Consider the following 258,998-nt stretch of genomic DNA (forward strand, 5'->3'; position numbering starts at 1 on the left):
TCAATCCCTTGGTCTGCCATTTTGGTGTAACAGACCCAATTAGAAGTAGTTGGAGGAGTGACAACAGGATTTTAATAGGCAAAATAAACCTCATTTCTTTTCAGGAGAATAAGCCTAAAACACAGTCTGGACCTGGTGCTTTGGGGAGACTTGTAGCCAGGTAGCCAGTTATCTAGTTTTATTGAGGTAGGTTTTAACTTTTAATGTGGTATTAACACATAGATAACAGGTGCTATTGGTCATCATACATGTCCTTCTTTTTGTTAATGTATGATCTAAAGGAATTCCGTTGTCTAAAAATGTAATAGTTACAAGAGGAGACCTTTAAAAAGTAAGGTTGCAGTTACCAGCTGCCAGCAGACATTATTTTGAGAATGGCTGGTGGCATCCAAGTCTGACACAGCTCAGAAAACTCAAGTTCTTAGCAATACAAGGACTTGTCTGAAATCACACCCACAGTGTCATCTAGTTATTTCTTTGGATGTCTAAACCATAGCTACTCCATTTTGACTTTTAATTGTAATATTCTCCTTAATAGCCAAAGCAGATGTCACCATTAATGATGTTAGTGTTTCTCTAGGTATAAGAAGATACAAGAATTTGGGCTCAAAGAATCTTCTCCTGAAAATATCTAACTATCTGAGGGCCTGTTCTGCCAGTTTTTCCCGGAGCACAGACTGCCTCATTCCTGATTTCCACTCTGAACTCCTTTCAGGGGGTGTTGAAGGTCAGCAGCTGCAGTGGCTCATGATTTAACCTTTGTAGAGGCAGACAGCAAGTGCAAATGGCAAGTGCCAATTTCCAGTCAACAGGGCCCCTTCATGGCCATAAATTTGACCATGGTTTGGGGGGCATTTCATGACCATTTCATTCCATGGTGCTAGGAATGCTCATTCCCAGGCCTGGCAAAGAGTTTTCTGATAGGCTACTCAATGTGCTATTACTGGACTAGGCCTTAGGAGTAGCCAAAAAGTCTCTGGACCACCTGTCTTACTAGTCTCTTACAGTCCAGGAAAAGATTCCCTCTTGTTGCTTCTCCTCATATCTAGAGTTACACTATTACCATCATTGATCTTACATGGAACCATATATCATCATTTTATCAGAGGCTCAGTCACACATTTGGTAATGTAAGAAACAACAATTTTGTAAAACAGGTGAAATACAAATAACACAGCTAGCAGTATTAGTGAAGTCATAAGTAAGAATTAAGCGAGCTTCTATTATGTGTGGCCCAGTATATCCCAGGTTGTCTGACTTAATCTGTTCTGTACCAATCCTTTATCTTTAAGGTATATTATATATTGGCACTGTCCATAAGGCACCCAGCCCAGTTTCCTAATGTTACTAGACTGATTATCCCTAGTATGATTTAATTGTTCCCAACATAAAGGAGCCTTTAAACTTAAATTACCATGGCCTGGTGTTAACTACATAAATCCATCCCATAATTGTGGGAGGTCTTATTCCTTGGCTGAAATTTTGCTTGTTGCTATGATTGAGCCTGAGTAATAAAGAAAAATTTATGGCCAGAGTCAGAGTGGGATCATTAATTGGCTAGGTGAGGGGATCCCACCTAGTAATATTAATAGTGGCCTCAATAGGACTATAATTACTCTCTTCTAGAAAAAATTTCCTAAGAGCCAACCAATAAGAGCCTTGGAGTAGAGAAATCCACCAAGGTAACCCAGAAGTACTAGACACAGGTAATTGGCCACAAACCCAACAACTGGATTGATTTTTAAAACTAGCATAGGATCGTGCCCATGACAGGAAAACATTTGAATCATATGCAAGGGTCCAAGAAGTCAAGAAAACATTATAAATGATCATACGAGTCAGGTCCAGGATCTTGGGCAAGCTGTCTACTTCTGATGTCGTCTTCTTCTCATCCTGGTATGAGTGTAGTTTCTCTTTTGTTGAGCGTTGTTTTAAGGTGATTTTGAGGTCAGCCACCCTCTCCATAGGCCAGTCCAGTGCAGGGGCCCTTTGTGAGTGGAAATTAATCCAGGAGTCAATTCCCTTCAGTTTCACTGTGCATGAGCTAGTTAAGAGTACCTGATAAGGGTCCTTCTGTCCAGGTTGGAGAGAGTTTTTAAATTATGTCTGTTCCAGCATGCATAATCTCCTGGTTGCAGGTCCTGGGGCATCTGATCTTCATTCAAAGATAGACTACTGAGATAGACTTGAGAAACAAACTTAGAGTGTCCTTCAATTAAACTTTACATTTATATAACATGACAGCAAGGAACTACCTGGGAGGTAAGTCTTAATAAATACAGACCCTCCATTAACAAAACCAGAATTTAATATTCACTGAAACATAATCTTTTTCTCTCTAAAATTACCCTCAATTTTACCAAATATAACCAAATTAAGAGTAGTTTGCAAAATAAGTCTGGTCTCAATAAACTTGGCCTGATGATTTATATAACTATAATTCATGATATAGACTTTTTGTGTGTGTGTGTGAAACTTTTATAAGGAGTCTCAGACTGAACTTTTAAAAAATCTCTCAGGGCTAGGAAAGTCATGCCAAGGGCTTATCACGCATTTTGCCTAATAGATCTAGGTGAATTCCTACCTTTTCAAGGTCCCCAAAATACCTTGAGATTCCTGTACCTGTTAGTAAGGTAGCTTTCCTAATTTACCTGATAAAGCTGTTGAGAACATAAGAGTTTCCAACCTCTGGAGGGAGCAGATAGAGAGAAAAGATAAATGTTTCAATTCTGCTTACAAATGTTTAATTTACTAAATTACTGTATATCATAATTAGTTTGAGGGGAAGGTTTTTCTTACACCTGGAAAATGTAGATTCAAACCAGGAAATTTTCAGATAGAAACCATAAAAATTATAACCATATTCACCAGTTCACTCAGTCCTTTTGTTAAGTTTTTATGAAGCCGTCAGGTTTTTCATTAGAATTCTTCAATTTTTTACCCAGTTCAGCATCACGGTCTGAAAGTCCGAAACTTGTATTTATCCAAAAGTCTTTTCTATAAATCTTCTTGAAGAGGAATCATTTTTTCTTTTGCAAAGGCATCAGAATAAAACCATAACTGTCTATAATGACAGAAGACTTAAGAAGGCATATTTAAAATCTGATTATAATGCAATTGACAAAGTAACTTGGTTATTGCTGTGACATACAACACTTTCAGATAATAACTAGAATTATGACTGACAACATTTTACCAGGACATGACAGAATTTTAGGAACTCCATATAATTCCTAGAACATCTATATTAGTAACATTTACCATACAATATAACCTAAGAATATTTGTTATTCATTTGACAATACTTCTCATGTAATTTAACATACAAAATGAACTTAATTAGTTTAATATTTCTCTTTGGGATGTTTCAGGAGCCCTTTGAAGCATTGCAAAGTTAGCTAGAGGTCAATGAAACTTCATTACAATTTGATTTGGGAAGCTTTATCAAAACAATATCAAAAAGGGTTTAGAACACTCAGTCAGATAGGATCATAGTCACTGTGAAACAATAGTTATTCTCTTAGCCGAAGTGACAAAAGATTTCAAAGACAAATACAGAACAGATCACTTAAAAGGTAAAGAAACTTAAAATCTGTTATCAAAGGGAGTTCAACATTTTAAGAAAACTTGTCTCTTAACAGAGAGAAAAGCCAAATTCAAGTTTAACATCAGCTTACTTTTAAAATTCACTTACCCAATTAAATTTATTTTAAACTTAGTCAATCCTGCCATCCACAAACCCTCCATCACTTTCTTTAACCTTATTAGTCTATCCCCCATTTTCTTCTCCATCCAGAACCAGCTCTATGACAGACTCACTTACTCTTCCCTTATTAAAATGTAATTCCATTCCTCATACCATCTTCACTGAAAACACATTTCCTACTGCATACTCAAATGCTTCCTTTATTATTTTTATTAGCCCTAATTACATGTTTAAATGAGTCCTCAAATCTTAATTTCTAGTGAAAACTAAGAAGTAAGCAATTATGAACTGTCTTACATTAGCACTCTGTAGATTGGTAAACATAAATACCAGTGATGATTTCTAAAATCATTTGTTTTCTTATAGAGAGCATCTCAGGGTGGCACCAAACATATTCACTAATAGTCTTAAATACCCGTAGTTTCTCTGTTTAGTAATTGATGTCTTTAATTTCTATTAAACCTAGGTACAATAAAGGTATTATACTTAATGTTGATGACTCTAAAGACATGCCTGTATTAATTAGATTAGCAAACTAAGTTTAATACCAGATATTAATTTAATACTTTAATATTTCCCACTTCACATGAACCTAAAATTAATTCTGGCCAGTTATATTCTATATTTTCCAGAACTTATATAAGCACTTAACTTCCTCTAAGCCAGTTAAGTAGAGCTCATTGACAGATTTTGATAATACCATCCAAAAGGACAGACATATATAATATATATAATGCACAGAGACATATAGCCAAACACAACCAGAAATCTCATAGCTTAACAGAACCAGAATTTCCTGTTTCACAAGGCAGAATGGGCTTCACAAATCACAACACAGAATACAAAGTATAAAACACACACAGGCCTGGCTGTCCTAATCAGACACTCCTTTAAATACCAGATTGCAGTCTCTCAGAAAACCTCCTACAGAGACACAGAACTTCAGATCCAAGTACTAACAGAGTAAACGGAAATATCTCAGGTCTTCAAAGATTTCAAAGGGAGGAAAGGAGGCCAGATTGAAAGATGAGGGGAAGGGGGGAAAAGGGGGTGGCCTTACGGACATCTCCTGCCACCTGCAGATGCCCAGGCATTACAGGACTTTTCCCTGGGCTTCCAGGAAGGGAGGACAGGAACTCGGCCCTACCAGAAACTAGATACCAGATACCAGACCAGAACCAGAATTCGAGTTCTCTGCTTACCGGAGGTGATCAGGCTCCAACCCTCGGATCAGGCTGAGGCCCTTCAACCAGACGCTGGCGTCCAGGACCAGGACAGAAATAAAAAGGGTAAGATAGGAGGCGTTGAAAATAGGGAAGGGAAAAGAGGTCAATAAAGTCTCTTGTTCCTTACCCAGTCGGGGCATTCTGGCCAGTCGTCCACGTCAGGAAGAGACCAGGGACAAAAAGGTCCCAGTTGCAGCCGCAAGGTCTGATCCGTCGGCGGGCAAGCTGGTCTCCGAGTACCCCAAGTTGTCAGGATGTCAGTCGTAGCAAAGAAGAGGCCTTGCCAGAGTAGCCATTTGTTGCAGGAAGGGGACCCCTTCCAGGGACCGAGAGTGGTCTCTTGTCTAACACTCAGAAATGAACTGTCTGAGACATACGTGCTGACAAAGCAAGAGACTTTATTGGGAAGGGGCACCCGAGTGGAGAGCAGGAGGGTTAGGGAACCCCAGAGGACTGCTCTGCCATGTGGCTCACAGTCTCGGGTGTTATGGGAATGGGGTTAGTTTCTGGGTTGTCTCTGGCCAATCATTCTTACTCGGGGCCCTTCCTGGTGGCATGCACATCATTCAGCCAAGATGGAGTCCAGCAACAAGGATTCTGGGAGGTTGGCAGGACATATGGACTGGAGTCTCCTCTCTCCTTTTGACCTTTCCTGAATTCTTCTGGTTGGTAGTAGCTTGTTAGTTCCACATTCCTTACCAGGACCTCCTGTGTAAGATACTCATGCAAGTGGTTACTATGTTGCCTGAGCAGGGAGGGTGGTTTCAGTCAGCATTTCCCCTAACACTGATAGGAAGTTTTAGTGATAGGAATATGGGGTAGTACTTAGTTAAATGCATTTAACTGGTTAAGATTATAAAGGGAATGAAAGTATAGAGGTTTGAGAAGATAGGTTGTCCTAGAGTGTAGCAGAGTGAACTTTACAGGAAACTACAATATAATAGCTTGTCTGGCAGCATTGGATACTATTTGGGATTTAGGGTGGATAACTTTAGACAAGCCCAGTCAGCATGGTTGTATAAACTTTCTCTACAAACATCACTTGCTCAGATGTAGTCACAGCATAGGATAATTGGGTTTCACAAGGTTGGTTTTTTTCAAATGAATGCTATGGAGAGAGAGAGGGACAATGAAGTTCAGCTTTTCTGCAAAGTTGTGACTAAAATGCCAGATCATAAAAAGTAGCTGAACAAGAAGGTAAATGATAATATGAAAGAGAAGAAAAAATTTTAAAATAAAAAGCATAGAGTCAGTGGATTGAATGTCCCTATGGTGTCAAAGAATAGTTCCAAGGGAGCTAGTAGGAGTGAGATTGATGCTCCAAAGGTGGCGATCAGACAGTGGGACAAAATGTGCTGTCCAGAGATTTTGAAGAAGGAGAGGCTATCGGTAATAACTACCAATAATATCCATGGTGTGAAAATGGCAATGACCAGCTGCAGTAGGGTGGAGGAGATTACTGGAGTTGAGAAGTTCAAAAAATTAAGAGACCAAGGTGCTGAGTGGACCATCTACATAGTTAAGTTGATTGTAGGAATAAACAAAGACAGTAAACCGCATGATAAAATCACCAAAGAATGATGGCAAAGAGATTCTGGAAGATGATTTAGGAGAGATATTAGGTGGTAAAGTCTGAAGACATGAGCTCAATGGACTTGGGGTTTTCAAAGTCCAAAGAAGGATAGATGGTTTGGCAGGATGAATAGGAAAGAAGAAGACAACTATTCTACCTACAAGTCCTGAGACAAATAAGAGGTGAAAGAAAAGACATCTTCCATTTGAGTGGGACAGCCAGGTTTCAGTTAGAAGAAGAAGGCAAAGCAAATGTTCAGAGAAGAGTCTGGAACACAGGAGAGTTTGCTGATGGCAAACCAGAAATCCCAGAAAGTACAGTGGAGAAATTTGAAAATTATGGGGAAGCATAGGAAATGGAGCCAGATTAGGGAGGTAGAAAGCAGTGTCAAGATATGTAACATGTGGTGATGACCTGGGAGGTTGCTGGTAACTGGAATATGGGGTGTGTTGGGAGTAGTCCCAAAAAGCTGGAGGAAGGTGAGTGACCAGAGTCATCCAGAGTATTTACCTGGGAGGTGTGGGGTCATTGTTTACTATCTCATCAGGGGTGTCTGGGGCTGGGGAATTGAAGAGGGTCTCCTTGGGGAACAGGTCATTTTAGTCAGTAGGCTGTTCAATGAGCAGAGCTGGCTGGGAAGGAGCTATTTCACTGAGAGTACTAGTTGCTGTTGAGTCCTCCAAACCCTGGTATCTCCCTTCATTGCACTGTTGTCACAACCTGAGCACCAGTGGGCTGTTGGTTGCTCCCCCAGATGGGAGGGGTAAACAGAAGGGTCATAGTCTATCTCAGGGCAGAAAGTTTTATGGCAACTGGGTAATGAGGCCAGGTGAGAAGCTAGAGCCACTAGTTTCTCTTCTTCTGAAGAGGTACAGGAGATTTTAAGTGTTTTCTTGTCACCAGGAATTCTAGCCTTTAACCAACAAGTTTCCTTTGCTCCATTTTGTCCCATTACCCAAATTTTGTCTCTTTGGACTCCAGAAAAGTTCTCTTCTTCCCTAACCATTATTTTAACAAATGATACAAGATAGGTATAATTGAACTGTCTTCATGCAACATTTCAAAAAAACTCCAATGATATTTGAAACTTCAGATAACTACTGTTCCCTTATCACCTTTGTTCCCATTCCCATCAAAACAAAACAAAATATAGGTAGAGAAAGACACATGACAGATAGATAGATAGATAGATAGATACATAGATAGATAGATAGATAGGTAGATAGATAGAAAGGATAGGCAGACTAACAGGTGGATAGACAGATGGATGATAGCTAATAGATGAACGAGAAAAGAGAAGGAAAGGAAAGGAAGAGAACAGAAAAGAGAAGAGGAGAGGAAAGGAGGGGAGGGGAGGGGAGAGGAGAGGTAGGAGAAGAGATAAGATTTGGGTAACCCTTTGAGGGCTAAAAAAATGTGGTATTCTTTGGACTAATCCAGTCTTACAGTCTTGTGAAAAGGATAATCTTATTTAGAAATCTAATTAGCAAAATGAAAGCTAATTTCCAAATTCCTCAACTTCTACATCCAAAAAATTAGTACAACTTCCAGACTAATGTAGATTTGAAGTAGGAAAGGCCTAAAGGAACAGTTAGAAGGCCACTTTGGTATTGTCTTCCTAACCTCCGAATCAGAACTGTTCTTAAAATCCCTGGGGTAAAAGAATCAGTTCAGAGGCAAAGCCAGAGAGTTTTGTCCAAAGATCTGCTATAAATAGAACATGAACCCTGATCTTGCCAGGGAAACAAGATTCTTAAATCAGGGTTAATCTCACTATTATGATGAGACACTGTCATTGTCTCTCAAGAAGGATCAGTCAGTGGCTTATGGCAGCTCAAGAAGGGAATCAGGAGCAGTTCCAAGGGCCACGCCTAAGGCCACTTAAAATTCCCATAGTGATTTGATCCCCTCCGTGGCCCAAAAAACTTCCCCTATTCTCCCTTTAAATAAGCACTGTGGTTTTATTCTTGGTTATAGAACCTATAGGACATTCCAGAGACTCAGATGAGAAAGTAGACATATCCTGGACCAAAAGTTCTCACACTTTGATGTACATGTGAATTCCCCAGTGAGAAGAAACATCATAACTGTAAGCTCCTAGCACCCAACCCTTAAGGTTGATGATTTCAACCTTACCTCACTTCATCTTCATGTGCAATCTCTGGGGAAGATGGTTTTTTTACATTCCTATTTTACAAATGAAGAAACTGAAGCTGAAGGAAGTTAAGTAGCTTCGCCAAGTCACTCCATTAATATATGGTAAGGCAGGTTTTATGTGCAGGATGTCCGATGCCAGATCCTGTGTTGTTTGTATCAACTCCATGAACACCACCCTGTCCACTTATAACCACAGTGTGGGTCCTGAAATTCAGAAGAAAAGGGGTTATTTTTAAAGTTGGGTGGACTTCTTCCCACAAATCTAAGTTGCTTTCTTATTAAACACCAAGTGCGCGCACGCGCAAACACACACACACACATACACACACACACACACACACACAACTATTTTGCACTTTTTAAAGCTGGCATGGCAGTTATCCAAAAAACATGGGAACACGAGAATTCCCTGGTGGTCCAGTGGTTAGGACTCGGTGCTTTCACTGCCGGGGTCCTGAGTTCAATCCCTGGCTGGGGAACTAAGATCCCTCAAGCACACGGTGCAGCCAAAAAATTTTTTTTAAAAAAATGGGAACTTGTTTAAAATTCTACAGTATTTCAAAGAAAGTAAAATTACCCCCCAAAAAGTGTGAGAATTATTCCTCCCAAGCACAGAATTATTTATGTAGCTACCACAAGTTTTAAAACAATGCTGATGTATGGTGCCATTTGTTCCATTAAAAAGAGAGAGAGAGAGAACTCTCCTGACCTTTTCAGGTTGATTGTTCCTTGATTAGTCAATCCAAAGTAAGCATTCCAGGCATTGTTGTACAACAGCTCCATTCTGTATTCCAAAATATTTATATAGTATGACACACTTGAGCTATATTTACTTATGGCAGTTAGGTTTTGAACCACTTTTGGGTACACAGAGAACTGTAATCTAGCCAGCATTCCACTTAGGCTTTTTCAGAACTCTCCACCCCTCCAGCCTCCTCTCAAATGTTTCTGTCATCCCTTTTCCTCTCCTTTCTACCAGCCGCCAGCATTTTCATCCCCATCCAATTGTACTCTAGCTATCAACCACCTTATTTCACTTAGTCTACTTCTTTAATGTGTCTTCTATAGATCTCCCTTCCAATGTGAATAAGAATTCTTTATGCTTTCTTCACACACCTCTCACACTGACTGTCCTGTTTTCCAAAATCTTTACTTAATAATCTCTCCTAACCTCAGGTGAAGGTCATCTGATTTCCTCACTATCTGCCATCCCTCTTCATGGTTGACTGTAGACCTAAAGGATCCTCCCCAATTGCTTTAGAATCAGGATCCATGTCTTCTTTCATACCCAGTCCTCCATCAACATCCTTGGCTCTTCCTCTGCACTTGGGAAGATCCATACCTATTGATGACCCTGTTAGGACAATGGCCTCCCTCCTCCATAATCCCAGCAAATTCTGTCTTCACTCCATCTCAACCACCTTTCAATATAGTCAAACCTTAGCTTTCTTTTATTTTTTAAAATCAATTATTTATTTATTTTTGCTGCACTGGGTCTGCATTGCTCTGCGTAGGCTTTCTCTAGTTGTGGCAAGTGGAGGTTACTCTTCATTGTGGTGCACGGGCTTCTCATTGCAGTGGCTTCTCTAGTTGTGGAGCACGGGTTCTAGGCACATGGGCTTCAGTAGTTGCAGCATGCAGGCTCAGTAGTTGCGGCACACAGGCTCTAGGGCATGTGGGCTTCAGTAGTTGTGGTGTGTGGGCTCAGTAGTTGCAGCACGTGGACTCTAGGGCATGTGGGCTTCAGTAGTTGTGGCTCGCAGGCTCTAGAGCACAGGTTCTAGAGTGCAGGCTCAGTAGTTGTGGTGCACGAGCTTAGTTTCTCCACGGCATGTGGGATCTTCCTGGACCAGGGATTGAACCCATGTCCTCTGCTTTGGCAGGAGGATTCTTAACCACTGTACCAGCAGGGAAGTCCCAAACCTTAGCTTTCTTTATCATTCATACTACCCCATTTCTAAGCTCTTAAACTGAAATTTAATTCACCCTTTAAGACCATAACCTGCCATCTCCCCAACTTTCCTATTCTTTCAACCACTGCCCTTTGATCTTCATAATGGCCCCAAATCCCATAATCTATTTCAGTTCAGCTTGATTTGCTTTCCTATCCAGCCTTGTCCAACAGTCAGATAATTCACTACCTCCCTAGAATCTCTGCCCTTTGGTCTCCTACCCTTCCCACTTTGTCAGTCACTATCTCTCTTTCCCCTTGTTTACCAAACTATCTCTGTCTATTGCCTCCATTTCTTCACCTACTTACTCCTTAATTCTATAAAATCTGGCTTCAATACAAATTGTTACGCTGGTGCTACTTTCTTCCCATTTCTCTGGAGTTCATCTAACCAACTCATCACCAAATTGAGACTTTTGCTCATTTTTCATATCCTTGCTCATTCTACAGCATTTGACATTGTTGGCTGGGTAAATATCTCTTCCTTCTAGTTCTAGCTCTCTCTCCTCTTCTGAGACATGATGTTATCCTGCTTCCCTTCCTCCTTCTACCTGCACCTTATATGTCTTCTTCTGAGCCCTTCTCCTCTTCCCCTCACTCTGCAGAGCTTGGTGTTTCTCTAGATGTATCTTCATGTTATTTTCACCCTATTTCTTCATATATGGATCTAATCTATCCTTCATTTCCTCATGCAGTAAGACTTCAAGTTTTGCCTCTTTCTAGAACAGGTTCTGGCACATAGTAAGTCTTCAATAGTGATGAGATGAATTAAATGTGAGAACATGAGCAAACCAATCAATCTCTCTGGATCTCAGTTTCATGGTGTTGTTATGTGAACTGAATGTTACAATATATAAAAAAACTTATCTAGGGGCTAGAAAATAACAGGCATAAGGATACAAGATTAATATACAGAATTCTGTTGCATTTATTTACACTAACAATGAAATATCAGAAAGAGGAAGTAAAAAAAAATTCTGCTTCAAATCACATAAAAAAAAAAAAAACCTAGGAATAAACCTAACCAAGGAGGTGAAAGACCTATACACTGAAAACTATAAAATATTGATAAAGGAAATTGAAGATGATTCAAAGAAATGAAAAGACATCCCATGCTCTTGAATTAGAAGAATTAATATTTTTAAAATGGCCATACTACCCAAAGCAATCTACAGATTTAAAGCAATCCCTATGAAAATATTCATGACATTTTTCACAGAACTAGAACAAATAATCTGAAAATTTATATGGAAGCAGAAAAGACCCAGAATTGCCAAAGTAGTCTTGAGGAAAAAGAACAAAGCTGGAAGCATAAACCAACCAGACTTCAGACGATACTGCAAAGCTACAGTAATCAAAACAGCGTGGTATTGGCACAAAAACAGACATATAGATCAATGGAACAGAATAGAGAGCCCAGAAATAAACCCATACACCTACACTCAATTAACATACAACAAAGGAGGCAGAAATATACAATGGAGAAAAGACAGTCTCTTCAGCAAGTGGTGTTGTGAAGGACAGCCTCATGTAAATCAAATGAAATTAGGACACTCCCTCACACCATATACAAAGATAAACTCTAAACAGTTTAAAGACATAAATATAGGACATGACACCATAAAACTCCTAGAGAGAACACAGGCAAAACATTTTCAGGCATAAATCGCAGCAATATTTTCTTCTCCCCAGGCAAAAAAAAAAAAAAAAAAAAGAAAGCAAAAATAAACAAAAGAGACCTAATCAAACTTAAAAGCTTTTTCACAGCAAAGGAAACCATCAGCAAAATGAAAGGACAGCCTACAGAAGGGGAGAAAATATTTCCAAATGATGCAACCAGCAATGGCTTAATTTCCAAAATATACAAACAGCTCATACAACTCAATATCCAAAAAACAAACAACCCAATAAAAAAATGGGCAGAAGACCTAAATAGACATTTCTCCAAAGAAGACATACAGATGGCCAACAAGCACATGAAAATATGTTCAACATTGCTAATTATTAGAGAAATGTAAATCAAAACCACAATGAGGGCCTTCCCTGGTGGCACAGTTGTTAAGAATCCACCTGCCAATGCAGGCACACGGGTTCTATCCCTGATCCGGGAAGATCCCACATGCTGCAGAGCAAATAAGCCCATGCACCACAACTACTGATCCTGTGTTCTAGAGCCCATGAGTCACAACTACTGAGCCTGTGTGCCACAACTACCTAAGCCCATGCACCTAGAGCCCGTGCTCCAAAACAAACAAAAGCCTTCACAATGAGAAGCCCACACACCTAATTGGAATTCTGGCTAGATTACAGTTCTCTGTGTACCCAAAAGTGGTTCAAAACCTAACTGCCATAAGTAATAAATGCTGGAGAGGGTGTGGAGAAAAGGGAACCCTCCTACACTGTTTGTGGGAATGTAAATTGGTGCAGCCATTATGGAAAACAACATGGAGGTTCCTTAAAAAACTAAAAACAGAGCTACCATATGATCCAGCAATCCCACTCCTGGTCATATATCTGGAAAAGATGAAAACTCTAATTTGAAAAGTTACTTGCACCCCAATGTTCACAGCAGCACTATTTACAATAGCCAAGACATGGAAGCAACCCAAATGCCCATTAACAGATGACTGGTTTAAGAAGATGTGGTATATATATGCAATGGAATATTATTCAGCCATAAAAAAGAATGAAATATTGCCATTTGCAGCAACAAGGATAGACCTAGAGAATATCATACTAAGTGAAGTAAGTCGTACAGAGAAAGATAAATATTATATGATATCACTTATATGTGGAATCTAAAAATAATACAAATGAATCATATACAAAATAGAAACAGACTTACAGACATAGAAAACAACTTTATGATTACCAAAGGGGCATGCAGAAGGATAAATTAGGAGTATGGGATTAACAGATACAAACTACTATACACAAAATAATAATAAAGAAGATTTACTGTGTAACACAAGGAACAATATTCAATATCCTGTAATAACCTGTAATGGAAAATAATCTGGGAAAAAAATATATATGTAACTGAATCACTTTGTTGTATACCTGAAACTGACAGAATGTTGTAAATCGAGTAACTTCAATTTAAAAAAAAAGAAAAATTTAAAAAGAAAATAATAGGCATATAGTATAATATAAACAGCTAATGTGTTCTCTATTTCCCATGTAAATGACTCCCAGACCTAAATCTGTAAATTATACTCACACCAGAACTCCAGATGCAAATGTACATATCTCCTTTGATAGCCAGGTGGCCCTTCGATCTCAACAATTTGAAACTACCCCATCTTCTATTCCAAACCAGTTCCTCTCCCTCTCTTCCCTATTTCTATAATAATGCTACCATCTCCCAGTTACTGAAGCTTCAAACCAAATAAATCATCTTTAATTCTTTTACTTCCCATATCCTACTACCAAGTCCAAAAACGATTTCCACAATGTCCTTCAATGTTCTTTCTATTCCCACTGCCAAGTCTCTCACAAGACCTGTACTGGCTCTTGTTGAAAGCTCCACAATAGCTTCTTTAGTAGTCTATTCACCTTCATTCTTCCCATTTCAATCCCAAAAAGTCCACTTTCCTATAAAAATCCCTAATCACCCCATTTCCCTGTTCAAAAGTCTATAATAGATCCCTCATGCTTACCAAGTGAAGCAGACTCATTAGCCTGGCAAACAGAGCCTTGCACATATGACCAAACTTGTTACTAAATATTTTTTTAATGCACCCTACGTTTCTCACCTTTATGTCTTTACTCATGCGCTTCCTTTTGCCTATAGGGCTTTCATCCCCGACTATAGCTGCTGAAATCTGACCAGCCTTTAAAATGTGGCTCAGATCTTTTGGGAAGTCTTCCCTGATCTTTTGAGTTGGATTTGATGGTTCTTTTTTCAGTACTTCCTCAATGGTTTTATTTTTGTGACTATTACTTTATTCTATTGTAATTAAGGGCTTATATATCTTCCTTTTCTGCTATGTAATAAGCTCCTTGAAGACAGGGATCATGCCTTATTTTTATATCTCACAAAAAACTAGCAAAATTCTAGCTTAGCCATAAAAAAGAATGAAATAATGCCATTTGCAGCAACATGGATGGACTTGGTGATTATCATACTAAGTAAAGTAAGTCAGACAGAGAAAAACAAATATCATATGATATCACTTATATGTGGAATCTAAAATAAAAAAGATACAGACTTATATACAAGACAGAAATAGACCCACAGACATAGAAAACTTATGGTTACCAAAGGGGAAAGTTGGTGGGGGAGGGAGTTTGGGATTAACATGTATTATACACTCCAATATAGAAAACAGATAACCAACAAGGACCTTCTGTACAGCACAGGGAACTATACTCAATATTTTGTAATAAGCTATAAGGAAAAAGAATATATATATATATATGTATATATATATATATATACACACATACATCTGAATCACTGTGCTTTACACCTGAAACTAACACAACATTGTAAATCAACTATACTCCAATTTAAAAAAAAAGAAATGCCTGTCTTTAAATATCTATTAAATTCACATGTATATACCTTTAAGAAATCACACATTGGAATTTAATATTTTTGAAACTGAATATTATCATCATTTCTGTGTAGACAAAATGTAGCTTTCATGGCTTCTTGGTGACATATCTCTTAGGAATTGACAGAAAGGCCTTAAAAGACAGATATTTATCATAGCTGTGAGATTTCTCCTCCGTCTCACTCTGGCCTTGCACTCAAATTATAGTGATGGCTGAGCTTATAGGTTAAATTATCAACTTAGAGAAAAATAATTGTTTTAATCTTCTTTCCCGGTTAAAAAGACAAGAAAATATTCACCCCTATGAAGAGCCTAATGTATGGAGAGATGAAGAATGTGTCAATTCAGAAACAGCAATAGCAGGGATAATCTATCAAGGCTTCAGAATGCTTCATAAAACCCACCACGGACTTAGTCCTTGCGGTTAGCAAATCCCAGAAGCTACATGATGCAGCAGAAGGGCTTTAGACTTATCCCAGATCAGCCACTGATAGGCTATGAGACCTTGTCAAAGTCACTGCTTGTTTTTGGCCTCAATTTCCCCATCTATAAAATAAGGAGGTTAACACACTGGGTAATCTCCAAGGTTCTTTCCATCCCAGACTTTCTCTGCCCCTGAGGGATAAGATGCCTCTTCTCTGCAGCCATCTGAAACAATACAGCAAAGGAGCAAAGAATCTGAGCACTAGAGTCACATCTAGCAGGGATCTAAATCCTGCCTTGGCACCTCCATCTGTGAACATCAAGGAAAATACACAACCTCTCTGTTCCCAGTTTCATCATCTGTAGGAAGGCTATGATGGTAATAATAGTAACTATTGGGGAATTCCCCAGTGGTCCAGTGGTTAGGACTCTGTGCTTTCACTGCTGAGGGCACAGGTTCCATCCCTGGTCAGGGAACTAAGATCCCACAAGCTGTGCGGCACAGCCAAATAATAATAATAAAAATAATAGTAACTCTTTCATAGGTTATTTTAAGGATTAAAAGAGATGTGTAAATTGCTTAGCACAATGTCTGGCACATGGCAAGTGTTTGATGAATTTAGTGACTGTTAAGTTAAATGGGGTCTATTTTCAAAAGTAGTAAATGTATCCTGAGAACACGAAGTGAACCACCTTCCACAGGTATATGCCCAAGTGTGTCCTCAGGCAGCCAGGAAGTGGCCCTGAACTCCTGAAGGCAGAGGTTATAAACTGGTAGCCTACAAGTATTTGCCCCACAAGTATATTTTCTTGATATAAATAGTGCTGTTGTTGTCATTATTTAATGGAATTAGTTGCCAACATTTAAAAATCAGGTTTTCTCATTTCTGGCTTCTTTTGAAAAATTGAAGTATCTGGCAATAGTGAACTTTCATTCCTGCACAGTTTCTATAACTAGAGCTTCTCCCTATTGTTCTCCACCCAGCCTGTTCCACTCATTTATACTAGATGCCTCACCCCTCTAGGCATTTCAGTTTTGATCCCTGTCCTAGGGGATGAGGACAGCTGTTCATCTCCATTAAAGAAAGCTCACACTTTTCCCACCACATGCAGAAAGTCTAAGAAAGAACCAACACACAGAGAGAAGTGGAGCTGAAACATGAAGTCAGAGGGAGCCCTAATTACATAATTTGATCCCTAGATTCAGCTCTTCCTGAAATCCATTCATCCTTAGACTTCCCAGTTAAATGAGTCACTGAATTCCCTTTTTTAACTGAGGTAGCTTTATTTGGGTTTTTGTCCCTTGCAACCAAGAGACATAACCAATTCCATGACTAGGGTGGCCAACTCATCTTTGTTTTCTCACTGGAAGTCCCACATCCCTGGAAACCTCTCAGTTTCAGGCAAACTGGGATGGCTGATCAACCTATTCACGGCAGAGTTATGATTCAAAATCATTCAAAGTTGTTATCAAAGCCTATGCTCTCTACCTCTTCACATTTCTTTCCATTCCAAAATTCACTATTATATTATCAAAAAATGGACCAGATCTTTATTTCTAATACCATTCTCCTACAAAATGAACCATGGCTCCTTGGAGAAATGGCCGATTCTAAGGCTGGAGCAGACAATATACAAGATAGCCTGGAGCATCTTCTAGTACTAGAAAGCAAGGAAGTGCTCAAAAAACAAAAATGATGGGCACATATCAAAGAGACACAGGAATCAACTGAAAGAGTTCCCAATGGCCAAATCTGGAACAGTTTGAGCAACAAAATAAATAACAAAGTATTTTATTATAACCCAAAGTATAAAATAAATATTAATGCATTCATACTGATATAAATAAATGATTGAATTAATAAATAAGAAGAGACAGGGGGTGTGGGTTCGATCCCTGGTTGGGGAACTAAGATCCCACATGGTGTGCGGTGCAGCCAAAAGAAAAAAAGAAGAAGAGACAAATCTTTACAGAAGAATTCATGATGATACTCCCCCTTCCAAGAGGTGAAACTTAATTTTCCACCCCATTACTCCCTTGAGAGTAGGTTGGCCATAGTGACTGGCTTCCAAAAAGTAGAGTATGGAAAAGGAGGAAAAAGTAACTTTGCAGTAGAGAAACCTGACCACCTTGGCAACGTTAACAACATGATGAGTCATGCTGATAGTATGTAACCTTGATATGACGTAAAAAGAATGGCACTACACCTCCGTGGTCTTCTTCCACAAAACCCTTGTCTAACCATGAGAAAAATATTGAAGAAATCCAAATTGAGGGACATTCTACAAAAAAACCTGACTAGCACTTCTAAAACTGTCAATGCCATCAAAGACAAGAAAAGTCTGAGAAACTGTCACAGACCAGAGGAGGCTAGGGAGACATATTAACTAAACATAATGTGATATCCTAGGTGGGATCCCAGAACAAAGAAAAGGACATTAGAGAAAAAAAATTGGTGAAATTTGAATGAAGTATTAAGCTTAGTTAATAATAATGTACCAATGTTTATTTCTAACTTGTGACAAATGTACATAGTGAAATGAGATGTTAACAGTAGAGGATACTGATACCAAGCAGGGCCCTGTGGGGCTCCTGGGCACAAAGTCTTTCTGTGTCCCCCATTTCTTTGATTATGGGAAACAGCCTTCATTCAGCCCCTATGACTTTCCCTGAATTCCAATGGGCAGATCCAAGCAGTTGTTAATTAGGGAAGGGAGGGGATGCCAGACCAGGGAGAAACAAACAGTTGAGAGCAGCCCTGGGGCAAGGTCCTGTTTCCCCAACAACAGATACACAACAATATCTTTGAGCTATTTTGCAGATACTGAAACCCCCTCCAGGTGGGAAAAGTTAACAATTAACGATGGTATGCTGCACACAAGCATGCAGACCCCCGACCAGTTGGACCTGAAGGTTGATGCTGTTGACTCCTACTTACCTCACCACCACCCATCAGAAGAATGTCCATGAGCTGATCATGTCCTCTTTGAACAATGACTATAAAACTTCTCACTATCTTCTCCAAGTGGGGACACATAGTTTTTCGAGGCAGAAGGCTGCTGTGTCCCCATGTGCCTGGCAAAGTAATAAAGCTATCATTTTCTACTTCACCCAAAACTCCGTCTCTGAGATATGATTCAGCACCGGTGTACAGAGAAGTTGAGCTTTCAGCATCAATACTGGGTGAGGTGTATACGGGAGTTTCTGTACTATCTGTGCAACTCTTCTGTAAATCTAAAACGATTAAAAATTTTTAAATTATCTTTAAAATAATAGACCAGTTCATATTCTAAAGGAAAGCCTCACTATGAAGAAAGATATGGCTTCAACCATTTCAAAAACTTAACATAAAAAATACACTTTAGAAAAGATGGATTTTACGTATCTTATACATTTTCTATATAAAGTAACAAGCAGTCTAGTGTCATCTGTCTGGACAACTTTTCCCAGTATAATTGCAAGTTAGTTGTACTGCTGCCAAAATATTGGCTCCCTGTACCCCGATGCCAAAATGAGATACGGAGACAGGGTTTTGGAGGAGAAAGAAAGGGTGGCATTAATCTTTGCCAGGCGAAGAGGGGAACACAGCAGGCTAGTGCCTTAAGAACTGTGCCCACTCCCTGGGGAATAGGGAGAGGTCTTATAGGCGGGTCTTACAGTGGTCAGGGGTATGCAATAAGGATCAGGGCAGTAACAGTCCTGCATTCTTCTTTCTTCTGTAGAGTTTCAAAAGGGTGGGGCTGCTGACAACATTACAGTGTGTGCAGGTCTCAGGTGGACCTTCTCTGGTCCCTTTAATCTTGCCTCAGGTGGTTTCCTGGCTGCTCCTCCCTTGATTAGCAACTGTTCTTGAATCTGCCCTTTGGAACTCAGGGAAGGTCATGGAGGCTGGAGTCTTGCCTACAAGAAATGGGAGATTAAAAAAGCCTCCGTGCCTGGGAACCCCACAGGGACCTGCTCAGCATCAGTACCATAAGACTTGATTGACCTACTTAGAATTTTCGTTCTTCTAATCATTCATTAAACTTACAAACTAAATTAATGCTTGTTCTTACATGTCTTGGCAGAACAAATTAATACTATCTGAACAAATTAATAACCTTGGCTCCTAACTCCTGTGATTTTGGCAGGTTATACTTTCAGTTTCTAAAGGCCATACACAGAAGAGTCCTGAGGTAGGGATCCTGCCTATACACATACGGAGTTATTCTTTTTTTTTTTTTAACATCTTTATTGGAGTATAATTGCTTTACAATGGTGTGTTAGTCTGCTTTATAACAAAGTGAATCAGCTATATATATGTATGTATGTATATATATATTCCCATATCTCCTCCCTCTTGCGTCTCTCTCCCACCCTCCCTATCCCACCCCTCTAGGTGGTCACAAAGCACCGAGCTGATCTCCCTGTGCTATGTGGCTGCTTCCCACTAGCTATCTATTTTACATTTGGTAGTGTATATATGTCCATGCCACTCCCTCACAGAGTTATTCTGAACGAGTGTTAGAAGAATACCCTAGAGGAAGAGCAGACCTCATCATACATTCTTGTCAAAGCCATGAGAAGCTGGCCCAGTGCCCTAATAAGAGATTTAGATGGAAACATGAAACACAAATCCTCACAGTGTGGAAGCAACTCATTCACTCAACAACACTTTTCTTAACACCTGAGCTAAGAATACAGAAATGACGGACACTGAAGGGTTTCCATTCTACCTTCAGGGGCAAAATAGCAACATGTTAAATAGGAGGTGTAGAGATGTTAAACGGATGAAATTGAGTTTTTGAAATATGTAATTGGGTATTCAACTAGCACATCAGAAGCAGTGAGTAGTAGGAGTAAATACACATTTCATGAATAAACACTGGTCACATGTCTCCCACTGATTGCCTCTTCTGAGCCCAGCAAAATTTGCAGAAAGATTAGGACACAGTCCATGCCCTCAAGGCACTTGCTGTCTGGTAACTGGGATAAAGGAAGTATACCATTAGTTACAAGCACAAAGTAGAAGTTAATATGTCCCCCAAGAAAAGTACAAAGTGCTCCTGGAGGTCAAAGACGACGGCATTAAATCTAGTTACAAATAGGGAAGTAGATAGCATTTTGAGATAGGCTTAAATTGTGGTACAAACTAGACAGGTTTGAATGGGGGTATTACAGGCAAATATACAACCTCAGCAAAATCACTCAAGCTTTCCTCTTTACCTAGGCTATATGTGAGTCTTGGGAAATGTGGCTTTATAAAGGAACCAAGAGAGATGCTAAGTCTAGAGGGAAGAGTAGGACAAATCTCCCCTCAGAATGCTTATCAGCTGTAAGGGGGAAAATCACAACTATACTGTGGAGAAATCATATAACACTTTAATCAAATGATCAATATTAACATGCCCAAAGAGGAGCAGACAGATATCACATGACTCCAAATGCCATACGCTGAGAAGGACATATTTCTTTTGTAGTTTTCTAGTCAGACATCTCATTTCCTCATGAAGAAATCTGAATCTAATCTTGAAGAAACATCACACAAATCCAAACTGAGGAATATAATATAAAATAACCGGTCCATGTTCTTCAAATATGTCAATGTCATAAAAGACAAAGAAAGGTGAGGAATTCTTCCAGGTTAAAGGAAACTAAAGAGACAACATGACTAAATACAGTACATGATCTTGGACTGGATCCTGAACTGGAGGGGGGAAATGCTAGAAAAGGACAATGGACAATTGAACTGCATACTGTACATTGTTTAAAGTATTATATCCATGTTAAATTTCCTGAATTTAATAACTCTACTGTAGGAACATAAGAGAACATCCATGTTTTTAGGAAAAATGCACTGAAGATTAAGGGAGTAAATGGGGATGATGTATGCCACCTACCCACAAATGATTCAGAAAAAAATATGTACATAGATACAGAAAGAGAGAAAGTGAGTAATAAAACAAATGTAGCAAAATGTTAAAAATTCGTGACTACAAGTAAAGGATATAGGGTCAGGGGAGTTCTTGGCATCATTCTTGCACTTTTCTGTAGTTTGAAATTATTTCAAAATAAAAACTCTTTTAAAAACCCTATAAAACATTAAAGTCAAAATTATTTTCATGCATAAAAGTTTCACAACCAATTTCTTTTAAGATATAAGCTTTTTGGGCTTCCCTGGTGGCGCAGTGGTTGAGAGTCCGCCTGCCGATGCAGGGGACACGGGTTCGTGCCCCAGTCCGGGAAGATCCCACATGCCGCGGGGCGGCTGGGCCGGTAAGCCACGGCCACTGAGTTTGCACGTCCGGAGCCTCTGCTCCACAACGGGAGAGGCCACAACAGTGAGAGGCCCGCATACCACAAAAAAAAAAAAAAAAAAAAAAAAAGATATAAGCTTTTTACAAAAGTATAAATTACTATTTATAGTACTTGAAACTTTAGGATCTTCTATTTCTCTTAATATTGTCTTATTTAAACATTTCCATGTATCAACTTGGTTACATTTCAATCATTTTTAGTAACTATATATTCACTATGATATAATCATTCTTCTATTGAACATTTCTGTCATCTCCAATTTTCTCAATTACAGTATCACTGCTATGAACATAGCTATAAAAATTATTTCCTTTGGGAATATTTCCTAGGGATTTTAGAATAATTCTGTAGAAGAAGATCAAAAAGAAGACTATACCATTTTAGATGTCAAACTTATATGGATTGAGATCCACTCATACCAGAGGACATTTTCCGTACTTTTGAATATGGAGGCAGTTCTGAAAATTACTCATCAACACACTGGTACCATTGCCAGACAACAGCTCTCTCTCACACACACACCATTCACCAAGTCTGAAGAGCAAACAAAAAGAGAAAGAAAAGGATACTCAAGGAGCCAAGTTGACAGACTATCGCTGTGTTGATTTACCACCAACTCGGCTGGAAAGCTTTTCTAGTTAACACAAAGCACAGCAGACCAAACTTGCCCATGCTCAGATGCACTGGTTTTAGTCAATATGTCTTATTCTTACAAAACTTCCAAGGTTTTAATATAGAAACTGCTGAGTTTAAAAAAACCCCAAAAAAACCATGTACTTTGACTCTAAATGTGTCTGGGGAGCTTGAGCATCAAACAACTGAAGAATAATCTTGTATGTAATGATAATTATTATGTCAGGCTAAAGACCAACTTCAGTGATGATTGTAAACAAGGAACACCAATTAGCAATTTCATCAGTTAGGATCTGGTCTGTAAAAGGATAAGAAGAGCATGGGACTTTGTGAAAACCCTATTCTGTCTTTAAGGAAGTATGCACATACATACACACTAAGGTGTATCTTTGCTGAGAAATATAAAATGTATGGATACATATAAAATGTAAGTACTTGATTCTTACCAATACACACTAATGAACAAGGGTAAAGTTTTCAAAGAGTTGCCTAGCACAAGGGAATGTTCAGGAGTGATGGAAATGATCTATATCACAGGATCTAAATGATCTATATGGCTTTGAAATTGGTTACATTACATTTGATGAAATTCCCAGACTATTAAGACCTGTAAATTACTCCCTGTAACATATGTCTCAAAAATGCAATAGAGGGACTTCCCTGGTGGCGCAGAGGTTAAGAATCTGCCTGCCAATGCAGGGAACACGGATTCGAGCCCTAGTCTGGGAAGATCCCACATTGCCGCGGAGCAACAAAGCCCGTGAGCCACAACTACTGAGCCTGTGCTCTAGAGCCCATGAGCCACAAATACTGAGCCCACGCACCACAACTACTGAAGCCCATGCACCTAGAGCCCGTGCTCCACAACAAGAGAAGCCACTGCCATGAGAAGCCTGCGCACCTCAACGAAGAGTAGCCCCCGCTCGCCACAACTAGAGAAAGCCCACGCACAGCAACAAAGACCCAACGCAGCCAAAAATAAATAAATAAATTTTAAAAAATGCAATAGAAAGCACACCAAATCAGCAGACCCACTCTGTCACTAACTAGTTCTATGTGCTTAAGCAAGTCATATAACCTCAGCTTCCTTATCTGAAAAACAAGGGGATTGTGTTTAATCATCTCTTTAACACAATCCCTAAATTCTTTACCAGCTTTAAAAGTCTAACTGACAATTTTTAAAGTTGCAACAAACTTACGGAAATTAATAATCTGATTTAGGACTTTGACAATTTTAACTTTACAAGTTTCAAGTACATTAACACATGAATACATTATCAACATAAACAGAAGTTATGGCCCTTTTCTCATAATCCTAGAGGGGACTTGTCCTGCCAGGTTTCAGTGTGTTCTTCTAGGTTTTTTCATTGCTATTGCTGCAGAGGCAGTATGGCTCTCTGGCTAAGCATGAAGACTGTGGACTCGTGCTGCCAGGTCCACAGCCCAGCAGCACCACTAGCCAAGGTAGACCTTGTTGAAGTCATCCAAAATCCCTGTGCTTCAGTTTCCCCACCTAAAAAGAGCGGCAAAAATGGCAACCATTCATGAGGTTATTGTGAGAATAACACATGACACACATAAAACCCTTAGAACAGAGCCTGGCACCCAGGAATTGTCACTCATTAGTGATAAACTCTTCACTGTTTCATAATAAAATATCTACGCTTGCTTCTTTCAATGCAGTTGAAGAATAAGTAATTGAAACACTTACTGTAACTCAAAGTCACTCAAAACACTACATTAAATACAAAGGCACTCAGGGAAATAGGTCTCTTGGAATACTTAATCATTGGTATTGAGCCAAAAAATTTCTTCAGTATCATTCAGTACACCTTGTAGACGGAAACCAGGCCCATCAAAGTGCTGTTACCGACATTTCAGATTTTTATTTAATATGAAAAGCATTAAATGGGTGAGGGTGGGGTGAAAAATGAAACTCAATAGAGCCACATCCAGTCTTGTCTCTGTAGGTCTGCCCCATCACTGAAAATCACCAAGCAGTCATGATACTTAAGGACCCAAGGATAGCATAAAATGCTGCAACACACAGCCTGATGAATGACCTTTGTATCTAGGCTTAGGGGAGGGGGATACAATGTGCTTACTCTATTATTCACACTGCATTTACTCTGTCAAATGTTTTCATTTCCTAATGCAGAATCCTTTAGTGAAGAAAAAAAGCCTGCCTGGTTGGATTTGAATTTATTATTTCAGTGATACAGAAAGACATGGAGACTAAACTTTCAACTGACACGAGGTAGAATAAAGTACCACGTTTTCTTCCAATCAATTTTTCACCTTTACACACAGTGATAAGCACCTGTGCCAAAGGTTCTTGATTCTATCTACGTGAAAGGGCTCTAACTGACAATCATTTAGTCCACAAGTCAACAGCCTTAAATATCAAAAATGTGAGGACCTGAGTGTGGATTTGCATAGTTCCGGGCTCTGTGGAACTATCTGCTCCCTGTAACAACCCACCCTGCAGAGAGTGCACCCATGCAATGCCCTACTAGAGATGAGAGAGATCAAGAAGGTGGGGAGAAAGGTCTGGACTTGCCCTTTAACCAGACCCAAGCATGTTTCCCTGTCCTTCTTGGCTGAACACCATATCACCATGTTTCCAAGAACAACGGCTGACCTCAGGTAGCAGAGTGAACTATGGCCCTTGTGGTGTGATTTAAAGATCCCTCTGCCCCAAATTTCCTCACTCTCCTTTGAAACTGCCTGATAGCCTGTATTTGAGATTTATTCCTTTAGTTTAATACGCATTGTCTCAGAATGCCAATGTCCTTGGGACAGTTTTTTTTTTAATTTATTTTTTATTGAAGTATAGTTGAATTACAATGCTGTGTTAATTACTGCTATACAGCAAAGTGACTCAGTTTTATGTAAATATACATTCTTTTTCATATTCTTTTCCATTAAGGCTTATCACAGGGTATTGAATATAGTTCCCTGTGCTATACAGCAGAACCTTGTTGTTTATCCATTCTATATATACCAGTTTGTATCTGCTAATCCCAAACTCCCAATCCAACCCTCTCCCATGTGCCTCTCCCTTGGCAACCATCAGTCTATTCTCAATGTGGGACAGTTTGTTAATGCATTAAGTCATCAATCAGTCATTCCTACTATGGCATGTGTTCATTTCATCCATTCCTTCCTTTCTACCAGCTGGCTGAAATCACCAAATCTAGAGGATGAGAGTTATTGGGTTACACTTTATTGTTCACGTTCTCTTTTATCTTTTGACTCAGGAGAAGAGCTTAAAAGGGAGGGAAGGGTGATTTTGGAGAATGGGGCACAGCCATAGAAGGAAGGGGCAGCTGGAGGAGAGCAGGAGAGCCCTGATGCCCCAGGGTGAGGAGAGGAATCCAGCAAGTGAGTTCAAACTCAAAAAGCCCCAATATTTCCCAACTTTGGGACAAGCCTACTTCAGGGAATACTACTTCAGATCTGGGCAATGACCTAGAATTGCATAAGCTCTGCTTATCTTTCAAATTAGTTCCACTGGGCTTAATGAGGGAGCAATTTTTCTGTGCATAAACTGAATTTTAAATGACCCAATAACCACATGAAGAAAGCATAAGTAAAAATTCTAAATGTACACACATCCCATCATGTACATAACTATAATTTCACTGAGAAATGGAATTCTGAAGTTGCAAGTGACACAGAGAAAATAACCTCATCTGTACATTTCTCCCTCTTCACTGAGGCAAAGTGAAGGCTGTGGCAGTCTTCTGTATGATGACGGTGGGTGGGGAAGATGATCTTCCCACACTGGTCTGACCTCCTGTGCTACAATTCATACAGCCATGACCACATCCATATTTGGAATAGAATAAGGACAGGACCTGCCCAGCTGCTATTCTCCTGAGGATGGAATTACTGTCCATCTCTCTTCAAACTTGGGCTAAGCAAATGTGTGAGCCAGCAGCTATGAATTTACTTCAAATAAACTGTTGTTTCTCAAATCTGCCTGGATTGTAAAAATTATCCAGGGTGCTTGTTTAAACCAAGCAGTTCCTCAGAATTCTGATTCAATAGGTCTGGAAAGGATCCAGAAAATTGTGTTTTTCACCAGCACTTCAGATGATTTTTATAATCAGGCAAGTTTTATAAATACTAAGATAAGAAATCCACAATTTCAGAAAGAAAACTAGGAAAAGGGAGAGGCCAGAGGGAGTTGTTTCTCCACTGGGCTTGGGAATACATGCTGCTGTCCCTTTTGGAGGATAAGGTAGATTATTACTTTAGGCCGTATCCACTGCCTACCTTGAGCTGAGAACTTTTCATGATGTAAACAGTACACAGGAATCCAAGATAAAGAGGGAATTCAACTCTTATGTGTAAAGGCCTATTAATACCCACAAACTCAATATATACAATGAAACATACAATGAAACCCTAGTGTCATGCAACTATTCTTCCACGTACTGGTGGTAAAGTCATAGCTCCACTGCCACCACCAAAAAAAAAAAAAACAAAGATGCATCTCAATACCATAATGGTGCAGCCAGAGTTCTATATAACAGAATACAGCTGGCTAATACAGCAAGTTAGAATGTGGGTACTACTAGAGATAGTTTGAAGAACAACCCTCAAATGGAACACAGTTTTTCACAAGAATTCCTCTACCACAGGACTGCAATAGGAACCCCATTTGGCAGCTTCACAAACACATGGCCTAGGCCTGAAGAGAACACAAGAGGATAAAAATAGTAATTATATGGAGTGGGAGAACTATAAGTGAAATCTTTCTATATTTATTTCCCTCATTGTTATTTTAATGTAGATGTGATAAATAAGAAATTAACAATTGTTGATGCGTTACTATTTATATTCTCTAATCACTATTAATAAATCACTATTTTGTCAAAAAGCAAATTTAAATATTCCTTAATGACAACTGAGTCAGTATTAACTGCTTCTATTGATGGAGATATTATACTTTACCAACATATTTCTTGGTCAAAAACTTCATTTGCAGACATAGAAATAACATGAGGCATTGAGAGTCACATCCCAATTTCAGGCAAAGTATTTAATATAGTATGAAAACAGAATTAAATGTTTATTTATTTTAATAAATCAGAATGCACTAGGCATTCTGAAAAACATAAAATATGCAACAGAAGTCTCTGAGGCAGAAGGAAGGGAGAGGTTAAATCTAAGCAGGTGAAGATGCAAGAGAGAGAAGTGGGCAGGACCTGCTATGTGGGAATTTACTGGTGCCAGTGGCCAGGGTCTTTGCTGCCATCTTCACTACCTCAGCCTGGGGGACCTGGGCCTCCAGAAAGTGCACTGTGGTTAGTCACAGGCACCTTCTCCCAAGGACAGCAGAGCTCTGTGGCAGAATGTACAAATGGAACACCCCCCCCCACCCACCCACCCACTGCCCTGATCTGGACCTCATGATCCTTTCACATTTTGATAGAGAGAGAAGGAAAGTAGTGACTAAAGGCGGGGCAGGGAGAATTATCACAAAGAGGATCCCAGGCTTCTGAAAAAATAGTCTGGGGGCTGAGAATGGGTGGAAACAACTGTTATCAGAGGGAGGGGCTAGAGACCAGCCCTGTGTCAGTGGGGAGAATCGTGACCAAGAGAGGGAAATGGCAGAGAAAGGAAAAGATATAGACCCCAAAGAAAAACTGTGAGGACTTGCAGCCTTGCTGCTCTGCAGACAGAGAGACAGATGCTGCTGCCTGAGGGTTCTCAGTGAGGCTGTTCTCAGCCTGGCTGAGCTCATGCTATCCTGTCTGGCATGTCTCATGAGGATTTTCTTGAATGACCACAGCTGACTATCAAAGGATCTTAGCTCCCAGAGCATTTGTTAATGGTGATATATCTGTCCAAAAGACAGGTGCTCGAGTCCAGGCCAATGGGAAAAACTGAACTTACACATTTCTTTCAAAGTTTAAAAATATGACATTTGAAATCTGTACTGAAATCCAAGATGACTTTTTTTTTAACTTAATTTTCCAAGGAATGGCAGGGATCCTAGATGACAACTTTTCTCATTAATATTTTCACTAAAAGAATTAAGTTGGAAACAATTAGGAATTTCTCTTTTTATACTTTGGTTTGAGGTTTGATGTTCTCCTTATTTTGAGGATAATTATTGGGTTTTACCTTTACACCTAATGAAAAGAAAAGAACAAGATCTATTTTAATTCTAGAATCTACCCTTACCCAAGAGTCAGTCAGATTTGTCCAAACCCTCGACCAGAATACATCCTTCAAGTCTTAAATGAGAGACTCTTGACATTTTGGGGTAAGGTTATCACTGATATCACACCTTAGCCCAAATACCACCTCCCCTGGCTGTATTTCCCTAGAGTTGCCTTAGTATGGTAGGCAGTAGTTTTAGAAATGGAGGCACTGTAGAAGAATTCTAGAAACTAGAAAATCTAGATAAGTGGTTAATATTTGAGGAGATAAGCAGAATCTAAGTCCATAAACTTGAAAATGTAAAATGCTTTCATGTTGTTACACATTATAAAACAACAGCTCTCATATACTGAATGCTTACGTTGTGCTAAGCCTAACTCTGTAAGTATTCTAAGTGCTTCATCCCCCGATTCCCATAACCACCTGTAAACTTCATAGTGTCACCCTGTCTTACACTTAAGGAAACAAGGCCTAGAGACCAGATCAAGGCCCAAGGCCACAGAGCTAGTAAGTGGCAGAGTCAGGATTTGAATCCCCTTGACACCAGAGCCTACTTGCTCAGCAACGAACCCTGCCCCATCAGTGTGAAACACTAGACACTCCAGGATTGTCTCTTCCAGTACGCTTCCCAGCCAGCATCTGCGCCCCAACTCCTCTGCTCTGAATTGCATCCCACCCTTTGTGTTTTCAAAACCCTTTATCAGTTGTGTCCCAATAGGGACTGAACATTCCTTGAAGACAAGGTCCATGGCTTATTATCTTTATAGCCCCAGCACCTACCAGGGAGGCTGAGAGAGAGTAAGGGCTTACAGGATGTTGAAATAAGAGGTATCTAGGGAAGATGCCAGAATTAAACATTTATTATTCTCAGGTAAAATCTAGTATTTATAATTTCATTTTACAATAATTGGCATTACTACAATTATTCTTTTTTATAATATAATATTGATAGTTTATATATAGGTATACCTCATTTCATTGTGCTTCATTTTATTCTACTTTGCAGATACCACGTTTTTCACAAGTTGAAGATTTGTGGCAACCCTGCATTGTCGGATGATGGTTGCATTTTTTAGCAATAAAGTTTTGTGGGGTTTTTTTTGGCTGCATTGGGTCTTCATTGCTGTGCACGGGCTTTCTCTAGTTGCAGCGAGCAGGGGCTACTCTTCGTTGCGGTGTGCAGGCTCTAGGTGCGCAGGCTTCAGTAGTTGCAGCACACGGGTGTCAGTAGTTGTGGCGCATGGGCTCAGTAGTTGTGGTATGCAGGCTCTAGAACGCTTGGGCTTCCGTAGTTGCAGCACACGGGCTTCAGTAGTTGTGGCTCACGGGCTCTAGAGTGCAGGCTCGGCAGGTGTAGCGCACGGGCTTAGTTGCTCCACAGCATGTGGGGTCTTACCGGAGCAGGGATTGAACCCATGTCCCCTGCTTTGGCAGGTGGATTCTTAACCACTGTGCCACCAGGGAAGTCCCAGCAGTAAAGTATTTTTTAATTAAGGTGTGTACATTGTATTTTTAGACATAATACTATTGCACACTTAATAGACTATAGCGTAAACATAACTTTTGCGTATATATACTGCAAAAGCAAAAAATTCGTGTAACTGGCTTTACTGAGATATTTACTTTATTGTGGTGGTCTGGAACTGAACCTGAAATATCTCTGAGGTATGTCTGTAGATGAGTTGATTCTATTTTCAAGTAATTCTGCTAGAGCTTTACAGCTGAGGTAGGCAGCTGTAATATTTAAGGCATCAACAGTGTCCAAATGAAAGAATAAAAGAGAAGGATACATTGTATATTAAATAAAGTGGAACCAAATGCTAATTGTTGACTAAGGATGAAGGCCAAGATGTTACCGCCCACAGTGAATATTTTGAGAGCTCCCATTTTCATAGTCAGTGCTCTCCTTCCCCAACAGGAACACACTGTAATGTGCTTGCACACATCCCCCTGAAGGGAAGAGTCCCTGTCACCTCCTCTCTTCCACATTCCCTGTAACACTGGGCTTTCTCTTTCTGAAAGTACTCTTAGCCCTTAATTTCAGGAAGTTCCTAGCAAAACAGTCATAACATATAGAAAATGTGTGCTGGTGGAGACTCCCTAGGAACACAAAGAAGTTAGGAGCCTGGCTCCTGAGCAGGAGAGTAGGATAGCACAATGATAAATCTTGGCCCTACTGCCTGTTGATCTCGAACAAGTGACTTAACTTTTCTAGGTCTCAGTTTCCTCCTACGTAAAATGGAGGTGAAACTGCTCCTAATTCATAAGGCTGTTGGGAGAACTGGTGAGAAATGTAGGTAAAACACTTCCCGCATTAGCTGGCACGTGGTAAGGACTCAGTAGGTGTCAGCTATTGCAGCCGATGGGGATTGCTGAGTGATAGCAGCCATGTCCCACAGGAGAACTGGCCTGTGGGCCACCTCTGGCACAGGTGCCAGCACTGGGGAATCTTGGTCCTCAACTGAGCCCTGCAATAACATGTCAAGGGGGTCCATGCAGTACAGACCACCTGGGTGCAAGTGATCAGTTTTTAGCTGTGTGACTTGGGACAGTTGCTTAACCTCACTGTAGCTCAGTTTGCACATGTGTAAAGTAGTGATAATAATAGTACCTGACCCATACATTATTGCGAGGATTAAGTGAATGTGTGTGTGTGTGTGTGTGTGTGTGTGTGTGTGTGTGTGTATGAATTTATACACAAACATATATGAACAGGTCTGGCACATAACTGTATAAATTAGCTTCAGCCTTCACTTGCTACCCAACACCTCTGTGTTGAAGTAGACAGATAAATGACATTCTATGTGGTCACTGAGGGAAATTTAAAATATCTTGTTATATTTTTCAAATAATCTGAGAAATTCTTTGCTCTGTATGTCTTTTGGAAGAAGTTGGAGACCAGCATATTGATAAGTCCCTTTCTGGTTTTAAAATATTTATTATTAAACTGAAAAAGCCTTGAGCAGTATGTGACAATGCACAAGAATTCATAGTCTTCCTATAAAAGTCTGATTCTCCTGCCCCTAAGTGTTTCAGAGACAGTGAAAGGGAAAGATCTAGCTTAGGAGAACTGTTTTGTCAAGTAAAAATGGTCTCAAAAGTGTTTACAATTCTCATTTGATTATTCTCACTGCTGAAAAACAGTGGAAATGATTATAAGGACTTTAAATAAAACTTTCATTTTATGAAAAGGAAATGGTACAAGCTACACACTAAATTGTTCTCTAGTTTCTGAATTAAGTCAAGTAAAGTAAGGAAGCATCCAAGATAAGGCTGAAACACACCCTTCCTACTGGTGATCTGCCACCCCCGATAAAAAACTGTAATTGAAGCCAATCCTGGGCAAAGCAAGGTCCTGGCCAAACGTTCCATGTCTTTCTACAAATATTCACAGCAGGGTTGTACCAAGACATTTCTGCACTGTAGTGCTTTCTTGGTCACTAAGTATTTCTCTCTCTCTCTCTCTTTCTCTCCCCCTTTGTCTCTCTGTCTCTGTCTCTCACTCTCTGTGTCTCTCTGTCTCTATCTCTCTCCCTCTCAAACACACACAGCGTCAGTCACAGTGATGGTTTGGAGTGAAGATAAGAAAGAGAAGATTGAACAGCTTTTCATACAATTGACATGCAGAGGCCTGCTGTAAGTACCTAGATACCCAGCAGTAACCAGTTCTCCTCACCATCCCTCCCTGGCCAGTTTCCAGACATGAAGGAAACAACCCCTTCAAAAGATTATGTCAAAGACAGCCACAAAAAGAAAGGGAGGAAGGGAGGGAGGGAGGAAGGGAGGGAGGGAGGGAGGGTGGAAGGGTGGAAGGGAGGAAGGGAGGAAGGGAGGAAGGGAGGAAGGGAGGAAGGGAGGGAGGGAGGGAGGGAGGAAGGGAGGGAGGGAGGAAGGAAGGGAGGAAGGAAGGAAGGGAGGGAGGAAGCCACAATGTCCACCCAATCCTGCACGTTCCAGAATTCTTCAGAGTACAGTTGACCCTTGAAGAACACAGGTTTGAAATGCATGGGCCCACTTATATACGGATTTTTAATAGTAGTAAATACTGCAGTATAACACGATCCACAGTTGGTTCAAACCACAGATCCAGAACCTCTGATACAGAGGAAGTGGACACATATAGGGAGCACCGACTTTAAGTCATACATAGACTTTTTCTTTTTTTTTTTTGAAAAGTCCGTTCATAAAACTTTTATTCCACTTACATGAACTTAATACATGTGTTCTTAACAATTATGCTTGGATTGTTCATGAAAATCTCATAAGACATTAAACAAAGCTGGCCATCATCTCAAGTTATTTCCCTGTTAACTATTTTTGCAGCACATGCATGTTAGGCGAGTATCAAAAACAAAACAAAAAACAAAACAAAAAGCTAAAAAATGTTAAATACATGGTTTTTTTGTTTTACTGCTGCGCTTGATATACGTGAAGTAATGAATATCAAGCAATTCATTTTTACTGCATCTTTACTTGTACATTTGTTCTTAGGTTGCCTAAAACATTTAAATACAAATAAAATGAGTGTAGCAAAAATAATGAAAGAAAACAGCAGGTAACTTTACAAGTAACGGAATGTGAACCGTTTCCGCCCTTATCCAGAGTAAACTGGGTCACAACTAAAGGAACACTTCAGTAGCTGTAGTCAGCGGTGTGCACATTGAGACTGAGTATTCCACAGATAACACATGGTTTAACATGTAATATCCATGGGATATCTATTTCTACTATAGCCTTGTAAATGCTCCAAACCTTAAAGTACCCACAGCTACACCTGTGACTAGAACCAATTATCCCTTTTATTTCCCACCAGGACAAACCAATATGTAGTCAGTTTTCTTTGCTTAGACATGGAAGCAGTTTTAACACTGGCCCTTCTGAAGCCAAAATGTACCGAAAGTACTATGCCAAACATTTATAACTTGTATAAAAATTCCACATCCCCATATTGGCCACCTCAAGATGAAAACAGATAACTCCCTAAATGTTAACTGGCTCTACTCCCCTAATATTAAACATAAAAACCACATGGGAAATATAGAAATTCAAATAGAAGTAACATAAACCTGTCATAAATCATAAACAAAAACTATTTGTGGGACAGCATGGATGACAAACGGTCTACTGTGTCAATTTTAGAACGAGGCAGACGAAAGTTGGAAGGCAGGTTAATTTTCCTCTCCTCCTGCTTCAGCTTTGTCTCCTTGGGTATCCGATGTCCACAATGTCAAGGTGTCTCTCAGTAACTGCATTATTAGTGTGCTGTCTTTGTATGACTCTTCACTTAATGTATCAAGTTCAGCAATGGCTTCATCAAATGCTGTCTTTGCAAGAGAGCAGGCTTTCTCAGGGGAGTTCAGAATCTCATAATAGAACACAGAGAAGTTAAGGGCCAGACCCAATCTGATAGGATGTGTTGGTTGCATTTCCTTTTTGCTGATTTCAAAAGCATCTTGGTATGCTTGCTGTGATTGATCCACAATCCCTTTCTTCTCGTCGCCAGCAACAACCTCAGCCAAATAACGGTAGTAGCCTCCTTTCATTTTCAAATAGAAGACTTTGCTCTCTGCTTGTGAAGCACTGGGATCAAGAACTTTTCCAAATGAGACAGTACATCATTGCAGATACCTCTTAGCTCGGTCTCAATTTTCTCTGTCTTCTCCAGCCATCTGCTGTTTTTTCTCAGCACCTTCCATCTTTTTCTCAGTACTTGAGACGACCCTCCAAGGTGACCTACAGGCTCCTACAACATTTTTATAAGCAACTGAGAGAAGATTCCTCTCCTCATTGGATAATTCAGCTCTTGCTCAGTTACAGACTTCATGCGGGCTGCCACGTCATCATCTCGCTCAGCCTGCTTGGCCACTTTGGCCTTCTGCACCACTCATTTTTATCCATGACTGGGTGTTCTGGCGGGCGCTTCCGGGCCGCCTCGGCTCGCAGCCCGGTGCCCAGGCCTGGCCTGCCCGCCGTGCCGCCATCCGGGTCGGGGAGAGCTGGGTGCCGCTGCCACCGCGCAGGGCGCAGAGGCTGCGCCGAGGAGCGGGCGGGAGAGGCAGCCATACATAGACTTTTGATTCCACCAGGAGGGTCCCCCAATTCCACCAGCCCCCTCCCGCCATTGTTGAAGGGTCAACTGTGGCATTTAACAAACCCCGGAAATTTCAAACTGCTAAAATTTTTCTGTTAGTGCTACCCAGATGCATGACTGTTGGGGAGAATACTTGAAGAATCCTAAATTCTACCTCCCCTAATAATGTCCTTTGTCTATCATCCAAATTTGCCCTATGTCAGAACAGCCATTGCTATTCAGCAGCCTATGTAAAATGAGTCCCGGTGCTTAGTCCAGTTCCAGACAACTGATGTGCATGTCACATATCACCTGTACTGGGGACAGCTCTGGACTCAGAGTGTCCCCCTGAGGCTTAGTAGGTGACAAGATAGGCCAGAACAAGGAGACCCAGAACCCCACAAATAGAGCCCAGGAGGAAAGCTGGTGATGGAGAAGGGTCCCAAAAGGGACGACTGGTCTGGGCGATTCAATGTTTTGTTACAACAGAGTAACTGAAAGTACTGTTGGACTAGAGGAATGACTGTGTGTGTGTCTGCAGGGGTAGGGGGAACAGCAGGGCATTAGAGTCTGACAGGAGGAGACTTTTAAAAGCTGATACTTTCCCAGCCCACAGAAGAAGATCTGGGGTCCCAGGCAGCACACAGCCAGGGAGGGGACCATCTGAGGCCTGGTCATGGGAATGGCAAAAAACTAGTCACCAGTCATAGTGAAATGAGCCACATCAGATCCTTTCAAGAATTAGTGATGGTAGGGACTTCCCTGGTGGTCCAGTGGTTAAGACTCTGCTGCCACTGCAGCAGGCGTGGGTTTGATCCCTGTTCGGGGAACTAAGACCCCTCATGCCTCAGCGCAGCCAAAAAAAAAAAAGAAAACATTAGTGACGGTATGGATAAACACATAAAACTATATATGGGAGGAAAACTCTAGTTTAAAAATTATAAGATTAGGTATCTAGTCTCATGTTTTCCCCTTACAAATTACGTGACCTTCAACAAATCACTTGACCTCTCTCAGCCTAGTTTAGCTGCTTTAAATGGAGACAATAACCATCACACCTATTACACAGGGTTGTAAGGATCTGATGAAAGGACAGATGTGAAAGCAGTTTATAAACCACGGTGCTCTAGACCTGTGACATGGCTTCTTTCCTCCTTTGCTGCATATCCAAGGGATGCTCTGGACTTGCAAGAGGAAGAGTGGCTGACAATATTAGGACTTTCACCATGGTAGGAAGTGGGGAAGCACCTGGACTGGGAAAGTATCAGAATCTGTGCAGCTCTTAAAAGCCTCCTCCTGGGGCTTCCCTGGTGGCACAGTGGTTGACAGTCCGCCTGCCGATGCAGGGGACACGGGTTCGTGCCCTGGTCCGGGAAGATCCCACGTGCCGCGGAGCGGCTGGGCCCGTGAGCCATGGCCGCTAAGCCTGTGCGTCCGGAGCCTGTGCTCCGCAACGGGAGAGGCCACAACAGTGAGAGGCCCACGTACCGCAAAAAAAAAAAAAAAAAAGCCTTCTCTTGCCAGACTCCAATGTCCTGCTGCACCCCACCAAACCCCCACAAACACACACTGAGAGTCATTCCTCTAGCCCAACAGTATTTTCAATTATTCTGTTGTCAAATATGTGACTACTCTATTGTAGTTGAAACTGGAGGCATGGAGACCCCAAGGTCCAAAGATGTGCTTTCCTTGGCCTGCTGTTTGGCCTACAAAGGGTACATCTGCTCCCTCCCCCACAAAAATTAGATATATGCTCTAATATATTTAAATATATATATATATATTTTAAAATCACGAAATTCCCATAAAAAATTTAGTTTTCTAGCTTCTCTTGAAAAACCAAAAGATCTAGCAACACTGGGCCCAAATTCCCACAAAGCAACACAAACTTTAGGGAGCATAAGAATCACAGCAAGAGATCATTAAAACATAAGCTGCAAGACCCCGTCCTCAGAGTTTCTGATTCCTTAGGTCTGGGATAGGACCGAACAAACAGCATTTCTAACAAGTTTCAGGTGATTTTGATGCTGCTAGTCAAGAGACCATACTTTGAGAACCACTGTGCTAGATCCTTGCATGGGCTGTTCCTGTTCAATAGGGATGCACACTCCAGTTTAATATAGCCCACACCACATCCTATGGTCAGTGACACAAGTATCTGTTGTCAACTATCATGCTTACTCTCTTGTTTCTCTTACACATGCAAAGTCACTTAACTAACCTAATATGCCTGACCTCTTAAGCATTCGAGTTACTAGCAACCTCTGCTACTTGAGGGCAAGAAACCTGCCTTATACACCTCCTTCTCCCTCTCCAACCCCTGTCTCTCTGCCTCTCTCAAACATACACACTCACCATCCTACACAGTGTCTTACACATAGCGCTCAACTATGTTAGTTGATTTGAGTACCTGCATAAAGTCTGAATCCTTCAAGGCCTGAGCTTGAAGGACAGCAAGCCTTTTAAGCTAGGAACTGGTTTAGGCCTCCTTCCCTTTGTCTATTGGATCTTGATGAAAGAGCAGGTCAATGCTGCCTCAAATGTGGAGGTGGGAGACAAAGAACAAAGATCATTACACAGGATGAAGCATAAGCTCTCCTGAGACCCATTTCTCCTTTTTAGCTTCTCAGAATCAGTACTCAGCCCCAAATCCTCTAAAATTAGTTATCATTCAGGAATACTATCAGTTGAGCAATTCAACCAACTGCCTTCGCTAAGTGGTTTCATGATCATCAGCTTGAGGGCAGGGGAAGAGGCCCGGGTGATAAATCTAGATTCCCTCTAACTTTCTTTTCTATGAGCCCATTAATGACGACTTGGAACAAATTCTGGTACACATTTTGAAATCCACCAAAATGCAGGCCAGACTCCTCCCTAGTGTCTACCCCCAACCCACACATGCTCTGTCTTATAGCCTTGGCCCTAAGCCATGGTTTGTGTAAAATGGCCTCAAATTTAATTTCCACTTAGAGTTAAATGTTTCTCTCTTCAATAATGAAATATGGGCAGCTCATTCCAGAGAGCTGTAAAGAGTGTCAGTCTTTAAGGCCAAGAACTTTTATCCTTCTTTTACAAGCTGACAGCAAATGAAAAGAGTTTGTTTCACCAAAAGGGATACCAAGGTAATTTGTGAAGACCTGACCTCATTAAAATATTCTTGAAATGTGACCAAAAAGGAAGAAATATCTAAGTAAACTGTTGGAGGCCTATCCTATGTCAAAAAGTGGCCTCAAAGCAGTATTATTATCACTTCCATTTTATGAAAAAGGGCCCTGAGACTTATAACAACCTCCCCGGGATTATACAGCTGTAATCAAAAACAGAATCAAACTCACTCTCAAGCCCACAACTTCCCCATTACCAATTTATCTTCACCATCCATACGTCTTATATCAAGGGCACATCTTCCCTCTAAACTGCCTCTAAAAAGCTTAAGAACTCAGAGGCTAAAGATGGCCCCAAACTCAATACATAAAATAGAAGACCCCATGGTAATTGCTTCTTAAAAGTAGAAGAAACAAAATGAGCACACAGTGAATCAGAGCAAAGATATGCAAACGCATTTTTATAAGTGACAAATGATTCCCAGGCCAGAAAGGCTTTGCTTGAATGTAATAACAAATCTCAAGAAAACAGATCCCTCAGAAGGAGATTGCGAGGTAGCAGCAAAGGTATAAGAATCTGAGAAAAGTCATCAAAGCCCATCAAGCAGCCTCCAAGGACAGTCCTGGCTGGCTGGTCCAATCCTTAATAAAGGGAGATGCCCAAAACCTGTCAATTTCAAGAAGCCCAAAAGCCATGACGGGAAAGACCAATAGATTTGAGCACATACAAATTAAATTAAAGGATGCCTTAAAAAAGTCAAAAGGTGAATGAACACAGAAGAGGAGGAGATATTTGAACACATGTCAGAAAAAGGGTTAATATTACTACTACTATAAACATGCTCCCTCCCGCCAAAAAATGATCAAGGACAAACAATCCAACAGAAAAAATGAACAGGAGAGGAAATGAATAGACAAATCATGGAACAAGAAATGCAAATATCTCAAAAACACACAGAAAAATTCTCAACTGCACCTGTAGTCAGGAAACATGCAAATCAAAACAAAGTTGCACTGTTTCTACTGACCAAAGTGCCAAAAAAAAACCCAAAACCTAAAAATATCAGTATTAGAACTAATGAGGGTATAGGGAAACAGATACTGTCCCATGATTCTTGGGGATATGAAAATGCTACACAATCCTTGGAACATTATTTGGTCATGTACTGATTTAAAAATAAGTATGACCTCTGACCTCAAATCCCGCTTTGGAGAATTACATATTGAGGCATTTTAAGTGGCAAAAAACAACCTCAACATTCATCAACAGAGGAATAATTGAATAAATTCTGGACCTCCATATAAATATTGTAGTTATTGAAAAGAACAAAAATAGCATTATTTGGAAGATAGCAAAAGGCAGTGGACTTGAGAGCCACATTGCCCTAGTTCAAATTGCTGCTCCCATTAACTGGGCAACCTTGGGCAAATTAGTCACATCTCAGTTGCTTGTCCATCCACTGGGGATCACAGTACCTACCTTGTATGGTAGTTGTGGGGTAAATGAGATAAAGCATAGGGCCTGGCATCCAGCAAATACTGGATATTCTGTTGGGGGAGCAGGGAAGAACTGTACAAATTGTATAGCATAGATATATTTTAGTTAAAAGTGTATATATGTTTTAAAGCACACTATGTATGTGTGTGTGGTGGTGAGAGGAAAGGAGAAGGTTTTAGCTCTTCCTCTGCATGTCTCTGTGTTGCAAGGAACATGTATTGCCTTTATAGGTTGGAAGACTAATCCTGTAACACTTTTTGAAAGTGACCTGCTGAGAGTGCTAGCAGGAGTGGATGCTACGAAAGCATAATTAAAGATCGGGAAGTGAGTCTGGAAGCTGGGAAGTTTGGTGGGTCTGGAGCACAGAGTGCGCTGTGGAGGCAGCAGGTATAGCAGGTATAAGGCTGGGGGTAGTAAAGGAAGGACTGCATGTTCTCGGAGGAGGAGTGTGGACTTTCTCCAGATATTCATGGGAAGTTCTTTCGAAGAAAGGAATGCAAAGTATTGGCTGTACTAGGGCAGTCTGAAAGATGTACTCTGCCCCTTCACCAAAACAAAAACTTTCAGTAGCTCCCTCTCATAGGGATAAAGTCCAGACCTACTTAGGTCTGTGAGTCTGATAGCCAGGCTTCTCATTCCACCTTTCTCCAACCTTACTGAACTACTTGTAGTTCTTAGAAGGTTCTGCTCTCTCCAGCTGACCTTTGCTCAGGCTGCAGCTTCTGCCAGCAGTGCCCCCCACACCTTTCCTTGTTCTGCCTGGCTAACTCTTCAGAGTTCAGCTCAAATAATCCTAACTCCTGGGAAGCTCACCTTGATCCCCCAAGGCTCAGTTTCCCTTCTAGGTCCTCCTACATCACGCTGGCATGAACCTAAAAAGAGAACTTTTGACATTGATCTGTAATTGTCAGTTTATTGTCTGCCTCTCCGACTAAACTGCTGGTACTTAATAGTATTACTTGTTGATTCTTCAGTACCTAGCACAGAACACAAAACAAAGTCAGAAATCTATAAATATTTGTTAAATAAACAAATGTCTTGAAACATACAAGGCATCTTACTCTTTCTCCTTTTTTGTATTCCATGTTTTCCCAAAAAGTTTCTCACTTAATGCCCTATCCTATGTGTGCTAGCCCACAGGCAGAAAATCCACAACAGATCATATTACTACGAGTCTGGGTCCATGTGACAGCTATATTGCTCACTGAAAACTAATAAATTAGTATAGGGATTTTACAGTCTTATACTTTCATTAACGTAAGTTCTGCCCTGGAGGAAAAAAACCTCCATGTGCTGGCAAAAGCTGACATCTGAGCATTTAAAACAAAAGGGCCACAACTCTGAACTATGGTAAATTACTAAGGTAAAGACCTCTTGGGAGGCCTTCTCTGGCTACATCTGGACCTTGAGTCATTCACTCATTCAAATATGTAATAAACCCCCACTAAATGGCAACCTTCATTCCAAGCACTGAGGATATAGCAGGGAACAAGACAGACGAGCCCTACCCACCATGGAGTCACATTCTAGTGGGGGTTAGCAGAGGGCCAAATAATAAACATGTGAAAAATAAGAGAGTTTCAGGCAGTACTAAATACTGTGAAAACAATTAAGCAGGATAGGAAATGATTAAAGTTGGGGAGAAGGGATGACAGCTCTTTAGATGTGTGGTCAGGATAAAAGGCTTCTCTGAGGGATGGACATTTGAGCTGCAACCTAAGTAATGAGAATGAATCAGCCATGAGAAAATCTGGGAGCAGAGAATTCCAGGCTGGAAAAAGAGCAAATGCAAAACCTCAAAGGTAGGAATGAGCTTGGTGCATTCAAAGAAAGATAGAAAACCAATTTGGCTAGAGCATAATGAACAAGGAATGTGAGTTAAGAGCAATCAGAGGGTAGATGTACAACAGATCATAAGGGCCATGATGAGGAGCTTGGATTTTATTCTAATTGCAAGGGAAAGACATTAGGGAAGTATAGTTAGGAAAGTGATAGTCTGATTTATATTGTTAAATGGCTAATGATTGAGAATGAATTCTAGGAAGGCAAGAGTGGAAACCCAGGAGCCAGACAAGAGGCTATTGTCATGGTCTAAATGAGAGCTGCTGATGGCTTGTACCAGGATGGTAGCAGTAGACATAGTGAGAAGTGGTCCGTCAAATCTGGGATCATATTTTGGAGGTAGGATCAACAGGACTTGATCTTCGATTGGATGTTGCAGGCAAGAGAAAAAAGAATCAAAGTTGTGATCTTTTGGTTCTTCTCATCAGGAATTCCTGCACCTGCTTGCCAATAAAAATGTGTTCTGCCGGAGAACCTCCTTTCAGTAACCATAACAAAGTCAAAGCCAGTCAAAATTTCCGCTAGTGTATGACAATATTTGAATTATGCATGCCAGTTTATGACAGAGGATTCAAGAACAGTTTATTCTTCATTAAACTGAAGCTTTAAGCTCCTGATTTTTTTTTTTGTAATCTAAAAAGCAGCTCATTTTCTAAAGACCCAAGTTGCTTACAAAACAAAGATTCGTGCTTTATAATCTTATTGTCTCATATGAGGGCCATATTTTATATCATTGTTTTATGAATGTTAAAAGGCTTAGCAGGCCAAGTAACTTACAGTACAGGAAGAAACAGAATGGCACGCCTAATCTCCTTACAATCAACCCCTAATGTATTCATTCACCTTCTATGAAACTCTGGCAACAATGTGTCTTGAAGAACTAGCTGTTTAAGGCTACAGAGCAATTCTCTTTCTCCTGAACTTAACTATTCTGATGTTTCATAAACTGCCCAGTAACAGTCCTTTAGAAAATAACATTTTGAAAACAAACTACACTCATTAGTATGTACAAATCTATGAAATATACACAAAATATTATTAGAAAAATAACAGGTAGGATTGAATGTAATTTCATGGCTAAAAAAACATAGGAAAATTCACAGTAGTATTTGTGGTGTTAATATGCACAGCACTGTTTAGGACTGAGAACGTTTAGGGGACTCAGTAAACCACATCCCTCTTCCTACCAAGTTGTGAGCCAACTGAAAAACAGGAAAAAGAGTAGACAGCTGAGAACTGTCGTTCTTCCTGATAAAGCTGACGCTGGAGGCGAGATGGCGCCAGTGGGCCTCCCAACACTGAACCCTAGGACAAGGTAGACTTACCACTGGGTTGCTGACTGGCAGAACGGGATTACAGAAACTCTCCCCTCCACCTACTCCAAAGACTTGTCCCTGTAAATTCTGCAGCATAAAGGAATAGACTAGAAGTCATGATTCCTGATGGCAGCCTGGCCCCAAGGGTAAGACTGGCCAAAGGGCTGAGCTTTCTCATGCAGCTTCTCACTATGTAGTATCTTACTCAATGGGGAAGAGGAAAGGCTGGCCCAAGACACCAGGAATGTTAATAAAACCCCCTGCAACTTACACCACATTCCCCACATAATTTTATTCTCTTAACCTAGTAATCTCCAAACTGGAATAAAGCTACCCTGGGATTCTACTTTCCAAGAGGAATACAAGCACAGATAATTTTAAGGAAATCAATTCCATTTATTCAACTTTCACCTACTCCTTCCTAAAGTTGAGCTGTCTAAAATATGACTGAGGTTGAGATTCACAACAATTCAATTTTTCCAATTCTATTTTAAAATCAGTCTTTTCTCACTTATAAAAGACAGGCATCCTCTCACCCATCCCAGATATTACTATGACAATTTGCTCCCATGTGCAAAAAGCCTCTAAGGTACCGTACAAAGGAACAATTCTAAATAGTGATGTCAATATTTAATTTAATCAATGCATTATAAGTAGCAGGAGGATTTCCTGGCTTTCCTTATCTTAAATATATTTCTATTAAGAGAAAAGCATGGTGCTAGAAATTGGGTATTTTGGTCTGTGCGGGAGTGTTCTGAGTTCAGATAATTGTAGAGCAGGGTGGCAAGAGTTACGATCATTTTTGTCTAATGCCATTTCCTCTTCCATTTCCTGATGGTGTCAAACAATACTGTTGAGATAGCAAACAGAAATACTGAAGGAGGTTGAGCCCTATTTCCTGTGGGTAACAAACCCACAGCAAAGTTTCATGCTCCAGATATCTCTCTCAGAATTCAAAAATGGAAGATATGTAGAAAACATTCTGGGAAATACCAGTTACAAGGCACGTCTGCTCAGTAATGAGAGAGAACTTGGTGCCATCCTCCTGTGTCTCAACTGCATATTTCAGATGATTTCAAGGAAAAGGATGTTAAAAAAATTCCAAATTTCCTTCTAACAGATCATCATTACATTACATGTAAAAGGAACATATATCACAGATACATTAATGTTTTGTAGTGCTTTTTGAACAATTATTCAGACTCATGGGAGAAAATATTTTCACTAGTTTTTACCTGAAGATTATTGAATATAGTAAGTCTATACTTGTTTTCTTACCCAAACACTTCTGCTTATTATTTGTTAACCACTTCTCACCTCATTATTCATTCCTATCTTTTATGTAATACACTTAGATTTAGATATATAATTTTCTATTGTAAATAATGCATTGAACATCATTTATTCATCTTTTGTAAGCCCTGCACCTAATAGTCCCCCAACTTGTTTTCTTATTGTGTCCTAGCAGGAAATTACATCCATGAACTAACTGGAGAGGAGGAGCTTCATCCATTTCATTAAGAGACATATTTCCAGGAAAATTTTAGTTCTCTTTAGTAATTATTTGGAAAAATTTGTAATGTACTTAAGATTAATTATGTATTACTACTAATAATTGTAAAAATAACTCAATCCAAAAGAAATTTTTGGCATTTAGAACCTTTTGGTGGTAGAAATTTTTTAAAATTATAAACAATTTTTTGACTGCCACAAAGACTGATAGGGTGAGCAATAAAATACATTTGAGCATAAAATATATTTTTAAGACTTCTGTGGGGAAGTAGAATAAAAACACAAATTCAAAGAGAAAAAAAGAGTAATGTAAAATTTCTGTAAATATGGATGATGGTGAGTATTCAATTTCTATGGGATTTAATTTCACTAAATGCATTTTTAAGTGCTATAACCCTTTACACTTTAAAATATTCATATTTAGATTACACCAGAAATTACATCTTTTGCAACTAAGGACAAAAAATTTTACATGTGAACCTAAAAATTATTTTGGGTGTATGTCAGTAAAAATGTATGAAGACCATTGCTTTGACCCTTTCAGCTTACCCACTGAGATCACCTTAGGACATGGTTACCCCCTTGGGTAAGAAGTCAGCAGTCAGTTAGCGTAGTCCTGCTCCCATCTTCATAAGGTCACTTCAATACTGATTTCAGCTCTTTTGTGGAATCTCGTGGGGCCACTGGTAAAGGGTAGGTGTTGTTCCCAGAATGCCCTGAATGGGTCAGAACAATACATCAATTAAATCAGCTCCCATGCTATTCTGTACGCAAGGCTAAAATTCACAACCTGTTCTATTGCCACCTCAAATTATGTCTCACTACCTTGTTCAACATTACCAGAAGTTCTAAAAGAAGATCAAATGATAACATAAAAATACTCTAAAAACTAAAAGCCAAAAAGACATCCTCAATCTGATTATGACCCCTTTCCAATATGAATTTTCCAGCACGAAATGAAAAGTTCAGACATTACATTATCTTATTCTTCTGAATTACAGCCCAAAGTAATCAGTACCGACTTCATGTTAAAGTCCAAAATTATTAACTTCCAACTTGTTAACACTCTTGCGCTTGTGGATTAAAGTTCAAACAACAGGTTTTTTCACTCCATGGCAGTGAGCTTAGCTCCCAAGCCTGAAGCTCCCCTTCCCCCAGAGCGCCTATCCTGTTAAGCTTACCCCAAGCCTCCCTTGTCCTGGGCAGGCCCCCCTGGCATGGGCAGACCCCTGTGAAACTTGTGGTATGAAGCAGCAGAGTAGAAAGCATACTTTCTGTGGGCGGCCTGGCTCCCATGAGAAAGGAGAGAGGAAGAAGGTGGGCTGCACACGCCAAACTTACACATCAGGAAACTTGTTAGAAGCGCTGGAATGAGGTATCGAGTGTTATGTTAGTGGCACCCCCTCCATACTTTAAGAAACATCTGATGTGGGAAAGAAGTGTTTTCCCCTAAAATAGAGAAATAGAACAGAATTACAAGAAACAGTCTATCTTATTTAAGAAATATTTATTGAGCTCAAATTTCTAAGCTACATTTGCTGAGAGATTCCTAAGTGAATCAGAGCTGGATGCTGCCTAACAACCAACCACTAACATTTGTAACATAGTCATATATGTCAATGCCATATATTTTAGGTTTCTGTTACAGCAGTGCCCTACTTCCAGTACCAATTTTTGTATTACTATCGATCAGGCTTTATTTGCTACCAAACAACCACAAATATCTCAGCGACTTAGAACAGCAGAAACATATTTCTCACTCATACAACCATGTGTATTAGCTAAGGAGTCTTTTCCACTTTGTACTGACCCTAGGACCCTGGCTGATGGAAGCAGCCACCATGTGGAATATTGTTGTGGTGGTAGATTAAATAAGGCCACAAGTTCTTTGTCACTCTTCCCCCCAATCCCCATCAAGAGGTGGAGTTTATTTACCCTCCCCTTGAAACTGAGTTGCCCATGTGACTGCTTTAACCAATAGAATGTGTTATTTCCAAGACTAAGCCTTACAAACACCTGGAAGCTTTTGCTTTTTGAAGAGTCCTGAGCCACCATGTAAGAAGTCAGGCTACTCTGCAGGAGAAGCCATTTAAACTGAGGCCCTGCAATAACACTGGAAAAAGAAAGGCTCAGCCATTCTAGCATCCCCATCGAGCCTCCAGATTACTCCCGTCCAACAATACCTGGCTGGAACCACATGAGAGACACCAAGCAAGATTAGACAACTGCCCATGAGCCCATTCAACCCACAAAACCATTGACAATAATAAAATGGTTACGCTTTTAAGTCACTAAGATTTGGGATAGTTTGTTATGCAGCAATAGGTAACTAAAACTTTCCGTCACTGTGCCAGAAGGAAAGAGCATGAGAAACTGTGCACGGGTTCTTAAAGCTTTTGCTCGCAAGTGACACAGATCACTTCAATCACACTTCAATGGCCATGCTAAGTTGAAAGGAGGGAAATGCAAGTTGGCTACGTGAGAAAAGAAATGGAAAAGAGGGCTTCCCTGGTGGTGCAGTGGTTAAGAATCCGCCTGCCAATGTAGGGGACAGGGGTTCGAGCCCTGGTCCGGGAAGATTCCACATGCTGTGGAGCAACTAAGCCCGTGCACCACAACTACTGAGCCTGGGCTCTAGAGCCTGCGAGCCACGAGTGCTGAAGCCTGTGTGCCTAGAGCCCGTGCTCCACAACAAAAGAAGCCACCGTAGGGACTTTCCTGGTGGCACAGTGGTTAGGAATCCGCCTGCCAAAGCAGGGGACACGGGTTTGAGCCCTGGTCTGGGAAGATCCCACATGCCACAGAGCAACTAAGCCCCCACACACCACAACTACTGAGCCTACGCTCTAGAGCCCGTGCTCTGCAATGAGAAGCCACCGTAATGAGAAGTCCGCGCACCGCGACGAAGAGTAGCCCCTGCTCGCTGAAACTAGAGAAAGCCCGCATGCAGCAACGAAGACCCCACGCAGCCAAAAATAAATAAATAAAATAAATAAATTTATTAAAAAAAAAAAGAAATGGAAAAATTTGTTGGGTAGTGTGGATACCTCCAGAGAGGGGTCAGGCCTAGAGAGGTACATCTTCCATAGAGATGACAAGTCAATCAGTAAGCAGCAGATTACATTTGTAAGGGAAAGGCAGGGAAGTCATCTGTGGATTTATGGAGGCCTTTGAGTTCCAACTGAGTTTCTGAGATAGCTGAGGACCACTGGAGATAGGTATCTGAGTAAAGGAAATCAGTATACAGGACTAGTCCCTTCATGTAGTAATGAAGGAGGGAAAGACAGAGCAGGCCACCAGTCTGAAAGTTACTACAGTATTCAAAAAAAGAGTATCCTACTGGGAGAGATTTCTCCTGTGGGGAGTGGGGGGGCTTCAAGTGTGAAGTTGAGATGCTTATTTTATCAAGGATATAAAAGAAAATGTTTACTGGGTCCGTAAGCCATGGCCGCTGAGCCTGCGCGTCCGGAGCCTGTGCTCCACAGTGGGAGAGGCCACAACAGTGAGAGGCCCGCGTACTGCAAAAAAAAAAAAAAAAAAAAGAAAGAAAATGTTTAATTCTCATGGCAGAATGTTAATTACCTACCCACCATTTCCCACCCTACTTCCCTGACAACAGAACTTCAATACTGCTTAGTTCCTCTCTTCCCCCCAAACCAATCAGGAAAAAGAAAACTATACACACATAATTCAGTACCAAGGTAAATCCCAACTGGTCTAAGCCAGTGGTTCTTAACCAGCATCATTTCTCTAGGGAGTGTCTGTGGGATGGAGGGGAAGAGGGTTTTTTTTTTTTCTTTTTTTGGTGTCACAATGCCTTGGGTTGTTATTAAATTTAGTAGGAAGGCACCAGAGATGCTAAATGACCAGCAACGCATGCCACAGTCCTGTATAATAACTGTCAAAAGCCAGATAAACACTAACCAATCATGGTAATCCCATGCTCCTTGTCAGTCACTGTTTTAGGGACTAGCTAGCAACCCAATTCTGGTAAATAAGATATAAGGAGTGGCCAGCTATGAAGCCTCTGGGGTGGTTTCTTCCTGCCTGTCGATGTTGTCCCAACCATATGACACCTGGGACTGCTACAGCCATCTTCTCCCTAAAACCAGTGTCTTCCCAAGCTCCCTGTTTCCATTATTGCCACTTCCATTTCCTTTTACCAGGTCCTGAAGCAATTTTGACTTCTCTTAACCATTAACCTTAGGATGACCACTTGAGGTTGGCTTAGGACAGTCTAATTTTACTCCTATTCTCCCAGTGTAATTAACGGTGCCCCCTTTATCTTCGGAAAGTATTCTAGATTGGAGGAGTACAGACTATACATGGTCATTACCCCCAATTAAATCTTGTTCACTCTGCCTCAAGAAAATACCTCTAAAGCAGGGGTCAGCAAACTATGGCCTATAGGCTGTTTCTGTACCTCTGGAAAGTGAAAAAAAAAAAAAAGTTTTTTACATGTTTAAATGATTGAAAAAAAGTTAACGGGACTTCCCTGGTGGTCCAGTGGTTAAGACTCCGCACTACCAATGCAGGGAGCGTGAGTTCAACCCCTGGTTGGGGAACTAAGATCCTGCATGCTGGGCAGCACAGCCAAAATAAAATTTAAAAAAAAGTTAAAAGAATATTTCATGATATCTAAAATTATATCAAATTAAAATTTCAGTGTCCAAAAATAAAGTTTTGTTGGAACACAGCCAAGCTCATTCCTTGAAGTATTGTCTATGGCTGCTTTCTCACTACACGACAGAGTTGAGTAATTATGATAGAGAACACTTAAAATATTAATGTTTGGCCCTTTGAAGAAAAGCTTGCAGACCCCTGCTCTAATGCTGTCATTAGTCCTGCGTTCCCTCACTTCCCTTACTCCTTGCACCAATACGGTAGCCTACTTAACTGGTTTCCCATTCTTTTCCCCACTCCAATCTTTCATACCAATCCTAGCAGAGAACTCTCTACAGAAGAGTTTTGATCCTGTCACTTGCCTCTTCCATATCTTCAGAGGCTCCTCCAAAACCGGCAATATGAAGTCCAAGCCTATCCCTCGATACTTAAGACTGCAACCTCAAGTCTTCCAGACTGTTCCTCTTCAGTACTTAAAGCCAAAATGGACCACTTGCTGTTTCCCTAATTAGCATACCATACGCCCCCATTGCTTGCCCACGTCTCTCCTCCATCCCATCAGTTTCTCAAGATAAAACGAAAACTGTTACTCCCTTGATAAACCTTCATTCGCCACAAGGGTAGTTCACACGCGCGCGGGGGCGGGGACTAGCGACACAAAACAGACTGGGGCGAGAAGGAGCACATCAGATGACCTGAGAGCGTGAGGTGAGGGGTTCAGAATGAGGCTTCAGAGGTGACATTTACACAGGAATTTTAAGGACTCGAGAGGCTAAAAGACTCTACAAGACCCAGAAAGATGAAAAGAAACTGTAAATAAAGCTAAATGCGCGAAAAAAGAACCACCTCATCCTATTCACTTGCCTCTCGCCCCAATGAGAACGTTTCAAGGAAAAACGACACCTTTAGTACAAAATCTGAAAGAAAATTCTACAAGAGCAGCCTTGGCTAAAACCACTGGGGAATGGCGCAGACAGCACGTAGATTCCTTCTGCCAAACAATCCCTGGGCGAGCTCCGTGCGCGCTCTCCGCGCCAGGCGACTCCAGCTCCTCGCCAAAACTTCTAGGCTGTAGCTTTGCCTGCGCGCCCACGCTCTGGGCTTCCGGACAGGCGCGACGGCGCCCGGGGGAGAAAGAGACACCCCTCTTCAGTGTGCGAAAGCAGTTATAACTATGTCGCGGCCTCCCACTAGCCACCAACCCGCGTCCTCGGGAAGGCGTCAGGGAGGGTCCCGCCTCAGCGGCCGCCTCAGAGCACGTGAAGCTCTCGGGCGGAGCCAAAGCGAAGAGGCGGGAGTTTGCGGACGCGAACCCTGGCCTGGGAAGAAAAGCGACTCCTGGGCGCACGCGCACAGCGAGGGGACTGGGAGGAGCGTGTCTCCCAGAGGGCTTGCAGAGGAAAGGAGAGCGCGTGGCGCCGCGGGGCCCGCGCACGCGCCGTAGTCTCGCCCCGCCCGCGCGCGCGGCCGGCGCACCGTGTTTTCTTCAGACCCGCCCCCCTCTTCTACTTCAACTAGAGGCGAAGGACGAGAGCAGGGAAGTGTGGGGCGAGGTGGGCGGGGCGTCGCACGCGCGCGCGGCCTGCAAAAGGAGGGAGGGGGACGGAGGGAGAGATCCAAGACAACGTTACCGCGTTAACACCCAGTCGGGAGCCGGCCTGACCCCGCCCCCTACCCTCACGCTATTGGCTGGGAGGCCCCACATGGGCGGGGCCGACCGTGGGGTTGGGGAGGGCAGGGGGCGGGGAGGAGAGGAAGGCGCTGGCGGGCAGTGATGGCGGCGGGTGATGGGGACGTGAATTTAGGCACCCTGGGGAGTGGCAGCGAGAGCAGCAGCGACGGTAGCAGCGAGAGCCCGAGCGGCGCGGGAGCGGCAGCAGAAGGGGGCGGCTGGTCGGCTGCTGCGCTGGCCCTTCTGACGGGGGGCGGGGAGATGCTGCTGAACGTGGCGCTGGTGGCGCTGGTGCTGCTGGGGGCCTACCGGCTGTGGGTGCGTTGGGGGCGGCGGGGTCTGGGGGCTGGGGCCGGGGCGGGCGAGGAGAGCCCCGCTGCCTCTCTTCCTCGTATGAAGAAGCGGGACTTCAGCTTGGAGCAGCTGCGCCAGTACGACGGGTCACGCACCCCGCGCATCCTGCTTGCGGTCAATGGGAAAGTCTTCGACGTGACCAAAGGCAGCAAGTTCTACGGCCCCGGTGAGGAGTTGGACGGGGAGGGGGAGGACCCCCTGCAGCTCAAGCGCGACCATCTTATGATGGGGAGGCCCCTGGGCAAAGGGTTAGCTTGCCATCCTTCTCGACATCTGGATCCCCGCGCCTTGTCTCCCGCACCTGAGACGGCCCGCCCCCCATACGCCTCGGCCGCGGGCCCCTCCGGCGTTTACCCCCCCGAAGTCGGGGTCCCAGTGTCGCCCCAGGAGCCAGCTCTCATCTTTCATTTTTCTCCTATCCCATTTCTCCTCGCAGCCTTTTCTTGTGCTGAATTTTTCAAAATCCTTTTAGTTGTCGCCAGTCACGCTGGCCCTCAGCCTTTCCTGAGCTTTCTGATTCCTGGGATCGTTGGAGGCGGGAGAGAAGAAAGATTTCTAAAGTAGGGACCTAAAGTTTTAGGTGCTGTAATTCATAGCTTTCCTTTCTTTACTCTGTGTGTGTGTGTTTGTGTGTATGTGTGTGTGCGCGTGTGTGTGCACGCGCCACTGAGCTTCCTTTTCCCTCTACTACTCCCCATAAGGCCACATTTAGGTACACGGAGTTCCAAGTCCCAGCCCTCTGTAAACTCCTGTCATATAAGCAACACCTCGACTCTTTTTTTTTTAAAAAAAAACGGGTTTTGGTACGAAGATGCTTTCCAAGATTAACAATATATGTGGGATGAGGCAGACCTGAATGCAGATCCTAATAAATACTGGCAAGGGTCTTCGCCCAGAGTTTTGGGGGTGGAGCTCATATACCCAGCAGGCGTGCCTGTCCGGTTTCTCTCTTTTATCTTTTTTTTTTTTTTTTTTTTTAGTAGGAAGGCAAGTATTCAACTACACGTTGATTATGATTTATTGTGTTTTCACTGAGGAGCAAAAACTTAAAACAGCTATAAATTCATACCCCCAGGCACCAGTGCTGCAAGTTAAAGATTTTTAAAACTTTGCTTTCAGAGAACTGTGTGTGTGTAGGGTGTTTGGTTTAGAAACCCTTCTTTTACAATGTAGTTATAGCATACATTTCAGATTATGTTAATAAACTTCAGTTCAGACTCATGGAACCTGTTGGCATACCATAAAACTGATCAACATTGTACATGCTGGTTGTGTAGTTATTCTGAGCTTTAAAAAAGTGACTACAATAAAAGTAAATAAAATTAGAGACCTAGAGTGACCTGTTATTCGAAAGAGTACATCCAGGTCTTAAAGTCAAGGGGGTTGGCAAGTCTAAAAACAAGTTGGTTTCCTCTTTAATCTGTTAGTCCATGAGGTTTATTGACACTTGCAAATATATACTTACGATTTCTGTGCTTAGTGGCTGGAAGGTATTTTAGAAGTGCTTTGGTTAGTTGTTAATTAGAGGTAAGAAATTGGAGATTCTACATGTTGAACTATTTATTTCTTAGTGCCTTGTATTTTCTGTATATATTTATAGTACATTCAATCCAACCAAGTCACAGATAGCTTATTAAGTACTTGCTTCTCATTGTATAAAAATGAAAACCAGATGTCTGCCTACTCATATCAGCTGAAATAGTTAATACTTTTTTGTTTACTTATGAGCATGGGGGATAAGACAATAGGGCCAAAGTACAATATTTAAACGGACAGACCAAATTAAATAGTTTTTTTTTTTTTTAGTCAAGGATTTACACAGTATGTGTGTTCGATGATTAGAAATTGTGTACAGGTTTAGATTTTTAATACAGAGCTTAACCAAACTAAAAACTCTGCCTTTGTACCCCTATCTAAACTGACAGTGAAGCAACCAAAGTATTAGTACAAAGAAGCATATCGGTCCTCACACATTATGCCTTGCCACTATCTGAAAATAGCTAGGAGAAACAGCCTTAGACACAGTTTGGCAGGATCCAGTGGCAAATGTTCTGCAACAGAAATTTTAAAATTGAGTCATAGTTGTAATGTAGATGGCCTTTGTGTGGCTTGAGCCAGTGAGGGGGTTCCTCGTAACAACAGAGGAGTCAGCTTTAGGTTAGCTTCCACTGATTTCCAGGTCCTAATGAACAGGCTAAGAGTGATACTCAGTTATTTTATTCTAAGTACTTATCAATTAACAACCTAATAGAGATATTTGGAATATTTTATTATTGAAAGGAACCTTAAAGGTAGCCAGATCATCTTAGGGGCTGAGAATATATTTCACATTAAGAGAAGATAAAACACTTCCCAAAAGTCTTGAAGCCAAATTTCTGGCTATGAAACAGACATAAGTTCGGTTTTGGTTTTAATTTTTTATTTTCATCCTCAAATCAATTAAGCAGTTTTGTAGCAGAATAATTCAGAAGTAAAAATCCTTACCTGAGACTCTTAGTAGCTGAAAGAATGAGCTAATAAGGGAGCTAGAAAACCTAGTTTCTGTGCCTAACCAATATCTACTCCCATTTCTCAGTAATGGTTTTAGAGTTAGATTGTTTTGTGAGGCTTTTTCTGTGTTGAAGATATTTTTAGCCATACATTTTTAAAGTATGGGTTCTTAAAAAATTAAATATTGGCAGTTTAATTTAGTGGAGTAAACATATTGGCAAACAGTTGTCATTAACTACATTTGTCAATATTAAATTTAGTAGCAGTTCAGGCAGTTGGCCAGCACGTGAGGAAAGTGGTCATGTAAGAAACAATGAATGTGGAAGGAGAAAGGAACTAGATTTGTTAAGCAGCTACTACATCAAATCCATTAATTTGTCATCTCCACAGTGCTTCAGTGAGATTAGTGAGTATTCTGTCTTTCTTATGGGGAGCCTGAGGTTTAGGAATTTGAGGTAAATTGGCTTGGGTCACACAGACATGGTATTCAAATCCAGACATATTTGACCGCAAAGCCTATCTATTCTATTTCAGGTATACTGCATTCTGGGATAAACTTAAAGAGAATCTCACTGCTGTTATTTTTTATACCCTCTCCTAGTTCCATAAGGATTTAAAGCCTCAAAAGAAACACACTTCATGGCTTTATGTTGTGCTGTTTGATATGGTAGCCACAAGCCACGTGTAGCTTTTTAAATTTAAATTAATTAAATATAATTAAAAATTGAGTTCCTCAGTCACACTAGCCATATTTCAAGTGCTCAGTACCCACATGGCTACCGTACTATACAGTGCACTTTATAGAGCATTTCCGTCTTCCCATTGAGTTCTGTTCAATAGCATTGATTCTAGAGGTCAGGGTAGAAGGAGTAGGAAACTCCATTTGGGGCTTATTATCTCATTTAATTTTCAGACAGCCCTAGGAAATAAGTAATGTTCCCATTTTACAAACGTGGAAACTGAAACTCAGAGAGATTTTGCCCCAAGTCACATATCTAGTAAGTAGCCAAGCTAGAAATCAAACCCAGTCTAACAGGCTTCATAGGCTATCCCCTCCCACTGTATCACAACATAATATAATTTCACGTTTCCATAGTCATAATAGATGAGGAAGACTCCAACAGATAGTATAATTTTAAATAATTTGATGTAATATTACTGCAGTGGAATTAAAACAGTGTTTTTTATTCTTTAGAATGGCAAGAAATTATACAATTGACCTAATAGTTTATCTGCGTTTCTGATATTTAGATATATAGCTTCCCCCGTTATTCCATGTATTCTTTGACATATACCAAAGCTGTATTTTCTCCAACATACCATTTAAATTCCACTGGAAAGGAAAGAAGTATATACGAAGTACCCCCATGAGATGCCTAATATTTAGGAGGTGGGGGAAAGGAGCACATTTACCTTTCATGTGTCTTTCCTCCTTTTTTAACTTTATGTTCAATATGTGAGTTTTATTTGTAGTTTGAAGAATTGCAGCTGAAGCAACAGTTTAGGCATATAGACAAACCTGTTCCTTCATCAATGTCCTACTGACACTACCCAGCTCTCATCCTAGCTTCTTGCTTTGAAGCCAACTGGGTCTGTGTTAGGTCTAATGCCCATACACATTCATTACCTACTATTCATTACCTGCCAATCAGATAAAGGGATCAGCTAAGTCTTCTGATGAATTTTGATACTCTGCTCAAATTTATACTAGTAATTTCTACAGTACCTTCTTGTTTGGCTCTTCTGAGTTCAACATCATTCCAGTGTTTTTAATCTAAGAGGGAATTGTATTTGTATTAAATACTAACACAAAGTATAATAGGATAGCTTAAAGCATGTATAAGACCAGAAGATGTTATTCAGTTTGGAGGAAAGGAGTACATTTAGTAACATCTGGAGTTAGCCATTCAAGTTCTTTTATAATAGTTCTTTCAACAGTGTAACATAGATCACTCCTCCCCCACGTACTTGTGACAGACATCACTAAATAACTGCTGTACTCTTAGAGCCAGCATCTTGTCTCAAGATCTTTAATATAGGATTTCATCTCCACTTTTAAACTCTAAGAAGGAATTGCCTGGATTTCATTACATTGTTGCCTAGATAAGATGTTTTGAGAAATGAGAGTTCTCTGAGTCTTCAAAACATTTGCCTCCCTACCCTCATGGAGTTTATGGTCTGTTGAGGAAGACAGATGATAAACAAGCATTCAATACATGATTATAGTCTGTAATTAAATATGATGTGAAATAAATGAATAGGATATGTAATAGAGGTTAACAAAGGACTTTATTTAGATCAGACGGTTAAGAAAGGTACCTTATTTATATTGGTTTGTCAAGAAAGTGAGGATTGATACCTCAGCAAAAACCTGAAGGAGCCAGCCTTACAAAGATTGGGTATATCAATGTTTTGAAGCTATCTAAGCACTAGATCTAGAACTGATACTGTGTTAATCGGCAGAGGAAGAAACATCCTTATCACCCTTACTGATTTTCAGATTTGACTTGAGGCTTCATTTGATTAGTGTTACCTCAGTGCTTCTTTTTCCATCCTTTTACTTTTAACCAATCTGTGTTTTTTTCCCTTATAAATAACATATAGCTGATTTTTTCATAAAATTTAATATCAATACCGTCTTTTAACAACTTAATCAGTTTATTTTTTTATTCCTTCCACGTTTTCTCCCCTACTGATTTTTTTTAAATTTATTTTATTGAAGTATAGTTGATTTACAATGTTGTATTAATTTGTACTATACAGCAAAGTGTTTCAGTTATACATACATATACATTCTTTTTTATATTCTTTTCCACTGTGGTTTGTCACAGGTATTGAATATAGTTCCCTGTGCTATACAGTAGGACCTGGTTTATACGTTGTCTGTATACTAGTTTGCATCTGCTCACCCCAAACTCCCAATCCATCCCTCCCCCACTCCACCCACCCCTTGGCAGCCACAAGTCTGTTCTCTATGTCTGTGTGTCTGTTTCTGTTTCACATCCCCCTACTGATTTGGATGCATTCTATTTCTATTCTTTTGGTGATAAGATTCTTTTCCTTCAGTTTTTGCTATAGAATATAAGAATGTTAACCAAACATTTTTGTATGAATTAGAAAGAACTCTTTAAGACACTTCACTGCCATTTGACAGAATATTTCTTAATATTAAATATACAAAACTATCATGTATACAAATGTAAATGGTGTCCCCTGGAGTTATATGGTACATAGCCATATATTGTGGCCCTGGTTAGAAAACATTAACTCTAATTCCTCCCACATTCCATTTTTTCTATGTTATTACTATTAGACTTCTAGTTTTACTGCAGTTTTTAAAACTCTACCCCCAAATTGGTTAAATTATTAACTTTTTTTTTAATAGTCAATCTTCATTTAAATTTACCAACATAGTTACCATTTTCTTTATTCACTGTCATTTCTTGCATCTCATTTCTTTGTTCAGGGTTCAGTTTTCATTTTAGTGAGGTACATCCTATAGCTTTTTTCATTGATAGAAAAAGATTCTGTGTCTATCTGCCCTCACTCAGGAATAATAGTATAGATGTAGGATATAAAATTGTGGGTTAACTGTTTTTTTAACTCATATCCTCAATGATGTTTTTTTTAGTTTTTTGTTTTCTGTTTTTTTGTTTTTTATTATTTTTGGCTGCATTGGGTCTTAGTTGCAGCACGCAGGATCTTTCGTTGTGGCGTGTGGGCTCCAGAGCGCAGGCTCAGTAGCTGCAGTACATGGGGCTCTGTAGTTGTGGTGCACAGGCTCCAGAGCACGTGGGCCCTGTAGTTTGCAGCACACAGGCTTTATAGTTGAGGTGCGCAGGCTCAGTAGTGCAGCATGCGGGCTCATTTGCCCCACGGCACGTGGGATCTTAATTCCCTGATCAGGGATCGAACCAGCGTCACCTGCATTGGAATGTGGATTCTTAACCACTGGACCACCAGGGAAGTCCCCTTAATTTCTTAATAATTTTAAGTAAACATACTATATCTCTTTAATCTGCTTCTGTTATCTTATTCTTGGGATACCATTTCTCATATCTGTTCTGTGTGCTCACTCCTCCATGGTAGTTTGTTTCTTCATGTAGTTACAACTTTTATTACAAAATTCAGCAATTGCTGTCTTTTTGTTTCTTGAATATTTTCTGTGATGTTCCATGAGCCTTGGGTTGTGGAAGTCTCCCTGTGGAGTGGTTTGGGGTATGCCTCAATGGAAGTTTCTGAAAAAAAAATTTTTTTATTAGGTAATACGTGCTTGAGATAGAAAAATTTTAAAGGGTATATAGTAAAAGATAGTCTCCTTCCCACAACCCAGCCACCATGTTCCCCTCCCTAGAGGTGAGGAACCAGTCTGAGTATCTGAGTCTTGTTCCAGAGCTATTCTCTGCAAGTGAAAGCATGTGGGTATGTACACCCCTCCCATGCACTAATTGTAGCATACTATACAAACCTTTAACAATATTTTAACATATTGAGAGCCTTTCATATCAGTTTAAAGAGAACCATTTCATTCTTTTGAATGTGTGCATAAATTCTATTATATGAATATATCATAATAGTCCACTTTTTTTTTTTTTTTTTTTTGCGGTACGCAGGCCTCTCACTGCTGTGGCCTCTCCCACTGCGGAGCACAGGCTCCGGACGCGCAGGCTCAGCGGCCATGGCTCACGGGCCCAGCCGCTCCGTGGCATGTGGGATCCTCCCGAACCGGGGCACGAACCCGTGTCCCCCGCATCGGCAGGCGGACTGTCAACCACTGCGCCACCAGGGAAGCCCAGTAGTCCACTTTTAATGAACATTTGTTTCCAATCTCTTGTTATTACATGGTACTGCTCTAAATATTCATGTATCATTTTAAACGTGAGTAAAATCATAATTATCTATCAAATAAATTCCTAGACGTAAAATTACTGAGTCTTAGGGTATGGACATTTTTAATTTGGGTACTTATTTCCGAATTGCCCTCCAGAGACATTGGACAAATTTACACTCACACGAAAATGCCTGTTTCTCACCCTTTTGCCAAAAATGTGATATTAAACTTTTTGGTCTTTGTCAATCTGAGCAGTTAAAATAGTATTTCAATATTATTTTAATTTACATTTCTCAGTGAGGTTGGACATCCTCAAAAATTTGAGTCATTTATGTTTCCTTTCCTACAAATTATCTATTCATATATTTTTTGCCACATTTTTTCGATCATGACTATTTTATTGCAGCTGGGCTTTGTATCATACTTAAAGCTTTTCTTAATACTTAATACTTTTATGGTTTTAGTTTGTTAGTTCCACTTGGAATTTATTTTGTTTTAAGAAGTGAAGTAAGCATCCAACTTTTGTTTTTGTTTTCTTACAGAGGGCTGTTCAGTTATCCCAACATCATTTATAGAATAACTTCTTTCTCCCAATACTTGCTGTATTACCATTACTGTTTGTTAAATTCCAACAGATATTTAAATCCATGCTATTGTATTTTTTTCACCTTAGAGTTCTCATTCTACCTGGGCTAGGTGAACTCAGGCCCCACTCCCACAAACGGCACAGGCCTGGGGTTTTAATTTTTCAAAGTCTTCCCTGCCCCCAGCCCAGCCTTGAGCCCTGGGGCCAGGGCCACTAGCTCAACCCACAGTATTGCTGAGAGCCTCCTAGTTTGAATTTTCGAAGCAAGGTTGAGTTTTCAGTTCCTCTTAGAATTATAGTAGTCAAGAGATTATCTGGTTTGACCTCCAATTTTAGGCATGTAAAATTTGCCCAAGGTCAAGTGTAGGGTGCGGCCTCGGAACCCAGGTATCTTAACTTCTTAAGAGGTATTCTTTCAGTTTTACCATGCTACCTTCTCTCTAAAAGTTCTGGGAGTTCCTAGAGCTAAGTATAAAAAAATAATATCTATTAGTTGGATTTCATTTAGTCACTTTTACATATTGTTTCATTTGTTCCTAGGCACATTATAACCTTATTTGGAATAAATTACTCAATACCAAGTATTATTAGATTTTTTTTTAACTTACTTTAATAATCACAGAAGACTATTGTCAGAACATGCCAGAAAACTGGGCTGTTTATAAACTTTAATGAATTAAAGTTTGTCTCTGAGAGCTATGGTTTTTATACCATGGAAATAACTAAAACATTCTGGAATTTTCTCTTCATAAATACTAATGTAGATACATAATCATCTTAATAGTCACAAAATTATGTGTTACATATTTTAGATATTTTATTTATTTCCTCCTGGAATTGTTTGCTCATTAAATTATTCTTTAAAACATTGTTTTACAGTGACCATATGTTGTTGCCTTCAAAAATATGTCACCCCATTGTCACTTGATTGTATTAAAGTAAGCAGTTTCAGGATACAATAACTAGTAGATTTACTGATTTTTGAACTTCAAAAATCTGTATCATAAGTGGTATTAACTCTTAAAACTGTTAATGAAATCTGAATTCTAACTAGTATAATGTCATTTCGGTGTATTTAACAATATCATGGAAATAAGATTTATCATTAAAATGATGTCCTAGGATATTTGTTATATATGTACATTTAAGAGAATCTGTCTTGGCTAAATAATTGGGTACATTTTTTGTAGCAAGAATTTTCTTGAAACTGTAAATCTAGTTTTGTATCAGCACGATATTTTAGTCTTTGAAAAAGCAAGAGTATAATTTGCTTAGTTATTACTGAAATGTTAATATCTAAATGAGCCTTAATCAAAACAATCTGATTAATTTATATAAGCGAGATTTGAGTGTGTGTGTGTGTGTGTGTGTAAATTATACCATACTGAAGACCTAATACCATTTAAAATTTGCTTTCCTTGGGTAGCTCTCTGCTATTATAGTATTATGGATAGCCAAGAGTAGTTATCAAAATATTAGAATCAGTAACATTTCGGTCTGTTCTGTAAGGAGGTAGTGGAAAGGGGAGGTATTACTGACTTCTTAGATATGGTTCTGATTGTGTTAGGGATGCAGAGAAATATACTTTAATTGGACCTCAAATCCTCCTTTTTCTAAGCAACTCATCCTTTTCCAACTCTAGTTCTGAATCTTTATATTACATTCTTTATGGTCTTAGAGGAAAAAGTAAAGAAAACTGTTTTCAGAAAAACCTTTTCAGAAGTTAAATGCTTCTTGAGGGAAATTGGAAGCATGTGGAGAGGACAGCAATACAAAGAGTAGGAAAATATGTTAATCACTGAATCATTCTTTTCAGGAGTTAACAAAACATCATTTTGTCTAGAATTAGGCTTGGGTTATTAACTGTTGACTCAAGTTCACTCTAAGTTAGCCAAACCAAAAAAAGAACATCATTCCCTCTTAGGGAAGTTGGCAGACAATTTTACTAAAGAATACACTGTTATACGTTAATACACTCAAAGATGGAGGGTTTTATGACTCCTATTTTTTATAGTGATCATCTTTTCTTCTCTCCTGTTTACCATTTGGATATGTTTTAAGGTTGATACTGTGAAGTATCCTGAAGTAGATTGACTTTTGTAGGCCAGGGAGGTAAATATTATAACACAATGCTAAGAAAAGCTGATGATGTCTAAAAAAAAAAAAAAAAAAAGCTTTTTTTGTTAATGCTCTTCCATTTTGATTCAACAGGTATTCTAAAATAGTCATTTCCCTGAAATTTTGTGATTAGTGAAATGCTCCAGTTTTCAGGATTGTCACTCCATCTTTGGGTTTGTGGGTCCTCTGTGTTTTCTCAAGATGTGTTGTGTTTGGGGTAGTCAGAAAAGTGGAAATGTTACTTCCCAGTTCTGTCAGTAATTTTAGGCAAGGCACTGAATGCCTCCGTTTCTATTTGTCTGCCAAATAGGGAGGGCAAAAACTGTCCCTTCCACTTTGCAATACTGTGAGAGAGGAAAGTGAGATTGCTAGCAAATTCTCCAAAAAGTTGAAATTCTCATTTTACATTTGTAGTTTTTTATAGCCTTGATCAATTTTATTTTTTTCTTTTGTGTGTTTGACTAATCACTGTTTTAAGTTTGTAAGCATTGGTCCAGTTAGCATTAAGAGGCTATATATTGGGCTTCCCTGGTGGCGCAGTGGTTGAGAGTCCGCCTGCCAATGCAGGGGACACGGGTTAGTGCCCCGGTCCAGGAGGATCCCACGTGCCGCGGAGCGGCTGGGCCCATGAGCCATGGCCACTGAGCCTGCGCATCCAGAGCCTGTGCTCTGCAACAGGAGAGGCCACAACAGTGAGAGGCCCACGTATTGCAAAAAAAAAAAAAAAGAGGCTATATATTATTCACAGATTTTTTTTGTCATTGTTGCTTCTTAAGAAAAAAATCACATTAGTTCTCTCTGTATATACATAAATGTGTGTGTGTGTGTATGTATATATATATACATATATATATATATTTTTTTTCCTCCATCTCCTGAAAACAGCCATTGCCACAAAGCATGTGGAGTTATATACCACAAAAAAACACAACTGCTTTAAGGTGGACTGCTTTTCTTTCCCTAGGGACTGTTCTTGCTTAGTTTTAAAAGTTAACATTGGGAATTCCCTGGCGATCCATTGGTTAGAACTTGGTGCTTTCACTGCCAGGGCTGGGGCTCAATCCCTGATGTCGGGAACCCGCAAGCCAGGTGGCATAGCCAAAAAAAGTTAAATGTTTCTCATAAAAAAGAATGAAATGATGCCATTTGCAGCAACATGGATGGACCTAGAGATTATCATAAGTGAAGTCAGTCAAACAGAGAAAGACAAATATCATATGATATCACTTGTATGTGGAATCTTAAAAAATGATACAAATGAACTTTTTTACAAAACAGATAGACTCACGGACTTAGAAAACAAACTTATGGTTACCAAAGAGGATGGGGGGGATAAATTAATAGTTTGGGCTTAACATATACACACTACTATATATAAAATAGGTAAACAAGGACCTACTGTATAGCACAGGGAACTATACTCATTATCTTGTAATAACCTATAATGAAAAAGAATATATATCTGAATCACTTTGCTGTACACTTAAAACTAACAGCATTGTAAGAGACTTAAATTAAAAAAAGAAAAAAAGTTAATGTTTCTCCAAAATAATTAAATCCAATGAAAGAACTTCAGATTTTACTTTGTAAATAGAAACAGTATTAGATTTTCTTCTCTTAAACACTTTTTGAATGTCAGTTGTCATACCTTTTTGAATGTCAGTTGAGATAATGAGCAAAGTTTGAAAGTTACAAACGTTGGCCAGTTGTAAATAGTGTCCCATTTTCTTATATAGAAGACAAATTTAAAAGTATAAAATGATAGCCTAAGTTTATATTAATAGGGGAATGATTAAATAAATTATAGGTGTATCCACTCAGTGGGAAAATATATAACCCTTAAATGATAATTGTGATAGTCACCTAATATTAAGCAGCAATATGGAAAGTACTTAAGAACGGGAACGCAGGAAAAAGTACTTTACTGGAAGTATTGCCTTTATTTTCATGTTAATATATTAATACCTAATAATGCTACTTTTTAAATTTATTAAGGCCACTTTTTCCATGCAATTAAAAAAGAAATGAGTTTTCCTACATCCAGTGAACTTTATGGTGCAGTGCTTTCTGTAATTCAAATTAATGTTCATAAATGTTTAGATTTTTGTCTATTTAATTTTTGAATTCTATTCTTAAAAGTATAGATGCTTTTCTGACACATAACCTTCAATTTCCTAAATGATTTCAAATATTAATATGGCTATAATCATTATTTTGCTCATTTAAAAATCAGGGGATTTCCATTTTTTTCTACTTGTGTACTTCTCATTAGAAAATGCTTTATTCTGTTATATGTGAAGTAAAACTTTCCTCTCCATTCTCCAGAAATGTTGCCACTGTAAAGTGCTTGGTCTGTATTCTTCCTGGTGTTTTTTTGTGCATATACAAACGTGGGTGAAATGTGCATATATATATATCTTTTTTTAAATTCAAAGTGAGTCATACTATATAATTTGCTGAATTGCTTTTTTCAATTACTATATCATGGACTTCTTTCTGCGCCTGTACATATAGTTACCTCATTCTTAGAAATTTCTTCTCATTATCCTATTTAGTGTCTGTGCATGTTTTGAAATTAAGGCTGTGTACCACATAAGAGTCATGAGGTTTCCTTTATTTGACTTTTTCATTTGAGACATTCTAAAATAGGGTTAGATAATCTAAATAATTTCTTTTTTTTCCTAGCGGGTCCATATGGAATATTTGCTGGTAGGGATGCCTCCAGAGGACTGGCGACATTTTGCCTAGATAAAGATGCACTTAAAGATGAATATGATGACCTCTCAGATTTGAATGCCGTACAAATGGAGAGTGTTCGAGAATGGGAAATGCAGTTTAAAGGTACCTTCATTTTGTTGGGTTCTTTGCAAATATTAAATATATGGCCAAAGAAAGTACATACTATTTCATTACTAAAGAGCCTAAGGATGCTGTCTGTTTTCACTGCCATCATTATTTGATGATAAACATAGCTAACTATCAAAATGATTGTTACATGTGCTTATTATTTATAAAATCCATATTTAAAAATTGGCTTGTTACAAACTATAAAATTTATAAAAATTGTGACACCTTTAGTCTTATAAGGTTTGTTCATTAAGGTATAGTTTTTTAAATATAGAATTTAAAACAATTATTTAAAACAATTAATTAGTGATATTGATACTGTAATTTTAGTTTATTCTAAAATGATTTTCTTGATCTTACCTTCAAACCATAAAGGAAAAATGTCATTCTCCTTCATTACATGCTCATGACATCAATTTTTACCGCCTCTGTGAACACTCTGGACTGCTATTTATGTGACCTGTGGATCCCTTGGAATACTTCTGGCTTCTTGGCACTTATACTGGTTTTGCTATACAAAGCAGTCCTCCTGTATTAGCCTCTCGGTTTGTCAGTTAATTTGCTTAAACTAGGTTCAGAGTCTTGACCAAGAAATGACTAAACATGTTATCACCTTGGACATAACGATGTTCTAAATTAAACACCTGGTAACATAAAAACAAGCAATGTAACCGAGATCTAAGAAGAGAGTTTGATAGGAAAAAGAACAGTAAGGTACTAGGCACCACATATCGGGACCTCAGAGAACACAGGATAATAAGTAACGAGTGAATTTTCATCTTCTCATTTGGTTTGTTTTCTTAGGGACTACTAGCATGTGTCACATTTTCTCCCCAAGAATATTTCCTGGTTGGATCTACTTTCCATGTGATTTTCCACCTCATGTACTCTTTCTCCCCAAGAAAGTAACCATTAACTTTTTTATGGTCTTCTAACTGTTGGAAATGCCCTACATTGCCAACTTACCTATCTAATGACAATACTTTGGGCTATTAAAATTTAAAGAACTATTCTGAGACTCACAGTGCACATTAGAGTTAAACCAGTTTCAAAGTACACGTCCTCATACCTATTCCAAGAGCCTGGCATGGGTGACTCCAAAATGGGTCCTGGATGTGCATATATTTTTTTTAAAGGTCTCCAAGTGATTCTGATGCAGTGTCCTTGATTAGGAACTGGTTGTATGGAACACTCTCCTGCAAAAGCACAATTCCCAAGCTTTATGAGTTCCCTGACCTTGTTTTCTTTTGTTCAAGTGTTAGATGAGTACAAAGACTGGACAAGGTAAACAATAGGAAGAACTTATCTTGTTCTATATGACTCTAAAGGAAGCATACACCTTCCCTGCTGTATAATGGAATAGTGAGACAAATTTGATCGCTACTGATTTTCTTTTGATGTATCTTTCAGAAAAATATGATTATGTAGGCAGACTCCTAAAACCAGGGGAAGAACCATCAGAATATACAGATGAAGAAGATACCAAGGATCACAATAAACAGGATTGAACTTTGTAAACAACCAAAGTCAGGGGCCTTCAGAACTGCAATTCTTACTCCCTTTCACAGAATGTCCAGCGTCTTTGGGTTTGGTTCACCTGCTGCAAAAAAACATTCAACAGATTGTTTGTACAAGCTAAATGAGTCTCACCATGAAGATTCGAATACTAGACATTATGCTGCCAGACTCATTTGTTGCAGTTGTTTGTAATGTCTGGTGGGGCTTCTTCATCCTGAAAAGAAGGAGACAGGGATTTTTTTAAAGAGCAAGAAAGTCACAAGATTACTTTTCCTTTTCTCTTTCTTTTTAAAATCAAAGACAACCTGATACATATTTGCTACTTAAGTGTACAGATCTCCTTACAAAAACAGCAAGGAATTCCTACTTCATGCGCTGGGTCTGTTTTAGCAATGAGGGAGGGGGGTTGGTGCCCATCAGTCTGAGTAGTTAAGGCTACTGAAACACTAAGATATGACTCCCCGAGCTTTTCTTTTTGGGTTTTGTCAGAGAAAAGAAAAAAACTTTTATTTCTAAGAAATTTTTGGAAATTAGCAAAAGGGATTTCAGGTGGATTTAAGTCAAAGCTAATTCCCCAACAGTAAGATCATTTGAAACTGGTTTTTATCCCTTTCCTTCCCCTAGATCAAATCAATATTAATTGTGCCTTATTTCACTTACATAGACTTGAATTATTTTTAGGGAAAGCCCCTGTGTGAATTCAGAAGTCACTACAAGCAGCATTGAGACTGAAGTTGGAATATTCTGTTGACCGCAAAACCTTGATGTCATTCTGTGTATATAGAATGTAAAAGGAATATTCAGTGTTACTGCCATATATGTTAATATACACAAACTTAATTAGCATTGTCATGGCCAAATGCATTCCCCCATGCTTTTCTCTTTTCAAAAAAAAATTGAAAAATCAACAACTCTATCCCCTAACAGCTGCCTAATTTTAGGAGTCTTGACTCACATCTTACTGGTGTGGGTGCATGAGGCCGTAGTATGGATGTCGTGTGGGTGTGTCTGAGTGTGTGTGAGAGCGCCTTGGAAGGGATCTGCAGATACTGTAAATACCCGTACCATTTTAATAAAGCATGTACAATAAACCAAAATAAGCTTGAGTTGGACTTTATATACAAACTGTAAGCCAGTGCATTATGATATGGGAGTTGAGATTGTGTATTTGACTCAAGATAAGGAAGAATCTTGGAAATGAAAGGCAGGCACTGGTTAACTAAGTTGTACACATTGTACCACATTCACTGTAACTTTAGGAAGAAATTCCACTTTGTGGAACATTCTCAAGAGATCTGAGATTATTCAGGTAAGAATTGATATATTAAAATGTACATATTTTTTCTTTATATTTTGATGCCAACTGATAATACTAGAAGTAATAGCACTCCAGGTGGTAGTTATTGAACACAAAACAATAAAGGATATTACACTGATTGATAGGTATTAAATTCTTCCATTGTTAGTTTGAAAAAGCTCTTACTACAAGCCCTATACGTGTCCATTATTTGATTGCATCATGACTATTTAGGTTCTTAATTGGAGACAAGTTATACCAAAAAAGACAATTTTATTTAATAACTCAGCAGTTAGAGAAAAGAATTCTCCTGCTTTACGAGTATAATATATGCAGAAGCCATCAAAGAAAGAGGAACTTTTAACTGCAGTAATAAGCTAAAGTATGTAAAATACTACATTCTATTGTGTTCAGTCTTGGAATGTTTTGTAGAAAATGATGAACTTCAGCCAGATCTTTGCTGAAGACTGGTTGTAACAACTGAAGAGTGTTGGTAAATGGTTTGTGTGTTTTTACGTAAAATATTTTCTGAACAGATTTGTTAGAGTATGTGTCCTCTGGAGTAAACTGATATATATGAATCATTTGAGCCTAAACTTAAGAAGTAAATCTACACTTGTGAATAGAGAAACCCTAAATATTCATGCAGTAAAAATTATGTAGTCTGTTAAGAAAAATGAGTAATGTTGTGCTTTGGACTTGAAATAAACAGTGTTCTATGGACAATTCCTCAATTTCAATTGAGTGTTCTCATTCTCAGGAAGTTTGGTGGGCAGTCAGTCATTGAGTAAGGGGACGGGAGCTGTGGTGGCATTGTTGCTGTAGTTTCTCCCTTAACCACTATTTCCCTAACTTGCCTGATTATTAGAACCACTTGAGGTGCTTAAAATACAAATTCTTGGTCCCCAGTCAAAACCTACCACCCACTAAGCCAGAATGGAAAGCGAATGAGTCTCGGACTTTATTTGTAAGAAGTGCCTTGGGTAATTCTTATGATTAGAATTTTCAAATGTGAAAGACACACCAGTCTTTTCAAGTTATACAACTGACTCTTGAACAACAAGGGTTTGAACTGTGTGGGTCCACTTTATTTTCTTCAATAAGTATTACAGTACTACAGTACTTCATGATCCACATTTGGTTGAATCTGTGGATGTGGAACTGCAGATCCAGAGGGCCGTAAGGGGAATTTCACTCAGCACAGGTCGGTACCTCTGAACCCCTGCATAATGTTCAAGGGTCAGCTGTATTATCTGTCTTTGTCATCTACTTGAAATGGACCTTAACCTTAGATAATTTTGGTCTGATTCCCTGTATTTGGTTTTCTCTTTCACTCCCTAAACATCCGTAGCATTTCTGAGTTAAAAATTAGGAGATTTCACATAAAAATCTAGTATGTGATTTTTTTTTTAATATCAAATATTTATTCTCTTCAGTTTTTTGTCTTTTGATAACTTCTCCAAGTTGGCAGTATGTTTCCCAAATAAAGTCTATACTGTGTGTACTAGCCAGTTTCTCTGTTAGGGAGTGAGCCCATTTAGATTACAGATCACGTTTTTAAAACCTTGACTATGGTGCTTATGTTTTCCTGACAGTAATTCCACCTGCCTTTTTTGAAATCTGCAGAATCTGACACTTTTACCCCCACCTACAATCTAGAAAGCAAAAGTTAATATGTTGAACTACTACTGGAGAAAATTATTCTCTTGAAAACTTGGCGTAAATCAGACTCTTCACCCAAGTATTCCATTTACCTCTACTGATAACTGAGAAGTGCAGCACATTGCTAGAAATAGATGCCATTGGCATGTAAACACAGTGTATAGCCTTACAGTGCTTATATGGATTAGAACAAGCTGGTAAGGAGAAAACTTTAATTCGAGAAGATACATGCACCCCAATGTCCATTGCAGCAGTATGTACAATAACCAAGACATGGAAGCAACCTAAGTGTCTATCAACAGATGAATGAATAAAGAAGATGTGGGGGCTTCCCTGGTGGCGCAGTGGTTGAGAGTCCGCCTGCTGATGCAGGGGACATGGGTTCGTGCCCTGGTCCGGGAGGATCCCACATGCCACGGAGCGGCTAGGCCCGTGAGCCATGGCTGCTGAGCCTGCGCGACCGGAGCCTGTGCTCCGCGGTGGGGGAGGCCACAGCAGTGAGAGGCCCGCGTACCAAAAAAAAAAAAAAAAAAGATGTGGTATATAGATATACAATGGAATATTACTCAGCCATAAAAGAAGAATGAAATAATGCCATTTGCAGCAACATGGATGCCTAGAGATTATCAGTCATATTAAGTGAAGTTAAGTCAGACAAAAATACCATATGTGGAAACTAAAAAGATGATATAAATGAACTTATTTACAAAACAAATAGACCCACAGACGTAGAAAACAAACTTATGGTTACCAAAGGGGAAGGGAGGGGGGATTAAATAGGCGTTTGAGATTAACAATATACATACTACCATATATAAAATAGGTAAACATCAAGGACCTATTGTATAGCACAGGGAACTAGATTCAATATCTTGTAATAACCTAGAATGGAAAAGAATTTGAGAAAGAATAGATATACATATATATGTATAACTGAGTCAGTTTGCTGTATACCTGAAACACAACATTGTAAATTATACTTTGATTTTTTTTAATGGTTTAAAGAAATTAAATAGGATAAGCTGGTGATACTATACTAAAGAATTTATAAAATGTATAAGTTGCTTTGAGCATAGTGGAAATAAGTTATTGAATATTGTACTGATGGTTCTTTTCCTCTAATGAATTAAAAGTAGCAAATGCTCAATGACAGCTTTTGAGTATGTGTGCTCCATTAAAGTCAGCCATCAATCTGGTCGATGATGCGAATCACAGGTTACGGCCCATTTGTTGTGGGAAGGAAGTTCAAGTGGACCCACCCCGCTTTTCCTTACCGCTCTTCGGCGGGGCTCATCATCCCCAGGCCATGTCAGAAAAGCCCGTACCTCCTCACACAGTCCTGCGAGTCAGACTTTGAGGAGACCCTGAGCTACATTTCAGGTTTGCATTTGTTCTGCCATCACTAGTGACAGAACATTAGGGCTGCCCGTGATTATTCCTTCAAGAGAGAACTTAATGTGCTGTGAACACTGGTTTATTCTCAAGAGATTTTTCTGTCTTCCTATATCTGCATGGAGCCCAGCTAAACCAGACTGTGAAGTTCAGTCTAAGAAGGCTGGTAAATATTTGCATTTTTCCTTTGAAAGCATGATTTTTAGTGACGACATAGTACTGTTCATGAAAACGCAGGATATTGCATATATGGTATGGTGCCAGTTGGGTTAAAGAGCAAAGCTTGGAAGATAAGTTGGCAGACTTTAGAACAACTATGCTTTTACCCATTTATAAAAGTAATATACGTGTACAGTAAAAGATTAAGAAAGTGAGAATTAACCACAAATTAAGAGTTAAGCAAAGTTAACCTTTTCCCACATCTCTTTTTCTGGCCGCACCACGCGGCGTGCGGGATCTTAGTTCTCTGACCAGATATTGAACCCACACCCTCGACAGTGAAAGCGCAGAGTCCTAACCACTGGACTGCCAGGGAATTCCCCCCCACATCTCGCTCGAGTCCCTTTCTATGTAGGATCATAGTGTATTCTCTGAGACTTCAGATGAGATACCGGTCCAATCATGCTGGACATCTGCCTGGAAGCGCAACATGAATGCATCATTTTCCTGCCAGACTTGCTCCTGCTCTCACGTTCTCCGTCAGAGAGCTCCTGCTATATACTCTCCTGTCTTGTCTTCCCGCCTCCCTCCTTGTCCTCATCAAATTCACAGTCCCTGTTGGCAATCCGAAACAAATTTGACCTCTTTGTCTCCCTACCTAAAGGCCTTAGTGGCACCCTACTTCCTATTTCAAGACAGGGCTTAGGCCTCTTCACCAGTTGCCACTGAACTCTGCTACATAAAATGACTTGTAGCTTCCAGAATATACCCCTAGCTACTTAGCCACTGCATTCTTCAGTCTGTATTATACTCTTCCCCACACCTTCCCAAGTTAACTGCCCTCCTAGCTAATTTGCTCAGTCTTAGAGACTCAGGCTCAGACTCAGCGTCCCCAGACTGGATTAGAGAGCCCCAATTCCATGCCTCCATAGTGTCACAGGTAATTCTGAATCACTGAATTCGCTATGTTGTGTTGTAATCACCTGTCTTTCCTGATAAGCCACGGACCAGAGCATTTGAGGCCCAGTGTTTTTCCTAAACTTAGTACGGTGCTAGCTAGACACATTGTATTTGCTCAGAACTTTTTGTTAAGTTCATAAAATGAGAGGATAGACTAATATCAATAGATTTTAAGTGAGGGCTCCAAGGAAAGGTTAACTGAGAAAAGAGCTTAGGAGCAGCACCTCTTGGTTTTGGTTCTGGGCTTGCAAGTAAGTTTGAAGAGAGTTTTGTGCTATTAAAAAAAAAAAATGTGGGAAAACCACTGGACTAGATAATCTCTAGTACCCTTTCAGTTTATGAATACAATTCTAGGGTAGAACCATATAGTCTTATTTATATCTAGCAATGCTATATGAGTGCAAAATATAGATTCGTCTTCATGACACAACTAGATGAAAGCACCACCGTGCAATCTTGTCCTGAGTGCCAATCTAAACAAAACTGTTCTGCAGCAATGACAGCTTAGAGGCTTCATCAAAGGCGTGACCAAAGGAAAACCGGAGGGAAGGAGAAGACTCCCTCTTTTTTTTCTTATAACTAAAAACACTCATCAATGCCTTTGAAATCCCACCCAAGGAGTCGTTTGCTCCCTCCCACTATGCCCCCCTGGTCTCCATCCCCACCACTGCCATCACACAGGCACTGATTGCAGTTCCAAGTCTACTCCAGTGGACTAGGAAAAGGCAAGTTAAAGTGAGAAGCAAGTTTAAATTTGATCTTACCAAAGATAAACTGCAATGTAATAAAAGCATAATGAAAACAGCCCTACCTGCTGCACTTGCCTGGAAAGAAATGCCTTATTTGTGGGGGAAGACCTTTGTCCTTACAGCTGTGCTAATGGTGAGAAAGGAGACAAAAGCAAGATAAGATAGGAATAAATCACCTTTGTTACATAAGAAATGCAAGAGCAAGCGGTTTTCTTAAAATACTTATTTAGTCTTTTTTTTTTTTTTTTTTTTTTTTTTTTGCGGTATACGGGCCTCTCACTGTTGTGGCCTCTCCCGTTGCGGAGCACAGGCTCCAGACGGGCAGGTTCAGCGGCCACGGCTCACGGGCCTAGCCGCTCCACGGCATAAGGGATCTTCCCAGACCGGGGCACGAACCCATGTCCCCTGCATCAGCAGGCGGACTCTCAACCACTGCGCCACCAGGGAAGCCCCAAAATACTTATTTAGGCTGCGCCAGGTCTTAGTTGCAGCAGGCGGGCTCCTAGCTGAGACATACGGACTCTTAGTTGCAGCAAGCAGGCGGGATCTATTTCCCTAAACAGGGATCGAACCTGGGCTGCCTGTGTTGGGAGCATGGAGTCTTAGCCACTGGACCACCAGGGAAGTCCCAAGAGCAAGCATTTTAATTCCTTCTGTGTTTCAGCTGGGTCTGTAGAGGAAGAGTTTAGGCCTTGAAGGGAATCTGCTGCTTTCTGGTGACCTTGAGCAAGTTTCTGAAATTCTATGAGCCTAATTTTCAGAGACTAATAATACCTACCACACAGGTGAGAAATAAGATAAAGGCCACCAATTCCCTGACATATACGACACACTATTCCCTCCTTCCTCTCCTTTGCAGTGGTAGGAAGACATTTAGATATCTTTTTCGGTGGTATATAATTTTCTTCTTTAAAGGTAACAATCTTTTGTTAATTAAATAGATAGTTCTAAATCTGAAAAACGATTACTAGTTTTTTCCTCAGTTTATCATTAACAAAGTATTGATGTGTTTAGTAATAGAGAATCAAGGCGATACTAAAGCAGTAATGCCAGGAGTCATAGATCCACATTTATTAATATTCTCAAATGCCCAGCTCATAATTTAGAATCTGTATTCCGGTGGAGATTATCCTGAAATCATTTGCATAACTTAGTTAACCATTTGTGTAACTTGCAGATGAGATGTCAGAGACAGAACTGAGTGATTATGTTAAGTTGAAAACACCTCATTACTGACCAGCTTCATTGTAGAACAGTACGCACATTGTGTCTAAGTTAACTATCTTTAACTAGGAGCAGATTTGAAAGTGTGAGATTACAGCGGTGAGTTCATTGTGTTTGCTGTTTAGCTTCACAGATTTGTGTGCATTTAGTTAACCTTATAGTTCAACTGCTGGGAAATAATTCAGAATCATCTCACAACCTAGCTTGTGTTTAGCAAAACTGGTGATTAGAATGGCTAAATATATTGTGAATGTACTGTTCAAATATTTTCCTCAAATGATTAAATCTCTTAAAGCAAATTAGAACTTCAGGCATCCTAAATGAAAAAATCACTAGACTGATGTATCTCTAACATACATTCTTGAGCAGTCAGAATTTAGTTCAAATTAGACTTTACTCATGATGGTTAACTATGTGTCAACTTGGCTAATCTGTGATGCCCAGTTGTTTGGTCAAACACTAGTCTAGATGTTGCTGTGAAGGTATTTGTGTATGTGATTAACATTTACGATCAGTTGACTTGAAGTTAAAGAGATTACCCTCCATAATGTGGATAGGCCTCATACAATCAGTTAAGACTTAAGTTTCTCCAAAAAAGCAGCAGTTCTGCCTCAAGACTGCAACATAGAAACCCTGCCTGAGTTTTCAAACTGCTGACCTGTCCTGTAGATTTCAGACTCAAGAGTCAACATCAACTCTCACCTGAGTTTCCAGTTGGTCAGCCATACAGATTTCAGGCTTACCAGCCCCCACAATTGTGTAAGCTAATTCCTTAAGATAAATTATTCTTGGACTTCCCTGGTGGTCCAGTGGTTAAGAATCTGCCTTCCAGTGCAGGGGATGTGGGTTCGATCCCTGGTTGGGGAACTAAGATCCCATGTGCCGTGAGGCAACTAAGCCCACATGCCGCAAATACTGAGCCTGTGCACCACGCCCATGTGCACAATTACAGAGCCCACGTGCTCTTGAACCTGCATGCCACAACTACAGAGCCTGTGTGCTGCAAATACTGAGCCTGTGCTCTACGGAGCCCACATGCCACAACTAGAGAGAAGCCCACACACCGCAACAAAGAGCCCGCATGCAGCAGTGAAAGATCCCGCATGCTGCAACTAAGACCCAACACAGCCAAAAATAAGTAGGTAAAAAAAAAAAAGAATCCACCTTCCAATGCAGGGGGCGCAGGTTTGATCCCTGGTCGGGGTACTAAGATCCCACATGCCACAGGGCAACTAAGCCCACACACCATAACTACCAGGCCCATGTGCTCTGGAGCCTGCGCGCCACAACTTGAGTGCCTACGCGCCACAACTACTGAGCCCACACACTCTAGAAGCCCACACGCCACAACTAGTGAGAACCTCACATGCCACAGTGAAAGATCCCATATGCCACAACGAAGATCCCATGTGCCTTAACTAAGCCCGACACAGCCAAATAAATAAATATTAAAAAAATAAAATATTCTCTCAATATCTATCATAATCTCCAAAGATTTAGATCTATGTTCAAAGATTAGATATATCTCTATCTATTTCTGTCTCCTATTGGTCTGTTACTCTGGAGAACTCTAATACACTACTATTTTCTAATTATTAGTACATATGAGACTTTAAAAGTTGTACTTCATTTTTGTAATTAAATGACAAATCCATTCTTGATTTAGTTCAGTACTTAATACATGATCTGACATGGCTACCTGGGCTTCAGTTTCTAATTCTGAAAGACATTTCAGCCATGAAATATGTTACTTTTACCAATATGTCTCCCATTGTTCCAGATAAAATCTGAAATAGGATTTTATCTAATCTCTGAAATAAGATTTCATCAAAGGTCATGAGACTGACAAAGAGGAAAGATGAACACAATTAATCCTTCTGCTCCCAAAGATACCAAAGTCAATGTGAAATTTAGGAGAAGAGCATAATCTAGTAATTTGACTCAAAATCACTTCTACTGGGTCTTCCCTGGTGGCGCGGTGGTTAAGAATCCTCCTGCCAATGCAGGGGACACAGGTTCGAGTTCTGGTCTGAGAAGATCCCCCATGCCGCGGAGCAACTAAGCCCGTGTGCCACAACTACTGAGCCTGCGCTCTAGAGCCCACGAGCCACAACTACTGAGCCCATGTGCCACAACTACTGAAGCCCATTCACCTAGAGCCCGTGGTCTGCAACAAGAGAAGCCACCGGAATGAGAAGCCCGTGCACTGCAACGAAGAGTAGCCCCTGCTCGTCACAACTAGAGAAAGCCCGCACACAGAAACAAAGACCCAACACAGCCAAAAATAAATAATCACTCCTATTGACCCCAGGATTTTTTTTAATATTTTAAAATCATTTTTAATTAATTTAACAGAAGGAACAAGAAATCATTATCTTGGGGGAAATATCTTTTGGGGAAAACAAAACACATTGCAGCTGTTAGAATATTTGACCTGCCTTAACTCCAATTCCTGATTGCTCTCCAAAGACAGCGATGATTTTCAGATTAGTGTATATCCTTCTGAACTTTTCTCTAAGCATTTGCACTCATATAGCTGTACCTGTGGAAATACTGCAAAGCTTAGGTTCCAGAATCTATAGGCGAACTGCCTGGGTTTAAATCCTAGCTGTGTGACCTAGGGCAAGACACTCAACTTCTCCATGCCCAGTTTTCAAGTCTGTAATATGGGGATGATAATTATAGTACCTAATTCATGGAGATGTTTTGAGGATCAAATGAGTTCATCTATGTAAAGCACTGAGAACAGTGTCTGGCATATAGTATGCACTATAAAGTATTAGCTATTATCATTTTTTAAACCCTTATTTATTTGGCTGCCTCAGGTCTTAGTTGCAGCATGTGGGATCGTTGGTTGAGGCACACAGGCTCTTCGTTGCAGCACAAAAGCTTCTCTAGTTGTGGCCCGTGGACTTCTCTCTAGTTGTGGTGCACGTGGGCTCCAGAGTGTGCAGGCTCAGTAGTTGCGGCATGCGGGCTCTCTAGTTGTGGCATGCAGGCTTAATTGCCCAACCAGGGATCAAACCTGGGTTCCCTGCATTGGAAGGCAGATTCTTTTTTTAAAAAAATAAATTTATTTATTTTTGGCTGCCTTGGGTCTTTGTTTCTGCTTGCAGGCTTTCTCTAGTTGCGGCAAGCGGGGGCTACTCTTCGTTGCCATGAGTGGGCTTCTTGTTGCAGTGGCTTCTCTTGTTGCAGAGCATGAGCTCTAGAGCGCAGGCTCAGTAGTTGTGGCACACGGGCTTAGTTGCTCTGCGGCATGTGGGATCTTCCCAGACCAGGGATCGAACCCGTGTCCCTTGCATTGGCAGGTAGATTCTTAACCACTGCGCCACCAGGGAAATCCCTTAGCTATTATCATTTTCACCTCTTTTATTTATCATAAATGGCATCCTACTACTGTATGTTATTTTGAAAATTTGTTTGTTTAACCCCTTCATGTATTATGGAAATATTTCCATAATATTACAAATAAAATCTACCTCTTCTTTTTTCAACTATTTCAAGTCTCATTTTCCATATAATGATTTCAACCTCAATACCTAGAAGTAATATCTACATTTATTTATCCAAATAGTTTTTCTCTTTTTAAGTGTTTGGTAAACTAGAAAGCATTATGGAAATATCTGTATAGATGTCTTCACTGGGTATCAAATGGGGAAGGAGATAAGACTCTGCCTTATCAGGGTCATACCCATTACTACCCTTGGTAGCCTCCATTCATTTTTGAGGCTTGCTTCCATCTACTAAAGATGGTGACTCACCAAAGATGTAAGCGGTCAGTGGCAAAGCTACCATACTCTGGCTGTTCTATTTTTCCCTTCTTCCAGTTGGGTTGCTGCCTCACTGCACTCACATGAAGCTGCATGTGTGTTTAAAGAAAAGCAAGGGAGGACAGATGATTGGCATGGTTGAAGGTGATGTTTACATTGCAGTTCTGCTCCCTTTTGAAGTTCCCTTTTGAGGGCATCTCCTCCTTTCGACCCAAAAAAGGATTAGGAACTGCTGCCACACATCTGGTGCTGTTGGGGTCCATCCTCAGAGGACTAGGTGAAAGGGCAAGTGAGAGGGGCAAAGGGAGATGAGGGAGGCTTCTGCTTTGATCTTCCTAACATTATCCTCAGGCTGCTCTTTAAGTAGACACAGCACCTGGTACAGCTCCTGGCACAAACCAGGCATTTGGCAAATGTTTGCTGATTAAATAAATGAATCAATTAAAGCTTTACTTGCCATAGCAGGACAAAGTGTGGTTCACATTTTAAAAAGGTGAGGGAAAGAATTCTGTATTATCAGCATCTATTTTGATGTCTCTCCTCCCTTCCCCTCTTAGATCCTCAACCTAGTGCATGAACTCTAAGGGGCAGAAATTGAATCTCATCTATCTTTGTGTCTCTAGCTATAGGACAGTATCTGCTCATAAATATTAATGAACAAATGAATGAGTGATTCTGGCTAAATTAGGTTTGTCATAGCAACACTTACTCTTTAGGTTAACTCCAGAAACACAAAAGCCCCTGAGACTGCTCCAAAAGGCATAAGACCTGAGGTGAGGGTCACTCCAGCTTCCTCCAAGGCAAACCCACCTTTGTGAGGCTGGGTCAAAACTAGCCAGTCTGTGAATCCTGCAGGAATTGGGAAACAAGGCAGATGTACCTGGGGCATTTTGTTGTTTTGCCATCCACCAAGCTGGGAAGTACTCCTCATTTTTAACCAGATGGTCTTTGAGCTGGTATTTCTTCCCAGTCACATGTCTGAACTGATGCAATGGTGTTCCAGAGGTTATAAGAGAAAAGTTGCTGGCGATCGCATCTGAAAGACCTAATCCCTTACTTCTGTCTCTGTGGCAAAGATTTTCACAACAATCAGCCTTCTCAAGAAGTATACACACAGCTTGCATGACCAGGCCCCAGTGGGAGACAGAGCGTGAAGCCGTGCAGGCGGAAAACACTGTTTGCACTCTTAGAGAATAACATCACCGTCAGCACACTCACCAGGGTGCTCAGAGGATGACAAACATATACTGTGCCTTAAAAGAAGAAGAACAGAAATCTGAGTCCTGGTGAGAGTTTTCAAGTGGATCCCAAGGCCAAATGAATAGTATGTTTCTTCATCCAAATGTAGCCAGTAAAGGAATAGGACAGAACATTCAAGTGGGGCCAGCAAAGACACTGAACTTTTCACTTTTACGGATGGTACTGTGAATGTGAGAGCTAAGAGATGGGATGAAAGTTAAAATGGTGTGCTAGCAAACGATTGCTTCTTTTGCTTACCACACCTTGCAGTGCTCAGATTTGTCTAGCTCAGTTGGCAGAAAGGAGGTCAGCAGCAGATTAGATGGTCCAAATCCATTTCATACACCAGATATGAATTCCCAGAGACTCCTGGGGAGGACAGGGCTGATCTGATTTGTTGGGGTAGAAGGAAAGGCAACTCAAAGAGAGGAAAAGGGCCAAAATAGCATTTTTCAAATGAAGAATTCTTCCCCTGCCTTCATTCCCAGGAGCCGAAACTTTTACTTTCCTGGTGAGATCACAGGAACTGAGTGTGTAAATTCCAAACTCTTTGGCATTGATTCTTCAGAGGATGTTACAAATTCCAATTCCACCCTGCCCCATGTCATTCTGGATGTGGTATTTAAATAAGGGCATTCAGGGACTTCCCTGGCAGTTCAGTGGCTAAGGCTCTGTGCTCCCAACGCAGGAGGCCCAGGTTTGATCCCTGGTCAGGGAGCTAGATCCCCCATGCTGCAACTGAGTTCACATGCCGCAAATAAAGATTCCACAAGCTGCAACTAAGACCTGGTGCAGCCAAATAAATAAATAAAATAAATAAATCTTAAAAAAAAGAATAAGGGCATTCAACATTTTCCTCTACACTAGCTTCATGCCTGTACATTAACTTGGCAGTCACCAGGACTTCCCTTGTAGTTACCTTCAGCCAGGTTTTATCTTGCTAAAACAAATCACATACTGTGAACTTCACATAAAGAAGAGATAATGTCACAAAGATTTTACCCATTTAGGCCTTAGATAAATTATGGCCCTAGGCTTTTCAAAAGTCATACTCTTTATATATCACCTCATACAAAGCAGGGCCTAAGTTTATGGGGCTCTAAAAATGGGTTTCTTACCTGGGCGTCCGCCAGGAGCTGAAGCAGCCAAGAAATAACTCACTGGAAAGAGTCAGGCAGACACCCTCTCTGCAAGCTCTCAGTCCTGTTGAAACATGCCTCACAAGGACATGAACACTTTGTTCAACACAGCCCCTTTGCAACCATATGGAGCAGTGACATATTCAAACCGTGCACTCAAGAATACAATATATAGAACTTCTCTCTTTCAACAACCCTGTAACCCAATTCAAACTCTATTTTGAACTTGCATTTCCCTTTGTGATGGATGTAAAGTGGCCCCAAATTCTTTGTAGCACCTCACACTGAGGTGAAATCTATTTCCCCACTCCCTGAATCTGGAAAGGCCCTGTGACTTTCTTTGACCAACAGACTGTAGTAGAAGTGCCGTGGGACTTCTGAGCCCAGACTCAAGAGACCTCACAGCTTCTGCTTTTATCCTCTTGGAAAGCTTCCAGCATTCTGTGAAGAAGACTGGAGAGAGACTGGAGAGAGAAGACAGCCATCCCATCTGAGGCACCACACCTGTGAGTGAAGCCATGTTGGATGGTCCAGCCTCATGCAATCCCCGGATAACTGCAGCTGCAAGAGTGACCTCAGGCAAGAATGGCAAAAGAGCCACTCCAGCTAAGCCCAGTCCATTGCCAACCCATAGAAACCGTGAGCAAATGAATGATGGCTTTTTAAGCCATTAACGTGTGGGGTGACTTGTTATGCAGCAATAGATAACTGATACAACCCTGGTGGTTGAAACCATAATTGTAGTCAATTCCAGAAAAGTGAGTTTGATTTAAATTCAATCAATTCAAAATTTCCTCATCCACAGCCTTCTCTCTGAAGTAGAATGTGAAGTTCCATACAATCCTATATCTGAGACCTGAACAATGCATTTGATAAGCTCAAGCTATTATATAAAACTCTACATTCAACAGAGAATATACTTTCAAGAACACATGAAAAACTGACAAAAATATTTCATGCATTAGGTCAAATGGAAGTCTAAATGATTCTGAGGGATTACAATGCAGACTTAATTATCTTGCCATAATATAATAAACTTAGAAATTAACAACCAAAGGATACTTTTTTTAAAATCTCTTGTGTTTAGAAACTGAAAAATATTACTAAATATGAGTCACACTTATAGCCCTATAATGGAAACACTATGTATATGCCCAAAATCTGAGATTCACCTTTGCAATACTAAAAGGAAATTTATAACTTTAAATAAATTTTTAGGAAATCAATATTAAATTAACTAAGCCTTTAAGCTATTTTGGTTTCCTGGAAGTTGCAATCAAAATTGTGCTCACGATACCAGGCCCTCAGTTTTTATAGAGGTTGCCATCCTCCCATTCTTGATTGATTCTGAAAGCCTGTGGATCTTCTCTTAGACAACTACAGAGAATATCTGAATGTCAGGCTATGTAAAATTTTATGCATTGAATTCTCTCCTGCTCAACTTAAAAAAAATTCAGGCTTTATTGAGGTATAGTTGACATATAAAATTGTAAGATATTTAAAATGGTCATCATGGTGAAAGGATTTCCCACATCTAGTTAATGAACACATCTACCAGGCTCCTGCTCAACTGTTATCAAAAGTCCAACTGAAGGAAATATGCAAGGAATCCATCTTGAAGAACATACAGTTACTCCATCCCCTTAGACAGCTCACTTTTATTCCCTGGATTATCACAGAGTTGCATACGGAATCCACTGTCTTCCCTCAGAACACGTTTTTGAATTATGCATACTGTTATATCTTTGGTTTACACAGAGGAATGGTAGAGGGAACTTCTGACAGGACCCACCATTGTGTTTATTGAGGAATGTTGTTAAAGATGTCCATGTGGCACTTGATGCCAACACATGAAACCCCACACAAATGTCTTACGGACCTAAGAAACAATAAAATTTTCCTTTCTCCTAAGAAACTGAATCATTATTGCTTTAGTGAAATGTGAAGTTTTAACCTATCATGTTTCTCGTTTTACCTTGGCTATTAGGCAGCTCAAAAAAATATTGGCAGCCCAATTTTAAGAACAATAAACTACTTTATGATGTATAAATCTTTATGCTATCCTAGCTTTAAACCCTTTGTTTTTTTAAATTTCTATTTATTATAAGGTTAAAATTCTTGTAAATTACTTCAATTCCTTTACAGAATGAAGTAGGCAAATATAAATTTTTAAAATACCAAAAAAATTGACATTTTGGGGAGTCCTTGAACTAGAATGTAATCTTCATATAATATAACCATATGGTCTTCCAAGCTGGTGAGTTATATCTGACAGATAATTTTCACTCCATTTAGTGTTTTTCAGTTTTCAGGATAAGAATGTTATCCACAAAAGTGACTTATCTGACCAGTCTCAGGCTCTCTGGAGGCTATCAACTGGGTAAAGGACAGGCATCTTAACATCAGGTGTTTCTTGCAACCTCTGTTAACCATTCCTTCAGGGGCAACCTGAGGGGCAGCTGGGAAGGAAGACAGCTGCTCCCCAAGGGGCCCGTGCCCCTCCCCCAACTTCACTGGACCACTCTTGCAAAAGCATAGTAATCCTCCTTCTCAGGATGCCAGAATGTTCTTAATCTTATTACAAATCAGATCATTTTGAAAGCCCCTCCTCTCAAGGGAAATGGGATTGACCAAATCTGGTCAGATAAGTCAAACTGCAATTACTCCTTCTAGACACAAACACTTAGTGGTGTTAGAATGACCAAATGCAAAACACTGACAACACCAAATGCACGTGAGGATGTGGAGCAGTAAGAATGCTCATTCATTGGTGGTGGGAATGCAAAATGATATAGCCACCTCACCTTGGAAGACAGTTTTGAAGTTACAAAAATAAATATACTGTTATACAATCTAGCAGTCACCCTCTAGGGTACTTAACCAAAGGAGCTGAAAACTTATGTCCACACAAAACCCTGCACATGGATGTTTGTAGCAGCTTTATTCATAATTGCCAAGACGTGGAAGCAAACAAGATGCCCTTCAGTAGGTGAGTGGACAAATAAACTGTGGTATATCTAGACAATGGACTATTATTCAGCAAGAAAAATAAATGAGATTTCAAGCCATGAAAAGACATGAAGGAACCTTAAATGCATATTACTAAGTGAAAGAATCCAATCTGAAAAGGCTACGTACCACATGATTCCAACTATATGACATTCTGGAAAAGGCAAAACTATGGAGATAGTAAGATGATCAGTGGTTGCCTGGGTTGGGAGAGGGATGACTAGGTAGCCCACAGAGGATTTTTAGGCAGTGAAAATACTCTATATAACATGATAATGATGGATACATATTATTATATATTTGTTCAAACCCATAGAATGTACAACGCCAAGAGTGAACAAACACTAAGGTAAACTCTGGACTTTGGATGATTATGATATGTCAATATAACTTCATCCTTGGTAAAACATGTACCATTCTGGTGAGTGATGTTGATAACGGGGGAGGCTGTGCATGTGTATGAGCAGGGGACATATGGGAAATCTCTATACCTACCTCTCGGTTTTGTTTTAAATCTAAAACTGCTCTAGGAAAAATAATCTTCTTATTTTATTGTTTCTAAAGGGCATGTTTAGAAACCCTCTGGAAGGGTACCCAGGAAATGGAGTAACTGGAAGAAACAAGGGGGAAGAAAGACTTTCCTCCATATACTGATATGAATTTTGAGCTGTGTGAATGTAATGTCTATTCTAAAAAGAAATAATTCTTAAAATATATTAAGATCTCGAAGGGCGGAGTCAAGATGGTGTACTAGGAGGACACGGAATTCACCTCTCCTCACAACTAGGGCACCTACCAGGCACTGACTGGAGGGGGATCACAGACACCTAAGGGGTCGGGAGGAACCCCCAGCAACTGGATCTGGGTTCTGTTTTACCTTGTTGATTCACTGTTGTTGATTCTTTTACATTTTAATTTTTCCTAATAAATCTTTTATTTTCTAATTTATTTTATTCTTTATACTTTGTTAATGTTCTCTCCTTTTGGCTTGTTACCCACCCCTCCTTTTTTTTTTTTCCTTTTTTCTGTTGTGGTTTTATTTTACCTTGCTGCAGTTGTTTCAATTATAGTTCTATTTTTCCTAATATAATTTTTATCTTTCTAATTCTATTTTATTTTTTATTCTGCTCCTTATTTTTTTTTTTTTTTTTTATCATGCCACAAAGCTTTCAGGATGTTTGTTCCCAGGCTGGAGTTTGGGCCCGAGCTCCTGTGGTGGGAGCTCCGAGTCCAAATCACTGGACTAACAGAGAACTTCAGACCGTAGGGAATATCAGTCAGAGTGAGGGCTTCTGGAGGTCCTCATCTCAGCACCAAGACCCAACTCTATCCAACTGCTTGCAAACTCCAGTACTGGACGTCTCAGGCCAAACAACCAGTAAGACAGGAATATACCCATCTAAAAAATAATAATAATAATGAAAAAATATGTTACAGATGAAGGAGCAAGGTAAAAACCTACAAGACCAAATAAATGAAGAAGAAATAGGCAACCTACCTGAAAAAGAATTCAGAGTAATGATAGTAAAGATGATCCAAACTCTCAGAAACAGAATGGAGAAAATACAAGAAACATTTAACAAGGATCTAGAAGAACTAAAGAGCAAACAAACAATGATGAACAACACAATAAATGAAATTAAAAATACTCTAGAAGGAATCAATAACTGAAGCAGAAGAACAGATAAGTGAGCTGGAAGATAAAATGGTGGAAATAACTGCCAGGGAGCAGAATAAAGAAAAAAGGATGAAAAAAATTGAGGACAGTCTCAGAGACCTCTGGGACAACATTACACGCACCAACATTAGAATTATAGGGGTCCCAGAAGAAGAAGAGAAAAAGAAAGGGTCTGAGAAAATATTTGAAGAGATTATAGTTGAAAACTTCCCTAACATGGGAAAGGAAATAGTCAAGTCCAAAAGCACAGAGAGTACCATACAGGATAAACACAAAGAGAAACATGCCGAGACACATATTAATCAAACTATCAAAAATTAAATACAGAGCAAAAATATTAAAAGCAGTAAGGGAAAAGCAAAAAATAACATACAAGGGAATCCTCATAAGGTTAACAGCTGATTTTTCAGCAGGAACTCTGCAGGCCAGAAGGGAGTGGCAGGACATATTTAAAGTGATGAAAGGGAAACAACTACAACCAAGATTACTCTACCCAGCAAGGATCTCATTCAGATTTGATGGAGAAATTAAAAACTTTACAGATAAGCAAAAGTTAAGAGAATTCAGCACCACCAAACCAGCTTTACAACAAATGCTAAAGGAAGTTCTCTAGGCAGGAAACACAAGAGAAGGAAAAGGCCTACCAAAACAAACGCAAAACAATTAAGAAAATGGTAATAGGAACATACATATCAATAATTACCTTAAGTGTAATTGGATTAAATGCTCCAACCGAAAGACATAGACTGAGGGCTTCCCTGGTGGTGCAGTGGTTGAGAGTCCGCCTGCCGATGCAGGGGACGCAGGTTTGTGCCCTGGTCCGGGAAGATCCCACATGCCTCAGAGCGGCTGGGCCCGTGAGCCATGGCCGCTGAGCCTGCGTGTCCGGAGCCTGTGCTCCACAATGGGAGAGGCCACAACAGTGAGAGGCCCGCGTACCACAAAAAAAAAAAGACATAGACTGGCTGAATGGATACCAAAACAAGACCCATACATATGCTGTCTACAAGAGACCCACTTCAGACCTAGGGACACATACAGACTGAAAATGAGAGGATGGAAAAAGACATTCCATGCAAATGGAAATCAAAAGAAAAATGGAGTAGCAATTCTCATATCTGATAAAATAGACTTTAAAATAAGGACTATTACAAGAGACAAACAAGTACACTATATAATGATCAAGGGATCAATCCAAGAAGAAGATATAACAATTGTTAATATTTATGCACCCAGCATAGGACCACCTCAATATAGTAAGGCAAATGCTAACAGCCAGGGAAATGGAGAGTAACGCAATCATAGTAGGGGACTTTAACACCCTACTTTCACCAATAGACAGATCATCCAAAAATGAAAATAAACAAGGAAACACAAGCTTTAAATGACACATTAAACAAGATGGACTTGACTGATATTTATAGGACATTCCATCCAAAAACTACAGAATACACTTTCTTCTCAAGTGCTCATGGAACATTCTCCAGGACAGACCATATCTTGGGTCACAAATCAAGCCCTGGTAAATTTAAGAAAACTGAAATCGTATCAAGTATCTTTTCCAACAACAACACTATGAGACAAGATATCAATTACAGGAAAAAAATCTGTAAAAACTACAAACACATGGAGGCTAAATAATACGCTAGTAAATAACCAAAAGATCACTGAAGAAATCAAAGAGGAAGTCAAAAAAATACCTAGAAACAAATGACAATGAAAACACAAAGACCCAAAACCTATGGGATGTGGCAAAAGCAGTTCTAAGAGGGAAGTCTATAGGAATAAACTCCTACCTCAAGAAACAAGAAAAGTCTCAAATAAACAACCCAACCTCACACCTAAAGCAATTAGAGAATCAAGAACAAAAAAACCCCAAAGTTAGCAGAAGGAAAGACATCATAAAGTTCAGATCAGAAATAAATGAAAAAGAAATGAAGGAAACAATAGCAAAGATCAATAAAACTAAAAGCTGGTTCTTTGAGAAGATGAACAAAATTGATAAGCCATTAGCCAGACTCATCAAGAAAAAAGGGGAGAAGACTCATATCAACAGAATTAGAAATGAAAAAGGAGAAGTAACAACTGACATTGCAGAAATACAAAGGATCATGACAGATTACTACAAGCAACTATATGCCAATAAAGTGGACAACCTGGAACAAATGGACTAATTCTTAGAAAAGCAAAACCTTCTGAGACTGAACCAGGAAGAAATAGAAAATATAAACAGACCAATCACAAGCACTGAAATTGAAAATGTGATTAAAAATCTTCCAACAAACAAAAGCCCAGGACCACATGACTTCACAGGTGAATTCTATCAAACATTTAGAGAAGAGCTAACACGTATCCTTCTCAAAGTCTTCCAAAATATAGCAAAGGGAGGAACACTGCCAAACTCATTGTATGAGGCCACCATCACCCTGATACCAAAACCAGACAAAGATGTCACAAAAAAAGGAAACTACAGGCCAATATCACTGATGAACATAGATGCAAAAATCCTCAACAAAATACTAGCAAACAGAATCCAACAGCACATTAAAAGGATCCTACACCATGGCATTCCAGAATCCCAGGAATGCAAGCGTTCTTCAATATATGCAAATCAATGTGATACACCATATTAACAAATTGAAGGATAAAAACCATATGATAATCTAAACAGAGGCAGAAAAAGCTTTTGACAAAATTCAACACCCATTTATGATAAAAACTCTCCAGAAAGTAGGCATAGAGGGAACCTACCTCAACATAATAAAGGCCGCATATGACAAACCCACAGCCAAGATCGTTCTCAATGGTGAAAAACTGAAACCATTTCCTCTAAGATCAGGAACAAGACAAGGTTGCCCACTCTTATGACTATTATTCAACATAGTTTTCAAGCTTTAGCCACAGCAATCAGACAAGTAAAAGAAATAAAAGGAATCCAAATCGGAAAAGAAGAAGTAAAGCTGTCACTGTTTGAAGATGACATGATACTATACATAGAGAATCCTAAAGATGCTACCAGAAATCTACTAGAGCTAAACAATGAATTTGGTAGAGTAGCAGGATACAAAATTAATGTACAGAAAATTCTTGCATTCCTATACACTAATGATGAAAAATCTGAAAGAGAAATTAAGGAAACACTCCCATTTACCACTGCAACAAAAAGAATAAAATACCTAGGAATAAGCCTACCTAAGGAGACAAAAGGCCTGTATGTAGAAAACTATAAGACAATGATGGAAGAAATTAAAGATGATACAAACAGATGGAGAGATATACTATGCTCTTGGATTGGAAGAATCAACACGGTGAAAATGACTATACTACCCAATGCAATCTACAGATTCAATGCAATCCCTATCAAGCTACCAATGGCATTTTTCACAGAACTAGAAGAAAAAAATTCACAATTTGTATGGAAACAAAAGAGACCCCGAATAGCCAAAACAATCCTGGGAAAGAAAAACAGAGCTGGAGGAATCAGGCTCTTGGACTTCAGACTATACTACAAAGCTACAGTAATCAAGACAGTATGGTACTGGCACAAAAACAGAAATATAGATCAATGGAACAGGATAGAAAGGTCAGAGATAAACACACGCACATATGGTCACCTTATCTTTGATAAAGGAGGCAAGAGAATATAGTGGAGAAAGGACAGCCTCTTCAATAAGTGGTGCTGGGAAAACTGGACAGCTACCTGTAAAAGACTGAAATTAGAACACTTCCTAACACCATACAGAAAAATAAACTCAAAATTGATTAAAGACCCAAATGTAAGGCCAAGACACTATAAAGCTGTTAGAGGAAAACATAGGAAAAACACTCTATGACATAAATCACAGCAAGATCCTTTTTGACCCACCTCCTAAAGAAATGGAAATAAAAACAAAAATAAAAAAGTGGGACCTAATGAAACTTAAAAGCTTTTTCACAGCAAAGGAAACCACAAACAAGATGAAAAGACAACCTTCAGAATGGGAGAAAATGTTTGCAAATGAAGCAACTGACAAAGGATTAATCTCCAAAATATACAGGCAGCTCATGCAGCTCAATATCAACAAAACAAACAACCCAATCCAAAAATGGGCAGAAGACCTAAATAGACATTTCTCCAAAAAAGATATACAGATTGCCAACAAACACATGAAAAGATGCTCAACATCACTAATCATTAGAGAAATGTAAATCAAAACCACAGTGAGGTATCACCTCAACCGTTCAGAATGGACATCATCAAAAAATCTACAAACAATAAATGCTGGAGAGGGTGTGGAGAAAAGGGAACCCTCTTGCACTGTTGGTGGGAATGTAAATTGATACAGCCACTATTCATAACAGTAGGGAGGTTCCTTATAAAAATAAAAATAGAACTACTATATGACCCAGCAATCCCACTACTGGGTATATACCCTGAGAAAACCATAATTCAAAAAGACTCATGTACTACAATGTCCACTGCAGCACTATTTACAATAGCCAGAACAATGGAAGCAACCTATGTGTCCATCGACAGATGAATGGGTAAGGAAGATGTGGCACATATATACAATGGAATATTACTCAGCCATAAAAGGAAACCAAATTGAGTTATTTGTAGTGAGGTGGTTGGACCTATAGTCCATCATACAGAGTGAAGTAAGTCAGAAAGAGAAAAACAAATACCATATGCTAACACACATATATGGAATCTAAAAAAAATTTTTTAATGGTTCTGATGAACCTAAGGGCAGGACAGGAATAAAGACGCAGAAATAGAGAATGGACTTGAGGACACGGGCAGGGGGAAGGGTAAGCTGGGACAAAGTGAGAGAGTGGCATGGATTTATATATACACTACCAAACGTAAAATAGATAGCTAATAGAAAGCAGCTGCATAGCACAGGGTGATCAGCTCAGTCTTTGTGACCACCTAGAGGGGTGGGATAGGGAGGGTGGGAGGGAGACGCAAGAGGGAGGAGGTACGGGGATATATGTATATGTATAACTGATTCACTTTGTTATAAAGCAGAAACTAACACACCATTGTAAAGCAATTATATTCCAATAAAGATGATAAATATATATATATATATACAAATTATATATATATATATATATATAAAGATCTCAATTTTGAAGGCCTAAATACTAAGGAATTTCTTTTCAGCAACACTCAGTGAGTGACATGATTAAAGTAGGGTTTATGAAAGGAGCATCTGGCATTAGAGGACAGGATAGGGAAGGGTGGGAGAGATTAGAAGCTTTTCTAAACACTTTGAAAGCAGTGGCTTAAAACTTTTATTTGTAGCCCTGGCTAGTAGCTTGCACCTGGTAGGCTCTGATAACATGTCTGTTGCTACTGGGGCTGTTGTTGCTGTGGTTAATGATGATTATAAATGTCGATGATGGTGAGGGCAGTGAGGGTAATGATAATACTTGGTATGGTAGGGATTCAGGAAGCTTTTGGAGTAAGTCACACAGAGATGATGTTTGACTCTCATCCTGTGCACTTCTCTAAACCCCATCTTCCGTTCTGACAACCACTGCTCTAGTTTATTATTTTTTTATTTTTTAACATCTTTATTAGAGTATAATTGCTTTACAATGGTGTGTTAGTTTCTGCTTTATAACAAAGTGAATCAGTTATACATATCCATATATCCCCATGTCCCCTCCCTCTTGCGTCTCCCTCCCTCCCACCCTCCCTATCCCACCCCTCTAGGTGGTCACAAAGCACCGAGCTGATCTCCCTGTCACTGCTCTAGTTTAAATCCTGCCTGAAACAATGAATAAGATAGAGTCTTTGCCACTGAGAAATTCACAAATGGTGGAAGAGTACGAAAACAAACCACTAAGTGAAACCGAGGGAGGCCCTGTGGGGTTCCCTGGCGCAGAGGCCCTTTTGTCTCCCATTTCTTGTAGGCAAGACACCAGCCTCCATGACCTTCCCTTAGTTCAATGAAGGGTAGATTCATTTAACAGTTGCTAATCAAAGGAGGAGCAGCCAAGAAACCACCTGAGACAAGATTAAAGGAGTGCAGGCCCTGCACACACCCTAATCTTGTCAGAGACCCCACCTTTGAATTATTGTTATAAACCCCTCATCAAATCCTCCTGGGTTGCTGACACATAGTTTTTCGAGGCAGAAGCCTGATGTGTCTCCCTTTGCCTGGCAAAGCAATAAAGGAATCCTTCTCTACTTCACCCAAAAGTCTGTCTCCGAGACCTGATTTGTACAGAGGGGCCAAGCTTTCAAGCTTTCGGTAATATAAGTGAAACATCCGCTATGGCAGAGAGTGCTTTAAAAGAAGTCTCAGCTTCCAATGGTAGCATAGAGGATAGAGCAATCAAAGAACAATGCAAAATCCTAAGGTGTATTCAGAATTTTCCAGCTCAAAAAATTCTTATTTAACCATCACAATAAGCCTGTGGGGTGGATCTGTTGTTCCAGTTCTTAACCAAAAAAGTTGAGATCAACAAAATAAGAATATGGGTTCTAGAGATGACAGACTGGGTTTTAAATTCTGGCTCTACCACTAATTGTGTAAATCCTTGAGCAAGTTATTAACCTAAAATTGTTTCCTCACACAAAACATTAGGTCCATAACAGTACCTACCACACAAAATTGCTGTGAGGATGGAACAAATAAAGTATATGAAAGCTTTCTCATGGAGTCTGGTAAATAATGAGTACCCAATACGTTTTTCTTGTTTGTTTTTTTGGGGTTTTTTCCCCCCCGTACGCGGGCCTCTCACTGTTGTGGCTTCTCCCGTTGCGGAGCACAGGCTCTGGACGCGCAGGCTCAGCGGCCATGGCTCACGGGCCCAGCCGCTCCGCGGCATGTGGGATCTTCCCGGACCGGGGCACGAACCTGTGTCCCCTGCATTGGCAGGCGGACTCCCAACCACTGCGCCACCAGGGAAGCCCCCAATACATTTTTACTCTTTTCCCTCTTCTTACCTCTCAGCCGTCTCCACGAAGCTGTCTCCAACTCACTACTCTTGGTTTCAGCCACTCAAGCCCTGTCCCCCTCTTTCAAACTAACTTTTTATTTTCTGAGCAATTATGAGTTCCTGCTTCTCTATCTCTGTAAAGCATCTAGCCCATAATTTATTTTTTGTTTTCTGTTCAAATCTTTTTTATAGTGGTGAAATATACATACCATTAACATTAAAATTGTATCATTTTAGCATTTTTAAGTATACAATTCAGTGGCATTAAGTATATACATTCAGGGCTTCCCTGGTGGCACAGGGGTTAAGAATCCGCCTGCCAGTGCAGGGGACATGGGTTCGAGCCCTGGCCCGGGAAGATCCCACATACCGCGGAGCAACTAAGCCCGCGTGCCACAACTACTGAGCCCGTGCTCTAGAGCCCGTGCTCTGCAACAAAGAGAAGCCACTGCAATGAGAAGCCCACCCAATGCAACGAAGAGTAGCCCCTACTCACTGCAACTAGAGAAAGCCTGTGCCTATCAACAAAGACCCAACACAGCCAAAAATAAATAAATAACTTAAAAAAAATTATATACATTCACAATATTGTGCAACTATGTTTTCAAAACTTTTTCATGGACCCATGCAGAAACCTTATACCCGTTAAGTAGTAACTCCTCCTTCCTCCTCCCTCCAGCCCCTGGTAACCTCAGTTTTAGTTTGTTTCTATGAATTTGCCTATTATAGGTGTCTCATCTGAGTGGAGTCATACAATACTTGTCCTTTTGTGTGTTTCCTTTCACTTAGCATAATGTTTTCAAGGTTTATCCATGCTGTAGCATGTATCAGAATTCTGTTCCTTTTTTATGACTGAATAATATTCCACTGTATGGATAAACCACACTTTGTTCATTCATCTGTCAATGGACATTTGGGTTAACCCACATTTCAGCTATTGTGAATAATGCTGCTATGAACATTGATGCACAATTATCTGTTTGAGTCCTTGTTTTCAATTCTTTTAGGTATATACCCAGAAGTAGGATAGCTGGGTCTTATGGTAATTCAATGTTTAAGATTTTGAGGAACTGCCTAACTGTTTTCCACAGCAGTTGTACCATTTCTACCAGCAATACACAAAGGTTCTAATTTCTCCACATCCTTGCTATCACTTGTTACTTTCCATTTTTTAATTTTTTTAAGTTTATTTTTTATTGAAGTATAGTTGAATTACAATGTTGTTATAATTTTTGTTTTTATAATAGCCATCCTAATGGGTATGAGTGGTAGCTCATTGTGGTTTTGATTTGCATTCCCCTAATGACTAATGATGTTGCTCATCATTTCATGTGTTTATTGGACATTTGTTTATCTTCTTTGGTGAAATGTCTATTCAAATCTTTTGCCCATTTTTAAAAAATATTTATTTTATTTATTTATTTTGGCTGCACCAAGTCTTAGTTGTAGCACATGGGATCTTCACTGTGGCATGCGATGTCTTAGTTGCAGCATGCAGACTTCTTAGTTCCAGCATGTGGACTCTTACTTGCGGCATGCATGTGGGATCTAGTTCCCCAACCAGGGATTGAACTTGGGGTCCCTGCATTGGGAGCACGGAGTCTTACCCACTGGACCACCAGGGAAGTCCCTTTTGCCCATTTTTTTTTTTTTTAGAACGTAATTTTTTTTTTAATTTATTTATTTTTGGCTGTGTTGGGTCTTCGTTGCTGCACACGGGCTTTCTCTAGTTGCAGTGAGCAGGGGCTACTCTTCGTTGTGGTGTGCAGGCTTCTCATTGTGGTGGCTTCTCTTGTTGCGAAGCATGGGCTCTAGGCACACGGGCTTCAGTAGTTGCAGCATTCGTGCTCTGTAGTTGTGGCTCGTGGGCTCTAGAGCACAGGCTCAGTAGTTTCAGCACGTGGGCTTAGTTGCTCTGTGGCATGTGGGATCTTCCCGGACCAGGGCTCGAACCTGTGTCCCCTGCACTGGCAGGCAGATTCTTAACCACTGCACTACCAGGGAAGTCCCATTTTGCCCTTTTTTTTTTTCTTTTTTTTGTGGTACGCGGGCCTCTCACTGTTGTGGCCTCTCCCATTGCGGAGCACAGGCTCCGGACGCGCAGGCTCAGCGGCCATGGCTCACGGGCCCAGCCGCTCCGCGGCACGTGAGATCTTCCCGGACCAGGGCACGAACCCGTGTCCCCTGCATTGGCAGGTGGACTCTCAACCACTGCGCCACAAGGGAAGCCCCCATTTTGCCCATTTTTGAATTGGTTTGTTTTTGTTGTTGAGTTATAGGAGTTCTTTATATATTCAGGATATTAATCCCTTATCAGACATATGATTTGCAAATATTATCCCCCATTCTGCACGTTATTTTTTCATTCTTTTTATAGTATCATTTGATGCACAAAAGTTCTTAATTTTGTTGACATCCAATTTATCTCTATATTCTTTTGTTGCCTGTGCTTTTGGTGTCATACTCAAACCATTGTCCAATCCAAAATCACGAAGATTTTCCCCTACATTTTCTTCTAAGAGTTTTATAGCTTCAGCTCTTAAATTTCGGTCTTTGACTCATTCTGAGTTAATTTTTGTATATGGTATAAAGGAAAGGTCCACCTTCATTCTTCTGCCTGTTGGATATCCAGTTTTCCCAGCACCATTTCTTGAAAAGATTGTCCTTTCCCCATTAAATGATCTTGGCACCCCTGTTGAAAATTAATTGACTATATATATGAGGGTTGTTTCTAGGCTCTCTATTCTATTCTGTTGGCCTATATGTCCATCTGCTTGCCAGTATCACATGTTTTGATAATAACTTTGTAGTACATTTTGAAATTGATAAGTGTGAGTCTTCCAACTTTGTTCTTTTTCAAGGTTCATTTGGTAGCCCATCATTTGTATGCAGATGGATTTGAATACATGGCGTATGCATTCAAGAGAAGGGGAAAACTCAAACTCATGCTCTCATAGTTCTCCACCTCTGGCAAGGTCTCAGTCAAAGCGTTTTTAGTCAGACTGGTCCACTCTGCACTCCTAGAGGTATAATGCAGTGTTGGGGAGGAAGAAATTTTCCTCTCCCTTTCTAGGTTCTCTGGGGCGATCTAAAAATTAAACTGACATGTGACAGATTAACAGGAGAAAATCAAACAAAGTTTAATAACATGTGAACATGGGAGAGACCCAGGAAGGATGATTAACTTGCCAAAATGTCAGAAGCCCTCACCTTAAATACCATCCTCAGCTAAAGACAGAAGAGAATGTTGAAGGTGAGGAGAGTAAGTTAAGTCAGGTGACCAGGAAACGCACAGTAAACAAGGGTAAGACTGTTATGCAAGTTTAAGTCCTTGCCTTCTCCAGTGCTAAGAGTTCCTAAAGATTTGGTTATTCTCCTCGTCCAGGTATAGAGAGGGAGACACCCTTACAAATGGAGAGTTCCCTTACAAATGTAAATGAAGGTAAAAGAGCAACTCCTACTTGGTTTTCAGAGCCCTTCACATGTCTGCTGTTTATCAGAAAATAATGAGCCGACTTCCCTGGTTGCGCAGTGGTTAAGAATCCGCCTGCAATGCAGGGGACATGGGTTTGAGCCATGGTCCAGGAAGATCCCACATGCCACGGAGCAACTAAGCCCATGTGCCACAACTACTGAGCCCATGTGCCACAACTACTGAGCCTGCATGCCACAACTACTGAAGACTGTGTGCCTAGAGCCCATGCTCCACACGAGAAGCCACTGTAATGAGAAGACTGCGCACCGCAATGAAGCGTAGCCCCCGCTCGTCACAACTAGATAAAGCCCGCATACAGCAATGAAGACCCAATGCAGCCAAATAAATAAACACATTAAAAAAAAAAAAAAAGAAAAGAAGCAACCTTAAACAATATGTCAAAGAGATATATTTTAGGGTGGCAAATTCTGCTCCCCTATAGTAGCCTGTGGTCACATTACAAATAAATGGTCATGACATTACAGTACTGTAATAAAGGGGTATATGGAAACTCCATTAGGGTACTAGATTGGAAAGACCACTTTGTAAGAAGACCAGAATCACGATTCTAGTTCCAACTCTGCACTTAAGAGCAGTGACCTTAACAAATATCTCACCTCTCTAAGGCTCAATTTACTTAATTATTTTCATTGATCTATCAAATGGAGATTATACACCTGCCCTGCATACCCCACAGGGATATACCAAGATTCAATTGACACAAAATGTGTGGCAGGCATGGTGGATATAGGGGATCCACCCATGCCCTCTGCCTGTCTCTTGTTTGTACAGAAGCTGCAGTCTCCCAGGCCTCTCCTAGGTCACAAAACCCTGGCTCAACAATTAATCATTGAAAGGATGTGAATGTGTAGTGACAAAAATAGCAGTCGGGGGAATTCCCTGGCCGTCTTGTGGTGAGGACTCCATGCTTTCACTGCCAAGGGCCCAGGGTTCAATCCCTGGTCAGAGAACTAAGATCCCACAAGCCATGCAATGGGTCAAAAAGAAAAAAAAAGCACTTGGGCCCGGAGAACTGGTAGGAATGTAAACAGTAAATCAGCCATATGGCAGTCACAGAATCTTTAGCTCCTCTCTGAAGTACCTAGATAACAGTATCTGATGCACATTTCCTGAGTTGTTTTACTGATGCTAAAACCCCCACCAAATGTAAGAAGTTAACTATTTGATGACCATGAGCACGCAGCCCCCAGACCTACCAAGCCTGAGGACTGATAATGTTAACCCCTGTGACACTGCCCTGTTACCTCACCATCAACCAATCAGAAAATCGTGCACGAGATGATCACATACCCTGCAACTCCCCTCCCTCACCTTGACTTTAAAAATGCATCCCTGGGCTTCCCTAGTGGTGCAGTGGTTGAGAGTCCGCCTGCCCATGCAGGGGACATGGTTTCGTGCCCCGCTCTGGGAAGATCCCACATGCCGCGGAGCGGCTGGGCCCGTGAGCCATGGCCACTGAGCCTGCGCGTCCGGAGCCTGTGCTCCGCAATGGGAGAGGCCACAACAGTGAGAGGCCCGCGTACTGCAAAAAAAAAAAAAAAAAAAAAAATGCTTCCCTGAAACCCACCAGAGAGTTCAGATTTTCTGAGCATTGGCTGCCCCAGACGCCATGTCTGGCGCCTTACAATAAACACTGTACTTTCCTTCACCACAATCCGGTGTCAGTAGATAGGCTTTACTGTGACTGGGCAGCAGACCCAAGTTTGGTCTGATAACAAACAGAAATAGACTGACTGATACAGAGAACAAATTAGTGGTTACCCAAAGGGAGAAGGGTTGGGGGAGGGGCAAAATAGATGAAGAGGATTAAGAGATACAAACTATTAGGTATAAAATAAATGACAAGGCTATAATGTACAGCACAGGGAATATAGTTAATATTTTATAATAATTTGCATGGAGTATAATCTATAAAAATATTGAATAAGTACGTTGTACACCTGAAACTAATATAATACTGTAAGTCAACTATACTACAATAAAAAAATAAATAAGGGTTTGTCTAGTTTTAGTTGACAGCTTTTTAACCCATCACATTTCATGTCAACAACCAAGAGGAAGTAGTGCTCTGTAATAGACTTTGAAGGGGAACAGATTTTGCCACCCCAAAATATGCCTCTTTGGCATATTTTAAGCTGGTTATTTTTATAAAACAGCAGACATGAGAGAAGCTCTAAAAACTGAGTAGAAGTTAGCCTTTTGTAAGAAACATTTACATTTATAATGAAAATTTCTATTTCCAGTGGTGTCTCCCTCTCTATAGCTGGAAGAGGAAGATGACCAAATCTTTAGGAACTCATCACTGGCAAGGACTTAAATCTGCATAACTACCTTACCCTTGTTTACTGTACTTTTCCTGATAACCTCTCATAACTGACTCTCCACCCCCAACATTTTATTTTGTCTTTAGCTGAAGATGGTATTTAAGGTGAGGGTTTCTGACATTTTGACGAGTTACTCAGTTTTCCTGGGTATCCCCCATGGATATGTGTATACATGGAGGTATACATATTATTATATTTTTGTTTGTTTTTCTCTTGTTAATCTGTTTTATATTAATTTATTAGAACATGCAAAGAACCTAGAAGAGAAGGGAAATTTTTTTCTGCCCTTACAACTGCTTTAGTCCATCTATTTCATACAGACAAGTGTGAGGACCCTGTGGGAAAAGTGGAAGCCTGTGGGAGATAAAACTCATAGGCATCTGGGAAAATCGTTTATTCTGTCTCCTGAACCTGAAAGGAAATATACTATTGCTTACTCATTTATGAGATTGTCTTTGGCTGGTGGAATAGCAAGGGCTAGTCACAACAGGCCTTTTTAAAAAGACAAAACAAGTGAAAACAACAAAAGCCCTCCCTTATAAGCAATTGCCAGGACTCTGGCAGCAAGTCGTTCTGGGGCCCTCTTGACAAGACTCACACGCGATCCACAGAAGGTAGGGAGAAATCTCCTCATCTCTGCATGTTAATTAAGAAAGACAGATGGCCCTGTGATTATTCAACCATATGTAGGTCAAGACTAAATGAATTAATAAGCAACTTAATTCTCAGCCGCCTCCAAGAGCTTCTGGGGCATCTATGAGCAAACAGTTACCACAGTATCCTGGGAAACAGCAGATGGGAGCAGGGAGAGAGATTAAATTTCCCTCACTGCACAATAAGTTCCATGGCCTGGGAAGGGACATCTCAGCCCCTTCACCACACATCGTCTTCTATATTGTATTTGGGATGTCAAAATGAGTCGTAAGTTATAAATCTTAGTTTCCCACATGTAAACCATATAATTGTAGTCCATAGGGTCTCTCTCTCTTTTTTTTTCTTGAAGTTAAGCTTTCCTTAACTGATCCCTTTAGGACTGCAAATCACAGGTACTAGAGCCTCGAGCCATAAGGAGAAATGTAACAAGACAGGCAACGTGTGCTGAGGGCCAAAGTGGGGGTCAGAGGACAGGCCTGAATGGGCTCAGTGGAGCGAGGGCTGCTAGAGGCAGAGCTTGATCAGGGTCTGCAAAGGCAAAAGGGTACCAGCAGAGTGGGGAGAGGGGCCAGGGAAGCTGCGTGAAAAAGGCGAGAAGCTGTGCCAGGTATGCCAGGGGTGCTGATCAAACCAGTATGAAAGATGATGCAGGGGGATTAGGAGACACCCGTCGGTACCAGTGATCAGCAGCAAATAGAGCCCCAGATGCCAGCAATGCTGGGTGCTTATAGGAGAAACCCATCTTTCCTCTTCACAGCATCCCTGCCAGACTCCCCAGAACAGAAACTAAACACCCTCCAGGAGTTTCTACTGGGAACAGTCATTTCCGCCCTCCTCTCAGCTCTCGCTCTTCCTGTGCGAGTGACTGGTGAGACAGGCAAAGGAACTGAGTTGCCCTACTCAGCTCTTTTCTCCCTTCCTCTTACCAGGGTGAACTCTCTGTAGAACTGAGCAGTTTTCCCTCTTCATCTCCTCTTCCTCTTCTAACTGGTGAGCCTCTTGCCTCTGAGGAGAGGAGTGCATTTGTCCAGTTGTCTCTGGATGGGCAAGTTTAATTTTCTGAGCAAAGGGGTGATCATTAAACCCAGCTGTCAAATCCAGCATTAGTGGTAAGTAATAGATACTTTGCTCCCCTTCTGTCTGACTCCTGGGCATATCTGACTTGGCTTGGAGCACTGAAGGAGAAAAAAGGAGCATAAATTTATTATCTCCTGTTTAAAATCCCAAAAGGACATGTTAAGATGAGTCATAGTAACAAATCTTAGTTTCTTAGTCTTGTGAAGCTTAGGAACTTAAAAAAAAAATTAGCTTTTAAAAAATGTACATATAACAAACAGCTCATACAACTCAACATTAAAAAAACAAACAACCCAATCAAAAACTGGGCAGAAGACCTAAAGAGACATTTGTCCAAAGAAGACATACAGATGGCCAAAAGGCACAGGAAAAGATGCTCAACATTGCTAATTATTAGAGAAATGAAAATCAAAACTACAGTGAGATATCACCTCACACCAGTCAGACTGGCCATCATCAAAAAGTCTACAAATAGGACTTCCCTGGCGGTCCTGTGGTTTAGACTCCACACTCCCAATACAGGGGTCGTGGGTTCGATCCCTGGTTGGGGAACTAAGATCCCACATACCACGTGGTGTGGCCAAAAAAAGAAAACAAGAAAGAAAGAAAGGAAGAAATTAAGTATCTTATTTTTTTATTTTTATTTTTTTATTTTTTTTGGGCCTCTCACTGTTGTGGCCTCTCCCGCTGTGGAGCACAGGCTCTGGACGCGCAGGCTCAGGGGCCATGGCTCACGGGCCCAGCCGCTCCGCAGCATGTGGGATCCTCCCGGACCAGGGCACGAACCCATGTCCCCTGCATCGGTAGGCAGACTCTCAACCACTGCGCCACCAGGGAAGCCCCAGTATCTTATTTTTTTAAAAAAGTCTACAAATAATAAATGCTGGAGAGGGTATAGAGAAAAAGGAACCTTCCTACACTGTTGGTGTGAATATAAATTGGTACAGCCACTATGGAGAACAGTATGAAGGTTCCTTAAAAAACTAAAAATAAAGTTACCATATGATCCAGCAATCCCACTCCTGGGCATATATCCAAAGAAAATCTTAATTCAAAAAGATACATGCACCCCAATGTTCATTGCAGCACTACTTACAATAGCCAAGATATGGAAGCAACCTAAATGTCCATCAACAAGTGAATGGATGAAGAAGATGTGGTATATATACAATGGAATAGTACTCAGCCATAAAAAAGAATGAAATAATGCCATTTAGATGGACCTAGAGATTATCATACTAAATGAAGTCAGACAAGGAAAGACAAATATCATATGATACGGCTTACATGTGGAATCTAAACGAAAAAAAAAAATACAAATGAACTTATCTCCAAAACAGAAAGAGACTCACAGACATAGAAAACAAACTTATGGTTAACAAAGGGGAAAGGGGGCTGGGGGAGAGATAAATTAGGAGGCTGGGATTCACATATGTACACTACTGTGTATAAAATAGATAACCAACAAGGGCCAACTGTATAGTACTGGGAACTATGCTCAATATCATGTGATAACCTATAAGGGAAAAGAATCTGAAAGAAAAAGAAAAAAAAATATATATATATATAATATATATATAAAAAACTGAATCGCTGTGCTGTACACCTGAAATGATATTGTAAATCAACTATACCTCAATAAAAAAATATTTTTTAATGTACATATAGCACAACATTCAAAAGAAATAGGGTAAAAAGTCTCCCTCCCACCTAACCCTCCAGTTACCCCATTCACTTACCCATAGGCAACCATTATTATTACTTTCTTATTTATCCTTCTAGGGCTATTCTATTTGTATACAAGCAGATATGTGAGTGTTTTTTCAACCAAAAGGTGGAATTTAACACACAATGCTGTATGCCTTGCTTTTTTCATTTAACATATCTTGGAGATTATTCCTTATCCTATTAATCCTTAAACAATATCCCATTATTCCCTATCAACTGTTGAGCTGTCATACTTCATGGAATCCCATTATATGGCCACACTGTAACAATGATTCAGTCTCTTACTGATGGATACTCATGTTGTTTCTAATCTTATGCTATTAAAATAATGCTTTTATGATTATACTAGTATGTACATCTTTGCACATGTGTGCAAAGATTGTATTTGTAGGGTAAATTCCAGGAAGTGGAATTGCTAGGTCAAAGGAGAAATGTGCTTAAAATTTTGAAAGCTATTGTTAAATTTTCAATCATAGAGTTTTTGTACCAATTTATACTCCCACCAACACTGGCTAACATTTTTCGAAATATGGTTCTCTTGTGACTTTCTCTGATCCCTTCCCTAAATGCAAGAACTCTAGTGGTAAGTCCAAATTTTAATAGAAACGTCAGCTGACACCAGGTACCACATTTGCCCTGTTATGAGGCATGAACTTTGCAATTCCACAGCCTTCCCCAGCTTCTCTTCCAGCCATGGCCACTAGCATTCATCTGCTGAGTCAATAGCTACACACTGTAATCAAAGGTATTAGGTAAAGAAACTGCCATACTTAATGTCTTGAATTCTCTCAGAGATGTAAAAGATTTATAAAAGAAACAAACACAGGTGGCAGTTGACCTAGTTAACTCTCTGGCATCACTTTGGAGCTACTTAAAATAGAAGTCACGTGGAACACAAGGGAGGAGATTCATAAAGCACATGCTATTTATGGTACATATAAAATAATCACACCAACTCAAAGGCAAGCTTTTGAGTAACTTTAAAATGTAAGAACTATTTTAATTGCACGGTAGACTAGAACCAACAATGTAAGTTAAAGCAAATGTATGCTTCCTTCTCATTTTTCTCTTACAAACAGCCTTGCCATCTTTCTTAGTACCCTCGCAAATAAGGTCCCTTCCACTGCCATTTTGCCATGTAACAGAGCTTCTTCCCTTGGTTCGTGCTCTAAAATTATCCCTTCTCTCACAAATAAAAGTCTTTCCACTCTGTATCTAATTTTTAAATTCACTCTCACATATGAGGGATTTGATAAATTATTTTCACTTGAGTGGCTAATATACATATATATAATATATATATATATTCTTTTTCAGATTATTTTCCATTATAGGTTATTACATGATATTGAATATAGTTGCCCGTGCTATAAAGTAGGTCCTTGTTGTTTATCTATTTTATATATAGTAGTGTGTATATGTTAATCCCAAACTCCTAATTTATCCCACCCTCCCCATTAAGATTCTTAATAGCAGGAGCAGGTTAGTGCCAGATAGTGAGTAATTTACACATATTTTCATTTAAATATTGGAGGAGAATAAGGGAAGATGGGTTAACCTAATTTTTCCAGTGATCCAGCAGAATCAGAATTTGGATGCAGAGCTATTTAACTCCAAAGTCTGCATTTCCCATCAGTCTTAAAACATTTTTCCTTGAAAACGTCCTAAAATAATTTTCATAAACGTATGTATCCCTCACACATTTTAAGTTGACGTCTAAAATTTTTCATTTTAATAGTTGCAAAGGTCATAATTTCCAGCACATTATAAATACTGACATAAAGTTATAAATATAACTTTTTAAGTGAAGTCAATGAAACCTAAATATAACATTTAAATGCATTTTTTAAAGTATATGAGCAAGCTCTTCTTTAACATTTAGAAAACTTACACCTTTCTCTTTTCTCCTTGAACTTGTATTTCCATTCCAGTTTCTCCAGATTTTTATCCTAATACATTTTAATGCTTGAATGTCTTATTGAACATCAGATACATATCTACAACAAAAATAAGTACACAATTAAATTTTTTATTTTCTTCTGACCATAAGTGGCTCTAATTGATAAAAAATTTTTTTCTTCTGGATTGGAGTCATTATTACAAATATTAATACATAATGATCGAGACAACATATTGGTAATTATTATACATAGGTAGTAAACTTTTCATTATCAGTTAAGATTAATACTAACTACTGTAACTCCAAGTTCTTGACATCTTAATACAACAAAAGACTATTTCTTGATAATAGAGAGTCCCAAAAGGGACTAGGTGGTGATTCAGGGACACAGGTCCCTCCATGTCAGGGCTCTGCTGTCTTCAACATACGGCTTCCACAGTCAAAAAAGGAAAGAATGAGCATGGAGACGGCACATGGGCAGGTCTAGAAGTGGGGCCCCTTACCTCCCCTGCCTTCCAGTATCCAGAACCAGTTATACTGGCAAGCCTAAAACAGCAGGAGGATGAGGATGCAGTCTAGTAATATGACCAGGGGAAGGAGAAATGGACTGGATAAATAGCTCAGTAATCTCCACCACAAGTTTTATGGTAAATGCTTATTTTGATAAGAATCATAATCCAACTTTTTAAAGAAATCTAATGCAAGAGAAGGTTTTCGTCTGCTAAAAACAAATCTATCTGGCAGCTATTTTTAAAATACTGTATCTTGGGAATTCCCTGGCAGTCCAGTGGTTAGGACTTGGCGCTTTCACTGCCAGGGCCTGGGTTCAATCCTTGGTCGGGGAACTAAGATCCCATAAGCTGCTCTGCGTGGCCAAAAAAAAAAAAAAAAAGGTATCATAAATAGGAAATGGAAAATTTTAAACATTTTATCAGGTGAAATAAAATGAGGACTGACAGTAATTATAGTATATATTTTGTATGGTTTGATAAAAACATGTCCTAACTCTCATTGAATAACACACCAACCAAAAATACACATAAAACCTTACCCTTAACAGAAGTATTTGTAAAGCAGAGAAATTCAATAAGTCTTATGAGTTTATGAGAGCTCAATGAATCATTAAAGGTTTCACCACTGTGTGGCCCCTGATGGCTTTCTCATCTAGGGTAATATTTGGGATGGGTAAGGGCAATGGCTTTCTTTTATAACGTGGGAAAAAACTATTAGGAACACGAACATATTAATGGATAAATCAGTTTTAGGAAAAAGTACTTATGGAAGTTGAGAATCTGGAAATTGATTCCTTTAAAATTATCTGTGCCTATGTAAACTCCTCTGAAAGGATTTATGTACTCTTGGGCATATCCCCAACTTGAGCACCACTACATTATACCATAGTTCCTTGACAACCCAAAAGAGTTTTCAAAAGTTTGTTTTTAACAGACTTGCAAGATATTTTGATGCCTCCCTTGGTTCTTACACGGTATACTCTGGTTCATGCAAAAGAAAGTAAGTGGCAATGAGTGGCAGTGGGGAAGTCACTGGAGTGGCACTGAGCCTGGGAGAGGCCATGAGTCATGGAAAGGCAGATTCTCATATCCTGCCCAGGGACTGGATATTTATGATGAGGCAAAAGTAATAGATTGTGGTGATGTTTGGAAAACATAATGAGCAAAATTGTTAACTGAATAAAAAAGACGAAATAACTAAAAGTGAGACATTACCATAATCAGATTCATGATCTGGTGACTGCTTCATGGAATTCATACCCTTGTCAGTTGTTCAGAGTCAGCAGAAATAACAGCATCTAGGAACCCTACTTCTTTTCTCGTGGAGGTGAGAAGGGCAGAAAAGTGTTCATAACGTTATTATCCTAGGACAATGAAACAATTACAAGGAATCTGACTTTACTAATTAAAATGTTTTAAGTAGATTAATTTCACATGAAGATTTAAAATTACATTCAAAGCCTATTGGAGAAAATATGTTTACATACCTGAAGATAACTGGTCCAGTTCTTAATCCTAATAATAGCTAATGTTTACTGAGTGCTTACTGCACGTCAGATAACTGTATTAAATGCGTCACATTTAATCTTTATAACAGTATGAGGCAAATGCAATTTTGTAGATGAAGGACTGTAACTTAGTGAGGGGGGCCAGGATTCAATTCATGTTTCTGACAAATAAGCTAAGTTATTTCTAGAGCAGTGGTTATTAAACATATTTGGGATCATAAATCCTGGTAGAAATCTGATAAAAAGCTATGGATTATCTCCGCCAAAGAACTTGTAAGTATGTAAAATTCTACATATTAAATTTTGGGGTCTCACAGACCTTCCCTCTCAAAGCCCTTCTACTGACGCATTAAAAGTCAGTCTCACCTTAGATTATACTTAAGGGTATTCAACTAGAAACCAGAAAATTTTAACATTAAAAACATTACAGTACTATGATTGTGTTCATGTTGTAATGAAGGTCTAACATACCTTAAAATACCTGAGAGAAAGGTATTCAATTTTGTAGACTTAACATGCTACCCGGAAGAAACAAAATCAAAACAACAAACAGCACATTCTGCTTTTTTATCTGAAGCAAATATGTGTAATATATTGGTAGAAACCATTCTGTTAACCAAATTATGTCTTTAATTGGACAAGTTAAAAACAGGCTTATTGTAAAGAATTCAGAAAATTGGTAAAAAAGTATAAAGCCAGAGGTGCTTCCTGTTAATTAACCCATGTGGCATATTTCCTTCAAGCTTTTTAAAGACTGGAACACCATTATTTCTGAATAGAATAGTACCTAGTATCTTCAGTTGACAATAGTAACTCTAATGTAATGCAAAATTTCTAGTTGTATTCTGAATAAAATGTTTAGTTTTTATTTTACTGTAGCTAATTCTAGGAAAATATTTAAACACGAGTGATATTGTCACTAATCATGATTTCCCCCCGTAAAGAGGATTTACCATATAGCACTTAATATATTTAAATATTCCACTAGACCACTCGTTACGGCAGAAGATGCCCAAGATAAAACAACTTTACAGTCTTAACCACAAGAATATAATCTTGATTTCATAATCGTTAAGAATCACAGCATTTTGAGTTCTGGAGTCAGTGTTCATACGTTCCAATATTTCAAGCTATTAAAGAACAGTCTGGCTAAGATGACTAGCTTGAGGTCTGGAGCTAGACTATTTGAGTACGAATTCTTGCTCTGCCATTCAACTAACTATGTGATAACGTTTTGTTCTAGTCATAAGAGTACCATCTAGTTTTAAGTTTCTCATATTTCAGGCAGGATTTAACTACACAGGTTAGCTAGACAAACAGACGCATCTTAAAATTTTCTTGCCTTGTTTACAGCTCAAGAGTTAATCACAAATAATGCCAATGAAGTACTTCAAATTTTTAAGTGAAATGACAAAAAAAGAAACCAAAGCAACAGCATTTTTATCTTTAACCATATACAAAACTTAATGCTGCTACTGTATTTATTTACTAATAACTAAGCACAATTTGGCATTGCTGTAACAAGGTAATCACGAATTGTTGAGAACATGTGGCTATTAGGAATGCAAGAGTAATTGATATAATTACATATCACCACAAGATGGAGAGTTCAACACACACACACACACACACACACACACACACACACACACACACACACGCCCCTCTCAAAAGACTTACTGATCTTATTCCATTCTGCCATCTAGTGGCAATATAATTAGGTATTACTCTCTTGGCTCAGTCTCCTATATAATAAAATAAAAATAAGCAGTTTCATAAGAGTTAAGAAATTAGGTGAAAGATAAGATTAAGCACAGAAAGAGGTAATATCATTCAGTATAATGGCAAGGAGAAGCATGAGAGAATGTCAGAGTGAAGTCCCAAACAGGCAAAACAAGTTTAAAAAATAAAATCTATTTTAAAACTAAAACAATATCTATTTTAAAATATAACTTTCTTCTTTAATTCCTTTTAGTATAAAGAACTCCAAAGATGGCTTCAACTATCCCTTTAAAAGGACAAGTAGTTTAAACATTTTAATGTTGTCTTTTTTATTTAATAAAATTGAAAACTATAAAATCATAAGGAAGGAAGTTCTCTAGGAACTTACACATATTTTGGGTAGGACTATTTAGATTTATAGTCTATAATATTTTTCTTTTCATTGAATAACAATGCTTTTATTTGCTTAAGTTTCGCATTTGGAATTTAAGGGGTATAATTTTAAAATTTTTTACCAAAAAAATGTACATACTATGTCAAACATACATAATCAAAATTAGAAAGCAAAGGGTTAGTAGTCTTGATAATTAAAAAAGCTCTATAAATCAGAAAAAGACAATCACTCCAAAAGGAAAACATGAAAGATATGACCAAGCCATCTACAAATAATGTAGTTAATAAACAATAAAAAATATCACTCATTAGTAACCTGATTAAAATGATGATCTTAATAATGACATTAAAATAATATTTTTTGCTTCTCAGTCTATCAAAGAGAAAGATTTATAATAACCAGTTTTGGTGAGGACATAGAAAAGCAGATGCTGTTGGTAAAACTGTAAACTGTGCAACCATTCTAGAGTACGTTGAATGGGAATACATTTTTACTTAGATTTTCAACTTCTAGAAATTTATGCTAGGCAATAACTCCAAGTTTATACACAAAGATTTATCTGTAGGGATATTATTAATTAAATTGTTGTTTGTAACAGCCCAAACCTGGCCATATGTAAAATTTCAACCATAGGCGATTCAGCTAAGTAAACTATGGCACATCCATATGCTAGAATACTACATAACTTGTAAAAGTCATGGTGTAGAAAGATTAATGACATCAGAAAATGCTCACCTCTATGTGAAAAAGCAGGTTATAATACTATATGTATAGCATGATACCAATTTTTTTTCTTTTTTAAAAAAGTACTTTATTTTCCTCTTTGTGCTTTTCTAAATTTCCTAATTTACATGTATTGTTTTTATAATCAAAATAATATGATAAAATTACTAATTTATTACACATCACAAAACTCTTGATTACTGTATTTTCATATAAAATATAAAATTTTCCAATCAAATTTACATTTGCATATTTAGGTGAGTGGAAGTAATCTTAGGTTAAATACAGGTTTCAGATGTATGTGTTCAACACAAAAAGGATACTGAGAAAGATTCTTAGATAATTTTAGGTAATTTCAAGAGACCACTTAAAGCTAATAAGCATGGTTTGGAAATTCCTCACAGAAAAGCCAGAACTACATCTGCACTTAAGACAACATTTTAAAATTTATTATTCTAAATCTATTAGTTGTTTTGCATTCTCTTTCCAAGATCTAAGTATATTTTCTGAATATTCAAATTTGACTCTTTCTTAAAATTAAAATATCAAAATGACCTCCCCAATATTAAATATTATAAAATTGCAGATTATCATTTATTCATGGAAATAACCTAATGAAAGTCTCTTATTTACTAAAGAACAGTCCACTTATCCAAAGAAGATATTTATTTCAATACTGTCATTCTATAAGAACAAGACACCAAAAAGAAAATAATAAATTTAGTGTATTAAACTAGCTGCTTCTTGCCAGTACAAGAAAACATATAAGCTAAATAAAAATGGATGTAAGTTTAACACTGAAACTTCATTCACAACATATTGGGTGGGCCAAAAAGTGCATTCGGTTTTTTAAGTAAAAATAAAAGACACATTTTTCATTTTCACCAAGAACTTTATTGAACAACGTATTCACCTTTTTGTTCCACAACCTTCTGCCATTTTTCAGGCAACTTCGTAATTCCATCTTCCCAAAACTTTTCATCTTTTTGAGCAAAGAACTGTTCCAGATGCCTTTTGCAGTCTTCCAGGGAATTGAAATTTTTTCCATTAAGAGAATTTTGTAAAGACTGAAATAAATGGAAATCCGAAGGTGCAATGTCTGGTGAATACAGCGGTTGAATCAGAACTTCCCACCCAAGCTGTAACGATATTTGCCTGGTCATCAAAGAGACATGCAGCCTTGCATTATCCTGATGGAAGATTATGTATTTCCTGTTGACTAATTCTGGACACTTTTCATCGAGTGCCGCTTTCAGTTGGTCTAATTGGGAGCAGTACTTGTTGGAATTAATCGTTTCGTTTTCCAGAAGGAGCTCATAATAGAGGACCCCCTTCCAATCCCACCATATACAAAATATCACCTTCTTTGGATGAAGACCGGCCTTTGGTGTGGTTGGTGGTGGTGCATTTCGCTTGCCCCAAGATCTTTTCCATTCCACATTGTTGTACAGTATCCACTTTTCATCGCCCGTCACAATTTAAAAACGGAACATTTTCATTACGTTTCACTAGAGACTCACATGAGGAAATACGATCAAGATGGTTTTTTTCACTTAACCTATGTGGAACCCAAACATCAAAGCGATTCACATAACCAAGCTGGTGCAGATGATTTTCAACACTTGATTTGGATATTTTGAGTATGTCAGCTATCTTCCGCGTGGTATAATGTTGATCTCAATTATTTTTTCGGTTTGATCCCTATCAACTTAAACTGGTCTACCCAACCGTGGAGCATTATCCAGCAAGAAATCTCCAGCACGAAACTTCACAAACCACTTTTGACATGTTTGATCAGTCACAGCTCGTCCTTCACACACTGCACAAATGTTTTTGTGCGTTTCAGTTGCATTTTTACCTTTCTTGAAATAATAAAGCATAATATGCTGAAAATATTGTTTTTTTCTTCCATCTTCAATATTTAAATGGCTACACAAAAATTCACCAATTTTGGTAAGTCTTTTTTTAAGGCACGCTGATCTGACAGCTGTCACATATAATCTAACAAAATTGTTTCAAATAAAGTTAAAGACAACTAAGTGCTACTAGATCCATCTTATAGAAAAAACTGAACGAAACTTTTGGCCCACCCACTACAGTGGTCTTCTACTAGCAGAATTTGAAAATTACATCTTTTCAGCTGTATTCTAAACAAAAGTAATTAAAAATCAATTCAAATAATTTAGAATAAGTGCTTTATTTTAATTCCCACAAAAACTGAAACTATCATTTACGTCAGTTGCAACAGCAATAAAAATTAGAAGTCAATTCGTTTCTTGAAAACACTTTTTATAAGCATAAAACAAAAGTAAAGGACACAAAAAGGTACTCCTTTTAAACTGAAGATAATCTGATTACTTGTGACATACACACCTGCAGATGTACAAACAGCAAATGCATTCAAAACAGTGCAAGATTTAACTAATTTAGGACAGTATTCCAACCAATCCCAACTCAGTTTTCAATTACTTGTGCAGGCGTATATAGTCACAAAAAGTAAATCTCTTCTAAAACGTAACTGGCTGATGCCAATTCAGAACATTCCATACCAACACAACAATAACTATGGAAATCATGAGGTATGACTAATGGGGAAAAAGGCAAAACCCAACATCCAAAGTGCATATACTTCAAAATAACTGCAATATATTTCTACTTTTGTAAAAAAAAAAAAAAAAGTTTTCTTTAAACTATAAATCTAAAAGAAAAGCAAATGTATCATTTCACATTCTTTTTCTGAATTTAAAAAACATATACATAATTGTCCTTTGTTTTTGATAAGTTCAAATATGAATTGACAGTGGGGTTATTGGATTCTTTAAGAAAGCTCTATAGAATAGATGACTATAACATACTATATCTTCTTTAAGAAGTATGAGCTGAAATGTTAGGCATTCCTTGTGTTGTTTTTGTATATATTTAAGGAATGCTGTTCTTATAAACAATGGCTTTGAAAATGAAATATATTATTTCAAATATATATTTGAGACCAAAATGTATTACTAGAGGATCTCTATAAAAGGTTACCAAAATTAAACTTATTCGTGAAATCAGGGAAAACGTTTTTAGAATTTATCTTTCTAGAAAATAATGCTGCCATTTTTCTTCCTTTTTCTTTTTTCTGATTATGACAATTAAACATCAGAGGATTTCCCCCAATAAATACTGATGTAAATGTTGATTTCAAGGGCAAACAACTTTCATAAGAGTCTATTTCTCAGGCAGTTCACCATGTGTTGAGACTGAGGCAGCACTGTTCTGGCGTGAATTGTCATTGGACTGCTGTGAAGTATTCCTTCTGGGAGAGTTTGTTGGGACCCGAAGCTGATTGTCAGGTGTAGGCTTAGCAGCACTCGGTGACTTTGTAGAGGAATTAGATGGAAGTCTGTGACGATTACTCGCATCACCAAAAGTAGATGAATGTCTTTTTCTTCCAAATTCCTCACCTATAGGGGGCTGCAAATTATGAAAGACAACATAGTGATGATTTTACTATTTTTTCTTCCCTTCAAAATCTAAGGCCAGACTTTTCTAACAGAGGGAAACTATGCCGGCACTTCAGTAGATTTTATTAGTATAATGAAAACTTAACAGCAATTCAAGGTATTAAACTTAAATTTCCTCCTTATCAGTCAATTCTTTCATTTAACATGTTTATTAAGCTACTCCTATGTTTTAGGGCTTGAACTAAATAGTAGGGCATAAGGATAAGGCTGGGTTCGTTGTCTCTGGGAAAATGTTTCAGAGAGGACATTTTCCTTCTTTATGAAACTTCTGTCAGTTGCAAAGCATTTATAACTCTAACCCCTTTCTTCTCCAAACTTCCACAGTATTTAAAATGCAAATAGTCATACTTAACAGCACTGATACAGGAAAACATGACACAAATTTAAAAGCAGAGGTCTGAATTCTTGGCTTCTGTTCAGATAGGGCAAAAATCACTAGTATTATAAAGCAGGGACATCTTGTGACAGAACTGGCTGGACCACTCTAGAAACATAGCTTTTTTTTTTTTTTTTTTAATTTTTGGCCATGCTGCAAGGCATGAGGGATCTTGGTTCCCTGAGCAGGGATCGAATGTGTGCCCCTTGCATTGGAAAGTGTGGAGTCTTAACCACTGGACCACCAGGGAAGTCTGAAACACAGCTCTTTAATTCCAGAGATGGAGGCATTTCTATTAACTCCATCCCTGGGCTATCATATCTATTTACACAAAACTACAAACGACAAACTAATTATAATACTAAGCAGAGATGAACCTAGCCTTCCTTTCACCTCTCTCTTTTCTGCTCTTTTTGATTCTTCTTTCCTTATTTCTCTCTTCTCTTCTTTCTCCTTTTCCTTTATCTTATTATGCTCATCCACTTCTTTTCTTAAAATGTTTTCCTTTTCCTCTTGAAATCAAATTGTCTAAACCCTATTCTCCTGTCTCTACACATGCACATAACATTCTTGCCCTAATTTTATTATGTGGGGAACCATAAATCCATGTTACATGAGCATGTGTTATGGAAACTATAGGATACAAGTACATAAAAAGTGAAAAATTTAAAAACTGCTAGTGAGGGGACTTCCCTGGTGGTCCACTGGTAAAGAACCTACCCTAAATGCAGGGGACGTGGGTTCAATTTCTGGTCAGGGAACTAAGATCCCACATGCTGTGGGGCAACTAAGCCCACATGCCACAACTCCTGAGCTCACGTGCCTCAACTAGAGAGCCTGCGTGCTGCAGACTACAGAGCCCACATGCTCTGGAACCTGCACACCACAACTACAGAGTCCACAGGCCCTGGAGCCTACACAACACAACTAAAGAAGAGAAAACCCACACGCCACAACTAGAGAGAAGCCCGTGTGCCACAACGAATATCCCGTGTGCCGTGACTAAGACCCGACACAGCCAAAAATAAATAAAATAAAATAAAGAAATAATAAAGAAATCTTTAAAAAAATAAAAACAAATAAAAACTGCTAGTGAGAAATGAGTAACATATCCATATAAAAGTTACTAAATCCATAAAATGTTTATCATGCATATCAAAATTAAAGTGAACTGACCATTGCTCCATGGTCATGTAAGATATTAACATTTAGGGACTCTGGGTAAACAGAATATATGGGAATTCGCTATACTATTTTTGCACCTCTTTTAAAGTTTTATTTCAAAACTGGAAAGTTAAATTTTCAAAATTAAATTTAAAAAATAAAAATTATACTGGGCTTCCCTGGTGGCGCAGTGGTTGAGAGTCCGCCTGCCGATGCAAGGGACACGGGTTTGTGCCCCGGTCCGGGAAGATCCCACATGCCGCAAAGCGGCTGGGCCCGTGAGCCATGGCCGCTGAGCCTGCGCGTCCGGAGCCTGTGCTCCGCAACGGGAGAGGCCACAGCAGTGAGAGGCCCGCGTACCGCAAATAAATAAATAAATAAATAAATAAATAAATAAAAATTATAAAATTAAACTTAAGAAAGTCACTGATAGCTCAAACATAAGAGTAATAAAAATAATACAGGGGAAAGGACTTAAAACTTACGTCAACACGGAAGTCTTCCAACTTCTTAAAGCTACAGAGGTATTCCTGAAGTTTGGGGTCAATAGACTGTGTCTTAGATTGAGAATATTTTAGGTAAGCCCAAAACTTTTCTAATCCATACAGCTGACCTAATAACAAAGAAGAATATACATGATAAAATATATAGAATCTTTAAAAAATGATTCATATGGGATATGATCCTACCAGCATTAAACCATGTCTTCTATGTACACTTTATCTAGATCTTGAAGATAAGACATTGTAATGAATAATGGCAGCTAACATTTACTGAGCATTTGCCATGTAACACGTATTATTTAAGTGGTTTATTGTATATTAAACTAATTTGAACTATATACAACCCTGTAATATAGGTGCTCTTGGGTATACTACTGATGAGTAAACTGGGCTAACAAGGTTTTGGGGTTTTTTTTGTTTGTTTGTTTTTCTAACAAGGTTAAGTAACTTACCCATGGCCACAGAGCTACAAAGTAGGGGAAATGGGATTCAGACTTACGGATCTAGCCCAGAGTCTGCACTGTTACTCACTGTGCTATTCCACCTTTCCAAACACACTTGCTCATGTTGCATAGAATTTTCATGTAATGGAACATCAGTGAGTAGTCATGTGTGTCAAATGAATAAAGACAAAATACAAATAAGGAAACACTTCGGAGTGGCTATTTTCCAACATCTCACAAGTAAGACTTTCGTACTATATGGTGCTCTATCCTTCATCACAAACCATAATAGTGGCCTGAAAGTCTTAAACAGTCTGCCCTAAAAAAAAGTTACAAACTCCCTATTTATTGACAGACTCAGATTTACAATTTCCAAATAGAATAAGTTTATTGTTTTATTTTACCAGATTCGCAGTCTTTTTTGGTTTCTTCTTGGAAATCCTTAAAAATTTCTTGTCTGAATTTTTTTTCCAGTCCATAACTATAAAACCTGAACAGACATTCTAATCCATACCTGTGGGAAGAAAATAAAAAGTTTATAATAGAATTTTTCCTATGACAATGCAAATAGTCATATTTAACAGCACTGATACAGGAAAACATGACACAAATAATCTCAAACAAAAGTGTTCAAATGTATGTAATTTTTAGTACGCAGATTTTTAGCTGAAGTGGTAATTAGTAATCTACAGCTGGCTTTGCTAGTTTTGTTGACTCAGGCATAGCATCTCATGGAGGTATACTGGGAATATGCAAAATAAGAGGCAGCCCTTGGACAACTACACTATGGTTTCTTTGAACAGACACAGGATCTCTCCCTGGTATTTCTGAAGAACTCCCTGGCATTTTTCCCCGGTATTTCAAAAGATTTAGTGACAAACTGGCAATGTTTTAGATTTTTTCCCAAACCAAGGCTTATAATGGTGTGTTAGTACATGGTATTAAATACTCGAACATAATCTCTAGGAAGATAAAGACCATACTCTTGGGCCACAGACTCTAGGTGTGGTTGACCCATTCAACTATAAAGGGACAAACCTAATTAAATGTCTCCTAAGAGAGCCTTCCTGCTTATAAAGTATATTAAATAAAAGATATTTTGCCAAAAGAATTGTATCACTGCATAAATCAGAAAAATTTGTTTCTTCTTACAGCTACCTAAAGAACCTGAGACAAGTTTTGGACAGTGGATCAAGAAACTACATGGGCTCAACCTTCAACTAATGGTGATGAGCAGAACCCATGAGAGTGGACATGCACAAGGTCAATGGACAGCAGTAAAGGGACCATCCAGCTCATTCAAAGAAAGCATGTCGCAATTTAGAAAATCCCTCATGTAGAATCCTTAAGTCATTCTGGGTGCCTCAGTGGAGGGGAGGCTATATTTCTTCATTCCTGGTATCATAATACTGCCCAACCATTATTCACAGGAAGAAGGGTGTGTGTGTGTGTGTGTGTGTGTGTGTGTGTGTGTGTGTGTGTGTGTGTGTGTGTGTGTGTGTGTGTTTATCCATGCATATGTCCTTTGTAACCAGCTTATTTACAAGATAGAGAGTGACGGTCTCTCTGGAAGAATAAACAGGTTTCTTGGTAAGATGGCAAGAGGAATGCAGGACTACCAACCATACACTAACCTGAGCCCTTTCCTTTGGTAGCCATAAATGACACTATTCCTTGAGCTTGTATGACTGAGGCTAAGGGGACTGAGTACTAAAGGAACAACAGTTCAGAATGACAAATCTGTCTTAATACTCCTCTTATGGGATCATATTATATTGATACCAGTGGTTCTCAACCTTGACTACCTATGTGAACCATCTAGGAAGCTTTAAAAAAATGCTGACGCCCAGGCTCCACTCCAAACCAATGAAATCATAATCTCTGGGGCTGAAGCCTAGGCTTCTTTCTTTCTTTCTGGAAAGCAGGATTGAGAAATTTTAGGTTTTATCAAGTAAATGACATTTTAGAGGAATGTTAGGATTCTTAGATTTTGGGTAAAGGCCAACTGACTACTACAATATCTGGATTTCTAGTCTTACTTTTCAGGAAACTAATTCCAAAGATCAAAAATATGACATTAATAATACAATCCAAATATGCATCATAAATGCTGGAGTAAAGAGCAGGGGCAGGGCTTCCCTGGTGGCGCAGTGGTTGAGAGTCCGCCTGCCGATGCAGGGGACACGGGTTCGTGCCCTGGTCCGGGAAGATCCCACATGCTGCGGAGTGGCTGGGCCCGTGAGCCATGGCCGCTGAGCCTGCGCGTCCGGAGCCTGTGCTCCGCAACAGAAGAGGCCACAACAGTGAGAGGCCCGCGTACCACAAAAAAAAAAAAAAAAAAAAAAAGAGCAGGAGCAAATGACCAGTCTCTCAGTTGTCATTTACTCACTGACCAATCACTGTGAGACAGCTTAGATGAGTAGAAAACAAAAAGGCTGAGAACCAGAAAGAACTACATTTGAATTCTAGGCTTATAATCATCTCTCTAAAAATGGGGATAATAATATCCTACTTTTCAATAATAGATAATATTTGTAAAGCACTTAGACCAGAGCTGGCACATTGCAGATGTGTATGTAATTAATGTTACTTCTCTCCTTTCTTCTTGAAACCATCCTACTGCTAATGTTAGTCAATGGATATATTCAGTACTGATCTTCTTCCTAATAAAAGTAACCATTTATTGAGCACTTACTATGTATCAGGTAGTATGTTAAGCTATTATAAACATACACAGAATACCATAGGAACAAAGAAGAGGAACTCCCAATCTAGACTTGGGTATAAATGGGATCAGAAAAGTTATAGAAAGTCCTGAGGAACAAACAGAAATTATTTGCATAAATAGCAAAATATGCTGATTAATTATAATAAATGCTTTCAAACTTTTCTAAGTCCAATAGTAAGAAAAACATTTTACCTTGTGACCAAGTCAACACTCACATATATACGTGTGTACATAAAAACATATATGTTTTGTAAATAATTAAATTTGTATTTATGTATGAATTGTAAAACATATTAACCTTACTATGTTCAGTGTAGTCTGATATTTTCTATTTTTTTAAGTAAGTCAGAACCACTAAACTGATTTCACAACCCACTAACGGGTAGCAAAACACAGTTTAAATGAGAAAATCTAGATTAGCCACTATGAAGAACAGTTTGGAGGTTCCTTAGAAAAATAAACATAGAACTACCATATGATCCAGCAATCCCACTCCTGAGCATGTATCTGGAGAAAATTACAATTTGAAAATATACATGCACCCCAACGTTCATAGCAGCACTATTTACAATAACCAAGACATGGAAGCAACCTAAATGTCCATCGACAGATGAATGAATAAAGAAGATGTGGTACATATATACAATGGAATGCTACTCAACCATAAAAAAAGAATGAAATAATGCCATTTGCAGCAACATGGATGGACCTAGAGATTGTCATACGAAGTCAGACAAAGACAAGTATCATATAGATATCACTTGTATGTGGAATCTAAAAAGATGATACAAATGAACTTATTTACAAAACAGAAACAGGCTCACAGACTTTGAAAACAAACTTATGGTTTGTTTTCCAAAGGGAAACGGTGAGGGGAGGGATAAATTAGGAGGTTGGGATTAACACATACAAACTACTGTAGATAAAACAGATAATTAACAAGGACCTACTAGCACTGGGAACTCTACTCAACCTATATGGAAAAGAATCTGAAAAAGAATGGATTGTATGTATATGTATAACTGATTCACTTTGCTGTACACCTGAAACTAACACAACATTGTAAATCAACTATATCCCAACATAAAATAAAAAATTTTGAAAGAAAGAAATGGCAAATATTGCCTTCAGTGCCAACTCTGATAAACTGGCAGTAGCTATCAGAGCTGTGATAAGAAAGACTATAAATCTGAATTCAAGAATAATATTAAACAATGCTGGGATTGATTTAGAGATGTCAGTAATGAACAGAGAAGAGGGAAAAAGGTACACATGCCATTTATTTATCATTCCTGATCAAGATCAAGATTCTAGATGAAAACTAAATGGGCTTTATTTTTACACAAGTCAGTGCAAATGTATATTTTTTTTCAAAGAAATGTATTTGCATATCTTGTATTCCTCTTGATCACAATATTGATTAACAATAGATTCTTATTTGAGCTTTACAAGAGGAATCCATTTTTAGAACCTGAAGAAGGGTAAATTTAGGTAAATATTGAGTGGAAAACTATCTTTTTTCTTCTTCCATCTCATCTTCCTTCCTCCCTTTTCCCAAGAATGAATAGCTTAGCTTGCATGAATCCATTTCATGTTCCTTCTCATCCTCTTGGTCTGTTCTCAATTCAGCCCTATTGGCACAAATTACCCTGAACATTCCTCATGGAAGCAAGATCTACCCTAGACAAAAAGAAGAGTTAGCAAAGCAGAGGGAGGATAAGAGAAGAATAAGCAGAGGTAAGAATATGTACAGATGTCTAGAGGCTAGAGAGCTCGGTTCATTTGGAGAACACGTAGTTCAGTACCACGGTTGCCTAGAGAACTACAGTTGACCCTTGAACAACATGCACGTTAGGAGCGCCAACCCTCCCACAGTTAAAAATCTGAGTATTAACTTAAAAGTTGGCCCTCTGTATACACGGTTCCTCCATATCCACAGTTCCTCATCCACAGATTCAAGCAACCATGGATTATGTAGTACTGTAGTATTTACTATGGAAAAAATTCTGCATATAAGTGGACCCATTCAGTTCAAACTGGTTGTTGAACAGTCAACTGTAGTAGGAAAAAATGAGACTGAACAGGTGTGTCAGGATGTATCATGAGAGACCTTATTTTTTCTTGTCTCAAGGAATCTTAACTGGTTTGGCTCTAAGCATGTAACAATTTGGGGATGTATATGCACATCCAAGGGAAATCTGTAATGGTAGGGGCAAGAGAGAGAAAAATCTGTCTTTAAAATTACATTTGGCCTTTGTACCAGCCCCTAACATGGTTCCAAACATGATACCCACAAACCTGTGTAGTCCCCTCCTACATTATACCAGGGTTGGTTTGTGTGAACACTATAATATGGCAGAAGTGATGTCACTTTCAAGTGCAGGTTAAGTAAGACACCGAAGCATTCATCTTGGAAGTTCTCCCCCTTTCTTAGATCATTCACTCTGGGTGAAGTCACATCGTGAAATGCCCTATGGGGAGACCTATGTGCCAAGGTACTGAAGCCTCCTGCCAATATCCAAGTGAATGAGCTTGAAGAAGATCCTCTAGCCTGAGTCAAGTCTTCAGAGACTGCAGCCCTGTCCAATACCTTGACTGCAATCCTATGAGAGAACTGAACCAGAGCCACCCAGCTAAGCTGTTTCTGGAGTCTTGACCCTTAGAAACTATGAACTAATAAATGTTTGTTGTTTTAAGCTTCTGCGTTCTGGGGTAATTTGCTATGCAGCAATAGAAAACTAACACAGTCCTTCTCCCAGTTATCACGTGGTACTTTCACAGTTCAAAATCAGGCTACTTCTGTACTAGTTTTTAGTATTTTTAAAAAATTCCCTCCAAGTGTAAAAATAAGAGAAAATATTTGACCTGTAATTTTCTTTTGCATCTTCCCAAGCAAGTTGTCTAAATTCCTCATACATTGTTTTATTGAAGTGATCTCTGAGGAAAAAGGACCAGAAACGAAAGAGGGTATTCATTTCTTGAGACTGGCCAATTCCCAAGTGTTTTCTCTCTGGAAAAAGTCAAAACAGCAGATGTTTTACATAGCGTAAAATAAAGAAAGCTGAAACATATTAATCCCCAATTGGGTTTCTTTTAAACAAAGAACAAATAATCCATTTTCTGACTCACTGCTCAAATTTAAGCATTTGTCAATAGTAACAAGAATATAGTAAGCTTTATTTCCTAATGTGTCTAAGCTACAAAATACATGAATAAAGAACATATATGAACACATTTACTTAAGGCAATTTTAACAAAGGACTATTTTAACCTGATATTAAATGTCACAACTTGAATTTTTTAGAATTATGTTTTAATTTTAAAGATAGCTATATAAAGGAAGGCTCTTACCACTTAGGCATCTTCTACGATACTTGTGGTACACTTGTTGGGTAAAGCCATTTTCCTTCAAAAGTTCGTGAGAAGGATGCTGGAACTTTGGGAATGAATGAGGAGTACATCCATAACTTCCTACTAGTGGTGCACCTCCTGAAGGCGAAGCATTTGAACTGCTGTTTGAGGAGGGGGAAAAAAGCCTTCAAACTGAAATATCAAGAACCAAGTGTTTAAACCAATTTGTACTATTTGTTTACTGAGAATCTGAGCAGTGGAAAAGGCATTAGTCCCTAAAACTCTCCTAAACTAATGATACACGGATCTACATATGAATTGCTATCTATGTTCAACACATGGGTAAATTCAGAATTTGATAAAGGACATGGTCATAAATTCTCAAACTAAAACAATAAGTAGAAGCAGATAACTGACTAGCTAGCTTACTCTTCTCTTCCAGATACATTATTAATTTAGTTATATTTGGTTTTTTTCTTATAGTACTGGGGAAATTTTCAATTTTCATGAGTAATTAGGTTAATGATATAAATTGAGTAAAGTGGATAAAATCTGGCACAAAGGCAATATTTTCATTATCCTAAAGACATACCTGTAATTCTGTAAATCAATTTCACTTCTGAAATTTCGCCTATATCTATCTTTTCCTTTTCATCTTCACTCTGTTATTCAAATTGAGGCTTTCCTCCTCTTTCACTTGAACTAATTGGTCTCCTTGTTTTTTCAATCTCCCTCCTCTATACTGCCACCAAAATGATCTTCCTAAGACCGCTCTAAATCAGTGGTTCTCAATGTGTGGTCTGTAGATGCTTGGAGGGGTTCCCAAGAACCTTTCAGAAAGTCTGCAAGGTCAAAACTATTTTCACAACAATACTTAGACATTATTTGCTCTCTTCACTGTGTTTACATCTGTACTGATAGTACTAAACAATGGTGTATAAAACTGCTGATGCAAACTGAGTCAGTGGCACCAAACTTTACTTACTAGTGGTTATATTATTCACTGCTGTGTACTTGAAAAAAAATTTTTAATGCCAGTTTCACCTTAAGAGTTCCTTGATGAAGCAAAAAAAAAAAATTAACTTTATGAAATCTCAACACTTGAGTACATCTCATTGTGTGTGACAAAATGGGACAGAAGCTTTAGCTTTGCAAAATGAGAACATTCTGGAGATATTTCACAACAACGTGAATATACTTAACACAACTGAACTGTACTCCTAAAAATGGTTAAGATGATGAATATTTCATGAGTTTTGAATATGAAATGAGTATTTCATTGTGTTTTTTATAACAATTAGGGGGAGAAAAGCACTTTTGTAGCATATCAAAATATGATGGCTGTTGTTATGAACTAAATGTTTGTTGAATTCCTAACCCCCAATGTGACGGTACTAGGATGTAAAATAAGTCATGACACTAGAGCTCTCATGAGTGGGATAAGTGCCCTTATGAGAGGAGACACAAGAGAGCTTCCTTCTTCTCTCTCTGCTCTCTGCCATGTGAAGATACAACAAGATGGCCATCTGCAAACTAGGGAGCAGGCCCTCACCAGATATGGGATCTGTTGGCACCTTAATCTTGGGTCTGTGAGAAATAAATGTTTGTTGTTTAAGCTCCCCAGCCTATGGCATATTTGTTACAGCAGTACTAACTACAACAGTTGTCTTAAAGCACTCATGCGATAAAATTATGAGCCAAACTGTTTTTTTCATGGAATACCATTTTTAATTAGAAGAATAGCCAACAAATTATGGTTATTCAGACTTTGTTTTGTGTCAGACATTTCCTTGAAAATGAACAAAATGAGTCTGTAACGTTCAGGAAAAATTCGAGCTTTCATGCAAAAATAAGAATTTTGGAAACTTTGTATTTGTCACTATGAGCCTAGTAATTCCCACTCATACCTAAACACTTATCTAATGAAATCAATGCTGGGTTATTTTTTAGGAGTTTGTGTGTGTTGTAAAATATATATGATATTTGTAATTTTAGCCATTCTTAAGTGTACTACTCATCAGCATTAAATATTCACAATGTTATATAACTATTACCACTACCTCTACCAAAACCTTCTTTATTATTCCCAACAAAAACTCTATCCATTAAATAATGAATAACCCCTTTCCCTCTCCCTGCAGTCCCCAGTAACCTCTATTTTACTTTGTCTTTGACTATTCTAGGTACCTCATATAAGTGGAAACATACTATATTCATCCTTCTCAGTCTGCCTAATATCACTAAGCATGTTCTCAAGGTCCATCCATGTTAAAGCTGAAATCAAAATTTCATTTTTTATATGGTTGAATCATATTCCATTGTATGTATATACCTACTATGTTTATCTAGTCATCTGCTGATGGACTCTAGTGTTGTTTCCACCTTCTGGCTATTATAAATAATGCTGCTATAAACATGGCATAAAAATATCTGTTCAACTCCCTCTTTTCAATTCTTTTGGATATATACCTAGGAGTCAAATAGCTGGGTCATGTGTTAGTTGTGTTTTACCATTTTGAGAAAATGCCAAACTGCTTTCTACAATGGCTGCAGCATTTTATATTTCCAAGAGCAATGCACAGGGTTCTAATTTCTCCACATCCACACAAACATTTGCTTTCAGTTTTTTTGATTATACATATCTGTATTAGTCAGCTCAGCTGCCATAACAAGATACCACAGACTGGATGGCTTACACAATAGAAATTTATGTTCTCACAGTTCTGGAGGCTAGAAGTCCAAGATCATAGGGCCAGCAGTGTTGGTTTCTGGGGAGGCCTCTCTTCCTGGCTTACAGAGAACCACCTTCTCATTGTGTCCTCACATGGCCTTTCCTCTGTCTACACGCAGAAAGAGAGAGATCTCTGGTGTCTCTTCCTCTTCTTATAAGGTCAGATTAGGGCCCCATCGTATGGTTTCATTTAACCTTAATTATCTCCTTAAAGGCCCTATCTCAAATACAGTCAAGCAGGGGGGTTAGGGTTTCAGCATATAATTTCAGAGAGACAATTCAGTCCATAACACCATCCTAATGGGTATGAAGAGATATCTCATTGTGGTTTTTGATTTGCATTTCTCTAATGATTAATGATATTGCACACATTTTCATTGGTTTATTGGCCATTTGTATATCTTCTCTGGAGAAATGTCTATTCAAATCCTTTCCCAATTTTTGAATTGGGTTTTTTGGGAGACTTCTATATATTTGGACTATTAACCCGTTATCAGATATATAATTTGCAAATATTTTCTCCTATTCAGTAGGTTGTCTCTTCACTCTGATAGTTTCCTTTGATACACAAAAGTTCATAATTATGATGAAGTAAAATTTATCAATTTTTCTCTTTTATTGTCTGTGTTTTGGGTGTCATGCTCAAGAAACCACTGTCAAATCTAGGGTCATAAAGATGTTCCCCTACATTTTCTTCTAAGAGTTTTACAGTTTTAGCTGTTAAGTTTACATCTTTGATCCATTTTAATTTTTTGGTATCTGGTATAAAGTATGGATCCCATCCTTTCACATGTTGGATATCCAGTTTTCCCAGCAACATTTGTTAAAAAGATGACCCTCTCCTTCACTGAACAGTCTCAGCACCCTTGTAGAAAATAAACTGACCATATATGACAGATTTTATTTCTAGACTCTCTATTCCATTGGTCTATACATCTGTCCTTATGCCAAGACCATACTGTTTTAATTATTGTAGCCTTGTAGTAACTTTCAAAGTTGGGAAGTGTTGGTCCTCCAATTTTATTTTTCTTTTTAAGGTCATTTGGGCTTTTCAGGGCTCCTTGCAATTCCATATAAATTTGAGGATCAGCTTTTCCATTTTTGTGAAAAAGGGTATTGGAATTTTTGTAGGGATTGTTTTAAATCTATAGATCACTTTCGATTGTAATAATGTCTTAACAATGTTAAGTCTTCCTATCCATGAAAATGGATTGTCTTTCCATTTATTTAGGTCTCCTATAATTTTTTCAGCAATGTGTTTTGTAGTTTTCAGTGTATAAGTCTTTCACCTCCTTGGTTAGATTTATTCCTAAGTATTTAATTTTTAGACGCTAATGTAAATAGAATTGCTTTCTTAATTTCCTTTTCAAATCATTCAATGCTGCATATAGAAACACAAGCTGATTTATGTGTATTTTGTACAGTGCAACTTTGCCAAATTTGTTTATTAGCTTCAGTTTCTTTCTTGTTGATTCTTTGTAATTTTCTATTTATGGAATCATATTATTTGTGATTAGAGATAGATTTACCTCTTCCTTTCATATTTGATGTCTTTTCTTTCATTTTCTTCTCTATTAGTTCTGGCTAGGACTTCCAGCACAACAGTGAATACCAATGGCAAAAGCATGTATTCCTGTCTTGTTCCTGATCTTAGGGGGACAGCTTTCAGTCTTTCACCATTGAGTATAACACCAGCCATGGGTTTCTCATAAATGCTTTTTTCGTGTGAGGAATTTTCCCTCTAATCCTAGTTTTCTAAGAGGTTTTAATCATAAAAGTTGGATTTTGTCCTTTCCTATGTCAATTGATATGATTATGTAGTTTTTCCCTTAGTTCTATTAATATGATGTATAATGTTGATTTTCTTGTATTGAACCACTCTTGTACTACTGGGATAAATCCTGCTTGCCATGGTGAATAATCATTTTATTATGCTATTGGATTACATTTGCTAATATTTTGTTGAGGACATATGCATCTATATTCATAGGAATACTGGCATATAATTTTATTTTCTTGTGATATCTTTATCTAGTTTTGGTATTAGGGTAATGCAGGCCTCAGAGAATAAATATTCCCTTCTCTTCAATTTTTTGAAGGAGTCTGAAGAGAGTTAGTGTTAATTCTTCTTCAACTATTTGGTAGAACTTACTAGTGAAGCAATTTGGTCCAGAACTTTCTTTGTTAGGGATTTTTGATTCCTGATTTGATCTCCCTACTTCTTATAGGTGGGTCGAATCTTCTATTTCTTATTGAATCAGTTTAAGTAATTTATATGTTTCAAGGAATTTATGCATTCCTTCTAGGTTACCTAATTTGTTGATGTATAGTAATTTGTTCATAGTATTCTCTTAGGATCCCTTCTATCTCTATAAGGTCAGTAGTAATGTCTCCATTTTCATTTCTGATTTTAGTTACTTATATCTTCTTTTTTTCCCTTGGCAGTCTAGCTAAAGAAAGGCTTGTCAGTTTGTTGATCTTCTTAAAGAACCAACTTTTGATTTCACTGATTTTCTCTACTGTTTTACTCTTCTCTATATTGTTTATTTTTACTCTAATCTTTAATATTTCTTTCCTTCTGCTATCTTTGTTTTTAGTTTGCTCTTCCTTTTTGAATTCCTTAAGGTAAAATGTTAGGCTACTGATTTGTGATTTCTCTTCTTTTTAAATGTGATTTCTCTTCTTTTTAGTTATAATTTTCCTGCACCCCATAAGATGTGGTATGCTGTGTTTCCACTTTCATTCATCTCTAAGTACAGTCATCCCTCAGTATTCATGGAGGATTGGTTACAGAACCCTTCATGGATGCGAAACCCATGGATACGGAGGGCGAACTGTAATTTCCATTGCAATTTCTTCTTTGACCCATGGGGTACTTAAGAATGTGTTGTTTAATTTCCACATATTTGTGAATTTTCGTTTTTCTTCTGTTAGGGATTTCTAACATCATCCTACTGTGGTCAGAGAAGATACCTTGTGTGACATTTCTTTTAAAATCTATTGAAACTTCTGTTACAGCCTAACATATGGTCTATTGTGGAGAATGTCCCACATGTACTTATGAATTTGTATTCTTCTATTGCTGGGTGAAATATTCTATAAATGTCTGTTAGGTCTAATTGGCTTATTATGTTGCTCAAGTCCTCTATTTTGTTAATCATCTTATGTTGAGATGATCTATGCATTACTGAAATCAGGGTATTGAAATCTCCAATTATTCTTGTAGAACTATTTATTTCTCCTCTCAATTCTGTCAGTTTTTGCTTCATATAACTCCCGAGGGGCTGTTATTAGTTACATAAATGTTTATAATGAAACTTCTATTAATATATAATATACTTAGCTCTTATAATCTTTTTGGATTTAAAGTGTATTTTGTTTGATATTAAAATAGCCACCCCAGCTCTCTTAAATTTGCATCTTTTCACTTTCAATCTATTTGTGTCTTTGAATCTAACATGAGTCTCTTGTAGACAGTATATAGTTGGATCATGTTTTTAATCCATTCTGCCAATCTCTGCCTTCTGATTGGAAAATGCAATCTATTCATATTTAAAGTAATTACTGGTAAGGAAGGACCTGCCATTTTGTTATTACTTTTCTATATGCCTTATAGATTTGCTGTCCCTCCTTTCCTCTCTTATTGTCTAACTTTTGTGTTATTTCTTTTCCTTCTGAATAAAATATTTTGATCCCTTCTCATTTCCTTTTATATATATTCTATAGATATTTTCTTTGTGGTTATCATGAGGATTACACTTAACAAAAACTCTGCTCTTATACACCTCTGTTCCCCACTTTCTGTTACTGATGTCATAAATTACATCTTTATACACTATATACCCAACAACATAGATTAGTAATTTTTTAATGCATTTGTCTTTTAAATAACATATAAAGTAAAAAATGGAGTTACAAATTAAATTACAACAAAACTCTTACCAAAGTTCTTTCTTTCTTCAGATGGCTTCATGTTACTGTCTAGTGTCCATTCATTTCAAACTGAGGACTATCTTTAGCATTTCTTGCTGGGCAGATCTAGTGGTAATGAACTCTTTCAGATTTTTTTTTCTTTTTTTTTTTTTTTGGTATAAAGACTTTATCTTTCAGAGGAGTACTAGGGTTACGGCAAATTGCATGAAAGGTATAGAGAGCTCCCTCATACCACCTGCATGCCTTGCTCCCCACACAATAGCTTCCCCCACTATCAACATCAAGCACAACTCCCAACAGAGTGGTACATTTGTTACAACTGACAAACCCACACTGACACGTCATATTCACCCAAAGTCCATAGCTACATTAGTGTTCTCTCTTGGTGTTGGACATTCTACGGGTTTGGACAAATGTAAAATGAGATGTAGCCATCATTAGAGTATCATACACAGTATTTTCACCTCCCGAAAAATCCTGTGTTCCACCTGTTCATCTCTTCCTCCCCCCAACCCCTAGAAACAACAACGGGTCTTTTTATCACCTCCATAGTTTTCCTTTTCCAGAATGTCGAATAGTTGAAATTTGTAGCCTTTTCAGATTGGATCCCTTCACTTAGTAATGTGCATTTAAGGTTCCTCCATGTCTCTTCATGGTTTGATAGCTCATTTCTTTTTTCCACTGAATAATATTCCATTTTCTGAATATACCACAGTTTATCCATTTGCCTACTGAAGGATGTTCTGGCTGCTGCCAAGTTTTTGCAATTATGAATAAAGCTGTTCTAAACATCCATGAGCAGGTTTTTGTGTGGACATAAGTGTTCAGCTCCTTTGGGTAAGTACCAAGGAGGGTGACTGCTAGATTGTATGGTAAGAGTATGTTTAGTTTTGTTAGAAACTTCCAAACTGTCTTCCAAGGTGGCTGTACCATTTTGCATTCCTACCATCAATGAATGAGAGTTCCTGTTACTTCACATTCTCACCAGCATTTATTAGTGCTGTCAGTGTTCTGGAATTCGGCCATTCTAATAGGTATGTAGTAGAATCTCACCATTGTCTTACTTTGCAATTCCCTGCTGATAATATGATGTGGACTATCTTCATGTGCTTATTTGCCATTTATACATCTTCTTTGGTGAAGTGTCTGTTTGTCTTTGGCCCATTTTCTAACCAGGTTTGTTGCTGTTGTTGAGTTTTAAAAGTTCTTTGTATATTTTGCATAATAGTCCTTTATCAGATGTGTCTTTTGTAAATACTTTCTGCCAATCTGGGGCTTGTCTTTCCATCCACTTGACAGTGTCGCTCACAGAGCAAAAGTTTTTCATTTTAATGCAGTCCAGCTTATTGATTTCTTCCTTCTCAAATTCTGCTTTTGGTGTTGTATCTAAAAAGTCACCACCCAATTCAAGATCAGGTAGATTTTCTCCTGTTATTTTTATAGATTTATAAAGGAGTTTTATAGTTTTGTGTTTTACGTTTAGGTCTGTGATGCATTTTGAGTTATCTTTTGTGAAGGGTGTAAGATCTATGTCTAGACTTAATTTTTCAATGTGAATGTCCAATTGTGCCAGAACCATTAGCTAAAAAGATTATCTTTGCTCCTTTATCAAAGAGCATTTGACTACATTTATGTGGATCTATTTCTATGTGGATTTTTTAATTGAAATTGTATGGAATATGTAGATCAAGTTGGGATGAACAACTGATATCCTGACAGTTTTTTGTTTTTTTTACATCTTTATTGGAGTATAATTGCTTCACAATGGTGTGCTAGTTTCTGCTTTATAACAAAGTGAATCAGTTATACATATACATATGTTCCCATATCTCTTTCCTCTTGCATCTCTCTCCCTCCTACCCTCCTTATCCCACCCCTCTAGGTGGTCAAAAAGCACCGAGCTTTTTGTGCTATGCGGCTGCTTCCCACTAGCTATCTATTTTACGTTTGGTAGTGTGTATATGTCCATGCCACTCTCTCACTTTATCACAGCTTACCATTCCCCCTCCCCATATCCTCAAGTCCATTCTCTAGTAGGTCTGTGTCTTTATTCCTGTCTTATCCCTAGGTTCTTCATGACATTTTTTTTCTAGTTAAATTCCATATATATGTGTTAGCATATGGTATTTGTCTTTCTCTTTCTGACTTACTTCACTCTGTATGACAGACTCTAGGTCCATCCACCTCATTACAAATAGCTCAGTTTTGTTTCTTTATATGGCTGAGTAATATTCCATTGTATATATGTGCCACATCTTCTTTATCCATTCATCTGATGATGGACACTTAGGTTGTTTCCATCTCCGGGCTATTGTACATAGAGCTGCAATGAACATTTTGGTACATGATTCTTTTTGAATTATGGTTTTCTCAGGGTATATGCCCAGTAGTGGGATTGCTGGGTCATATGGTAGTTCTACTTGTAGTTTTTTAAGGAACCTCCATACTGTTCTCCATAGTGGCTGTACCAATTCACATTCCCACCAGCAGTGCAAGAGTGCTCCCTTTTCTCCACACCCTCTCCAGCATTTATTGTTTCTAGATTTTTTGATGATGGCCATTCTGACTGGTGTGAGATGATATCTCATTGTAGTTTTGATTTGCATTTCTCTAATGATTAAAAATGTCAAGAATTCTTTCATGTGTTTGTTGGCAGTCTGTATATCTTTGTTGGAGAAATGTCTGTTTAGGTCTTCCGCCAATTTTTGGATTGGGTTGTTTGTTTTTTTGTTATTGAGCTGCACGAGATGCTTGTAAATTTTGGAGATTAAACCTTTGTCAGTTGCCTCATTTGCAAATATTTTCTCCCATTGTGAGGGTTGTCCTTTGGTCTTGTTTATGGTTTTTTTTGCTGTGAAAAAGCTTTTAAGTTTTGTTAGGTCCCATTTGTTTATTTTTGTTTTTATTTCCATTTCTCTGGGAGGTGGGTCAAAAAGGATCTTGCTGTAATTTATGTCATAGAGTGTTCTGCCTATGTTTTCCTCTAAGAGTTTGATAGTTTCTGGCCTTACATTTAGGTCTTTAATCCACTTTGAGCTTATTTCTGTGCATGGTGTTAGGGAGTGATCTAATCTCATACTTTTACATGTACCTGTCCAGTTTTCCCAGCACCACTTATTGAAGAGGCTGTCCTTTCTCCACTGTACATTCCTGCCTAATTTATCACAGATAAAGTGGCCATATGTGCGTGGGTTTATCTCTGGGCTTTCTATTCTGTTCTATTGATATATATTTCTGTTTTTGTGCCAGTACCATACTGTCTTGATTACTGTAGCTTTGTAGTATAGTCTGAAGACAGGGAGCCTGATTCCTCCAGCTCCGTTTTTCATTCTCAAGACTGCTTTGGCTATTCGGGGTCTTTTGTGTTTCCATACAAATTGTGAAATTTTTTGTTCTAGTTCTGTGAAAAATGCCAGTGGTGGTTTGATAGGGATTGCATTGAATCTGTAGATTGCTTTGGGTAGTAGAGTCATTTTCACAATGTTGATTATTCCAATCCAAGAACATGGTATATCTCTTCATCTATTTGTATCATCTTTAATTTCTTTCATCAGTGTCTTATAATTTTCTGCATACAGGTCTTTTGTCTCCTTAGGTAGGTTTATTCCTAGGTATTTTATTCTTATTGTTGCAATGGTAAATGGGAGTGTTTTCTTGATTTCACTTTCAGATTTTTCATCATTAGTGTATAGGAATGCCAGAGATTTCTGTGCATTAATTTTGTATCCTGCTACTTTACCAAATTCATTGATTAGCTCTAGTAGTTTTCTGGTAGCATCTTTAGGATTCTCTATGTATAGTATCATGTCACCTGCAAACAGTGACAGCTTTACTTCTTCTTTTCCAATTTGGATTCCTTTTATTTCCTTTTCTTCTCTGATTGCTCTGGCTAAAACTTCCAAAACTATGTTGAATAAGAGTGGTGAGAGTAGGCAACCTTGTCTTGTTCCTGATCTTAGTGGAAATGCTTTCAGTGTTTCACCATTGAGGACGATGTTGGCTGTGGGTTTGTCATATATGGCCTTTATTATGTTGAGGAAAGTTCCCTCTATGCCTGCTTTCTACAGGGTTTTTACCATAAATGGGTGTTGAATTTTGTTGAAAGATTTCTCTGCATCTACTGAGATGATCATATGGTTTTTCTCCTTCAATTTGTTAATATGGTGTATCACGTTGATTGATTTGCGTATATTGAAGAATCCTTGCATTCCTGGAATAAACCCCACTTGATTATGGTGTATGATCCTTTTAATGTTCTGTTGGATACTGTTTGCTAGAATTTTGTTGAGGATTTTTGCATCTATGTTCATCAGTGATATTGGCCTGTAGTTTTCTTTCTTTGTGACATCCTTGTCTGGTTTTGGTATCAAGGTGATGGTGGCCTCGTAGAATGAGTTTGGGAGTGTTCCTCCCTCTGCTATATTTTGGAAGAGTTTGAGAAGGATAGGTGTTAGCTCTTCTCTAAAAGTTTGATAGAATTTGCCTGTGAAGCCATCTGGTCCCAGGCTTTTGTTTGTTGGAAAATTTTTAATCACAGTTTCAATTTCAGTGCTTGTGATTGGTCTGTTCATATTTTCTATTTCTTTCTGATTCAGTCTTGGCAGGTTGTGCTTTTCTAAGAATTTTTCCATTTCTTCCAGGTTGTCCATTTTCTTGGCATAGAGTTGCTTGTAGTAATCTCTCATTATCTTCTGTATTTCTGCAATGTCAGTTGTTACTTCTCCTTTTACATTTCTAATTCTATTGATTTGAGTCTTCTCCCTTTTTTTCTTGATGAGTCTGGCTAATGTTTTATCAATTTTGTTTACCTTCTCAAAGAACCAGCTTTTAGTTTTATTGAACTTTGCTATTGTTTCCTTCATTTCTTTTTTACTTATTTCTGGTCTGATCTTTATAATTTCTTTCCTTCTGCTAACTTTGGGGTTTTTTTGTTCTTGTTTCTCTAATTGCTTTAGGGGCAAGGTTAGGTTGTTTATTCGAGATGTATCCTGTTTCTTAAGGTAGGACTGTATTGCTACAAACTTCCCTCTTAGAACTGCTTTTGCTGCATCCCATAGGTTTTGGGTCATCGTGTTTCCATTGTCATTTGATTCTAGGTATTTTTTGATTTCCTCTTTGATTTCTTCAGTGATCACTTCGTTATTAAATAGTGTATAGTTTAGCCTCCATGTGTTTGTATTTTTTACAGAACTTTTCCTGTAATTGATATCTAGTCTCGTAGCATTGTGGTCGGAAAAAATACTTGATCCAATTTCAATTTTCTTAAATTTACCAAGGCTTGATTTGTGACCCAAGATATGATCTATCCTGCAGAATGTTCCATGAGCACTTGAGAAAAATGTGTATTCTGTTGTTTTTGGATGTAATGTCCTATAAATATCAATTAAATCCATCTTGTTCAATGTATCACTTAAAGCTTGTATTTCCTTATTTATTTTCTGTCTGGATGATATGTCCATTGGTATAAGTGGGGTGTTAAAGTTCCCCACTATTATTGTGTTTCTGTCGATTTCCTCTTTTATGGCTATTAGCATTTGCCTTATGTATTGAGGTGCTCCTATGTTGGGTGCATAAATATTTACAATTGTTATATCTTATTCTTGGATCGATCCCTTGATCATTAGGTAGTGTCCTTCTTTGTCTCTTCTAATAGTCTTTATTTTAAAGTCTATTTTGTCTGATATGAGAATTGCTACTCCAGCTTTCTTTTGGTTTCCATTTGCATGGAATATCTTTTTTTTTTTTTTTTGCTTGGGCCTCTCACTGCTGTGGCCTCTTCCGTTGTGGTGCACAGGCTCCGGACGTGCAGGCTCAGAGGCCATGGCTCACGGGCCCAGCCGCTCCGCGGCATGTGGGATCTTCCTGGACCGGGGCACGAACCCGCATCCCCTACATCGGCAGGCGGACTCTCAACCACTGCGCCACCAGGGAAGTCCTGCATGGAATATCTTTTTCCACCCCCTCACTTTCAGTCTGTATGTGTCTCTACGTCTGAAGTGGCTCTCTTGTAGACAGCATATATATGCGTCTTGTTTTTGTATCCATTCAGACAGTCTGTGTCTTTTGGTGGGAGCATTTAGTCCATTTACATCTAAGGTAATTATCGATATGTATGTTCCTATTCCCATTTTCTTAATTGTTTTGGGTTCGTTATTGTAGGTCTTTTCCTTCTCTTGTGTTTCTTGCCTAGAGAAGGTCCTTTAGCAGTTGTTGTAAAGCTGGTTTGGTGGTGCTGAACTCTCTCAGCTTTTGGTTGTCTGTAAAGGTTTTAATTTCTCCATCAAATCTGAATGAGATCCTTGCTGGGTAGAGTAATCTTGGTTGTAGGTTTTTCTCCTTCATCACTTTAAATATGTCCTGCCACTCCCTTCTGGCTTGCAGAGTTTCTGCTGAAAGATCAGCTGTTAACCTTATGGGGATTCCCTTGTGTGTTATTTGCTGTTTCTCCCTTGCTGCTTTTAATATGTTTTCTTTGTATTTAATTTTTGACAGTTTGATTAATATATCTTGGCGTGTTTCTCCTTGGAGTTATCCTGTATGGGACTCTCTGTGGTTCCTGGACTTGATTAACTATTTCCTTTCCCATACTAGGGAAGTTTTCAACTATAATCTCTTCAAATATTTTCTCAGTCCCTTTCTTTTTCTCTTCTTATCCTGGAACCCCTATAATTCGAATGTTGGTCTGTTTAATGGTGTCCCAGAGGTCTCTGAGACTGTCCTCAGTTCTTTTCATTCTTTTTTCTTTACTCTGCTCTGCAGTAGTTATTTCCATTATTTTATATTCCAGGTCACTTATCCGTTTTTCTGCCTCAGTTATTCTGCTATTGATCCCATCTACAGTATTTTTAATTTCATTTATTGTGTTGTTCATCGTTGCTTGTTTCATCTGTAGTTATTCTAGGTCCCTGTTAAATGTTTCTTGCATTTTCTCTATTTCCAAGATTTTGGATCATCTTTACTATCATTATTCTGCATTCTTTTTCAGGTAGACTGCCTATTTCCTCTTCATTTGTTAGGTCTGGTGGGTTTTATCTTGCTCCTTCATCTGCTGTGTGTTTTTCTGCCTTCTCATTTTGCTTATCTTACTGTGTTTGGGGTCTCCTTTTTGCAGGCTGCAGGTTCGTAGTTCCCGTTGTTTTTGGTGTCTGTCCCCAGTGGCTAAGGTTGGTTCAGTGGGTTGCGAAGGCTTCCTGGTGGAGGGGACTAGGGCCTGTGTTCTGGTGGATGAGGCTGGATCTTGTCTTTCTGGTGGGCAGGTCCACGTCTGGAGGTGTTTTGGGGGGTGTCTGTGGACTTATTATGATTTTAGGCAGCCTCTCTGCTAATGGGTGGGGTTGTGTTCCTGTCTTGCTAGTTGTTTGGCATAGGGTGTCCAGCACTGTAGCTTGCTGGTCGTTGAGTGAAGCTGGGTGCTGGTGTTAAGATGGAGATCTCTGGAAGATTTTCACTGTTTGATATTATGTGGAGCTGGGAGGTCTCTTGTGGACCAGTGTCCTGAAGTTGGCTCTCCCAACTCAGAGGCACAGCACTGACTCCTGGCTGCAGCACCAAGAGCCTTTCATCCACACGGCTCAGAATAAAAGGGAGAAAAAGTAGAAAGAAAGAAGAAAGAAAGAAAGAAAGAAAGAAAGAAAGAAAGAAAGAAAGAAAGAAAGAAAGAAAGAAAGAAAGAAAGGAAGGAAGGAAGGAAGGAAGGAAGGAAGGAAGGAAGGAAGGAAGGAAGGAGGGAGGGAGGGAGGGAAGGAAGGAGGGAGGGAGGGAGGGAGGGAAGAAAGAAAGAAAGAAGGAAAGAAAAAGAAAGAAAGGAAGGAAGGAGGGAGGGAAGGAAGAAAGAAAGAAAGAAAAGAAAGAAAGAAAGAGGGCAAGATAAAATAAAATAAAGTTATTAAAAGAAAAATAATTAAGAAAAAAATTTTTAAAGAAAAAAAAAGACAGATAGAACCCTAGGACAAATGGTTGACAGCAAAGTTATACAGACAAAATCTCACACAGAAGCATACACATATACACTCACAAAAAGAGCAAAAGGGGAAAAAATAATAAATCTTGCTCTCAAAGTTCACCTCCTCAATTTGGGATGATTCGTAGTCTATTCATGTATTCCACAGATGTAGGGTACATCAAGTTGATTGTGGAGCTTTAATCCGCAGCTTCTGAGACTGCTGGGAATGATTTCCCTTTCTCTTCTTTGTTCGCACAGCTCCCGGGGCTCAGCTTTGGATTTGGCCCCGCCTCTGCGTGTAGGTTGCCAGAGGCCGTCTGTTCTTCGCTCACACAGGACGGGGCTAAAGGAGTAGCTGCTTCGGGGACTCTGGCTCAATCAGGACGGCGGGGGGGAGGGGTGCAGATGTGGGGTGAGCCTGCGGTGGCAGAGGCCAGTGGGACGTTGCACCAGCCTGAGGCGTGCCTTGCATTCTCCCGGGAAAATTGTCCCTGGATCCCGGGACCCTGGCAGTGGCGGGCTGCACAGGCTCCCCGGAAGGGAGGTGTGGATAGTGACCTGTGCTCACACACAGGCTTCTTGGTGGCGGCAGCAGCAGCCTTAGCGTCTCATGTCCATCTCTGGGGTCCACGCTGTTAGCTGCGGCTCGTGCCCGATCTTGAGAGTATTGAGTCTTCTACCCATAAACATGGAGTTTATCTCCATTTATTTAGTTTTTTTATTCCTTTCATCAGAGTTTTGCAGTTTTCCTCATAAAGATCTTGTACATATTTTGTTAGATTTATACCTATTTCTTTTGGGGGGGTGATAATGTAAATAGTATTTTGTTCTTTTAAAACATTTTATTTATTTACTTATTTTTGGCTGCATTGGGTCTTCATTGCTGTGTGTGGGCTTTCTCTAGTTGTGGCGAGCAGGTGCTACTCTGTTGCGGTGCGTGGGCTTCTTATTGCAGTGGCTTCTCTTTGTTGCAGAGCATGGCTCTAGGGGTGCAGGCTTCAGTAGTTGTGGCACATGGGCTCAGTAGTTGTGGCATGCAGGCTCAGTAGTTATGGCTCATGGGCTGTAGAGCACAGGCTCAGTAGTTGTGGCACACAGGCTTAGTTGCTCCATGGCATGTGGGATCTTCCCAAACCAGGGCTTGAACCTGTGTCCCCTGCAATGGCAGGCAGATTCTTAACCACTATGCCACCAGGGAAGTCCAACAGTAGTTTGATTAATTAATTTCAAATTCTACTAGTTCATTGTTGTTATATAGGGACATGATTGACTTTTGTATATTAACCATATATCCTGAAACCCTGATGTAATTGCTTATTAGTTCCAGGAGTTTTGTTAATTATTTATGACTTTTTACATATACAATCTTGTCATCTGTGAACAAAGACAGTTTTATTTCTTCTTTCTAATTCAATATGTCTTTTGTTTCCTTTTCTTTTCCCTCAGACTTTGTTTATCTCTGAATGTCTCCCTCAATTTTGAAGGGCAGTTTTGTCAGATAAGGAATTCTCAGTGGATGGGGATTTTTCCCCCCAGCACTTTGAATATATCAGTCTACTGGCTTCTGGCCTCTGAGAAACTGCCTGATACATTTACTAAGGACTTCTTGTATGTGATGAGTCTCTTCTCTCCTGCTGCTTTCAGGATTCTCTCTTTGTCTTTGGTTTTCAACAGTTTAATTAGTGTCTTAATGTGAGTCTCTTTGGGTTTATCCTACTTCAAGTTCATTAAGCTTATTAGATTTGTAGATTCATGTATTTCATCAAATTGGGAGCCAGTATTCTTTCAAATATTCTTCCTGCCCCCTTTTTCCTCTTTTCCTTCTGAGATTCCCACAATGTGTGTATTGGGCTAGTTCATGTGTCCTACAGATCCCTTAGACACTACTAGTTTTTTCTTCTTTCTTTCTGTTCCTCAGACTTGATAATTCAAATTGTTCCATCTTTAAGTTTACTGATTCTTTCCTCTTTCTTCTGTTTGATGAAATCTGCTTTTGAACCTTCTGGTGTATTTTTCATTTTAGTTATTGTATTTTCAGCTCCAGAATTCCTTTCTGGGTCCTTTGTATAATTTCTATCTCTACTGATAATCTTGTTTTCTTCATACATTGTTTTGCTATCTTTGTCTATATCTTCCTTTATTTAGCTCTTTGAGTATCCTTAAAACAGCTGTTTTAAAGACTTCATTTTGAAAGAATGGAACCCAGGCTTCATCAGGTGCATTTTCTGTCAATTAATTTTGTTCCTTCAAATGGCCCATACTTTCTTATTTCTTTGTAAGCCTTGTGATTTTTTTGTTGAACAATGAAGATTTGAATCTTATAAAGTGGTAACTCTGGAAATCAAATTCTCCCTCTTCCCCAGGGTTTGCTGTTTTTTTTTTCAGCTATTGTAGGCTGCTTCTGTGCTGGGATAAGCCTGAGGTAAAAGCTTAAAGTCCCCTTAGGTTTTTTTCCACATTTTTCCTTGGGCATGGGTGGTAATTTTCTAAATTTCCCTCATTAGTGGTTGTTTTGGGGAAAAAAAAAAAAAGACATTCAGACAGTGGGGATGAAACAAAGGCTACCAGACTCTGTGTCTGAACCTTATTGACCAGAGGCAGTTAGCAGTCAACACAGAACTCCAATATTTGGAGGACAAGGTCCTTATTGCCTACATTGGATCCAGCAAGCCACACCAGAGGTGTGGGTTGCCATCTTCCCAAATGCCTGTCGCAGGGCTGGGGCAGTGGGAGATGGCCACTACTACACCAAAGGCTGACATCAACGAATATTAACAATTTACCAGACACGCTTTCCCCTGGAAGCTTTAAGTGTTCAGATAGACTGTAGAGTTCCAAAATAGTCAATGCAGACAGTTTCTGCTGATACAGTTGTTGTCCAAGTGGTGAGACAGATTCCTGTTCCTTCCCATTCTGCCATCTTCCTGACATTACTCTCCTTAGTGGTTATTTTTTTAATGTAATTTTTTTTATTGTATTTTGACATGTCATCATTTAAAAGTCCGCATAACTCAGTTAATCAGTTTTTCCAAATGACCAATTCATGATGTTACAAATGCATGCATAGACAAAAAGAGCCATTCAAATTGGAAGAAGTCCAATGGCTTTTAATGTAACAGAGTATGAAAAATTCACTGAGCAGAAGAAGGTCACTTATATATGGTTTAGATTCTACACTGCAACTAACTTTTAAAAAATTACCACTTGTTCAGCTTTGGTATAATATCAAAGAAGAATACCTACAATTATCTGAAAAGGCTATTAAAATACTCCTCCCTTTCTTGGATTTTATTCCTCTACAACAACAATAAAAAAACAAATTATAAGATTGAATATAGAAACATATGAGAATCCAGTTATCTCATATAAAGCAAAAACATTAAACAAATATGCAAAACTTTAAAACCATGCCACTCTATTCAGGAATTTTTTTGTTTTGAAAAATGTAATTATATTTCATAAAAATATGTCATTTATGTTAATATGTAATATGTTTATTATTATTTTAAATGAATAAATATTTAATTGTTTTCAGTTTTACTTTTAAACTCAATTCAGTTTAATTTTTTATTTTTAAATTATATAACTCCCATAAACAAAAGCTCTATGAGGTCCTCAATAACTAAAAGGATAAAGAGGTCCTTAGACAAAAAAGTTTGAAAATTATTTCACTAAACCATATCACTTTTGATGCTTAAAATTCATTACAAACAGAATGAGCCGTGGATCTGAATTCATACCTAGATCCATCATAGAATTCTATGTTCATTGAAAATATCTTTCAAAATGAAAAAAAAGAAACCTTTTCCTGATAAACAAAAGCTAACAGAATTCATTGCCAACAGACCTGCGCAAGAAATGAAGAGCATTGTAAATGGTAAAAATGAGAATACATTTAAAATTCCTTTTTTTTCATGTTAATTGTTTTAAAAGATAATTGTCTAAAGAAAAATAATAACAAAATATAGCAGAAAGGACAGTAGGAAAAGGAACTTTACTGCAGTACGGTTCTTATCCTATACGTGTAATGATATATTACTTGAAAATAGATTACATTTTAAAACGTATATTATAAACCCTAGAAGACCAGTAAAAAATAAGAGATACAACAAGAAGACAATAGTAGAGATAAAATAGAATCATTACAAAAACTAAGCTGATCAAAAAGAAAGTAGGAGAAAAGAACAAAGAACAGATGAGACAGACTTTAAAACACTACCAGCACTGACATTAATGTAGACGGTCAAAGATATGACTGCTTACAGTGGGGGAGGCAGGGTATGCAGAGGGTATGGGGAGCTCTGTGTACCTCCCACTCAAGTCTGCTGTGTAGCTACAACTCCTCTAAAAGACAAGCTGGCGAACAAAATCCACCCCTCATTATTGTAACTACATACTTGCCTGTCATCTCTGAATTAAGCTCCAGAAAGGCAGGGACTGTACCTGCCTTGTTCCCTGCTACATATCAGTGTAACATTTTTCACCATTATCTACTGATCTCTAAATATACTGCTCTGATAAAAATAAATAAATAAAAGAAAAAAACTCTAAAAATGGCTTAGAATACAAAATAACTATTCGTATATAATAGGTGTGCAAGAAGAACATATACACAGTTTATCTTTTAAGGAAAATATATCTAATGAGAACAAAATGTAAAAGAAACAAATTAACATCCCTGCAAAGACATACTTGGAGATTTTCAGATCATGATACACTCTCTAGCTTTTCTTTGAATGAAACTAACTAATCCTTCCCTTAACCAGTCAAAAAACACTTTTTCCTAAAGTTCATTTTCCAATTAGAAAGCTGATCAGATAATTATTCTGAAAATATTTATACAAACACAAGATAGGTTAGGTTTTCACTGAGGTAAATAATACTCTTTCTTTTTTAAATTAAAAACTAAAAGACAAACCACTTACTGCTAATAACTAGCTAATCTAAATTATTTCCTCCCAAAGGAAAAATTCCAAAATATTAATGTGTTTTATTTCCATATCCTATACGTAGTTTTGAGTAGATTGTTTAGCATATTAACTCACTAAGAACCTACTATGCTATGAAAAATCTGGAATCTTTCCAAAGATAATAACTTTAATAGATCTAATTTTTTTTTTTTTTTTTTTTTGCGGTACGCGGGCCTGTCACTGTTGTGGCCTCTCCTGTTGCGGAGCACAGGCTCCAGACGCACAGGCTCAGCGGCCATGGCTCACGGGCCCAGCCGCTCCGCAGCATGTGGGATCTTCCCAGACCGGGGCACGAACCCGTGTCCCCTGCATCGGCAGGCGGACTCCCAACCACTGCGCCACCAGGGAAGCCCGACCTAAATATTTTTAATCGAAGAGTACACATTTGTGAAAATTACTTTAAAAGGAAAAAAAAAAAACCTGTCCTACTGAATTATTCCTTAATATACTTATTGTAAAACTGTCCCATTTATTTCCCCTTCTTTGGCTTCTTTTTACTATTTTGTTGTTCTATTAATTTGCTAACATATTAATTCTTAAATGTTCCCAAATATCTAACTAGCAACTGTTTTCAACAAATTTAAAATCAAGAACAAAGCAATATTTGACAAATACGGTACCTGACAGAGGATGTTCTTGGCCCATGATCTCTGGAATCCATTACCCAACCAACATGACACTCTAGAGGGGGATTTGTACTATGTCTTGTTTTTCTCTTTCTTGGACTCTAAGGAAAAAGAAGTCAAACGTTCCAATTACCTTCAGTAGTGTGAACCTCACAAGTAAATTAAAAAAACCCTCTGACTGTAAACCAACTCAAACATTTTCATATGGTGGGTGACACATTATGAAATCATATGAAGTCACAAAACTCAAATATGTCACATACAAGTTACAAAACTTCACAAGACCCTTTGCTAGGTTTCAACACAAGGATTAAAAAAAATACAACTTAGAATGATTCCTCATTACACCTTCTGATTGTCTTTAATTAACACTATCCATTGTAAAGAAGTTATTCCTTAACCTAAGAAGACATCGCTATGGTAAAATACCATTTTTTAATGAATTCTTGCAGTCTAAAATATACATTATTTTTATTGTTATAGAAACTAAAAAAGTATCATTTTGTAATGTTGAAGTATACAAATGGCAGGCTTTATATTCCTGGTGTTTTGTGTACCTTTACATCAATGGCTTTGGGTTCTTTAACAACAGGATAAAATCTTGGTGTTTTGTTTGGATCTTGTAATCTAGGTGTTCGAGGTGTTTTGGGTGTCCTTGCAGGATAAATTCTAGGAGATTCTGGAACTACTGTGGGTAATGAACGGGCCATTGTTGCTGAAGACATTTTTGAAACATCAAACAACTTCTGAGCTAATTCATCAGTCAAATCTGCAAAATAAAAAGCTGTTAAAAGGATTTAGGTGCTAGAAAAATATTTTACTTTGGGAACAAGGATAATTCTGAAATTCTCTACTCTCAGAGGATTTTTTCATCAGAAATATTTCAAATACATAAGAAAGAATTTTTTAAAACCACTCGTCTACACACCACCTACCCTATTAAATTTTAATTTTGCTTTATTTCTGACTTTTTTTTAAAGAAAAATATGCTAAAGACCACTGTGTAACCTTTCCTAATCCCATTTTGCTTTTCCTCCTCAGAGATAACCAGGCTCTTAAATTTGGTATTTTTATCTATTATTGTATATATATAATAATATTATTTTGCATAATTAACTTTATATAAGTGGCATCCCACTATATTATTATTTTGCAGGCTTTTTCAGTCAGTATTTTGTTTGTGACAATTATTCAGGTCTATCCATATGGCTTTGGCTTATTCATTTTCATTGCAGAATATCATACTGTTATACACATATCAAAATTTATTCATTCTCCTGAAGACATCTGTGTTACTTTCAAAGTTTTGGTATAATCAATAATGCTGCAATGAACATTGTTGAACATGTATCTTTATATAGGTGTGAGCATTTCTCTAGGGTTTATAACTGAAATGGAAATGCTGAGTCAAATGGCATGTGCATCTTCTGACTTACTAAATACTGATTGTCAACCTGCTTTCTACAGTGGTTTCACCAACTTATACTTCCAGCAGCAGCTTGTAAATATCCCAACACTTTAACATCCTGCTCAAGGCTGGGTTTTGTGTAAACTTTAAAAAATTTTTCCACCTCATGGGATTTAAAAGGTATTTGCATTTCTTTGGTTATTAGAGAAGTTGAGCATATTTTCATATAGTCATCACTCAGTTTTCCCTTTCATGAGCTTGCCATTTATATCCTTTTGACTATTTTTCTATTGGGTTGTTTTACTTAGTTTGTGAAAATCTTAAGATAAAATACTAAGTAAGCAAGCAGATGAATCAAGTAGTACTGTCAAAAATGCAGGCTCTATTTCTATGTGGTTTTTCTTCAGACTTATCAACTTCTTTTGATTCATACAATAACCTTTTGTTCACCTGACAGATATTATTGAGTACCTACTACTATATGCCAAGTACTATTCTAGAGGCAAGTTTGTAAACTCAAAAAGTGAACTTACCACTCTAAGACCTAGTCTCTCTGTCTTGACATTTTCCCTCCTAATCCATTTTCTTTACTGTTGCCAGAATGATTATTCTGAGGAGCAAATTAGGTCATTTCACATTTCTACTTAAAAATTTTCAGCATTTCCCTGTTGCCTATAGGAGAAGTATAGGCTCTTTATCATGGCATATAATACTTTCCTGATTTTGCCTCATCTATTGTCATTCTCCACTTCAATCTTGGTGCCCCAAATAGCAACCTACTTGTTGTTCCTGTTTTCTGGCTTCATATCTTTTCATACGCTTTTTCCTCTATCTAAAAGTCCCTTTCCTTCATCTTTTTACACCCAGTTAGACTCATATCCTTCCTTTAATACCCAGGATGTTACTTTCCCTGGGAATGCATAGCATTCCTTAAACATCTGCCAACAGAATTAATCAGTTCTTCTTTTGTACTACCTCTGCATTTTATCCATTTATTTTTAGATTTATTAAATTAAAATTTATTTTCTTACATATCATTCCATTAAATGCTAACAGTAAGTCTCAGTGCTTCCCTGAAAGCAAGGGCCAAAATCTAACATGTATACCAGGCTGTACAACTGTGACTAGAAAAAAGTATATCCCCACCCAATGACTGATAAACTTAACTGAATTGTGTTAATGCTGTTTTTCTGTATAGCAAAAAGATATACAATCTCAGGAGTTAAAAGTAGGAGCATACAATGAAAATTATGGTAAATCCAGTGCCCTTGTAAAAGAAATATTCAAAGATCTAGGAGCAGTAACAACCCAGTAAGCAAGCTTCCTAGCATCTAGATTATGGTCTCTAAATTCCATTTCCCACTGATCCAGTCTCCTTAAAAAAAACAAACAAACAAAAAAACAGTCTGAAGCACAAAGTATTATACAAGCCTAGGAAATTTTGAGCCAGAAAGCAATGAAGTTAAAAATGAAAATATAAGCATAGTTCATGAAAACATAGCAGCAAACTTTAGGGGACATCACCAGTGAAAACAATGACTGAACTGGATTAAGCACATCAAATAAATAAACCCCAAGAGAGTTCATAATGATACTTTAAAACTTAATCATATCTCTGGGTTGCTAGGGCACCGACTCATTATTCTGAAAATAATAAATTGAATACAAAGAAATAAACAAGAATTTATCCTTCCTTTCTTGTAAAAATTGAATTCCAGAGTAAACAAAGAATTTATTTAAAAAAATTCTTCCTTATAGAATTCTAGGTTAAGAAATACAGAAGAAATAATAGAATTGGAAGGTGAATATTTTGCAACTCTAAGGAAATAGAGGACCAGGGGAATATTCATCAGTAGCTGCTAAAAGCATTTGGTAAAACGTTGAGGAGAGATTTCACGAGTCATGAAAGAAATAACTGATATACTGACTTAATTAAAATGAAAACCTTACGCTTTGCGAACAACACTGTCAAGAGAACGAAAAGACAAGCCACAGAATGGCAGAAAGTATTTGCAAAAGACACATCTGATAAAGGACTATTATCCAAGATATACAAAGAACTTTTAAAACTCATCAATTAAAAAAACAAAACAAAACAAAACCTGATTAGAAAATGGGCCAAAGACCTAACAGACACTTCACCAAAGAAGAAATACAAATGGCAAATAACACATGAAGATACTCCACATTAGATATCATCAGGGAATTGCAAAGTAAGACGACAATGAGATTCTACTACACACCTATCAGATTGGCCAAAATCCAGAACACTGACAACACTAATACATGCTGGTGAGAATGTGAAGTAACAGGAACTCTCATGCATTGGTGGTAGGAATGTAAAATGGTACAGCCACCTTGGAAGACAGTTTGGAAGTTTCTTACAAAACTAAACATACTCTTATCATACAATCTAGCAGTTGCCCTCCTTGGTACTTACCCAAAGGAGCTGAAAACTTATGTCCACACAAAAACCTGCTCATGGATGTTTAAAGCAGCTTTATTCATAACTGCCAAAACTTGGAAGCTACCGGGATAGCCTTCAGTAGCTGAATGGATAAATAAACTGTCACATACCCAGATGATGGAACATTATTCAGTGGTAAAAAGAAACGAGCTATCAAACCATGAAAAGACATGAAGGAACCTTAAAAGCCTATTACTAAGTGAAGGGATCCAATCTGAAAAGGCTACACACTGGGTGATTCCAACTATTCAATGTTCTGGAAAAGGAAAACTATGGAGATGATAAAAAGACCAGTTGTTTCTAGGGGCTGAGGGGAGGGAGAGATGAACAGGTGGAACACAGAGGATTTTTAGGGCTGTGAAAATACTATGTTTGATACTATAATGATGGCTACATCTCATTATACATTTATACAAACCTGTAGAATGTACGCCAGGAGTAAACGCTAATGGAACTATGGACTTTTGGTGACTACAATGTGTCAGTGTAGGCTCATCAATTGTAACAAATGTACCACTCTGATGTGGGATGTTGCTATAAAGAGGCAACATCTTTCACCAGAGGGGTGACAGCTATGCAAATTGGGATCAGGGAGTAAATGGGAAATCTCTGTACCTTCCTCTTAATTTTGCTATGAGCCTAAAACTGCTCTAGAAAAAAAGCCTTTAAAAAAAAAAAGGTAAAGGGAAACTTTATGATGAATGGATCAGACTGATAGCATCTAAACCCAATGACCAGTCATAACATCACTAAAAGTGAGCCTGAAAGACATCATATGATGCAATGGGAAGTAAACAACTCCTCCTAAGAAATAGTCTTGCTATCAGAAATATAAAAATCCTGAATATACTAACTGTTCTATATCTAAATACCAGTTCACAGGAAATAGAGGAGATAAAGGGACATATGATGTGAAGATACAATCAGATAAATCTAGATAATAAGAAATTGCGAGCACGTGTTCGAGCAGCAAGCTTCCACTGGAGTTTCTTGAGGATGCAAACCGAGACGGAGGCACAGAGTCCCTTGGCCGAGGCCGGCTTCACCCAGGTCACCCGAAAAGGTGGCCGGCGGGCGAAGAAACGGCAGGCTGAGCAGCTGTCCGCACCGGAGGAGGGCGGGGACGCGTCCCGCATGGACACCGAGGAGGCCCGGCCTGCCAAGAGGCCCGTCTTCCCGCCCCTCTCCGGGGACGGGTTTCTGGGTGGGAAAGAAGAAACCAGAAAAATTCCAGTTCCAGCTAACAGATATACTCCCTTAAAAGAGAACTGGATGAAGATATTTACACCTATTGTGGAGCATTTGGGACTTCAGATACGCTTTAACTTGAAATCGAGGAATATAGAAATCAGGACTTGTAAAGAAACCAAAGATGTTAGCGCTCTGACAAAAGCAGCTGATTTTGTGAAAGCCTTTCTTCTTGGGTTTCAGGTAGAGGACGCACTTGCCCTCATTAGGTTGGATGACCTCTTCCTAGAGTCTTTTGAAATTACAGATGTTAAGCCCTTAAAGGGAGACCACCTGTCGAGGGCAATAGGAAGAATCGCTGGCAAAGGAGGAAAAACCAAATTCACCATCGAGAACGTAACACGGACGCGGATAGTTCTGGCTGATGTGAAAGTTCACATCCTTGGTTCTTTCCAAAACATCAAGATGGCAAGAACTGCTATCTGCAACCTCATCCTGGGAAATCCTCCATCAAAGGTTTATGGCAATATCCGTGCTGTGGCTAGCAGAGCGGCAGACCGATTCTGATTTCAAATCAGAGACTTTTTACCTTGTCTTTGAATTCTAGAGAAAATGCCTTTCCCCTCTACAAGTGGTCACCAGACACCATGTGAAGAACTTATCAGTCGTGGATACCATTATTTATACTAGCACATTAAGTATAATTTATTTTTTCCGTTTTAAATCACATATCGATTTGCATAGTTTATAATCCTCTCATTTGGAGGGAAACTTATTTAAAAAAACAGTTCTATATTAGTTTCCAAGTTTTTTGTTTATAAATTTATAAAAAGTTATTTCTTCTCTATGAGTTGTAATTAAAAGAATTATCTCAGAAAACCTCTCTTGACTTGTGACCCTTAATACTGGATGGTGTGTGAATATTTTAGACCCAGGTCATAGCAGCAGTTTGGATATACTCTGTGGACCAAGGAAGGCTAATATTTGTACCTATTTTTGCAGTTTGTAAAATTAAAGATTACATCACAAGGTTGATGTGAGGAAGGAGTTTTATTTTTTAAATAAGTGTTTAATGAAAGCAGTCAGACCTTACCAGTGTTTGGGTGTACTTCTTCTAAGTAGTAAAGGTGAAATATGATAAAAGAATATTTTTACCCCTAAGAAAACTACTATATTCTGCAAATGTAATAGATTGTTTTAACAGGTGTCTGCCTAAATGTTCTGATTTATATTATGCATTTTTTTAATGAAAGGAACCTACTTCATTAAAAAAAAAAAAAAGAAATTGCATCACAAAGTAATGACTTTCTTCAACAAATCACTGGCATGGAAAAACAAGAGAAGAGGAATGATTATAGATTAAAAGTGACTTAATGGTCTTATCAATCAAATGCAACATGTGCATCTTGCTTGGTCCTGATTCAAACAACAAATTAGAAAAAGATATATTTCAGACAATCAGGAACAACAAACATAAACTGGGTAGTAGATGATATTAAGGAATTATTTCTAATTTTATGTGAAATAATGGTACCATGAAAATTTATATATATATATAAATTTGCAATATACAATGAAATATTTACAGAATAAATAATATGGTGTTTGAGATTCGATATGCAATACCAGAAACAGATGAGGAACAAGGTACAGATGAAAAAAGAATGTCAAACTATTAACAATTGTTGAAATTAGGTGAGATGGGTACATGGGGGTCCATTAGACAGTTTTCTCTGCTTTTATTTTTATCTGAACATTTCCATATTAAAAAGTTACATTTTATTTCAGTTTTATATTTATTTTATTCCAGGTGTAATTCAGTGTGAATTTTACCCACCAAGAAGAGTCCAGATATACCAATTTTGTGATGATTAAGATCTATAGAGTACTTTTGTTATCTCAAAAGAAACATTTTACAAAATTTGCATAGCATACCATATACCAATTTATATTTTGACAGGGAATTCCCTGGTGGTCCAGTGGGTAAGACTCTGCGCTCCCAAAGGAGGGGGCTCTTGTTCAGTCCCTGGTCAGGGAACTAGATCCCGCATGCATGCCACAACTAAGAAGCCTGCCGGCCACAACTAACACCTGGCACAGCCAAAATAACTAACTAAATAAATATTAAAAAATGATAATATTTTGACAAAAAAGTATCAAAAATAGTTAACACAATTTCAAGTACATAAAATATAGTAGATATAAAAATTAAATTACTAGAAAAATAGGTAGTTAGGAAATAAGAATACATTAAAAAAAATTTTTTTTGGTTGCATTGGGTCTTAGTTGAGGCAGGTGGGCTCCTTATTTGCGGCTCAAGGGCTCCTTAGTTGTGGCATGTGAACTCTTAGTTGCAGCATGAATGTGTGATCTAGTTACCAGATCAGGGATGGAGACTGGGCTCCCTGCATTGGGAGCACCAAGTCTTAACCACTGCGCCACCAGGGAAGTCCCTGAAGTTGTTTTTTATCAAATATAAGCCTGGGATGATACATGAATATCATCTAGATATTATAACTTCTTTTTATCAAAATCATGGGCCATCTCTTGTACATGAATGTTCAAAATAGCATTTTTCATAATAGCCAAAACCAAAACCAAAAAATCCAAATATCCATCAACTTCCAAATGGATAAACCAAATGAAGTATGTCCATGCTATAGAACACTACCTCACAAAAAGGAGTGAAGTACAAATATAAGCAACAACATAGATTAATCTCAAAAATATTATATTAATTGAAAGAAGCCAGACACATTGACTACATATCATATGATCCCATTTACATGAAATTTCTAGGAAGTGCAGAAACATACAGACAGAAAGCAGGTCACTGGTTACCTCAGACTGAAACTGAGTGCTGAAATTGACTGCAAATGATCGTGGGGGAACTTTTATTGTTATGGAATTTAAAAAATGAATTGTGGAACTGGTGTACAACTATACAAATTTACTGAAATTAATCAAACTATACACTTAAAGTGAGTTAATTTTATGTAAATTATACCTCAAAAAAGCTTTAAAACACAAAAGACCAGGCCATCTGCTCTTCAGGGAACCTCAATTGTGATTGACTACCATACAGTTTCTGCTAAAAGTTTATCAGAGAAGACTGATATGTCAGAGGATTAGGCTAAAGCACTGATTTTCAAAGTGTAGTCCCAACCAGTGGTACAGGATAATCAGGATAATCTGGGAACTTGTTAAAAATGCATATTCTCAGGTCTTACCTCAACTTACTAAATCAAGAAACTCTGGGTACAGAGTTCCTTGATTTTACAAGCTTTCCAGGTGAATCTGATACTTGCCAAAGTTTAAGAACCACTGGACTGAGAGGGGTGTGCTAACTATTTTGCTACTTAAGATTTTCCAAATGTTATTCCACCAAATCATTGCACACCTGCATACCTGGACCATATGAACCTTATCCACGGTCCCCATTGTCTTTATAGACAGGAATTGCCTTTATAAAAACAGAACTTGGGCTTCCCTGGTGGTGCAGTGGTTGAGAATCTGCCTGCCAATGCAGGGGACACAGGTTCGAGCCCTGGTCTGGGAAGATCCCACATGCCGCAGAGCAACTAGGCCCGTGAGCCACAACTACTGAGCCTGCGCGTCTGGAGCCCATGCTCCACAACAAGAGAGGCCGTGATAGTGAGAGGCCCGCGCACCACGATGAAGAGTGGTCCCCGCTTGCCACAACTGGAGAAAGCCCTCGCACAGAAACGAAGACGCAACACAGCCATAAATAAATAAATAAATAAATAAATAAATAAATAAATAAATAAGAATTTCCTTTTTAAAAAAAAAAACAAAACAGAACTTAATATTATGCTGTTGGTGTTCACTGAAGGCTGATAATAACAAATGCTACACGAGGACTGACATTCTATTTTTTTATGTAAATAAAATGTCACTGAAGCAGGACTCAGCAAATATTTTTCTGTAAATGCCAGATAGTAATTTTTTTTCACTTTTCAGGTCATAAAGTCTCTGTTAAAACTACTCAACTCTGCCATTGTAGTACAGGTATAGACTATATGTAAATGAAAGGTATGGCCAAATTAGACCATGGCAGGCCAGTTTGGGCCTATGGGTTAATAAATTTGCCAACCACTGAAACTGGATTTACACTTTGCCTGCAAAAAGTCATTATAACTATATTTCATGTATTCGATAAGGTAGAGGAAAGTATGAACACATCAAAAAGAGATACAGACAATAAAAAAAAGAATCCAATCCAACTTCTAGAGAAGAAAAATACAACAGCTGAGATCTTTCAAAAATACACCAGATGGGTTTAAAAATAGATTAGACATTGCAGAATAAAAGACTAATTAACCTGAAAGCATAGGAGTAGAAATTGCCCAAAACAAAACACAGAGGAAAAAAAAGACTGAAAAAAGACTGAAGAAAAAGAAGGCATTAGTGAGCTATGTGACTTCATGTAGATTAATATACATGTAACTGGAATCTTAAAGGAAAGACTTAAAAGTACATTAAAAATTATTAATTTTTAAAAATTTAAACTGTTAATTTAAAATATGGCTAAAAATTTTTCCAAAGTTGATTAAAAATATGTAAACACGTAGATTAAAAAAAAAACTCAATAAGCCTGGAAGAAAATCACATCAAGACAATCACAATTAAACTTCTTCCAACAGGTGATAAGGAGAAGTAGTAAAAGCAACCAGAATCAATAACATTTATCCAATCTGAACGACAGAGCAAAAAAACAATTGGAAAAAAACTAATCAAGCCTCAGGAATCTGTGGAACAACAATATGTCCTTGAGAGGACAGAAAATGCAGAACCAAAAAAACTTTTGAAGAAATAATAGTTTAAAACTTTCCTAGTTTGGCTAAAGGCATGAACCTACACATTCAAGAAACAGAGAGAAGCCCATCAAGGATTAATCCAGAGAAATCCATGGTCAGACACATCACACTCTAATTGCTAAAAACTTAAGACAAATAAAAATTCTTGAAAGTAGCTAGAGAAAAAGAACTCAATACAAGTAAGGGAACAATCTGAATTACTACAAAATTTTTAAATCAGAAACTATGGAGGACAGAAAGAAGTGGCCTGACAGTTTTAAGTGCTGAAAGAAAAGAACTGTCATTCCAGAATTCCGTATCTAAGGAAACATCCTTTGGGAATGAAGGTGAAATAAACACACCATCATCAGATGAAGGAAAACTAAGGTAAATAAACCATAGTCAGCAGAATTTCTCTCAAAGAATTGCTAAAGAAAGTACCTCAGAAGAAAAGGATATCAGAAAGAAACTTGGAACATCATAAATACAGGAAGAGCAAGAGAATGGTAAAAGTATAATATAGATAACAGACTATTATCCTTTTAAGTTCTTTAAAACATACTTGATAGTTAAAAGTAAAAAATATAACACTGATAGGATTTTCAATTTATTTTCAAGACTATACCACAAAGAAACTTATATGTAAGTAAAATTTCTATGTTCCTATTGAAGTAGTAAAATATTGATTCTAAATAAAATGAAAAGTTAAGTGTATCTAGAGCAACCTAATCCCTCGAGGAACTACTAAAAAAATAATTACACAAAAAAGGCATATATGGCCAAACTCACCCTAGATAAATTAAAATGTAATTAAAAAAATTACATAGACAGTTTTCCCTTGAACAACATGGGGTTAAATTTTGCAGGTCAGCTTATAAGCAGATTTTTTTTTCAATAAATATAGGACATGTATTTTCATTTTAAAGATCTTTAAATTAACTAAGTGTGGGAAAAGTTTGTGTTCAATTAGAGATCACAGTATGTAGAATCAAAAGAACTAGGGTTTGAGTCCTGATCCTATTCAAACTGTTGCAGCTTCTTATCCTTGGGTGAGTCATTTATCAATTCCTTGTTTTTGAGGGAGAGATAGCAGTATTTTTGACTATGTGGGGGGGTCAGCACCCATAACCCCCTAGACGTTCAAGGGTCAACTGTAACCCAAACAGGGCAGAGAAAGGGAAACAAAGAAACAAAATCTGAATCCAAACATAGGAATAATTACATTAAATGTAAACAATCTAAACACACCAATTAAAAGACAGATTTTCAGACTGAATTTAACAAAAAGACCAGTCTATATGCTGTCTATAACAAGCTCACTTCAAATATAATGAAATAAGTAGCTTAAAAGTAAAGGGATGAAAAAACACACACCACATACCATACAAAGAGTAATCAAGAAAAAGCTGGAATGGCTATATCAAAATTAGATAAACGAGATTTCAGAGCAAATAAAATGAACAGGAATAAAGAAGGCAGTATAAACTGATATAAAGGTCAAATCCTAAGAAGACACAATAAACCTAAGGGTGTAGTACACCTAGTAAAAAGAGCTTCAAAATAAATGAAGAAAAAACTGACAGAAATTAAAGGAAAAACAGACAAATCTGCAATTACAGTTGGAGACTTAAACACTTTTCTCTCACTAATAGAGCTAGCAGCCAAAAGAAAATTAGCAAGGGAATAGAACTTACAAACACAATCAACTAACTGACCCTAATAAGAATTTGTAGATACTCCACTCAAAAACAGCAGAATAGGGCTTCCCTGGTGGCACAGTGGTTGAGAGTCCGCCTGCCGATGCAGGGGACACGGGTTCGTGCCCCGGTCCGGGAAGATCCCACATGCCGCGGAGCGGCTGCGGCCGTGAGCCATGGCCGCTGGGCCTGCACGTCCGGAGCCTGTACTCCGCGACAGGAGGGGCCACAGCAGTGAGAGGCCCGCGTACCGCAAAACAAAAAACGAAAAACAATAAAACCACAGCAGAATAAATATTCTTGTCAAAGCACATGGAACATTCACTAAGACAGACAATACTGTGTGTCATAAATTAGACCTTGACAAATTTAAAAGAACTGAATCATGCAAAGTATGTTCTCTGACCATAATGGAATGACACTATATATCAATAAGACCAATAACAAAAATATAATAGGAAAATTTCCAATCACTTGAAAATTAAACATGTTCAAAATGTTCATGGATCAAAGAGGAAGTTTCAAGAGGAATTAGAGAATATTTTGAAAAAATGAAAATTAAAACACAACACACCAAAATCTGTGAAATGAAGTTAAAATAGTGCTTAAAGGAAAGCATATAGGATTAAATGCTTATATTAGAAAAGTCTCAAATGACTAATGTAAACTTCCCTCTTAAAAAATATGCCACAGCTAAAGAGTTTGCATGCCAAACTCAGAAGTCCACATGCCCCAACTAAGAGTTTGCATGCTGCAACTAAGAAGCCCACAGGCCACAACGAAGATCCGGAAGCCACAACTAGGATCCAGTGCAGCCTAAATAAATAAATATTTTTTAAAAAAATAACATATCAGGCAAATACCCAAATATTTAGAAATTAAACAAAATGACTTCCAAATAACTGATGGGTCAAAGAAAAATACAAAGAAATTAGAAAATATTTAGAATTGAATAAAAATGAAAAAACAATACATTGAAATTTGTGAGATGCACCTAAAATAGTGCTTAAAAGGAAATTTGTAGCAATAAATTCTTATAACAGGAAAGAAGAAATTTCTCAAATAAATTATCTAAGCTTCTACCTTATGAAACCAGAAAAGGAGGAGCAAAATAAACCCAAACCAGGAGAACAAAAAAGGAAAAATAAAAATTAGAGCAGAAAATAATACTACTGGGAGAAATAATAAGGTAGATCAATGAAAACAAATCTTCTTTAGAAAATGTATCATTGAACTTCCCTGGTGGCTCAGTGGTTAAGAATCTGCCTGCCAATGCAGGGGACACAGGTTCGAGCGCTGGTCTGGGACTATCCCACATGCTGTGGAGCAACTAAGCCCATGCACCACAACTACTGAGCCTGCGCTCTAGCGCCCGTGAGCTACAACTATGAAGCCCGCGTGCCTAGACCCCATGCACAGAAGCCACCGTAATGAGAAGCCCATGCACCGCAACGAAGAGTAGCCCCTGCTCGCCGCAACTACAGCAAGCCCGCATGCAGCAACGAAGACCCAACACAGCCAAAGATAAAAATAAATAAAATTTTAAAAAGAGAAAATTTATCAAATCGATCAATTGATATAGCTCCAGCCAGATTGATCAGGGAAAAAAAGAAAGGTAGCACAAATTACAAATACCAGGCGTGAAAGAAGAGTTACTGAGATACCTTGTTTTATTGTGCTTTGCTTTATTGCAATTCGAAGACATTGCGTTTCTGTTTTTGTTTTTACAAAGAGAAAGGTGTTTTGTTGTTGTTGTTGGTTTTTGGCCATGTGGCATGTGAGATCTTAGTTCCCTGACCAGGGATCAAAACTGCGCTCCCTGCAATGGAAGCATGGAATCCTAACCACTAGATCGCCAGGGAATTCCCTACAGATTAAAGGTTTATGGCAACTTTACATCCAGCAAATCTACTGGTGCCACTTTCCAACAGCATTTGCTCATTCATGTCTCTGTGTCACATTTTGGTAATTATCACAATATTTCAAACTTCTCCATTATTATATTTGTTACAGTAATCTGTGACCAGTTATCTTTGATGCTACTATTGTAATTATTTGGGGGGTACCATGAACAAAACCCATATAAGACAGTAAACAATTGAAAATGGGTATATTCTGACTGTTCCATCAACCAACTCTTCCCTCATCTCTTTCCCTCTCCCTGGGGCTCCCTATTCTCAGAGACACAAAAATATTGAAATTAGGCCAATTAATAATCCACAAAGGCTTCTAAGTGTTCAAGTGAAAGGAAGAGTCATGCGTCTCTCACTTTAAATCAAAAGCTAGAAATGATTAAGCTTAGTGAGCAAGGCACATATATACAATGGAATATTACTCAGCCATAAAAAGAAACAAAATTGAGCTATTTGTAATGAGGTGGATGGACCTAGAGTCTGTTATACAGAGTGAAGTAAGTCAGAAAGAGAAAGACAAATACCATATGCTAACACATATATATGGAATTTAAGAAAAAAAATGTCATGAAGAACCTAGGGGTAAGACAGGAATAAAGACACAGACCTACTAGAGAATGGACTTGAGGATATAGGGAGGGGGAAGGGTAAGCTGTGACAAAGTGAGAGAGCGGCATGGACATATATACACTACCAAACGTAAAATAGGTAGCTAGTGGGAAGCAGCCGCATAGCACAGGGAGATCAGCTCGGTGCTTTGTGACCACCTAGAGGGGTGGGATAGGGAGGGTAGGAGGGAGGGAGACAGAAGAGGGAAGAGATATGGGAACATATGTATATGTATAACTGATTCACTTTGTTATAAAACAGAAACTAACACACCATTGTAAAGCAATTATACTCCAATAAAGATATTAGAAAAAAACAAAACAAAAAAACATGGACATAATAAGGCAAAAAAAAAGGCAAGTAAACTAGAATAGACATTTTTTTAAAAAAAGAAAAAAGGTGGAGGACATATACTGATTTTAAGATTATAGTTATCAAGTTGTGCTAGTGGCAAAGGGATAAAAATAGAGACAAGATGAACAGAATATAGAGTCCAAAATCTATACACATATAGTTAATTGGTTTTTGTCAAAGATCAAAAGGCCGTTCAATGGAGAAAGAATAAACTTTCCAACAAATGGTGCTGAAATCACTGGATATCCACATCCATACTTATATCATATACCAAAAAGAAAAAAACAATTAACTCAAAATTGAATAGAAACCTGAATTATGTAAAAGCTAAAACTATAAAGCCTCTAACAGAAAATCTTTGTGGCCAATAGCTCCTGTTACATATACGTAAATGCCACATAAGAAGTTAAAACCTACTTGTATAAAATTAGACAACCAGGGGACTTCCCTGGTGATCCAGTGGTTAAGAATCCATTTTGCAATGCAGGGGACCCAGGTTTGATCCCTGGTTGGGCAGCTAAGATCCCACATGCTGCGGGACAACTAAACCTATGTGCCGCAACTACTGAGCTCACATACCACAACTAGGGAGCCCACGTGCTACAATTACAGAGCCCATGTGCTCTGGATCCTGCGCACCACAACTAGAGAGCCAGAGCACTGGAACTAATGAGCGTGTGCACTCTGTAGCCCACGCGCCATAACAAGAGAGAAAGCTGGCACATCACAACAAGAAGCCCGCACACTGCAATGAAAGATCCCATGTGCCGCAACTAAGACCCAACACAGCTGATAAATAAATAAATAAACAAACAAGCAAACAAATAAATAAAATTAGACAACTGGCTACCTGGCTACAAGTCTCCCTCTAAATGTCAGGTCCAGACTGGTTTTCAGGCTTATTCTCCTGAATTCCTCAGGGAATGAGATCTATTTTATCTATTAAAGTTTCGGCTGTCACTCATCCTACTTCTAATTGGGTCCGTTGCACGAAAATGGAAGACCAAAGGATTGAGATCTTAATCAGACAAGATTCAGATCCAGGACTTGGAACAGCGGAATATTTCCAACTCGGTGTCCATTCCCCAAATCAAGGCAGGACTACACCCCATTTCAGGAGGAAGTAGCTAGAGTGGTTGTCACCTCATTCCCTGAAAGATTTGAGGAAGGTTGAAACAGGAGTGGTGATTGAAATCGAGTCCCCTAAAACCAAGTTTCTCTGCCAAGTTTATGATTAAGCTCTCTGTCCAAAATGTTATTCCCTTTCTTGTCCAACACGCTTTCTCAAGATTGAAGAGTAGCAAACAAAAGGGGGGACTGAAATTGGGCAGAACACTATGGGGCCCTCCCAGGTACAAATTCTTTGTGTCCCCCATTTCTTGTATATAGGAAATCGGCTTCATTCAGCCTCCTAGACCCTCCCAGAGTTCCAAAGGGCAGATTCAAGCAGCTGCTAATCAAGGAAGTGAGGGAATGCAGAAACAAAGGAGGAGCATCAAGAAACAATAGCGCAGAATGGGGCAAGGTCCTCGTTTCTCCTTAAAGAATATACATAACAATATATCAGGACTTTCCTGGTGGTGCAGTGGTTAAGAATCCGCCTGCAAATGCAGGGGACACGGGTCCAAGCCCTGGTCTGGGAAGATCCCGTGTGCCGCGGAGCAACTAAGCCCCTGAGCCACAACTACTGAGCCCACGTGCCTAGAGCCCGTGCTCCACAACAGGAGACGCCACCACAATGAGAAGCCTGAGCACCGCAAAGAAGAGTAGGCCCCGCTCGCCACAACTAGAGAAAGCCCACATGCAGCAACGAAGACCCAGCACAGCCAAAAATAAAAACTAAATAAATAAATAAAGTGTGTATTTCAGTGTAAGCACACTTTAAAAAACAAAACAAAAGAATATATTGTTGAGTACTTCTACAGGAACTAAGGTCCCACCCAGGTGGAAGACGGTAACTTCAGGCTCAGCACAAGAGTCCTAGAACACTGCGCTGTTACCTCACCACCAACCAGTCAGAAGAAAGTCCCAAACCCAGCAGCCCTCACCCCAAATTCTGCCTATAAAAACTTTTCCCTGAAAACCATAAGGAAGTTTGGGCTTTTGAGCACAAGCCATTGTTCTCCTTGCATGGCCCTGCAATAAACCTTTCTCTGCTCAAAAAAAAAAAAGAAAAAGAAAATCTTTGGATTTTGGATTAAGCAGAGATTTCTTACCTAGACACTAGACACCAAAAGCATAATCCACAAAAAAAATTTTAAATTGCACATCATTAAAAATAAGAAGTTCACATCAGTATCCCGCAAGCCGTGCAGCATGGAAAAAAAAAAAGTTCTACTCTTCAAAAGGCACTCTTTTTTTTATTTTTGGCCACTCCACGTGGCTTGCAGGATCTCAGTTTCCCAACCAGGGACTGAACTCAGGCAATGGCAGTGAAAGCACGGTATCCTAACTACTAGACCACCAGGGAACTCCCAAAAGGTCCTCTTAAGAAAATGAAAAGATAATCTCTAGATTGGGAGAAGATATGTGCAAATTACGTATGTAATAAAGACTTGAACCAGAATAAATAGCTCTCAAAGGTCAGTAAGAAAACTCAAAAAAAGTCAAAATATTTGAGCAGTCACTTCACCAAAGATATACTGATGGCAAATAACCACATGAAAAGATGCTCAGCATGTTTAGTCACAATGAGATACTAATACATACCTATTAGAATGGCAAATTTTTTAAAAACTTAACGATACTAAGTGCTCGTGAGGACGTGGAGCTACTGGAATCCTCATACATTGCTGACGGGAATGCAAAATGACACAGCCACTTTGGAAAACCATTAGAAAGTTTCTTATAAAGTTAAACATACACTTACCACATGACCCAGCAATCCCACTAAGTATTTACCCAAGTGAAATGAAGACTTATAGTCTCATCTAAACCTATAAGCAAATATTTATAACATCTTTATTCATAATCACCAAAACTAAAACCAACCCACACGTTCTTCAACTAATGCTTACATCCATGTAACAGAATATTATTTACCAGTAAAAAGGAACAAATAACACACAAAAATATGGATGAATCTCAAATGCATTAGACTAAGTGAAAGAAGTCAGACTCAAAGGGCTACACTCTATACAATCCCATTCATATGATATTCTGGTAAAGGCAAAACTATAGGAGTAGAAAATAGAAGAGGCTGCCAAAGGCTAGGCATGAGGTTGACTACAAACAAGCATGGGAGAATTTGTGGGGAGTAATGGAACTGTGCTATAATTTGAGTAGGTGGTAGTTACATGAGTGCATCTGTCAAAATTCCCAAAACTGTATATCCAACAAGTGTGAAATTTACTGAATATAAATTATACTTTATTTTTTTTTAAGAAAATAAAGAAAGAAGATAACTCTGGATCCTTGTAAGGTGGAATGAAAGGAAAGAGACAGATTAGGAGTTATTATAATTAACCAGTGGTAAAATGATGGTGGCTTTTGCCAGGGTGATAGAAGTAGAGAAGGTAAGAAGTAGTTAGGTTATGAATATATTTTAAAGGGCAATTGATATAAAGGAATAAGAAGGAATAAGAAATAGAAGTTGAAAAAGAAAGGGATCAAAGATAACATCAAGATTTTTTTTTATCCATACAACTAGAAAGATGCAGTTAACATTTATACAGATGTAGAAGTCTGGGAGGAGAAGTCCTTGGAAAGGTGTGGTAATTCAGACTTTGGATTTTGAACATACAAAGTTTGACATGTTTATAAAATATCCAAGTGAAACTGTTGACTACACAGTTGGTTATTTATATGGAATATAGGATGGAGTCTGTACACATAAATTTGACACTCATTGGTATAAGGATTCTATTTAAAACCATGAAACTAAATACTATTACCTGAGGAGTTATTTAGGATCAGAAAGAGAAGAGACTTGAAGACTAGGTGCTAAAGCATCCAAAGCTTGGGGAAATGGGGAAGAACCAGCAAATAAGACTCCCTGAAGTACAATGAGAACTAAGTAAATAGTGTATAGGAAGAATGTGTTTCAAGACAGAGAATGATTGATCCAATGCTGTTGGGGAAGATGATGATTGATATGACCCCTCTTAAACACAGAGATCTCTAGAGGCACTATCAAAAGCTGATTTGGGGTGTGAGGGGCAAAAGCCTGTTTGAATCGGGTATAGGGGATAAACAGGAAGATAGATATTAAAGACAGTGAAAACAAACACTTTTTTTTTTTTTTTTTTTTTTTTTTTTGCTGTACACGGGCCTCTCACTGTTGTGGCCTCTCCCGTTGCGGAGCACAGGCTCCGGACGCACAGGCTCTGGACGCGCAGGCTCAGCGGCCATGGCTCACGGGCCCAGCCGCTCCGCGGCATGTGGGATCCCCCCAGACCGGGGCACGAACCCGTGTCCCCTGCATCGGCAGGCGGACTCCCAACCACTGCGCCACCAGGGAAGCCCAACACTTTTTTTTTTTGCTTTAAATTCTATTTTGTAATAGCAATAGCAGTTCTTTTTATTACCATCGCTGTTTTATAGCACTTTGCATCCTTTTGCCTTTCAATCATTCTGTATACTTATGACATACCAACAGCACAGAGCTGAATATTCTTTAAATCTAATCTATAATTGTCTTCATAACTGAAAGTTAATCTATTCAACATTTCTTATCATAGCAATATACTGATTTCTATTCTTAATTTTTGCTTATTCTTTCTGCTCATATTTTTTTAATTGGAGATTATAGCACATGAAGATTAATAAATGTATATATAGATTTAAAAATACAGTTGATTTAGAAATGAAAATGAGAACAAGAAATTAAGTATGGAAAAAAATTAAGCTTTCTAAAAACACTGTATTAAAAAAAAATCTTTTGGTAAATATCTGAGACTTTACTTAAAGAGCTTAATCACTTATAACCCAGGAAGACAATATTTAAAAGAAACATAGAGTTGGTACTCACAAATCCACCAACTATGCTAATACATAAATTACAGATTCAGGCAAACCCATTTGCAGACTTTCCAAATGGGATTCCTCCCTTTTCTCAGGCATTAAACACTACATTAATTTTTATTTTTACCTCCCCTTGCTCTTCATGGTTTCTACAGGCTATGCATGTATCCATGAATTTTATATGATGGCATTAAATTGATACATCCTCTACTTTTATGATTAACCCATTTTGTCACATGTAGCTTTAGTTCGTTCATTTTCCACTGCTGCATATTCTTCCTTTCTATGAATATGCCACATATTATATTCTACTATAAATGGGTATTTTTTTAGTTTTCTTTTTTTTAATATTATGAACAATATTGCTATAAATGTTCTTTTTGGTAAACATTTGCAACAGTATCTCTTGAAGTGAAACTGCTGGGCTATAATATGTCACCATGGTTTTAACTGGCAAATCGCAGCAAAGTAGAGTATAATATCTTTTCATATTTACCAGCCATACAGTTTTCGTCTATGTGAAGCTCCAGTTTATGTTTTGTCAACTACTTTTTCTACTGATGTTAATCTTTTTTCATATTGACTTTTTAAAATAGAAGTATAGTTGATTTACAATATTATATTCATTTCAGGCATACAACATAATTCAATATTTTTATGGATTATACTCCATTTAAAGTTATTACAAAACAATGGCTATATTCCCATGTACTATGCAATATATCCTTGTTGCTTATGTATTTTATACATAGTAGTTTGTATCTCCCCATGCCCCTTCCCTCTAATTTTTTAAAATATTTATTTATTTTTGGCTGCATTGGGTCTTCGTTGTTGCGCGAGGGCTTTCTCTAGTTGCGGCGAGTGGGGGATACTCTTCATTGCGGTGTGCAGGCTTCTCGTTGCAGTGGCTTCTCTTTTTGAGGAGCAAGGGCTCTAGGTGCACAGGCTTTAGTAGTTGTGGCTCATGGGCTCTACAGCGCAGGCTCAGTAGTTGTGGTGCACAGGCTTAGTTGTTCTGCAGCATGTGGGATCTTTCCGGACCAGGGATCGAACCCGTGTCCCCTGCATTGGCAGGTAGATTCTTAACTACTGCACCAGCAGGGAAGTCCCTCTTCCCTATAATTCTCTGTTACTTTTATGCATTGTTAAATTTATCTCTTTGGGACTTAACAACTTGGGAATGATGCCCATGGGATGATATTAAGTAAAATGAGTAAAATGAAGAGTGGTAGATATGATGCAATCTGAACTGTGCATACGGGAGAATATTTACTTATTGGCAATGGAAGGTGCTGATGGTTGACCAGATCACTGTCTTTAAGACGGCTCCATTTTCAAATGAATCATATGTATTTTTGTAGCTGTGAACCATATCCTCCATGCTTCTTTCCTTTTGAAAATGGGATACTATCTTTTTTCCCTTTGCACAGAGCAGTATATCTGCCCAGTTAACAATAAAAATTATTGAGATTATCAGGGGACGAGAGTGTAATCTGTACTTTATTCCAAGACTTTGCATATCTCTCTTTTTTTTTTTTTGGTACGCGGGCGTCTCACTGTTGTGGCCTCTCCCGTTGCAGAGCACAGGCTCCGGACGCGCAGGCTCAGCGGCCATGGCTCACGGGTCCAGCCGCTCCACGGCATGTGGGATCTTCCTGGACCAGGGCACGAACCCGCGTCCCCTGCATCGGCAGGCCGACTCTCAACCACTGCGCCACCAGGGAAGCCCTGCATATCTCTTTAATAGTTCTCATAGGGTATAGTCCAAGGTGCCAAACTGAACAAAGATACTAACATGAAATCTTCGTTTATTTAAAATGTGGTCACTTCTTTTATCATGAAAAAACTACACACACTAACTCTGACTTCAATAATAACTTTAAATCACTTTGAGTCACTGAATTTTAAAACTGTATTGTATGGCAGAATTTATTAAAAAGTTAAAAGTAGGGCTTCCCTGGTGGCGCAGTGGTTGAGAGTCCGCCTGCCGATGCAGGGAACACGGGTTCGTGCCCCGGTCCGGGAGGATCCCACATGCCGCGGAGTGGCTAGACTCATGAGCCATGGCTGCTGAGCCTGCGCGTCCGGAGCCTGCGCTCCGCAACGGGAGAGGCCACAACAGTGAGAGGCCCACATACCGCAAAAAAAAAAAAAAGAAAGTTAAAAGTAGATCCCGGGAATTTAAGTAAATTAATTAATTAAATAAAATACATCTCTTGGGACTTTAATTCTATGATGTGGTGAGGAGCATAAATTATCAATTTTAATTTACTCAAATTAAACAACACAAAAAATCTTGTAATTAGACTAAACATCCTTAGTGGAATACCCTAAGAATGTTAAAAAAAAAAAAAAAGTTTAAAAGTATAAAGTTTTTAAAATTTCAAAGCTTAAAAATTTGAAGAATTTTTTTAAAAGTAAGCTTCCTTTAGTATTTATAGTAATATTATTTAATATTATTGTTATTCTGAAGCTACTATATCATAGGATAAACAATTCTGTTACTGTGCTTAGGAATGATATTTTTTTCACATAAGTAAAACGTCGTACAAATATAAAATCTAACAAATTAAAATTAAAATCTGTAATCCTAAATTTGAACAAAAACTATCAATACAAATTTGTAACATAATTTTCCTTAAAAAATTTCCAAGCTCTTTCAATAGAAAAGGCCTAGAAACAATGACCAACTCAGTAGCAACTAGAGTACTGACAAAGCTCAACCACCTGGCAAACAAGACAGTTAAGAGTCCAACTCCAGGGACTTCCCTGGTGGTCCAGTGGTAAAGGATCTGCTTTCCAATGCAGGGGACTGGAACTGCAGCTTCAATTCCTGGTCTGGGAAGATTCCACATGCCACGGAGCAACTAAGCCCACACGCCACAACCACTGAGCCTGCTCACCTCGACTAGAGAGCCCATGTGCCGCAAACTACAGAGCCCATGAGCTCTGGAGCCTGCGCACCACAACTACAGAGCCCATGCACTCTGGAGCCTGTGCGCCACAACTAGAGAGAGAAAACCCACATGGCACAACTAGAGAGAAGCCCGCACACCTCAATGAAGAGCCCATGCGCCGCAACGAAAGATCCCGTGTGCCGCAACTAAGACCCGATGCAGCCAAAAATAATAAACAAATGAAAAAATAGTATTTTAAAAAAAGAGTCCAACTCTATTATCACAGAACAAAGCAATGAAAGGTGGATTTGGAGCTAAAAGTCAATAAACTGATAATTGGCCCAAGTATCAATAAGACAGTAGAGTAAAACCCATCTAATGTATTTATGAGATCAGAGTGATAATTTTCTCTTTTTTCAATTGAAGTATAGTTGATGTACAATAGTATATAAGTTGTAGGTGTACAATATAGTGATTCACAATTTTTAAATGTTATACCCCATTTATAGTTATTGTAAAATATTGGCTATATTCCCCATGTTGTACAATATACCCTTGTAGCTTATTTTACACATAATAGTTTGTACCTCTTAATCCCCTAACCTCATAATCCCTCTCCCACCTTCCCTCTCCCCACTGGTAACCACTAGTTTGTTCGTTATATCTGTGAGTCTGTTTCTTTCCTGCTATATTCACTAGTTTGTATTTTTTAGATTCCACATATAAGTGAGATCATAGGGTATCTGTCTTTCTCTGATTTATTTCACTTAGTATAATGTCCTTCAAGTCCATCCATGTTGCTGAAAATGGCAAAATTTTCTTCCTTTTTTATGGCTGAGTAGTATTCCATTGTATATCTCTATATACCACATCTTCTTTATCCATTCATCTGTTGATACACACTTAGGTTGTTTCCATACTTTGGCAATTGTAAATAATGCTGCTATGAACATTGGGGTACATGTGTCTTTATTTTAAATTAGTGTTTTGTCTTTTTAGATATATACCCAGGACTGGAATTGCCAGGTCATATGGTGGTTCTACTTTTAGTTTTTTGAGAAACCTCCATACTGCTTTCCACAGTGGCTCCACCAATTTACATTCCCACGGACAATGTAGGAGGGTTCCCTTTCTCCACACCCTTGCCAACATCTGTTATTTGTGTTCTTTTGGATGACAGCCATCCTGACAGGTGTGAGGTGGTATTTCATTGTGGTTTGTTTTTTTTTTTTTGGCGGTACACGGGCCTCTCACTGCTGTGGCCTCTTCCATAGCGGAGCACAGACTCCGGACGTGCAGGCTCAGCAGCCATGGCTCACGGGCCCAGCCGCTCTGCAGCATGTGGGATCTTCCTGGACCAGGGCACGAACCCGTGTCCCCTGCATCGGCAGGTGGACTCTCTACCACTGAGCCACCAGGGAAGCCCTCATTGTGGTTTTGATTTACATTTCCTTGATTAGCAATGCTGAGCATCTTTTCATGTGCCTGTTGGCCACCTGCATGTCCTCTTAGGAAAAATGTCTATTAGTTTTTCAGCCCTTTTTTAAATCAGGTTGTTTGCTTTTTTGATGGTCCATTGTATGAGCTGCTTATATATGTTGGATATTAACCCTTTATTGGTCATATCATTTGCAAACAATTTCTCCCATTCAGTAGGTTGTCATTTCCTTTCGTTGATGGTTTCCTTTGCCATGCAAAATCTTTTATGTTTAATTAGGTCCCGTTTGTTTATTTTTGCTTTTATTTCCTTTGCTTTAGGAGAAAGATGCAAAAAAAATTCCTGTGATTTATGTCACAGAGTGTTATGCCCAAGTCTTCCTCTAGGAGTTTTATGGCTTCTGGTCTTCCATTTAGGTCTTTAATCCATTTTGAGTTTATTTTGTATATGATGTAGAGAATGTTCTAATTTCATTATTGCACATGTAGCTGTCCAGCTTTCCAAGCACCATTTATTGAAGAGACTGTCTTTTCTCCACTGTACATTCTTGCCTCCTTTGTTGTAGACTAATTGACCAGATGTGCGTGGGTTTATTTCTGGGCTTTCTATCCTGTTCTATTGATCTGTATGTATGCTTTTGTGCCATTACCATACTGCTTTGATTACTGTAGCTTTGTAGTATCGTCTTAAGTCTGGGATCCTGACTCCTCCAGCTCTGTTTTTCTTTCTCAAGATTGCTTTGGCTATTCCAGGTCTTTTGTGTTTCCATGCAAATTTTAAAATTATTTGTTCTAGTTCTGTGACAAATGCCATTGATATTCTGATAGATATTGCATTGAATCTGTTGATTGCCTTGGGTAGTATGGTCATTTTAACAATATTAATTCTTCCAATCCAAGAAAATGGTATATATCTCCATCTGTTTGTGTTGTCTTCAATTTCTTTCATCAGTGACTTATAGTTTTCCAAGTACAGGTCTTTCACCTCCTTAGGTAGGTTTATTCCTAGGTATTTTATTCTTTTTGATGGGGTTGTAATTGGGATTGTTTCCTTAATTTCTCTTTCTGATAGTTCATTGCTACTGTATGGAAATGCAACCGATTTCTGTATATTAATTTCATATCCTGCAACTTTACCAAATTTTTTGATGAGCTCTAATAGTTTTGATCATAGTGATAATTTTAAAATAAAACAAAAAACCCCAAAAAACCTCCTCATTGGTCAGCAAAGAAAGATGTAGAGAACCAGCTCATTACTTTGAAAACTAGTAAACAAAGTGAAAGAATAAAGCATTTATTCCCTTTCCTATAAGAACTCTATCTCAGGAAAAACAAATAGTCAATTAAGGGAAATCCTCCTTATGGAAGTAATCTACTAAATTAAGAAGGAATTATGAAAATAGAATTATCACTATTTTGAAGCCCCTTGTGAAATAAACCTTCAAGCGATGATTATCACAGAGAGACACCAAAGAGAGACAATCGAGCATTATGTGCCTCCTGGTATAAGTATTCAACACAACATATGACATATTCTTGCACAAATATGAGCCTCAATCTGATCAAGCCTCTGTATCAAAATCACAGTTAAAGAAAATTCAGGACCAGAAAATGGTTGGATGAAACCATGGGATGCAATCAGCAAAGTCCAGAATGTAAGAAATTCTACAGGACAAACAATCTAGTTTCTACAACAATAAAGTTCAAGGGAAAAAAAACACAACAGTATGAACCTATACACTAAAAGAGACATATCAACCTACTGCAACGTTTGGAGTTTATATGGATTCTGATTTTTTTTTTAAGTGATGAATGAGAAAATTTGAACACCAATTAGATATTTTATATTAAGGAATTACTGTTAATTTTAGATGTGATAATGGTACTGGCTTATTTATGTGTAAAATAGGTAGTCCTTATCTTATCAAAGATACGTACAGAAATATTTAGGAATGAAAAAATATGAATAATATGATTGGGAGTTTGTTTCAAAATAATCCAAGTGGGAGGTAAAGAGAATGAGTGGAGTCAAGGTGAAATAAAATTGGCTATGAGATGATAAAGCAGCTAATGGGTAGGTAGTGGGTACATGGGGTTTTATTATACAATTTGCTTTATTTTTGCATATGTCTGAAGTTTTCCAAATTAAAAGTTTTTCTTTAACCTGCCTTCAGGAAAAACTATAATCAAATCAGTTACACTTGCCTGAAAATGTCAGATTCAATTTTACAAATCTCCCAAATGTACTTACACTTTCACACAAAGATAAGGCCTTAAAGCAAAAGAATGATGCTAGTGGTATATTTTAAGGAATCAGCAAGTGAGTGAAAATTTTTCCTTATTTTGCAAAGAGAAGCATTCCCAGCAATCTCAAAGTCAAAAGAGACACATAAAGAAACCAACCAATTCACCCTACTTTTAAGTAAGCGTTTGGGTTTGAGCATGAGGTGGTGTTATAATAGACAACTCCTGGATCACCTTTGTGATTACCTGCCTATCCACCAAGAGTAAGGTGGACTTCCAACTATGATCATTTACTACATGGCTGTCTTACCAAATTTACAATCTGTATTTTTAAGTCTCTAAAATGTTTTGAAGTTCACCAAAGAATAAATAAAAGTTGAGTTTTAAAATTCTAGTCTTTTACCAGATATCTAAATGTTTTCCACAAATAAAAAAGCAAACTTTAAAAACAATTTAGAACTGTTTGAATATTATTCAGACACTTACACAAAAGCAGATTTACATACCTTGCCTGGACTGTGAAGGTGCTACAGGAACTTCTTGGTTTGGCTCAAAAGGAAGTTCAGGTGTTAGGTTTTCAAACTGCTCTTTACTAATGAGATTTAGCTTCTTAAAGTTCTCAACTTCTTGCTGAAGTAGAATGGAGGAATCTAATTACTAAACTGGCTAACAGAGTAACCAACAGACAATAATTGATACTAATCTCAAAAAATGAGTTTTAAAAACAGGAATTGATTGCAACCGAATAGAAAAGATGTTCTAATAAAGAATCTAGCATTATACTTAATAATTAATATTCAGAGTTTAAAAGAGGCATCAAGAACCCTAAAATATTATGACTATTTTATAATTAAAATACATTATAAGAACATACATTCTTATCATTAACTATGTGTTGAGCATTTACACACAAGACCAGTAGAGTATTATAGAGGTTACAAAGTAATCCAAATTCATGTTCCCTATGCTTAAGGAATTTACAAGTTAGATGGAAAGAAAGAAATGCACACATAAAAATAATATTAGACAGTGTATGAAAAGTGGATAGTATTTGGTATAAGAATTGAGATCATAAGGGAGGCATCACAGAAGAGATGGGACAAAGCAGCTCCTTAGAATGAGAATTTAGAGAAAGGGAAAAGCATCCTAAATTAGGTACTATGAGCAAAGATGAGAAGCTTGGAATAAGCAATCATTTATTAGAAGATAATTCAGTAAATGACAAAATTTGTTTAGAACCAGTGGTCTGGTAAGGAAGCTGGAGAAAGCTAATAGATCTTTAGCACTAGTCCAAGAAGTTTCTGCCTCTTTTTCTAATAGTGGGAAACATGTGATGAAACATAAACCTAGATGGCTCTGAAGGTTCATTTCCAAACCCCTTTTATAAGCTTAGTAGCAAGGATACTGCGTAGGTCTAAGCTGTTGGCTCAAAGGAAAAATGGGCCCATCCCTGCCCCTAGGGCCCCTTTCTAATTTTTGTTACATAATCACATAGATGTTCCCTGCCCTGACCTACATATATGTAAAACATTACAGAGGTGGAGGCCATTCTCTACTGGAAGGTCATTGGGCCATAATGCATGAAGACTATCGAAGCCTGGCTGAAGCTGTGGGAAAAAAAAAAAAAGAGTTTGAGGGACTACTTGCATTCTATTACTTCTGGTAAGTTTTCCCCAATAAACTCTGTATCACATCTACACTACTCCTCAGTGCTAATTGGTCCATGACCCTTTACAGAGTTAACATCTAAAAAGAGTGTAAGGAGGTAAAAGACATGACAAAAGTATCTGTCTGATGAGCCAAATTAAACATCATCATTACAAAATAGTTGTGGCATCTTGCTCTTAACAGCTATCCAAACAATCTTTTCCTTCTGTCTTCAAACATGAATGTTACTTGACAGCTCACACCATTTATTAGATCCAGTTAGCCTTTTAAACTAGGATCTATCTTCTTTTCATGAAAATGCCTTAAATGATTACTTCCCCTATACCAAAATTGCTTTCCCAAAAGTCTTCAATAAGCTCTTCAAGCTAATTGAGTCATTACTCTTCACTGTCCCTTATCTTGCTACAGAGCTTGCTATTAGCAACTCCCACTTCAATGAACATTTATTGTATGTTTATCATATACCAAAAATGAATAAACACAGTTCTATTCTGATGGGAACACAAATACGTTTCTGTTTTGTTTTTAACTTTTAAAACTAAGTATGGTATAACACAACGCCGCTTACATATATATGTATACACACACACTAGAGAACGGCATAAATCATAGGTATATATCTCAATAAGTCCAAAGTGAACAGACCTGTGGAACCACCATTCGAGTAAAGATGATATAACTAGCACACTAGAAGTACCCTTCATGCTCCTTCCTATCACTGCCCTGTCTTTCTTCCTAAAGACAGCCAATACTCAGACTTTAATTCTTTAGATTCATTTTTCATGTTTTTGAATTTTATAAAAAAGTAATCATAATGTATGGTTTCCTTAACACAAAATTATCTTTATGAGATTCATCTATAGTTTGTGGCTCTACAGCAGAGGTCAACAAACTACAGCACCTAAAGGCCAAAGTTTGTCTTTGTAAATAGTTTCATTGGAACACAACCGCATCCATTTGTTTACATATTGCACACGGCTGCTCCAATGCTACAACTGCAGGGTTGAGTAGTTGCCATAGTCAACGTATGACATACAAAGCCTAAAATATTTACTACATAGCTCTTTACAGAAAAAGTTTGTCCATCCCTGCTCTACGGTACTCTATTGTATGATCAAACCACAATTTTAAAAAATCCATTCTAGGGACTTCCCTGGTGGCACAGTGGTTAAGAATCTGCCTGCCAATGCAGGGGACACAGGTTTGAGCCCTGGTCCGGGAAGATCCCACATGCCACGGAGCAACTAAGCCCGTGCACCACAACTACTGAGCCTGCGCTCTAGAGCCCACGAACCACAACTACTGAGCCCACGTGCCACAGCTACTGAAGCCTGCATGCCTAGAGCCCGTGTTCCGCAACAAGAGAAGCCACCGCAATGAGAAGCCTGCACACCACAATGAAGACAGCCCCCGCTCACCGCAACTAGAGAAAGCACACATGCAGCAACGAAGACCCAACGCAGTCAAAAATATTAATTAATTTTTTTAAAAAAAGATAAATACAAAAATCCATTCTACTGTTGATGAGCATCAGGTCCTTTCCAGACTATAGCTGCTATCAATAATGTTGCTATAAATATGTTTTTACAGAACATTTATTTGGTGAACATATGTTTTTTTACCTTTTTGTAAACTGTAGTTGATATACAATATTATATGTCACAGGTATACAATACAGTAATGCACAATTTTTAAAGTTTATACTCCATTTATAGTTACTATAAAATATTGGCTATATTCCCTGGATATGTACAACATATCCTTGTAGCTTATCCTATACCTAATAGTTTGTACTTCTTACTACCCCACCCCTATATTGCCCGTCCCCGCTTCCCTCTCCCTACTGGTAACCACTAGTTTGTTCTCTATATCTGTGAGTCTGTTTCTTTTTTGTTATATTCACTACTTTGTTGTATTTTTTAGATTCCACATATAAATGAGATCATACAGTATTTTGTCTTTCTCTGACTTACTCACTTAGCATAATGCCCTCCAAGTCCATCCACTTTACTGCAAACGGCAAAATTTTGTTCTTTTTTTATGGCTGAGTAGTGTTCCATTTTGTGTGTGTGTGTGTGTGTATACCACATCTTCTTTATCCATTCATATTTTGATGCACACTTAGGTTGCTTCCATATTTTGGCAATTGTACATAATGCTGCTATGAACATTGGGTGCAAGTGTCTTTTTAAATTAGTGTTTTTTGTTTTTTTCAGGTATATATCCAGGACTGGAAATACCAGGTCACATGGTAGCTCTACTTTTAGTTTTTTGAGAAACCTCCATACTATTTACCACAGTGGCTCCACCAATTTACATTCCCACCAACAGTGTAGGAGGGTTCCCTTTTCTCCAAACCCTTGCCAACATTTGTTATTGTGTTCTTTTAGATGAGAGCCATCCTGACAGGTGTGAGGTGATATTTCATTGTGGTTTTCATTTACATTTCCCTGATGATTAGTGATGCTGAGCATCTTTTCATGTGCCTGTTAACCACCTGCATATCCTCTTAGGAAAAATGCTTATTCAGTTCTTTGGCCCATTTTTTAATCGGGTTTCTTTCTTTTTTTTTTTTTTTTTTTTGATGTTAAGTTGTATGAGTTGCTTATATATGTTGGATATTAACCCCTTATTGGTCATACCATTTGCAAATAATTTCTCCCATTCAGTAGGTTGTCATCTCCTTTTGTCGATGGTTTCCTTTGCCATGCAAAATCTTTTAAGTTTAATTAGGTCCCACTTATTTATTCTTGTTTTTATTTCCCTTACTTTAGGAGATGAATCCCAAAAATATTCTTGTGATTTATGACAACATATATTTTTATTGAGTATTTACTAGGAGTGGAATTGCTGAATCAGGTGGTGCACTTCAACTTTAGTAGAAAATGCAAATATGTTTTCATAGTAGTTGTACCTATTTACATTCCCATTAGCAGTATATCAAAGTTCCTATTGCTCTACATCCTCATCAACACTTGGTATTGTCAGTTTTTAAAAATTTAGTCTTTCTGAAAAGGACCAAACTATGGATATAAACTACATTTTGGATGGAACTCAAGGGCATTATGATTTTAAAAAAATATTAATCTCAAACGGTAACATGCTGTATGATTCCATTTATATAACATTCTCAAAATGACAACATTATAGAGATGGAGAACAGATTAATGGCTACCAGGGATTAGGAATAGCAGAGGGGAGGGAGATGGGTGTAAGTTTAATAGCACAAGGGAGATCTTTGTGGTGATAAAATAATTCAGTGCCTTGACTTTTATAGTAGTTATGTGAATCTACATGTGATAAAATGATAGAGAAGTATACACACACATTTGTGATAATAAACATCAATTTCCTGGTTTTAATATTGTGGTTTAATTATCTAAGCTATCAGATTTAATTAGATTTAATTATCTAAGATAACCTTTCAAGGTTATCTGGGTGAAGCATACACTGGACCTCTCTGCACTATTTTTCCAGTTTCCTATGAATCTATAATTATCTCAAAAATTTGAAAAATTTAAATATGTAGCCACTCTGGTAGATGTGTTATCTCATTGTGGTTTTAATTTGTATTTCTCTGATTATTAATAATGATGAAAACCTTTAGTATATTTTATTTGGATAATTTTTTTGTGTGATATGACTACCCAATTCTATTGCTCATTTTCCTATACAGTTGTCTTTCTCATTGATTTGTGTATGAGTTCTTTACAAAATGTTGTAAATGTCTTTTTTCTACTCTGTACCTTACCTTTTCACTCTTTTATGGTATCTTCTGTTGAAAAGTTCTTTTTAATGTAGTACATTTTATCAATCATTTGCTTCATTGTGTTATTTCCTGTTTAGTAAATCTTTCTGTACTAAAAGATCATGGAAATAGTATATTAATCTTTTATGAGTTTTATTATTTTGACTTTCACATTTAAAACTACAATATATCTAGAATTGATTTTTCTGTGTATGGTATAAGGGTTAATGTGCACTTGAAAAGAATGTGAATTCTGCAGATGTCAGGTGCAGTATTTCACTTCTGTCAATTAAGCTAAGTTTCTTAACTGTGTTGTTCACATTTCCCACATGCTTACTGATTTTTTCATCTGCTTGCTATACCTTGCATCTTTCTTGATAAGGTGTATTAAAATCTTCCACTATGATTATAAATTTGTCTATGTACACCTATCAATTTTTGTCTTACATATTTTGAGGCTGCTATTAAATGCATACAAGTTTAGAACTAATATATTTTCTGGTGCAACTAAACCTTTTATGATTATGAAATGTCCCATTTAATCCTGAATAATTCTTTTTGCCTTAAAAATCCACTTTACCCATAGAGTTATACCAACTTTGTTGTGGTTAGTGTCAATATTTATTTAAATCTACACATGTATTTACCATTTCCATTGCTCTTTATTCCTTTCTGTACCTTCACCTTCTTCCTGGAATCATTTTCCTTTGCCTAAAATACTTCTTTGTACTTTCTTTAAAGCGTAGCTGCTGAAAATAAATTTTCTCAGTTTTCATATGTCTGTTGGTTATTTCACCTTCATTTTAAACAGCTGCATTGAGATACAATTTACATACCATAAAATTCACCTATATTAAGTGTACCCTTCAACTATTTGTCTACCTTTATTTCTGAACACTAGTTCCCTTCCAGTACTGTGATTACACCACCCCATTGTCTCCCGACTTCCATTATTTCTGCTGAAAAGTTAGCTGTAAGTCTTACTATTGATGCTTTTAAAGAAGTTTGTCCTTTTTCTCTGGCTTTTGTTATTTATTTTCAGCAGTTTTAAATTATAACCTTGATGTGGTTTTCTTTATATTTATATTCTTTGGAGTTCATAGGACCTCTTGAATTTATCTCTTGTTATATCTTTCATCGGTTTTGGTAAAACGTCAGCCATAATTTCTTCAAATAATATTTCCACCTTATCCTCTCACTCCTCTCTTCTGAGAATCCAATCAAATGTATGTTTGAGCTTGGGACTGTATCTCCTATGTCTCTGACAACAGTTTCTTTATTTTCCACTTTTTTTGCTCCATGCTTCACTCTTGATTTTTTCTTAACCCATCTTAGTAATTCTGTATTCAGCGTGTACTTATCTGCTGTTAAGCCAGTTCATTGCACTCATTTTATATTTTTCATTTCCAGAATTTCAGTTAGATTCCTTTTTAAAATTTCTACTTCTCTGATTAAATTCTCCATTTTACCTTTTTAAAAATCATGTTAATAATAACTAAAGTCTGATAACTCTATTACCTGGATCTCTATGGATCTGTCTCTATTTTCTGTTGTTCCTTTTGTTTTTTCTATAATATCATCTTGTCTTCTTGTATGCCTGATTATTTTTGGGGGGGGGCAGACATTATTTTTGAAAACTTGAGGCTTAGGATGATATTTTACTCCAGAAAGGATTTGTGTTTTCCTTCAACTAAGTGGCTACAGGCATCAGCATGCTGATCCAATGAGGGATTAAAATGAACAGATGCTAACTCTACCAAGAGCATATCTTTTTAAGTTACCCTGATTTTCTAGGATGTAGGCCTTTAGAGTTCCCAAAGCCTAGAAGGCTTACTAGAGGTCCCCAACTGGTTTCTGAACACCAATTTTTATTACCCTAGTTCCATGAGTTTTTCAAAAAATCTCTTTTCAGCTTTTCAGTTGCTTCTTCTGGAACTAGCTGATGCCTCTGAGGGAAATGCAGACTGTTATGCCAGTCTTCTTCAGATTTCCTTCTTCCAGATTTTAGCCACACAATTCTTTATTGTATTGTTAGCTCTACTGTGTTTTCATGCAGATTTTTTTACCTACTTTTCCAGTTGTTCTCGGCAGGAGGGCTGATATGAATTACACAGTCTACCCCAATTGAATCTATAGTCAGTCTAATTTTTGTTTTTTAAATAAACTTAGACTTTGCCTTGGTCAAAAGGGGACCAAAAAGACTTAATAATCAGTGGATAAGACTTGTAAACAAATTAATTACATTTCACTATAAGAGTTAAAAATTGGCACATATCGGAGCGGCTGGGCCCGTGAGCCATGGCCGCTGAGCCTGCGCGTCCGGAGTCTGTGCTCCGCAATGGGAGAGGCCACAACAGTGAGAGGCCTGTGTACCGCAAAAAAAAAAAAAAAAAAAAAAAAAAAAAAAAATTGGCACATATGAGGTAAAAAGCTAGAATTAACACGTGATTTTTCTGGGGTGGATGACAATAAAAACTATCAAAGAGGTATTTCCTGGGAAGAGTAAAATCTGAACTGGGTTTTGCAGTCTAAAGGATGAAAAGGAGTTTGGCAAGTAAACAATGTAAAAAAATAGTGCAGACAGAAGAAATAACACATGCATCTTGATATTTATTATGAATTTTAAAACTGAAAGCAGTGGCACAATGAAGACAGAGAGATATGTAAGAGCCAAATCATGAATTCTTGTTTTCCAAGCAATTTGAAGTTTATGTTGAGGGAGGTAAAAAAGCACTGAAGAGCATTAAGAAAAATAGGAAAATAGTAGGATTAATATTTTAGAAATTTGAAGGATTTGCATTCTTTTCCTTGGGATCACTTATTTTGAAAATTAAGTAAGCCTGAAACTATTTGCAGCCATCTTTGCCATCTGACAGAGAAAGCCTGACTGAAAATGAAGCTAACACAGAGGAAAGAAGACCAAAGATAGGAGTAGAGAAATGTGAAATCATTCTTTGAAGTCCTAGACAAAGACTTGTCTGGAAGCAAGTACTACTCCTTGGACTTCTGGTAGTAAATTCCCTTACTTGCTAGGAAAAAAAGGAGGAAAGGAGAAAGGAAGGAGGAAGACTACTCTCTCACAAGAGGAAAGCTAGAAAGAGAATGAACTAGAGCCAAGAACCTAGTATACAAACCCCATAGAGAGATGGTGCAGACCAGAACTGTTGCATGGCAGTAGTGATGGTTAGGGAAGGATGGATAGGACCTAGTGACACACTGCATGTTGGAAGTTAGAAGTTGATGAGGATTCCTAAGGCATCCAACCAAAATTTAGAAAAACATAGAAAAGAGGTTTAGGGTAGGTTTCCTTTAATTTTTTAAATGGAGACAGAATATAAATGAGATACCTATGGAACACGAGACACACAGCTGGAAAATCTAATAGCTACTGGTTACAGTTCTAGAGGCCCACAAAGACACTAGGATGTCATTAGCATACAGTTAATGATTAAAAACCTGGGAATAAATTCTCTCATTTATGGACAAGATAACAAAGTTCTAAGAGAAGCAGGTCAAGGGTAGGACCAGGGAAGACCACATTTAAAAAGCAGGCGGAAATCGTACACTCAAAAATGGTTAAAACTGTAAATTTTCTGTATACATATTTTACCATAAAAAAAAGACACCCCCCAGTAAAGGCAAGCATGCCATTTTGTCATGTCATAAGGTATGAAAAGTGCTAAGCAATGGGGACCTAACATTGGTATACATTAGCCATCTTGAGAAAGTTCTAACCTGACCAAATGTGAAACATTTGAACATCAAAATGAATAACTGGAATGGAATGGTATCCATTCAAGAGTCCATACTGACATTAAAAAGAGAGAGAGACAGAAACAGACAGAGAGAAAAGAAAGTTAAAATACAAAATAAAAAACGAATGGAAAGTTCTCTTTTACAGAAGAATGCTAACTGACATAGAGGGAGTAACAAATAAAAAATTACCATCTTATAATCACCATAGTAAAACTGATTCAAGCAAAAGTCATCAATGGAAGCTAAAACACTAAGTGAAGACTGCTGGGGAACATGGCTTTAAAATATTACTCCAGAGATCACTTATTAATTACAAAGGGAAGCAGGTACCTTCTTCATCTGTTTGCAGAAGACATATGAAGGAAAGTGACAACATGAAAACCAAATGACATCATTATGTCTCCTGAGGTGATATACTAAAGACGGCGCATAACCTATGTAATATTCCTGCCAAAAATATTTAACCTAAAGCTAGTCATATGGAAATACCAGGCAAACCTAAACTGAGGGATATTTTCCAAAACTATTGACCTGGATTCTTCAAAAATGTCAATGTCTGCACCCCTATGTTCATAGTAGCACAATTTACAATAGCCAAGACACAGAAACAACTTACATGTCCATGAACAGATGAATGGATAAGAAGGTGTGGTGTGTATGTATGTGTGTATATATATATATATACAAAATAAAATATTACTCATCCATAACAAAGAATGAAATAATGCCATTTGCAGCAACTTGGATGGACCTAGAGATTATCATACTAAGTGAAGTTAAGTCAGAAAGACAAATACCTACCACATGATATCACTTACACATGGAATCTAAAATATGACACAAATGAACTTATCTACAAAACAGAAACAGACTCAGACATAGAGAACAGACTTGTGGTTGCCAAGGGGAAGGGGGGACAGGGGAGGACTGGATTGGGCATTTGGGACTAGCAGATGCAAACAATTACACATAAAATGGATAAACAACAAGATCTTATTGTATAGCACAGTGAACTATGTTCAGTATCCTGTAATAAACCATAATGGAAAAGACAAAGAAAAAAAAAGCCAATGGCATGAAAAGCAAAAAAAAAAAGGCTGAGGAATTATTCTAAATTAAAGAAAATTAAAATTATGTAATTCTAAATGCAATGTGTGATTCTTGGAGTTGGTATCAAAAAATAAATAAAAAGTTATAAAGGACAGTATTAAGACAATTAGAGAAATCTAAATATAGGCTATATATTAGATATAACATTCTATCAAGACTAAACTTTCTACGTTTGACAGCTATTGTTATGTAGGAGAATGTACTGGTTTTTAAGAGATACAGGCTTTATATTTATGGATAAAGTGGCATAGTGTCTATAACTAACTCACAGGTGGTTCAAAAAATTCACATACATATTATACATATCCCTTTGGTTCAGCATTTCATTTCACCCCTGGATTATTATAAATAAGTTTTAACTCAACTTCTGCCCTCCCCTACTCTGACCTAGGCTAATGCCTCTGTTAGATTAAACCTTACTAAACCATATTTTGATCATACCACTTTTCTTTGTAAGAACTGCAATCGCTCCTTTTCTAAATTCCTACATAGACTTCAAGACACTTCACAACCTGCTCCCATCCCACCTACCCAAACAATCTTCAATTTTAGTACATCACAATAGTAGTAACATTTTTAAAGAAATTTGATTATACTTGTTCAGCAATTACAGTAACTTTTTAAGTTATTTTTTAATGCAACTGCCATTCTACTCAATGAACATATGCAGTGAAGTAATTAAGCCCTAAAATGTTAATTCACATAAAGAAAAACCCAACAAAAGGATGCATACATTTTAATAATGTCCTGACCATTAAAAGGTAAAGTATCTAGGGAATTTCCTGGCAGTCCAGTGGTTAGGACTCCGCACTTCCACTGCCGGGGGCCTGGGTTTGATCCCTGGTCGGGGAAATCCTGCAAGCCATGCAGTGCGGCCAAAAAAAAAAAAAAGAAAAAAAAAAAAGAGAGATTAAAATGTAAAGTATCTAAACAAGTATAGTTTCACCATATCCTCAAGGACCTAATTTTATAATTAAAGCCTTTCATGAATAAAAAAAGTTGAGAAACACTGACTAAATTTGAATTATTTTAAAAATCAGCCTCTTAGGAAAAAGATGACCATGAACAGGAAGAGCCAACAAGTTAGAATCTTCATAAATTTGCTCAAGTGCTTCAAACAGTGAAACACTCGAATATTTTATAAATACGATCCTGCTACATTACTATATATATGATAAATTTACATATGCATATTATGATGTGGGGCTATGTTTAAAACCACATACGTATTTTACAAGTCGTTTAAAGGACCTTTGAGAGTATTTTGGCCATACTCAGTTTTCAACTTAAAAGGACTCTAGAACCAATTCCCAAATAATATTTAATTCCAGTGCATTAGAGAAGACACATAAGTTAGGTCTTAGACCTATCAGTGTTGAGCAACTTTTCTTTACTCAAGAAACAGTAATTTAAAAATTGCAAACTGTATTTTTCATAAATTATCTTTCTCAGGATATTAAAAAATACATCTGTGTTACACATCACTGCAATTCCATCAAAGAAGGAACAGGCCAGATTTTATAAACTACATAATTTATATTGTAAAAGCTAACTTAAACACTATCTTTGAAGGAGATACTTTAGAATCTGATTTTTCATTTACTGACATACATTGTTGTCGTATTGAATTCTCAGTCACTCTTCAATCCACTTTCTTTGAGACACAACATTTTCATCATCACTGTTCTTCGCAACAAGCACAAGGCTTTAACATTTATTTAAGAGACAGTCCACCTACTTACAGCACCAGAGGCTACTTTCTGTCCTCAGCTCTCTTTTCTCCATTTTCCCCCTTCAAATCAAGCCAACTGGTTACCTTCACTAGCTGGACTACCTATTCTGTTTTGATTTTGTACATTTCCAGATAGTGCCTAAAAACGAAGGAAAAGCTCTTGCGTGCATCAAGGGATGGAAATTCTGATAAAAGTTATAAGGGGGCAAATTTTACAACCACTGTTTTAGCAGTGGGAAAAAAATTTTCTCTGCCACAGAAACCTGAAAAATAAATCAAGCAGAGTCCCAGGAAAAGGCAAGAAATGAGCCAGTTGTTTAGGGCTGACTAGTCTACACCTTAAATCAAACATACAAAGGAGGTTCCTAGTCTCAGCTCAACAAACAGGGGAAACATAAAGGACCTTGGGCCTGTAAACTCCATGACATCAGGGACTTGCTGTTTATTTTCCTCAACATTGTACACAAGTGCCTATCACTAAGCTTGACACCTCACAGGTACTCCGATATCTGTAATGAATGAACAAAAAATGGATGACTGAATGAAAAACAAGAGAGAAACTGAAGTCAAGAAGAATGCGTTCCAAAGGAAGATATTTTCTTGTGGGTTTTTTTTTTTTTTTTTTGGTCAGGAGTATTGAACAAAACAGTGGGTCCTAGATTAAGTGTTTTGTTAATTATAATATAGAATATTCATTACTAGGGCCAAGTCTAAGCCTAATCCTTCTCTATAATGCCTCCCTTGATTATGCCAACCCAAAACTCTCAAAATTCTTTCATCCAGGTCTTTTAAAATAATTCTGCCTTAGTGTAAACTATATGTGTACAGTATAAAAATTAATAGCTGTGAATACCACCTGTTACCACCATCTAGGTTAACAGAACACTGACAATACCTTAAAGCTCCTTGTTTGCTTCTGCCCAATCACATTCTCTTCCTTTTCTCCAGAGGTACTGCTATATGGATTTTAGTGAAGGTCATTTCCTAACTGTTCTTTTATTAACCACCTTTGAAAGTTCCCCTAAGCAATATATTTCACTTCCCCTGTGTTTGAACTTTATGTAAATAAAATCATATTTTAATATGATAATATACTGCATATATTCCATGAATAACACTCACCAAATCTTTTTTAGTTTAATTTTTATTTGGGAATTTCTCTAACATATGCAAAAATAGAACAGTATACTGAAGCCTTATATATCCATTACCTAGTTTCAATTATCATCCTTTTACCATTCTCTTATTTGATGTACACCAGCATTACTTTAAAAATCATCCCCCTTTCTTTGTTTCTAAGCGGCTCCAGTCATGGTGCTGGTGTTACCCTTGCCTGGTTGTAGGTGGCTGTCTCTCCTGTCTGTAGAATTCTGGCCTGAAAATACCAGCTGGTACACCAAACTAAGCAGCTTCAACAGGGACATTATTTCCTCCTAATATCAGTTCAGTAACTAGATTTGGTTTTTTACTATTGTACACTTCTGGCAAAGAGGGAAAATAATAGTTCCTCGGTCTTCCTTTGTTTTTGCATTAGATTTTGATATTTCAGACTGTAAAGGGCTCTGGGGGATGATATTGATATTACCTGTGATCGCAGTAATTTTACTGAAGCAACTGCATTGAAATTCACTTGGGTTTTCTCTCATTATCAGATTCTATTCCAAACAAGTATTCTGTAAATCCAAATGGATTACCAGTGTGCTATAGATTTATTATACAACAACATTCTATGTTTGGTCTACATTGAAAATAGTTTAAGTTAGTCTTATCATCTAAAATATTTTAAAATGTTCTTTACATGAAATTTTATTTTATATTTTTAAAACTTTAGGAACTTTATTTTTCTAAGTCAGTTAACTACTTTAAAAAAAATATTTTGTATCTACTTTTGTAATTTCACCAGAATAAAACATATTGAAAGGAAAAAAATCATCCCCATTTCTGTATCTATGATTAATTTATTTCACTGCTAAATACCAAACCATTATACACAAAGACACAATTCATCTATCCATTATACTATTTTGGACATGATATGAAATTGATGCTTATTAGATATCTGTGTGTATACATATACATTTAGAAATGGAATAGATGTTTCCTAGGATGCATAAATAGTCAACTTTAGTAAGTAATATTAAACTGTTTACAAAGGTGGCTGTAACATGCAACAACATAGACGGGCCTAGTGTGTATTATGCCTAGTGAAATAAGTCAAAGAAGATAGATACTGTATGTTATTACTTACAAGTGGACTCTAAAAAATAAAATAAATGAATGAATATAACAAAACAGAAACAGACTCACAGATATAGAGAACAACTAATGGTGACCAGTCAGGGGAGGGAGTGAGAAGGGGCAAGACAGGAGTAGGGGATTAAGAGGTACAAACTACTATGTATAAAATAAATAAACTTCAAGTATATATTGTATAGCACAGGGAATATAGCCAATATTTTATAATAACTTTAAATGGAAGATAATCTATAAAAATTCTGAAACACCAGGATGTACACCTGAAATTAATATAATATTGTAAATCAACAATACTTCAACTTTTTTAAAAAGATGGTTCTAACAATTTAATCTAGCACCAACTGTGGTATGTGAGTTCCTATTGTGCCATTCTTTACAAAGACTTAACACTGTCAGACTTTAATTTTATGATATAACAGTTATGATCTTCTGCCTCTGCATATGATAGAGTAACTGATACAAGCCTACTTCTGCCAACGAAAATAACCATAAACTGATATAAAGTAACTATTTTGGCACTGGATAACTAGCAGTGCAAGATCCTGATCTCTGAAAGAAGAGAAATTCACAAGGTGGACTCCACAATCACCCCAGCTCTCTTTTCTCAGTACAATTTCCCAACCACAGCACAGCAAGCTTCAGCCCAAGCAAAGCATGGCTGTCCTGCTGAGCTGAGAAGGTAGTGATTAGCATTCAGGGAAGCAGAAGCAATGTAATCTATAGAGCAGAGCACTGAGGAAGAGGGACATAATTAGTGTTGGAGGGGGCAATACCCCTTGTGAGTAGGGGGTCAGACCCCTGTGAGTCCTTGGCTGAAGGCTGAGCTACATACATAGAGGATAAGACTCCCTGACACATATCCAAAAACAGTTGCAATGGGACTGAGCTGAACAGTTACATTAAAGGTCCAATAGCATTGGGAGATAATGACATATAGACCCAGTTGAGAATGGAGACCCCTTGTTAACCACTCATCAACACCCAGGGCATCCAGGTAAGATGCACTTTAAAAATTAGGCCAGGCTACAGAGTAAGGCCCACCTCCTACAGTAAGACCTACTCTAGATTCCCTAGCAAAGCCTAACACAAAACCTGATAAGATGTTGAGGAAACATAGGGTTTAGAAGCTAAGCTCTACCAAGTTAGAGAGGTTTTCCACAGATCTAACCTAACAAAGAATAAAACCAAGCCCACAAAATTCCAAGCTGTCAGGCCAAAAAAACAAAAAAATCAACATTCCTCAGAGGAAGATGACATAATCTATAATCTCTACAGTATAATACCTAAAACGTCTAGTAAAAACACATTTCACATTTAGTATCTAAAATGTGAAAAGAAACAGGAAGATGTAACACACAGTCAAGAAAACAACAACAACAGTCAACAGAAACTGTCTTCCTGATGTCTCAAATGTTAGATTTTACAATAGGGACTTTAAAGCAACTATTACAGAGTTAAGTTTGATGAACTAAAGGAAAAGATGGTCTGAATGAGTGAACAGATAGGAAATCCCAGCCAAAAACATAGACTACAAAAAAAATAAGTTATAGAACTGAAAACTTTGTACTTGGATGAGCTTAAGAATAGAATGGAGATGGCAGACAAAAGCTAGTGAAAATAAAGACAGATTTGTAGACACAATTTAATGTATAAAACAGAGGGAAAATAGCCTGCGAGCCACAACTACTGAGCCCACGTCACAACTACTGAAGCCTATGTGCCCTAGAGCCCGTGTGCCGCAACTGCTGAGCCACATGCTGCAACTAATGAAGCCCACACACCTAGAGCCCGTGCTACTCAACAAGAGAAGCCACCGTGATGAGAAGCCTGTGCACCACAACAAACAGTAGCCCCTGCTCGCCGCAACTAGAGAAAGCTCACGCACAGCAACAAAGACCCAATGCAGCAGAAATATAAAATTTAATAAATAAATAAATAAAAGACTATGTTTTTCTTTTCACAGTTTCCTTAAAAGACAACTGTTAGTTTAAAGCAAAATAATAACATTTTAAGATGGGCTTAGAATACATGTAAAAGAATACGACAACACTAGCACAAAGGTAGTGGAACTATATTTTTGTAATTATAAATTATATTTGTAAGCCAAGAAATATTAACTGTCAGATGAGAAAACTGTGAAATGATATAATAATCTATAAAGATTTAGAAAAGTTAAGGAGGCATATTATTAGCACTAGAGTAATCACTAAAAAATAAAGTTTAAAGCAGCATAACTAAGAAGCCAAAAGGGAAACTAAAATGTAATATTATAAAACGTTTGATTAACTTAGAGGTCACAAAAGAAATTAAAAAGGAAATAAAAATATTATAACTAGTAAGACCCAATTATATGATGTCTACAAGAAACCCTCCTATAAAATAAAGGCACTAACTGGGGAATTCCCTGGCAGTCCAGTGGCTAGGACTTGGAGTTTTCACTGCCAGGGCCTTGGTTTGATCCCTGATCGGGGAACTAAGATCCTGCCAGCCACACAGCACAGCAAATAAATAAATAAAAATAAAATAAGTAAATATAAATAAAATAAAGGCACTAATAGGCTGAAAGTAAAAAGATTAAAGAAAGGTGGCAACTTTGGCTTCAACATCAGACATGGCATTACAAGAAATAATGATGAGGGACTTCCTTGGGGGTGCAGTGGTTAAGAATCCGCCAGTCAATGCAGGGGACACAGGTTCGATCCCTGGTCCAGAAAGATCCCACATGCCACAGAGCACCTAAGCCTGGGCGCCACAACTACTGAGCCTGCGCTCTAGAGCCCATGAGCCACAACTACTGAAGCCCAGGTGCCTAGAGCCCGTGCTCCGCAACAGGAGAAGCCATTGCAATGAAAAGCCCACACACTGCAACGAAGAATAGCCCCCGCTTGCCACAACTAAAGAAAGCCTGCACGCAACAAAGACCCAACGCAGCCAAAATTTAAAAAAAAAAAAAATTAAAATAAATAATGATGAGTCAATATGGATCACTGCGCATATTTCACAATGATGAATCAATTCATCAAGAATACATAACTACATATGTATACTGCATCTCATAACAGATGCATATATATGCATCACATATACATGCATTTAACAATAGAGCTACAAAATTTATATAGCAAAAACTGACAGCTCTAAAGGAAGAAATAAACGAATTTCAACCACAGTTGAAGATTTTAACAGCCCTCTCTCAGTAATTTATATGAGGGAAAAAAAGTCTAAGGATATATAAGATTTGAACAATGCTATCAGATAACAGTCTGGCCTAATTGACATTTACAGAATATTGCGCCTAAAACCTACAGATTATAAATTATTTCCAAGTATACATAAAATCCTCCACCAAGACAGTGGAACTATCTTGCTTGCTTAGTCTTTTTTTTCTCTGAGCACCAACCCCATTCTAAACTTACTTCCCTTAGAAAATACTTATGGGAATATTTTGAGGCTTAGAATGACATCAGTCTACCATCAGTGGGCCAAATCTGGCCCGTGGTCTGTTTTATTGTACAGCCCTCTAGCTAAAAACAGCTTTTACAATAAAGGGCTACATTAAAATAAAATAAAAAATACAAAAAACCACCACCATAAAACCAACCATGAAACAAAGAACATGCTACAGAGACCCTAAGTAGCCTGCAAAGCAGAAAATATTTACTATCCAGTCCTGTACAGAAGAGTTTGCCAAACTCTGAAATAAGTTCCTCCAAAGAGGATATACATTTGCATATGCCAGGCGCCTGTGATTTTAATAGTCCAGAACTACTTTATATTCTTAGTTCTAGCTTTTTTCAGACTGAAGTATATTATGAATTTGAGCTGCAAATCCATAAATGTTTGACCATTGAGTGGTTACTTCCCACCTGCCTCCATTCAGAACCAAGACCAAGAAATGTCCTCTGAGTAAATGTCCGCTTCTGAGCTCAGTTTCTTTTCTCTGGGATTGCATATTCAGTCAATCTATGGTACAAGCATAACTTTTTTTTTGTAATTTTTTCAATAATTTAATCTAGAATTTTTAGTTATTTTCCATAGGAGGGTTATCTGGGAACCTAGCCATTCATATACTCACAGAGAGAACACTTGAATCAAGCTCCTTCACTTGTATTCTGCTACTATAGAGGTTTACGTAACTGTGGAGAGAGCAGGAAATGTAGAACATGAAAGGATGCTCAAAGAAGATGATGTCTAACCAAGTTTGAATCATGAATAGGAGTTTGTGTAGCAAAGATGATGGGGCAAGGGGCTTCCCTGGTGGCGCAGTGGTTGAGAGTCCGCCTGCCGATGCAGGAGACAAAGGTTTGTGCCCCGGTCCGGGAAGATCCCACATGCCGCGGAGCGGCTAGGCCCATGAGCCATGGCCGCTGAGCCTGCGTGTCCGGAGCCTGTGTTCTGCAACGGGAGAGGCCACAACAGTGAGAGGCCCGCATACCACAAAAAAAAAAAAAAAAAAAAAAAAGATGATGGGGCAAGAGGATTTCAAGGCTTTGGTGGAACATGCACAAAAGCTTAAAGATGAGAAGAGTATCTTTGGGAAACTCCAAGTACTTCAGTGTACAGAGAAAAAGAGCAGTGACATGAGGCTGGAAAAGTAGAAACATGGAGATATAGAAGAATTCATGAAATATGAGAGTAACACAAACAAGACTTACTGACTAACTTGAGGCAAGAGGGATATACCCATGCCAATGTTCAGGGATCACAGACGCAATCACCAAGATAGGAATCATAAACCAACTGGGGAGTTCTGTTTACTGTGAGGAGGAAAAGGAGCTAAAGAAGGGGGTTTTGAATGGAGAAATAATAAATTCAGTTTGGGGTATGTTGATTTTTAAAGAACTCTAGGACAAATATGATGAAATGTCCCAGGAGGCAGCTAGACACACTGCATCTGAAATTCAGGGTCAAAATCTAGTCTAGATATAAAAGAGTTGGGATTAAAACAACATACAGTGGTGAATAAAGTCCTGAGTAGAAAGAGTGCTTAGAGAGAGCAGTTAGAGTAAGAATATAGAGTCTTAAGTCATAAGCCTAGGAATCTCTGACAATTAAGGAACAAACAGACGATAAACGTAAATCTAACTGAAAAAGAATGGGTACAGAAGTAGAAGGGGGACGCCCCTGGTGGTCCAGTGGCTAAGACTCTGTGCTCCCATTGCAGGGGGCCCTGGTTCTATCCCTGGTTACGGAACTAAATCCCACATGCTGCAACTAAAAAGATCACACGTGCTGCAAGTAAAAGATCCCACATGCCACAACTAAGATCCATTGAAGCCAAATAAATAAATACTAAAAAAAAAAAAAAAAGAAGACAAAGTAGAAGGAAAAGTGAGAGAATGTGGTGTAATGGAAAAGCCAAAAAGTTTCAATAAGTTAACAGCTTTAAATACTCATGACCTAGTAAGATCTAGATAGGATCTTTTCCATCATTCCATATTTAGAAATAAATCAAGAATAATCTTGGTACTGTCCTCCATTTTCCTGCCTAATCTCTTTGGTCTAAAGCCTCCCTAGTAAAATTTCTACAGAAGAAATAGCCTGTAGTCTCCCACTGCTCACCAGGAATCTCTGATTTTTCTAAGAACCATTTTCTTCCATTCTACAAAAATGACTTAACTTTGTCACTCTCGACCCTTTCACCAGCCCCATAACCCTGACTCATTTCACTGAGAAAGGTAAAATCATGAGGAGGAAATTACTCCTATTTCTACCACGAAATCTACAAACTCATCTAAACTCATGTTCTATTTCTTCCCTCCAGGTAAAGAACCAAAGCCTCTCTTTGAAAGGCCAATACCTCTCTCTGTATCAACTGCTCTCAACTAGGGGTGATTTTGCCCACATAACTCTCTTCAAGGTATATTTTTTAAAATTGTCATGGGGGTGGGGTGCTTCTGACATCTAGTGGATAGAGGCCAGGGATGATGCTAACCATCCTTTGTTGCACAAGACAGCTTCCACGAAAAGAATTAGTATCTGGTTCAAGATGTCAATAGGGCCAAGGCTGACAAACCCTGATCCACAATGCTCTGAATCCTATCCAGTCTCACAGTCTCAAGAATTTAGCTCCATTTTCTACTCCCTTCTATATCTTCAACTTTCCCATAACCATGTAAAATGTTCCAGTACTTTCTAATCTTTAAAAATATATTAATAAACAAATACACACACACACACACACAAACTTTGACTCATATCCTTTCAGGTACTGCCACTTCTCCAATATATTATACCAAGCTTCAATATTCATATTATATTATTCAATATAATATTCAATATTCATATATATTTGAATGCATTACATTCATATTTCCACTTGTCATTTCTTCAAACTTTTACCCCAACTTCCTCTGTGATAACTCAGCAAGTTTATTCTTTCCTATTTATGAAGCAGCTCATAACTAAATTCAATGGTCAATTATGGTAGTTATCTATTTATCTAGATTTTTTGGATTAATTATCTCCATCCACACACCCTACTCTCATCAACATCACCATTATGAATTACTTGGAGATTGCATTTTCAATAGTCAGTCATGTCCACTACCACATTCCCAGCTCCCAGCACAGTGTGGCACAGGCCAGGCACTCAAGCAGATGTTAATGGATGAATTCCTGGGAAAGAGTTAACTTACTATAAAGCTACCATAATTGAAGTATGTGTACTAAACTAAGGAACTGACTTGTACAAGGAGCTTTGGCTAGAATTTAAATAGTGAGGCAAAACCTGAAATTAGGTCTCCTAATTCACTTGTCTCTTCAGCAGGGAGAAGTCAAATCAAAATCATATCTAAAGGGAGAATGATGGGGCCTCATGCTGCCTGTGAGAGGAAAGCAATCTGAGGAAGTCTTTCAGAGTAAGGTATTAGGAGGAAGAATTAAAAGAGTTTTGCATTTTAAAATACGCAACACAAAAGGACTAATTATGAAAATATCTGACACTGTGGCACCTGGGGAAGAAATCCACAGACTGTACTTTGATGTCACAATTTCTATGTAAAGCCTGAAGCTTCTGCATTGTCTTTAAATTCCTGGTCTCACCTCTATCTGCATCATTATTCCTGATCCCACATAACCATATGGTCTTTGTTCCTTCTCACACATGCCCAGTCTTTTACAGTTTTCAAAGGTCTTTAAAACTCAGTGAGGTAGAGAAGACAAGAATGATCCCCATCTGAGGTTTAGAGAAGTTAGTTTTTGGTCCAGAATTGCACTCAGTGGAACTTGCACACAAGTTGACTCCTGGTCAGGAACAGTCCCCAGCTTTGCCAGAGAGGTTCTCAAGTTGGTGTTCTTCTCTGTGAGAAGAGGAACAGCTCAAGTGGTGGTGGTGACTCTCAGCTTGCCAAGTCAGTATGGTGTCATGTCTCTGTCTGCCAGGTGAGGATGTGGCATCTCCTGGTGAATTTGTACACCATTTCCAGCTACATACCAAAGACTTCACCACAACTGAAGTTCCTCTCACCATCTGCAACAAACACAAAGGCCTGCCTGCATTTGTAAGGGAAATGCAGCAGGAGACATCAAAGAAGTCAGCAAAGTCAGAGTGAATAACAGCCATCAGGTCTCCCAAGGCTTGAGGACTCCACAAATTCAGAATAGGTCAAGGCAGAAGAGAGCCCACCTCCAGTCTACCCTCTCAACAATGAGCCTGCTGATGGTCTCAATCATCCAGCAGCTGGGTATGTTCTGTCATACAATATAAAGCCAGGAAAGCCAAGGAGAACTCAGGGAATCGACATTTAGACCACCAGTGATAACTTCACATAATACTCTAAGAAGTACTAGACAAAGCTGATATACTGCAAAATAGCAAATGCGATGAGCCTAAAGATGAGATTAACTGACTGACCAGTGTGATTCAAAAGCTTCCAATCTGAAGGTTCTTCCTGAAATGCTAGAAACAAAGGCACGAGTATATTTAGGTTTCCACACAATCAACTCGGACAGAGGGTACAATGAGTGAAGAACTGGTTGTGATGTTTTTACTCCTTTGTTCTGCAGGTTCAAACTAAAGATTTCTCATTAGGGAGAGGCATCATGACAGACAGTAGACTGGACAATTCTTGAGCCTCACAAGCCCAGAAGCGAGCCAGCAATGAGTGACAAGATGCTGAGGCCCAGCAGCACATCTCTTGGATGGAAGTCCTATCTGTATGTCCCCTGTTAATAAAGCCTTCAACAATGTACAGCTTTGCAACACCACCCCAAGCAGACCACTGGACAAGAAGACAAATAGCTGTATACAAAAAACAAAAACAGGTTCAACCTTACACCTGAAAATAACACAATACTGTGAATCAACTATACTTCAATAAAAAAACATTTTTAAGTATTTAAAAAAAAAAAAAAAAAGTTCACCCTAACCTTTATTTTAGCCCAAAAACAGCCCTGCTGCTCCAAGAAGTAACTCATCTTTGGCTTACCTCTTCTTGTCCCACACATTCCCATTCATGCTAGCCTGTTCTTAGTACTGTCATGAAATATGCCACATAGGAAAACGTATTAAACATACCTGTGCAACTTGTTTAGAAAATTAATATGTAAAATAAATAAATTTAAATGAAAATTTAAAAAAAAGAAAATATGTAAAAACTACTAGAAACACAACACTGTTAGTATATTGAAACCCTGTGTATTCTACTCCCTTTCCAAAAAAACAATCCAAATCCTGACTTACGTGATAATTATTCCTGCCTTTTTCTTTACAGTATTACCTTCTATGTATGTCTGTACACATTTCAAAAATACATAGATCCTTTCATGGTTGTTTTATACTATTAGAAAATGAAATCTCATTCATATTTTCATGAATTTCTCATTCATGTTCTCTTCAGGTATTAGTATCAAGGTTATGCTCTTCTCATAAAATGAGTCAAGTATTTATTCCCTTTTTTACCTCAGTCAATTCAACAAATATTTGAATATTTATTAGCTCTATTCACTGCAAACTTTTTCATGGCTGGAATTATTCCAATTTTAGAAGAACTTGCTAATAAAATTAAGTTAAATCTTGGAGTCTGAAGATTATTTAAAATGATCTATAGCAACTTACTTTCTTTTCCAGTCAGTTTTGGTAACATATATTTTTCTAGAAATTTTTCCTTATCTAAATGTTCAAATCATTGGTCTGAAATACCTATTAAAAGTTCTCCATAATCAGTAATTACATCCTTATATTCACTGCAGCTAAAATATTTAAATTTCCCTCTATTTTGTCTTCCTAAGTATAATCTTGGCCTTTTCAAAGAATTAAGTGCTGGTATGATTAATCCTCTGTTAGATCTAATTAATTAAATTATTTCTTTCCATATACTTTTTTTTTTTTTTTTTTTTTTTGGCGGTACGCAGGCCTCTCACTGTTGTGGCCACTCCCGTTGCGGAGAACAGGCTCTGGACGTGCAGGCTCAGCGGCCATGGCTCACGGGCCCAGCTGCTCTGCAGCATGTGGGATCTTCCCGGACCGGGGCACGAACCCGTGTCCCCTGCATCAGCAGGCGGACTCTCAACCACTGCGCCACCAGGGAGCCCTCTTTCCATATACTTTTATGAAAATTTATTTTGCTAATTCTTCTTCTAACTTCTTGAGAACTTTCTAACTTCTAGCTTCATAAAAGCTACAGTAGATTCTATTATTGCTCAGAGCCCAGATTTCCTAAATTAAAGGATTACATACATCTACCCATTGTAATTACCTTTCATCTCCTTGGAGCATAAACAACTCTGGCCCATATACAACACTTACCCATGTGATTTGCTTTAGCCAACGGAATGTGAGCAAATATACATAAAACACACCTAAGCAGCAATTTTGAAAACAATTATACACTTTAGCTCATCCTCTTGTTCACCCCATCTGCTATATGAATGAATAAGCAAGTACTGTACACAGGCTGCTTTTACAGTATGAATACCAACCAAACAGAACCAACACACACACACACACACACACACACACACACACACACACACACACACACACACACACACACACAGAGTTGAAGCAGCCAACCCAATCACTGCCAAGCAGTGTGAGAAATCTTTTACTTTAAGCCTTTGAGACTGGGGGTAGGGAAGGATTTTTATACAGCAAAGATAATAGTGGTGATTGGTTTATTAATTTCAAGAATTTTACCTAATATTTGCATTTAAGCCTATCTCTCTAGGTGCACCTTTAAAATTCAACTAACATTCCACTTAGATTTTCTAATTTCCACTATGATTTTTTCTTTGGTGAGTTATTTAAAATATATCTTTGTTCCAAAACACACAGGGTATTATTTCCATTGTTAAACACTAAATTAATTCCACTATTAGTGTGTTTTATGTATTATCAATGCTTAAAAATTTGCTTTATAAAATAGGTCAAAGTAGTATACATATCTTCAAAAAGAACATGTACTCTGCAGTTGCTAGGTACAGAGTTGTTTCTCAAATTATTCTCATTTTTTAAATTATTTGATCACTCCTTATTTAGTTGGGGGTAAATTACATCACTATGACTGGATTTGTTCTATCAACTTTTACTTCACATATTCGAATATTTTGTATTAAGTACATCAAATATTAAATTATACTTTCTGATGAATTTCTTCACTTTTAATCATTACAAAAGGACACTCTTTAGCACTAGTAATGCTTTTTGTCTTCAAGTCTACTTTGTAAGCCTATTCTGTCTGATATAAATATATGTACTACAGCTTTTTTCCTTTACTTTTTACTTATTTGGTAAATGGCTGGGTTTCTTTTATAATTTTTACTTTTAATTGGGATAAAAAAGCAAATAACAAATCACCATCTTAACCATCTTTAAGTGTATAGTTCTGCAGTGTTACGTATACTCACATTGTTGTGCAACAGATACCCAAGTTTTTTTATTAAACAAAACTGAAACTCTATCCAATTAAAACAACTCCCCATTTCCCCCCACCCCATAAACACCACTCTGTTTCCATGAATTTTAAAACTTTCGTACTTCATATAAATGGAATCATACACTATGTCTTTGGGACTTATTTCCTTTAGTATGTCCTGAAAGACTATCAGTGATGTATGTAGCATGTGACAGATTCCCATTCTTCTGAAAGCTGAATAATATTCCATCGCCCATAAACACCACCATTTTGTTTATCCATTCATCTGATAATGGACATTTGTGTTGTTTTCACTTTTTAGCTATTGTGAATACTGCTGCTATAAACATGCAAATATCTCTTTAGTTTTCTAACTGCCATACTGTTTCCCATAGCAGCTATACTATTTTATGTTTCCAACACCAATGTAAGGTTTCAATTTCTCCACATCCTCTCCAACAAATGTTATTTTCTGTGTTTTGCTTTTTATTTTGAAAGTAGCCATCCTAATGAGTTGATAACTCATTTGATTTTGATTTGCATTTCTCCAATGACTAATGATGTTGAGCATAATTTCATGTGCTTATTGGCCATTTGTATATCATCTTTGGAAAAATGTCTATTCGAGTCCTTTGTCCATTTTCTAAATTGAGTTATTTTGTTGAGTTGTTGGGTTTCTTTATATATTCAAGAATATTAACACCTTATCAGTTATGATAAGCAAATATTTTGTCCTATTTTGCAGGCTGTCTGTTCACCCTGTTTTGTGTCTGTTAATACACGTAAGCTTTTGATTTTCATGAATTCCAACTTGTCTATTTTTTTTAACATGTGCTTTTGGTGTTATATCCAAGAAATCACTGCCGAATCAAATGTCATGAGGCTTCACTTCTATGTTTTCTTCTAAGGGTTTTGAGTTTTAGGTTGAAGTCTTTAATCTGTTATTAAAATTTTTATGCATATGGTGTTAAAGTAAGGGTCCATCTCCATTTTTTCGCATGTGAATACGCAGTTTCCCCAACACCATTTGTTGAAGAAGTTGTCCTTTCCCCACTGAGTGGTCTTGGCATTCAAGTTCTGGGCTCTATAGTTCCATTTGTCTATGTCTATCTTTATGCCAGCAACACAGTTTTAATTACAGTAGTTTTGCAATATGTTTTGAAATCAGCAGCGTGAGATTTCCAAATTTATTTCTTCTTTTTAAAGATTGTTTTTGGTTCTTCAGGGTCCCATGAGATTCCATATAAATTTCATTATCCGTTATCCTATTTCTGCAAAAAATGCCATTGGGACTTTGATAGGGATTGCACTGAATCTGTAGATCACTTTGGGTAGTACTGACTTCCAATCCATGTACACAGGATGTCTTTCCTTTTACTTGTTTAAAAATCATTTTATTAAGATATAATTCACTTGTGGTACAATCTACCCCAGTGTACAATTATTTTTAGTTTACACATGCAATCATCATCACAATCAATATTACAACATTTTCATCACTCCAAAAAGAAGCCCAGTACCCACTAGCAGTCACTATTTTCTCCACCTATCCCAAACCCCACCTTAGATAGCCACCAATCTAATTTCTCTCTGTTCTGGACATTTCAGATAAACAGAATCGTATAATATGTGGTACTTTGTGACGGGCTTCTTTTACTTAGCATGATGTTTTCATATAGCATGTATCAGTAAATTCACTTTTTTCTATTGCCAAATAATATTCCATTGTATGGCTATACCACCTTTTATTTATCCATTCACCAACTGACAAACATTTTAGTTCTTTCCACTTTCATAATGCTGCAAGGAAGACTTGTGTACAAGTTTTTGCGTGGACATATGTTGTCATTTCTCTCATGTATATAACTAGCAGTGGCATTCCTGGGTCATATAATAACTCTGTTTAACATTTTGAGAACTGCCAAATTGCTTACCAGTAGTCCATGAGGATTCATATTTCCCCCATCATCACCAGCAATTGTGAGTATATGTATTTTATTGTGGTCATCCTAGTAGGTATGGGTGGCATCTCATTGTGATCATGATTTTTCACTTCACTTCCCTGATGGCTAATGATGTCAACCAAGTTTCCATGGGCTTATTGGCCATTTGTATATCTTCTTTGGAGAAATATCTATTCATTTTCTTTGCTCATTTTATAACTGGGTTATTTGTCCTTTTTATTATTGAGCTGTAAGAGTTTTTTTACATATTAAAAATGCAACTCCTTTATTAAATATGATTTGCAAATATTTTCTCCTAACCTGTTTTTTTCAGTACACTATGTTTTAGAACAGTTTTACCTTCACAGCAAAATTATATGAAACTAGAGTTCTCATATACCCTATAACCTCCCCCCAACACAGCCTGCCCACTATCAACAACCTGTACCAAGCGTTACATTTGTTACAATCAGTGAACCTACAATGACACATCACCAAAAGTCCATAATTTACATACGTTTCACTCAGTGTTGTACTTCCCATGGGTTTTGATATATGGATGGATATAAATGATGGATAATGACATATCCATCATTATAATATTATCATACCAAAAAAAATCTCACTGCCCTAAAAATCGTCTGTTCTGCCTATTCATCCCTCCCTCCCCCCAACCCCTAGAAACCACTAGTTTTATTATCTCCATCATTTTCCTTTTCCAGAACACTGACTAGTTGGAATCACCCAGTATGTAGCCTTTTCAGATTGGACCTTTTCACTTAGTAACATGCATTTAAGGTTCCTGCATGTCTTTTCATGGTCTGATAACTCGTTTCTTTTTACCACTAAATAATATTTCATTGTCAGGATATACCACAGTTTATTTATCCATCTGCCTACTGGAGGATGTCCTGGTTGCTTCCAAGTTTTGGCAATTATGAATAAAGCTGCTTTAAACATCCACGTGCAGGTTTTTGTGTGGACAAAAGATTGTCCACACAATCTAGATTGTATGGTAAGAGTATGTTTAGTTTTGTAAGAAACTTCCAAACTGTCTTCCAAAGTAGCTGTACCATTTTGCATTCCTACCTCCAATGAATGAGGGTTACTCCACATTCTCAGAAGCATTTATTAGTGTTGTCAGTGTTCTAGATGTTGGCCATTCTAATAGGTGTGTAGTAGAATCTCACTGTTGTCTTACTCTGCAATTCCCTGATGATATATCGACGTGGAGTATCTTTTCGTATTCTTATTTGCCATTTGTATATCTTCTTTGGTGAGATGTCCGTTCAGATCTTTGGTCCATTTTTTATTCAGGTTGTTTTCATATTGTTGATTTTAAGAGTTCTTTGTATATCCTGGATTATAGTCCTTTATCAGATGTGTGTTTTACTAATATTTTCTACCATTCCATAGCTTGGCTTCTCATACTTAACAGTGCCATTCACATAGCAAAAGTTTTTCATTTTAATGAAATCCAACTTATTAAAAGTCATTGCTCAACCCAAGATCATCTAGATTTTATTTTATATTACTTTCTAGGAGTTTTATAGTTTTGTGTTTCACATTTCAGCCTGTGATCCATTTTGAGTTAATTTTTGTGAAGGGAGTAAGGTCTGTGCCTAGATTCATTTTTTTCATGTGGATGTCCAGTTGTTCCATCACAATTTGTTGAAAAGACTATATGTTCTCCATTTTATTGCCTTTGCTCCTCTGCCAAAGATCAGTTTATTTTTAGAGGTCATTTCTGGGTTCTCTATTCTGTTCCATTGATCTATTTGTCTGTTATTTCACCAATATCACACTGTCTTGATCATCATAGCACTATAGTAACTCTTGATGTTGGATATTATTAGTCCTCTGACTTATCTTCTCCTTCAATATTGTATGGGCTATTCTGGGTCTTTTTTTTTGTTTTTGGTACGCAGGCCTCTCACCGCTGCGGCCTCTCCCGTTGTGAAGCATAGGCTCCGGACACGCAGGCCCAGCGGCCATGGCTCACGGGCCCAGCCGCTCCACGGCACGTGGGATCCTCCCGGACCAGGGCACAAACCCGCGCCCCCTGCATCGGCAGGCAGCTTCCCAACCACTGCACCACCAAGGAAGCCCCTATTCTGGGTCTTTTGCCTTTCCATAAAATTTTAGAATCAGTTGGTCAATATCCACAAAATAAATTCCTAGAATCTTTATTGGGATTGCACTGGATCAATTTAGGAAAACTGACAATATTGAGTCTCTCTTCCTGTGTATGAATACAGAATCTCTCTCATTTATTTAGTTCTTTGATTTCTTTCATCAAAGTTATGGTATTCCTCACATAGACCTTGTACATATTTTCTTAGATTTATACTTCAGTTATTTCATTTTGGGGGATGCTAATGTAAGTGGTTTTTTTGGGGGGAGGTCCATCTTCTGGTGTCCTTTGAAGTACAAAATTTTAAATTTTTTGATAATATCAAAATTATTTTTTCCTCCTGTTGCTTGTGCTATTGGTGTCATATAAGAAAACACTGTCAAATACAAAGTAAAAGATTTTCTTCTATGTTTTCCTCCAAGAGTTTTGCAGTTTTTGCTCTTATATTCATGTGTTTAATTTATTTTGAATTAATTTTTGTGCACGGTGAGTTAGGGTGGTGTCTAATTTATTCTTCTGTATGTGGATATCTACTTGTCCCAAGACCATTTGTTGAAAAGACTATTCTTTCCCTATTGAATGGCTTTTTAGGCACCTTTGCTGGAAGCTGGTTGACCACAGACACATAGGTGTATTTCCCAACTCTCAATTATCTTCCATTGATCTGTATGTCTATCCTTATACTAGTATCAACATTGCCTTAACGTAAGGACTGTGTATGAATCCTTCAACTTTGTTCTCTTTCAAGATTGTTTTGACTATTCTGGGTCCCTTGAATTTACATATGAATTTCAGATCAGCTTGTCAATTTCTGCAAAGAAGCCAGTTAGGATACTGATAGGGACTACACTTTGTAGATTGATTTTGGATTATTACTATTTTATGTTATGTATTTTTTCAGTCTTTTAATTTCAATCTTTTGGCTTTCTTATCTTTTTGATGTGTCACATGTAAATAACATAACTGGTTGTATTTGCATACATTCTGATAATATTCATTTTTGCTACTTAAATATTTGGGTTTCAATTTACTGCCTCATTTTTGTGCTGGAAGATTCCTTCCCCTTTATTCTTGTCTTATTCCACATTTTCCCTTTCTCCTAGTTTCTCCTAGTTTCAAGATTATTCCTTCTAATCTTATTTTTATTTATTTTTATTTTTTATTTTATTTTTTTTGCATACGCGGGCCTCTCACTGTTGTGGCCTCTCCCATTGTGGAGCACAGGCTCAGCGGCCATGGCTAATGGGCCCAGCCCCTCCACGGCATGTGGGATCTTCCTGGACCGGGGCACGCACCCGTGTCCCCTGCATCGGCAGGCGGACTCTCAACCACTGTGCCACCAGGGAAGCCCCTAATCTTATTTTTAAATGGGTGTCGTTCAAACGGCAAAATGAAAACTTTTAAAACTAATCAATTATCTTCTTTCCAAACACAAAAGTACCTTTAAATACGATTCATTCATTGCTCTCTCCCAGTCTGTGTTAATGTTATATTAGATCTGTGAGACACAGTTATTGTTTTATATAGTTAATATTTATTCAGATTTATTCACATATTTATCACTTGCTTTGCTCTATACTCCTTTCTGTAGTTCTGGCACCTGGAATCACTTTTATTCCAATTTTGGAAATTCCTTTGACGAACTGCAATTCCTCTCATTATATGTCACTCTCTTACTTGAAAGGTACTTTTGCAAGGCACACAATTATAGGTTGGTAGTTATTTTCCTGTGTTATATTAACACCATTGTTCCATTGTCTGTTGCATTCAAATGTTACTGGTGAGATGTCAGCTATCAGCTGTCCAGTCACTCTTCTTTCTTTGAAAGTAACCGCCTTTCTTCCCTGGCTGCTCTACTCTGGTACCTCTCTGCAGTTCAGAAAAAGTCCTAGGTATTACCTATTAAAATGCTGACTCTGTCCCATTTTCTCTCTTTTCCTTCTGGAACTCTGAATAAATATATATCTTAGACCATGTTTATCACTCTATATTCCACTTGCTTTTTACTTCTCTCAAAAATAAAAAGATTTATAATAAAATCCACTAGATGTTAAATTATACAACTTGATTTGAAATACACCAAATAATATCAAAGACTGTCTACAATACCATTCTATACCTTCTTTCATATATTCTATCTCTTTATCTCTCTATGCTGATTTTTGAATAGCTTCTTGTAAACTGTCTTGCAATTCACTGATTCTTTAATTGTATCTAATCTGCTGTTAATCCCTTCAATTAACTGAGTTCTTAATTTCAGCCTTAACTGTTTTTATTCCAGAAGTTCTAGAAAGGTTATTCTTTAGAATTTATTTTTCCCTGCAGATATTTTTCTTTAAACACAGTAAGCAAAGTTACTCTACACTATGTTTAATAATCCTACTATCTAAAATTTTTCAGGGTATGGTCTTACTGTCTGTTACTTTTGCTCATTCTCACATGCAGTACCTTATTTCCTTGTTTGCTTATTAACTTTGTGAGCTGCTCACTTTTTCTTTAAATTAATTAATTTATTTATTTACTTTTGGCTGCATTGGGTCTTTGTTGCTGTGCTTGTGCTTTCTCTAGCTGCAGCGAGCAGGGGCTATTCTTCGTTGCAGTGTGTGGGCTTCTTATTGTGGTGGCTTCTCTTGTTGTGGAGCACAGGCTCTAGGCACACAGGCGTCAGTAGTTGTGGCACATGGGCTCAGTTGCTGCGGCTCGCAGGCTCTAGAGCGCAGGCTCAGTAGTTGTGGTTCACGGGCTTAGTTGCTCCATGGCATGTGGGATCTTCCCGGACCAGGGCTCAAACCCGTGTCCCCTGCACTGGCAGGCGGTTTCTTAACCAGGGAAGCCCAAGCTGCTCACTTTCATTACAAAATAATTTGAGTAAATTCTTTGAGGTCTAGGATAAAGGTGAATGTCTTCACAAAAAAGTCAGATTTGCTTCTGCTAATTTCTGGGAAATAAACAGGCCACAATCACTTTAAATTTATGACTAGTATTTACTCTAGTCACCCATATAGTGTGAATTTGGGTTGCATGATTATAACTTCTAAGCCAATTTTTTTCTCCTTATTCTGCTTAGCACAACTAAGGAAATACGCTTTGTGGTCCCATAGAGGCGAAGATGAGAAAGCAGTTAAGTTCTCTTTCCCTAGGGTATTCTCCTTAGGTACCAATTCAATGGGAAAAGGACTCCTGTTGGAATCCCTGACTTTGACTGGGCCATGGGTTTGTCTTTTACCCCTATATTTTGAGTGGCTTTTGCAAAGCTGAACTTCTCAAACTACCCAAATTCCAAAATCGTCTCCCAGGCAAAACTGGTTTCAACACTCTACTTCTCTATGGTTTTATTCTGATAATAACTTACCTTGTAGTTCTTCAAGGATTTTAAATAGATATTTTCTCATTTATTAAAAGGCCATTTTAGTTGTCTTCAGTAATAAGGACATGTCAGAAACAGAAGGCCTACACCTACTCTTTGGTACAGTTCAACACAGCTTCTGGATTCAGCAAAACTTCCTTTACAAAGTCAGAAATGATCAACAAACAACCCTACCAATTTGGCATTCTTTTCATTTATACCTACACTCAATCTGTCCGGCTTCTGACACATCTGATTATTCTTTCCTCTTGAAGACAGTGTTTGGCTTCCACACCAGTTTCCTACACAACTCCTAAATGATCACTCCTCAGGGCTCAGACCTGGGTCTTATAAATTCTACATTTCCTCTGCTACCAATTTATCTTAAATTACCAACATACATCTCCTGGACTACTTTAATAGCCTCCCAACTGGATTTCTTCTGCCACTCTTGTCCCCATCTAATCCGTTCTCTGCCATAGTAACTAGTGATATTTTAAAAATAAAAATTAGATCACATCCTGTTGGCCTGTATAAAATTCTTCAAGGTACTGCTTCTGAACTTTAGGTAAGTTCCAAACTATTTAACATGGCCCACATGTTACCTTCTAAGATCAGATGCATGTCTATATATCTATAACTGTTCTCTTACATAAATACTATCAACAGACCTTTTTTCAGTTCCTCAAATATACCAAATTCTTTCCCATCTCAGATCCTTACACCTGCTAGTCCCTTTTCCTAAAATATGGTTTATCTGTTATTTGCATGGTTCATTCTTACTCATAGTTCCTATCTCACTATAACTGTGACTTTCTCACAGGCATTCCCTTATAGCCTAATCCAATAGCATCTTGTTCTTTTCACACTTATCATAATTTGTGATCAAGTACTTATTGCAGCTTATTTTAATGTCTATCACCCCAATTATTTGTAAGAACCAGGCATGTAGAGATCCTACTGTTATCTTCCCCTTCCATGCCCAGGACCTAACACAGTGTCACACACACAGTAGGAGTTTAATATATATTAAATAATTGATTCCTCTCCCTCTAAACAGACTCTCAGAAAAAGTACAATTCTAATGAGAAATTATATGTTGAGCACAGAATTAGAAACAAAGGAAATAAGTAACAGGAGTGTACATAGGGATCAGATAAGACATAATTACGAGCAGACCCATAATGCTTAAGAGCCATATAGCCAAGATTACTTTCCCCGGACTAATATTTAATGGCCAAGGCAATAGATGAATAAATTAAATTTAATTATTGTTGTCTATACTTTAAAGCAAATAATCATCTATCAACAGGATATGTTTCTCAAGGTGACCTGAAAGTTCGTTATTTGGCACTCTGAAAATATTTTGCCACAGAAACAATATTATACACAGAGGTTAGGTTCCCCTGGTTAGTTCATAATGTTTAATCTGTAATTCATTTATCCATTTTAACAAATATGATTGAGCACTACTTTGTGCCAGGAACTGTTGTAGCTGGAGATACAGCAGTGTACAAAGTAAGACAAAAATCCCTATCCTCATAGATCTTACATTCATGAGATGGAAACAGAAAAGAAGTAAGTGCAATATACAGAATGGTAGATGGTGAAGAACAAAGCAGGGCAGAGGGATAGGGAATGGAGGTAGTACAATTTTAACCTATTATTAGTTTATTTTCTATCTCTTTTTGTTCCCGAAAGGATTTAAGTTAGATGTTACTTATAGAACTTAAGTATCACAAATAAAGTAACAACCCTTACACAAGGAAAGACTTTCAACCAAGAAACTTTATAAAAACACACTTCCTTTCCCATAGCAGTAGGACAGAGAGAACTGCTCAGGCTCTAAGTCACTGACAAGCTACCATATCCTGAGGCAGGATCTCCAGAAAGGCAGGGGCTAGAGAGGAGGGTAAAAGCAGTGATGGAGAAATTCCAGGAAGAAAAGAAATGAAGCCTCAAGAAGGAAAGCACACACTTATTGATGCTATGGAGCTCCACAGACAGCCAGCCCCTTCTTTCCAACCACGAGTTGGCTGGCTTTCCTTTCTAGAACTGTATTTCTGACCAAGATCTCTTTCCTATTTGGCATATTATACTTATATAACTCTTCCCTCATTATTCTATCCCTAAAACAAATATTTAATTTGGGGGGGGGGGTTCTGATCAATTTAATGGCAGAAAAAGATCCTTTTTAATTCCTATCTATACCATTAAAAGTCATATAAAAGGAATGCAGATAGCCAGTAGACTACTCTGGCACTCTCTTACTGTACCTTAATAACTGGGATAGGTACCAGGAGGTGGGGTGAAACGCAAGAAGATAAAAAATTGGAACAAGGTTTCAAACACCACTCCCAGCAACAAAGTTATGATTGGACAAGGAGAGACAATCAGCCAGTTTAATCTTCTATACTTGTCAACAACCAGTTCTACAACCACAGAACATGCACTACAGACTAAGGTGAGAAGGACACAAGGGGCAACAAAAGTAACTCCTTTGTGAAGCCCTGCTCACATAGCTAGGGTGATTAGCCAGGAAAGGAAAAAGCATATGAACTAAGCCTGACCATAACTTTAGATTTTATTCCTTCTTATGAGAAAAGGCCTTCTTATTATTTTCACCTGAAAAAAGGGTTTTTAATCAGTGAGTGTTAATATTTATTTTTGTAATTAAAGTACTTATCTCACTGTCATTTTAATAAAATAATTTTTCAGGTTGTGAATATCAGATATATTTCCAGGAATTTTTCAAATTAAATATAATTTATTTATATTCAAAATTTCATAAAATAAACCCTCAAGTTTAGGAAAACATAAGCAGCAATGTGCCATCAAAACATAGTATCAACAGAAAGATGTTGATCAGAAACAATTACCTTTACGGCTGTGTGTTTGTTTTCATCTTCTTCCATCCACAAATCCTGCTCATAATAATATAAGCCATCATTGATAACTTTAGCAAGTTCAGATGTAATTTTTGCCCGAGATATGTGGTTGCCTGTTCGATCTCCTCCAGGATGTTTTCTCATGTAAGGTGGTGTCTGAGTTACAATCAAAATCTTGTTTAAATCCTGGTCATCAATTTCATAATCTGAATCATTATCAGACCAATCAGTAAATGTGTTTTTTCGCCCTTCTATTTGTTCCATCTCTTCATCAAATAAAAAATCAAGTTCTTCTTGTTCTTGCTCATCTGGAAGATATGGTTGATTTGATGCCTCTTCAGGTAGAGGTGGTGATTCCTGAAGGAAGAAATTGGTATTTTATATAAAAACATTGTTATCACTTTTACAATAAATGTCACATAACAACGTTAATGTAAGTAATATCAAAACTGTATGCTCGGGCTTCCCTGGTGGCGCAGTGGTTGAGAGTCTGCCTGCCAATGCAGGGGACACGGGTTCGTGTCCCGGTTCAGGAAGATCCCACATGCCGCGGAGCGGCTGGGCCCGTGAGCCATGGCCGCTGAGCCTGCGCGTCGCGTCCGGAGCCTGTGCTCCACAATGGGAGAGGCCACAACAGTGACACGCCCGCGTACCGCAAAAAAACAAACAAACAAAAAAAAATCTGTATGCTCAATAACTAGATTAGCAGTCAAACTGTAAAAGAAAATCATACCAGTATTATCCCAGGCCAATAAATATAAAGTAACTGCTAAACAATCAGTTTAAGATTAAAAAAACCCACAAAGCTGAAAAAAGAAGGATTATATTAAAGACTCCTTTAGAGTTAGAATGGTCCTTAGTACCAACTTGTTTTACAGATGAGGGAAAAAAAAAGGCCTAGAGATGTGACACTGTTTGTCCACAATTGCAGAATTAGTCCGGACTAGAACAACCAAGGACTTTTTTTTTTTTTTGGCCGTGCTGCATGTCATGCGGGATCCTACTTCCCCAACCAGGGATTGAACCCACACCCCTCGCAGTGGAAGTACAGAGCCCTAACCACTGGGAATTCCCAGAACAACCAGGGTCTTCTGACTTCCAGATTCAATGATCCTCCCTAGTCTCAAAGCTTTTTACCTCACAATTATATTAATACCATAATTTGCCAATAAGAAAACAAGTATAACTATAAGAAGATCAGAAATTTTTATAATTTTCTGGAAAGCAGAAATCAAATGGAATTATATTAATAATAAACATGACTAGAGGAAATAGAAATCTAAAACCCGTATCAAGGAAGGCTGGGACTTCCCTGGTGGTCCAGTGGGTAAGACTCTGCACTCTCAACGCAGGGGGCCCAGGTTTGATCCCTGGTCGGGGAACTAGATCCCACACGCATGCCGCAGCTAAGAGTTCACATGCCGCAACTAAAAAGTGCGCATGCTGCAATTAAAAAGATCCCACATGCTGCAACGAAGATCCCGTGTGCCGCAACTAAGACCCGGCACAGCCTAAATAAATAAATATTATTTAAAAAAAAAAAAAGGAAGGCTACAGGGAAGGCAGACACCATTGATCCCTCTGGGGTCCTAAAAAGTTTTAAGATGGTAGATACAAAGAGCAGGAAAGGACTATGTGACAGCAATCAAAATACGGGGGCTTCCCTGGTGGCGCAGTGGTTGAGAATCCGCCTGCCGATGCAGGGGACACGGGTTCGTGCCCCGGTCCGGGAAGATGCCACATGCCGCAGAGCAGCTGGGCCCGTGAGCCATGGCCGCTGAGCCTGCGCGTCCGGAGCCTGTGCTCCGCAGCGGGAGAGGCCACAACAGTGAGAGGTCCGCATACCAAAAAAAACACAAAAAAATAAAAAAACAAAACTGAAATATTATTAAAATATAAACTAATTTCAAGTAAAAAAGGTTAAAGCGAAATATTCTTAAATCATATTCAGAAATAAGATAAATTTTAAAAAATGATACAATATTATTTATTTTCAATTACTTAGTAACCCATAAGCTTTACTGAAGGGCAATGGTTCCAATTTTTACCATTTTTCTTAAAACTTTTCCAAATTTATATATGTACCTCAAAAACAGTGGCCTTACACTCCACTCAGAATTCATCACACTTCGGACTTCCCTGCTGGCGCAGTGGTTAAGAATCCGCCTGCCAATGCAGGGGACACGGGTTTGAGCCCTGGTCTGGGAAGATCCCACATGCCGCAGAGCAACTAAGCCCATGCACCACAATGACTGAGCCTGTGCTCTAGAGCCTGCAAGCCGCAACTACTGAGCCCACGCGCCAGCCCACGCGCTAGCCCACACGCCTAGCCCTAGCCCGAGCTCCGCAACAAGAGAAGTCACTACATTGAGAAGCCCGTGCACTGCAACAAAGAGCAGCCCCCACTCAACGCAACTAGAGAAAGCCCACACACAGCAACAAAGGCCCAACACAGCCAAAAATAAATAAATAATTTTTTTTTTTAATTTCTAAATAAGATATATCACACTTCACTTGGGTCATAACAACTTACCTTCAGTTTCACTGGGGATGGACAATGTCTCTTTTTTACTTCTATCCAAGGTTCTGAGTCCAAGTCGGGCAAACTGGCAGACAAACCTCTAGACACTGCTTGAAGATTACTTGTTTCAGTGTTTTTCTTTGGGCTCAGTGGACTTCCAATTCTTGGAGAATTTGGGGCAGACTCTAAAATTTTAAGTTAGTTCTACAGTTAAAATAATGGTTTTCTTACTTATAACAAACATTTTTTCTTTAATTGGGCATTTTCTTTCTTCACAAAAACATGATAAATCAATCTCAATTATAATCTTTCAATGATTTTCAAACCCAAAGGGGTTTGTAAGATGTATTCGAGTGAAGCCAATGAATAATAACAGGAATGTTATCAATCCTTATGCAGACACATTCATTCAAACTTCTCAAGAATATCAAGGCAAGTCACTTACTAATTATGACAATACATCTATTTGGGAGTCAATTCTCTGTGAAACCTTAGATTCATTAATTGTAATGAAATTAGGGAATCTTAAATGCTACTAAGCAAATAAAATTCGTATTTTATTCAAGGCAAAATCAATCCTTCATTGTTCTGCTAGGATCTATACTAAGGCGGCCAATACTCATACTTTTCTTATCTCCTTTGCCTAACAAGGTTTACCTAAATGCAGTTTGGCCCTTGGCTCGCAGTGAATACTGTGAAGACTAGAATGTCACGTCATTAAAGTGCAATGTCCTGGTAATAACAAAACATTTTACAACTCTGCTGGAATTAAAAATGCCTTTCTCCACACTTTTAATCAAAGTAATTATATGCTCTATAAAATACAAATCAATTCCTTTATAAATTTTTTTTCAGAAGTCGAAGAATATTTAAGTTATAATGCAATATGAACTTGCTTTGGACAAAAAGTGTTTTAAAAACAAATTTATACTGTAAACTTCTAAACATTATTTACTCCTCAAAGCCGATTCCCTGAAAATATTGCAAAGTTGAATACTACAGAGAGAAAGTTGAAATAAATGAACACCAACAATCCTAACTTACTAAATGAAAATGCAAAGGCACATTCCAGGAGTGAGTTTGAGAGAGTAGTCCAAGATTTTACTTTCATCTACTACATACGAGAATCAGATGGATTTATTATCTTCTCCATGGACACACAGATCCAGGCTTCAACAACCAGATTACTATATTGCTTTAAAAAGAAGTATAATGATTCATAACAGAAAACGCTCTAAAACCGCACTGTTCAATAAAATAGCCACTAGCTTTGTGGAGCTACAAAGCACTTGAAATGTGGCTAGTGCTGAAATGTATTCAGGATAAGTGTAAAATACACAGCAGATTTCAAACACTTGGTACAAAAATAACATTGGTCCATAATTTTTATATTAATGTCATAATATTTGGGTATATTAAAAGTAATTTCATTTGTTTTACAGCTTTTAATGCTATTAAAAATTATTAGGATTACATGTGTGGCAAACGTAATATTTCTATTGGACACTGCTGCTCTACAACTTAATGGTACATGTCATCAATTGATCCAAAAAATTAGTACGAGTGAAAAGGTTTGGGCTGTCAGTATTAATACTGAAGTTATAGGAATGAAAAAAACATTAACTCTAGAGAACCCTATTCCTAATACTATGAATCATCTCTGTTCATGCAGTAAATAAAGCTTTAAAAGTAGACTAGGAACCACCACTAGTAACTGGGAGAATTAACTAAATTAGTATGTATAGTTCATGTATACACGATTAGAACAGTATCTGGCACAAGGTAGAGAAATTAGTATCTACTATTTTTAACACAGAAATTGAATTTTTAAATACCTACTTAAGTTTATGATATAATCATCTCTAATTGCTCTTTAAGCTTGAATAATGTTTCTACCATGAAGTTGTATGTTTCACAATATTCACAATGCATGTGCTTATATTGGGTTGGCCAAAAAGTTCGTTCAGGCAATATGTATGTGCATGTAAATGAGTATATATTTTTTTAAAAAACACAAAAATGTACAAACATTGTGATTTTATTCTTGTAATTTTATTAATAATGCATAAATGGTTAATGGACAGGCATCACCAACTTGACTGACCTATCTTAGCTACCCTGTGGAAAAAGTATTTTCTATTTAACAACTGACCGAATGCCTCTTCATAAGACAGTTAAAAATGTCATCTTGGACCCCAAGTTTACACAATAACTTAATCTAACTTACCATCAGACATTGTATTCTTTTTTAAAAAAAACCTAAAAAATGTCACTTGAAGTTCTTCAACTTTTAAAACACCTGCCCAAGTTGCTTGCTAGGTGTAGAGGCACAGAGGGCTGACAATCAAAGAAACACTAAATAAAAATATCTGTGAGACTGTCCATCAGTGCTTTATTGATGGGAGGTCTCTACACTGGTATATCAAAAATACATTCTGAAGAGTAAAAAAAAAATACTCTTATTCGTTTCTTAAGTTTCTTATCCCTTAGTGTCCACATTAATAAATCTTATAGTCCATGCGAAACACTACGACAACATGTGAATTATACAATGTACACTATACTGTGAAGAGCAAATCAAATAGCAAAGGACCTAACAATCTGAGAAATTCCACTCAAGCCTCTCTATTTCTGCTTTATTGATCTGGACACAAGTACATAAGTCTGGAAGGAAAAGACAGAATCTTGCAATATTTCCAGAATGATAATTAACTTTCCCACCGTGAACAAAAGTAGCACATGCAGCCCAGGCTAATTACAAACAAATGGGCAGCTCCTATAAAAACAACAGCAGTCTTCTGGTCTGTCTTTCATCATCGTCACAAAGGTGTTTATCTCCACTGTAGTGTTGGCCCAACCTCCTCCACAGGAGTTGGGAGTAGACATTCTTGCACAGAAGTCTGGTCGCTTTCATTTCTGCAGACGATTTGTTCCAATGTTTATAATGATATTTCAGTGAGTCACCTATTCCTCTGCATATTCCGATCAAATGACATCCAAGAGCATCAGTAGATCATCACCCTGACTGAAAAAAGTTTAAGCACACATATTTTTTCCCAAGAGGGAATGTCTTAAAAATGATCCAGGAAAAAATTCTTAACATTAAAGCAATTTTTGGAAATTCTAAATACCACTAATTCCTTAATATATAATTACAATAACTTCATAAGAGATCCCCAATTCTGATTTAGAATATAGGTCATCTTGTCATTTCAAGACAAAGTTGAAGCACATAAGAAAAAAATTAAAGGAAGGCTACCCCCACTCTTAAGACTTTTAGACTATTCCAATCTTACAAGGGGAAAACTGGCAGAATACATCTATAATCATTTAGTAAAATTAAGAAGATAGGTAGAAACTCCACATGTGACAAAGTAGACAAATAAGAATAAATAGAGCAGAGCTCCTCCCATAATTCTTAAATCCCTATTTTAATTTATAACTTTCTGCGGGAGGCAATATGAATAGAATTTAAAGCATCATAAGTCACTGGGTTATCTTTAATTTTCTATTGAATCTATATAAACTTTAAAAAGGAAAGGTAAATTGGACTAAATAGCCCACTGTTATGCTGTTTGCTCTGGAAGAAAAGGTGTTACCTGTATGTGAACCAAAGGCTTGGCCTGGTACAAACTCTGGGCAATCAATCAGTTGAGAGAAGTCTGTTTGTGGCACACTACTACGTGGAGGAGGGCCCGGAATTGGCCATTTTTCTGGTTCTATCTTTTTTCTCATTTTCTCGTCCACAATTTCCACTTCTGTGCTATCTTTCAGTGCCTATAAATAGGAATTTTGAGTTATTAAAGAACATTCAATCAAAAAATTTAATTGTACCTCCTATACTTCTAATAACCTAAACATTTTTTAAGTCTGAAATCAGCACAGGGTATTACAGTTAATGTAATATATTTCTCAGAATATCCATGAACAGAACAGATATTAAAATAATTTGCCCCTGTAAAGTAACAAATATCCTGATTTAACATGTAGCAAATTATTCTAATTGTGAAAAACAAATTTTCAATTAAGGAGTATTGCATCAACTTGAAGCAAACTACTATAATTTTTTATTGACAATTTTTTCCGCTCCTATTTCCTTTAGTTTTCCCTTAATATCACCAAATAAAATTTAGGCATTATATTTAATTATTGTAATAAATACCACCATTATTGAATAATAAACACACACATGCAGAGATTCCTCATAATACCTTGTAAGTGTAAAGTAGGTTTCACAGATGAGGAAATTGAGGCTCAAAGAAATAAAGTAACTTGATAAAGGTTATGGACTTAGTATGAGGCAATAGTATGAGGCAATACCAGGACTCAAACCATTTATTATCTGTCCAACACGAGAACCCTCAGCCACGAGGATATGGTGGCTCTCAAAAATAGCTTGCTGGGGCTTCCCTGGTGGCGCAGTGGTTGAGAGTCCGCCTGCCGATGCAGGGAACACAGGCTCGTACCCCGGTCTGGGAGGATCCCACATGCCACAGAGCGGCTGGGCCCATGAGCCATGGCCGCTGAGCCTCCGCGTCCGGAGCCTGTGCTCCGCAGCGGGAGAGGCCACAACAGTGAGAGGCCCGCGTCAGCTTGCTGTAATTTAAGGATAAAATAAAACTAGAACAAAATTTCTTCCAAATAAAAATTACAGCCTTACTGAGCTGAATCTTCCCTGAAATTCAAGGATACTCACACCTTGAGAAACTAGAAAAAATACAAATATAAAAACTCAACATACAAACTGTTAACTTATAAAGATTAAAACTCGCTATATTTTAGTTGGAGAACACATTATATGTATTACTTTAAGTATCTTACATTTGTATGCCCTTAATATTAGTATCATATTTACTTCTCAAGTAAGTATATTTTCTGTAACTGGACATTACTTTAAAATTAGTTTTAAAATTATTTAAAAACAAACTCTTTTGATGGGAATCAGGATACTCACTGAAAGAGAAGAGAGTCTGAAATATAGAATGAAGGAAATAAGGAAGAATCTTACAGTAAAGGATCTGAGTTGCTGATATGTGTATTTTTTTAATGTATTTTCCTAGTTTTGTCCACTGAATGTTCTAGAAGCAATGACACCCCAGTAGCAAAGCAGTATACCTAGCATCCAGATCTTGCAACAACATGGATGAATTTCAAAAACTACAAATGAAAGAGCCAGGAGACAGAAGAACTCTATTTACACAAATGTAAAGAAAAGACAAAATAAATCTCTGGTAACAGAATCAGAAAAATGCTTTGGTTTGGCTGGGCAAAGGGTGAGGGGATGGGGGACTGACTGCAAAGGGCCACTAAGGAAGTTTTTAGAGTAATTAACTATATCTTGTTTGGAGCAGGCTTATACAATTTTCAAAACTCGAAATGAACACCTAGTAGCACTGCATTTTACATCATGTTATTTACACCTGAATTTTAAAAAGAAAAAGAAAAATCACCTTAAAACTTTGCTATGGGCTTAAGTTTTTCAAAATGTTTTGGAAAAAGACCACCAACAGTGTTCACTGGTATGCGAAGCAAGTCAAACTCTGAACAGCAGTAGTTTTAATTGGTTCAATATCTTGGAAAAACGTTTAGCAGTATTTACAAAGGTAAACTCGTATATATATATATATATATATGTATATATATATATGTTTGTATACACACAAACACACACACGCACATAACCTGTTACCCATCAATTTCACAGAAAAATAAGTGCATATGTCCATCCAAAAATATGTACAATAATAATGTTCACAACAGTCACATATTCAAGCTGTAAAGAACCCAGATGTCTATTAAAAGGAACCTGAAAAGAGTTATATTCATACAATTGAATACTACTGCAAAATGAAAAATAAACAACTGCCACACACAACAACAACATGGATAAGCCTTACAGAAATAACAAGCAAAAGTCAGATATAAAAGATTTCAAATAACTTTGATTATGTAATGTTTAAAAAACAAGATAAAAAAAAAAAAAAAAAAACAAGATGAAGGACCTCTCTGAAAAGCAACTACTTTGAGGAGAACAGTGATTCAGACTAGGAGGGAGTACAAGGGAGCTCCCTGGGATGTTGAAAATGTTCTATCTTAATCCAGGTAGCAGTAACACAAGTATGTACATAGGGGAAAGTCATTCTTAATCTTATAACTTCTAATATACAATGTATAAGTTATGTCTCAATTTAAAGAAAAATTTTCAGGAAAAAATTCAAAGTTCTTTATATATAGCTATTGAATGATCTTCCAATGTATGCTGTTTTTATAAAAGGAAGGGGTATAACAGTATATGTAGTAAAACATGAACTATCTCAGGAAGAATACACAAAAAAGAAGTAACACTACTTGCCATACCAAGGAAGGTTTAACTAGTTCACTGTTGGTGAAAGATGAGAAGGAAATTTTTCACTATATACCCTTTGAATCTTGAATCACAGGGAATTAATTCCCTACTGAAAAGAAAAGAACAAAAAAAAAACTCAAGAAGAAAATAAAGAAAACAGAAAGGGGGAAAGTTGTGACTCAGGCCTTAAAAGACTCATATAAAAACTTAAAAGGCTCACAGCATACACAAATTAAGGAAAAGATCTAGACAGAGTTAGACATATTTTTACTAAAACCAAATCTTGGTTATCTTGAACTCCTAAACAATGAGCTACAGTATACAGTCAACATTTCTGGGTGTCTGAGGAGTTTTTTCCTATTATTTTCTATTATTTCTATTATATTGTACTATAACTATGTTAAGTGATAACACTGCAATAGCCATCATATTACAATATACATATGTATCAAAGTAAAAAAAAAAAAGAAAGAAAAAGAGTGCAGTAAGGTGAAAAACAAATGGGAGAGGAGGACACAGATTCAGTAAGTTTAGCTGTGTAGACACACTCAACCAGAGCAGATATGGGTGTTAGCTAAAATATATTTTGCTTCTTTTGATAGTTTTTTCAAGACAGTTAAGACACTGTCACTGCCAGACACTGCCATTACACTGCCAGACACTGCCAGACACTGCCATTACACATTTCATACTCATAACAACCCTATGAAGTATGTATTGTTGCAACAATTTCCACTTTACAGAAGTCTCAGGACACTGCCTGAAGTCACAGAGCTAGGAGGATATGTATGCAGGTTCTAAAGCCCATGCTCTAGATCAGTATGTTTATACTGCAAAGCCTAATGAAGCCTTACCTTCTTAAGGGAAAAAAAGACATCTTTCCCACTGTAATAAGTGGTAGGTACATAATGAATGTTAAGTGAATTCAGACCTATGCTATTCTAAATCACTATGCTTATGTGTTTCTATGTTTCACAGTACTAGTATTTCTTACTGTAAATCAGTCACTGTGGTGACTTCGCTGGTGGCGCAGTGGTTAAGAGTCAACCTGCCAGCGCAGGGGACACGGGTTCGAGCCCTGGTCTGGGAAGATCCCGCGTGCCGTGGAGCAACTAAGCCTGTGCACCACAATTACTAAGTCTGCACTCTAGAGTCTGTGTGTCACAGCTACCAAAGCCCCCGTACCTAGAGCCCATTCTCCTCAACAAGAGAAGCCACCGCAATGAGAAGCCCACGCACCACAAGAAAGGGTAGCTCCTGCTCACAGCAACTAGAGGAAGCCCATGCAGAGCAGCAAAGACCCAACGCAGCCAAAAATAAATAAATAAACTCTACAAAAAAAATCAGTCACTATGTATTAATAATGCTAACCATAATGGTAACGCAAAAATTTTTTGTTTTTTTTTTTTTCAAATATCCTTTCCCGGGCTTCCCTGGTGGCACAGTGGTTAAGAATCCACCTGCCGATGCAGGGGACATGGGTTCAAGCCCTGGTCCGGGAAGATCCCACATGCCGCAGAGCAACTAAGCCCATGCGCCACAACTACTGAGCCTGTGCTCTAGAGCCTGTGAGCCACAACTACTGAGCCCGCGTGCTACAACTACTGAAGCCCGCACGCCTAGAGCCTGTGCTCCACAACAAGAGAAGCCACTACAATGGGAAGCCCACGTACCGCAACGAAGAGTAGCCCCCACTCGCCGCAACTAGAGAAAGCCCGCGCACAGTAACAAAGACCCAGTGCAGCCAAAACTAAATAAATAAAATAAATTTATTAAAAACAAAAAAAAAAGAACACAACTAGAAAGCCTATTTTAAATTAACCTTCTTTATACAGGAAAAATTCTCAAAATTTAAATTTAATTTAAATTTTAATTTAATAATTTAATACATGCTATTTTATAGCAACCTGAAGACTAAAAGGACCAAGAACACCCAAGAGTGTTCTAGTTTGTGTTGGGGTTCAACCCATCTAAGAAGGATCAGGTTAAAAATAGGTGGAAACATCATTAAGTAATCCTTTGAGGGGTCAGACATTTATTTGGGTTTTATAAAATGGCAAAAAAGCCTTGAGATATAGTCTAAGCCTTAGGTAACTACAGATTGTTTTTGCTTTTTCCTTAAAATTGTTTAATAGACTTTATTTTTTAGAGCAGTTTTAGGTTCACAGCATGACTAAAGTACAGACTGTTTTTGTGTATGAAAAATTACCTCTAAAATGAGATTAAGGTTTGTAGTGAGGGCCTGAACACGGTGGAAACCAGCAATCAGGGAAATAGGCAAGAAACCTTGCTCATCCATCTTTCTCCTAAGAAAGAAGTCCCGTTCCAAGTTTTCTATACTGAAGTAATATTCACTGAAAAAAGAAAGAAAGAAGTAAATATAAATTTCATCAATTTATTCAACAGAATATTAAAATGTCTATGGCTTATAATATCAATTGTTATAAAACTATTTTGATTTATTAATAACATTATATACATTTAACACAACATACATAGGGTAAATATAATAACAACAAAACCCTACTGTTAGTAATTTCTCTTACACAGGTAGAAAGAAATTTAGAATACTATCTTCCCAAAAACGTACTTCTTTGTTAGATCAGCTTTACCCAGGTATACACAATTAACCATACTTTAAAACAGTTCAATAATTAACTTTTTAATGAGTCAATTAAGTGAAAAATTTCATTTCAAAGCTACTTGAACTTGCTTCATTTAAATAACAAAGTTAAACACATCAACAGACTACCTTCCAACTTTTTCTCATCACTGAAAATAATGGTATATTGGAAGTATTCTTTGTCAAGTTTACAGAGTAGTTTGTTTTCTAAATTGGCAGGGTACTGACATTGTTTAATACTTCTGAACCCTAGCATTCAGCACAATGCTTAGTAAAAACTGAGTGAATATGTGGGCACAGATGCACACAATTTTATATTTGAATGGTTCACTATCGCCCCCCTTCAAGAGGCAAAACTATAAAAGACGTTAAAAGTGAACGGAAGGGCTTCCCTGGTGTCGCAGTGGTTGGGAGTCCACCTGCTGATGCAGGGGACGCGGGTTCATGCCCCGGTCCGGGAGGATCCCACATGCCGCGGAGGGGCTGGGCCCATGAGCCATGGCCGCTGGGCCTGCGCGTCCGGAGCCTGTGCTCCGCAACGGGAGAGGCCACAACAGTGAGCGGCCCGCGTACCGCAAAAAAAAAAGTGAATGGAATACAGTTAAACAAAGAATATCTGCAACACCATGAGGTATATATATGGGCAAAAAAAAATACAGAAGCAACTTATACACCTTAATCTTCTCTCTAGGAAAGTATAGAGAGACGTGTAAATGAACAAACTGTATCATCAACGACTACAAGTTCCAAGATATAAAGATAATATGAAGAATACATATAATAATGGCATTTGAGAAACACATATTTAAATTACAGCCTGCATATAAAAAAACATGAGAACAAGATTCTAGAAAAGCAGAAGAGGATAAATAGGGGGAAATGTAGAAAAGAATAATACAAAAGAAATACATGACATCAAATGATATGGCTTACAGTTTAAAAATCCTATACTGTTTCCAAATCACAGAGCAAGTTTTCAAAGAAGGGTGGCAGCTCATATTTGGGAGTAAGGTTGGGTAACTCAAGATACCCTTGAATTATTTAGGTCAAATTCTAACTTTGAAGAAATAATCACCTACAACTGAAAACTGGTTTTGAGCTACTGGGTGGGAAAAATGTCTTATTTTAGAAATGTAAATACCCAAGTTGCTTCTTTATACTCTGATATTTATCCAACTATCAAAGTGCAAAGCTCCCTGAGATCAGTGAAATTCAACTGACATCGTAGTAACACTAATAAATCATTTACTCTTCTTAAACGCTAAAGAAAATAATTGAAGTCTTGAAGAAATTAACATTTTGATTTTTGTTATGCCTCAAAAGCCCTTTTCACAGTGCCTGGCATGTGGTGGGCACAGAATACATCTGTTCTGCTTTCTGTTACACTTCAAAAGCCCTTTCACGAAAGTGGCTAAAATGCAGTAGGCACATAATACATACGCATAAATTCGAAATTTTCAAACATTAAGACATGTGATTTAAACACAAAAGTGTTCTTAGACAAAAACTTCTCTGAATAATTAGTAAGATGCCTTTTTAATCTAGTACTCTGTGAGAAACACAGTATCTAAATAAATTCATAAATCACTATTACCTATAGTATACACTTTTTAAAACTTCTAACAGGCTGCAAACATACTTATGTCTAAATCTGAATGCCAAGAGACTGCCCCAGATAAAAATAATCAAGACCTTCCATTTTTAATATCCTGATATCAAAAATGTCAAATTATTAACATACATTTTCAGTTAAAATGATTTTAAGAACTTAACCATCCATAATACAGTTAAGCCTCCTACTTCAAATTATTTAGCATAATATTCCTGAAGTACAAGAAGTTTTTCAGTAACTTCTCAAAGAGGAAAATCCAAACCCTAATGAATAAGCCTATGTATGTTTGAGAAACCTTAAAGACACAAAGTCAAAAGCATGACTCCTCAAATCCACTAATTAAGTCCACTAATGGACTAGTGGACTAATTAAGTCCACTCCTCAAGTCCACTAATCAGAGAACAGTAACAGTGAAGAGCCATTCTAAACCTGGTGCTCTAGTATCTGCCAAAAACTCTGCTGCTAAATAATAACAAAAAAAGGAGTCATGCCCAATGCCATGTCTGATACTTTGTTCAGTATCCTAGGGGACATTATCATGTCCTACCTTAGAAGCTCTGGATTCTACACTGCATGATCAGAAATTTTGTCAACACTGAAGTAGCTATGCCCCTCCCTCACTTGTATGAGCACATTGGAGGCCGATTATCCTGACATGGAGTTGCATGTCCACTGTCAGGTCTCAGAAGGGACCTGCCAGCAAGAGTTACAAAGGAAGACAGGAATAGTGTTTTGAAGTTGATAGCCACATGCCAGGCACTTTCTGCCCATAAAAAGGCCCTTTCTTCAGTGTTTGCATGAACTGTAACAAAAGAAGCAAGAATAAAATAAACAAGTTGCTTCATATTGTAAGCCAATCAAATCCACCATGAAGGCATCCCAGGAAGATGCCTGGTTAATGCTGATGAAGATATTATTTTCTATTAATGGACTAGGGTCCATTTTCTTTTTAAAATAAAGGTGGATGTTTTAAAAATGATTATGGGGCTTCCCTGGTGGTGCAGTGGTTAAGAATCTGCCTGCCAATGCAGGGGACACAGGTTCGAGCCCTGGTCCAGGAAGATCCCACATGCTGCAGAGAACTAAGCCCATGCGCCACAACTATGAAGCCTGTGCTCTAGAGCCCGCGAGCCACAACTACTGAGCCCGCGTGCCACAACTACTGAAGCCCACGCACCTAGAGCCTGTGCTCCGCAACAAGAGAAGCCACTGCAATGAGAAGCCCACGCACCGCAACAAAGAGTAGCCCCCGCTCACCACAACAAGAGAAAGCTTGGGCGCAGCAACGAAGACCCAACAAAGCCAAAAAACTAATAAATAAATAAAACTAAAAATGCTTATGCCTTTTCAAAAATAGCCTTTTTCCTTCCCTTTATAAGGATAAAAAAAGGTTCAAATTTCAGTAAATTAGTTAGGCACATCACCTGGAAACACTTTTCTCACCACTATATAAACACACTATTTAATATGCAAAACATCCTACACAATACTAACAGGCAGAGGGGTTATTTTTTGCTTAAAGATAATACAACAAACTAATATTCTCCTAAACTTCAAGTTCAATATTCAGAAAGCAACTATTACAAGAACTAAAATAAAAAGTCTAAAACTAAAAAAGATTAGGTAGTCTCCTTTGAATACGTGTCACAAAGAAAGAGAAATTAAAAGTTAAAAAACAAACTTATTCTGAAACCAACTGTTATAAAAGTCAGAAGATGTCACCATTTTTTGCCATTTATGTTCATTTGCAAATTTTAATATAAACATTTATTTGCAAATAAGCTAAATTTCACTTGTTCAATTTCAAACATATGAAGTAGTTTTATATTCTTATATTTAATCATTCATATTATGCCATGACATTTTAACTAATATCCTTTAAACAGAGAAGTACCTCAAGAGAGAAAGGAGTCTTATATAAATAACAACATGAACCAAAAATAAATTTTTTAAAATACTTTATACATGCTCTACTAACATTTCCTAGAAACAAAATATAAAATACTATTAACATGTTCTAATTTTACTAATAAACAGCTTAGAAAATGTGTTATATTATCAGTGTTGTTAAAGTTTGATATTGCAATGGATTTTCCTGCCCCATCTCTTTATGTCTGATTGACTTACATTTGGCGTTTAATATACTCTTTAAGCAATGCTTCTTCCACAGGATACACCTGTACGCCTGTACCATCATCATAGTAATACATCATACTGGTATTAAGTTCTGTTTGAAATGGTTGACCAGTCCTTTCACCATGTTCTTGATAACCATATGAATAATCAAAGTTCACTTGATGTAATAAAGAAAAAGAAAAATGATCACAGATTGAAAAACAAAAAAAAAGAAATAGTTACTATAAAGAAAAATCCAAAGTGAAGTATCTCAAGGGGTAACAAACAAATACAAAACCATCTTTATTATCAGACACGTAAAATCAGTTAAAACAGTATATGGGATAGTGGGAAAAACAGACGACTTGCACACTTTTTGCAGTGTTCATTTAATTTAACAAAACAAAAAATCAAGTCTCACATCGAGGATTTCCTCTGCCTCGTCCTCTTCCCCGTCCTCGGCCTCTTCCTCGGCCTCTAAAGGTACCTCGGATATTACCACCCTCACTTCTCACACTGGAAACTTCATCTTGATCATCTCTCTTTTCTCTTTCACGCCTCCAACCTTTTTTAAAATAAAAATATTTTTATACATTCCAATTTGCAACTATGAAAACATGATTATCTTTATGAAAACGTGGTAACCACCCCTCCCCACTTTGTAACTAGGTATTAGTAACCAGTCATTCTTCAGAAAGATACAAACTTAAGAGATTCCATAGGAATTTGTCAAAATGTCTCTGGCATAAAAGACATCTTATGTATTGACATATAAAGAAGATATTCTGATAAGTAACATACTAAAAAGATAATGAGATCGTTTGCTAAAACTGTACTGTTAAAAATTTAACAAGTTCCAAGACAACTGAGTTTTGTACTATATAAAACTCCTAAAAACAAAAACTTATTTTCACAATAATACTTATTTTCACAAATAGGAATTTTTTTAAGGAAAGGGTGTTTCTATTTAAGTAAAAGACATTTCTTTTAAAGAAAAAAGGAAATGAAAACTGGGAGAAGATATCTGCAGCACAATATAGCAATTATATCCAGAATACATATAGAACTCATACAAATGTCTCTTATGCCCTCGTGCATCCTCTCTCTCTCTCTCTCTCTCTCAGTCACACACACACACACACACACACACACACACACACACACACACACACACACACACACACACACACACACACCCCCCGCAACCAAATAGGAAAAAATCATTAAAAGACTGGCAGGGCAAACAAGGAAATGCAAATAGACAATAAAAAAACGGTGCTCAGCCTCAGTGGCCTTGAGAAATGCAAATTAAGACAATGAAAGAGTATTTTTTTATCTCTGTCCCAGTCTGAAAAACATTTTAAGGTCCCATAATATCAATATTTTTTTGTTTTATTTTTCTGTTTTGTTTTTTCCTTTTTGGCTGTACATTGTAGCATGAAGGACCCTAGTTCCCCGACCAAGGATCGAGATCAAACCTGTACCCTCTGCAGTCCTGCAGTGGAAGCACAGAGTCCCAACCACTGGACCGCCAGGGAATTCCCAATAGCAAATGTTGACCAAGACAGAACTTTTGTATAATGCTGGAATAAAAACAAGTACATTTCAATTTTGAAAAACAATTGGAAACAATCAAATAAGTAAAGGTATGCATACCCCAGAGACCAGGGTTTTTCAACCATGGCATAACTGACATTTTGAGCCAGATAACTCTTTCGTGTGGAGGCTGTCCTGGGTACTGTAGGATGTTTAGCATTATCCTTGGTCTCTACTCACTAGATACCAGTAGCAAGTTTTAGAATTTTAAAGTCATATTTTGTGGACAATTGAGTAAATATAACCATTGACTAGATTTTAGATGATATAATGAATTAGTGTTGATTTTCTTAGATGCTCCATTTTCTTGGGACATCAGTGCTGAAGTGTCACGATATCTGCAAGGTACTTTCAAATGATTCAGCAGATGGATGAATTAAAGATAGCAGAGTGACTAAATCTGGATAGTGATTAGACAGGGACTCACTGTACGATGCTTTCACAGGACAATATGCCTTAAAAATTATCAGACTTAAAAGATTTCAGTAGAAAACTATAAAAGCAAATGCTCAGGGAATTCCCTGGCGGTCCAGTGGTTAGGAATCAACACTTTCACTCTTGAGGGCACGGGTTCAATCCCTGCTCGGGGAACTAAGATCCCACAAGCTGCATGGGGTGGCCAAAAAAAACCAAACAAACAAAAAACACAAATGCTCAGCCAACTGCTTCCACATATCCTCCTGTCCTCTTCTTTCTGAAACTTGAACAAACCCTGCTGAAATAATGTATCTGGGGAATGATTTTTTTTTAATTAATTAATTTTATTTACTTATTTTTGGCTGTGTTGGGTCTTTGTTGCTGTGCATGGGCTTTCTCTAGTTGTGGCGAGCAGGGGCTACTCTTCGTTGCAGTGCGCAGGCTTCTCATTGTGGTGGCTTCTCTTGTTGCAGAGCATGGGCTCTAGGCATGCGGGCTTCAGTTGCGGCACGCGGGCTTCAGTTGCGGCACGTGGGCTCAGTAGTTATGGCTCACGGGCTCTAGAGCACAGGCTCAGTAGTGGTGGCACACAGGCTTAGCTGCTCCACGGCATGTGGGATCTTCCCGGACCAGGGCTCGAACCCGTGTCCCCTGCATTGGCAGGCAGATTCTTAACCACTGAGCCACCAGGGAAGTCCCTGATGGGACACTTTATGATGGATAGATAAGGCTAACAACACCTGAACCAACTCAACCGCAACACAATCTGAAAGTAAGACACCCAGACATTTTATTCCTACTGCTGTGACACAAACACACTATGAAATATTCCTACCAAAAGAAAAACAAAAATAAACTGTATCTTAACCAAACCTCTAGCTATTATTGCCAGTTACACTTAGAAAAGACAAAGGAACATGTTAAGGAGTATCACAATAAAGCATTTAGCCAAATCCAAAATATGGGAAATTCCACAAGACATATGATCTAACATATAGCAAAGGAAAGAAACATTGGTGGGACTTCCCTGGTGGCACAGTGGTTAAGAATCCGTCTGCCAATGCAGAGGACACAGGTTCGAGCCCTGGTCCGGGAAGATCCCACATGCCACAGAGCAACTACGCCCTTGCGCCACCACTACTGAGTCTGCGCTATACAGCCCGCAAGCCACAACTACTGAGTCCACATACCACAACTACTGAAGCTGGCATGCCTAGAGCCCGTGCTCCACAACAAAGCAAAGCCACCGCCATGAGAAGCCTGCGGACCAAAACAAAGAGTAGCCCCATATCCACAACTAAAGAAAGCCTGCGCGCAGCAACGAAGACCCAACACAGCCAAAAATAAAATAAATAAATAAATTTTAAAAAAAAAGAAACATTTGGCAATTTCTTATTACGTTAAATATACATTTACCGGGGACTTCCTTGGCAGTCCAGTGGTTACGACTCCACACTTTCACTGCAGGGGGCATGGGTTCAATCCTTAGTCGGGGAACTAAGATCCCGCATGCTGCATGGCACAGCAAAAAAATATACACACACACGTTTACCATACCACCTAGCAATCCACTCCTAGATGTTTACCCGAGAATCTAAGACATATGCCCACACAAAGGTCTGTACACAAATGTTCATGGCGGCATTACTCATAACAGGCAAAAACTGGTAACAAGCCAAATATTCACCAACATGAATGGATAAAGGAGAATATCCATTCAATAGAAAACTATTATGCAATAAAGAGGTAGAAACTACTGATATATGGAACAACACTGATAAATGTGAAAATCATTATGCTGAGCGAAAGAACACAAGAGGATATAATTTATATTACACAGTTGAATTTATATGAAATTCTGAAAAGATAAATCTGACAGAAAGTAGACTCATGGTTAGGGGACTTGACAGTAATTTCAGTGTACTTTAATATATATAATTATTAACTCAGTAAAGTTGACTTTTTAAAGAATGATCCAGAAACCACCCAGAAGAGGCTTCCACTAGCCAACTCTGGGACAATTTGAGCATCAAATTAAACAATCATGATAACAATTTCAACCACTGAAAACATAAGAAGCCTTTAGTCCACACTGATAATAGGAAGTTGTTCTTTACAGTGGAATGCCAGCTAATAAATATAGAAAGAATGATGCAGTAAGACAAATACTAGTATAGTGAAATTCTGAAGATTACCTATTCAGCATTTGCTGAATCATGGTAATAATCAGGCAAGAATAAAAATCACCAATGGAAACTGAAGCTCATATGAAAAGTCTGATGAAAAAATGGGTATTCCCACAGTCTCAAAGTCTCTCTCCACAAATTACATGTTAATTACCAAGGGAAAAAGGGTATCTTTAAAATAAAGAAACCTGGAGTACCTCATCTTAACCAAGTGCTCAAAGTTAATATCACCAATAATAAGATAAACCAATACCACATGTGTTTTCAAGTTATACACTACAAAGAAAACCATTTAACTTTTGCAGTATTCCTGCCAAAAATTTATAACCCAAATCCAATCATCAGAAAACCCAAAGGTATAAGTATAGCTACCACATTACTGTCTTAAAGCCTTCAGAAAAAAATCAACGTCATGGAAGACAAAAGCAGAAGAATTATTCCAGACTAACAGAGACAACTAAAAGCAATGTGTGATCACAGATTAGATCCCAGAAAAGAGGAGAAAAAAACTGTAAAGGGCATTATTGAGAAATTCTGCCTGTGGATAGTCACAGTGTATTACTGATCTTACGATACATACCCTGAAGGTATTTAGGGTTAAAGGGGCACAATGTCTGCAACTTACTCTCAAATAGTTTATACTATACATGGTTATTAAAATAGTAAGATTAAGACTAGATGAGTCATTTTTCTCTTAGAATGTTACTTACTTCGTGTGTCATTTCTCCTATTGTTATGTGATTTATTTGCTTCAGGTTGACATCTTGAGCTATTCCGGGACCCTGGTCTTTCTTGACTGTCTGGTCTTACATCATCTAGGTGGAGTGGTACCCACTTGTGCTTATTAGCTTGAAGAAAACAAAATAAAATCATTTAATGACAATGCACAATTTTCATTAAAGCTTTGCAATTGTGAAAGGACTCTAAATTTTAATTAAATAAATGAAAGACTTAATTTGTCCTTAAAGGGATTACATGTAGAGTACCAAAATGATTTTCTTCTGCTCCCCCAGCTCTTTAATAAACTTATTTGGGCAAATAAGTTTCTAAAACTCAAGTGAAAAGCCAGTGATAGAGTATCATTGGAATTCTTTTGCTTTTAAGTGAAATGCACACTCTTCTGTTTAATTCTGACAAATAAGCCATAAAAAATATTAAGTGTACACACTACTTCCATCTAATACTTGATACTTAGGCTTTAGAACAGGGTATACCTGATAACTGTTTGACCAGTGATTCAAAACACTTTTAGTTTCAAATCACTGCCTCAAATATTAATTCATCCAGCATCACTACTAATGAAAGAGCTTTTTCAAAATAAAGTTTAAGTATAAAATCTGTCTAACTGCATTTGATAAACCTTTGTATAGCTACTACACTTTTTCCTAACTTCTTAAGAGATACAAGCAATTTAAAGCTTCTTGTTGACTAAATGATAGTGTAATTAATTGTTATATTTAGTATAGTGAAATTCTGAAGGTTACCTATTCATGAATTCCATAGTTAAAGTTTCAAAATATTCAGTCTTCTGCCCACTATATATTTCAACTAAAACAAAAAGACTCATTGGCAAAGGAAAAACTATCAAAGTAATTAAGGGAATATTAGTGTACTAATTTCCTACTAATACGGCAAACTACAGACAGATAAGGAAAAGAGAATATGAAAGAATCTAAAAACTCCTTAAAGTCTATACTGTAAATTCTATCCATGAGATACTTTGGGCATAAATAAGCACTTAAAGATAAACATGTGTGCTCTAAGGAGAGTCAATTCATGACCCGATTATATAACATTACTTTAACTACAAACACCCGCATTTTAGTGTTGGCTAATCAGTTTTAATTGAAACAACTAACAAGGAAGACAAATTTTAGAGCAGGATAGGTCTTGTTACCTGTATGACTTCTAGACAGTCAAAAAGACTACTTATGTATCAAAGGAGCATGAAAAAGGTAAGTGATTAAGCATTCAAGAAATGGGGAAATTTTTTGTAACAACCACATGGTTGTCCTACTGCCACCACTTCTGAGCAATTACCCTTGGCATACTATATAGAGTGAGCCTCATGATTACCCTGCAGCTAAGGGTTATAATAGTCATCAAAAAAGAAAAAATTCAAGTAAGTGCTCAGTACACGGCAGACTGTTAGTTCCATTATTAAAGAAGTTGGCTGGCAACTACTTCATCATGAAATGTCCCCTCCCATGCCCCATCACCTCCAAGAATTAAAATGCTTCAATGGCTTCCCACTGTACTTAAAATACCAATTCCAAGTTACCAAAGCCCTGAATAACATGGACCTTTCCTACCTCTCCAATAGCACCCCTTGCCCTCTCCCCAGAGTTCACTTTGCCTCAGCTACTGACCTTCTGACAGTTTAAAGAACTTTTCTGCCTAAAAACCCCTGAAGACACTTTTACTGAGACTCAGAACACTGAATGAGAATATGCTTTTACCAATTAAATCATAATCTGTCCCTAGACACATGAGAAGTTCCTAAAAGAATATGGAAAAGGATGTAAAGACAATATTTTTTTCCTTCAAAGAGTAATGGGGGAATGCAATGAGGAAAAAGAGTTGACCAAGATTGTTCTCAATTTTGTCTCAGAAAAATATTTTCTCAAAATTTCCTGAAAAAAAGGGAGCCATTCCAATGCAGATTTGAAAAACAATAGTTATCATACAACTTTCCAAGAATATATCTACACCCACCTCTATAGGTGGAATTTAAATCCATTCTTACATAAAATACAAGTCAAACATAGAGAGGAAAGTCTCATAGTTCAGAAATGCTACAAAAGAAAATCAGTTACCATTGTAGATGGTATCCTGAAGAAATCCAAACTACTAACTGGTGACTACCAGGAATCAACTGATTAAATACAATTCTTCATTACTACAACTCTCTTCAAAAACTTAAAAATCAAAATGAAGATGTAAACAAACTAACCTTTCTTTCGTTGATTACTTGACTGAGCCTCATCCTCACTGACATTTTCACCAGGACCATCTAATTTTGTTTCCCGGCTTTCTTTGCTTTCACTGTTACTTCTCTTTTCAACCTTGTCTTCTCTTTCTTTTCTGTTTTGTGGCTTCTTATTTCCTAGGCTGATGACACTCTGACACTGCAAAAAGGTTTTCTGAATGAAATAATTTTCATGAACATTTTCACTTAACATATCCAAAAATCTGTGGTAACACCTTACCTAAATATCGCAAAAAGAATGACAACTTTTAACAAAACTAAAAAACTACTTTACAAAAGACACTGTTAAAAGTCATTTGAAAAACTGGAAGAAAATATTTGCTAAGTATTTGATAAAAGGACTTGTATCTAAAATATATAATGAACTCTATAATGCAGTAACAAGAAAACAATTGAAATGTGGGCTAGAGTTGAACAGACACTTCATCAAAAAGATATAGTGATGACAAATGTACATGAAAATGTGCTTGACATCATTAGAAAAATGCAAATTAAAAACTATAGTGTGATAACACTATACACCTACTAGACTGACTAAAATTAAAAGGCTGACCACATAGAGTATTAGTGAGGCTACAGAATAACTAGAATTCTCATACACTGCTGGTGGAATAAAAAGTTTAGTAGTTTTAAAAGTTAAATAAATAGCTACCATAAAATCCAACCATTCTACGCCCAAGAAAAACAAAAGCATTATTCCATGCAAAATTTTGTACATAAATGTTTATACAGCAGCTTTATTTTTTTTTATAAATTTATTTTTGACTGCGTTGTATCTTCGTTGCTGCACGCGGGCTTTCTCTAGTTGTGGCGAGCAGAGGCTACTCTTCGTTGTGGTGCGTGGGCTTCTCATTGTGTGGCTTCTCTTGCTGTGGAGCACGGGCTCTAGGTGCACGGGCTTCAGTAGCTGTGGCACGCGGACTCTAGAGCGCAGGCTCAGTAGTTGTGGCGCACGGGCTTAGTTGCTCCGCGGCATGTGGGATCTTCCCGGACCAGGGCTCGAACCCGTGTCCCCTGCATTGGCAGGTGGCTTCTTAACCACTGCACCACCAGGGAAGTCCTGATATAGCAGCTTTATTCTTAATAGCCAAAAACTGGAATCAACACAAATGTCCACCAATAGGTGAATGGACAGCGTTATATCCATACAATGTAGTACTACCCAGAAAATAAGAAGGAATGAACTACTAATACGTATAACATAAATAAATCTCAAAACAATTAAGCTAAATGAAAGCCAGAAAAAAAAAAGGATGCATCCTGTATGACTCCACTTACATAAAATTGTAGAAAATGCATTGTAAATCAACTATACTCCAATAAAAAAAAAAAAACTGTAGAAAATGCAAATTAACTAAGTGACAGAAAGCTTATCAGTGGTTGTCTGGGATGATGGGGTGAGGGGGTGGAATGTGACAGGAAGAATTACAAATTAAGTTCATTATCTTGTTTGTGGCAAAGGTTTCATAGGTCAAAGCGTATCAAACTGTACACTTTATATATGTGCAGTTTATTATGTCATTTATACAACTAAGTTGCTTTATAGTTATAGTTAACTAGTTTTATAGTTTTTAAACTACACACCAATAATTCTGCACAAATTACAAATAGCAAGATGTACAGTGTCAAATGAAACCACGTAACCAGATACCATATATACTACTTCTCTAAAAAGACTTTTGATAGAATATCCCAGAACATCTTTTAGAACTTCTTTCATAGATAAATTAAAAATCCATTTACTGAACATCTCTTGATATGATATATATGCATATATATGCATGTGTATATAGACAGTTAGGACTTCAACACATTGAAAAGACTGTAACTCAAAGACAACATATATAGAATACATTCTGAAACACAAAATGGGCTTCACTTAGACACATTAAAAAGTAATCTATTTGTAGGCATTACGTGAAGCTGACAGCATGGTACCCCATCCTTTCCAAATGTGTGGTCCTGAGAATACAACCAGATGAAGGCAATGTGATGAATGAAATCAAGGTATCTGAAAAATGGGTATTTTATTAATGCAATTCTCTAAATTTGAAGAAAAATAAATTCAGCATGTTAAAATGAGAATACCTTCCCTTTATTTAAAAAAAAAAAAAAAGAAGTCTTAAAACAATACTCACTTCAGTGTTCACTAATTCACTAGGTGTTGGCCAGTTCGACATATCGCTGAAATCACTAGCCTAAGAGGTAAATAAGTGTTATTCTGCAATTTAGAAATTTAAGTAGAAAAAATATTTTCTAAAAGTGAAAGCAATTTTTAAAATCACCCTCATTCAATTATATGCAGGCATTTGCAAAAATAACGCAAAACCTTCTCCAAACAACAGAACACAGCAAGAGGAATGTCTTACGATCCAACTTGTGGCATGAATAATGACCTTGACTAAACTGATAGAGACAGGATAACAGAGGCATATGGGGATTTGGATAAAGGTTACAATTTTCTAGTATATTAACTTTAAACTAACATCAATGATAGAACAGAAAAATACACAATAATCTAAGAGGAGTTCCTTTCAAAATAGTTAAAAACTATTTCTTGTCATGACATACCTTGTTGGATTTCTTTGTCTTGAGTTTTCCTGCTTTTATAATCTGGGGGGAACTGAGCTCTAAAACAAAACAAAACAAAAAAACATGGAATTGTTTTTACGACCACATCATGCAAAATATTTAACAAAATAACAAACCAATTTCAGTTAAGTCAGTGGAATAATTTTTCTCAACAAAATCCAAAGTTCTGAGACTCAAATTCCTAACAAGAAATCAACTACATTTCAAACGTAGATTCAAAGTGGTCTTCAGTGTTCAAATCAAGATGTAGAAAATACTAAGTTTACTTACACTGAACTGATAGACCAATCCGTTCACTAATAGAATGTAACACGGAAAAATTAGCAATATAACATGTTTTAATACAGTAAAGTTAGTGAATCAACTCACAACGGAATACATTTTTCTATATATATTATATATACATATAAATACATTCACATGCATCAAGGAGCATGCAGAAAATAAATCAGAACACTTCAAACTATTTGTCGTCAGAGAACAAAGTTTGGCAACCGTAATAGGCTATATCTAGATCCAAGCCATAAAAAATAGAAGCGATCTCTGTAAAAGTTTGTACAAGACTATCATGGTATCATCACTTGTCCCTCTTGAATAAGAACACAAAGATTGACAAATATAGTCTTCATTGTAATGAAGCTTTACAGTGTCTTGCATCTTGATTCATTATCTACCATGATGATCATCTAGCTAAACATGACCTAAATATTAAAAAGCAGAAAAAACATGGGATCTGCAGCTACAGAAAACATAGTAATTCAGCAAAACATGAATCCCAAAAATCGTGGCAATGACCAATTCATAGACTAAAATAAAGTAATCTTTGAGTTAAAACCCAGAAACATTCAAATAAGATTTCATGAAAGGAAGACTGATGAAGGATGAAGACATCACCAGGGATGGGCACACAGGGATCTTGAATATTGTAGTAATTTTATTTCTAAAGCAGAATAGTGAGTACATGGGTATTTGCTTTATACTTGTTTATACTTTAGGGACACATAATAAGTGTATACATATGTGTCAATGTGCATAAGGATAAATACTTCACTAACAAAAATAAGATACAGAAAAAAAATTTGGACAGATAGAAAAAAAAGGGAAGCAGGAAAAAACCTAATTTAACAAAAACAATATTTGAACATTAGAATTTGACTGAGGTATATTTTGTAAATATAACGTATATTGTATGGAAGTTATACCGTATAGAACATTTGAAAGACCTTTCCCTCAACAAAGTAGAAAACATGTCCCAAAACATTGCTAAGTCAAGTAAATTAAGTGCCTGGTGGTTACAAAACACAGCCTTATACAAACTACCTGATGTACTGAAAAGTATTTAGGGATAGGCCACATAAGCGAGTTTTATTACAAATCAATTAGACATTAATAATCACAAAATTAAGGTCAGAAATTTAAAAAATTATTCTGACCACATAAAAATAAAACTTTTTAACTTCAATATTAAATGTTATTTACAAACCAAAAAATATTTGAGCATGAGTTAATAATCTTTCTATTGCTTTAAAATCGACTTCCCTTGTGGTCCAGTGATTAATAATCCACCCTCTAATGCAGGGGTCATGGGTTCGATCCCTGGTCAGGGAGCTAAGATCCCACATGCCTCCTGGCCAAAAAACCAAAACATATAACTGAAGCAATATTGTAACAAATTCAATAAAGACTTTAAAAATGGTCCATATCAAAAGAAATCCTTAAAAAACAAATATTAAACAAATTAAAAAAATAAAAGGGAGAGAGATTTTGATTTCAATAAATTCTTTTGAACTCAAAAATTTTGGATTTTTGTTTAAATTTTACTCTCTCAACTTTAACACCTCCTCAGGAAATACAATGGGAAAAAAGTGCACATTTAACTCTGTGGCCTCTATAATTCTGACATTTTATCGATCAAGTATCATTAAGTACACAATCAATACTGTAATTTATTCTCATTAAAAGTTATTTGACAAATTATGCTGGCCAATGTAGTTGGATACGCTGGGATAGGAAAGTGATTTCTTTTTTTTTTAATAACTTTTTTTAAAATGTTTGTTTGTTTGCTTATTTATTTATTTATTTATTCTTGGCTGCATTGGGTCTTCGTTGCTGCACGCGGGCTTCCTCTAGTTGTGGCAAGCAGGTGTTACTCTTTGTTGTGGTGCGTGGGCTTCACATTGCAGTGGTTTCTCTTGTTGTGGAGCACGGGCTCTAGGCGAGCAGGCTCAGTAATTGTGGTGCACGGGCTTAGTTGCTCCGTGGCATGTGGGATCTTCCCGGACCAGGGATTGAACCCGTGTCCCCTGCATTGGCAGGCGGATTCTTAACCACTGTGCCACCAGGGAAACCCCTAATTTACTTTTTTAAAAGGAAGACTTTCCTGGAATATTCCTGTTCCCAAGTCCGAATTCCTCCCACAGAAACAGTAAGTTTCCTGATTAATGAGTTTAGGAAAAGAACTGACTTGCAAAGCCAACACCTTTCCGCCCTTTTCTTTGGGAGCTAGCTGTCCACAAAAAGCAAGCATTCTGGTCTGCTCCTTCATGCTGTCAACTTCACAAGGCAGACTCCCTAAGACAGGGAGAAGGGGAACATGCAGATGTGCAATGCCAACTGTGAACACATTTGTCTAATTCCAAGTTCCACATAAGGAAGTCCTTTGTGCTACTCTTAGACCACCTCATCAACCCACTCTTTTTCTGTTAAAAGAATGACACTGAGCTTTTAAAAAAAATAAATAAATCTGAGTAAAAAATAAAGAGATGATTCAAACGAAATACCAGTGGCCAAATATGAAATGCTAACTCAACTGTACTAAGAAATGTAAAGTAAAACAGAACAGTTTTCACCTATCATTCTGACAAAACAGAGAATACCAAGCACTGACCAGCTTATATAAATGGACATTTCTCTCATGCTGTTGGAATGAGTATTAAGCAGTAGAATCTTTTAAGGGTAATCTGTCATTTAAAACGTATATACTTTTTGGGGAATTTCTTGGCAGTCCAGTGGTTAGGCCTTCACGTTCTCACTGCCAAGGGCCCAGGTTCATTACCTGGTCAGGAAACTAAAATCCCGCAAGCCGCATGGCCAAAATAATAATAATAACAATAAAATATATATACTTTTTTATAAGATAGATAACCAATAAGGACCTACTGTATAGTACAGGGAACTCTACTCAATCTTCTGTGATAACCTATATGAGAAAAGAATCTGAAAAAGAATGAATATATGTGTATATATATAACTGAATCACTCTGCTGTACACCTGAAACTAACACACATTGTAAATCAACTATAATCCAATAAAATTTTTAAAAATTTAAAAATTTAAATTTTTAAATTTAAAAATTTTTAAAAAGTAAAATAAAATGTATCTACTTTTTAATGAAACAATTGCATTTCTGCGAAATTATCTGGTAATCAACACAAGGTACAATGATGTCAGTATGAGATGTTCACTGCAGGGACTTTCCTGGAGGCCCAGTGGTTACAACCCCATGCTTCCACTGCAGTCGGCACAGGTGCAATCCCTGGTTGGGGAGCTAAGATACTGCAGGCTGAGCAGCACGGTCCCCCCACCAAAAAAAAGAAAAATGTTCACTGTAGGTTTACGGATAACTGTATTTAAATAAATGACCTCAGGACTTCCCTGGTAGTGCAGTAGTTAAGAATCCGCCTGCCAATGCAGGGGACATGGGTTCGAGCCCTAGTCCGGGAATATCCCACACCTGGCAGAGCAAATAAGCCCATGCACTGCAACTACTGAGCCTGGGCTCTAGAGTCTGCTAGCCACAACTACTGAAACCCACAGGCCTAAGAGCCCGTGCTCCACAACAAGAGAAGCTACCACAATAAGAAGCCTGCGCACCAAAACGAAGAGTAGCCCCCGCTCGCTCCAACTAGATAAAGCCTGTGCACAGCAATAAAGACCCAACACAGCCAAAAATAAAATAAATAAATTTATTCTAAAAAAAGAAAACAATATTTTCATTTTCCCATGTTCCAGCAAAAATGGAGGAAACCGCCCTCCTAGCATATCATTAGAAAAAACCTAAGACTGAAAAACAAAGCCAACCTAAAAATTAAAATATAAAGAAATTTTAATTAAAAAAAGTTTTTTCAGGCAGATGAAACCTAAGAAATATAAGCTACCAGTGGCTCCAAGTATATATAACCATACATGAACAAGTGTGTGATTTTCACATATCCATTTTTCAAACATCACTAGTAAGCCACTATACAACTTCTTTGAACATTATTCTAATATCTTAATCTATAAGGAAACAATTCCTAATAGACGAGGAATTCATTTTAAGAGCTTGGATAGTGAAAACAAAAACTGCAGTATGATGGGCAATTTTACTCATGACCATAATCTTTAGCAAAGCTTTAATTAAGAAAACGCACTGACAGTCATGAATCACATGTTTTATTACATTTAAGGGGAAAATGTCATAAAATGGCATTTTGCTACAGTAAATGAGTGCCTTAAAAAAATGTAAAAAAAAGCGAGATAACCTCATCCACCAGAGGGCAGACAGCAGAGGCAAGAAGAACTACAATTCTTCAGCCTGTGGAAGGAAAACCATTAACAGAAAGATAGACAAAATGAAAAGGCAGAGGACTTTGTACCAGATGAAGGAACAAGATAAAACCCCAGAAAAACAACTAAATGAAGTGGCGATACGTAACCTTCCAGAAAAAAAATTCAGAATGATGATAGTGAAGATGATCCAGGACCTCAGAAAAAGAATGGAGGCAAAGATCGAGAAGATGCAAGAAATGTTTAACAAACACCTAGAAGAATTAAAGAACAAACACCTAGAAGAATTAAAGAACAAACCAACAGAGATGAACAATACAATAACTGAAATGAAAAATACACTAGAAGGAATCAATAGCAGAATAACTGAGGCAGAAGAATGGATAAGTGACCTGGAAGACAGAATGGTGGAATTCATTGCCACGGAAGAGAATAAACAAAAATGAATGAAAAGAAATGAAGACAGCCTGAGACCTTTGGGACAATATTAAACGCAACAACATTCACATTACAGGGCTCCCAGAAGGAAAAGAGAGAGAGAGAGGACCTGAGAAAATATTTGAAGAGATTATAGTCGAAAACTTCCCTAACATGGGAAAGGAAATAGTCACCCAAGTCCAGGAAGAGCAGAGTCCCAGACAGGATAAACCCAAGGAAAAACACACCGAGACACATAGTAATCAAACTGACAAAAATTAAAGACAAAGAAAAATTATTGAAAGCAACAAGGGAAAAACGACAAATAACATACAAGGGAACTCCCATTAGGTTAACAGCTGATTTCTCAGCAGAAACTCTACAAACCAGAAGGGAGTGGCACGATATATTTAAAGTGATGAAAGGGAAGAACCTACAACCAAGATTACTCTACCTGGCAAGGATCTCATTCCCATTTGATGGAGAAATCAAAAGCTTTACAGACAAGCAAAAGCTAAGAGAATTCAGCACCACCACACCAGCTCTACAACAAATGCAAAAGGCACTTCTCTAAGTGGGAAACATAAGAGAAGAAAAGGACCTACAAAAACAAACCCATAACAATTAAGAAAACGGTAATAGGAACATACATATCGATAATTACCTTAAACGTGAATGGATTAAATGTTCCAACAGAAAGACACGGGCTTGCTGAATGGATACAAAAACAAGACCCATATATATTCTGTCTACAAGAGACCTACTTCAGACCTAGGGACACAGACAGACTGAAAGTGAGGAAATGGAAAAAGATATTCCATGTAAATGAAAATCAAAAGAAAGCGGGAGTAGCAATACTCATATCAGATAAAATAAACTTTAAAATAAAGAATGTTACAAGAGACAAGGAAGGACGCTATATAATGATCAAGGGATCAATCCAAGAAGATATAAGAATTATAAATATATATACACCCAACACAGGAGCACCACAATACATAAGGCAAATGCTAACAGCCATAAAAGAGGAAATCAACAGTAAGACAATAATAGTAGGGGACTTTAACACCTCACTTACAGCAATGGATCATCCAGACAGAAAATTAATAAGGAAACGCAAGCTTTAAATGACACAACAGACCAGATAGATTTAATTGATATTTATAGGACATTCCATCCAAAAAACAGCAGATTACACTTTCTCCTCTAGTGCACATGGAACATTCTCCAGGATAGGACAAATCTTGGGTCACAAATCAAGCCTCCGTAAACTTAAGAAAACTGAAATCATATGAAGCATCTTATCCGACTACAGCGCTAGAAGATTAGAAATCAATTACAAGGAAAAAAACGTAAAAAACACAAAAACATGGAGGCTAAACAGTATGTTAGTAAATAACCAAGAGATCACTGAAGAAACCAAAAAGGAAATCAAAAAATACCTAGAGGGCTTCCCTGGTGGCGCAGTGGTTGAGAGTCCACCTACCAATGCAGGGGACACGGGTTTGTGCCCCGGTCCAGGAGGATCCCACGTGCCGCGGAGCGGCTGGGCCCGTGAGCCATGGCCGCTGAGGCTGCGCATCCAGAGCCTGTGCTCCGCGACAGGAGAGGCCACAGTGAGAGGCCCGCGTACCGTAGGGAGAAAAAAAAAAAAAAGAAAAGAAAAAATACCTAGAGACAAATGACAACGAAAACACAACGATCCAAAACCTATGGGATGCAGCAAAAGCAGTTCTAAGAGGGAAGTTTATAGATATACAAGCCTACCTCAAGAAACAAGAAAAGTCTCAAATAAACAATCTAACCTTACACCTAAAGGAACTACAGAAAGAAGAACAAACAAAATCCAAAGTTAGTAGAAGGAAAGAAATCATAAAGATCAGAGCAGAAATAAATGAAATAGAAACAAAGAAAACAATAGCAAAGATCAATAAAACTAAAAGCTGGTTCTTTGAGAAGATAAACAAAATTGATAAACCTTTAACCAGACTCATCAAGAAAGAGAGGACTCAAATCAATAAAATTAGAAATGAAAAATGAGAAGTTACAACAGACACTGCCAAAATACAAAGCATCCTAAGAGACTACTACAAGTAACTCTATGCCAATAAAATGGACAACCTGGAAGAAATGGACAAATTCTTAGAAAGGTATAACCTTCCAAGACTGAACCAGGAAGAAATAGAAAATATGAACAGACCAATCACAAGTAATGAAATTGAAACTGTGATTAAAAATCTTCCAACAAACAAAAGTCCAGGACCAGATGGCTTCACACGTGAATTCTATCAAACATTTAGAGAAGAGCTAACACCCATCTTTCTCAAACTCTTCCAAAAAACTGCAGAGGAAGGAACACTCCCAAACTCATTCTACGTGGCCAACATCACCCTGATAAGAAACCAGGCAAAGATACTACAAAAAAAAAAAAAAAGAAAATTACAAACCAATATCACTGATGAATATAGATGCAAAAATCCTCAACAAAATACTAGCAAACAGAATCCAACAACACATTAAAAGGATCATACACCATGAGCAAGTGGGATTTATCCCAGGGATGCAGGGATTCTTCAGTATACGCCAATCAATCAATGTGATACACCATATTAACAACTTGAAGAAGAAAAACCACATGATCATCTCAATAGATGCAGAAAAAGCTTTTGACAAAATTCAACACCCATTTATGAAAAAAACTCTCCAGAAAGTGGGCATAAAGGGAAACTACCTCAACATAATAAAGCCCATATACGACAGAACAACAGCAAACATCATTCTCAAAGGTGAAAAACTGAAAGCATTTCCTCTAAGATCAGGAACAAGACAAGGATGTCCACTCTCGCCACTACTATTCAACATAGTTTTGGAAGTCCTAGTCACGGCAATCAGAGGAGAAAAAGAAATAAAAACAATACAAATTGGAAAAGAAGAAGTAAAACTGTCACCGTTTGCAGATGACATGATACTATACATAGAGAATCTTAAAGATGCCACCAGAAAACTACTAGAGCTAATCAGTGAATTTGGTAAAGTTGCAGGATACAAAATTAATGCACAGAAATCTCTTGCATCCCTATACACTAACAATGAAAGATCAGAAAGATAAATTAAGGAAACAATCCCAGTCACCACTGCAACAAAAAGAATAAAATACCTAGGAATAAACCTACCTAAGGAGGTAAAAGACCTGTACTCAGAAAACTGTAAGACACTGATGAAAGAAACCAAAGATGACACAAACAAATGGAGAAATATACCGTGTCCTTGGATTGGAAGAATTAATATTGTGAAGATGACTATATTACCCAAAGCAATCTACAGATTCAATGCAATCCCTATCAAATTACCAGTGGCATTTTTTACAGAACTAGAACAAAAAAACCTTAAAATTTGTATGGAGACACAAAAGACCCTGAATAGCCAAAGCAATCTTGAGGGAAAAAAACAGAGCTGGAGGAATCAGACTCCCTGACTTCAGACTGTACTACAAAGCTACAGTAATCAAGACAATATGGTACTGGCACAAAAACAGAAATATAGATCAATGGAACAGGATAGAAAGCCCAGAGATAAACCCACACACCTACAGTCAACTAATCTATGACAAAGGAGGCAAGCATATACAATGGAGAAAAGACAGTCTTTTCAATAAGTGTGCTGGGAAAACTGTACAGCTACATGTAAAAGAATGAAATTAGAACACTCCTTAACACCATCAACAAAAATAAACTCAAAAGGATTAGACACCTAAATGTAAGACCAGACACTATAAAACTCTTAGAGGAAAACATAAGAAGAACACACTTTGACATAAATCACAGCAAGATCTTTTTTGATCCACCTCCTAGAGTAATGGAAATAAAAACAAAAATAAAGAAATGGGACCTAATGAAACTTAAAAGCTTTTGCAAAGCAAAGGAAACTACAAGCAAGACGAAAAGACAACCCTCAGAATGGGAGAAAATATTTGCAAACGAATCAACAAAGGATTAATCTCCAAAATATATAAACAGCTCATCTGGCTCAATATTAAAAAAACAAACAACCCAATCCAAAAATGGGCAGAAGACCTAAATAGACATTTCTCCACAGAAGACATACAGATGGCCAAGAAGCACATGAAAAGGTGCTCAACATCACTAATTATTAGAGAAATGCAAATCAAAACTACTATGAGGTATCACCTCACCCCAGTTAGAATGGGCATCATCAGAAAATCTACAAACAACAAATGCTGGAGAGGGTATGGAGAAAAGCTAACACTCTTGCACTGTTGGTGGGAATGTAAATTGATACAGCCACAATGGAGAACAGTATGGAGGTTCCTTAAAAAACTAAAAATAGAGCTACCGTATGACCCAGCAATCCCTCAACTGGGCACATACCCAGAGGAAACCATAATTCAACAACACACATGCACCCCAATGTTCAATGCAGCACTATTTACAATAGCCAGGTCATGGAAGCAACCTAAACACCCATCGACAGACGAATGGATAAAGAAGATGTGGTACATATATACAAAGGATTATTACTCAGCCATGAAAAGGAACGAAATTGGGTCATTTGTAGAGACGTGAATGGATCTAGAGACTGTCATACAGAGTGAAATAAGTCAGAAAAACAAATATCGTATATTAACGTATATATGTGGAACCCAGAGGAATGGTACAGACAAACCGGTTTGCAGGGCAGAAATAGAGACACAGATGTAGAGAACAAACGTATGGACACCAAGGGGGGAAAGTGGCAGGGGGTTGGGGGGGTGGTGGTGTGATGAATTGGGAGATCGGGATTGACATATACACACTAATATGTGTAAAACAGATAACTAATAAAAACCTGCTGTATAAAGAATAAATAAAACAAAATTTTTGAAAAACATGTAAAAAAAACCTACTTACTTCTCGTACTCTGAAAGTGGGAGTATCAATTAGTAGTCATTTTCAAGAGCAACTTGTCAACAAATGCACTGTGACCTAACAATTCCACTTTTCTCTCCTAGAGAAAATCAGATATGTATTTTCTCTAGGATAAAAGGCATGCATAAAAATGTTTGTAACAACCAAGATGTTGATCAATACGTAAATGGCTAAATTAACTACATCAGTTATATTTATGGACCACTTCTCAGCAATTTTTTAAAGTTTAGATTAAAAAGGATCAACTTCATCACAAGAAAAAAAATTATTTTATAACTAAGTATGTAGGTGGTAGTTAACTAAACTTACGGTGATCATTTCGCAATATGTATACACAGATCTCAAATCATTATGTTGCACACCTGAAACTAATGTTAATTATACCTAATTTAAAGAATAAAAAACTCACTAGTTGTAAAGAAGAAAAATAAAAGATCTACCAAAACTTTAAAAATATTCTAAACACATATACAAAACACTATAGAAAGGACTGAAAGGATATTCAGTAAACTGGTAACATGACTATCTTTTTTCTGAAGGGAACATCAAAAGTTCCTTTTTTACAAGAACATATTTATGTATCATTTACATAACAATTAAAATGTTATTAGAGTTACAGTAAGCTTATTTGATGCTTCTGGGAAGCACACTTGGAGAAAAGAAGGTTGATGGGGTCAAGAAGACTAAGGATGAAAAAGATGAAAAAAAATCATTTTATTTTTATTTTTTGTATTTTGGCTGCAACTCGCAGCATGCGGGATGGTTCCCCGTCCAGGGATCGAACCTGGGCCTCTGCAGTGAAAGCACCGAATCCTAACCACTAAGCCTCCAGGGAACTCCCAAAATCAATATTTTTATACATCGTTTTTGTGTGTAAAAGAATTAAAATTGTATTAGAAACTGATTTTTAATATGCAAAATGTAACCATGGGTACAGGTAAGTGATTCATAAATCCCGTACTGTGATTTTAATAAAGGTCTCCAAAATAAATACAACTACTTTAAACAAGGGTTGGGGGACAATTCTTTCCAGTCTCCTGACAGGAATTTAAAACTGCAGTGACACTATTCTAGGCCTCTCCTGTGGGCCAGGCTTTGGTTGAAAAGAGGACCTTATCTGGATTACCAGAAACAGCAATACACAAGCCAAAATCATCCCAAAAGTGGAGGAAAGTGTGTCACAAGGTCTGAAGAATGCCTCACCTGCAGTTCAGTCAGAACTGCAGGTTCTAACAGAAAATTCATGATTACAAGTCCTTAAATACTTCCCTACATTTCCTATGTTTCTATCTCTGGTAATAAACTTTCTGGTGAAATTTTATGGATGGAATTCCTGTACCTCATTGAGTGAGTGACAGTAAATCCAGGTTTGGTTAGGAAAAACATAGTTTAATTCTGTTATTACAGCATAATTAATATCCTCTTTCCCTCTCATGAATATCCTGGTTTATAGGATAAATCACATAGGCCTCCTACTAATAAGATTATTGTACTAATTTAACACTCCCCTAGTTTGCACCTACTCTGGTCTCTGGACCCTAAAGGTCCTCTGCTCCCATTTCATTATTCTTGAGGTTGCAAATTTGCTTAGGAAAATAGGAAGCCGGCAGACCCAGGTTATAGAAGGCAATCTGGTATTAAGAAATGAAAGAAAATATACCCACTTCATTCATTTACAAGGCCTAGAAATCTTCACAAAAGTCAACTCGCTAGGTAGTAACACTATCTGGACTAGAACCTAAGTTGTGAATTTCTACACAACAATCTCTTATGAAAGTTACCTAAGTTATTCAATTACTAATAGAAGTTGTGTAGAAGTATAGAGTCAGTACTGCAGAGAGGCTGTAAAGTTCCTCTAGCACTCCACATATGAAGAACCGTATTCCTGAGGGCACAGAATAGATTCCAAGAACAGAAATGTTGCCTACAGAGAAACATCAGCAAAATTAAAAACCCCATGAACCACACCATACATCAAGAATCACCTGGTTCTTAATCTCCAACAAAGATTAAGGACCCCAGTGGTCCCCTGCATCGGCAGGTGGACTCTCAACCACTGCGCCACCAGGGAAGCCCTCTTTGCTAAATTTTATAGAGATTTTCCTTTAAGATTTTTGTTCTCTTCAGTTATTAATACTAGTAAACAAATAGATCTTTGCAGCTAGGAGAGACTGGTGGCAGTATTAAATTCAGAGCAAAATTTTAAGCAGCTTTTTCTGCAACTGTTAAGATTTATCAAGAATGATGATTTAAAAACCATTTATCAGACCTCAGCTGTAAAATAACTTTTGTTTAAATAAAGTTATACTGTACCACAGCATTATAAAAAATGATTTGAGTATTACTGTGCAAACCAATTACCACTTATCTCACTCTGTTGGAGTTCCTTGGAAGAAATGTTACTATACCTCTATACCTGCAATACGTGTGTCTATAACAATCACCTTATATTTAACCATTTCCTTTATCTCTTTTGAGCCTCACAACCCTGTAAACATGCTTGAATTTTCCCTGTTCCACTGTTAACCTTTAATTTTTAAGAAGAGTGAAGACTTGTACGTAAACAGCTGTAATTTCTATATGAAAAGTTCAATTAATTTACTACAATTTAATTAGAAAGCAAAACTAGGAGATACTGGTTTCTGTCTTCGGTTTATTTAGTATTTCCACTTAAACTAAAAAAAAAAAAAACCTGCAGTTGCTATAACCAAAATAAAGCACCAAGGGCCATACTGCATTGGTCAGCATTCAAATGCAGTGGCATAATCTTACCTCCCCTAGAGAGGTGAGCTAACTGAATGTCAGAAGACTACTGTTCACCTAATGTGCAATTCACTCTCTCGTCAACTATCCTATTTCATTTCAACCAGTTTCCACCACAGTCATAAACTCAAAGCTTTTGAGTAGCAACTACAGTATAGCATCTCATTTTTAATATGACTACTTAGCACGGTTTTGAAAACACTGAAATTTTCAGCTTACCAATTATTTCACAATAAAAAATTCACAATTGCTCTTCCACTTAACATATAAACCCCCTTGCTCCGACTGGCTTCACCTCTTTTTAAAAAGTCTACAGAAGCTTTTCTATAGGATGAACTGCAACACCTACCTAAAGTCAGCCGTCCCATGTCACTAACACGTGGGGTAAGACATAACTGAGGCTGTGCCCGCCGAGCGGCTCAGCTCCGTGACCCCCGCCGTGCCCCACCAGCCAAGGAGAACCCGAGGTCCCACCTCTTCCTGCTGCTCCCTTCCCAGATGTCCATTTATGTAAACAGGCAGAGTGAATGACACCTTGGAACGAAACACCTCCGACTGACAGGGAACGGAGGCCTGCCCCTCCCCCAGCCCCCCGCCAGCATCGCCGCCACGCGAGTCGCCCCGGCACACACCCTCCCGGTGCCCACCGCAGAGGAACCACAGACCTGCCTCGAGGGTTTCCAGTAGGGGCAGCGGCGGCGGCCCCGTCCCGGCGGGGGACAGGTGCTGGGGAGGCTTTTTGGTCCAGGGATTCTCCTTCCGCGGCAGCGGCGGCGGCGACGGCGGCAGCTTTTCCTCAGAGCCTGCCGCCTCCGCCTCCTCCTCCCGGGCGTCCTCGGCCGGCGGGTCCCGAGGCAGCGGTGGCGGCGGCTCCCAGCCGAAGGGCCCCCCCGGCCCGCGCGCCTTGTGCGCCAGGTGCAGCGCCAGGGGCTTCACGGACACGGCCGCCTGAGGCACGCTGTGTCCCAGCACGGGCGCCGGCAAAGGCTCTCCCCGCGCCCCCGTGCGGGTGGCGAGCGCGTTCCTCTCCTCCCTCGCCGCCTCCTTGCCCTCCCGTTCGGGCGGGGGCAGCTTCCCGGCTTGCCGGCTCGCCGCGGCCGACAGCGACTCCCTCTCAGCTGGTACCGCGGGCCGCTCCTCCGGAGGGTGAGCGGCGGGCACCCGGGCGCGAGCAGACATCGTCCCCCTGCCCCAGCCGCCCCAGCCGGGGGCGGCCCGGGGCCAGGGAGCCCGGCTGCCCGTTTCTCCGCCGGGACACTGACTGGCTCCGGCCTGGGGAAGAGAACCCGAGAGCCCGGCCGCCCGCGTCGGCTCAGGCCGCGGAGCTCCCGGCGTCGAACGGGGCGCTAACCGCCCGCCGGCCCAACCCGCGTCAGCGGCGCGAGCCTCGAGCCTGCCAACACGCGCCGGGCGCCGAAGCCGGAGGCCGGGAGCCCTCACTTGGCGCGGGCTGCGGCACAAACGCCGCAACGCGAAGCTGTAGTACCTCTAGCAGCGTCAGGTAGGCTCGCGCTCCCAGAGCCAGTAACTGCTCGTGGGGTCAGAGGCGGAGCCGGGGGCGTGGAGGGGGCGGTCCGAAAGGATGGAGCAGGGGCGGGGCCTCCCGGAGGAGCGTGACGTGGCCGCTCACCGGCTCCGGCCCTCGCCGGGCCGCCGCCCTCGGTGGTTGACTGACGACCCCGCCAGGGTGCCGCCCTGCTTGAGGGCTGGCCCCGCCCCAGCGGCCAGCCGAGAGGGAAGGAGAACGAACTGGGCGATTCCCCGGCTCGCGGGCTACGGCGGCCCCCTCTGCGGGCGCAGGGGCGGGGCGCGCACCGAGCGACGGGCTCGCGCCTCGCTCCGCCGGCTGCGAGCGAGGGGCGGGGTGTGCTGCGCACGTGGCTCGGGGCGGGCGGTGGGGTCGCTTTGCCCCAGGCCCTGAAGTGCAGTTGACTCCTGGCGAGGTGGGTAATCTTGGCCACCGACGCTGGGCGGCTCCCGAATGGGCCTGGGTACCACCACCGAGCCACCTTGTCCCCTGCGTCTGTCGCGTCTCCCCGTGAAAACGTTTCCCCCGGCGCTTTGGGGCACTGCGGTCATCCTGTAATATTGAGCCGCGTCCAAAATAAAAACAGTGTAATCTGTAGGTAAAGTTATGAAACCTTTGCCCCGGCACTAGGATTAGTGCACTTCCCCGCCCCTATTCCCAACCACGATCCGAAGTATTTCTAAAGTCGTATGGAGTAAAACAGATTGTTAATACTTCGCCGGCTTTTTAAACAATTTTATGAGGTTTTTTGTGTGTCTTTTTTTTATAATGTGATTCAGTTATACATATATATATATTCTTTTTCAGATTCTTTCCCATTATAGGTTATTACAAGATACTGAATATACTTCCCTGTGCTATACAGTAGGTCCTTGTTGTTTACTTTATACACATGTTTTTGAATTTGTAGAGAACACTTGTTTACAAATTAACCATGCTCCAAATACTTTTTCCTGGAATGGATATATGTTAAAAAGGTACAAATATATTTTGATTTTTAAAATGCAATGAGAGCTTTCTACTTGGCAGTCAGATGAGTGATATTGGTTTCATATGCGTGTATTTATGAGTTAATGATGTTTCTGTTCCCGTGCTAGGTCGCCGAAAATGGGTTCACCTAGGTGAAAAAAGTTTTCCCTGAGGGACCGTCCCCCCCAACCCCCTGAAAATATCTGTACCTGACATTTGTATGGACTTGGCAATGGGTCCCTCCTGGCTTCCTTTAAGGACTGCCAAATGTGTACAGGACTCCCCTCCCATGAGTCTTGCTTCAATCACATTAAACGCGAGATACTTTCTTTTTTTGTTTACTCAAAAGTTGTACTAGGCATAAATTCCTTATTTTCCTAGGGCTAATAAACTATTCGCACATTACAACTAAAAACAATAAAGCCTTTCTTGTTTTCCACTGTGCTTCCACCTCTAAGTGTATTCCCAGAGAGGCGCCATCTTTTCTAGCTCTCTTATTGGTGAAGCCCTGTGTTTTTAACTACCAACTAAGTGCTCTTCCTGCTAGAATCAGCCTTTTGGAGTCTCGCCAGGTAATGCTTGACTCTTTTACAAAAGCCTGGCAACAAATTCACACTCCACATGACTCAGAGAACACTTTCTATTTTACCATCTATTTAAATACACGTGGATTAAAGACGTGGATTCAGTTGAGAAAAAGGGTATTTGGAATGGTTCCTGAAGTTAGAGTCATATGGGCTACCTAATTATGGTTGGTGGTTTTGTTTGTTGCTGTTTTGGTTTTTTTTTTTTAAGTGAAAAATCATAAAGATGCTTTATTGACCAAACACAGGACTTTCTTGGCAATGGGTTGTGCTTCCAAGGAGAGAAGAACTGGAGGGTAAATGTGTACTCAAAAGGTCTGCAAAGAACTGGACAGTAGGTGTTTGGGTATCTTCACTGTAGTGCAGTGCCACTAATGTCAGTGAAGGGAGTTGGCTGTTTGTTCTCCCTTTTTAAAACACATATTACTAACTCCTGCTTCCACGTAACTGCCTCTTGGAAACAACTTCACCTATCTTCTGTTTGCCCCTCCGTGTCTGTTCTCCACCCCTTCCCTGCTCTGTGTCAGGGAGGGCTGACCCTCCCAGATTACACCTACGATAATCCCTTGTTCTGCTTGGTATCTCAATGGATTCAGGTAGTGGGAAGTATCGGCAGGAGATTCAAGGCCAGAAGATAGTGGGGTCATAGTCCTTATTCCCCAGGATGGGTCACCAAGGGTTGACTGCAGAACCTTCTCTGTACAGTTTATCTCTAATCCTTCCCTTTGCTTCTTCAGGCCTAAGTGTAATAACTGCTAGTCCTTGGGGTACTGCATTATCCCTTGTTGGTTTCCCCGACTCTTACCTGCACCTCTGTAAATAATTTAATAATTCTCTTCAAATTATTTAGTTTGAGCTTTCCATCTGGTATCTGATGGGAACCTGACTGACCTAATTTGCCATTGCTGAAGCCCCGTTAGTTTGTCATCTGGCCTCTACTCTGCAAGAGTCTTCCTTTGCTTCTTAGTTCAAAATCATCGAAGAAAGACTTTATTTTTTGTAGCCCGATCACACAAATCATTATCCATCCTATGGATTATTTGCCCTTGGGTAGGATCCCCATCTGGCCTGGAGAAACAAGTTATTGGTTCAAAATACTGCCATCAAGGCAATGGGGATGAGAAAGCCAATTATCAGTAGGGATGTGAGAGAGGTACATCCTTTAACCAGGTTTTTTTTTTTTAATAAATTTATTTATTTTTTGTCTGTGTTGGGTCTTCATTGCTGTGCGTGGGCTTTCTCTAGTCGTGCAAGTGGGGGCTACTCTTCGTTGCGGTGCGCAGGCTTCTCATTGCAGTGGCTTCTCTTTGTTGTGGAGCGCAGGCTCTAGGCACGTGGGCTGCAGTAGTTGTGGCACGCGGGATCAATAGTTGTGGCTCGCAGGCTTAGTTGCTTCCCAGCATGTGGGATCTTCCCGGACCAGGGCTTGAACCCGTGTCCCCTGCATTGGCAGGCGCATTCTTAACCACTGCACCACTAGGGAAGTCCCCTTTAACCAGGTTTTCTTCCCTTTTCCCAATCCTAGTGAGTGGACCACCATATAACCTAGGAGTCCATATAACCCTCACCCTCCATAATCCATTCATTTACAGATATCTCAAGCATCTGCCAAGCAGTGTTCTAGACACTCACCAAGACTGATTGTACCTCCTAAGTGTCTGTCACAAAGTCCTGCTTTCTCCACTGCCACCACCCTACTCCAAACTGCCTTTATGCTTCTGTAATACTGTTACAACCTCTTAACTGGCCAGCCTCTCTGCCTCCACTGAGACCTATTTGATACAATTATTGTGAGGATTGCATGAGATAATATGTGTAAAATGCTTACCAAGACTTTAGCTCAATAATACTGCCTATTTTTATTGCTTTTAAATCCATAGACTTAACCAGGATATGTGGATTTAATTTTACTGAATTACTGAGGTTAGAAGCCTGATCTTTTTTTAAAAAAAAAATGAAAAACTGGAATCTAGAACAGAGATATAGGGTTATCTTTTCAAAAAAGAGAAAATGGTTCTCTAGGCCTCAGAAGTTATGAAACACCTAAAGAAATTATACAAACTTGATGATCACATGTTCAAATGAGCCTCTAAAAAGGTGAATCTTGTTTTTCCTGTTTAGAGTATGCTAATATGTCTTCAGGTGATTGAACCCATTTCTCCTCCCCCTCCCCCTGGTGTCTCAGGAAATCGAAGTCCCAAGAGAACAATCAAGATCTTTGTTTTTATTACCAGTGCAATTGAGGTTAGGCTGGTAAAAATCCAATGTGCAGATAGCTGTACTGCATACTAGAAAGGTTTCAAAGAATGCATTAGATATAATCTATTTCAAAGTCCTACAGTTCAAGGAGAAGATAAAACTAAACCCAGAGATTATTTTTAACTTCCTATAAAATAAATTTTTTTTTAATATAAATTTATTTATTTTTTTGGCTGCGTTGGGTCTTCGTTGCTGCCCGCGGGCTTTCTCTAGTTGCGGCCAGCAGCGGCTACTCTTCGTTGCGGTGCACGGGCTTCTCATTGCGGTGGCTTCTCTTGTTGCGGAGCACGGGCTCTACAGGCGGATTCTCAACCACTGCGCCACCTGGGAAGTCCTAAAATAACTCTTAAAAAAAGACTAGATTTTTAAACTAGATACACTGAAACATCATTTCCTCCAGTTGCAGAGCCTTGGGCCCTGCTTATCATAATAACTGCTTTAATTATGAGATAATTCTCAGAGAAGTACTAAATACTTCCAATTATCTCTAACCTTCAAGGTAGGATCAGTGCTGTGTGTTTGAAAGGCTTTGCTCCTTCCCTTCGATTAATACAACTGATGTCTTCAATCTTAAAGTGAGAATAAAAGCACCTCTAGAAAATTTTGCTCTTTTTTTACTTATCTGTATCATACAAATAGGTAAAAACACTGTGCTTGTCATGTAAACATAGCTCCAAAACAAATCTAGGCTACCTTTCAACCAGATTGCCATTCCTAAGTCGTAGATTTCTCTACTTTTAGGTAGGTTTTAATACACCAGTTCAACAGAATAGGAACTCTCTCAAAAGTTTGGGTCTTGTCTAAAAACTCTCAGCCAGTAGTAGCTAGGATTGATACTGAACACTGTCTGCCTTTCCCGCCACATTATTTAGTCTTTTTCTTCTACAATAACTTGAAATAACACAAATAATGAAGTAATAGTTAATCTTTTAAAAAAATAACTCTAAAAGCATAAGCTCAAGGAATTCTCTTCCAGTTTTCAAAGAACAGGGATTTTCAAACAATAGGGTATACAAAGGATTAATAACCTTTCTGAATTCTTCACACTATCCAGTTATATTTAATATTAGTATAGCTTTATGAATACTGGCACAACACAAATGAGATCTTTAAATTCAAGTTCAAATGAACTTCAGTGGTTGACATTAGAAAAAATAAAGTTTCTCTGACAGAAAAATTAGCGAAAAGTTTTTGTCACCTTCTTAAAACTTATTATAGCTAATTTTAATCAATTAATAAGTATTCACTGAGTGCTTACTGTGGTCCCATGACTGAGCTAGACCCTGGGGATACACTAGTGAACTGGTCAGTTCACGAACTTACGCAGAAAGGCAGAATGCATAGTGCAGCAGCTTTCACACCTCATGACTTGATGCATATAATTGAACCAAAAGCTTCACAAACCAGTACATATCCTTACAAATGAGTACATTCTCATGTGATCTATTCCATTTTACTTTTCTAAAAAAGCACTAAATTAATTTCCTGACACAGGTACATACAGATTGTAACATACAGTTTTTAAAAAAATGACAGTGGCACAGTGGTTAAACTGAAACTAGATTATCTGGGTTCAAATGTCAGCTCTGCCACTTCCTAACAGTAAAACTGAGGGCAAATTATTTAACCTCTCTGTGATTTAGTTTCCTTATCTGTAAAGTGTGAAGAATAATTGTACCTAGTTGTATGGTTGCTGTGAGGATTAAAAGGGTAAGTTTATTTAAAACTCATAGGGTGGGGACTTCCCTGGTGGTCCAGTGGCTAAGACTTCACGCTCCCAATGCAGGGGCCCTGGGTTCTATCCCTGGTCGGGGAACTGGATCCCAGCTGGATCCCACATGCCCCAACTAAGAGTTTGCATGCTGCAACTAAAGATCCCTCATGCCGCAACTAAAGATCCTGCATGCCACAACAAAGACCCAGCACAGCCAAATAAATAAAAATTTTTTTTTAAATAAAACTCATAGAGTGGTACCTGGCAGATAGTCAGGGTCAATAACTAAAATCTGCCATCATTACCACTACAACTATTATTATTATTACTATTACTATTATTAGAGGAAACTGACAAAAACCAAACTCAATAATTACAGATTGTTGATAAGTATTATGAAGAAAACAAATCAAGGAGGTAAAATTTAAACTGAGAATTAAAGGATGAGAAGGAACAGGTTGGGACAAGTATTCTGTTAAAATGAAAGGAGCTTGGTGTAAGCTCCTTGGTGGAAGAAGTGGGAGTGTATTTACCAAGGCCTGCTAAGAGGACTGTAGCTAGGACACAATAAACAAAGCATGGGTAGGGATGAGATTGGAGAGATGGCCTAAGGCAGACCTGCAGGGGCTTCTAGATGTGGCAGGGTTTGAATTTTATTCTCAGAGCACTAGGAAGACACCAAAAAGTTTTAGCAATTAATTAACACCCCTGTTGCTGCAGTATGGAAAATGAAGGGAGATGGGCAGTGGCAAAATCTAAACTGTGAAAAAGAAGTGGTTGTGGTAGTCCAGGAATGAGTTGATGGTCTGGATTCAAGTTGTGGCAGCACATATGGCAATAGAGTGACTTAAGATTCATTTTGGAAATAGGACTTGCTGATCTAATAGTTGTGAGAAGTAAGATAAAGAAGGAAATCAAGTTCTAAATTTCTCCCTAGAGTAACTAATAGAGGTTGAGGTAGGAGTGTGGGATTAGGCACTTTGCCTCATTTTCTTAGTATTCTTAGCATGTAATTAAGTAGGAGAAATTATTGAAAATTAACTGTAGGTGGTACACCCTGAGTGTAACATCTGAGAGAATCAAAATATAGGGAATAAACATATGAAAATCATGTTCAACCTTATTAGAAATCAGGGAGGGGCTTCCCTGGTGGCACAGTGGTTGAGAGTCCACCTGCCGATGCAGGGGGCACAAGTTCGTGCCCCGGTCTGGGAAGATCCCACATGCCGCGGAGCGGCTAGGCCCGTGAGCCATGGCCGCTGAGCCTGCACATCCGGAGCCTGTGCTCCGCAAATGGTCCACATTAAAAAAAAAAAAAAAAAAGAAATCAGGAAAATGAAAATTAAAACCACAATGAGAAAACACTATAACCCACCAGAGTGATTAAAAAAAGGGTCTGACACTAGCAAAATTGTTGATGGGGATGGGGATAAATGAGAACTCTTATACATTCATAATATAAATTAGCACAACCATTTTGGAAGTCTGTTGGGCAGTATTTACTATAGTTGAACAGGAACATATCTCTGACCTGGCCATTTTAGTCCTACCCAACAGTAATTTGTGCACCAAATGACATGAACCAAATGTTCATAGCAGCATTCTTTATAATAGCCCTTAACTGGAAATAACCTAACTGTTCATCAACAGTAGAATATATTAGTGGCATAGTTATATAATGAAATACCATACAGCTTTGAAAAATGAACAAACTATAGCTATAAGAAACAATGGGATTATCATAGACATAATGTTAAACTGTTAAACAAAAAAAAGATGGAGGACACAAACCAATACACTGCGATTTATACAAAATTAAGTTTACATAAAGTTCAAAAAGAGCAAAATTCAATCTATTAAAAGTCAGGGGGGATTTCCCTGGTTGTGCAGTGGTTAAGAATCTGCCTCCCAATGCAGGGGACACGGCTTTGAGCCATGGTCCAGGAAGAGCCCACATGCCGCAGAGCAACTAAGCCCGTGCACCACAACTACTGAGCCTGCGCTCTAGAGCTCACAAGCCACAACTACTGAAGCCCGCGCGCCTAGAGCCTGTATTCCGCAGCAAGAGAAGCCCCTGCAGTGAGAAGCCCGGGCAGTGCATAGAAGAGTAGCCCCTGTTCGCCGCAACTAGAGAAAACCCTCGTGCAGCAACAAAGACCCAACACAGCAAAATAAATAAATATAATTTTTTAAAGAAGTCAGGATAATGGTTACCCTTGGGAAGAAGGATGGAATTAATAAAAAAACTTATGTGGAATGTGATCGATTATTCATGTTAAATGACTCAAGTGATTGCCTGTGAATGCTCAGAGGATCATAATTGTTTGCTTATATTTGAATAATTGCTCTCTGTATGTACTCAGTTTTCTCATATATAAAATGGGGATAATAATGGTACCTACCTTATAAAGTTCTTGTGAAAATTAGAAGAGTTAAAATATGTAAGATGCTTGATACATTGCCTAGTCCATGATGTTAAAAACTATCAAAATGTTAGCTATTGTTGTTACTACAGGTATGTGATAATAGAAAAGAGACAGTGCTGGGCTTCCCTGGTGGCACAGTGGTTAAGAGTCCTCCTGCCAAAGCAGGGGACACAGGTTCGAGCCCTGGTCCGGGAAGATCCCACATGACGTGGAGCAACTAAGCCCGTGCACCACAACTACTGAGCCTGAGCTCTAGAGCCCATGAGCCACAACTACTGAGCCGACATGCCACAACTACTGAAGCCTGCGTGCCTGGAGCCCGTGCTACGCAACAAGAGAAGCCACGACAATAAGAAGCCCGCGCACCGCAACGAAGAGTGGCCCCCACTCACCGCAACTAGAGAAAGCCCGCACACAGCAACAAAGACCCAACACAGCCAAAAATTAATTAATTAATTAATTTAAAAAGAGAGTGTTTTAAGAAATTTACTAAATAATTGGATATGATATATATTAATGTGTTGCTAGTATTTTTTCTTTTGGCCACACTGTGTGGCATGCAGGATCTTACTTCCCCCACTAGGGATCTAACCTGTGTCCCCTGCAGTGGAAGCAGGAGTCATGACCTCTGGACCGCCAGGTAATTCCCGCTAGTATTTTCTTGAAATTAGAGTGTCCTGTCTTCTGAATTTGAACATCTCAAAGTAGTGATGGACATATCTGTCCATCATAAAGTAGACAGGCATGAAGATAGCTACTAACTGTACTTGCTCCCCATTGCTCTTGATTCTGTGATAGCCAAACCTGGCTTCCCACCAATATTTGCCTATTAGAGAAGGGATATGTAGATCAGTGAAGATCAGAGTCTAATTAATTTAATAGTAACATTATTCATTGAAAAATAATAACTTATATTTGTTTTTTGTTTTTTCTATTTTTTAGCCTGAGGCGCAGCATGCGGGATCTTAGTTCCCCACCAAGGATGGAACCCATGCCCCCTGCAGTGGAAGCATGGTGTCTTAGCCACTGGACCGCCAGGGAAGTCCCTATATTTGGTATTTAATACATCAACTTCTCCAAGTGCATCAAAGCAGATCTCTTTTATTATTTCTTTTCATTTTGAAATATAAACAGAAATAGAAAGAATAATATAGGGAACTCTCATTTACCCATCATCCAACTTTAACAATTAACCACATTTTGCCACTTTTGTTTCATTTATGTATACCCCTGTATTAGTTTTCTATTGCAGTCATAACAAATTACCAAAAATTTAGTGGCTTTAAACAACAAAAATTTATTATCTTGTGGTTCGTAGGTTAGAAGTCCAACTGGGGACTCACCAGGATAAAATCAAGGTGTTGTCAGAGCTTCGTTCCTTTATGTAGATGCTAGTTTTTTCTAGCTTCTAGAGGCTGCCTACACATTCCTTGGCTCAGGGGTCCCTTTCTCCATCTTCAAAACCAGCAGTTATTGGTTGAGTCCTTCTCACATCACATCTCTCCAACCTCCTCTGTAATGTAGTCAAATCTCCCTTTGCGCCTCTGTTCTGCCTCCCTCTTCTACTTTTAAGGATTCATAAGATTAGATTGGGGCTTCCCTAGTGGCGCAGTAGTTCAGAATCCACCTACCAATGCAGGGGACACGGGTTCGAGCCCTGGTCCAGGAGGATCCACATGCCGCGGAGCAACTAAGCCCGTGCACCACAACTACTGAACCTGCACTCTAGCGCCCACGAGCCACAACTGCTGAGCCCGCATGCCTAGAGCCCGTGCTCCTCAACAAGAGAAGCCACCGCAATGAGAAGCCCACGCACCACAATGAAGAGTAGCCCCCGCTCAAACAAAGACCCAATGCAGCCAAAAATAAATAAATTAATTAATTAAATTTATTAAAAAAAAAAAGATTACATTGGGCCCATCTGTATAATCCAGGATAATCTCCCCATCTCAAGATCCTTAATGTAATCACATCTGCAAAAGCCCTTTTGCCAGATAAGGTAACCTGTTCACAGGTTCCAAGGATTAGAACATCTGTACAGGATCATTATTCTGCCTGCTACAACTTACACACACACACACACACACACACACACACACACACAGTCGTTTTCTCCTGCAGTATTTTAAAATAAATCTGAGACAATTTTGCCTATAGACACTTCAGTATGTATCTTTATTTCTTTTCTGCTTCATCTTCAGTCCAGTTTCTGACTCCACACTCAATCATATCATTAAAATCACCAATGACCTACATGTTAATAAGTCCACTGACTAATTTTCAGCCTTCATCTTTCATTTATTAGAATTAAATACTCAATGGTAGCTAATAATTAACACACATATACTTAACACTATTCTAAGTGCTTTGCATGTGTTAATCCTCAAAACAACCATATAAAATAGAAATGATTATTGCCTCCATTTTCAGACAAGGAAACCAAGTGGATAAATGGCTTGCCCAGGATCATACAGTTAAGAAAGTGCCAAGGCAAAGATTTGAGCCCAAGCCATCTGGCCCCAATTTTCTCCATAATTCATACGCTTAACAATATACTACACTATATTGCCTTTCTTTTTCCTTAAGCTTGTTCAGAAATATTAAAAAAAATATCTTGCGGTGATTTATTTTGTTTCTTAAATCCAATTACTCTATCATGTGGTAAAACCAAATGGTACAATATTGTTTATAGTGTTTATAATGGGAAAAAATATTCTACCTCACTGAGTCCTAGTCCCCAAAGTCACCATTTCTCAAATTTTGACTTGCCGCTATAAAACATGAGGATTGAGCACACTTACATTAGCCCATCCTCCCTTTCCTCCCTATTTTTGATATTTATCGTTTATCTGTTTACTTTAAGGAACATATTTGAATGTTTACTTACTACTCCATCAATTTTATTTTTTTAATTTTTTAAATAAATTTATTATTTTTTTAAATTTATTTTATTTTTGGCTGTGTTGGGTCTTCGTTGCTGCAGGCCGGCTTCTCTCTAGTTGCGGCAAGCAGGGGCTACTCTTCGTTGCAGTGTGGGGGCTTCTCATTCCAGTGGCTTCTCTTGTTGCAGAGCACAGGCTGTAGACGTGCGGCCTTCAGTAGTTGTGGCTCGCGGGCTCTAGAGCGCAGGCTCAGTAGTTGTGGCGCACGGGCTTAGTTGCTCCACGGCATGTGGGATTTTCCCGGACCAGGGCTCGAACTTGTGTCCCCTGCATTGGCAGGTGGATTCTTAACCACTGCGCCACCAGGGAAGCCCTTTTAAAAAGTTTAAAAAAAACTTTTCATTAGTGTTTGAGAGTCCGCCTGCCGATGCGGGGGACACAAGTTCGAGCCCTGGTCCGGGAAGATCCCACGTGCCGCGGAGTGGCTGCGCCCGTGGGCCGTGGCCACTGGGCCTGCACGTCCGGAGCCTGGGCTCCACAGCGGGAGAGGCCACAGCGGTGAGAGGCCCGCGTACCGCAAAAAAAAAAAAAACCAATTAAAACACTTTTCATTATATTTATTTACTTGGCCATGCCTCACGGCTTATGGGATCTTTGATCCCCGACCAGGGATTGAACCTGGGACTTCCTCAGTGAAAATACGGAGTCTTAACCACTGGGCTGCCAGGAAATTCCCTCCATCAATTTTAGACAGAATCTCTTATATCCTCACTCTGTAAAATGAGAATATATCACCCTACCCCATGTTCTTTCAATTTTTTGTTTGTTTTTATTTTTAACATTTTAACCTTCTTTATTGTGAAATATAGCATACACAGAAAAGTGCCTCCCCAAAATCAAAACCAACAAATATACAAATGAATGGATAAAGTGAACAGCTAACCAGGTCAAGAATTAGAACCTGCGTGTATCCTTTCCCATTCACAGCACTTTCTCCCCCTTAAGAGGTAATCATTTCCTTGTTTTTCTTTGTGGCCTATCACTGAAGTATGTATCCCATAGGTTTGCCTATTTTTTTTAATTAATTAATTAATTTATTTATTTATTTATTTTTGGCTGCGTTGGGTCTTCGTTGCTGAGCGGGGCTTTCTCTCGTTGCGGCGAGCAGGGGCTACTCTTTGTTGCGGTGCGTGGGCTTCTCATTGTGGTGGCTTCTCTTTGTTTCAGAGCACGGGCTCTAGGCGCACGGGCTTCAGTATTTGCGGCATGCGGTCCCAATAGTTGTGGCTTGTGGGCTCTAGAGCGCAAGCTCAGTAGTTGTAGCGCCCGGGCTTAGTTGCTCCGCAGCATGTGGGATCTTCCTGGACTAGGGATCGAACCTGTGTCCCCTGCATTGGCAGGCGGATTCTTAACCACTGTGCCACCAGGGAAGTCCCTGTGTCATCTTTCATTCAATATTGTTTTTAAGATTCATACAAGTTGTTTAAAGCAGCTGTAAGTCATTCATTTTGTTATAGTTTGTATATTCCATTGTATGACTCTACCACAGTTTTTTATTTATTCTATTGTTCATGGACATTTGGATTGTTTTCAGTTTGGGGCTATTATTATAAATATTGCTATGGTAAAATTTTTCTTTTCTGGTGTGCATGTGCCAATTTCTCTAGGGTATAATTTTAAGAATAGAATTTCTGAGTCATAAGGTATGCATATCTCATCTGTTGTGGATATTGCCAAACCATTTTCCATACTCTGGTATCAATTTATACTCCCACTGTCACTGTTTGAGAATTTGCCACATCCTGGACAACATTTCTTCCTTTCATTTACATTGTCAAGCTTAATTGTTTATATTCTATTGTGTAGCCATAATGCACTTCTTTATGCTTTATTCATAGATTGGTTCTAAAATTTAAGAATCCATAAACAGATTTATATTTTCTTATGAGTATGTAGAGATTCCTCACTGCAGAACAATGTAGTGTGCCAAGATTGCATTTCCTTCTCTGTGTTGTCAATGTCAGGATCCCCTAGAAACAAGATCAAATGGATTCATATCTTATATTCCATCAGTATAAGATAATCAACAAATTTTTACTACATTTCATTTTTTTTAAATAAATTTATTTATTTATTTAATTTATTTATTTGGCTGCGCTGGGTCTTCGTTGCTATGTGTGGGCTTCCTCTAGTTGCGGCGAGCAAGGGCTACTCTTCCTTGCGGTGCGTGGGCTTCTCATTGCAGTGGCTTCTCTTGTAGCGGAGCACGGGCTCTAGGCATGCAGGCTCTGTAGTTGTGGAGCACAGGCTTCGTTGCTCCACGGCATGTGGGATCTTCCCAGACCAGGGCTCAAAACCATTTCCCCTGCAATGGCAGGCGGATTCTTAACCACTGCACCACCAGGGAAGCCCTTTACTACATCTTAGTTAAAGTCATATATATATGGTTATTGATTTTTCTGGTACAGTTTTTGTTTTTCCATGAGTTCCTGATTGTTCCTCTTTTCCCTACTTCCACGATACCACTTTCTCACTGTTTTCCTTCTGTCTTTCTAGCTTCCTCTCAGTCTACTGTTTTAATCTTTCTTTGCCTAAACGTTAATTGTTGGTATAGGTGTCCAAGGCTATGTCCTAGGATAGCAGATCTTCAAAATGTGCTCCCCAAAACCCTAGGCCTTGGGCACACTTTCAGGGAGTCTATGTGGTCAAAACTATTTTCATAACAATATTAAGACATTATTTGCCTTTTTCCCTGTGTTGACACTTGCACTGATGGCACAAAAGCAATGGTAGATAAATCTATGCCTACTTAGCATATGAATCGAGGCAGTGGCACCAAACTGTACTAGCCGTCATTGTGTTCTTCACTGTCACACATTCACAGTTTGTTTGTTTTTTTAATTGTAAGCTTCCCCTTAGAATGTCCTTGATGGAGCAGTAAAAATTATTAATTTGATTAAAACTTAACCGTGCATGTGTTTTTAATATTCCATGTGATGAAATACGAAGTATATAAAAATCATTTCTGCTGTATATCAAAGTATGGTGATTGTCTTGAGGATAAGTGCTGAGATTGTTTGAGTTTTAAGTGGACTAGCTATGTTTCTCATGGAATTCATTTGTACTGGAAAGAACACCTGACAACAAACTAGGTTTGTTCATATTTAGGTAATTTGGCAGATATTTTCTCAAAAATCAAGTGAGCCTTTCATGTCAATGGAAACAACTGACGATATTCGTTGCCAGTGATAAAATTCAGGCTATCAAGAGAAAATTAGAAGTTTGAAAAACTTGTAACTACCACCATGAGTTCAATAGCTTCCCAATGCTTAAAGATTATTTCTGATGAGATCAGTAGTGATTTTAATGTAATTTTTTTTGCCATTATAAACACTTTCTTTATTTTTTAATGCTTAATTTTGAAATAATTTCAGACTTACAAAATGTTGCAAGAATAGTACAACGAATTTTCGTATCCTCTTCACCCAGATTTCTCAAATGTTAACATTTCACATAGCCACAGTAAAATTATTGAAGACAGAACATTGACATTGATGCCATACTGTTGTGTAATCTAGAGACCGTATTCACATTAATGAATGTAATTTTTTAAATGTTGTGTAATCAAGTGTGTCAACGTTTGGAAGGTCTGCATAACTCAGTGAGCCAATATTTTTCAAATGACTAAAAATGTTACAAAATCATACATTGGTAAGACAAAACGTAAGACCATTGGCTTTCTTTTTCTGACTTAAAATGTTATTATTATTACATGTTCCTTAAATAAGAACAACATATTTATTACTCCAAAACTTCTTGTTTCCAAGGCAATCATAAGCATTAGTGAAAATATATTACTTAGAAAATCGGGACTTCCCTGGTGGTCCAGTGGTTAAGAATCCGCCCTCCAATGCAGGGGACGCAGGTTCGATCCCCAGTTGGCGAGCTAATATCACACATGCCGAGGAAGCGAAGCTCCAGTGCTGCAACTACAGAGCCCACACACTCTGCAGCCCACGCACAACTAGAGAGCCCACAAACTGCAACTACAGAGCCTGCACGCTCTGGAGCCCAGTGCCGCAACAAAAGATCCCTCGTGCCACTAAGACCTGACGCAACCAAAAACAAATAAATAAATAAATATTTTTAAAAAAGAGACCCCACCTTCCATTAAAAAAAAGAAAATGATTCAGGGTTATATGGATTTTCTGGATCAGGACTTGGCAAACTATAGCGCATCAGTCAAATCCTGTCCACCACTTACTTTATACAGGTGCAAGCTAAGAATATTTTTTAAATTTAATTTAATTTTTATTTTATATTGGAGTATAGTTGTTTAACAATGTGATGTTAGTTTCAGGTGAACACCAAAGCTATTCAGTTATATTTATACATATATATATAGCTCCATTCTTTTTCAGATTCTTTTCCCATATAGGTTATTACGGAATATTCAGTGGTTTTTACACTTTTTAGCTTTTTTATTTATTTTTGGGTATTTTATAAACATAAAAATTTCACATATTTAAGGTGTACAAGATGACGGTTTGCTATACATAGCAAAATGACACTGTAGTCAAGCTAATTAACATATCTTTTCTTCACATAGTTACCATATATTTTTTGTGATGACAGCACTTGAAATCTACCCTCTTAGTGAATTTGCAGTATTTGATACAGTGTTATTAACTATTGTCATCATGCTGTATATTAGATCCCTAGACTTATAAACCTAACTTTTTTTTTTTTTTTTTTGCGGTACGGAAGCCTCTCACTGTTGTGGCCTCTCCCGTTGCGGAGCACAGGCTCCGGACACGCAGGCTCAGCGGCCATGGCTCACGGGCCCGGCTGCTCCGCGGCATGTGGGATCTTCCCGGACCGGGGCACGAACCCGTGTCCCCTGCATCGGCAGGCGGACTCTCAACCACTGTGCCACCAGGGAAGCCCCAAGCCTAACTTTTAAAACACTTTTCAACATTCACTTTTTCTTTTTTTAATATTTATTTATTTATTTGGCTGCATCAAGTCTTAGTTGCGGCATGCAGGATCTTTTTTAGTTGCAGCATGAATATGATAATGGCTGAAGTCAATAGCTATTAGCTTAAAATTTGACCTCCATCAACTTGATAATAGCATATTGCACAAAAATTTAGAAGTCTAGAATATATTTGATACAAGCTTTAAAAATGGTGGACCCTAGACATCTTTTCAGGTTTCCCCTCCAAGAAAACCAAAGCCATAAAGCCAATTGTATAATTGAGCAGCTTTTCAGAATAAAAGTACAATTCCCTCTGGCCTATACATCTTTTCTAACCAGATCTTCCAGCCCAAAGGCCTGAATCTTAGTTAATTTTCCTCTTAACTTGGTTATTACATCTTTTAATGGTTAAAAGGAAAAGGAACAAGAATATTTTGTGATACATGAAAACTATATGAAATTTAAATTCCAGTTCCATAAATAAATTTTATTGGAACACAGCATACTCTTTCATTTATGTATTTTCTGTGGCCATTTTCGCACTACAATGGCAGAATTGAGTAGTTGTGACAGAGACCATATGTGGTGTTGTCATCACTTTGTACAGATAAAAGCCAGATAGATAATAAGAGAGAAGAATCTAATAAAATACTATAACTGCCTTGCAAAGGATGGTAAATATGTTGAATTAAAAGCATTTGCTTTAAATTGATATTAGTTATTTGGCAGTACCTATCTACATGAAAAGTCGTTTTTGAAGTTGAAATATGTAAAATTTCATTACAGATCAGCATTTATAGGTGAATATTTGGAACAGATTTTGATGATAGATCTGGAGTGTTTTCTGATACCAGCCACCAATTCTCCAGTTTTCTGATTCTCCTACACCACCTGGGTGTCCAACAATTCAATTCAATTCTTCTTTTTCTTTTTTTTAACATGTATTTATTTACTTATTTGGTTGCGCCGGGTCTTAGTTGTGGCATGTGGGATCTAGTTCCCTGACCAGGGATCAAACCCAGGACCCCTGCATTGGGAGCGCCGAGTCTTAACCACTGGACCATCAGGGAAGTCCCTCAATTCAATTCTGACACTAACTACCTCACAAGTTAAAATACCCAGTCCCACAAGTCTGCCCTCATTTTTTTTTTTTTTTTTGGTAGGGGGCATGGCTGTGCTGGTCCCTCGTTGCTGCGTGCAGGCTTCTCCAGTTGTGGTGCACGGACTTAGTTGCCCTGTGGCATGTGGGATCTTAGTTCCCCAACCAGGGATCAAACCCATGTCCCCTGCATTGGAAGTTGGATTCTTAACCACTGGACCACCAGGGAAGTCCCTGCCCTCACATTAGACAGCAGCAACAAACATGATACTCAGGCCACCCACACTTTTGCCCAGCCAATTACAAATCAGAGGTTCCCACAACCCCCTCTTTAGGTTTGATAATTTGAACGAATGGCTCATAGAACTCAGGGAAGCACATTATTAACATTTACTACTTGGTTTTAAAGGATACAACTCAGGAACAGCCAGATGAAATAGATGCACAGGGCAAGGTAAGGGGGAGGAGGAACTCAGAGCTTCCAGGCTCTCTCCCAGCATGTCACCCCCCCTTCCCAGCACCTTGATGTGTTCACCAACCCAGAAGCTCTCCGAATCCCACTGCTTATGGATTTTTCTGGAAGTTTCATCACTTAAGCATGATTGATTAAATCATTGGCCATTGGTGATTAATTCAACCTCCAGCCCCTCTCCCCCATTATACTGACTATACAATAAAAGCCAAAACAATGTAGATGCTGCCAAGGTAACCTGCAGGACCACCATGTATACCAGCCACAGGGGGGTCCGTGATGACTCTGCAGAGCTGTTCTTGGCCTGTTCACCTATTTCAGAGAGAGAAAGGCAGATGTAGGGTGTACGTATATGTGCATGAGTACGTGTAAAAACAACCATTTATGTCAACTAACATGGGATAACAGAGAGAGGCTCTTTGGATGTTTTGACCCTAGAGGTCAGAAAAGGATTCAAGCCGGGGAGCAAGGGGCCAGGCCTAACAGAAAAGGCAGCTGCAGCAAAGCTTCCCCCCTTTTCCTGAAGGATCTCTCAGGGTAACAAGCAAGAGTATGACCAGGCCACCAGTGTGGCCCCAGGTCATCTGTGGAAAGGAAAAATGTGCACCCAAGCAGGGGCCACACTGCCACCTGGAGCCTTGTTTGTCCCTTCTGGCTTTGCCACTGAACCGACTCTGTCACAGGAGCTGGAAATGCGTGAGCTTTCTAGCCAGGAACCTGGAGGTCCATCCCAAACCAACAGCACTCCTGCAGCCAGAGCTCAGCCTTCACAGGAAGAGTCTCAGTTGCTGCATTAGAAGCCTGCCTCTGAGATGATTTCTTTCCTATCTTCCATTGTAGACCAGTGACAAAACCGAGTTGCGTGGGATATAGATTACAGGGGACATGAACTTCAGTGGCCCCGCTTACCCAGAGGAATTGGAACTGTGGCGTGGCTGGCGAAGGGCGTCACTGGCACACAGAGACCTGAGCCTTGGGGCGGGAGGGGCATGACCTGCGCCACTGGGGAACCAGTAGCAGCTTTCTCCCGGGAGGGCTAGTTCACCTGGGGGGCTGCCTAGGCCGGGGGCCAGCACACCGGTGGCGTTGGTCCCCTGGTCATCAATGTATCCTCTGTCCATGTGCTTCAGGGCCTTCTCACCTCGAAATGAATTCTCAAACTCTACTATGTTTGGCCTTCAAATAGATCAGGGTTCTTCCCTTCTACAGGTGTGTCAATCATCTTAATCTTCCCACAGGTGGAGAGTATCTCCATGCCATGATCCTTGGTCACAGTTTTGGTGAGCTTTCCCATGCTTGGCACCCTTTGGGGTGGGGACAGGAGGAACGTCTCCTCCCTTTCTTTCCTCTTCCATCTCTCTTGGGTGGTTTGACTGTGAGGAGGAGCACCGCCTCTTGTCATATCTGTGTGGAGAAGGACTTGACCAGCAGAGGAGCTGCTGGAGCCGGAGGTGCCTGACGTGCTGGAACTTACCGAGCGCCCGAGCCGGGGCTGCTGCCGAGGTGAGCGTAGAGCTGCACGAAGACCAGAGCTGGTGCTATCCTTGGAAGCGCGGTGCCTATTCTGAATTTTACCCCTGTCACGGTGCTTCTCACTTTACTCCCTGGTGACTACTTTATCTTTAGAGTGATCCTTGGACGTCTCACTTCTAACTGGAACCTGCAAAAGTATCCCTAGCAGATTGCAGTTTACCCCGAAGAACAGGATCTTCCACCAAGGCGACCGCCTCCTGCTTTCCTCAGCTGCTGAATCTAAATAATATACAGTCATCCTTGAACAACAGGGGTTTGAACTGCTTGAGTCCAACTACACCCGGATTTTTTTTTTTAAAGAAGATGTTGGGGGTAGGAGTTTATTAATTAATTTATTTATTCTTAGCTGTGTTGGGTCTTCGTTTCTGTGTGAGGGCTTTCTCCAGTTGCGGCAAGCGGGGGCCACTCTTCATCGCTGTGCGCGGGCCCCTCACTATCGCGGCCTCTCTTGTTGCGGAGCACAGAATCCAGACGCACTGGCTCAGTAGTTGTGGCTCACGGGCCTAGTTGCTCCACGGCATGTGGGACCTTCCCAGACCAGGGCTCGAACCCGTGTCCCCTGCATTAGCAGGCAGATTCTCAACCACTGCGCCACCAGGGAAGTCCCACCCGGATTCTTTAAAATAATAAATACTACAGCAGTACAGGATCAAGCAGTGTTGCTTGAATATGGGGATGCAGAACAGACGATATGGAGGAACCAAGTATACGCAGTGCCGGGCTGACTATAAATTACAGGAGGAATTCTACTGCGCAGAGGGTCAGCGTTCCTAACCTAACCCCTGATTTTCAAGGGTCAACTGTAGTTTAAAACTATAACCTGGTATAGTGGAAAGAGCACTGCCCTTGGAATCATTCTGC

General features: G+C 38.3%; 2 protein-coding genes, 1 long non-coding RNA gene and 2 pseudogenes across 8 annotated transcripts; 2 read left to right on the forward strand and 3 right to left on the reverse strand.

The window, feature by feature from the left end:
- Positions 1-500: 500 nt before the first annotated feature.
- On the reverse strand, positions 501-47,257 carry LOC137223409 (uncharacterized). Of its 2 annotated transcripts, XR_010942859.1 has the most exons (5): positions 47,093-47,257; positions 45,387-45,494; positions 44,595-44,761; positions 5,060-8,866; positions 501-4,962 (listed from the first exon to the last, which is right to left on the reverse strand). It is a non-coding gene; the product is annotated as an uncharacterized lncRNA (long non-coding RNA). The 2 variants fall into 2 exon arrangements; XR_010942858.1 differs by having other exon boundaries at positions 501-8,866.
- On the reverse strand, positions 32,719-36,232 carry LOC137223408 (14-3-3 protein zeta/delta pseudogene; annotated as a pseudogene).
- A 3,047-nt stretch (positions 47,258-50,304) lies between the features above and the next one.
- On the forward strand, positions 50,305-67,121 carry PGRMC2 (progesterone receptor membrane component 2). The gene is made up of 3 exons (XM_067735093.1): positions 50,305-50,860; positions 63,405-63,560; positions 64,977-67,121. The coding sequence occupies exons 1-3, from the start codon at positions 50,443-50,445 to the stop codon at positions 65,072-65,074; spliced, it is 672 nt and encodes a 223-aa protein (XP_067591194.1). The 5' UTR covers positions 50,305-50,442; the 3' UTR covers positions 65,075-67,121.
- A 41,399-nt stretch (positions 67,122-108,520) lies between these two features.
- On the reverse strand, positions 108,521-239,242 carry LARP1B (La ribonucleoprotein 1B). 5 transcript variants are annotated; one of them, XM_067735094.1, is made up of 21 exons: positions 238,359-239,242; positions 225,019-225,077; positions 224,586-224,645; positions 224,365-224,409; positions 222,412-222,586; positions 220,169-220,306; positions 216,738-216,842; positions 215,681-215,824; positions 215,272-215,437; positions 211,119-211,263; positions 206,163-206,340; positions 202,576-202,748; positions 200,034-200,399; positions 165,112-165,235; positions 139,170-139,381; positions 138,607-138,713; positions 118,411-118,571; positions 117,925-118,069; positions 112,736-112,845; positions 111,871-111,998; positions 108,521-109,795 (listed from the first exon to the last, which is right to left on the reverse strand). In XM_067735094.1, exons 1-21 carry the CDS (start codon positions 238,870-238,872, stop codon positions 109,550-109,552), a joined length of 3,501 nt encoding a protein of 1,166 aa, XP_067591195.1. In that variant the 5' UTR covers positions 238,873-239,242; the 3' UTR covers positions 108,521-109,549. The 5 variants fall into 5 exon arrangements, with proteins under 5 accessions (XP_067591195.1, XP_067591196.1, XP_067591198.1 ...); XM_067735095.1 differs by lacking the exon at positions 224,365-224,409 and having other exon boundaries at positions 139,170-139,396; positions 238,359-239,241; XM_067735097.1 differs by lacking the exons at positions 216,738-216,842; positions 224,365-224,409 and having other exon boundaries at positions 238,359-239,238.
- Positions 143,447-144,704, forward strand: LOC137223412 (RNA-binding protein PNO1 pseudogene; annotated as a pseudogene).
- Positions 239,243-258,998: the final 19,756 nt, after the last annotated feature.

This window comes from Pseudorca crassidens, chromosome 4 (assembly GCF_039906515.1).
Source record: "Pseudorca crassidens isolate mPseCra1 chromosome 4, mPseCra1.hap1, whole genome shotgun sequence".
NCBI classification, from domain to species: Eukaryota; Metazoa; Chordata; class Mammalia; order Artiodactyla; family Delphinidae; genus Pseudorca; species Pseudorca crassidens.

Coding starts and splice junctions, on each gene's coding strand:
- PGRMC2 (XM_067735093.1), top strand. CDS start 50,443: ATGGCGGCGGGTGATGGGGACGTGAATTTAGGCACCCTGGGGAGTGGC. Junction 50,861..63,404: donor CAGCAAGTTCTACGGCCCCG/GTGAGGAGTTGG, acceptor TTTTTTTCCTAG/CGGGTCCATATGGAATATTT. Junction 63,561..64,976: donor ATGGGAAATGCAGTTTAAAG/GTACCTTCATTT, acceptor TGTATCTTTCAG/AAAAATATGATTATGTAGGC.
- LARP1B (XM_067735094.1), bottom strand. CDS start 238,872: ATGTCTGCTCGCGCCCGGGTGCCCGCCGCTCACCCTCCGGAGGAGCGG. Junction 216,843..220,168: donor TAGGAGAAATGACACACGAA/GTAAGTAACATT, acceptor TTTTTATTCCAG/CATTATACAAAAGTTCTGTC. Junction 138,714..139,169: donor CCAAAGCCATTGATGTAAAG/GTACACAAAACA, acceptor CTTTTTCCTTAG/AGTCCAAGAAAGAGAAAAAC.